The sequence below is a fragment of the Lonchura striata genome, chromosome 18 (genome assembly GCF_050655825.1).
Source record: "Lonchura striata isolate lonStrDom1 chromosome 18, ASM5065582v1, whole genome shotgun sequence".
Taxonomy (NCBI): domain Eukaryota; kingdom Metazoa; phylum Chordata; class Aves; order Passeriformes; family Estrildidae; genus Lonchura; species Lonchura striata.
Genome location: NC_140720.1, coordinates 7,188,710 through 7,397,500, shown reverse-complemented (window position 1 = coordinate 7,397,500; position 208,791 = coordinate 7,188,710). Strand labels below are relative to the sequence as shown.

Here is a 208,791-nt window from a genome sequence, read left to right as displayed (position 1 = left end):
GCAGTTTCTGGGGGACGCGAGCCCACCCGCGGCCCAGCAGCAGCCGTAAGCAGTGCGAGTTACATAACCAGGCAGTCGGCTCTCATTAGCTTTCTGCTCACAGCCCCGAGCTCCGGCGGCAGCAGGAACAGCATTTTCTGAGCCCGTAACAGAGCGGAGGAGGAAGAAAAGGGGGTATGTGAGGGCTGCAGGGCCCCTCTGTCCGGCACAGCCGGGACGGTCCCGCAGGGCGCTGCCGGAGCGGCCCGGCGCCCATTCCGCGGCCGGCAGCGCTGCCCCCTGCCCGGCGGGCCCGCTCGGCCCGGCCGCGCTTCTCTCCCAGCCCCTTCCCCGAGGAGCCGCGCTCCCACCGGGCGGTGACCGCCCCAGCACTGCCCGCCCGGGCCGGGCTGCGCCGCCTCACGGCCGGTACTCACCCAGGGCTGCGGGGGTAGTGCAAACAGTCCCGGCGGGGGTGTGAGCGCGGGGGGGCGGCGGCTCAGCACCCGATCCCCATCTCCGAGCGCCGGCTCTCTCGGCGAGGATGGGAGGGGAGAGGAGAGAGAAGAAAACAAAAAAAAATAAAAAAAAAAGGGGGAGGGGGAAGGGTCGGAAAAAAAAAGGGGGGAGGGAAAGGGGGGAGGGCAGCGCTGCTCACACCCCCACGACGGGCGCGCTCGGCCGCCGCAGCTGCAACCCCCTCTGCTTCTGCAGCGCCGCCCGCCGCGCCCCTATTTATCCCCTCTCTCGCCCCGCCCACCGCCGCGGGCCCGCCCAATCCCCGCCCACCGCCGATCAGCGCCCGCGTGGCCCCGCCCCCGCCCGCCGAGGCTCCGCCCCCGCTGCGCCGCTCCGCTGTCTCCTCACCCCCCCTCCGCCCCGGGGCGGCGCGCGGGGCCACGCTGACGTCAGCGCGCTGCTCGCTTCGCAGCGCCGTTTGACGTCACTGCCGACGTCAAACCCTGCCCTTGCGCCCCTCAGCCCCCCGGGTAGGGAAAGGGGGGAGCGCTGAACTACATCTCCCATGACCACCGCGGCCCGCGGGGGCCTCGGCAGCGGCGATGGCGGGGCCGCCTGCCCGGCTGGCAGCCCCCAGGCCCTGCGGGGCGCGGGGCCGCTCCCCACATCAGCGCCCGCGCCCCCTCTGCGCCGCGCCCGCCGGCTAAAAATACTCCCCACAGGTAGCAACGCCCGGCGATTGGCTGTCTGCCCGAGCGGCCGCCGCTGATTGGCCGGCGGGAGCGGAGGGCGGGGCCGGGCCGTGTTGTGGCGGGTGAGGGTGGCCATGGCGGCCCCCGGGCGCCGCGGGGCCTCCTGCGAGCCTTGGGCTCCGGGGGCACCTGGGATGGAGTCCGCTGGATGGGACCCACCCCAGCGGTGCAAAACATCCCCGGGCTTGCTCCCAATCGCCCTGAGGGCTGTTCAGCTTTGCTGCTGGGGCGGTTTTGTTCACAGCGCTAGCAGGACGCGGTTCTGGAGGACAAATTGTGAAGGGCTTTTTTTTTTTTTTTTTTTCCCCCTTTCTTTCTTTTTTTTTTTTTTTGCTCCGCCTCTTGCTCTGTTTTTATAATAAAAAAGCATTTTGGCATAAACGCTACGTGGGGCCCGGGAGAAATTTGGAAGTGCCAGTCAAAGAAATGCCTGGACTTTTAACCCTTTGTGGCTGAGAGTATATATGAGAATGGGAGGCAGTAACCCAAAAGCTGAAATATTAAGGGAAAGAAGAGAGTAATATTTAGGATTTTCCACAACTTAACATTTCTGATGGAAGGCTTAATTCATTGTAAAACATAGTTTTTATTCAGATGTATCAATGTTAATGCTGCTGGGATTGCAGTATTGCAAACAACTTGAAAATCTTGATTAAAACTCAAAATATTTACAATTTCCCTGTGTATTTCTCACCCAGTTTTAAATCTAGAGGGTTGTACATGCTTTCAGTGAAAACTGGGTCACTTGTCACTATGCTCCCCAAATGGGAAATAAAATGTGAAGATTGTAACATTACAAGCACTGGCAACTGGGAGACTACTGGGAACTAATGTATCTCTGGAGTCTAAAAGAGAGTCCTGAGTGCTTGTTTTGATCAAAAAGAGACGAAGTGAAACAACTCCCTTATCAGTGTTGGGATCCCTGACTCGGGAAGAATGATGTTTGAACTTTAATGATTTTAGAAGGTTAATTAATTACTTTACTAAACTATATTATATTATAATTATATTACACTATATTATACTAACTAGAAAACTCATGACTTTCTCCTGAGAGTCCTGACACAGTGGATCCAACTGGTCAATGAATCTAAAACACTAGAATATAATTCAGCAATCACCTTGGGTAAGCAATCTCTATACTACATCCCACAAATGAGATAAGAATTGTTTTGATTCTCTTTTCTCTGTTTCTCTCACAGCTTCTCTCAGGATTTCTCCTGAGAGTGCTCAGTCTCTGTTCAGAGGGCATGTGAATACCACACTCCCTAAACAGAAAAGGTGAAAAGACAAATAGAGGGGGTTGTTTTGTTTTAGTTTTGGTTTGACATGAGCGCTCAGGAGTCTCCGTGGAACAACAAACACACGCTGACAGGTGACATCAGCCACCGGTGATAGTTCAGCTCTTGCTCTGCTCAGCTCTGGGGTGGCAGCAGCAGATTTCCCTTTGAAGTGGGAAAACCTGCACAGTGCTGCAGATCAGTGTTTTCAGGTGAGATTTCATAAGGAGCTTTCCAAACCCGGTAACTGCTGCTGAGCTGCTAAAAAAAGCCAGGTTTTAGAAGCAGAGATTTCTTTTAAATGGCTTTAGTGCTACATGAGAAGCATTAGGAACTGAATTAAATGTACAGAGCAAAGACATTGGTAATCAAGGCAGCCATGGGATCCCTTAAAGCTGTAAAAATCAGGATGTGCTTTTCTGGGGCTTATGGAAAGGAAGCTTCTCATGCAGTCCACGCTATAGAAAAATCTGCTGTTAAATGCAGCTAGACCAATTTTTAGGTCCCTCCCACCCCAAACCATTCTATTAATCTAAATGTTGATGATGGGTCATTGACCCAGGAATAACCTCTTCGAGGATCAACCCCACTTGTAGTGTTCCAGTGAAAGTTTCAATTTATCCTTTTTGTCTGAAGAAATAAACTTTTAAACTGCAGTGATCACAGTGTGGTCTACATAAGGCATGTCAGATGTAGGTGGCCAAACTGTAGTAGTGTTAAATTATTAACACCAAAACCCAGAGTTTAATCCAGGATCATTTTTATTCTTAAAGCATCCACTGGATTTTTGATCCACAAGGGCAGAGTAAGGCCTGCAGTGTTTTTTACCCCTTTTGATTAATACACAGCAATAACAAAATGTCTGCCTCCCTGCTAGAAAATCTTTAAAAATGCAATCAATACAAAATAACCCCAGCAGCAAAATATTACTCATGTTGCCAATTCTATTCAGCTGGAAGATTAATGTTAAAAGAAAAGAAAAACTATATATTTTCATCTCTCCTGACAGACCTTGACAAGTCTTCTCCCCAGCAGAGCAAATCCACACAAGTATTTCAGAGCAGGGCAGGAGGCAGAAGTGAGATTAGAAGTGAGGAGACTTTCTTAATCTATATTAAATAAGAAGGGTTTGATCTCATGCCCTATTCGTAGCCAGATCCTGTAATGTTCGCCAGCAGACAGCCATCAGCAACTGAACTACAATTTCCACAGTCTGGGTCTCTGCAGAATAATCTCCAAATCTAAGATCTCTGCATTGTAAAACAACTACATTACCACAAAACCTTGCAGAGACTGCACAGACTTGACAAAGAGACCTTATTTTCTGATAAAGAAATCTAAATTTGATTTCTGAAATAATAACTAGCACTTTTTAAAAATCTAAATTAATATTGTTTATTGATCAACACATCCAAATCCAAAATACAGTTTGTTAATTTTAAAAGTTGTTTAAAGCAATTATATATAACAAAGAAAATTTTTACTAATTATGTCAACGAGGACAAGAATTTGAAAGCTGCAGGAAGGCAGGCTCAGAATTTCCACCACCCATCTATTTCATAGAATCCTCTTCTCTGCTAAATGAATGTTGAAGCACAGAATATATAGGATTTTTCCTGATGGTGGACATGAGGCTTTGTATCATACATTCCCAAATAGAGTGCAGTCTCTTTTTTAACATTTTCCTACTTGGAATCAAAATTCTCCTTTTAGCGTGGGAGCCAGGGCTTTGATCTTGAAAAATTGGAAAGCTTTCCTCATTGTATTCATCCCTCTCTAGCCCAATTTTATCCATTTGCTGATTTTAACATGTGTTCCTTTTCCCCACCATCTATCAGTGTGAGCAACCAGGCCTGGCTGCTCTCCAGCAGATATCTTAGCACCGAGTTTGAAATGGAATGTAGATTCTCTTACATTTCACTTTACCAGCAGTGATTTTTTCCATAAATACTGATTAGAAAGGGGATCTGGACCTATCAGGTGTTGCCCAGTACCAAAAGCTCCCTGACCACAAAGACTTTTTGAGGTGGGAAACCACAAAATCACCTTGTAAGTGACGTTTTTTCAATGGAGTAAAAAATAAGCAGGAGCAGAATTCAGGCAAAACACCCAGGTCACCTTCCAGGAGAGCCCCAAGTTTGTCTCTAATCTTGTGAATATATAATTTTTCAGGGCCAACATCAGTAGAAAAAACTGGTCTGCAGGAGATTAGAGCTCAGAGCTCACAAGGACATCACCCTCTCCTAAGTGGAATGCTACAATATTATAGTTTACCTAGAATAAGTTGATAGAATCCTGAGCAAGACACAGAAAGCAGCTTTTGGGTAAGAAGGAGAAATAAAACAAGGAGAAAAAAAAGATTTTGCACCAAAGCTTTTTTCTCCTCAAAGTTTCATCCAGCTTCAAGGATGAAACTTCAAGTAAAAATATGGGTTGTTTGTTTTGTCTGAAGATGGTGTAAGGTAGGATCTGCTCTTGAAGAGGAGCTTGATAAGCGACATTTTCAGAATGGGGTATAGATTCTGAGAAGGCCAGTAAAAAAGAGTGAAGTAAAAAAGAGGAATAAGCTGCTGTGAAAAGTAATGGTCACAAGTAGAGAGAAACTGTAAAAAGAGGGAGAGGGAATGGGAAATATTTTATGAGCATCAGAATTTCCTATAGCTGTGAAGAAATGGGCTGAAGAAGGAGGAAGAAAGATTGATTTCATACATTACAGAGGTTGACCTTTGAAGAAGTTTTATTAAAATCCAATATAATTTTTTACTCAAGTTCACCTTTGTGCTGGGATCCTGCCAGTTTAATGTCAGTTAGTTGTGCAGTATCTGTTAATAGATAAAATTATGAGGTGAGGACTGTCCTAGCTGATAGCCATGGAACTTCTAAGTTAATCAGGTTCAAGTGCTTTACCATGCTCATTCCAAATAATGATTCACAAACAGTTTTAAAGAGACAGAAAGCTGCTTTTTAAACTGTCAGTATTTTCATGGGGATCAAAAATAAACACTGAAGACTAAGGGCTGGTCTTTTGCCCTTTCAATCTCTGAGTAGATGAAGGTAGCTTAAAAACATCTCACTAGGAATTTACTTAAGAATTCTGTGTACTTAGCATTTTCCAGGAAGGCAAGTAAATATTTGTTTTCCTGAAAAGGGAATTCCAGGAAAACTGTTCAGTCTTATTCAAGAGAGATACTGAATGTGAAAAAACTAGGTAGTAAATGGGGAAAAAAACGTCTGTACAAAGAAATAGCTTTCATTCAGTCCATTTAAACTGAAAGAAAGAGCAATAGAGTGGTGGTTGTTTACCAAAACAGTCCAATAAATACAAAAATTCTGCTACTTTTTTTGTCATTCTGATTATCATCAGCTAGGGTAAAAATAATATCATCTGAGAACTAACAGGGGTCTCTTTTTGAAATAAATGGAAACTCTATTTAGGCAAAAATCCAGCCAATACCACCTTTCCTGACTAACCACACTGTCCTCTAATCCAAATCTGCACCCTTTGGCTCTCCCAGCAATGCTTTTTGTTTACTTAGGAAGGATCAGTGAAGCCTTGACTGTTTTCTAGGTCTTCAACAAAGTGATGTAGATGCACCTTGAATGAGAAGGGGGGGAAGGATGCTTCCATGCATTGTCAATTTATTATCGAGATTGGAAGGTGCCTCCATTTTTGGAATAAAATCCAGAACAAAAAATAATTTTAACATCCCCAGAAGATCACCCTTGGTTCTTGTCTAAGAATTTAAAACAACCAAGAACAGTGCAGTAAGAAGACATCCATATTTTAAGCTTTCAGGCAATCCCTTTTCTCTGGAGCGTGTGGCTGTTGACTGGGTTTCTTATGCCTTTCTGCATGCTATTCCTATCAGTAACAGTGTTTTATTCTGAGCACAGGGCTTGGAGAGTTTAATTAGTGACTACCAGGTGACAGGTACAATATCACCTTTAGGAAAGGCACTGGTTGGAGGTGTTGATACTGGGGCTGAAGGCAGTCTGATTTGAGAAGTGCTGGGTTAACCTGCTGTGCTCTCACGCTGTGACAGTGTGAGTGATGGTGACTTCAAAGTAAATGAGTTCAAATGTCTGTGTCTTGATAAATACAGTCTGAAAATCGTCCTCATGAGAAGATCATGAAAATATCTGCATTAAAAACAAACAAACAAACAAAACCCAACAAGTGTTTTTTTCTTTTCAGCTGAGCAGGAACCCAGTACTTGCGCAGACATGAAGAGCTAGTTGAGTGGAAAGATGTCAGGATATGACAGTTGAAGGTTTGACACTGAATCTTTAAGGGTATTACCCATGGGGGGAAAAAAACTCAATGGACATTTCTCCTTGAGCTTGCTGTGCTACAGATCTGGTCCTTACTCAGCTCCTATTAAAGTCCATTGAGTCACAGAGAAGGGAATGAAGATTCAAGCTGTGTGTTTGCTCCTGAGACATACATAGTAGATTTTACACAGTTTGTGCATCCTATTGATGTAAAGAACAGTTCATGGGAGACTCAGTCTGTCACTGGCATTGAAATTATCACTCAGTTCAAATAGTAAATCACTCATTTCCTCTCCAGTTTTTGATTCCTAAAGGTGTAATTCCCAACAAAATATAATAAATGCCTTAAAAGATTAAGCAAAAGGTCATGTCAGCATAACATCTTCCCTGAACTGATGTCAAAAGGTTGCATAAAGCCACACCTTGAAATCCCCCAGGATAGTGCTCATGGGACTTGCCAATAACACAATTTCACAGAGATTCTTCTGTTTCACTGGTCACAGCTCTTTACCCTGTGGTGGAGCCACCCTTGTGTACCTACATATATACGACCCACTTCATTAGAACAGAATGTTTTCTCTAGAACACACATCCCAGTAGGAGCCATTATCTCATGTGCTATTATTAATGCAAAGACTTCAGACAGCCCTGCACACAGCAGTGGATCTGTGCAGTCTCAAGAGTAGCTGTAACCAAGATCTTCAGAAGCAGGGATAAAACAGCCATGTCACACAATTACATTGAGTTTGGCAATGGGAAGAAGAGATTTCTGCTTGATCCCACATGACGATTTTCTTCCATGCTGGGAAATGAGCACTTGGAGTGACATACTTTTTATTGTAGCTAATGGAACTCAGATTTCTAAAGAAAGTGATTCTGCTGTGTGACCATATTATCTAAATTGCTTTGTCGCCAACGCATAAAAAACTGAATATAAAATTGCCTGAGTATAATTGAGTGCTGACTCACCCCCCGATTAGGGTAAATGGTGCAGTGTTCCAGGGTGCCTTGGAGCTTTCTATAGTCTCACAATCCTATGTGAAATCTCTTGATTGATTTTTTCCTCCTCCAAGCAAACTTATGTTTCATGCACCTATTTGAGGCTAGATGCTACAAATCCAGCTGCTGTCACAAGACATCTTCCCCCTGCTTCGTTATCTTGATCAATTTTCTGCTGAAACTCATCTTTCATCCTGGCTGGTGCAGTTGCCTCCCTTGAGATTATTCCAACTCCTGGCTCTCCATATTCATAGCTCCAACTCTAACTCTCTAGTTTCTAAGGCTATATAGCTGAGAACGTTTTCTCACAAAAAGCTTTTCCATAAATTCTCACAATTTCATTTCAGTCTAATCCAAGACTGCATATACACATGACACTTCTCAGAACAAACTTTTCATAAAACTACCTGCATACATAAGCAAGAAAATACAGACCTAAGTATTTTAAATGGATTGTTTTTTTTTAATCTTGAAAATAGCCTCATACTCGTTTGGAGGTATAACAGTGTGATTATGCTTAAAACTAGAAGAATTCTCAGGTTTGGAAATTTAAATATAAGAAGGGCAATTGTAAGAAGCAATGCCAGAGACCTGAGGTGAACTGAGCCACGGATACTGGGCAGAGAGCTCAGATTTAGCTGACTGTGGCAGTAAGTTAAACCAACACTTGTGCCTTGGATGATCTCTGTTTCAGCTCTCCCTCAGGTAGTGAAAAGAAAGAGAAGAAGAAGGGCTATGACCTAAATGAATTACAGCAATTATTAACCAGCAATCTCGCCTATGAGGATTTGCAAAAGATGCCAGCCCTGAGCTGGAGGATCTGGGAGTGAAACCAGTCATGGCAGTGGCAGAAATTGGTTTTGTTTCCAGTTATCTATGAATATCTCCTTTCTGGCTGGCTGAACTATTGAGCAACTGTTGAAAACTGAGTAAGGAAGAGGCTGAAATTTATTTCCTTTATATGTGGAACTGGTTTCATATCAGAAAATAAAGAGTGACTTCAACACATGCATCCGACTTAGGTTCTCCAGAAGCACTTGTTGCTGCACAGCCCACCTTGTTCCTTGGCAGGAATTGTAACTTTTGTTGTCTGATAAATGGTTTACCTCAAAGAGAATAAAGCCCATTTATCTCCAGCTCCAGAGAGATAAGTAATGCAATTGTTCCTTCACCAGGAGATCTGCTCCCTGGAAATTCTCTTCTGAGTTGGATGATATTTTCTTCAAGAGTTTCCTTCTGTAGAATAAAAATAAGTTTTGTTGAAATGCATTTCCAGAGAAAATCCCTTAAGAATAAAATTAATTGTAAAAAAAAACACCTTAAATTGGTAAGGAGGAGTAAATCTAAAATTTAGAGTTGATCTAAAGCTGGGTCAGAATCCAGCCAGAGTTAAGGATCTGGTCTCTTCTGGCTGATCAGTACGAAGACTGCACCTTTGCAAAATAAAGACACATTTAAAAGATGTAATGGGGGGAAAAAAGGAATCTCTAATGGTGAAAAAAGCAACACATTCTAAGATTTTAAAAAATGCTGTCAGAACCCTTCAAAGATAGGCATGAAATACATAAAAGCATCATGGCTTCCCCAGACAGGTTAGTGTTGGTTGTTACTCCCAGCCCAGGCTGCATTTGTCAGCTCTCACTTTGAGTGCCAGAAGTGTGTTTGAAAGCCCAATATTCCTATCCAGATTGTTCTTTCTAAATGTTTGACAGCAGCCTGCCCAAGTGACATAGAAATGGGCACAATTAATTGTTAATGTCCCCAACTCAGCTGAATCAGGGAAGTGCCTAGATGACAAGGAAGAACATCACTGGGGAGGCTCAAGGGAGGCACCAGGGGATTTGCAGAGGGGAGTGATGGATTCAATGTCTGCAGTCACTCCAACATTTAACCTCTTCATCTATGACAACTGGTGGGCTACTCAGCTGCCATTTACTGTTACCCTGCCAGGAGGAGTGTGGGCAGAGCACGGAGCAGAGCACCCTTGGCTGGAAGTCCCAACTCATTCTGCAGCAAAGATAAGCCCTTGGATGGAAATTCTTCAAAGGGATGAGGCCAGGCAGACTGTTACCATGGGCATCTTGGAGCAGGCAATCAGTCCTCCCTTTAATAGAGATATGAGATGGTCAGGGAAGAGTGATCTTCTTAAATGTGTTGGAAAAATGAGGCTGGGACATTTGTCATCTCTGATCTACAAAGTGATGGAGGTTCCTGAAGAAGCATCAACATCTGCACAATCAAACAGGAGAAACTCTGCTGGTCCTGCCCTGCAGCTTGTGCTCTAAACTATAACTAATGAGTATAAAGGCCCTGACAAAAAAGCTTCTACAGAATCCCTTTTCTAAGTCCTTTGGTTTTACTGGAATGTGTACAGCAGTAAAATTGATATAGCCAGTGGAAAGCCATGTCCTGGCCTGACCCTGCCACAGAAAACAACAAAAAGAAAGGGCAGGGATGTGGGGTCACGTTTGGGGAGGATCCATGATTCAGCATGTCTAAATCTCACCTAATTTGTCACATAATGAAGGAGTGGGGCAAACACCTGCAGCTCCAAGCTGCTGCTTCATTATGAAAAGGTACAACCTGGGCAGTGACGAGCATCTGAGGAATAAATGAGTTTCAATTAGGACAGTAGGTCAGAAAGAGCAAGATGATTCATATCCAGGATATACTCCAACCTTCCACAATAACACTCAGCAATTCTGTTCAGTTTTGCTCCTTCAGAGCACCCACAAACACCCTATCCTTCCCATGGCACTGGCAGGTAACAGGCAGAGAGGCTTGGGTGTGCACTGAGACCTGCTGATTCCTGGAATAATTGAACTAAGCTGGGAAAAAATGCCTTCCACAGCAACAGGAAGGAATGAGACAGCTCTGTCCTAGTCACAGCATGCCACTGTGTGTTTAGAAATCAGGGGATATAAAGATTGACACCCCAAAATTAATAAATAAGGTACCCAGAATTAATAGCCTCTTTTAGGGAGCTATCTGCATGAAGTTTTCCCAAGAGTAAGGAACAGGTCATGACAGATGGGGTTTAGGAGTGTGTGGCTCCTAGGTTAGCACCCTGACAATGCCTCTGCTCAGTTGTGCAAATCATATTTTACTTTCTTGACTGTGAGTTGCTGGGCAATGGGATGTAATTTTCCATGCTTGCTGTTGGCACAGGGTTTTACCTTGACTTGCATCTGATAGTGCAAGCTCTGTCAACATTGTTTCACCTCTTGGAAAATAGTAATTAAGAAGCCTGGATGATAGGCATGTATTAGTACCCAAGAATTCATGGCCAGCTCCACTTTAACCTAGTCACCATAGTTTACTACTCTGCCGCAGAATGTCTTTTCCAGGTTTACCTGAAGATGTAAGAAAACTTTAGGGGTGCCAGACATTAGGTTGACTTCAATCTCTCTGAAAACAAATCCTTTAAAGTTTAGATCAAGGAGTCTTTTAATGAAACAAAGAAATCTTGCCAGATATAAATAAGTCTGCTAGAAATAAACAGAAGCAAGGCAGAAAGGAGACAGCCATGCTCTGCAATGTCAGTCAAAAGTGACTGATGGATGATGATATGGCTGGCTGGGGAAAAAAAGTCAGTCTAAAAGTCTTGCTGCCAGCCATCTGGCAAATCTTCCAAAGGATATTGCTGTACAATGGCACTGAATTCGTACATGATTTGCATCTCCTGCTATCAAGAAAGGCTATTTACTCCTTCAACAAAGTGAAGATTTTGAAATCTCTACTATGACTCTTATCTTAGAGACTCATTGTAACCCTCCCCACTGCCAGTTGTCTGTTCCCTCCCCCCACCAGTCTGCCACGGATGCAGAATCTTATCCCAGGATCTTTAGGATGGAAAAGATCAGTAAGATCAAGGTGAGCTGTAACCCAGCACTGCCAAGCCCTCCACTAAACCATGTCCCCAAGTGCCACCACACCTGCAAGTCTTTTAGATACTTCTAGGGATGGTGACTCCACTACTGCCTGGGCAAGCTGTTCCAATTCTTGGCAGACCTTTAGGTGAAGAAATGTTTCCTAATATCATCACAGGATCATGGAATGCTTGGGGTTGGAAGGCACCACTGGAGATGTCTGATCCAACCCTCTGCTAGTGCTGGCTTACCCCGAGCAGGTTGCACAAAATAAAGATGATTTTTTAAAATATCTTTCCACAGTAAAGATGCTCTTGAACATTTAGTATGTCACTAAGACATGGAGCACACCTGACTCTGTCCAGGCTGTTCCAACTCAGGATTCTGTTCCCTTGTTCTGTGGGGGAGACAGAAGTTCACAGCCCTGGGATTTGTAGCACATCCATCCTCTTGCTCCAAAATCATCATTACTTCCTGCTTGAAACTGAAGGGCCACATTTCACACTTCTGAACAGTGTAAGGCTTATTTTCATAACTGAGTCATTTGGACTCTGTACCCCACAAGGCAACAGTAAATATCACCACTCAGTGGCCATTTCCTAATGAACATAAAGCAGTAACAATTTAATGTCATTTCAAAAAACCCAAAAAACTTGCCATGAAAACAAAAAAATCTCTCAAGAACAGGCTGGATGAATATCAACGACTTTTTTTTTTCCTGCTTCTTCAGCTCCTCTCATGTGGTCCATAAGCTGTAACTGAGTTCATGACCCTCCTGAGCTGTGATGAACTGCAATGGCTTGAGACCATGGAACTGGGAGTGCCAGCACATGGATAGCCCCAACTGAGGAGCAGCTGCATATCTGGTGACCAGACACTTCTGGATTTTAACATGGGCCCAGTAAAAGCTATTTTCAGCCTAAATGATCTTTGATACTGAAACTAGAGTTAACCTGGATGGTGAGCCGAGATCATCTGCTCTGAGAAATAAACCAAGGGAGAAGGAGGTGGGAGACGAGTGGGAAGATAACAAAGGAGAGGGACTCTTTAGGGAGAGGAATTAATTTGGAAACATGCAGTGATGGAAAAAGGAACACAAGAAAAACTGCTGTTGCCTCTCCCTATCACTCCCTCTCAGGTTCCTGTCCCTGCTCAACTGCCAGCCACATTTGTTATTTGTAATTCTCAGCCTTCTTAAATAGATGGGGCTAAGAAGCAAAAACTGACGCAAAGCAGCTCCTCTCACCTTTGGTATTGCCAATTTTAGTAATTTTTAGTCAGTTTGGTTTGGTTGTTAATAAGGACTTGATTCTAATTTCACTATGTGCAGCAGTAACTTGTTAACAAGCTGCTCTAGGAGATCTTTGTAGGACAGTGGAAACCAGGCAGAGTAAATAATTACAGTGCCTCCACCTATGGTAGTCTGCTTCAGGGCAGGTGTAAATAGATCCATAAGTGTTTGTTCACTTAAAAGTTCAGCCCAACTGCTTTCTCAATTGCCAGCTGCAGAATTAATGGATAGGGTTTCTTCCTTAAAAAATGAGGGCAAAGATTATCTACTAAATATCACCCTCCCTTCCCACTAGACTGCAAGTAGTATTTTAAAAGTTACAGAATTTTTACCAAAACCAGATGTTGGGTGTATAAAAGTACAGGCAATTTTTCAAAGCATTCTATTCATTTGGAAAGGGAAGGACAACTAGATCAGAAAACTCAATTCAGCTTCAGAACGGAGGAACTTAATGGGGACAAAAAAGAAGGAAATTACATTTCACTCACTTGGTGCATCCAGAAATCTCTGGACTTGTGCATGCAAAGAGTAACTCCCTTTGGAGCAGCACCACAAGCTTTGAGAAAGCAGTTTCTAAAGTGTCTGAAAGCACCCTGTCTCTTGTGCTCTGCTCTCTGAAGAGCAGAGGGAGCACAACACAACGCCCAGATGGGATGGAAAGGGAGTCCCCAGGTAATGGGGACACTGATCTGTGAGCTGGGCAGTGCGCCACTTGCATCCAGTTTGAGTATCCCAGAAATAACCTGCCTGACTCAAAGAAGGTTTGGAAACCTCTCCTCAGGTTCAGCACACCTTGATGCAGGAGGAAGGAGAGCCCCATGTGGGTGGGCTGGACCTCTCTCCAGGAGGAGCTCTCCCACAGCCCCATCTACTTGTGGCTGGATCCCAAAGCCCTGCCAACATCCATTGTTTCCCACACCAAATTGTTTAAATAAACGTCCCCAGTGTGGGCTCAAAGAAATGCAATAAACATCATTTGTGTGGCTCCTTGGGATCTCAGCTAATGGACTGCCTGGAAGGACTTGCTAGGCAAATGTGCTGCCTCTGGCTTCCCACACTGAAACTTCACCTTGCACCCCATGACAGCCCACCAGTGCTATACCCTGCTTCTGCCTATGGTTCAAGCTGCAGGTACCACCTTTAACCAAGCAATAGCCAAAAAAAGACATTTTAAGTGACTTGTGGTGTCTGCTGAGCACCAGCTGCCCACAGTAGAACAGTAATGTTCTCCTGTGTCTTTGATCCCGATGCTCCATGCTCAGGTCTCCTGGGTCCTATTCTGCTGCAAAAGCCCAAAGCTGCAGCGAGAGGAACAATCTAATCTGCTAGGGAAATAAAACAGTTGATGACTCATAAAAACAAAAGGGACAGATATTTGAAAAGGAAAACAGCAGAACAGATTCAGATGTAATTGTGAGTCCTACCACAGGAGTGCCTGGAGAAGTAGCTAGTTCTGCCATGTTCTTCCACTTGAGCCCTCAGCCAGCTTCAGTGGGGCCAGGACTAAAACCTGTGGTTCCAGGTAGCCTTAATAAGGCTTGGATCTGAATTAAACCACTCTTCTGCATGCCTGGGGATATGGTGGCATGTGGCAGCCTTGGCTGCTTCAGGCTGCCCTGGAGCATGTGAAGGAACATGTTCATGAGTGACAGCCCAAAGCAGTGGGACAGACCTGTGTGCAGCCACAGGAGCTGGCCTCTGCTGGAGTCTGAGACAGCCTGAGGGAGAAGGAGCTGTTCACAGGTTTCCCACTGGGAGCTGATGCCAAAATCAACTCTCTGAAGGCGGCAACAAAGAGCTGATTTTGTGACCCTGGGCAACACAGGGATGGATGCACGTGTGGCTCTAGGAGAGGAGGATGGGAGGCTGAGCCCACTCACCTGAACATCCACCTTCCCCCCTGGAGGGGCAGCAGGTGCTGTCAGTGGCTGCTCTTCAGGGGAAGAAGGACCCCAGACTGGCTCAGACACCCCTGTGATGCAGAGGGGTGGGGTACCATCACTGGGACTAAAGGGACCCCCTCACAGCCCAGCTGTAGCACTTGGGGCTGTCTCCTCTGTGCTCCCTTCTCTCTCCCCAAGGCAGCATAACGAGGCCAGTGGAAATCTGAAGAAGAGAGATTTCCTTTACTCAAGGATTCCTATTCAAAGCAACAGCTATTGACATATTTTTCCTATTCCTATGCTTGGCAGAAGTTGATAGTGTTTATTAAGCTGATCTTAGGCACCAGAGCTGGATCCTGACTCTCGATACACAGGCAATCATCAGAGCCTGTTGTGTTTGCATGAATGTATTAATCCTGCCTCTGCTTCCTGAATGCATAAAGCAATGTTTAGGACCACTCATCTCTGAGAGACTTGGAGATGGCTGCAGAGGGCAAGACAATATTTTTATTATGGAGAAGACCAAGGCAAAGTATTTTGGGACCTCAGGATTATTAACATTTTCAAAAATCTGAGAAGCCGCTAACATTTATAAGACATTACAATCAAGATTCATTCTCCCAAATGAAGAAAGAGCTCCTGTTGTTCACATACACTCTAGATATTGATAATTTTCTCATTTTCTGATATGACAGGGCTTGGGGATTTTTTCCCCACTGAGACAATATGACTGACAGATGGAGATAAGAATTCCTCATAAAGAGAAGCAATGCATTTGTACGCAGCTGAGGCTGGAAGAAAGCAATAATTCTCCTAATACATAGGCACAGCCCTCCAGAATGGCTGATTATTTACTTCAAGAGTCAGTCATCACTGGCCAGAATGCCAGGCATGCCTTCCCAAGCCAAGATGTGAGCTGAGTGCAAACAAACACTCACCCCTCTGCCCACCTCCTAGGCTGCTGTTGGGTGGTGAAGGCTGATCCCGGGTGCTAGCTTGGGATACCCTGACCATGGTGGGTCAGACCAGCAGAGATTCACCAACACCTCTGTCATGGTGAGTCCAAGCCACTGTCACAGAGGTGACACTTGGCACAGGCTTAGTTCAGTTCTAGGGTCATTCTCAGCAAGCCCTGGGGTGCTTGGAAAGCCCAGGGGCAGCAACTTGGGGCAGGAGTTAGAGCTGCCACCGCAGAACCCATCTCGAATCTGCCTTAGAAAAGATAATAAAGAAACACTAAAATCCCCTCGAAACAACAACAATAATAAAAATAAAATCAAAATAAACAAAAAACCTCCCACCAAACCCCCCAAAACAAAGCCAGAAAAAGTGCCTCCAACTCTTGGGTCAGGACAAAGCCTTGAAGAAGCAGGAGAGCAGGAGTGCCCATTCTCAGTGTCACCACCACTTCTGTCCCCCTAGAGCAGCTGAGCAGCTTTTCTTCCTGCAGATCCTCTGGAGCTGTCTGGTTTTTCCCCTGCTACACCACATCTTGCAATGCCGTGGTTGCAGTACTGGTACACACAAGCCAAAATTTACACCCCTTTACCTGCTTTCCTCCCAGCCTCCTCTTTCAGCTGTTCTCCCCTCTCACTGTCTGCATATTCTATTTTTCACTACTGTTCCTAATAGCTTCTCTCTATGCCAAGTCCCATCCTACTCAGCTCTATTAAACCTCAGACCTTGGGCAGACCTTTTCTTCATTGGTCTCCCAGCCAGCTTTTATCTCTTTGACTTCTAAGTTCTCTTTCTTTGTGCTTTTCCCTCTGGATCTGGGAATTATTTTGCTTCAGTTGATGCATGGATCCAGGCCCTGATATTTTGTTGAGCTCTGTGGGATCTCTTCTGTTTGGTGGGTGCAGTGGTGGGTACAACTGCTGCCAGCACCAGCAGCACCCAGAGTTTGCAAAGGCCTTGAGAGGCTGATGTGTATTTCAAGCAGTAGGAAACTTATCCTGTACTAGACATTGGCTTGAGAGAGACATTATCCCTAGAAGATACCAGCTCTAGAGAGACATTTTCCATGGCATTTGTGCCCACAAATAGATCCTGACTTCATCTACCAGAGGAATTGATTGTACAGGCCTGTGCTGCTCATGGAGGATGGCACAGCAGAGAGAATGGCATGGGGTCACCACTGCACGTTTTGTTCTTCTGGTGCCTCAGATCAGTATCTCAATAAAAAGCTTCAGATCTGAGCAGCCCCTGCAGATAGCAAGTGCTCCCCCTGGAGCACGACAGATCCTGAAATACACGTGCCAAGTGGATCTTGTATTTGGAAAACAAATGGTATTGACCCTCTATAAACCTTGGCTTAGAGCAAGGCAAAACTAGCAGGAAAAAATGCCACCATGGGTGAGTGAAGGTGCTTAGTGAGGAGTAGGGCAGCCCTGAATTATAGGGCAGCAGTGAGCAAGTGGCTTAGCCTTTTCTTTTTTGCCTCCTACTGATTTAGTCTGGAAGCATTTCTGCAGGCACTTTGTCCTATTATATGGTGATAAAACGCTGGACTCAATAACTGAGATCTGCTGTCTGCCATCACAGCAATACAAATAACAATAAAAGAAACAAAATAGAAGTGATTCAGGCTGGTTTTCACTAGGAAAAACATCAGTTATCTTTATTACTCACCAGCTCTCCTCCAGGGTAGCCTGCTGGCCACCACTGAGGCTGCCCTTGTAGGGGGGCTGTATTTTGCTCAGGTCCTCCTAAAAAAGGTTCTCCCTGGGGTTTTGGAGTGTTGGTGGTTGCACATCCACATCAACAGGACCATGAGTATAAGCAGCCTTTTTACAGAGCAGCTGAGCCCAGTGAAGACACAAGGCTGAAGAAAAAACACAGCATGGAGAGCCCATGGTAGGATGGACAATCCTTGAGGCCCAGGTCTTCATCTGGGGGGAAAAACAGAAGAGGGAGGCTGGAGGGGGCCCTGAGGCTGGCTGAGGTCACCCACAGCCTCCCATGGCTTTGTCATGCCCTGCAGAGCATCATCACAGCAGCCTTGATGCATCCAAAACACAGACAAGCAGCCAACTCCAGCTGGAAGTTGATTCCTGCTATTGAGATTTGTATTTATTAATTTGTAGCCCACTTGCTTTCTTTTGGCACAATTTTTCTCTGCAAGTGAAAAATTTCCCCTGAATCACTGCGTGTTATTTCCACTTGTCAAGATAAAGGTTAATGAAATACCAGCTACTGCATCACAAATCCAGCTCCATTTCTATCCAGGATTTTATATGGCAAGTTGTACTGCACAGCCTGTTCTTAGAAAAGGCTGTGATTAAAAAAACTAAAACTGTCAGAGGTCAAGAAATTCATAGTTAGAGCAGCATAGCCTCTGCCCTTCACTCCTCACATCTCGCCTGCAGGACAAGGAATAAAAAACCTCCTGGAACTGGCACAAGCAAATGTGGGATGAGATTTCCTCCAATGCACAAGATTCTGCAAGACTGTGGTATTTAAACAGCATTTTCATTTGTAAATGTTGCCTGCATCTGGATAGTGGTTACTTGGATAATTATACACTACATAAATAATATATAAATACACAAATACCATAGAATCATAGAGTATCTTGAGTTGGAAAAGACCATAGAGTCCTATAAATATATATAGAACTTAAAAGCAACATGATGCTATAATTGACATATATCTGTCTTCAAAGAGATTTGCACCAGAGTCAGAAGGAGAATTTGACATACTTTCTGCACAGAGGTTTTCGTGCCCTGAACGTGAAACCACCAGGACTGGCTGAAGGACACTCTGTGCCCAGGGACTGCAGAGCTGAGACCAATTTTAATGCTGCAAACACCTTTTGAAGATCACTGGCACAGCCTCACTGCCCAAATTAAACACTTGAAAACACAGAAGATGCCCCCGTCCAGCAGCTGTTGGGGCATGTGAGGTTTCAGGAAGGAAGGGAGGAGCTGCTTTGTTTTCTTCCTAGGGAAGGCCAGCACTGGGATGAGTGTTGGGAGCTGCCTTTTGGGGTGAGTCAGGAGATTAGCATGGGGTGGGTTGCATTAATACCAGCTTGAACACATGCCAGAGAGGACTTCCAAAATTCACAGCCAGTTATTTCTCGTCACAGAGTTAAGAGATCCTATAGCCTGTTCTCCCACTTTGAGGCATGCCATCAAAAGCCCGTGGAAATTATTCTGAGGAGGTTTGTTTGTTCTGTAAATATGTATTTAAATCTTGAATACAGATGACTAAGTTTGAAGAAAATAAAAACCAAAACAAAAACTTCTAACAGAGCAAGCCCTTTCACAGAGGATCTTATCCCTTCTTGGAGGTGGATTAAAAACTATTGTTATGAAATCCCAGTGCAGATTTTATTATGGGCTAAATCAAAATACTTTGGAGCTTTTGGAATTCAGATCTATAAGTTCAATGTTTCAGCCCACATGCTCCATATAAAAGTAAGATAAATAAAATAATGTACTTTTTCTTCCTTTTGATATGCAAAGATTCAGCTGAAATGCTTACTTTCCAATTTGCTTTTTCAGTAGAATTTGACTAGAGATCCTATCAACATGAAATACCCTGTGAAACCCGAGGAGCTCCTGAAATGATGGATGACATCAGGAGCCAAAAGAATATGTACAAAGCGTCTGCAGAAAGAGATCCTTAATCACGCTGTGAAGCCTGTTGATTTGTTGCCAACTACTTAACTTAAAGCTTGTGTTGTCATATATCTAACTTTAAAGTTTAATGTACCATTTGGAGAAAGGAAATCTCTGTTAAAAAATTCAGTCCTGTCCCTTCAGCTGCAGTGTGAGCAATGACACATTTCGTTGGATGCTCTCAGCAAGTCCCTCATTAAAATAGTAGCACCAGGTGAGATCTATTTCTCCTAATATTTGTAGACTACAATGTAAGAAGGAAAATATTTGACATTTTCTGTATTCCTGAAGAATAGGTTAAAGAAAGAACAACAACAAAACAGTGAAAACTGCTCTCCAGGTTACATGCTAGACCTCTCTCATTTACAAGTATCTTACTAGTAAAATTGAATATCAATGTTATTTAATTTTTTTTTTAAATTGCCCACTAGATGGCTGTAATTGTTGTGGCCATGCTTAATTTTTGGTATCAAACTCCCATCTTTTAAAAAATCTGTTCTTGTTTTTGTTGTTCTTCAGCACGTGCTCTCACTCTCCAAGGCAGTGTTTGCAACTATGGGATCCTCACCTTGGAAATTTCAGCTGTTTATAGGAAGTTTAGTTGTTCAAAATGACCACTGCAATGGGCTTATATAACATCCAAGGCACAGAAATCCACCGCCATTTTGAAGGATAAAGTGGGAATTCATTTTTCATTACTGAAAGAAATACTTTGTTTTCTGCTATTACAAGGAACGATCAAAGACTCTGAGCCCTTTGGAAAGAGTTTTCAATAGTGTGGCATTTAATGCAAGCAGCTTGTGATTACTGTTGGAGCACAAAAACATTGTAAATCTGATGAAGGAGAGCCCAGAAGGCAGGATTGAGCATCTTCCGTGTCCTAGATTCAGCAGAGGAGCTGATGTGAAAAAGAAGCAGGATCTGCTGGAAGGAGAGCTCAAAGGATGTATCACAGGAAATAAAATTTCCCTGCTGTTTGCACGGGCTCTAGTCCAGCAGCAGCAGTGCGTCTGGGTGGAGGATTTGCAAAGTGTTTGCTGGCTGTGGCTCCTCTTGCAGTTTTCCAGAAGATCCACCCAAAGGGAATAGGCTCAGGTGCAGAGGGAGACTTTCCCCATTCAGCCAGTGAGCAGGGCATCGATGCTTCCTCTGAATAGAAATGCCAGAATATAAGCATCTACATATCTTTGGCAGCTCTTGACTACAAGATATGAAAAGGGAACTGCCTGTCTACTGTTTTAAGCCAAACACAAGTTTTAAGCAGCATGCAGAGACATTTTTAGGAATTCTCCACCAAGCACGAGCCAGTAGAGAATCCCCAAGGCATTGCTGCAGACCCTCGGGCATGGTGCGTGGTCCTGCAAGCAGCACAAAAATCTGCCCTTAATGGGAATTACCTCATTTCCATTGAGGAGTTTGCCCACCAGTTCAGGACTGCACCAAAGGGGTTATGAGGTGATATCAGGTTTCATAAGACTTAAGTGCAACTTCATAAGTGTCTTTGAAAGATGGTTTGTTCATCTGGAGCAAGCACAGCTCAGGTGGGACAGTGCCTGTGGCTCACCTAAAAACACCCCCAGCACAGCACTGAGCTCTGTCCATCATCTGGAAGAGAAGAGGGAGCACCTCTGGGAAAGGAAGTGCTGTGATAAGATTTGATTCACGGAAATTCAGGACTGCTGTAGTGCACTGGTTTAATACCAGTCAAGTAGATAATTTCACTTATTGCTCACTTCCAAAAGTACCACGCCGAGGTGCTCAGGGGCCCAGCTGCAGTTAGAGCAGAGCATCTCCTTACTCTACCTGGATTTCTTCCTAACTCAGTAGAACTGAGCACTCTTTCTGTGCTGGCACAAGTAGATTCCTGTCAGCACGTGAGCCCATGTGCTGTGGGTTTGTCATCCAGAGGCTGGGCACGGTCCCTGCCCCCCCAGATCAGCTCCAGGTATTGTCCCAGACCTCCCCTGATTCAGCTGTCTTATCATGGTGGGTGTGGGGTCTGGTTTTTTCCTGGCACATGCAGATCCAGGCTACCTGGATATATAAATCAAGTTCATTGTAATGCTAGCTGAACACCTTATAAAGGTATGTTAATCAAGAAAGAATAATGAGATTTCCAATTCCCCTAAGTTGTAAATAATGACAAAGTGCTCAAGCAAAACATCCCTCATTCTAAATGGGTCCTTACTGCTAAGTCTTCTGCATCCACAGAACAGGGTTAAGTCAACACTGAGACAAATGGATGGAAAAAGCTAAGTACTCCTCAGGAAGATGGACATCTATTTTACCCTCTCTTCCTATTCCCTTTAAAGCAATTCATATTATCATCCTGTGAAACAATTGAATAAGTCCCTGGAACTCAAGACATTTCTTTTGAGATCCTCTGACTTGCTGATTTTTCTGTCTTTCTGTGTCTGCAGTGAATCTTGCTGAACAGGTTGAACCAAAATGATCTTCTTCCAAACATTCTGCAAATAGATCAATGCCATATTCTATATCAAACACCCTACCTGGAGCCCATTTAATAAATGGATGTCTTTGCTATGAAATTACAAACCAGAACTTCATGCGGCATCATACCCATATAGATTTGAAATAATTTCACTCTCAGCAGAGTTTTCAGCATTGCAATAAGATCAGTATAAATAGCCACAGTCTCTGAGCATTGCAAAGGACAGGGATTAAGGTCAGCAGCCACACTGCAGTGGTTGGCCTGTGAAAACTGTCTGGAGCAGACTACAGAAGGTGCAGGGGACCTGGGGCTCCCACTCAGCTGTAATGGGGTTGTGGATGCCTTGTATTTCTTGATAATCACTCTGGGGGGGATTTGAACAAGAAACAGATACGTGGGAACCTGCAAGATACTTCTGAATAATAGAAGCTCTCTTACAGAGAGGACAAGGCTGGTTCTAGACCACAGCACCTGCATGGGGCAAAGTTCCCTCCTTGATCCTGTTGTCCCAGTGGAGCACAGCTTCCCACCAGTTCACCTGCTCAGAGGAAGCTCCATACCACAAGGGCTTGCTGGGTAAACAACAAATCACCCCTGAGATACCAGCACTGGAGAGAAATAGAGAAAGAGCTGCAATGGGTGCTCCTCACCTCATGTCACTCACCCCAAGAAGGTGTTTGGGTCTTTGGTATTTTTAAAGCTGACAGAGAGAGCAGGCTAAATTAGGTACAAAGAAGAAATTCTTCCCATTGATGTCCTGGCATGGATTGCCCAGAGAAGCTGTGGCTGCCCCATCCCTGGAAGTGTTCCAGGCCAGCTTGGAGCAACCTGGTCTGGTGGAAGGCACCCCTGCCCATGGCAGGGGGTTGGAACTGGATGAGTGTTAAGGTCCCTCCCAGCCCAAGCCATTTTATGAGTCTGTTTGGGAGAGTGACACATGTAAGATGCTGAAATACATTCAGGTACCTCAGAGTGTCATCTGAATTGTGCTAGAGGTATACAGCTCAGTCAGAGCTAGAGGGAACCACGGGGTTGAGAGCGACCCTGTTGGGTCAGAGGGCTGCTCACTTTCTCAGGCTGAGTTACTCTCACTCCAGAGCCAGAACCCCCTCTGGACATCACACGTGGCATCAGATGGGGTGGGTCACACTGTCCAAGAAGGGACCCTGTCACCTTCTTTGGTCTTATCTGGAAATTGCTCCAAAAAGAAGCATTTTGTGAGCCTGAACAAAAACACTGGGGAGCACTCAGCAGCAAATTCTTTCACATACTGCCTTTTTGTTTTGTATGATTTCCGAGGTTTCTGGCAAAAACATTTCCTCTGACTGTTTTCCTTCTAGAAACAGCTTTCTTCCAGACAGGGCTACTCTGCCACTATTTAGCTGGGTAGACACAGGGCTATTTAAAACACAGAGCTGGAACATTAGCAAAGCACTTGTCTCATTCCAAGACAAGCAGGGAAGGGGAGAGTGCAACCTTACTCATCCCTGGGAGGCTTGTGCCTGCATCATGCTGATTTGTGCTGAATTTAAGGCTTCTGGGGATGAAGTCTGTGGCAAAATCTGACAAGATTTTTTAGAAGCTGCTAGTTCACAGCCTGGAGTGTTTATGATTTTTGGCTGCCAGGTCTCACATACGTTGCGGTCAGCAGTTTAATTCCTTACCAGGCTCTGTACAGTGCCGTTCAAGCAGCAACCATCAAATCTGACGTTTTGATGCTGCGAGGGTAATTGGGTAATTTTTTTTTTCCTTCCCCTCCCACCAGCTCCAATCCTCTATTCTGCTGGGACATGCAGAGTCATAGCTCTGCTGGCTTGGCTTCCCGCCACCTCACTGCTCCTTTAAAACCCCATACCTCCCATTGAAGGAACTCAGTGTCCTGTTCACCAGGAGGACGTCAATGTTTCTATGGAAACTCTTCCCAAAGATTCTTGCTCCGCGCTGCCGCTGCTGCGTATTGTGTGACTGGCTTTGTACACTGCAATTCATTATCCAGGCTGTGACGAAAAGGGAGCAGCTTTCTGCCCAACAGGAAAAGGCATTAAAGGAAAAAAAAAGAAAAAGACCCAAAACACTAACACCCCTCCTCCACCACCTTAATATTAATTAAAGCCACTAAAACCAAAGGTGCTTAAATCGTTTGGCATTTGAGCTATGAATGGAATCTGCTCGCCTATGCTCCTTGCAGTGAAAAATACCCTTTCCTGAATAATTAATTTAGCTGAAGAAGCTTATAAATTCTTTGTAAGGTCTTTTTCCTTCTGAATAGTGAGAAGAAAATTTTCCACCCCTCACAATTACAATCCTGATGATGGATGAGCATCACGTAGGTAACAAATGTGCCTGAGCAGGAACCCTGTGCATGAACTGTGTGGAGAACAGGGGAGGCTCAAACCCAGGCTCAGATTTTGCATTTGAATTAATATTTGCAAAGGGGATGCAGAATTAATAGGCTGAAGGAAAATTCACATTAATTTCTCATTTGCCTCAATAACAGGAAATATCTGGGATCAGCGGAGAACGTGATGACAATGTTTACAGACATGTCCCTTACTAATGATGTACAAAGCCAGATTACTCACCCCTCTGCAGATGAGCTCCAGGTATTACACACGTGACAGGTAAAACAGTCTAGATTTTGTTCCCACCTCTGTCACAGATTTGCTGTTATTTTGTATTCTGACATCACTGTTAACTTTGAAAATCTGAATTTCTAGGTGGTGCTCTGAAGAAGACTGGAACCTGATTTTCTTGACTTCCACTGGGTCACTGATGGGCTCTTGGCACCTCAAGCAATCAGATTTCAGGTGTCCCAAAGCATGTACCTCAAACCCCAGGTAGTCAGCTTGTGACACGTGCAGAGAGACAACTCCTTAATGCAGCAGGACTCTGAGATCTGGAGAAAAACATTACACTCATCTACTATGCTGGGAACCAGCACTGAGTAAAAACCTGAGTAAAGATGAGGATGAGAGGAGACAAGTATTTTATTTTTAAACCTTATGAATTTCTTAGTAGTTCTGCTTTGGTGCTTTCCTAGAGAGGAAGGCAGGGTTGGGAAGATCAGATTTTCAAACTCGGCTCCCTCCCTGATACTACACTAAAGACTTGTATTGCCTTTAATTGATGTTTCTGAGTGCATCCTCATTGATTTACTCCAGCTGTGCTCTTTATGCAGGGAACATTCTATTCTCAGAGCATAATCTAGACCCGTATGAACAATATAGATGTTTCCTGATAACATAATTTAGAAAAAGGAGATGTAATTGCTGCCTGTGCTGAATGCACAGCATCTCTCTGCCTGCCAGACCACTGCAAACTCATGACCCCTTTTGGAATCCATACAGGGAGAAAAGTCCCAAATCCTTCAATGTGATTCTCATTTTGCCATTTCCATCTTATTATATATGCTGGTCCTTGTGCCTTTGATTTTAACTTCCTAAGGATAGCTCATGCTGAAATTATTTAGAAGGCTCTCAGAAGCTTTTAGATTAAATTCAGGGATCATTCCTGCAGAAATGTGTCTGCTTGTGGGGCACAAGACAGCAGCAACTTGGGCATCTGCTGCGGAAAAATGGGGAGGGGACCCAGAAAGTTCTTCCTCGGGTAACTTGTAATTATAAGAAGTGTAACAAAGCAGGTTCTTGTTAAGGACTTCCCTTAAATACTTGAAGAGATGGCTGGAACTCATCTGACCTGCTCCAAAACCAGTTGGCGTGGCTGTGCATAGTCCAATTGCTGTGATTTAAAATGAGTAGTTGGAGTGCTTTTGTCTTCTAAATCATCCCACAAGCACTGTGCTTCACTGTCTTCTCTCTTATGGAAGGATATCCAGGGTGAGACATTACAATTCAAATTTTTATCTCCAGGGTCAAATTTGTCTCAGTTCAGTAATGCCTGGAAAGCACTGCTGTGCAGTGGGGTTTGATGTGAAATAAGCACAGGTCCCTCCACAGCACAGTCGAGATCCACAGCACAGAAAATCACCACTGTAATTGCTCTCTGTATCAGCTGCCCTGGGAAAATATAAAATAAAATCATAAATAAATAAAAATCAGTGACTGAATTGGCCCTGGAGACTGAGTTACTCTCCTCCTATATAGAGAGTGGTCCCTCCTGAACAGTTTGCCACATTGCAAAGCCACCATATAATGGAACAATTCCGTTCCACTGACAGCCCTGGCTAAAATAGTCCTAGAGGAAGACAGGGAAGGTGTAGGTCACTGCTAAGGTGCTTGGAAGGGCTGGCAGTGAGAACCATGCTAACACTAAGAGTTTTTCAAATTGCTTCAGCGAGAACAGACTTAGCTCGCAAGCCTGATGCAATGGTTCGGAGAGAAGCTGTTTTGTATTTTGGATTCTTGCTAATTGGATATCAGCTTCTCCCTGTGCTCTGCAGCAGCAGCTTCCCTGCTGACAGCCATGGGGAATGGTCAGGCACAGGCTGGCTCTGGGATCCCTTGCCAGAGAAGAAGACCCAACTCTCCAGCCTGTTTCTTTCCTGGGATCTGACAGACCCTGAATTTCATTTTCCCTGTGATCCTGGCTAAAGTCCCATTACACATAAAAATCATGTAATGCTTGAAATTCTTTAAGCATGGCCCTCAATAGGTCTTAATAACAAGAAATACCCATTATACTTGTTTCTCATTATCTGAATTGGACATGAGGGGAGCAGGAGTTGAGTTCAGCAACCATTGGGATTAAGAACAAGGAGACCTTTAGGGAAAATAGCAGCAACCAAACACACTGTGAGTGAGTGGAAAACACAATCAAAGAGGGACCAGTTGACAAAAATGATGCTAAATATCTCTGGTATTTAGCATTAATATTTTTGTCTTTGTCTTGCCATGCATCATCCTAAATCTCATTTCTGGTGAGAGTGGACAACCCCAGAGGGTTTGGTTGATAACCAGTTCAGGTTAATTCTGCAGAATGAACATGGGTGAGACTAAACCATATAGCTCATGACATACCAACATCACTCAATTCACGATAAGAAGCCAAATTGAAGTTCAATTTGTTCCAAAAAGCACCATTTCTAAGGCAAAAAAGCAGTAAATCAATGGCTGAGAGGAACTAGAGGTGAAAGTAGAGAAAAAGAGATATAAATACACTTGTTTTTAAACATTTTAATTTCAAGTCACAGGAAAACCATTCAATATGTGTCCTGGGGTTTCTTCAAATAGGGAAAGAAGATCAAAATACTAATCTCTGCTGATTTCCCTGTGCAGCAGCAAAAATGAGCGTGGCTCAGAAGACTGACCTGTGAGCAAAGATTAAGAGCAGCATATTTTGTATAGCTTGGTTAAGCAGCAACCATGAGGGACACACTGGCAGAGTGCAAAACCAGAGAAAATGGAGCATTATTTGGAAAGACAACACTATCAGGGGATGAAAACTAAAGGAAGATCAGGCAGAATGGTAAAAGTTTCTAAGACTCTGGCCTGTATCTTAAGGAACAAAAGCCACAACACTCCAAGCATACAAGGACAAGGATGAACTAAACACTGGTGTGAGGATCTTTGTGACTTTAAGCACTTCTATTCCTGAATTTCCAAAGAAAAACACCTTTAGAAATGGGACAGCTTATCTCATACTATAAATCATTTCTTCTTAAGCTCAGCACCCAGCAGTTGCCAATCAGTTCTTAAAATCTTGAGTGAAAAATAAACCACAAGGAACAATCCTGTGCTCCAAGGGAATGGACAAGCTAATCTAATACATCTTTGTCATCTGTGGTTTCCATGACAGTTGCATAATCAGACATTTATGTAAGTAGAGGTTTCCTCCTTAAATAGCAGCCCATGATCTCATCTGCACCTACGGCATAACCCATTTGGATGGAAATGATGTGCCAGTCATGTGTACAACTAATTTTTTAATGCTTCTCTCTTATTTTTGTTTCTTTATTGTGGAAGAACATATTTATTTCGTATTCTTTATTGTTGAGCCTGCAGACTACCACTCACACATGCTAATTCTTCTTGTTCTGGTCTTCTCGTGGTCCAGAAATAACCACAGCCCCCAGGTCCAATGAATGTCTGGGCTCACACTTGCTCAGCAATTCAGTGAGAAAAGTGATGGTGTATTGACAAATCCCAGTGCAGCACCTAAGCCTTGTGGTGGTATATCCACAAACCCCAGTGCAGTCTCCTAGAAACACAGAAGGGTTTGGATTGGAATGGACCTTGAAGACCATCTAGTTCCAAACCCAGGGTAGAGATACCTTCCATCAGACAGGCTCCTCAGAGTCATATCCTTCCTGGCTTGGAACATTTCCAGGGATGGGGCAGCCACAACTCCTCTGGGCAATCCGTGCCAGGGCCCCACCACCCTCACAGCGGCAAATTTCTTTCTGATATCTAAACTACACCTTCCCTGTGTCAGTTTGAAGTCATTCCTGTTCAGCCACCTCAGGTCCTTGTCCATAGTCCCTCTCCAGGTCTCTGGCACTGGAAGAGGTTCTAAAGTCTCCCCAGAACTTTCTCTTTTCCATGCTGAACACCCCAGCTCTCCCAGCCTGGCTCCAGAGGAGAGGGGCTCCAGCCCTGATCATCTCTGTGGCCTCCTCTGGATCTGCTCCAGCACATCCACACCCTCCTTATGGTGGGGACCCCAGGGACAAAGTATTTTGGGTGGGTGATTCAACACAGTCACCTTCCTCGACCTGCTGTTGAAACTTCTTGTGGTGCACCCAAGACATGGTTGGATTTTGGGACTGCTAATGCATGTTTAGGGTCACGTCCAGCAGCCCAAGTCCTCCTCACAGCTGCTCTCACAGCAGCTGTCTTCGAGCTGCTCAAACCCAGAGGTTGTGGACTGCCATCACACCCTGCTGCACATTTTCCAGGCAGGGACTGGGGTGAGCACCACAAGAGAGCTCCAGGGATTTGTCTTGGACAATTTGGGATTTCTCAGGAGGAAAGCTCCCAGGACTGCTCTGCTGCAGAGACTGCCTGGAGACTCCTCTGAACTCATGCAGAGTATCATAAGGCAATGCCAAAAATACAGATCTCTTCCTATATGCCATATTAATTGAAATTAAGAAAAGCAGACCCAGTCCATGAAATCTCACTCCTACTCCCATCTAAGTCCATGTAAAAAGAGTGAAGGCAAGCAAAAGTAACTGCATTTAAATCTTCATGCAGAAATTCTCAAAAACATCCCCCAAAAAAATCAGCTACGTGGAAGGAGTGACTTTTATCTAAAGGCTGCAGACATCAGCAGACTAGAGAGCTGCTTCCAGTACTTCCAGTAGGCAAATAGTTCTTAATGTGGATGTCCAGGGGTATCAGACACTCTTCAAAATCTGAAGTGAGAAGCCCAGAAGCTGAGGAGCGAGTTGATCCTGAAATGTAAGTAGTTCTATTTAGACCATCCTCTTAGTTCTTTTTTGCATCACTCTGCATCAACCACTGTGCACAAAAATATGCCCCAAGCAGAGGAAAACAGGCAAGAACAGAAACATAATCCAATCTGCCAGCCTTCACAGCCTCAAATTTGTGGGACTATTTCCAGCCTTTGGATGTTGTAGCACCTTCTCTCAAAGGTATCACTATTAAAACAAGTATATTATGCACTATTGTTTCCAACATCAAACAACCAGCAAAAATATCTCCTCTTGCTCTTCAGCCTGATCTCACTTCTCCCACTGAAGCTGATTTAGTGACAAAGATAGAGAGAAATAGAGTGGATTGGGGTTTGCAAGTGATTGTCAATTGGATTTTTTGAGCCCAGCGGTCTCTCCGAGTTGGTTTCCATTTTCCCTGAACCCCCTGCAGCTCCTATTAGCTTCAATAACTGCTTCTAATTTTGGCCAGGACATTTGCTCAGATTTTTGAAGGAAGGGGAGTGAGGGGGGTGTCTTTCCCTGGTGCAGAGGGACTCCTGCCTCCGTGCAGCAAACATGGGCTGGGTAATGGTTTAACTACAGAGAGAATTCCTGCCCTGTCCAGCCAGGCTCTGACACACGTTACGTAACTGGATTGTTAATGCTTTTTATATGTTGGTGGAACTGAAATTAAAAGAGGAAATTATTCTCCTGATGCTCAACTCTAATCCCCATCTGTCTGTGTTTTTACTTTTCTGCACTTGCAAAGCTCCCTGATCAAAAGGTCTTGAATAGATTCCAGATTTCCAATTTAGTTTGCTTATGTAACCCAAAATATTATGGCAGTCTTTCCTTGGGGGCGATTAAGCATATATTTTCAGATCCTCCAATTCTCTCTGTTCCAAAAGGGCTAAAAATGGCATAAAGCTTTAGCTCTTTCCATACCATTAGCACCACAAACATTTTTTTTAAAGACTTTTTTAGGAAGATAGGAATAGCCAAGAGCTTTGCAAGGAAGGAACATATTCTTAAAAAAAAAGGGGGGGGACTTGTTAAATGTCCCCTGTGCCTTGGTGAAAGCAAGCTGAGAGTCTTTACTGATAGAGCTTTGCAGGGCATATAGAGGGGGACTAGACAGGTGAGGAGGGAGCTACATCTTCAACCAGGGTGGATTCCTGAATCCAGAAAAACTCAAGAGCTCTCTGGATACAGACTTTTGCTTTGTTCCATCCAGAGGATAAACTTCAGCTGGACAGCTGGGAATAGATCTCATCCTTCCTGTGGCATTTTGATCATCCCCATCTGAAAAATTACACCAATTTTTTTTTATCCATTTGCTCTTCTTAAAGAGATTTTTTTTGTTTTGAATACAGAAAATTTAATAAATAAAAAGTCTTTATTTACCCACAGCTGATGTGTGCCTGCTCACATGGAGCAGGCAGCAACACACAGAATGGGGCCACCCCTTCTGGCCACTGGTGCTGTGTTTGTGGCAGCTGTGGGATGATGGCATCACTGTGCAGCTATGGGTCAAACATCTGAATGACACTTTTTCCAAATTTGGATTAGGGAAGCTGTGATTTAAGGCAATTGCTGAGTCCCAGGAAATACTGTGTTCTGGCTCAGGCAAGGCTTGGAGCCTTTCTGCTTTCCAGGATAATTTGATTTAAGAGTCCAAGGGGAGCCAGTCTCAGCTTTCAGAGCAACTCAGCACACGAACGAAACATGTGATGCTGGTGGAAGCCCTGCTGATCCCAACCTGCCTGGTTTTGTTAAACTCAGCAGCAGATCATCTCTGATGCCTATTTTGACAAAGTGCTAAACTCTACCCTGAGCATCTCCAGGCTGAGCTTTCCCTTCAGTGAGGTCCAGTCTTAAATACACCAAGACACTTGAAGCCTTAGAGCAGAAAGGGTGTTGGAGAACCCCCATCACAGCCAGAACACCCAGGAAAGGCAACAGGCCTTGGATGTACTCAGCAAAGTGCCTTCTGTCAAATCACACGAGCCGTTTATTATCTGTATTTCTGCAACACCCACAGGCTTCAGGCAGGGACCTGCACTATGCCTGTACAACAACAGCCAAATATAGAGCCAGACGACAGCACAGCCACAAAGCTTCACTCATTCCAGAGCATCACCCCCTCCCCTGCCCTGACAAAAACCCCTCCAGCCCCAAACTGGGGAGGAGCTGCTCTTGCTTTTACCAGAAATAGCATATTATAAAGTGTTTGGTTTTTTTCAATCTTTTTAGCAGTGTGACAGATCCACCAGTTCCAGAAAGACAGGAGGACAATCATCTGCCAGAGCTGCTCAGGTTCCAGGTTTGAGGAATATTTAAGCATATGCTCAAACTCCCTTGTCTCTGGTCAAAGCAAAGCACGTGTTTAAACATTTTGCTGAGCAGAGGTGGACTTAAGGACATACCTTGCTGTAGGCATGTGCTAACTACTTTGTAAAATTAAACTGAAGATAATCAAGTGCTTTTGCTGAATCAGGCCCAAGTGCTCTGCAAACCCCCATCCTCTTGAACAAGGCAGCTTTCACCAACATTTAATTTGAGAACACACTCAGAAAATAAAATTTAAAAATGTTAAAGAGCCAAGAGCCTTTAGAGAGTGGAAATAAATAACAAAAAAGATATCTGAGGAAATCATTAAACTGCACAAACCAGGACTGGGCTTTAAAAAAAGAAACTTTGCCTTGTGTCTGTTCAGCATTTGCACATAGATGAGACATGCTTCAGCTGCAGGGATCCGAATTGTGTTGGAATTTCCCCCCAGTTCATGCCACCAACGCTGCTACCAAATCAGGCAGATTCAGTCTCAAACATTTGCCCTTCAGCCCAGGCCCAGAGGGGTTATTTTGGATGGGAGAAAACCTGCTGGCAACAGACACCCTGTGGGCCAGGCTGTGTGTGTGTCCCTGGGTCCCAGAGAGGTCCCGGTCAAACATTGCTGCTCTCGGCCACCAGCACCATGTATAAACAATATTCCATTTCTCCCTGACCTTTGTGGCTCAGCCCTGCCAAACCAGTTCTGTGCAAATCCAAACTTAAGACAGCCACACCTCTGTCCCAGACAGGCGTCCCTGGGGGTTTTGGGCTTCCATCCCAGCTTGGGGTGATGGTGATGTCCCCTGCACAAGGAACCAGCCTCCCACCAGTGACAACATGGCAGAGTCACCCCCAGGTAACCACAGCTCAGTTGGATTTGGTGTCAGTGCCTTTGGGGTGGTTTGCCAGGAGATTTTTCATGGGAATAGAAGGGGCTTCATGGAAAATGTTTGATAAAGATGTCTCAGACGTCTTAATACAAACCAGCAAAATTTGAGTAGAAACGGAATGGCAGGTAGAAATTTAGGCAGAAATTAAATGTAACTGTGCTTTGCAAACCTTTGCCTGTTTTTAAGTGTCTTTTGAATGCAGAACTCACTGCACCTTGTTGAACCTCATATAACACAGGGATCCTGTCCTCTCCCCCTCCCCAGACTTTCAAGAGGAGATTTCCTGGTTAGACTTAGACTTGCAAGTCTTAGGCTGGATTGGCAGGGTTTCAAGTCACTTTGGGCTGATTTGGAGTTTGGGTACATAAACTCAGTGACCCGAAACAGGAGGAAACGTGTCTGTTCCTGCCTTGGTCCCAACCTAAAACTACTGACCTGGCCATAGAGCTTTGGACTAAACTCACCCTGAATATGCACCCAGGGCATCCCAAAGACAACCCCCTCCTGCCAAATACCTCCCTGAACACACTCAGCCTTCTTGTCATTCATGATTCATAGAGCATTTCCTCAATGACTCAAAAATAAAATGTAATTTCTTTAGGAGAGTTGCATTTTGTATTAACTGCAGTGGCCTAAATAATCCTCCAAAAATAAAATGTAATTTCTTTAGGAGAGTTGCATTTTGTATTAACTGCAGTGGCCTAAATAATCCTCAGGTGTTTGCACATCTGATCTGGGTTTTTTTCCTTGCCATAAAGCGCCTATAACCAGGTGCTTTCCTCAAAGTTTGATTTTGAAATTTTATCAACAGTGAAAAAGAATGACAAAGAATTCCTTCCTGAGTGATTTTGGTATAGATATTTAAAGGGTTTTAAAAGAAAATCAGAGTCACCACTGATATTACTGAAGCTCACAGTGCACTGGTGCCCCGCTGCTGGAGTGGCATAATCTGTTTTCTGCAGGGCTTTTTTTGCACAGGTGCTTGGAGAAATGAAATTTTTAGGATTTGCTTGATGCCAGCATTCCCAGAATCAGCTGTAAAATTGCCAGCAGCAGAAGGTTTTGCAGAAGGAAGTGAGAGGGAGCCCTGTGTTTTCCCTTCCCAGAACACTCTGCAGTGGTGATCCCTTCTTGCTGGGACTGGTTGTCTCTGTGAACAGCAGAGCAAATGCTCGAGTGCATTTTGACATTTCCCACTACAGGAAAACCCTATTTTGAAGTCTCAGTGGTGTCTCATGGAAAACCTTTTGAGAAACGTGATGGATGAAGGCAATTCTGCTTATTTTGGGATAACAGACCCATGCTTCAGTGGCTCTTTCCCATGGTGTTCATGGGCTTGAACACCAAGTCTCTGGTAAACTACTGGCCACCAGCCCTTCAGCATCCAAATAAATAATAAATGTGCTGGGTAACAACCTTCTGAGTACATGGAGAAGTGAATTTGCCAAAAACTGGCCTTGAGAAGTTGATGGAGTTTTAGGTTTGCTCCTCCAGACCCAGCCTTTCAGGCACACCAGGATCAGGTGTGATCCAGGAGCAGGGATGAATTCAGCTGGGCAAGGTGGGTATCTACACATGCTCCAGGGGGACTGAAGTTAAACTCACACAAAAGACTGGAGGAAGAGCAGATGCCAGTGTTTTCTCCCTGTCAGCAGTTCTTGAAGGCTTAAGAGCTTTGCTTTGGTTTTTAAATGCTTCTTTCAGCATTGACAATGCCCAGGGATGTATTTTAATTTAAATAAAAAATTAAATAAATAATATCTTTTAAAAGTTAGGGCAGAAATTCCCTTCCTTTGTACAAACTTTTTATTTTTCTTTTAATGTTATGCCAATTTTTTAGTTTAATTTTTTATTTTTAAATGAAATGCTCTAAGCACACCAAACTTTTTAGAGACTGTTTGCTCACAGCCAGTTTTAGGGCTGGGCCTGTTTAAGAAACCAGAGCATTTGGATGAAGCCTGGGTTACTCCCTATTTATTTGAAGAAGCAGGTTTCAAAAATAGGAATTTTGCAATTCTTTGTCACCATCAGTATAGGGCTGAAGCTGTGGTTTTGCTGTACAAGAAACACCAAATGGATCTGGGTGAACTCCGGAAGGATTTTAAACTCAAAGTCATCTTTGTGGGGCTCTGAACTTCCTTATAATTGATAAAACCTTTAATCCTGATAGCAGTGAGCTGCAGCTGGATAAGGAACAGCCAGGGGGGCTGAATGGGTTTGTGCTCTGCAATGTCAAATTCATTTTAAATAGTGACACTGCCTGTGCTGTTTGGGATCTCAGAGGGAATCCCAGCTCATCCCAAAAATATTTCCATCATTGGCTCTTCCTGACCACCCTGTGAACCCACGAGATCTGGTAGTTCAGAGGGGTTTGTGCTGGTGCCAAAGCAGAGCAAGCTCAGCTCAGTGATACCTGCACAGAGATCGAGCAGCAATATTTAGGAAAATATTGTCCCTTTTTTTCCCCTCCCAGGTAAATAATGAAAGATCTACTAAATTGGAAGCTGTGACCATGCTTGCTGGCTCAACTGCTCTGGTTTTAAAACAGCACCACGGTATTAATAATATTACAAAAAAAAAAAAAAAGAAACAAACAAAATAATTGAATCCAAACCATTATTCAGTGTAACCCTCACTTTAGGGATTTTGCATTGTTATTAAAAAGTGCAAAATAGTGACATCCCAGGCAGACTGTGACTTCTGGAAGTAGTGTGCAACTGCATTTCAGGTAAGTTAAAAATGCTTCCAGAAGTCAATATATAGGATACTGAAGCAAGCTATGAAACTTCAGATCAAAAAACTTCCTTTGTTCTTCCTTTTGTCCTTGGTACCAGCACTGGTCCAAAACCACAGTGAGGAAGAACTCGGCTGTCAATGTGCCATGGGCACCTCTGCTTTTCACAGGAGGGGCAACCTCATCACATCCCCCAGGGACCTGCCTTGGGAATTCCCTGTGTGCAATGGAGCCCTAAATAGTGCAACCCCTCGGGTAAATATAGCTGTGCAAAGCAGTTTATTCCTCTCAAGAGTAAGAGAAGCTGCAGCTTCCCTGGGGACTTTTCATGGATTTCAGCTCTGGACCAGCCCTGTGGATCGGGTTGGATGGAGCAGCACTCCAATGCCCCAGGAAAATCTGTTATTTCCCATAGGAAAAGCACTGATCCCTCTAGGGGAAGCTGATCTCCTTCACACACGCCTTTTCTATCACTAGAAACCATCAGAGCTGGACAAGAGATATTTGTCACTGGTTACAGTGCAGGTAAATGAAACAGATAAAACACCCTCCCATGCAGATAAATTCCACACTGCCCTTCCCTGCTGCAAAATCAACATGTTGCTCTCCACTTTCTCCCTATGCCCACTGCCATTTGTACACGGGTTAGCAGGAATAGCTAATATGGAAGAACAACAAACTTCCCCCTTCCTTTCTTCTGGAATTAATTTCCAATGAACTGGCATTTTAAATTTCTTGATAGCAAAGCCTAAAACAAATATGTCTTTGGTATGGCCTCGGTGCAATATAATGGCATTGTAAATCTATCAAAAACTGTCACTTGTAATTTTCTGTGTTCACAGGAAAAGAATTTTACATAGTAAGATAAACTGAACCATTGTCTTTGAACTTTCCTTTTGTTTGAGTAAAACACTCTGGAAGCCACCAAGTGAACCACACTGCAAAACCCATCAGGTTCACAAGCTTAGATTATTTTTTTTTAATGAGCAAGTGTTCCTTGTGATAACTTGAATTATACTTTCTGAATGGTGGGAAAATACACAGTTGTGTCACACCCTCCCCCAAACTAAACACACTATTCAGGAAACAAAATGAAAATTTAAAAACAAATAATTATTCTTCTTTGCTTCTGTATTGGAGAACTTCATTTGGGGATTATAAATCCTTTTCTAATATTCCTTTTTAATGATGTCACTCCTATTCATGTTCCTTTTACAGCATTTTCTGAATTGTTTTCAGTGCTTGGATCTGATTACTTGGCTTGAAAAATGTATTTTCCTCCTTCTAGAGTAACACTAGATCTAAAACTCTTCCTGTTCTGATGTTATGAAGTAGGTGCTCTTGAGATTGCAGTTTGTGACGCAATTAATCTTGTTTCATTTCCAAGGATAATTGCTATTTCTGCTACAGTAAATCACTCATTTCCATTGACTGGCAAGTCCTGGGGGAGTTGCAGGTTTCTGCTCTGCAGTCCTGCCTGCACAGCCCAAGGCCTCACACCCCCTGAGCTGTGCAGGACGAGAGCAGAGCAGTGAGTCCAACCTCCTCCAGTGCTGCCTTTAGCTTGTACCCTTCATGCAATTTCTTTTCATCAGAACTTTTTATTCCTTAAAATCTCAGAAACAATGCAAGGTACATATGACCTGATGATTGGCAATGATTTGGGCTTGAATGGGGCTGTGGGAAAGCAGCTGAGCATCTTCTGCAGAGCTCCCTGCACAGCAGCACCTTTTTGTTCAGTTTTGAATCTCTTGGCTTAAACTTTCCAGCAAGGTTTATTTTGATGGGGTTTTTTCCTGTTGCAACAAAAAGCCATGCCAGCTTCAGGAGAAGCCAGCCTGCTCTGACTGGAGGAGGGAAAAAAAAAAACAAACCAAGAAAAAAAAAACCCAAGTGCAAATTGCAAAACATGGCAAGTTTTCCAGGATGGAATGAGCCCAGATGGATTCTCCCATTCCCTCTGCCAGGAGCAGAAGTGACTCAGAGCTTATGTGTTTCATGTGGAGCCTCAGCACCCTGCAACAGCCCCAGGAACAAGCCAGGGTGAAGGCAGGTTCAAAAATCAGACTCTTTTCAATTACAGGAGACCAAAGGACAGACCCCAAACATCCAAGCTGAAAGACATGTAGAGCGCTTGTTGCTCATTAGGAATGTCTGTGTTTTTCCCAGAAATTTGCCTCCTTGTTTCCTTAGTAACCCCTCTTGGTAGAAGGAAATGCACCTGAGCATGGCTTAGCAATTGGAATGTTCTCCATCCCTTGCTGCATCCCTTCCCACCCCCGCCCGGTCTCCAGGAGCATCCACGTCGGCACCACCACGTCCAGAGCACAGGCTGAGCGCTGGGGGAGGAGCTGCACTTGCAGAACCAGGAGCCCACGAACCAAAAAGTCTTAGCAAAGAACAAAAATAAACCCTCACCAGTCATTTCTTGCAAATGTTGCTCCCAAGGGATGGGGAGGGGGGGAAATGCGTACTCCAAGATGTACACGAAGGAGCTGCCTACGCTGCTGCGTGGGAAGGGGTTTAATAGGGAGCTGAGAAAGAGCCTGGGTGTAGGAGGAGAAAGTGGCAGATGTTAGCAGTACCTTTTTGTTTTCCTGGATGGCATGGCAGGCAGCGAAGATGGAAAGAAAAGCTCCCCTTCTGCAGAAATAGAAGCTGAAGATGGGTAAGCCTTTTTCCACTTGTCCAGGCTGGGCTCAGAGGTGGCTGCAGCATCCATAAGAGGATCAAGGGCCCACTGCCAGCACCACCCACTGACCATCCTGGAGTACCATGAAAAGAAAGAGCCTTGTTGTGAGAAACCAGACTTGGAAATTACTCCACTGTGCTTATGAAGGCTGGAACAGGTCCCCTTTCTCCTCCCCCAGGGACTCTGGAGCTGGAGAGAGTCACAGGCTGCCAGGGGCATCTCCCATCAGGAACCCGCTGACAGGTTGCTGAATGCACCAGGGATTCCAATTCCACTACAAGATTTTTTGTGATTTTCCAAAGAATCATCTCTCTCCCCAAAATAGCCCTGTGGCATGCAAGTACATGTAATGTGATGTGTAACACTCCAAGTGAGGGAGGGCTGGGTAATTCACCACGTCAACATCCACGTTCCCAGGCCATGGTATTTTGTTTAATATCTTGAATTTTTATGCCAGGCTGTTTGATAATCTCCAATGCAAATTCCAGGTGAGTAACCATGCCTGGTGAGCTACTGGAAAAAAACCCTGCTCCTTGTGTGAGCAGAGAGGCTTCTTCTCAGAAGAAAGGACTTGCAGGTAAGATACAAAGTGCAAAATTAAGCCAGAAGAGGAGCAAAATGTCTACAGGTGCACAGGACAGAGGTTGAGAGGACCAAATGTCTGTACTTACCACAGACACCCTCTGTTTGCACTGTCATAGGTTTTAAAAGCCCTGAAGTCAACCTCTGGCACTGCGTTCCACTGAAGATGCCTTCTGTTCAAAAATCTTCTTCTTGGAAGATTTTTGACTCAAATATTTCACAGAATTTGATTTTCTGTAACTCAGAGCAGGGCTGGGATCCTGCATGGATCCTTCAGAAGTGCCTGGGCTGTGCGTGCAGAGCCCATTTCAGTGTCCAGCTGGCTGCTCTGGGTGTGTTTTTATGCAGGTTTGTTCACACTGGCAGAGGCTGCACAGGCTGCTCACCCCACCTCCCCACATCTCCCCATCTGAGCAGGACACAGAGGCAGAGGCCCTTTAAAGCCTGCATGAATGAGGGTCTCATAAATTCCATATTTGAGAAACTCTGGCTGTATCCTTTGGTCATAAAAAGAAATTAAAGCTGCATGTAACACAGTGTACCCTGTAATCCTGCTGCACAGCCTTGTGCCTGCATAAATCAGCCTCTCATGAATATTGCACTGTACCTGCCACTGCCTGACCTGGGAGTTTAAAACGGATGAATCAAAGGGAAACAAAGCACAGAACAGTCACAGAAAGGTCTCACAAACAGCACCTGCTTTCTGAGAGCCTTAAAGGTCACCAAAAGCAATCTGAGAAGTGCAGAGATTTCAGGGATCCAATCAAAGTTGTAAAAAGTGGAGAAAGCAGATATTTTTCCTTCTCTCTTGCCACAGTGAAGCAAGCCTTGGAATACACAGCAAATCTGGCAGGAGTTTTGTGGTCATGGAGAGGGACAAGCTGTGGAACACCCAGAGTGTGGGGAGGAGCAAGGAAGAAAAGCTATTTTATAAACCTTGGAGGGGGAGGATTATTATTATTATTGCTGCATTTAATGAAGAGATGGGACTATCATGGGGTTAAGAACAATTTATTGTTCAGACAAACACCAGAGGCCATGAGATCTATGCGAGCAAGCAGTCAGCCATAGCTCAAAGTAGTCACAAGTTCTTCATTACAAGGCAAATATATAACTTTCTAATCCAGTAGATAGTTGCTAGAAAGTTTATTTTGCTTTTCTAACCTATCACTTTTACTTAATTTTGCTGCACTGTGGATGTTTTTATCTAATGTTGCACGTACACCTATACACTTCTGTTATAACTTCTAAACTCTTAGCTTAATCTCTACAATTACATTACTACATTATAAACCCTTCACCATCTTATCTAATAGTCTCTTAATTAAGGCATATTCTTACAACTATAGAAACATAAATTTATGATTTTTCTGCTTAATGTCTGTGTATTGTATTTTTATATCAATCCAAGCTTCTTCCAAGGCTGTAAATTCAACCCTCCTGTGTCTGTGGAATTTTCTGTTTTTTCATTTCCCACAGAGAACCTGAATTTCAACAGTGCTTTTCTACCAGAAATAACTCACAAAAACTTAGGATTTCAAATTCTGTCTTGGTTAAATATTATGAACTCTCACTCACTCCATGTATTTTTTTTAATTCAAAAACTTAAAACAAGAAAAAGTCCATCCTGTCCAGCTCGAAAAACAGACAGCAGCAACAGCTTTTATTAACAACTTCCTCCGAGACCTAGAAAGCACATCACAGTGCTCGGGGGGAGGTTTTTATTGCTGAAATCCTCAGTAATGGGCAAGAAAAAAATTCAGCCAAGACATCCCCCTCTGTCCCCTCCACCTTTCCCAGGTTGTTTGCAGCAGCTCACACCTCACAGAATTTGTGCACAGGAACAGCACAGTGGCAGGAAAGGGAGTTCGTCTTCTCCAATGGATTCCGAGACCATGGGCTAAGATTGTCACTCTCTGGCCATTAATTTGCTTTGCAACCTTTGTGAAGTTACTCACTCTGCCTCAGTTTCCCCACTTGGGAATAGTAAAGTTTTGTATTTCAAACTCCATGGTGTCCACCAAGCACCTTATGAGAAGCCACTTGAGCTTTGACCTGTGTAGAATTTTACACAGAGGTTTGCACAGATTTGCTGTCTGCCAAACTGTGGATTTTTTTCTTTCACAGCAGCACCCCCCTTTCAGCTCCTCAGTTCTAGTCATGTCAGCCAGAAACACAGCACACCTCGTGCTCCCTGTTCCTGTATTTCAAAATCCTACATCTTAAGACACTCAGAAAATCTTTGTATTGCATCCAAGAAACACTGTTAAAGGGTATTGAAAGCTTCTTCCATTGCCATTAATTGAGTGAATAGAAAACAGATTCCATTGCTGTCATAGCACATCAAAATAATTAATTCAGCTATAAATAGCTCAGCTTACTCACCGTTTGCTGTTCCTCTTTTATAAGGTCAAGGCTGCAGCCAAAAGGAGTAGCAGCACATTCCAGAGGAGCATCCCTCTCTTCTGCTTGGATTCAGGCAAAACAGCAAGACAAGGAGTGCATCTGTAATCAATGATCCCAAGGCTACACAATTGCATAATAATCAGAGAAATAATTAGTCCCATTTAGGTAGGAAGAGTATTAACAAGCCCACATATACGCAAACCAACTTTAGCTAAACTGCCTTTGTTTTTGTTGGATGATGCTTCTGTATCGACTTGGCTTTATCTTTGGTTATTTCTGCATTAAGTAGAGCTTCTACATGAGAAAAGCCAGTGGAACAAGTTGTGACACCAAAGTATTTTCTTCACCTTAATTAAGGGCTTTCAAACCTCCCTTTGTGCAAGCTCTGCTCTTGCACTTGCTGCAGTTGACCCTGTCCCATCTGTTAGAAGTGAAAACCTGAATATCCAGGCACTCTGAGAGCACTAAATCAAGATACTATAAAGATCAGTAAGAATAAGCAGTTGTAGCAACTTGGATCCCAGTGCAGATCAGGTCAGCAGATCTACTCTGCTCCTGCATGTATATAATGGACACTGCTTTAGGTGTCCCTTCACCTTTCCTGCTGGATTAGCTTTGCCATCATTTCAGAATTGTCACTGTGTTTCAGCACATAACATCTTCGGTATACAACAAATCAAATCTGCACTAGATGAATATATTTCATAGTTGCATTAATTAGAAGAGATCACTGAAATTGGGTAAGAATGCTCTAACAGAGCTGTTTGCATGAGGTTGTTATCCCAGGGAATATTTCCCTGATCCTCAAGGATGCACTTAGGTATTTAGCTACTTTTGGGTGATGTTTATTTTGTGCAAATCACAGCCTCAGTTCCAGACCATGAGCTGCACAATGGTGTATTTAGCCACTGCATGAGACCTAAAATATTCCTTTCCTTCCTTCCTAACTTCCCAAATCTTTGCAACATCATCAATCACAGAACCCTCTTTTCCCATGCTTGCTCAGGGCTATGCAAGCAGGGACTGGAGTCTCTCTCCACTGTTCAAAGCAAAAGAAGATTTTCTGCAATTGTTGAGTTTTCACGGGAGGCAGTGGGAGTTAAACATCCAGCTTGAAAAATGTATTTGCACTCAGGCAGGTCTGGCAGGTCTTCAAGTGGAGCCTGACCTACTCACAGATATTTTTTCCTGCCTAGTCTCACATGCAACCATATTTTCCAGGTAGACTTATCTCCTTGTCACACACAGTGATGTATAACCCTGAAGAAAGTAAAGCAGGTGATTACATTTCCCCAGTCAAGTGTAGCAGAAAGGTCAAATTTAATATGAAGCTGAGGGGCGACGGAATGACACAGAAAATGTACAAAAATAGAGCACAGCCATGCTGGGAGGGAAGCAGCAGCAGCACAGACACACCATTCATCTCCATACAGGCTCTTTATTTCTCCCTGCTCTTTGATTTGAGACTTGGCTCCACTATCATGGAAGATACATTTTTGGGCAAATGTGTATTAGGCAGGTGAATAATTTCCTTCTGCATGGCCTTCAGCCTCCTGTGGTGGCTGCCCAGGATGCTGACATTCAGCATCCACCAGCCCAAGTCCTCCCAAACAAACTGGATTGTTCCAGGCTTTTATGATGGAAAATATATTTTTCCTGAATCCCACCCTTCCAATGGCTGGGTAGCTGCTATGTGTTGTATATACAGTCCTGCAGTTACTTATTTTAATCCTGGTAGTGTCTTTTGAGCATTGCTGGACTCCTACAAAATCTGCACCTAAAGGGAAATAAATGCACAATGCTGCAGCTCCCTGAATTCAGAGGAATTCAGTGTAGTCCCTTCCCATGCCCTAAATGCAATTGGATGCTTCACAACTTCTGTATCTAAATTAGGTTTTTCCATGCACATTTTTTTCCTCTTAGTCCTGCCTAAATTCAGAGGAAACCCCAAGGAGAAATTCTCCTTGGACTACTAGGCTTGAGCCCTACATCCAAAGCACTTAGAATGAAGATCAGCTGCAGAAAACAGAAGTTTCATCATTTCACAGTTTCACAGTTGAAAACAAGCTCCTTCTTTTACTGTCCCACATAATTTTGAGTAGAGGATTTCAAGTGCCTTTCTGCACTCAGGTCTGTGCAGATTCATTTAGCCAGATGAATGCCTTAAAGGTTATGGATAAGACCTCAAACCTGGAAGTGGTTATTCTCAAAGCTAAGAATGGAAAATTCCTGGAGGTCTCCATGAGAAGTTGATAAGAAATAGTGAAGAATGGTTTCATTTAAACACAAAGAACAATTCAGCCATAGCATCACTTTTGACACTGTGAAAGTTATCAGATGAAAGTCTGCTAAATATTTTTAATACTGGAGAGAAATGTAACAATTTACTGTCCATTATGAAACCTGGGATTCCTAGAAGGGTGTCCTACCTCACTGCTTTTCGTGTTTCCCATGTCTGCTTCTGGTTTCAAATGAGTGCTGTGAATCATAGTCTAAGAACAATGTTATAAAGAACTACTTCTTTCCTAGGAAGTCAGATTAATCCCACTTATAAGTAAAGTCTGTGAATGTGCCAAATATTTAGAGAATAAATCTCAAGCCCAGGAGTGATCTGCTTCCTTTTTCCTGCAGACCCTGGGTGTAATGCAGATACCAATGGTCCCAGCATCTCTTGCAGGTTGGTGGTGTGAGTTCATGAGGGGAATTAAGAAAAATTATATATAGAATCAAAAACAGATTCAGCAAACCCCACCAACAGCTAATTCTGGCCAGCTAAAAAATCAGTATATAATCTAAACTAGTCACCTAGACCTTTGCTATTGGAAGTTAGCTTTCCCACAGGGCTCCTTTGAGCCTCCCCCTCCTTCTGAAAAGTAGCACCATGGACTTGTAGAGTTGGTTTCAAACCTGTTTAAGACCCATATGAAAAGTCTATGCCCTGCAGCAAATTTGGCAGTCAACGCTTACAAAATGGATTCAACTCCAGTATGATTGTTTGCATAGTGCATGGTGACTAAAATTAGCCTGCCTCAACTCCACTGCAGGAGGAAATCTGAGTTGCCACTGCAGTTTCAGGTTTCTTGACTTTCAGAGAAATTCGTATCATCCAAGGAACACAGACTTGTCTTCTGTGCAGCTCTGCTCCTCTTGGCTGCCACTGCTCTCCCAAGCTGCATCTCCAAGATATCCCACAGCAAAAGCCTTGTCCTTCCTCACGTGGGAAACCAGAACGTGCTGAAACCTTTGAAAGCCTTTTTTTCAGTATGAAAATGTTTGGGAGATGAATTAGTAAGGAGAGAACGCCCTGCAGGTCACAAATGGTCTGTCCTGGTTGTAGGAAGGGTAAAACCTCCTTGAGAGTTAATTGCCACATGAGACAGAGGTTTCTCAAAGCAGAGGTGTGCTCGAAGGTGCTCTGCAGGAGACATAAACCATGTAAAGTGGGGTTAGGACTAGTAGTTTAACCTTCGTTAGCTGGATGAAGGTGAGAACCCCAACTTGATTCTCAGCCACTGCCCCATGATATCATTGTGTATCAGAGCTTATGCTCCTCTGTCATAATTTAATATTGTGATTTGGCCAGCCAGAGAGCTCACACGCTCCCTTGGTCTCATTTTATTCTGCAAGTGAACAGATGTCCATAGGAGGTCATGTGAGTCTACCATGGATGTCCCTGTTGAACTTGAATTATTCAAAAAGTCAGTCATCAGCTAAGTTCTAAGCTATTGCAGCTTCTTTGGGTTAGTTTTTTGTTTATTTTTTCAGCTTGAGATGTGGCTACAGCTTCTCTCCCCAGGATGCATAAATAATTCATGCAGTTTTGAGGTGGGATCACTCAGGACATGTGTGAAGAGTGCTGCTGGCTCAGATACCCCATCACTGACTGAAAAACCCAGGTCAGCTCCCTTCCTTCATCCACCCTCCACCCCGGGTCAGGCCATGTGCCCTCAGGCCACATTTCAGAGAGTTTTGGTTCCTCTATCTCTGAAAGATCCCAGATACATTTGAATCCAAGATCACAGTTACCAGAGGCTTGTTATTTAATATTTGTAGCAAATTTGTACAAAATAAACTTGCTGCAGCAACAATCCAGCTAAGTACTTGTTTTTATATTTTATATGGATGCAAGCCAGCAACTAGTTTAATTTGCTGTTGTGCAGTAGAATTGAAAGGTAATGATTCACCCTTTAAAAATACATTTAAAATTGTTTAGTGCTGTGACTACAGTATATATCTTATGGAAGGAGCCCAGAGTAAAAGCTCAGTGATGTCAGAGTCCTGGCTGGATGCAGTTAGGAAGAGAGCAGCCCCATGACATGAAATCTGATGATACATTGAACTTCTGACCTATAGAAGAAATCTGATCATTACCACCCACCCTCTTCATTTCAGCTCTGTTCAGGAAAACAAGTGTCTTCATTCATCATTCAATTTTCTCCACCCTTCACTACTGGAATTTTTATATGAGCTGAGTTAAATAGGCCAGACTTTCAAGGTAAATGTCCTGAGTGGCTCAGTGATATCCATGGTGCCTTTTCTGTTTCTTTAGCCATTGTCATTAAGCCTCATCCTGTTCTGATGAGGCTCTACAGGAAAGTGAGGTGCTCCTGTGTCCAGTTTCACTGGGCACATCTTCACATCTTCACTGGACACAGTTTCACTGTGGTTTAAGCAGAATAAAATACTGGGTATAGTACTACTGGATTACTTTGTGTCTGAACTGGAGGCAGTCACTGGGTTTTGCCTACTTTAGCTGCATTCTCTGCTCTGAAGTTAGTCAGTATTAACCCTGAAGTCCTTATTCAGGATTCCCAACATCCAAGGCAAAGTTTGGGGCAGACACAGACTACACAGAGTTTAATGACCGTGCAGAGGTGGTGAGCTGGGGTGGAAGCCCCCAGTAACCTGTGGAGTGTCACCACCATCAGGCTGACACATCTGCAGTGTGGTGTAGAGATAATTAGGCCTTAAAAGACATGGCACCATGGCTGGATGGAGGCCAAGAGTCCTTATCTGAGCTCCTGCCCAGCTTCAGGCACGTTGCTCTTTGCTCACCCACGGCTCAGCTCCCCGGGACCTGGGCATGCGTAAGAGGACAAGGGCTCTACCCACCCCTGCTCTGATAAGCTAAAAACAGAGTGAAGGTCCAAGTCAACCACACTTGAGCATGTGATAAAATTCTTTGCTAAACTGGGGCCTAAGTCAGTGTGTTCTTAGGGTGGAACTCAAATAGCTGCTCTTGGAGGAGAATGAACAGGCACACAAATGGAGCCAAAGGTTCTCCTGGGGTGATGGGCTGGGGTGAGTGGCAAGAGCCAGAGCAAATGGGGAAATGGCCTGATGCAAGAGGAGGAAGGATTGTTGTGACTGGCTGTGTAGCTATGGCTTGGGAGGAGGAATTTCCTTGTGGGAATGTTGCCAGGAGGGTGAGGAAATTGCTTGCTTTTCCAAGCTGAAGCAATTAATGAAGAAGGGGTGAGAACAAAGGTTATGTGCTGTGGGCAGTGTCACTGAGACACAGCAGGAGTGGTGATTTGGGTTGTGGGGTCCAAAATAGTGCACTGGCCTCAGACCTCAAAAACTCTGAAAGAGTAAAGTTATAGAGATCTTCATCCCAGATAAATATCTGTGGTAACCATTCAGGAAGTCTAGGGCAATGGCTTATGTAGTCGACAGTAAAAACAACCCAAAATTAAGATACCAGCCCCAGATTTCATCCAAAGTTCTGGAGACCAAGTGTTAGATGAGTCCCTGGAGCTTCTCTCATCAAGCTGTTACTGCTGGACTGCCTGTTCTCTCTGTTTGTGCTTTCTTTGGGGCTTTTGGGCCACCTAACAGTTCCTTGTTCTAAAACGTACTGAAACTTCATCATGAAATAGGGGAGAACTTCTGTCCTTCTGAAAGAATTTGTGGAAAAGGCATGGAAGGACTAGAAATAAATGGTTATGGTTTTTGCTTCTTTTGGAAAATAATAAATTGCAATATGGGTGGAGGGGACCACAAAGTGTTTTCCACCCCAAGAAAACACTTCAATACATCAGGCACTACACTCTGACATTGTTAGAGCCATGTGTGCAAGAACCCAGCTTCTACACTCAAAAAGACACTTCAGCTACAGCCAAAAAAATTGTGAAAGACAGAACCAACCAACCTCCCAAAAATGCATTCCCCCTAAGGGGAGTTTTGGGCACAGTGCTGGCTGACAAGAGGCTCAGAGCTGTGTAGAAAAGCTGTTTCTGGATCTATTCCTACTACACAGAGGGAAAGAAGATTTCATGCCTGAAGGATCTCCTTGATTACATCTCCATTTCGTAGGCACCATCTACAACTGGTTAGAGCCTAAAAATAGCAATTTCTTCTGCTCAGAAGAGACAGCAGCTTCTTTTCTTTTCTTATACCAGAAAAAAATTGTTTTGAACTGACTCTTCTAGATAAACAGCACTTAGAAGTAAGTGTAGTGATCATGATGAATCTCATATAGGGATTTTCAGTTGCTTTTCATGCCACAGATCACAAATTAATTAAGAAAATCTTGTCTCTTGGAAACTCTTCTATTCACAGTTGCATCAAGTCACTGTAGCAGCAACTTGCATGGAAAAATAACATTAGGGATATTTTTATTTTTAGGTGTCTTAATGAAATATAGCAGATGGAAATGAAGAGGAGAAGCCCACCCTATGTGACTAGCCATCTGTCTGAGCATCAGCAACAAGTGTTTCATGGATCAGAGCAGGAAAATTAGTGGGTAATTAACGTCAGTCTTCAAGCTACCCTACAATTCTTCACACTCATTATTCTTCTCTATGGAATGGCTTTCAAATGCCACCCAGAGCTTACCCAGCTGTGAGAGATGTGCTCATATCCCCAACCCTGGCTTTAGAGTGTTAAACCTTGGGCTGAACACCAGCAGTTCCCTCTTGTCCCACCCACCCTCTCACACAAATCTGGCAGTGACTACATAAAATCCACACTCCCAGCTCCCAAGATCCCAAGGACAAATCCAGTCATTTGCCTTCTCCTAAACTGTCCTTTAAGATGTTCCTATCACACCCTCAGTTCTCTAGCACACCAAGCACTGGGATTTGCACTGGGCATGCCATGGAAACCAGGTTACCAACATGAACATGGGGTAAAGAGCTATTATACAAAACTAGTATTTTGTGTTGGGTTTATTTCTGGCATGTGGCTTTTCCAAGTCTGTTGAGTAGCTGGTCTGGAATCTCACTCTCCAAACCCACTCCAGTGGCTTCCAGGCACTGCTCTGCTGGAGGAAGCCTGCCTTGTTTGATGACATGCTAAACACACAATCCTGAGCACTGCTAAAGGTCAGGCAGCCTGAACTTTTGGAGATGAGATACTTGCTCAGTGTTGTCATTGTTTTACCCTCTTGGTGCCCACACATGCTGCATTACATCTCTGGGTTGCTCTCCTCTTCCTTTCTTGGAAAATCAATGCCTTCTCACAAGAAAGGTTTTGTATTTCATCATTAGAGAGTAATGGTTATTCTTCTTTGGTAACAGGATAATGTTATCAGTTTGATTTAACTTTGTTTATTACCTCCATTCCTCCAGCTGCTACAATTCACTTGATACATGTTTGGTTATTTTTATGCTTTGATTTAAGAACAGTGTGCTCCAAGGCTGCACTTAAAGAAATGCCCAAGGAGTGGAGTCAAGGGAATCATCAACTTATTTACTGAATTGAGCTGAGCCCAACACGATGCCTTAGGAAATAACCTCTTTTCCTGGAAATCCATGGATAACTGTTAAACTCTACTGTATGGCATCAACATAATGAATCTTCACAAAACCCTGGGCACGCAACATCTGAACATGACATAGCAGGTGGAAATTGTGTCATTCTTCAGACAGGGAAAGTGGCCCCACTGACAGAGATTAAATCTAGGGAATCCTCTTTGTAGACCTTCTTGAATTTTGGCTGTCTATTACTTTTATGGCCCTTTTTTCCCCCCTCCTGAATGAGTAAGCAATCACAGTTTGCTGTCAAATGCCCAATATTTACAAACATGGAGAGGCAGATCCAATGTTTTGGTTTGGCTGATGGCAAAGAAAGGTAAAGCTGAGTAAATCCAGATCTGAACCACTCCCAGTGTCCATTGCTGGGGACTGGGCTGCTTTCAGTTCATCTTCAAAGTCCATGGCCTGAGCTGCAAAATCAATTCTGGAGCATCAGAAGGGTCTGAGTAAAAATACATTGCTGTTACTCACAGTAAATAAATACATGAAGTAAGACCTGCTGTGGTGAAGAAAGCTGCACCTAAGTCGTGACATTTGAATTACTGAGCTGCATCCTTGGGATTTGTATCCTGGGTTTGCCAAGGGGCTGTTCCCACGGGGAGGCAGCCAGCACCATTCCGGCTCCTTGGAAAGCTGTGAGTGTTTCCTGGGCTGTAACACAGCCTGAAGGGCCCCAGTCCCTGCTCTGGGTGATGAACAGCACAGCTGCTGGGGCGCTGGGAGAGGCTGGAGGGGTGCAGACAGCTCCTGTGGTGCCATTTGAGCTGGGGAATCCCAGCCAAGGCACCACCAAGCCCTGGCAGGATCACTCTGCTGGCTGCACAGGGCAGGGAAAGCTGCTTGGATGCAGGAGGTGACCCAGAGCCCTTGGCAGGTGCTCCCGCAGTGACAGCACAGCCGAGCTCCCCTTCCCAAACCAAACCCTCCCCCTGATCCTCATCTCCCTGCTCGACACAAACACTGCCCTTTGCAGCTGAAGGGAAAGGGCAAACTGAAAGGGTATTTTCTGAAGCCTGAAGGCTGCTGAAGTGCAAATGCTTCCCTGCCTTTACCTTCTAATGATAGCGTTTGAGGACTGCTTTCATTGCAGCAATGGTAAGAAACTACAAAAGGAAAAAAAACCAGAAGGCAACCCTCAGATTTTTACTCACAAATGGAAAGAGGCAGATATAGAAAAGTGACTACAAGCCCTTGCCCAAGATAAAATTACAGAGCAGAAAACTCCATCCTGCTCTTCAGCACTGAAGATCCCTTCTCCAGTAAAGTGTACCTCCTGAGCTGGGGTGTCTCCCAAGTGAAAACATGTTTCAGAGCCATGGTTTTGGATTCCATTTCAGTGGGCACATGCATGAATGCTCTTCTGAACCTCTGCCTCCCTAATTACCCCTCAGCTAAATACCTGGCAGCTGCTGGAGCTGACGGCACTGGGGATTCTTATGGAACAGATCCTTCATAACCCCCTTGAAAATGAAAATATAAGCAAGCCAGTTCCTGCTGGTGTTGGTTTTACCTGCCCTTGCCAAAACTTCATCTTCAGTTTCCAAAGTTGTTTCCCTCTTTCTTAGGCCCAGGATGGTCACCAGGCTTATTGGGCTAGAGGATCAGGAAGTCCAGGGTCTTATCCTTCTACCTCAATATTTGGGAATTTTATTCCATCATCTATTTTAGCCACACATTAAATAAAAGAGGTGGCACATGAAAAAGGGAATAAAAGCAATATCTTTATCCAAATGCTCTGTGCCTAGTGAGGCACCAGGTGTGCCATGTACTCTGCTGGCTGTTTGGGGTTTGGCTGCTGTTCTTCTGGACCTGGGGGGGTGCAGTGGGTGCCCTGGGTCACCCACCCCATCCCAGGTGACAGGCTTGAGCAGCAGTGCCTGTCAGGACATGCATTTTGATCTTACTCATGGCTCAAAAATAGTCAACATGCTTTATTTTCACATCCACTTCAGCAACATGGGGTTAGGTAGGCTTTGCTTCCATCTCAAAGGGCTGGAGACCAGCGCAAGTCTGAAAGGTTTTAGGGGAAAAAAGTGTTATGGGGTGAGGGAAAATAATCTAGGAGAAACTTTCTGCTGCTCCCAGAAGCAGCTCAGGTGTGACCCATCATGAACATAACCCTTTCCTCCTAATTTTTTGTCCAGCCCAGGTTGAAGCTGTGTTTCCAGCCCAGAGGAGATACTTGGAGTCACAGGAGAGCTCCAGATCATCTCACCCACCTATTTGAGCCTGGTTTTCTCACAGAGATTACCTGCTCAGGGGCATGGGGACATTGTTATTGGCAATCCTCAGAATGCCTTGCCCAGAGGGCCTGATGAACCTCCTCATACTAGCTGAATACACACAGAAAGACCTTGCTACTGCCCCCCAAATTAGTGAGGAGGGAAGGCAGTGTGTGTATTAAATAATACTTAGCAGTACAAAGGATTAATTGCCCTGTTCATGTAAGGGAAAGAAAAAGGAGCTTTCTAAAAGCTGAAATTTGGGGGCCATTACTTTGCAGAGCAGCTGGGCCTCCCACACTGTCTGGTTTGAAGTGAATCTCTCTCACAGGAACTCTGTGTGCTCAAAGCCCCCACTATCCACAGGCAGAAACATGTGTGTGTGTGTGTGTGTGTGAGTGCTACACACTACCAGCTCACAGGTTCCAGCTAATTAGCAGAAATACCCTGCTATTACACTTGGTCAGTCTGTCAGTCAAGAATTCCATGGTCCTGCCTGATGTCCATCCCAGGATTTCAGCCATCCACTAAAATCAAAGTCCATAGAGGCCCATGGAAGCATCCAGCTGGTGACACCTCACACAAAAGCCCCAGGCTTGGGCTCAGCCCTGGCTGCAGCAGAGACCAGCAGCAGTGGGGATACAGCAGAAAAACAGCACTAAATAAACCCAATCTTAGCACCAAGGTTGATGCAAAAAGCCATAAAAACCTGCAGCAATAAAAAAAGAAAAATGCATGGCAAAAATATTTGGGAAGCAAAAACAAAGTTCAGATGCTGATATGAAGGTGGTTGGTTTGGAAGAGGCTGCCTAAAATTCTCTCTCCTGAAGCCTGCCACTTGTCCTGTCCTAGCAGGATTATGGTTTGCACACACCAGCACACATCAGCTTGCATCCACAGCCCTAAAGTTCTGCTCTCCACAAATCCAAGATGCTGCTACCCCCTGCCCACCCCTGCTACTGTTTCATCTGCCTGTTCCATCCATCACCATCCCACCCCAGCTCCACCCCAGCCTATGTTGCAGGACAAGAAATATAATTCAGTTCAGAAGATTCACTTTGAGGTAAGCAGCTGTCTTGCACCACCTTGGACACGTTTCCCATGTCTCAATTAGCAGAGGGAAAGTGGCAGCACTGATGGTGGAGGTCTGGAAGCCCCTGCTTCACTGCAATTCTGGATTCACATTGACACAGAGAAGGATCATCTCGAGGAACAGATCCTGCAAAAGCTCTTGAAGCACTGCTATGGACATGGAGAGGACTCAGTTCCTGGTGCTCTTCACCTGCTCCCGTCCTGATTGCCTGTACACAGGATTAAGCTGTGACTTTGCTTTAGGGCTGCAGGCTTGGTTTAGTATGGTCAGATGAAAAAAATAGAGGTTGTGAGCCAGTGCTGTCACTCCTGGGTCTGGCAGATGTGGTGGTGGCAGTGACCCCTGTACTGGGGCAATTGCACACACAGGGCAGGATTAGCTGAGTGCCTACAGCACAGACCCACCAAGACTATGACAGTGGCGTTTCCAGATTGCTGCTTTACAAGGAAATGTAAAGCATTTTAACACGGAAATGCCTTGTTATTCCATAAAATAATGGGACAGAACACCCCAGCCTGTCAGTCAGGGCCCAGACTCACAGCCCAGCAGTTCACACACGTCAGCAGGGCTGGTTTAGTTCTCTCCAAAACCCCTTTACCCCTCTGCTTAAATCCCTCTGATGGCCTCCAGGTGAACTCTTGGCCTGCAGAGAGGGAAGGGATTACGCAGAGGGAATGGAGTGATGCTGGTAAAGCAGCAGCTGGGAGAAGCAGCACTGATGAGAGGAAGCCAGACACTGTCTGGGTCTCTGCTGCAGGGGAGGGTTTCCCTATGGATGCCCGTGCTGCGTGCTGCTCTCCAGGGAACTGTGAGTGGCTATTTCTGTCCCCCTGTCAGCAGCCAGGAGTCCTGGGGTGCTCCTCTCCCAGACCTGCTGGTTCCCCCAGGGCCAGGTTTCCTCCCTCTGTCCCATCCAGCTCGCTGGGTCCTTGCCAGAGCCCTGGTGCCAAGGGAGGGGTGACACAACTCCCTGAATGGAGCTGGGAGGGACAGGAGAGGGACTGGGAGTTCTCTGACTCGTGTCCCTGCCACCCTGCTGCTCCCTCACCTCTGGACCATTGTCACAGTGAGCTCATGGGCACTCTATTTCCCCTTCCCCGGGACCCTGTGACTCTGATCAGATAACCCTGGACCCTCCTTCCTGCCCCAACGGGGTTGGCAGAGAACCAGGGAAGCCCACCCTGTCCGAAGTCTGTACAGACCCCTGATATTTCCTGTTCATTCTCTTTTGCCCCGCTCTCCCCTTGGACACCACAGAATAAAGAGAGCTGAACCAACATATATTGGGGTAAGAGCCTCTTTTGGAAATCTTTGCCATCTCCTGATATTCCTCCCCGCACAGCCTAGGATCTCTGGGCTAGCTGATATTCAGGGGGCTGTGCAAGGGGGGGAACATCAGACCACCCCCCTGTACTGGGAGGAGCACCTTGCTGGGGGATCTGCACCAGGGACCTGGCTCACCCTGCTGAGCCTCACCAAGCTCACACCTCAGCGCTGCAAACCACAAAACAAGACTCCCAAACTAACACAACACCCCATTGGTGTCTACTCAGCTGTGCAACAGCTGAGACAGACCCACCACGGGCTGGGTTTCCAGCAGGAGTAGCTGTGCCTGAAGTGCAGGTGCTGCCCTGGGATGGGGCTTTGGTTTGGGGCTCAGCTGCCCCAGCTGTGTGCAGCCCTGGCTGGGTGTCAGCTGCTGGACAACCAAAACTGTTCCTGGCCCCCCACACCAGCAGCTCCTGGCACCTCAGAGCATCTCGCTGTGCTGCCTGCAGACAAAAATACCTCCCCAGCTGCTGCCCACCTGGTGCTGGAGACGAGTTTAGGAAACAGCAATAAGAAACTGAAAATAAAAGGCTGAAAAGAGAGAGATACAGGGCTCATACCAGAAGTGAGATCACTAACAATAGTGGTGATACAATCCATCAGAGCTATAGGACATAATTAAGCACTTGAGTGCACTTTGGACACCAAGCAAGTGCCTCTCCAGTAATAGGAAACTCACAGAGATTTAACAGGAGAGACGGTGTGTCCTGGGCTCCCAGAGACTGCCAAAAATAGAAAATATATGGACAGTGCTCTGGGGGGCTAATGCCAGGCACAGGTGGGCATTGCCCCTCTGCTCTGCTTTAGGCTCCACCACACTCCTTTCACCCCCAGCCATGGAGATGTGGGTTTTTCTAGGGGATGAAACAACCACTCTTGCTGGGAGGCATGGCCACCCCTTGGGGCAGAAGCCCACTGATGTATCCCCAGTAGTTCTAGGAGCTGCTGGGATATGGATGCACCAAAAAGATGCAGGAGCAGCTTGTGTGAGGCTCAGGCACATCAGCCAACATCTCCTTCATGGCAGTTTTGGAAGGAGAAGCCACAGCTCTGAGCCATCTTCCAGTCTGGAGGTGATCCATGCTTGCTGGCCTGCCCCACCCCAGGCAGCTGCATCTTCCATGGGGAGTTCCCAGCCCCTGAGAGGCTGCTTTGACTGCAATCCAAGCTTCTATCCAAACTGCAGTTGGTGCTCGAGTGACTGAAATGAAGGCAATACACCTGGATGTGCCCTTTCCTCACTGATGAAGCCTCAGCTCCACCCCTCCCGACACAGTCGTGCTGTGAGCATGGCAGAGTCCCCCTGGCCAGCCTGGACTGCCCATTCCTGGGCTGCCCTATTTCCCCTGAAAAGCTGTTTTTGTGGCAGTAAACTTCACCAGGGGATGAGCAAGAGAGGCCCATCAGGTTTGGTTCCCTGCTGCTGTGTCCATCCCAGTGCCTGTGGGTCTGTGTCAGTGTCTGGCTGAGTGCCCACGCCAGTGATGTCATGGTCAGCTGAAAGGTGCCTCTCAAGTCAATTTATGCTGCTCTTTAGATCCTGTATAGAATGTCATGCACGAGATTGAGTGGAAAATGTCTTCTTTAGCTCCTCCAGAAGCAGGATTATTTAAGTAAGATGCTATTCCCTAGAAACTTTTGACTCAAGCATTATGACATTGCAATAGAGGAGAAATTAATACCACAACAGCCCCTGGCTTATATATTTTCTCTTCTGGGACCTGGAAAGCTCAGACTGGAATAAGGAAATTTAAAACCAGTTCACTCTAAGAATGAGTGGTACTTAAAACCAGCATGAAATAGAGGAGGATTTTGAAAACAAATACATGGCTTAAACAAACATGATCCTAAAAGAAGTTAAGGCAGCTACAACCCCAGTGCTGCTCCTGCTCGGTGTGTACAGTGTGTGAAGGACACAGCAGCCAGCAGGGGCTGAGACTTAGGAGAACTTCATGGCACAGATTTGAGCAGCAGGAGCACAGCATTGTGCCCAGGAAGAGGAGACTGATGTCCACTGTGTGGCCATGGCCAAGGGTGCCACCCCCAGGGGCATCCCGTGCACCTGCAGCTGCACAGCTAGACTGGGTTTCAGTCAGAAAAGCTTGAAAGGCATCATTTTATTTTCTCTCATTCTCCCTATTTTTGGCTTCAGATTCTTGGATGTCTCCTGCCTACTCCCCAAATATGTGACAAGGAGTAGGTTTGAGATAGTAACAATATTAAAATGAGTCAAAGCACAGATTGAGCTGAAAGTTAGCACTAATGCAGGATAAAAACCTCTCAGCAAAAAATAAGAGTCAGGTAGACAGAGGATCCTCAGGAAAAGACTGGGGAGCAAGGGAGTACTGCAGGCTGAGTGGGGTCCCCAGGGCCACATGGTTTAGGAAATCTCACGAGGATGGTCACACCAGACACTGCTCAGCACTGCCCAGGCTGAACCAAGGAGGAAAAATCCAGAGTGAAATAGGAATCATCCCAAAATACAGGCTATGAGGGGAGATAGCCAGCAAATAAACAAACTCCAAGATATTAAAGGCCAGTAAGATCTTGCATCCTCCACAGCCATAAAACCTGCAGAAATAAAGATGCCACATACTGACACCATTTAAAGGGAGGGCACAATATTGTGTCACCATATGGTGATGTGGCACGGGCCAAGACCCTCAATTACAGTACACACACAGCTGGCAGTCCCTCATTTTTTGTTTATGCCCATCTTTCCTCTGGGGACATCCCCTGGCTTCCTGCAGGGTACATCCTCATGGGATGGGGAGCTTTCCCCAGCAAAGAATTTATGTCAGAAAATCATTAGCTGGCTTATTCCAATCACAAAGTATTTTTACGTTTTTAACCAAAATCTATAAAAATCCAGGAAATGTGGATTTATGGCCTATAAAAGGTTTAGCTTGAACTATGACCTGGTTTATGTAATTTACTACAGAGTAGTGCCTTAGAGTGGACTCCAATTCCAGCACTCCAGTGAGCCCTTTTTGAAGCATTTCTTGTTTTGGGCTCTTCTAGAGCACAGTTGGTCAGTCAAACAGATATGGGAGCTTGGAGGGCAGCTGGGCATTGCCCCATGGCACAGGAGAGCCAGGAAGTGCCAACCTTCAGTTTCTCATGAGGACTGTGCCTGTGCCAAGTTAGAAAACCTTACCCCAGTCTTTTTCCCTGGAAACAAGGTAAACACCTTGTTTCCAGGGAAAAAGACTGGGGTAAGGTTTTCTAACTTCTGGTGGCACTGCTCCTTTCTCACCCCTCTCCATCTCTTTAGGTGCCAGCAAGTCAAAACCTTTGAAGAGATAAATTGAACAGGGGGGTTGTATCCATGTCTTGGCTTGCAGAAGGATCTGCCCTAGGGCTTGGCAATGTTTCTGCTGCAATGCCAGAGCTTGTGGGGGTGACTCTGGAGCTTCTCTTCACCACAGCCCCCCCTGATGCCATTGCTGCCTTGGAGGCTTCCCTGGAGGTTCAGCCCCAGCACAGCCCCACGAAGGAGCAATGTAACACCATGGAATTTGCTGAGTTGGAAGGGACCCACAAGGATCAGCAAAGACCAACTCCTGGTCCTGGCAGGACACCCCAGTAATCCCACTGTTATGCCTGAGAGCATTGTCCAAATGCTCCTGCAGCTCTGGCAGCTTTGGGGTTGTGACCACTGCCTTGGAGCAACTTCATACCCTTGAGAACATGTCTGGGTGACCCATCTCTAGAGTGGAAGGAAGGTTCTGCAGCATCAGTGATTTATTTAGTGATGAGAAGTGATGAGCACTGCCCAAGCAGAGTGTGAGATACACCTAAAAAATGGAATCTGTACAAACAAGAAAGGAAATTGCAGCAGCTGTGGAGCAAAGCTACCATGTCTCTTGTCCAAACACCAAAGCTTCCCTGGAGGAAGGTGTGCTGCACACTGTGCCCTGAGGCCAATATTTGTGTGTAAATCAGCTGGAGCACCAAACACCACCAGCCCTGAAGAACCTCTAGAATTGTGCCAGTCTGATCTGCAGTTCTCCTGAAACATGACTTCCTCAGCTGGCTTTTTTACTCTGATTTTTTCTTCTGGGTATCAGTCTGAGAACAGATCTACTTTTTATCATGGTTAAACACCAGCCCAAAGCAACACTAAGCAGTAAGAAGCACAGTCTAGCTTGGTATCATGCAACCCAGCTAGCTGCTCAAGGCACAGAGAGCCCAGCAAAGTCTGCCTGAACCATAGGAGGAACATGGAAACTGCCTCTCCATCAGCAGGTAAATCCCTGCTACTGCTGCCTCCTTCTGAAAACTCTCCTTATGTCCATTTCACACTTCCTTCACTTTCTTATTTCTGATTTCAGATCACACTTCACACTGTTTGTAAAGCCCAGCTCACAAAACAAGAAGAGTTCAACATCCAAGTGTTGCTGCTGTCAGCCCAGAACACTGCTGGTGGCTCAGCAGAGCTTTGTTAAAGTCTCTTTATCCCTCCAAAATTCTCCTCCATGCTTCCTTTTGAAGGTTTCTGACCCATTTGTGTGATTTCCAGGCTGAGTGAAGTGATGAACCCTCTTTATGCTGCCCCTTTATCTGCTGTCAGCCAAGAGGGACTCCTGTACCTCTAACTCTTCTGATGGACCAGGCCATTTTGGGAACAGGACATTCCAGACCATTTTGCAGGCATTTCAGAGAGATTCTGACCAGCAGAGCCCTGAGCTTCCTGCAAACCAGGACGGCAGCAGAGCCTGGGCTGGAAGAGCTGCAGCTTCCCCACAGCAATCATGGTGTGAACTCCACCTCACCCCCTGCCCAGAGCTCACCCAGCCCTCTGCTCACAGCTTGCTGCAATTCAGCCACAGCTTTGGCCCAGAGGTGACATTTGGGGCTTTATTGCAGATGCAGGTTGCTATGGTGAAATGACTTTCTGAGCACCCTGTAAAGTTCAGAGAAGGATTAAAAGTGCTTCCAAAAGCCACTCATCGACTTGCTGTGCCCGGCTGATGGCAGGTTATCACCCAAAAAGCAGCAAAGCATTTTTCTCACCACCTTTGAATGAATCCTGCTGTTCTCTAGTGCTGGTCCTGCCAGCCAGATGGTGCTAGGATGTTCCCAGTGCCTTCCTTCCCTCTGGAAATGTCCTTCCTCATTTTCTCATCCCACATGTGGAAACCTGCAAGGCAAGGATGGGTACCTTGTGTCTGGTGCTGAGTTTGCAATGCCAAGGTGGGGGGCTGGTCCTGCACCCCCTGAACCTCTGAGCTTGGGCCTGGCTGAGCTTCCATCCTTCCTTCCTCCCTCCCTTCCTTCCTTCTCAGGGGGATGAGACACAAGCACATCTGCATGGGGCAGGAGAGCTGTTTTAGCTCCAGAGCACCCACACAGTGTTTATGTGCAAGTGAGTCAACCGGACTCTGATGGGTTTGTGGATGCTGCACAATTCACCTCTCTCTTATCTCAGGGATTTTCATTACCTTTTGGGCAATTTTGACAAGGATTCAATTTTCCCCACCCACCCACACATCCTGCTGCTCTCTCATTGAACACATCAATCAGCAGCCAAAAAAGTCCTCAGCACCTTTTCTCCCCTGGATTCAGCCTCCCTCATCAGCCTTTAACATTTCCTTGGGCCTGAAAAGACTGAAACACTTCACACCTGATCCATGTGCTGCTCATCCCACTGATATCTCTGTGCCATCCCAGGAGCAGAATCCAAATGCCCCAAGCAGGGACAGAGCCATGTGTAGCACCTGCAACCCTGCAGGAGCACCCATGCAGGGGCAGAACAAGTGTAAAATTTTCTATCATTCTCATCCAGAGTATCCATAATATTTCAGAGGTATTCCAGCTGCCTTTGCAAACCAGTGAGCTCTCAGATTTCCTGATTTTTAGTCCTGCTGGGATACAGGCAGCTGCACAATTTTCCATCAGTCCAGTTGTTTCCACAAGGTAGAAGCTGATTCATCCAGCCTGGAGACACAGCAGGATGCAGGGTGACCTGTGGGACACCTCCCCACACTCCCACTCCCTCATCCAGGTGTTGCTTTCAGCACCAGCCAGGCCAGCAGGACGTGAGCTCTGACCCAGGGCTGCACCATCAGCTCTCCTTTTTACTTGAACTCCAAGTAAACAGCAGCCAAATTTAATTTGAAAGGGAGACCCTGTGTGTGCAGAGCAGCTTTGGGAAGGTCTGACCCTGGGAGGAAGCAATGATTTGCTGCCACAAAGGGCCTGGCTGGTGGCTGCTCCATCCCTGCCAGCCCTGAGCCAGGGCAGGGCCTCAGGGACACTGGGACATTGATCCCACCTCAGGCCCGTGTGCCGAAAGGTGGAAGTGAAAAGCAGATGTGGTGTCTGGGAAAGGTTCCAACATGAGTTTTTGGTTTGTTTTTTTTTTTCCCTTTTCCTCTTCATTTAAGCTCCAAATCTGAGACAGCCTAAAAGGCCCCTGGGCACAGCAACATTCAGGAGCAGGAGATGGCAGCACCTCCCAAACGTGCCCCAGCCCCTGGGCACTGGAGGGAGGCAGGGGAAGGTCTGAGGTGGGTGTGAGGAGCATCAGCCCCCTCAGCCCTGCAGCCCCACCTGCTGCTGCCTCATGAGTTCAGAACATTCTCAGGCACAGAATGAAGGGGTACTTTAACAACATTCTACCTGCAAACTGGAACAGAACTTCTCTGAACGCTGGAGAAGCAGCAGGAAGAGGAGTGCTGGGGAGCTCAGCCCTTGCAGTGCAGAGATGAAACCTCATCTCCCCCACCCTGTCTGGCTCCCTCCCAGTGCCCAGCAGGACCTCTGTCTAATAAAGGAAAAGCTTTCCCTTCCCCGAGTGTTCAGTGAATTGGACTGGAGGTCCCAGCTCCAGAGCAGACAAAGGCAAATCCCAACTGGAGCACTTGCAGGGGTGAGGGCAGGGGAGCATCTCCTGAACCCTGAGTGACCAAGTGCCTGGACTCCTCTGTCCTGCCTCAGACACAACAGCTTCACCTGGGAGAGCTGCTTCAGGGAACCTGAGGCTTGGCTGCTGGAGGAAGGCTGGGAGAAGGGAATCCTCCAGCAGAATGAGTTTTCTCTCGGGCTCCACACTGTGTTTCAGTTGTAAGAGCACCATCTTGTGTCACAACTGACTGCTCCTGCTGCTGGCCACAAGCTCAGTGTAATAAGCACCAATCCACATCTCTTCCCATCAGCTCCCTTCCCACCATCATCTGAAGTGTTTTAAAAAGCAGGAAACTATTTGCACTCAAAATAGGTTTTTTTGAAAGGAGTATAACCACACAGATTCAGTGAGTCCTGCAGGCCCTGCCAGGAGCTACTGTGGTCCCTGGCCAGAGGCCCCTCACAGCTTGTTGTACAGTAGAAATAAGGGGCACTTGTGCATCAGACATCACCACCATGCCCAATACCAGCTCCAGACTGTACTGCTCAGACAGGACACTTAAAATGGGAGGTGAAGGCAAAAAGAATCCAAATTTTTGGTTTACTATTTATTCCGTTGTAGAAAAACGGAGTCTCCCTCAGAAAAAAATAAAAAGTGTTTTTCAATAAAAGCATTCACATTAAGAAAGTTTAACAGTGTGTGTATTCTGCCTTGACACCTCTTTGTGTAGGAGACTGATACAACTGAGAGAATTTCTTAGAAATTTGCCTCAGAAACAGTGAGTGTTTTTCCCATGATTCCATGTCCAGTGCAGACAGGTTTGTTATTTCCAATGGCTTCAAACTTCAGTCTCCAAACAGCAGTTGTAACTCCTTAGTTCAGAACTCTGTTCTCTTATCTCTCTCTACACCAGGTCTGGAAATCTCAATTACTTACGCACAGACCTGGGGGGCTCCAGGGCTGCTGGAAGAGCTGAAACACTTCCAGAGTGAAAATTTATGATGTTTCTTCCCATGTAATAAAGACACATTCTGCTTTAGCACAGTACAGTGTGTGTGACCTGCCTGGGAACTGATACGGCCCCAGAAGCATCACTGTAAGGAAAGGGAAATGTATCAGGACATATGTTCTGGAGAGTAAAAAATCTTCCACGAAAACTCCACTAACTAAGCAAAAATTATGGTGGGTTTGTTCAGCACCAGGTTTATAAAGCTTCAAGGTGGTACAACAGTGGTAACAGGACATTTACAGCAGTGGTAACAGGTGGTTCTCGTCCATGGATGATTCCAGTGTTTGCACATGCATTTGTGCAAACAAATCCAAAGCATTTTTGTTCTGGAAGTTTTAAACAAGTTCACGTGGGGCCTTCACCAGTGCCCAAGGGCAGCAGCAGCACCTGCAGTGGCACTCACGGCGAGGGCAGGGGCCCTTTGTGTCCCCAGCACAACTTTCTGCACCCAGTGGGGCTCCCCCAGTCCCTGGGAACAGCCAGGAGTTCTTAGGGACACTCCTGACACACTGATCAGGACACACAGCTGGGACAAATGTGCTTAGAAAGGGGCAGGTGAGCTGGGAAAACCTGAAACCCTGGCTCTGGCCAAGTATTTTGTTTCTGCAGTCACCATGTCCTCATTCTTCTGCCTTAAAAACTTCCTCTGCTGAGCAGGAAGTAACCAGTGAGTATTTGAGCTCTGGCGAGTCTCTGCTAAAACAATTTCAAAACTAAATCTCAGTGTCAGCACCTATTTCATCTGATATAATCTATTTAATCTGAGCTGCATTAAGCAGGTCTCCTCCAGATCTGTATCTTAAAGACAGGCACAGACATCATAGCTTTTCTTCACAGCTTTGGTCTGGGACCACTACGAGAGTGCAGGATAACACCAGTCCTGGACTGACTCAAACACATAATTGATAATGACAATATTTGGCATTAGTGTAAAATCCCAAAAATTGTGTCTTCTGATAGCACCAAAACTCGGCAAAATTAACATGAGATTACAAAGAACACACTGACCCAATGCATGTTTCATATACATATTTATATATATTTCATGTACAAAGTTACATTCTGAACCTCATGGATTCAATAATAGAAATAAATACTGAAATAACTACACTGCTATATGAGCTCTTCTGCTCACAGAAAAGAAGCCTCAAGTTTTAACAGACAGCAAGTTTAACGCTGTAGAATCCATCTCAGATTACAGAGGCAAGTAAAATTCAGCATAAAGTGTCCAACAGACAAAACTTTCAAAAATTACAGAACATAAAATGTTTAAAATATATGTTTAAAAGATTGAGAAATGTGCATCAACAAAATTAATAAAGGAAACTTAATCTTGTTAGAGGGTGGGAGAGACATTTAGTGTATAGAAAAATGCTTTGAGGTGCAATATAGGTTGTTACAATATGGCATAACCCTGTTAGAAAAGAACATTTAATTTCCCTAAAGAAGAACTGTATTTGAGTTTACCATGTCTCGTTTTACAGAGCGAGGCCTTCACAAGGCCCACCTCAACAGGGCCATTTACAGAGTGCTAAGTCAGGTTTAATCCTTTGGTAACTTTTATAATACTCACATGGAAATAAATATTCAGTTACACAGCATTTTTTTAAAGACATACGTTCTTTAGAACAGTTAGTATAATAAAACAGATTAAAGATTTGTTTATTACTAAGGCAGCCTATGATAAAGTGTCTACGCTCTGTCAGCTCGATCCTATCCAGCCCAGGAAGACCTTCCCAAGGAATGGACAATGCAGCCTCACCTTCACCATGCAAACACCCCTACCCAGGCAAGTCATGTGCTGCATATTTTGTGCTCAAAACGTTTCCAAACTATTAACAAGCTGTAGATATCAAGAGATTAGCTCCTATTTATATGATGCTTTAATCACGAGTGTAATGCATAAACACATTCTTGAGACAGAGTTGGGGGTGTATTGTCATCACAGTGTCTGGGGTTTGCGTGCTTTATTCACCTTTCAAAGTGACCTCAAGGGGAGTTTATACAGCCCAGCACGCTGTGATGGCAACAGGGACCCAGTTAATCTACTGTACCTTAGGACAGGGGATAAAGTTTTTAAATGAGAAATAGAGAGAAGTGCACATGCCTTTATCTACACCCATAGTGCAACACAGGTCAACAACTATCTGTTTAAAACCCTTCCGTTTTTGGACAGAAGCAATCCATCATTCTCTGAAATATCTGCAAGGACTGGCCCACTCAGGTGACTACAATGGCACGGTGGGCCAGCTCCATTTGGCAAAAGACCAGGTACACACTTGCCAGGTTGCACTGCTCCAGCTGGAGCAGAAATGTCACTCAGAGAAAACAGCTTGTCTTTAATAACAAATTAAATCCTACAAAGAACCAAGGAACAGAATTGTGCGCTTTTTCTTCTGAGAACATGAGACTGTGACAATCAACTAGTGAGTAAAAAACTTTGGAGATTGTGTTTTCCAAAGAGAGAGAGAAAAAAAAAAAATTCAAGAAAATGGCAGGAAAAGCAATGAAACTGCACCACTCACAGTGAAGATTCTACACAACAGTAGATGTTTAGACAGCATTTTTCTTAAGACATCCTGTCCCATTAGTTAATTCAGATGTGCTTCATATTCAGCATACATGCCTATAAGTTTTAAATAGGTCTAAGAGTGTTAACTCAGGTTACTTTTGTATAATTGGTATTTGTATAATTTTTAATCAACTTCCAGACTTCATATTTAAGCCCAAGTACTTTAAGAGTGACATTCAAGATGAATATGGAAAGCAAATTATGAACAACATGCTCTCATTGCTTTTGGCATTCTGAAGAAAAAAATACTACCAAGATATTAAACATCTTTAATAAGGTTTTTTACTACATAGTTCATGTCCTAAATACATATTTACGAGAGGAACAGCTGTGTACAAAATACATTGCTTAAAAAGTATTTATACATATAAATCTAACCAATAGACCTGAATGGAGATTTTCTGGTTTATCAGCTATGATATGCATTTGAAAAAGCTGCCTAAATATATATTTACACAATAGACCTCAGCTAAATGTGTTAATTTAAAAAATTAAGAAAATATATAAACACATGTTTGCCTGATAGACCAGAACTGCTCCTATTGCATAAAAATGTTTAGGCAGTTTTAGAAAAGTGTTTCTATATTTACTCATCTGAAACTGTTCAGTTCTCTCACATAATCAAGTTACTAAATTTCTCTGCTAATCTGAACAGCTCCAGCCTTTTAGGGGTAAATGCTGGATGTTTATTAAAACCCTTCAAAACTTTCACTTTCCAGAGACTAAATTAAAGAGCAAATGTGGGTTTTTAAATCTTCTGAAGTACAGAAATCATGAAGCGTTTAACTTAGGTCTGATACTAATGCAGAAATTTCAATGTAAAAGGAAGACAGTCTTAAACTCACATTTATGGTTAAAAAAAAGATGGTGAGTAGACAGAATGTCAGCCTAATAGTAGTGTACTGATTTCTGGTAATTTTTTTTGTCATGTTACCTGATAATATTGTTGCTGAATTATTTATTTTTTTTAACTAAATTGGGGTATGGAGCTACCAAAAAAGTACATTTTGTACCTAATTATCTGGAATTACACTTCCTTTTATGCCTGAGGCATCACCTTTACAATCTCACTCGTGCAGAATGTAGATTTTTCCTGTACACTCTCAGTCTTTTCTCGTGATCTAATTGAGGTCTCCAACATTCACACATATAGTGCCTTATGAGTTTGACCAGTTAGGCAGAGAAGATCATTCTAAGTGCTTAGGACATAAGGAGTTAAAATAACAAAACATATCCCCTGTTTGAGAATTTTACTGTTATTTTCCAATTTATATCAACCTAAGAATACCATTTGGAAACAGAGTTGACCCATGTCAGGGAGATGGAAAACCATTATGCTCAAAATTGCTCATTACTGAGGGCAGCAGCTCTCAAACTTTAAGGTTCAATAGTGAAAATACAATTTTATTTAAATATTTTCATTTTAATTCCTATACAGCCTCCTCTTTCCCCCAACAAATTCTGCAGAATGTAACAAATTAAACCGTGTACACTGGATGAGCAAGATTTTCCAGGTTTGAAAACAAAAGCTGAAATATACAGTTTGCTTTAGCCCAAAAACTGAGTATTTGGATGAGTCTTAATAATGCATCTTCTAATTTGTCCATTTTTTTCATACTCTGGGAATAACTTTGCTGTTTTACCCAATGCATTATACAGTGAAATGAAGCTCAGTTGGAACAAAGCTGAACTCAAGTGAGACTACCAAAGAAGTGAACACATGAGATTGCTGTGGTACAGTAAAACTGTATCAGCTGCTCACTGTGGTGTGCACACCAGCTGGAGAAACATCTGATTTCCTCACACTGTTCCATTTAACACGGGTGCAGTAAAACAGCACAAGCAAATTCCTGTATAGCTAAAGGTATGACAGGTTTCAATATAAAGTTAAACAGCAAAGAAATGCTTCAACATCATGTTCAAAACATCATGTTGTGAAACAGGTTCACAAAAAAAAAAAAAAAAACATGCAGAAGCATTTTTTTTTTTCTTCCCCCCCACCCCCCCGCCGTTTTTAAGGTCTCCAACTGCATCCTACAGTCTCACTCACTGCCACACATGACCTGCCACACTATCAAGTGACTCCTCTCAGCTTTGGCTACAGAAGGTTCAAGTGGTAGAGCTTCTCCCAGGAGTTCAGATTCTCCTCCTTCATCACCTGGAACAAAACACCTTTGGTTGAGGCAGCCAATAACCAGAACAGCATCAACACCACATGCAGCAAGACAAGAAAAACACTAAAAAGACAGTGTTGCCATATGCTGATATAAAAACATATTAAAGTCTGTGACTGTAAACAGAGTGTATTGCATAATTATCTCAGAGCCCAGCATTCTGCTGGCGATATTCTTTACTCCTAGCCCAAAATAATGGCAGTTTCATAAGTATCCATATTCTGCATGTTTCATTACTTATAACTCTTTAATGTAGAGAAACCTAATCTGCAAACTACCAGGCAAACATAGAGATGGTTTTGCATTAGAAAGTGTTCTGGGACAAACCCAAGCATATAAAGGCCCGGGAACAAGAGCTGTACTTGAGCACATGTGAGACAACACAACATTCATGTCTATGGTCAACGCTCCCCACTCTTTCCTCCTGTTCCAGTTATTCCAGATTGTCACAACTCTGCCCACAGTGACAAAGACAGCCTTGAGCATATTCTCCATTATTGCTCTTCAAAAAGAAGAGCAATTTTGAAGCTGCACCTGAACTCTGGGTGACAGGAGCTGACTGGGACCATCAATCCAGGAGGTCACTTTAATCAGAGGAAACAGGAACTGACCTACACCTTCAGGAAGGTGTCAAATCAAATTTTGGCTTGTGTTCTGGTTAGACTCCTTTGGAGGGCTGAGGGAACTAAGCACAGACCAAACCCCCAGAGTTTGCTGGGCTCATGTGGCACTGGCTGGGCTAAGGCAGCACTGGCACTCAGCTCATGGCTTTGCCATCATGCCACAGGGACAGCAAAACAAGCATTTGGAATGTGGCTGTTCCAGCTGCCCTGAGTGACTGCAGCACTTGAGCCCTCGCTGCACTGTGGCACAGAACTGTCTCCAGTCCTGTCTCCCACAGAAATCCATCACAGCCACCCCAGGAACCTGCTTGTCACTGATTACTGGGATGACAGGATTTGGGCTGGCCTTCCTGGGTTTTCCTTTGTAATGGTTTATGTGGGTTGTTTTGCTGTTTGGTTGGTTTTGAAAGACTACAGACAGATTTAGGCAAAGGTCAAAAGCAGGTCTAAAGAGTTGTGACAACTTTTTATACACTTTTTGTCAAGGTCTCTACAGAATCACAACAGCTTTCACTTTATTTCCTCAAAGAGTTCAATTAAAAAGAAGACAGATGTTTACACAATAAATCTTTTATGGGCTGGATCATGCAAAAGTGCTATCCAAGAAAAGCAGTGATCAAATATGATGGGCATGCAGAGATAAGTGATCTACTTTATTCTTTCCCACTCAAAAAATAGTAACTTTTACACTGAGCATTCTTCACTTAACATGACTTGTTTTCAGTCAGTCTGCCTATTTAAGTAACTAAGGACATGTTTTCCAGTTTGAGACAGAAGATTAACCTGCCAAAGAAGGACTGAAAGCATAAATAGGAAGGTGGTACATGACTCCAAAGCAGAGTTTCAAATAAACCTTACACAGTCATCCCTGTTACAGATGAGTAATGAGATGGTTGGCTCTCACAATTAAGGAGTAAATGTTATGTATAAGTTAAGAGAAGTTTTGTAGATGTATAGTTATGTTACTGTAATATGTTCTCCCCCTTGCATTGTTAGCCCAAGATGGCCTTGGTAGTTGGGGCATTTGGGGAGGGTCAGCTTGTTACTACCTGACCTCCAATCAAGATGTAAGAAAATGAACTCCACAATGAAGGAGTTGACTGATAGGACTTTGGGAGGGGCTAGAGGTACAAAAGGCAGAGCATCCATTTTGTAGACAAGCACATGATTGTTGAGTCCTTTGCTCCCAGCACTGTATTTTTTTCTTATTTAGTCTTTTTGTTGTATTTTTGTTAAGGTTTAATAAACCTTTGAAATTTTAAAAGTGAGCATCGTCTCTCATATCCCAAAGGTCATGGTTTATTGGGAGGAGGAAAAGCTGAAGGTGTGTGACAGAATAAAAATACTTCCACTCCTGCAACGTATGGTAAAGACTGTATATACTGACCACACAAATGCACTCACTGCAATTACAGAAGCAGTTCTTATCTGGTTAAAAACCTTTCAGTATGCAGTATGACTCATTTAAAGCTCAGATTTCTTACCCATTCTGAAGTCAATGTATCCTTCTCCACCGCTTATCACCAACATTGATTTTAAGGGACTCTGGTTGAAGGACTCCTGGGCTTGTTTATCAGCTGTTAGATCTGTTCCACCACTACTCTGAGGGCAAACAACCTGACCTGGGTGAAAAATAGAACACTTTCTTATGCCTTATCTCAGAGTAAAACCTTCTGTGCTTGATCAGTAGATGACAATGACTAAAGCAGTTGAGTGCCTTCTTAACAGACAAGTTAAGAAGGTCTCAGCACAGCACCTTTTTCACAGAAGGAAGCAAAGTCCTTGCTTGTGATCAAGCCCTTTTCCTCCCATTAAACAGGGCTGTACTTAGCAATCAGACAAGTCTTGTCATTAAAATACAATACATTCTGAGAGTTCTCTTACTATCTTTGCCTAAACACTTCATTTAACTAAGTGAATGAAGGAAAAAAACAACAATAAACAAAAAGCCCAAACAAAAAAACCACCTCTTTTGAAGGCAGTAACAGAACCTCACCTGGTACTGCAACAAAGAATTTCACAGCATCCCTGTGGCCGTGGAAGCAGAGCTGTGCATGTGCCATGGAACAGTAGGGGATGAAGGTCCCTGGAGTCACTTTGTCACTGTGCTCATCTCCATACACACGGATCACGCTCCCCGGACGGTTTCCAGAGCCTGCTGCTGATTTATTGGCTGTAAAAGAAGAGGTTGTTTTCTACTTCAAAACACAAACTGCTGAAGTGGTTATTTGTTAAGAAACCTTATGGTACCATCTAAAAGCTAAAGCCAACTTAGATAAAAATGAAACAGGAGGGCAGCAATGCCAATTCAAGACAGAGCTGGAAAGAAAAAGATTGCATGCTTCATTATTTTAAGTACATCAGAAAATGGAGCAGGGTTCTTATTAGTCTAGCATAAACACCAGATTTCAATATCCTACTTTTGGGAAAAAATAATTTGTGACAGAACTGTATCTTTCATAGAAAATAAGTACCTCTAATGTGTTTCAGTATGAACAAATTCCATGTACTTAAACATGTAATTAAAGACAGTTTCATTCCAACTAATCATTATGTATGCACTTGCCAGTAAAAATTCTCTAGAAACAGCCACCTGTGGGCATGAAAGAGCTACCCTATTATCATTCTACATCTAGATTTTACTGAGAAGTTTTAAAATACATTAAACTAGAGAAGTACTCATGCTAGACATACAAGCCATCTCCATTCCAAAGACTATCAAAGTAGTGAAAGAAACAGTGATTTGTAACAAGACAGCAAATGATGTGGATTAATGACAAAGTTATAAGATGTGGTATCACATTGGCTGGAAGAGAAAGTCTGTATGAGAGTTCAGCTGCAACACAGGATGATATGCTAAACTGCTGAGCAGATTGGTGGCCATTTAGCAAACATAAAACTGCTGCAATGCAGTAACTGCAAGTGGAAAAACATTTAGGAACATACAAAGGGTAAATCTATAAGGAGTGGGAAACAGCCTCAAAGTGGCTATTATAAGCCTGAAAATAGGTTTTGGTTCAGGATCTCCACTTACCCCGCAGCCCCAGTAAACGTCCCTGGTGGAGGATTACAGCTAGTGAGAAAGGAGGAAAGGGGAAATGGATAGGTATGACAGTAGAGGAGAAGGATTAATGAGAACCCACCACTCATATTTTGGTTTTTGATAAGGTAGAGCTTAAATTTTTAGCTCCTTAAAAAACCAATAGATATTTAATTTCAGAAGATTCAATCAAAAGTCACAAAGAACAGCATCTTACTATAGAAGTTTCAGTACAAAATAGACCACAAAAGCACTGTCACGTATTTTTAAGTTTATTATTGATTAGCAATGTTTCCCCTTTCTCTCTTTCCTTGGCAGGAGGCTCCAGAATAATATAGAATGACTCATGTTTTCAAGTACCCTTTTGGAACATCATCTGCTGCCCTGTTATTAAGACCCAGGGGACTGAAAGATGCCACTGCTCATGCAAGGATTTGACTGCTTTATTACTATTTCTCACCAGGGTTCTCAGCTTCACTATCAGGCTACCCCCAAAAGGCTGTTCTGACCCACAACCAACCAAAAGAAATGAAATGCAACTGTATAGCTTTAATAGGGATTTCTTCACATTCACTCCTGGTATAAAACAAACTCCTCTAGAAACATTAAATTAAGCTTGATGCAAATTAAGAGCTATAATTTTTGAAAGCATGATTTAAAGTGTCTCAAAATCCATGACAGGAAGTCTGTCCTTCCTTAGTACATTCATGCAAAAAAAAAGACAGTTACTCAATGGATGGGCAATGCAATGGAACAACATGAGAAACAATGCATGTGTTTGCTGTTCAACAAAGCAGATACAACATGAAGAGTTTTCACTATTAAATCACCCTAAAACGTCACCTGTCAGACTGCACTATTTTCTAAGTAACAACAGTACAATTAGGACTATCATAGGTCTGCATTTTGTTTTCTGAACCTTCTGTCCACCTGTTATAACATTAGTCTCAGGCACAAGTGTTGAGGCTTTTTTTTATTGCTTAATTGCAATCAATTTACACAGAGATTCTTCCCAAGCTTTACCTATTTAAGATTTGGTTTGTCCTTGAGTTGTTCTTTTCTCCTGAGATTCAACTGCCCTCAATTAGTTACAGCCTATGACAAGAGTCTGGGGTCTGTTATTAAGCAAAAACCAAGACCTACATGACTGGAATTTGACCTGGATGTTAGTGCACTGTTTGAATGTATTTACAGTTCCTATAACTCTGAACACATCCTTTAAAGCAGTCTATGCTACTTCTGTTCCAATCCTTTATACCCACTTTGTGATGAATTCTCAAGAACTAAAGCCAATCAAGTTGTATTAGCAACAACAACATGCTCAAAGAAAAAGGTATTTTGTGATCATATGGCAATCAAAAATAACAGTAATTAGAAAACTAATGATGTCTTGTATAAGCAATAAATTTCTATTGCTGCTGCCAATGCTCAGAACACCTCTAAGGCTTCAAAGTGTTGCTTTGATTCAAGCCAACTCCGCTCAAACAGCAGCACACAAGATTCTGGAGATGTGTTGTTTTCTCAGGGTAACTGTAACCACATACACAGATATAAGTGCTAAACATCACACAGACCTGATCTGTTACAAACCTGAAAGAGTCAGACCTGGCAGTGAAGGTTTCTATTCATTAGCAAGCATCTGAATGATGTTTAATACTATTTTTTTTTTATGCCTACAGCAATTGCACAGTGCTATTCATTGATATTTTACTTACTTTCTGTTAATGGAATGGAGATGATGACACCATTTCCTGTTCCTACCCATAAACGATTACAAGACACCATAAGTGCTGTGATTCTCACAAATGAGAATCCCAGTTTACCAGTACCTAAAAACGAAAGATGCTTTTCATCAAAAATTATGAGCAAGAATAATTTTAGCTCTACAACAGAGAATCTTAAATCCAACTCCCATATCACACAGACAAGTAATTCCCTCCCACTTCTGACAGAAACAAAGTAGAGGAGCACATTTAAGTTGTAAAGATAACCTAGAAGGCTACAATACAACCCTGTAATTAAATTGAGAATCTATACTTCAAAACTCTAATATCAGCTACGAGAAAGCAAAAAAGGTCCTTAATGCTGCACAGTAAAATCTTTTGGGGTTTACCAGCTTTAAAACAAACAAAAAAATGAGTTTACAGATAAAAGATAGTGGTTTGTAATCCATTAAAATTAATTTCTCATTTTTTAGCATGATGAGGGGAGCAGAAGGCTGACACCAGCCATGTGCAATGCACAGCAGTGCCTTGTGAAGGATTTCCCAGAGCCTAATTACCTGTATTGGTTGTGTAATGCATGTGGTCAAATTGTTCTTATACAGATATTAATGAAAAAAATCAGAAAGCTTACTAGGTTCAACAGCAATAAAATTTTCCTGTCTCAATTTTTTTTTTTTTTTAATAGGCAAGTTTCCAGGCAGGTAATGGATTCTTCCCATTTTTAGCTATAAAAAATGTATCAGTATATAAAAAGAGAAAGATTGTAGTGTCTCTATTGGTGCCTGCCCTACTCAACCACCATTTTCCTCATTAGTTAAGAGATTTTAAGGACACTTCACACACCAGGTAAGATCAACAGACTAACAGATGACCCATCACCCCCATCATGCTTCACAGACTGACTTAGGCTTCTACTTCCAGATTCACGCTTGCACAAACTGATTTTAACTGGCCTTTCCACCCACCTTTACCCCAGATCTGCAGTGAGAACTGCCTGATCTCTAGCAGGAAAAGAAAGCTGCAGACAGCAAGAGCACACCAGTTTTTCCTGGGAACTTACCAAGCATTTTGCTTACATAGGGCTCAATGTCCACATCCTGCAGGTGCTGGTAGGTGTGGGCATGGTAGAGGCGCAGGGTGGAGTCCAGGCGGATGGACACCCACACCCCGTCCCCCACCCATGCCAGCTGCCTCACTTGGCTCTCCCTCCTTGGGTGGGCATCAAAGGACTTCTGTGAAACATTGGGGTTCAAATCAGAAGGTAAAACAAAGGGAAGAGTAAGAAAGGTTTGTTACTCTCATACAGTCTGAGCTGGCAATTTTCAATCAAGCAGAACCCTCTGATTTGCAAGATCACAGACAGTGTTTAGCTCAGTTACAAATAGCATGTGATGCTCTAAAATCCCCAGGTGTGATCTCAAAGTTGTAATTTCCTACTTGGTCTTCATTTACACATCTAATCCCAGTTTGCTGCAGCTTCTTCTCCCTTGAACCTGGAGCCTATTTGGGCTGAGATCCTGCTGCCACAGCACAAAGTACATGTGCCCAAAAAGTGTCTTTCTTCCTTATTCCAAAGTGACTAACTCAAAAACAACCCCACCTGTGCAAAATACACACTATCCACCAGCAAAACAATCCATTTCACTCTTATATGAACTTCATTTCAGTTTTCCCACATATATATTTATAGTCTTCTTCACAAAAACAGGTTATTATTGGGTGATTGATATTTTCAGAAGAGCTGAGCAGTCACCCTGCAAGGCCTGGCCCATGTCTCAGGCCAATTAGCAGGAGCTGAAGCACCTCTATTGCTCAAGGCTTGCAGAAACCTCAGCCACTTTCTGCTCTTAAGGTGACAGACTAAACACTGCAGATAAAACACCAGCTCACACACCTTGCATAAACTATTCTCTAACTGGAAGGAGAGTACATTCCAAATTAACACTTACAAACCTCTGCACGTGGGTGGAGAACAAAATGAGGCACACAGAATAAGCTGGGAGCTGGCCTTACAAGCTCTGCACAAGGACGCTTTCCAATTTCTGGCCAGCCAAAAGTGGAGAACTAAATCTCCCAAAAACTGGTTTCAGTAAGTGAGAGCTGTCTCATCATAGCTTTAAGTCTTCCAAAACAACTATTTCATAAAACAAATTTGCTAGGTAGCCTGTTTCTGTACTAATGAAAACAGATGTTTCTGGAGTTACTCTGGAGTCTGAGCTGCAGCATTAAAACATAACATTTAATTGGAAACTTACCTCTATTTTCATGGCCTTTGGTTGAACAACATAGATTTTGTTCCTGTAGCCACACCAGACCTTGTCGTGTACCACTGTCATGCACCGGATGGAGTGGTGTGGCCGGCCCAGGTCCAAGAGGTGATAGTTTGACAAATCCCACTGACCATCTGCAAAAACAGGAAGAAAAAAGTAAAACTCACAGGAGCCTGTGCTTAGTTTAAGGAAAATTTAGAAGTACAAGCAACTATCTTAAGTCTAATTTTTTAAAGCATGGTAATAATCTGGGTAAATTTGTACAAGTTTACAGCTAGGCTCCTCATTAAAAAACCAGCAACTAACATCCCAAATGTTACCTTTTCTAAAAAATGAAGTTGTACAATGATTCAGGTTAAAAATCCAACAAAACATTTTTAAATCAGCAGGTTATCCTGTGCTACAGGCTTTGCTTGACTAGGACCAGTACCTGTGAAAACAAACAACTTCCCACACAGCACCAGGCACCCGCTGCTTGGCTGAACATAGGCATGCTGGTCAGTGCAGGTTTTTTTAAAATATGCTGCAAGATCTTAAAAAAGGCACCTGAAATCTACTAAAAACATACTAAATTTTGGCATTCAACACCAATTAAAATTCTTCTGTAGACTGAACTAAGGCCACAGATCATCAGTGACATTCACTAGAGAGGCTTTTAAAAACACTGCAGTGAGTTTTTAAAAATAAACAAAACAAAACCACTAACACCAACTGCATCCTAGCTGCATTGTTTCCAGTATTTGTATTAGTGTTGTGCAACATTTTAAATTCTTTTAAATGCTGAGCACAAGGATTTAAGCATCACAAGGGAAAGATGAAAGAATAAGGTGGAAAAACAAACTAATAGATAAGTTCCAGTTGCTCATACTAAGACCTTCCCCTTCAGGTCCCATTTCTGGAGGCTGAAGAATGAAGCTGGTTCAGGAGCAGTTTGGCAGAAATTCTGAAGGGATGCTTACAAAATTCTCATTGAAGTACTTGCCCAGAGACAATTTTTATCACTAATAAAATAGAAGACATGACTATTGAGCATAATGAAAATGCAAGAGAGATGATGATCAAAGCAGACTTTCAGATGGCTGTTCCCTATTTAGCAGATCTATCCCATTCTCCATTTCAGAGTAAGAAAATACTCCAAGAATGCACCACAACACTGCAAAAACAGAACTTGAATCTCCAACTGAAATAACAAGAAATATTTCTCATGACAACCCAGAAAAAGGTCATTGGGGAATACATTATCAAAACATTACTTGTAAATGGCACATTTCTTTCCTGACTACTGTTAAAAATTCCCTGGTTTCCAGATGCAACAGGATCCTTACCAACTCCCCGGTGAAAGATCGCAAGCGTCCCATCTGCCAGTGCAACCAAGACTATTCCTTTGACATGTCTGAGGAAAAAGGAGGCACAACAACACACTCTGTTAGACTGCTCTGCTCAGAAGGCAAGTTTAAAACTAGGTATAAACCATTTCAGCATATTTTTACAGTCATTTTTTATTAGCTCCAGTGTTTTGATTTCTACAATGTAGCTCAAGAGAAGGGATGTAACAAGGGATCAAAATCCAGTTCAGAGAGATTGAAATATATCTGGTTACAATGCCTGAAGAAAACAGCAAAAATAGCAACCTATAACTGTTTTGCTTAGCTACAGCTCATCCTCTGGCCTATGTATTTCCAACAGGTACAAGATTAAATTCATTTTCCTTACTCCCCAGAAGTGTTTCACTGTCCCTCAAAGAGCATGCAGGCAGTTACAGCAACTGACATTCCCAATATCTGAGAAGGAAATATAAAACTACTTTGGAAAGTATTTTAACAGAAATTCATTATGATTTACATGACATTCTTTCAGGACTTACACAATACTGAGAATAGAATCTTTAAGTTTAATGGCATGAACACATTTCCTCCAGTGGGCCACTGACGAATGAACATACAGGCTGCAAAGACAAATCAGGAGGGATTAAAAGCACTACCAGACAAAAACAACCACAAGCAAAACCCTTATAAACTGAAATCCACAATCAAAGGGAAGACAAGTTTTCATTTTCCACTGGAAATTATGTATACACTGAAAGGAAGAACTACATGAGCAGAAGAATGGCTTTTTCAGAGGACTAAAGCATTACAAACTCCCTTGCATATCCATCTGCAGTAAAGATTACAATACGTTTTTCTAGCATATTAAAATACTGAAAATTATGTAATTAACAGACTATAACAATTTATTTGAATACAAAAAAAATCCAGAACTTCTCTGCAGGTGAAGCATTATCTAACAAAAAGGTCTTGCTAATCACCTACAATACTTCCTTTGAATTCTGAAATGCCTAAAAACTGCAGCAAAGCATTCAAGGTTTTGGCTCTCTTGAGATCATCCTGTGCTTAATCTTGACTTGAGATGGTTATCAGGCCTGTGGGCATAAGAACCAAGTTTAAAGTAATTATTATAAATAAATATAACAAGATTAGCACCTCCTTACCATCCATTCTGTGCTCCAAGCCACATGGTCGGTAAAAGGCTACTCATTTTCTGTGCTTCTTCTCTCACTAGATCTTGCTCATTTGGCAGAACTGCAACATCCTTATATAATTCTGACTCAGTACTAGAAAAAAACACCAGTTAAAATACATTTATTTAAGTGCACAGATTACTCAGGCTATAAGCCAGGTGTTTACTTCACTACTGAGAGTTTCTACACTGGCTTTTGAAGTATGAGATGTTTAAAAACACAGTAACTACACATGAAAGTACAATACAGAGGAAAACCTCAATAACCATTAATTTCTTCAAGTGGACATTTTCTTCTACAGGGAAAACTAGGTTCCATTCAAACCTGTCAGTATTATTACCTCTGGGGAATGGCAGAAGAGAGTCACAAAGCACAGACTTGTACCAAGACTACTTATATAAACCTCAATACACTTAAAAAAGGAAAAACAAGTAATCATTTTGTCTCCATGCTATGTGCCTACAAACATTATACTTTTTTTTTAAATACATTTTAAGAGGTATAAGGACTTGGACTAGGTACTTAGGCTGATACACTGGAGATGCCTCTGTTGTATGCTGCACTCCCAAGGGATCTGTAAAGACATGCTCTGTGTAGACTCCAGTTTGTGCAATATCAGCTGTGTCTTCTCCTGTCCCTGCATTGACTTCTGTTGCTTCTGTCGCCTCCTCTGCTGTTGGAATGTTCTCATCTACCAAATTATTTTCAGCTGCAATATCTACGAAACAAACAAATTTGAAACACTTTTTAACAACTGCAATAGAATTCACTATTATTTAAAACAGACAGAACTCGACAGTTACAATTTCCACATCAGAATCAAAAAACATCACATCAGAAATGCCCAAATTTTAGCAGGTTGCACTGTATAAACAAATGTCAAATGCACTTTTAAGTGTCAATCCAGTGACTGATGGCTCAGGCTGTCCATTAAATTATTACCCAGGACAGCAGTAAACAATGCCAACCAGCACAGATCCATTGACAATCATATCACCATACAGCTCTGCAGGCCATATGACCAAAAAAAAAGTATGAATGTCTATGAAATAATTAGTTTCACTTAAATCTCTATTAAGACTTGAGAAAATCCAAGGCATTTATTTTAGTCACTCTCTGGCAAGATCTGCATTTCAAATACTACATTAAAATCTCTCTCTAGAGCAGTCACAAGAATTCTCTCAAAAGTACCTGCAAGAAGCAGCTGCCAATTCCCATTTCATGTCACCTCCACCACTTTTTCAGCTACAATTTACAGAGAGTTTGCTATCACAGCTTACACAGTGTTAACCTCAGTAGTTGCACCACTTATTTCCAAGCTGCATCTCGAGGTGTTTGGCCAGCCCTGACACACCTGCAGTGTTTATCACATACCTGACTGTTTCTCTGCCACAGGTGAGGCCCCATTGGTGTCGTGGGCAGCAGGAGCCCCTGTGAGCCCCTCTGCAGTGCATCCCACCACAGTGATGCCCCCCAGCAGGCTGTCTGTCTCAGCAGAGCTGTTGCTGGTCATACTGCCACACAGGGAGGATTTATCTACTTGGCTGGAATCTGCTTCCTGAGACGCTTCTTCTCCTGCAGGGTAGTCTGTTTCCCTTGCCCCTGAAAGAGATTAAACTCAGAATAACATAATATCCTGAGACACCCAGAATTCCCACCCTTTGTCTCAGAGCACTATGCAAGTGTTCCTGGAGCTCTGGCAGCCTTGGTGCCAAGATCACTGCCCTGGGGAGCCCATTCAGTGTCCCAGCAGTCCCTGGGGATGAATCTTTTCCTGATATCCAGCCTAAACCTCCCCTGACACAACTTCAGGCCATTCCCTTGGACCCTGTCACTGGGTGTTTTTCATAGGGATAAAGCTGAATCACTCCTCTAATAACTAAGCTTTAAACTAAATGAGCTCTCCAGAGATTAAACATGCAGACAGCCCCTATCTACAAGGTTAGTGTCAAATAATCAGCAAATGTGGAAGATACTGTCACACAGCTCATGAAACAAAAAGAAGATCAACATATGCTGCACCACAATGTCATTCACTGTATTTCAATCTGTAGCTTTCCAAATATTTTATTTCCATTTTAATTATATCTTCTTCTAAAATCAGATTTCATAACAGTGCAGGTACACAAGGGCACCTTTCTATATCTTCATGAAGAATTTAGGTGCAATAAATCCTTGGTTCTGGAAGAAAAGCCTTTTTTCTCATGTCCAATCCTCTTATACTTTCAAGACTTAAAATACACTCAAATGCAACAAGGATTCCCTCTGCAGGGAGCTCCAAGACTTGCTGCTTATCTTCAAGAGGCTGAACAAGTCAAACAAGCAACATATTATTCTTTTTGTGATGTTCACATGAAATATGACACTGTTGCAGAGTTTATAGTACATCCAACCAAACAGTTCCCCTTGGCTGCTGACGTCTCTCAGATTTTGGGTTCATTTAAGTCAACAGCCAACTAAAGAGTGCAACAGTAGGGTAGAAAGGTAATAATTAAATGCACAACGAATCACTTTCTTACTGCTCTGTTACAGTAACTTTTTATCATACTAAGTAAAAAGTCTGTGGGTTTTCATTGCATAAGAAAAGCTGAATAAGAATCAGTTAAAAAAAGCAGGAGCTGAACCAGCCCAAGTGTTTACCTGGCACACTAGCAATACAAAGCACGTGAGAATTGCAAACAATGAAACTATCCAGAATATTCCCTGGTTGGTTTGCATCAATAATGATAACTTTTGTAGCAGAATGTGTGCTAGTACAGATCCAAACTAGACTGGATAATTCTTCCTGATGTTTCAGTTCCTTCTGCTGATCCTGAAGGAGAATAAAGGCAGACGTGAACAACAGAAAGGGAGACAAGAATAGAATTATTGCCTTTGATCTTTTATGGTCTTACATTTTCACCTACAGAAATACACATAAATATGTGGAAAGTTAAAGGTCTTCAATTCCATTGTAAAACTACACATAGTTACTTGTTCTAAATGTATCTGAAGTATAAAGCTCTCTCATATTTCATACTTCTATTAAAAATACATAAAATATTATAATTATACTGCATAATTATATAGTTAAACCAATATAAAATAAAAACATTATTGATATGCCAACTGCCATACTCAGCATCACCACAGGTATGTGATATCCCAAAACACTTGAAAATTCAGACTGTTTTTATGCCCTTAAAGATGAATTCCAGTTATGGCAGCTAAAACATAAATCTGACACAAATGGTTTTTAAAGGAAGCAGCACTGGTATAAGCAGTACATCATTTTGATGTAAAATTTATTAGCTCCTGAGATTTGCCAGTAAGGGAAGATTCAAAAGTATTTAATAGTTGGATTCAATAACCCAAACATCCTGGGCTAATGACTGACCAAAAAAATTCTACTTGTTACCAATGAACCTGTTTAGAAAATACTTTAGAGACTACAGTTACACAGTAAAGGTGAGTAACTATATAATTTATTAAATGTGCCTTGCAGGGACCTTACCTTGAGCTCCTGGTCTAGTTTATCTAAGCTACTCTGGGATCCTGTTTGCTGCTTGTTGCCATCTGCATCCACAGCAGTCACATCATTATAGAACACACTGGCACCAACCACAGACCCTCCATCTCGTGTCTTCCCTCCTGACAGGTTCACCCCTACAGCACACCACAGCTTGGGAGAAAAAGAAATGTTTTGCTTGAATCTCATACTAAAAAATAGAGACACAAGCATTGTTAAATATGCTAAGTGATATCAACATTATTATATATCCAGAGTCTATTTTAAGTTATTAATTACAATTAAAGTAATATACATTTTACTGAGAGACAAATTCTTCTTCATTATGTTTTAAAAAGAAACAACTTATTTGAAAAATATTGTAATTGAGTCCAAACCAAAAATATTCAAGATATAGTTTGCCAAGTCTCTTATCATCACTGGAAACCTTCTACCTTCATAGAGGTATCCTTCTCATCCAAAGGTCTCAGGTAAACAGGTACAGGCAAGTTCTTCATCTTATTTTCACCCTGTCCACCATTTGCCACCTAGGTAAAAAAACAAATAAACTGGAAAAATTTTACCTTTAAAAGAGGTTTACAATCTTTGGAATCAGTCGCTCAGAATTTATTAAACACAATTAAGAGTTTTGCATTGTTGTCTCCTTTAGAAAGATTCTTTACTGCCAAGTTCAACAAAAAAAAAAGCTGGAATCACTCAAACACAAGCTGTAAAATCATACCCTGTTCAAATGCAACAAAACATGAAGCTGTTACCATTACAGTTGAAAACATCATACCTGTTTGTACTTCTGAGGTAGACTCCATCCAAAAGCCTGCACTCTGCCATCCTCCTTCTGGACATGAGCTTTCACCTGGCGGTACTGCTCCCTCTTCTGCTCCCGGCGGGAGGCTAAACTCGCTTCAGTTCTGGGCAAGAATCAGGATAAAGGAACTTATTTATGCTCTTTAGAATCTCTTGTACAATGGGAATTGCTGTTAAACTCAACAACCAAGATGACTGGAAGCACTGGGTTACCAAGGATATCTCTAGGTTTTTTTTACCTATTAAACACCAGGTTTCCTGTGGGCTATTTTTAAGAGATTGGGGGGGGAAAAAGGCAAAACTAGAAAGTCTATTGCCAGCATCTTTAAAATAAATTAACTTGGCTTGTGTACCTCTACTAGGAGCTTTAAAAGTTGTAACTCACAAGGAAGTATTGTCAAAACAAAGCACAGGAGAAAAAAATAATTACAGATTCTTGTTAGCCTGACTCTCAAGTGAACCTTAAGTACCCGTACAGTTATTGCCCAGTTACAACACTTTCATACAAAAGTGTACCAAGTGTTGCCTTCTGTGACTAAATGCACTTTCTTGAAAAGCAGTGGTATTTACCAAATAGAATATTTCAGCCAAGTGCTCAAAGTATTCACCCACTGCTGCACATTTCACTCTGCACTATCTTGAGTCCTTATGAATCAACACTCACTTCAGATTATACTTTACTTAGCAGCATGCTAGTAATCTCGGAGGACTAAAAGAGTAAATACTTGATAGAGCGTATCTACTATAAAACCAAAATTTCTTACTCGTCACTGAGGAATTCAAAGGCTTTAGATTTGTCACTGGGTAATTGAGATAAGGTGCTGCTTCTTTTCTTGACTGATGGAGTAATGTGCGAGGTTGGAGCATTATATTTAACATTGACAGGAGGTTCTGGTTTCTTTGCTGTATTGCTGGATGAACTGAAGAGCCTGCTAAAACTAGAAGAAGAGAAAAAGACAAGAATCAAGATTTGTCAGATACATCCAAATTTGACTACACAGGCAAAATACAGCATATGCCAGCCTGCTCAAGACAGTTAAAGTAAGAAACTGGAGCCCAACATAGCAACAGCCACCACACACTCAGCAATGCTCTTCACAGCACAAAAACTCGTGTCTGTAAGAAAAATTCTTAAAGGATTATTATCCCATTTATCAAATTCAATGGGAACCTTATCTTGAATTAACATCTACAGGGAAACAACAAAATTTGGATGTGAACATCACACCTGGAAGACAGTTCTATGAAGGACATGAGTTCATGCAGAGAGCATTTTTAAAAACCCACTATTTCTACACAAGATAAAAGTTATCAGCAAGTCACAACATGAAAAGGATTGTTTGACAAACATCTTGTTGAGAAGAACACTGGTTTAGATTTAAAGAGCTTGAAGTCAGAAAGGAGAATGTAACAATCAGTAAGCTGTACTTCACAGAGGGAAAAGAAGCTGAAATAAATGCAATCCACAAGTGCTATTCAGGTTTCTACTTGTCATCATAAAAATGAATCTGGAAAAAATGTTCAGGACAAGAATCCTGGTGTATATTCAGCTAGGAAAAAAATTCCAGCGCTTTGGCATTTAACTTCACCAAGTGCACAGCCACTCACTACATGCTGCAGCTTACAATACATTTTGTCCTCCAGAGCAGGCTTACCGAGTTGGCATGCTGGGCAACAAGAGGAGAAGTGTTAAGATATCTTCATCTGCCAAAAAATAATTAGCTAACATACACAAATGTGCCAGCTAATTGGTTAGGGTATTTATTTATTTCTGCCAGTAAGTTGTATTTCTATACTTACAATTGCCAAATGCTTGATCTTTTCTTCTCTTGCATGGCTGGATTTTCTCTGGATGCTCTACAAGAAATGAATTCCAAGTTTACTGACTAAGCAACAAATAAAAAAGGAAAAGGAATGAAATAGTATATAACTCTTATTTAAAATAAAAGGGTAACATCCTGAAAATAACGAAGCCTGTTTTTTCACACTACTGCTTCTTTACTGATCAGAGCACAATACTGAAATTCCCACTACAGAAATAAAGTTACATAATACATTTAATCCACATTTCCTTGCATCCTAAACAAACTGGCAACTTTTCAGACAGAGACAAGTCTGCATAACTCTTTATAATGAAGAAAGCAGCAAATAATTTTAAATTTTTCTGCCCCCTATTTAATAGTTTAACCATTGGCTTTTGTTTTAAAGCCTATTAACCTTCAATAGATCAGTAAATAATTGATAAAGTGAGTGTTCCCATACCATAGATAAGAGAGGATTTCTGCAGCAGATAATAGCTATAGAAGAACAAGCCATGGCTGTTGGGTCACAGGCATGAGGACAATGGGAACAATGATATGTCACTGTCCATGGCCAGCAGGCAGCACCACAGCCTCTGGCACCCATGGTCAGGGACAAGGATGAGCTGGGCTGAGGTCTGAGGCAGAAGACTTAAGTTTTTAAACCATACCTTCCAAACAACTGAATATTCAGGATGCAAATGAGACCAAATCACCATCTTTACTGCTTATATTTAACAGCCTTGCACAACTTTAAACTGTTTTATCCTGAACAACTCAAGCCTTTCCAATGGAATTATGCTCAGTTTGAAGACAACATTATCCCTATTTTGACATCACAAGGTGTGTGTACACACAGAGTAATTTTTAATGCTCACCAGATTAATGTTATTTACAATTACCAACTTTAACTGTTCCAGAATAACCATTCCTGGAAAAAAATGTGTGTATTTCACATCATACCAAGTAACACATCTTCACCGTGTTCCTGCCAAGAACCATTCTGACAAATTATATGCCCATAACTTAAAACCAATGATCCTCATGGGCATGAGGAAAACAATCAGAAGGCAATGAACCTGCTGACTAGATCACTCAGCATCTAAAAATCATAAGGAGCTCTGTCAAGATTCTGTAAGAGCCTTTTCACCTTATCATCTCAGTCCATCGGACAGCCTCCTGCAGCTCCATCAGCCTCTCCTTGTACTGGTTCCTCTCCATCAGCACTCGGGCCATCTCCACGCGTGTGAAGCGCTTCCGCTGCGCCGTGGGGACGTCGCTCTGGGCACACAATTAACAAACATCATCTGGGCAGCAAGTCAACAAACGTGGCAGGGACAAAGGAGCACCACAGGGCCCTGCAGAGCCACCCTCTGTCTCCTGATAACAGCCAGGCTAGGGCACAATTCCACATTTCAAATAGTCTGGGGATTTTGAAATCTGGGTTTACCTTCCTCTCCCCTCCTATCCTTTGTATGCAATATAATGTGAATGAAAACAGCTCTTCAAAAAAAGAGTGTGGTGACAGTGGGCAGAGAGGAAAGCAAGCAAACTAATCATTGTCAATTTAGGTTTACTTGTGCTCTTTAGATCTTCTGTTGTTTCTATACAGGGAGGAACTTTACCACTACTTATTAAGCCATAAGTTTTAGTAGCCCTCACTAAGCACGCAGACTTCTAACGTCCCACTGAATTGCACACACAAAACCAAACATATGCACCTACATCATCATCCTCTTTAGCCTTCTGTCTTGCTTCTTCTGCTTCTGCACGAGCTCTGAATAGAAAATAAAAACCAGCTGTAATAAATACCACAGTAGAGTTTTTCTTCTTTTCCTTTTTTACAATCATAGAATTAAACTTACTTTTTCAGCTCTTCTTCCAGTTCTTTATTCTTCTCTTCAAGCTTTTGTTTTGCTTGTTTTACAGCCTCTAATTCACCTTGTAGTACATCCTTTTCACAGGTCAATTCATCCACCTTGGCTATTAAATCATTCTTCACTACATTCAGTGCATTTCTACACAAACATGGAAAACATACAGGTATAAGGATGGCCATGGCCTCACAATTCAGCCTGGTTTTATTTTTAAAGACCTACACATTTCTTATACAGAGCTGCTGTAAAAAGATACCGTTTTCTCAGAGGTCAAACCATCTACCCCCAAATCTCCAACATTCAAACACATTCACATCCTCTCTATTAGAAAAAAGTACTGATAAATCAGTTTGCTTTGAATAAATTCCCCAACAGTGCTCCAGTGAATTTGCCTCTGCACTTAAAGCTGTGTTTCTGACATGGAGTTGATTTCATCAGGACACAGCACTGCATTTTTTGGACTCTTACAAGGATAAAAGCAGACTTTTCCTATTAGATACTTAATTTCTAGAAGAAGACCAACTCAGACAAATACACATAAAAATTCAAAATAATCACACCCTCATTACTCTTAGAACTGAAAGTAAATTTGTATCATTTCAATGCTGTATCAGGATATTGAAGATATAATGAAAGAACAGGAATTCAGTATTTTTTACATAAACATTCTCACTTACTTTGTCTCCAGCAGCTGAGTGTTTTCCAAAATAAGGTTTTCAACCTCACGCCCCATTCCTTTCCAAAGGAAACAAACACATAAAATTAGCAAATAAAATTGATGTTTTTACCAAACTTATGTTTCGCCATTGTCTAAAGTCAAATGAATTTTATGTATAACAAACATGTTAGAAGTACTGTGAGCTATCTGAAGTTTCAGGTCCAACCTACCTTCTACAATTAACTTTCCCTCCCACCTTCTCCCAGCCTGATTTCAATTAAAAAAGCCCAAAGACGTCCCTAACTAAGCACAGGACAGTGCTGCTAGTCTGTATATTTAGAAGATGTTACAATACTAAATCAAAAACCAAACACAGCACATGTTGCAGAAGTATTAGTCCTCAAAATGTTCAGTTTAAAATGCTCAACTGTCTTTTACATCGTCACTTTTTGATCTTTTATAAATAGATTTTTATATACCGAAGTCTATCAGTTATAGACACAAGACATGCTGAATAAAGTTCAGATTGTGAAAGCCCTGCAGATTTCCCCAGAGCAAATGATACCTTACCAAAGAAATTATGGTCTTTAAAGCCCATGCATTCCATGTAGAGCAAAAACAAGAACAAGAAACATTTCATGTGAGGTGTAGTATGAGCGAGAAGAAATAAAAGATTAAGACTTAAGAAGTAAGAGTGAATTAAACAAAGCCACCACCAAAAATCTGAAGTGGGATGTGATGTGATTAGAAGCAGGATTTATACAGAAGACTGATGTTGAAGAATTTAAGTTTGTCACAACCATTTCCATTGGTTAAACCTCTTATAAGAATCAGTAACTTAATAAAAGTCTCTCATTTTCTAGAAAATAATTTAGAAGCACAGTCCTTGGAAGAAATTCTAAGCCATTCAGAAGCTTCCAATTAATATGCTCTTATGGAGAAAAGTGAACATAACTTTTCAAGTAACTACTTCAGTGTTACTTAAATTTCTGAAAATTAATTTCTCCCCCTATTTTTTGCATACCTAATATAATTTTCAGAATTTTAAAAAAGGTAATTCCAGGAGAGAATAATTATTTTGCACCTTGCATAGCAAAATAATTATGACACAGATAACAGCAGAAATTATGTTAATCAAGATTAACATAAATAATGAAAAAGGTATCTTAATGGTGGAGGCCTTTTAAAATACTTTAGGAACACAATCTTCTAAGGAACTTTGGCAGCACGAGACTTTAGAGATATTTGGATAACAAAAAAGAAAAGGCATCTATAAATAGACATGCAAGTCAGAGTTCCCTCTTTTGACGTTTCCCTCTCTGGGTTTTGGATTATAAGTAAATTACATTTACTGAAGTAAATTAGATCAGCCATGGTTAATTTATCAATATCTGGATAAATTCCCTATACTATCACCATCAAAAGATTTTATTCAAGTTGCTACTGCTTTTTAAACATTTTCAATATTCACAAATAAAAGTATGTAGGATCATGTCCAACAGATTTCAGGATCTTTTATAAAGCAAGAACAAAAACTAGAAAGCCAGAGTGCAACAGCAAAAAAAAGTTACCAAGCGGGGGAAAAAATGCAGAGAATGAAGCAGCCAAGAATGCCTAACTGGAGAAGCAACAGATTTCAAAGATTTTTTTGAAAAAAGAAGCATACACACCAGAATATTCCCCTGGGTATGCAGCCCAAGAGAAAACAGATTAGAGAATCCCAATTAACTATTTGAAACAACTCCATACTGAAGTTTAATGCTCACTTAGAACAGGTCCAAATGCTTCAAACACACAGACTATCCTGGATGCAGATGTGGCTTTTCAGGTTTTGGACTATAGTTGTTCTCAAAGCAAAATGATGATTCTAAAATAAATTTTTCAGACCAACACATCCTGCATAACAAATGCAGATTTAACCCTAGGCTTAGTGTGCACACACTGGTGTTTCCAGCAACAGATTTACAAAAAATGGTAATAAACTCACTGACAAGCCTTAAATAAGTTATACTAAAAAGTGTATTATTTCTTGCCCATGAAAAACAAAGCATTAGAATCAGGACATCCTGACAACAGTTTGATTTCTTTAATCGGTTTATCACAGCTAAGGGATGGATGTTGCTCCATGTTAATACTTCTCCAGTATCTGAATTTTTGCATGCAGAATGTGTGATTAGTTGTCCCTGTGAGAATGGAATGACAGCCAAGAGTTTTAGATGGAGTGTGTTGCAGTAAGGATGTGGAGAAACTCACTGCTCAGAGTGACAACAAAGAAAAACTTTCTCAGACTGGAAACAGGTCATTACTCCTAGTAATACCTGCAGAAATGTCACTTGTTTGATATAAAAAAAGTTTCTGGAGGAACGCTGAACAACCAGAAATCCATATTGCACACAGGAGTTTTAACAACCCTAACAATCTGTATTTTTGCAGGGTCAGAGGACAGAAGCAAACAAAATGCTGATTTTCTGCACACAACTCATTTTGAAAGCACCTGAGATAGTGTCTGCATTTTATACATTCCACAGTACCAGCTTTCATTATTTCAAAATGAGGCCTGAACAATTACATAGTTAAAAATATCTTGCTATATTGCTTACAGAAAGATTATTCTTCTGATGACCTTTTTGATTTCGGTCAACTCAAAACTCAAGTTTATTTCAGTCAGCACAGAAGTAATAGCAAGCTGCTTAGGGGAAGGAGAAATGTGGGCTTCCCCTCCCCTATCAATTAACAGTTTGATTCTCAAATTACCACCATTTCATTTGCTGCAATTCTCTTTCAAGTTAAAATCCCTAAGGAGGTAATAAAGACAGGCCACTACAGATCAGGCACGACCTGAATAAAAATACCTAAAACTAGTTCAAGACAAAAATCCTTCCTTGAGAAAAAAATCGTTATGTAAGAGAACATACAGGAAGAAATGGAGAATAATGTACAAAGTGCCCCAAAAGATTAAGATCATTATACAGAGAGAAAGAACAAACTTCGGGTTTTGCATTCCAATGACTACCTTAGGATGCTACTCAAACAATTTTAATGCAAATGAAGCCTAACAACAAATCCAGCAAGACTAATTAAGCACTTCCAAAGAAAGGAAAATTTCTGTATACAGCATCTTTCTTACCCAGTAAATCTGCACCTTCATCCACATCTCCAATTAGGCCAGAACCAGCAGATGACAGCTCTTCAAAGAGTGACTCTGTGTTACGGTCAAATGCTTTATTCTTGATGCCTTTGGTGGGAGTGCTGGGCAGAGAATTAAACAAGACATGAAAAAGCAGGGAGATAACACTCCCACAAAGAAGAAAAGCTTTCTCTGTATTTTTTGTCTAGAGTTCATTTGTTCCCTCCAACAAACTCGACAAGTTTACAGTTGGCTTACAAGTTCTAGATTCTATTTTCAAATACTGCCTTGACATCAAGATCCCAAACTTAAAGCAGTTGCTGATACTGAGCTGGACAGGATTGTAATAAATTAAAGCATATCAAGCTTTCGCCTATAGAAATTCAGTTGTGTCAGGACTTAGCCCAAAAGCCTAAAGAATAGACAGCTCAGCTAAACTGGAAGTCATTTAATATAACAAGAATGCAAGATAACTGAATACTAGGAGGTCAAAATATTCCTCTGGTCAGAGAAGGGGCTCCTTTCACACAAAACTCTTCTTACACCCTTAAGATTCACCATACAGGGTAATTTTATCCTTCTCATCACAAGAATTAAACAAAGACAAGAAAAGGAAAATTCCCATACACAGCATTCAATTCCCATACACATGCATTTAATTTAAATAACCTTCTAAAATTTGTCTTCTTCCTCAAATCACAACACACAACCTACCTGGAACCCTTATATCCACTGAGATCTTTATCCATATCCAACTCTGGAGTTGACTCAATAATTGCCTGAACTTCAGATTTTTCTTCATTTTCATTTCCCCCTGGGGCAAAGCAAGTGGTACATGCCCATAAATAAAATCATCATGGCATATTAACTACATGTAGTAGTTCTTAATCAATCACCAACTTAAGCTACTTCTGTTCAAAGACTTATCAAAGTAACTAAATTAAAAAAACCTGCAGTTTTGATACTCTAGTGCAGACACTGGAATTTCTAGGTCTCTCCTGAATTTAACACAAGACATCCAGCAGCACTTATTTCCTACTACTTCTGCAATTGAAACCAAGATGTCCAACACTTCACAACCCTATTGCCAAAGAAAAGTCATAAATAATTCTGATTCTGAAGCACAAAAGACTAAAGTCACCAATAAACAACAGATTTATCTCTGACTAATATTCTGTACTCCTTAAAATACTGATTAAAAGCCCCATTCTCATTTGTGGCACAATAAAAGATAATTAATAAGTGATCAAATATGAGGTCCATAGTAACCCTACATGAAGAAGTTAAAGCAGCTCACCGGTGCATACATTTCTTGTCTCTTGAGCTACCTGTACTTCAATATTCTTGCTTACATCCAGTTTCTCATTCAACATCTCAGTGTCCTTTGCATGCCCTTCAACATTTTCCTTTTGAGGGGTTTCAGCAGGCAGCACAGGAACATCTGAAGCAGCTGTGGATGCTGGCGTAGTACATTTGGAGCCTGCTTGGCTAACATCAGAGAGCTCATCCTAGAATTGCACCATTACCAGTAAAAAATGAACACAAAGTGTTATTAGAAGAGTTGGGGCATGTAAGCTAAGGAACAGACAATAAAATCACTATATTTTACTGAAAATTATGCAAATGCAAAGACAAATTAATAAAAATTATATTTTAAGCCAGTACAGTCATCTTTAGCCTATGGTTGTTTCACTCTTATTAAGTCAATTATAGCTACATAAAAATGACTTTATTTTTAACAGTAATATTGGATCTCAGTTGATAATTCTAGTCACTACTTTTCTGTGAAGGCTTCCAGAAAACAAGTAGCATTCTCATTCTAAGAGTCCATCTAGCTGCACAATGAACTGCCTAATCTTCCCAAAGCTGTTACAAAATTAACGGTTCAGAATATGGTACCTTAAAAAGCAGCCACTGAAGAACTGATGCAAACTTGGATTTAACTGATATAAAACTGTAGTAATTTATTGAATCATAATTACAGAATGGTTTGGGTTGGGAGGGACCTTAAAGATAATTTTGTTCCAACACCCTGCTGTGGACAGGGACACTTTCCACTAGACCAGGTTGCTCCAAGCCCTGTCAAAGTTGGCCTTGAACATTTCCATATTTGCAAGCACTTCACTCAAGTTTCATGCGCTTTCCAGTCTGAACTGTGAGCGCTGCTGACACTGGGAACGGGACTGGAACTGCCACAAATCCTTGTCCAGTTAGATTTCAGGAACATCAGGAAACAGCTCCTCCTCAGAAGCTGATTCCTGGCAACAATTCACAGTGACAGTGTCAAGACCCATAAGTATGACATTAATTAGGATTTAATCCAGCTGCTGGACTCCAGATTGGGACCACCACTCAGACAGAGCTGCATCAAGCACTGTGTGGGAGGGCAGAGTGGACTGAGTGTGACACAACCAGAGCCACCACCTGAATATACCAACAGCCTTTTTTGGCTCTTCTCTCATCTCCTTCATTCACATTTTACTGCCCATTCATGCCCAGACCCACATCAGATGTCTGATCTATGACTTAAGCAGCACATGACAGTGAACAACAGCTCACTGCAGAGGAAAACAAGTCTGCCTGTTTAGGCCAATAGTTTCTAACACACACCATTAGAGGAATCTTGTTGGGGAAAATAAAGATGAAACTTGAGGCTGCTGTGTGCAAAATGGAGGCAGGATGGTAACCCTTGATAAAAAGTTCTTGTAGAGTTTGTTTGGGAATCAGAGGTGAAAGCAAGGCTCCTGGACAAGTCTGTGACATTTCTTAAAGAGAATGTGACTGAACTTGTCAAGAACAAAACAGGTTTAGATTTTGCAAAGCACAAATTCACTGCATGCCTTTTTGAGGAAGGAATAAAACTGAATTTTAAAAAAACCCTGCATTTAGATGTACACTGTCTCACTTGTACTTAGCAAATAAGATTACTATGAATTGTAACTTACAGATTTCTCCTTTTGGAACTTACTAAGGCAAAAATTTTATTTGTGTGGGGACAGGGAGGAAAGCACACATTTATGTATATCAGCATAAATGTAAAGCTTGCATCCTATAGTAACACCTCCACATTGAATTTGCAAGCCCTAGAAACAAAAATACAGCACTGACTTCCTATCAATTATTGACAGTTCTCATTGTTTTATAGTAAATTTCAGAATAACCAATTATTAATATTTGGTTTTCTGTCAAATGTATTCAGAAATACAGACACCTCTAAAGGAAAGAAAGAAAAGAAAAAAAAAACACTCTACAATTTACCCAATTGCCTTCTGAATGGGTGAAGCTGAGGCACTGGCTAATGGGTCATACTTGAGTGAGCAGATACAGAAGGGAGGAAGTGGTGCCCCTTACCAAGGGCAACCAGAGCTCACACAAATGAGGAATAAAACCTCAGCAGAGCTGCTGGCTCTGTTTAAACATTTCTACATCTTTGTATTCCAAGACCATCCACTAACTGATGCAGCACAAACCGATCACTGAATTTCACACACAAAGCTCAAGGAAAATAGCTCGATAGCACAAGAAAAAACAGGGACTAGAATGGTCCTTTCCCTAAGGGAATTTCAAATCACCCCATATATTTTATATTTCTGACTTTATTATCTATGGTATTTTCTTAGCTTACGCTTGGAAACCACACAAATTAAACTATTACAAATATCTGTTCTAGAACTAAAGAAAAGCAAAAGCAATTTAATTAAATGACACTGAATTAATCAGAATATCTCAAAGACTAAACATTTGAAATTCAGTGCTGTGCTGACTTAGCAAAATTGACTTTTTTCATCAAGTGCTAGACAGGTATTAAGTTCACTTAAGAGGAAACTCCTCTCAGCTATATGCTTTTCCAAAAATAACAGTACATCCCAAAAAAAACTCAAAGAAATATATACTGGGAGGATTTACACATTCTGGAGTTCTTCACCCTGCAGATCCTCCTCCTGCTGTGCTGTGAGTGCACCCTAGACTGCCAGACTCATCACACTCCAACACCACTCCCCCATTCTTCCATTCCTGCAGATTGTTTTATTCCACCCTCTCACAGTTGGAATGTAGAACAATTGCAGGAATTATAGCCAAGCTACAAGTAAGGGAAATCATGCTCACAGACTAATTTAGGAAAGTTAGGTCATTCTCAGCTCTGTGGTCTACCTGCACCATACATCTGGTAGTAGGCAGAGGCTGCATGAAGAGCACTGCCCATGTAGTAACCAAAGCTTTCCTTCTAAAGCAGCATTAATAAAGCTAATTAGACTGGTCCCACTACCTAGTAACATATTTAGTGTAGAAAAATGAGTTGGAACCTTTGGAAATGGTCCCTAGTCAGAATGAAAAGACCCACTACTGAGAATAAGAGAAGAACTAATCTGTATTATCACGCCTATGGAAAATACCTCCAAAACTTTGTTTCTTGTACAAAGAAAAGCTCCCTCAAAGTTCACTGGAGTAAGCAATGCATTTGGCTTATATAGAGATGTTTTAGGGGTCTACATCCCCCTTTCAATTTGGTGGCTTTTTGTTTTTTTCCATCCTCCCAAAGATCTACCATCTGTTATGGGAGTTTTTCCTGCCACACAAGGCAGCAGGGCTGCACTCACCTTGAGGCTGGTGTGGGACCGTGGCTGGCTCAGCTCATGGAATTTCCAGTGCTCTGCTGCAGGTGTTTCTGCCACCTCCCTCTGAGCCTCAGGCGTGAGGAGAGCATCTCCTGCAGGTAATGGGAAGATGCCCAGGGATACTGGACGCTCCTTCCTGTTGTAAAGACATGCAGGGTTCATCAGCCACCTCAAATGTCCCACAGTTTATTTTCCTGCAGGCCTCTGAAATCAGCAGGGAAGTGGTGAAATTCCAGGTTCAAATATCCAGACACTGCTCCATTAAATGCGCAGTGCAGCACACCCAGACTGTGCCACAACACCCAATAATTCTTCATTTCACAATTGCCAAGTCAATTCCATGGCTTTAAATAGCAGTTATTGATTTACACTACAGCTAATCTGTAGCAAACAAAAGTTTTATAGAAATGAAACACCTGTTCAATAGAAGTATAAGACAAAAGTGTTTCCTTACTTCAGATTGAAAATAGTTTTCAGCAGCCACTATTAAAAATACCATTTTTCACCTTTTCCTCCAAGATATAACCACATAATTTCCACAAAAGCAAACAGCTAAACCATCAACTGAAGCATTTGCAAAATTGTAAACAGTAAGCCTCAAGCAAATCTTCTCAAATCATTTGGTATTTTATTCCTGAAGATCACAGAAATGGATTTCTGTAAGAGAAAAGAACTGGGTCAGGGAATTACCAATGTTACAACTGGCTCAGCTAAAAATTGTGTAGTTTTACCCAAGATCAGTTCAACACTCTACTTCACCCTAAAACTGCACAAAGGCTTGTGCCAGAAAGCAAATTATTTCATCCCAAGTTTTCACTTCTTCACTCTTTCTACTTCCCTATAACAAATAGCATTTGGAAATTTTAAAGGTTTACGTAGTAACCCTCAAAAGAAACAAAAAATCCCTAGTCAGTAGTGTGCTCAGTGAACAAAAGGATTCGTTCTTCCTGCTAGCAAGAGACAAAACCATTGTGTGCAATGCCATTCATAGGATGCTGTGGCCAGCCCTGAAAAGGAAAAATACCAGCCAGGCCTAGAACTGAGATAAGCAAAGTGTTTGTTCAGGCAGAACAATGTAATGCAGAAAAAAATCACTATAATCAACTAGCACAGCTTTAAGTATAGTAGATGGAGAAGATAAAAGTACGTACAAGTGACAGCAGAGTTTTCACATTTTAGCATTATAAAAAGCCAAGACACAACCACACGTGCTTTCTTTCACAACGTCCTTCACAAATTAAACATAACCCAGGCAGAATTAGTATCTGCATATAAAATACATGCGAATATATGGCAAGCAGTGCTGAAAAGCAAAAGCTAAGTGGTTTTGGACATATTTTTGATTTTGTTTATTTACTTTGAAGAAATGTTAGTGAAGAAGGGATTTTATTTACCAATTAATCAGTAAATTCCCTTTGGTAAATTTTACATTGTCAAAATCACAATGTTCAAACAACAAACAATTTGAACTGGCATGAACTTTTCCAGTCCAAGTGTACAAAGATGCTCCCTGTCACAAAAACCTTTGCACCTAATTCTCACATTGGAGCAATCATGGCCTTTCAGAAATATTATTCCAAATTAAGTAATTAATTGTGAAGTAGTTTAGCACAACAAAGTGAGTAAAGCAAAATCAGTCTGGGTTACAAAATTCAAAACATCAGATAATGTTCCAGCATCTACAACTGCTGCAATGAGAAACCTCACAGTGGATTCCAAGGATTCCCACTATTGTAACAGGTCCTGCTTTGCTTTCGATTTCCCACAACTCTCAGGCATGTGGGGAACAAAAGACAGGCCACAGAAGCTGAGATTATGTCAAAAGAGGGGCTGAGACTATTTCAGTGGATAAGAAGTGCAGGAACAAAAAGGAGGAAGAAAAAAAACTGCCTTTCAGTGGTTGATAGAGCTGCATTGTGAGGGTCCAGCACGTTCCTGTATTGCAAGACACGCCACAAAGCTGATCAGCTCTGCAATCCTCAAAAGAAAGAATATTAAATAGGTGCAGTTTAAACAGTTCACACCTGGCATCACTTTTTTTTTCAAGATTAGTTTGAAAAAAAATTATAATAAGCATGCTTTCATGTGTTAGAACAGAGGTCAGGTGCATTGAAAGGCTGCATAGTAAATGAAGTTTGCAAAAGAGGCTAATTTTGGAAATGAAACTTATTATATGAGTGTCTGCAATAAAAGAAATTATCCAGTTAGACTGAAGCAATTTCAACTTATTTCACTGCTTGTTCAACAGAAAGCAAAAAGCCTCTTCTCCCTCCCCAGTGCCCAAAAAATAGCTGAAAATGCCACAATGAGCAGAATGGAAACGCATATTTTAAAAGCCTAAACTAATATTCTGAAGTGATGCACTGAAGCATTTGCAGGAACCTTTAGGAACTTTTAGATGCTCAGTTCTAAAATCTGACTAGTGTTTAAAAACAGGAAAAAAATCTTCTACAGTTACATTCCTTCATCTTATATTTGTATCTCTTTTTTAAAATTAATAAAGATTAAGAAAGTAAATTCTAATTCATGTAATTCCTAAAGAAAATTAGAAGGGCAGGAAAAAACACAGCTTCCCCAAGCCCCTCAAATGCATTTGCTCCGGGGGAGCAAAAGCACATTACAAAAAAAAAAAAAAAATCTATTTCTCAAACCATCTGACTTGTTTAAAACTTAAAAGTAACTTGTAAGTTATTGAATATGAAGTTCTGTTTTGGTTTTGTTTGGTTTTAGAGTTGGGACATATTTTTTCTGGGTTTGGGTTTCTCCCTCTTTTAAACAAACATAGCTTTACTAACTAGGTCAATCTACAGAGTTTTACTTGAAATTTATTTTATTTCTTCATACTGAAATACTCATTCAAGGTTTTTATCAGCTTCTGGTATAAACTGCTATTTTTTTCCATCTACTGATTGCTTTTAACCTTTGGAACAACACTTCCAAGCTCGCAGACCCAAGTTAAAAACATACTACCATATGGAATCTACATGCACCGAGTATTAAGAAGGAAAAAGTCACATAGCTGTTCAGAGAACACTAATTTCCAGCATTTTTCCCATTTAAAATAAAATTTACTATTACGTCTATAACCACAGGTAAAACATGTCAAGTTTTCAGGCCAGAAAGCTGCATTTTAAAACTTTTCCATTTGTAATTATGGTATTAAAATGTGCCAAGACTACTTTTGGCCACAATATTCTAAAGCATTTCTGCCTGCTACTGCTCCAGGCACACAGGACAAACAGAACATAACCTGAGGTGGGGGGACAGACAGCTGGCAACTTGCCATACAAGTACTGAAACAGAGGAGAGGGCAACATTTGGCTGAACAATAGTGAATAGGCTTTAAGAGCTCAAATGCTTAAATAATGGAAGATTTTTTTCCCCACCAACCAATAATCAGATTTCTTTAAAATAACGTGATCAACTAATTACTGTGGTTTTAACATCAATTAACTGATCTTACATAAGCCTTTTGATAAAAACAGGTGCAGTTTAATAGTACAAAGCCTCAGCCTGCATACATTTATGCAACACAAGATCAGCCAAGTACCTGACAATACACGGAACGTGAGCTTTATCCCTGACATTAACATTGCAGCTTTTGCAGCAGGTTATAATAAACTGATGTTAAAGCTTTGCACAGGAAAGAGATACATAAACTGACCTTAAAAGGCAATGAAAAAAATAGATTGTATCTCCATACATAGACACATCTACAACAAAACCTGACATTTATACATCATTTACTTCTCTAATTTGTCCCTGTTTGAAAACGCAGGATAACAAAGCAGGGGAGCATCGAGAGCAGACGAAGATGGGGTTCAGTGGGTCAGAGTACCTGAGGATCCTTGGGAGGTTCTGCGTCAGAGCTGGCACCCCAGTGGAAATGGAAAAGTGCACGAGCAGCAGAACAGAGAGCGACACCAGGATGGCTGAGTTAATGACCACCGCCCCGCCAACGAAGCCAAACACAAACAGCAGCATGCAGCCCGGATTCATGGCGCTGCGCTGGCATGGTGGAATGCCGGCTCCAAGGAGGCTACGCAGGGGCCAAGGGGGGATCTTTGCAGGCAAAGTCTGTCATTCAGCCGCCACCACAAAAACAATGCCATCAGCAGCAGCAGCAGCAGCGTTCCACTCTTCTGCAGCAGCTCCAAAGCAATGACATCACCGCCCTCCTCCCCCTCGCCGCTCCTCGCAGCATCGATGCAGCAGCGCAGAAGCACAGCCAGCCCCAGCGTGCTTCTCCCTCCTTCCACCAAGGGATCCCAGATTCCAAAGGTCCCAAATCTGCATAATCTATTCCCTGCAAGCCCTGAGGACAAGCAGGTACCACACACGCACACAAAGACGCAGCCAGACCGTGGCCATGCTGGGACAGTCACTGATATTTTCCCTGCCTGCCCCAACACAAACACTCCAAAAAGCTCAAATTGTTTAAGCCTAATTAATCTATGAGGTCTATCTCAACGCTCAGCCACACAGCAGCAAAAGCCGCTTTCTACGGATTTCTGTGCTGTCCTCTTACCACGTTCCAATCGTACAACAAATCTTTCTGATTCAGCCCAACTGTTGTTATAGGATTAAAGAGCACAATCTTGCAAATACAAATGAACTGAATTTTTTTCTCATTTCAGGGTGAGAGAAATAAATAGCTTACCTAATTCTACTATGTGTTGTGGATTCTAGCTGATCACCCCCTGTTAGCTGATGAAGTTTGGTTCTTTCCAAGTGCTCCATATAATTGTGTATCATCTGTTTAAAAGGACAGAAACAGCAAGAAATATTTAGTAACATTTACTTGTACTACAACTGCATAGTTCTTGACCAATATACTCTCCACCCTGTAATGCTAAATAGTAAAAGCATTTAGAGGCATTAAGAAAATAAAGAAAGAAGAAAAATTATACAAAGTGTAAAACCACAAACCAGAAGCGAAGCCCATAATAAATTAAAAATATTGGAGAACTTCCTTGTACATTCATGCACAGGAAACATCCTAAGGGTAAAGAAAGTGCATGCAATATTTCAAACACGAGTTTGGAAAAGAATTACCATGTTCAAATCCATTTTGGAGTCTGAGATCTCTATGTCCAGCAGATATAAGCATTTTTTACATGATACATAATAGGCACTATAGGCCTAATTGCAGAGTACAGTGAAGGTCAGACAATATGCTCCTCAAATATTAAAGACTCTGAATCCATAGGCTAATAATCAGATTATTTCTGTAGGCAGAAATATGAAGTCCCCACTTCTCCTTTTTTCTTCTAAAACACAAAAAACTTAAGCTTTCTGTATTTTCTACAAGGGAAGTTTGGTTTGAAATTATCTAGGCTGACATCTCATTAAAAGGACAGAGTGGCTGTGAATTTTTAGCACTCAAAATGAGTTCTGCTTGCTCTTTCTCACAAGAGACAAGCACAGGCCAACATGGTATTCCCACAGCCATTACTTGTTTATTGAGCCCCAACTTCCATGGCCAAAGGATGCTGCTTTCAGCATTTAACATGCATGGGGAGAAGGACCAGGTATCACTGCATCATTCCAGGGGCTTCATTTGGACACACATATCTGAACTTAAATTTGAGAACGCCTGAGAAGCCTATGTACAATTTCGTATTTTTGGCACTTTCAACGTTCATGTTCACATTCAGGTCACATCTTAACAGCTGCCTCTAGGGGGAAAAAAAACAACAAACTATTCTTTAAAACTGTAATTTCTTCTGCTATTCTACAAAGGGTATACAAACACTTCAGAATAGTGATATTCCAGGCATTTGTACACATGAGTACTGAACTCAGCAGGACCTGGAAACCTACATTTATGTGTTACTCTCAAGACAGGTTTGATCTTCAGATCCCACCAACCTCAGCTAGTTCCAGCTTCTCAAACGCCATTTGCCAGCATTAGCTATGCAGGAATAAATATTCTTAGTTTCAGATTTTTCTGATTAAATAAACTGCCTTAAGACATCCTGACTGATGGATATTCTACAAATCAGTAACTTATGTTAAGTGCTGGTTATATACAGATGTTGGTTTTCCCAGCATTCACCTGAACTAATAAATATAATTCGGACCAGAACAAAATATCATGCTATTTTCAGAGAAACATTATATAATATACTTAGACTGCTGTCAAAAGCTTACAACATTTATCCTCCAAAAAAATGCAGTGTTTCATCAGACCATCCCATTTGTTTTCTGGTTTTTAATGCTTGCTCACACACAGAGACAAACAAAAGGCACAAAAGGCCTGAAAGCTCCACCTTCAACCATCCACATTTGTTTTTTTCCATTTTAACCAAGCAGCCAGAACTAGGTGTTCCACTTGTTCCTTTGCATAGTTTTACACAAATTTATTATAATGCAGATAGTTTAGGAATTCTGGGGAGACGGGGAGGGGATGGGGACCCCCAAGAGTGTATAACTTTGAAATGCACATTACACCATTCTGTATCCTGTTCATGTATTCCCTCATCATGGGAGGAAGATGTTACTGACCTACAAACACTCCCATTTTCAGCACACCGATTGGTTTCCCAACCAAAGTTAAATTTTAAATAGAACAACTGCTGTGTTTTCAACCAGTGAACAGAAGATGAGTGTCTAGTACCTCTCCAGGGAGCTGCTAACACATAAAAAAAAATAATAGGGTCAGTAAAACCCACACAACTTTCAAGTTTTGCAAAGGACATGATTTTAACCTACTCTCTTTCCCTCCTCTAAGTCTGTTCTTTTGTTTACTGAAATGTCTCATCACATTCATTACCCACAGAGGCTGGAGGGCAAGTCAATTTAAAGGACTATTCAGTTTATACTGTTCTGCAGCTGAAAATGAAGCTGATAATAAAATAAGCAAATCTATAGATCACATACTTCAGCACAGTACATATGAGCTATAGGAACCAAAAAAATAAAATGAAAAACAAAATGTGCAGTGCTGCATGGCAACTGAAGATTCACAGACTCATAAGTTTCTATGTGCATGTACAGCACAACAGCAATTTTTCCACAGATCCAGGCTATATGTGCCTGTGGTGTCCAAAAAATCAGAACAGTGGTACCACCATGTAAAGCCCACTGAATGCCTCAAGTCAGGGTCCCAAAAGTTGATAATACTGTTATAGTGTCCCCAAGGAAAAGATTTCCTCACCCTCCCTTCCCATGGAATGAGCAGCTCCACAGCTGGTGCTATAGAGTCATAAGAAATGGTGTGTGGATTTCCAACTTCCACAAACTTAATTTGAAGGTAAAGGTAAGTAAATACCTCAGCTTCTTGAGAAGTAAGCCCACTCAAACTGCTCATCTGCAATAAAACTTTGAAGACTCACTCCAAAACCACTGAGATTTGAACCAGATGACATTCAAAAAATCTTTTCAATCTAAATGACCCTCAAGCTTTGGCATATCCATGATGTGACATTCTGACCCAAAAACCTGTAATGAATTAAAACACTAGAATTCTGAGGGCTCAAAATCTGACTAGAAGTTCTGCTGTTTTGAGATTATTCCACTGTTGAAATAAAAAGGTTTTAATATTAATGACAATTTAAAAATAGACTTAAATGGATTGAATTGCTCTCTGCTCATCACAATTTTTCCTGAAGTTATGCTGGAGCACAAATGATAAATAATTGACTATGTCTACCTGTCTTCAATACAAGCTGCAGTAAATATTTAGTCATCCATAACCTTTCACTATGGACAACTCACTCTGCTGCCCATGAAATCCACAAGTATTTTGAATACAACCAGTTGTTCCTGGGCATACATATCACAAAGACAGAACACTTCAGCATTGCTGTAATTAAACACTTTACTCAATTTTGATTAGCTCAGGAGATTAAAGATGAACTCAGAACTTGGAAGAATTACCTTAGTTAACAGCATTTCACAGTTCAGGTGTTAATGATTTTAAGGTACATGTACAAACCAACTACAACACACTTTTGAACACATTACAGGGTGAACATGTAATCAATTCCCTTTGAATGTAATGTCTTTCCACCTCATAAAAACACTCAAATTGGTATCCTCATAGGGCACGTGACAAGTTTTACAACTGCAGAAGTGTTACAAGGTTTTTCTACATCTTAAACTTCAGCACTCAGTAAAAGACAATGAACATCCTGGCACTCATTTCAATTTCTACTTTTACAAATACAACCACTCCCAGTGTATACAAGCCTGGCACTTGTCACAAACAAATGTGGATATGCCATGTTGGGGATGTTGTTACCTGCACCTTTGTCTTAACCAGGTTGAGAGAATCTTCTTTATACCTTCCTTGCTCTTTTGCTCCTCCTTCCTTTTTGTGTCACTGCTTTAGCTCCCCCAGACAGGTTTTAGTAATTCTTTGGCTGACAGACCAGGCTCAGTGCTACAGACCCTGCTGCTTATCCTGCAGATCCAATCAGGCTGGGCACAAGCAGCTCCTCCCTTTGGGAATGTGCACCCAACTGTGTGTATATAGATCTTTTTCTGTTCCACATAATCTAGATTTATTGAGGTAACAGATATTTCTAGAATCTCCTTGATTCAGTATCAAAGTCCTAAACATACTTCCATGTAAGTACCTTTTTTCCTTTCAGGGCTTATGGTGAGTTTCTCACCTAAGCAAAAGCACCATTCCCACTGGAGAGCTTGATGCATTCTTTATGCACACACAAGATGGTATTGCTGGCAGATACATTAGTATATAAAGATGTTTTAAAGATGTTTTATAGATCAAGCTGTTAATGCTCAACATAAGTCTTTAGAAAAACTATTTGCTTGAATTGATATCCAAAGTCTAATCTCACAGACAATGTGACAGCTGCCCATGCTTTGCTGTAATTGTAAATAGACAACTCCACTAGCCTTCTCTTCCTGTCCCCTCCCCAGGGACTTGCTGGGGATATGTTTATCCTAATGAACCTGACAAAGTCCATTCCCAATGCCAGAGCCAGGCTCACTGTTCTGTCACATTGTATCAGTGCAGAACACTGAGAAACTTCCATGGCCCAATTATGCTTCATTAAACTAAGCCCATATTCTGTGTGTCAGGGAAAGATATCGAACCACCTCAGTCTAGTGTGTCCCAAAGGAAAAAAAGAATAACTTCCCGAAATAGAGGAAAAAAAAAAAAAGGTTTCTTTCAGAAACCTGTGCAGAGAGAGGCCACAGGTCAATTCTCCAGGAGATCTCAAGGATTGCTTTGCCTCAGTTTCCCAAAAAAGTAATAAATATAAAAGCCTTAGCCAAGTCTTTAAAAGCCAGTGCCATAGTTATGAAGTTATACCCTTTAGCTCTGCAGAAAAAAGAAAGATCCTTTTACCTCCTACTCACCAGGCAAAAACACCCTGAATGGTTTGCTCTGAAAGAGACAGTGGCAGCAGTACATCTCAGCAGCAAAGGCAAAAAAGCCCTCACAGCTACAAAGAGCAGACAGGCCTGTTTTATCCAGGAATGAAAACAAGTCAGATTCTATTCTATCCAGATTCTATTGTATCTGTTCTAAACAGAACAGATACAAGAGGTAACTGACAGAACTCCTTTCTAATTCAAAGAGCAAAGACTTGAAGACTTTAGCATTAGACCACCATAAACCATTCTGCTTTCCAGCACACTGCCTTTGGCTGTATGATTGCTTCCTGCATCTGGACCTGTACAATCAGAGAAAGATGGAACCAAGACTTTGCATAGTTAGATTCCAGAAGTTCCACCTCAGGAATTCCAGCACACTGCTTTGTCACTCATCTCATCTGAGTGTTAGAGCGGAGTATGAGCAGCACAAGATGAAAAACCCACTGCAAGCACAGGAAAGACAAGGAACCAGAGCACACAAGTCAGAACATGTTCAGGCTGTTCCATCTGTTCTGTTCTGACCAAACATTTTATCCTCTTCACTACCTGCTACACCCCACCTTCCAATTTGCCATCTCAAATGTTCAGGTTCTTATACCCTAATCCATTTAAAATCAAGCCAGCTAGCCCAAGTACAGTCTTAGTGGGAAGGAGGCTTAATGGGATATCCTGCACTCCCACCAGCCAGCCCACTGCCCTCTCCAGAGAGCAGCGAGACAGACACTGATTTAACAGAAGGCTGATGGAGGGTAAAGCCTGTCCCCAGAGCTCTCCCCAGCCAGGGCAGCCCTGCTATCTCTGCAGCTGCAGACATTTGATTGCTGGGCAGGCTGGTGCTGGAACTGCAATGCAGACCCTGTCTCTGTCAGGCTGAGTTCCAAGGAGAACTCGCAGCTCTCACCACAATACACACACTGAAGAGGAATTGATTCAGCACTCTGCTTCACATCCCTGGTAGAACTCCCCAAGGTGACTCAGTTTCAGAAGGTCTTGGTCCATTAGGATTGAAAATGGGTGATATTCCCTGGGGTGCTGAGCCAGCACCTTTGCTGGGCAGTGAACTCTAGCAAAGGCAGCAAACTCCAGCTGCCACAGACAGATAATAGGGAGGGCTGAAGGGTGGGTATTGTGAAGGACATGGATACAGAACCTCAGGTGAGGAGTTAGAAGAGAAAGACATCCAACTCTGAAATATTAATCAGTGAAGTAAAGAATACGGGAGGGTGGGAGGTGGAAGGAAACAAATAGTGAAGACAGAAGAGAGAAGAACTGCTACAAATTCAGATTGCACAAAATGCAGTAACAGTGGATCTTTAACATGAATCTGTCAAAGTAAACATCTTAGAGCTAAATAAAAAAAAATTTCTAAATGCTCTGTTCATTATTTGGTCACTGAAAAAAAAAACAATTGCCATTCCAGTAAGTACCAAAGATAGATCACTTGTAAAAACAGTGGACTCAGAAGGAAAGAAGTATCCCTTCCTAGTAAAACATGGAAGAAAAACAAGACAAATTTAAGTTAACAAATTAACTTTTTCCATCTTCATCAGCAAATCCCATTTTCAATAGCTATCAATAAAGTATGGCAGGGAATTCTTTTAATTACAAATCCCAGTAGGCCAGGTTTTGAAAGGGCTTTTTCCTTCCATGGTACAAATAAAACCAACACAGAAAATTGACAGAAAGTGTATGAAAATGTAATTTCATTTCTGTTTCTTTGAAGCTTATTAGTGAGTTTTGAAGAATTGCCACTGAAATATGGAAAAACAAATTCCTTTTTAAAACTTCTCCATATCTGACAAAACTATAAAAATGACAGGTGTGTAATCAAACATTGGGACATAGTCACTCAGATGTGAATGAGAAAAACTACATCACCAAATGAAGCCTGGTTACAACACAGCGTACAAACCAAAATAATCAATAATTTTCCCAATTGCTCAAAACACAAGGTTTTCCACAGATATGCATTTTTACAGACACCCCAAAATCCACTTGATGTTACAACCTACCTCTGTATGTCTTGAATGAAGTGCATTGTATTCCTTCTTGAGTTCTGCCTCCCGCTCCTCAAGTCTGCTAACTGGAAGAAAAAAAAAGAAAATAATTAAAACTAAATTCAGAGTTCTAGTAAGTGAGACTGACTTGCCTGGGACTAAGCAAGCAGATCAGAGTATTCCTAGAAGTGAATAGCACAAAGCAGCATAAAAAGTATGTCAGTGTTTTTGTTTTTAAGCTCTTATCACTGAGCTTTCCAAGTACATCAACAGCAGCACAATATTGCAATTTGCATTCCCCTAAAGAGCCCAAGTCCTATTTTCCCTTGCTGATTGCTAGGCCATCAAGAGGGGATTTTTCTGTTCAAGGCCAGCTTACTGCTCACCCCATCCAGATTGTTTCACATGGAAACTGCAGGATGAGGCAGAAACCACGTCACTCAATCCCAGATGAAGCCATGGGCTCCAGCTAAAGTCCTACATCAGTTCTCTAAAACACATCCACACAATTTCCAGAGGCATTTAAATGAGACAAGCATAAGGAAGGTATCTGCTAAAACAGGTTCAAGCCCTACATGATACAGAAATTAAATTTTCTGCTGGCATTCACTCACACTTCACTGGCCATTAAGGCAATAGATTTAAAGAGAGGAAACATTTGAATACTTCTGTAGGTATTCCAAGAAATTAAAAATACATCTAGCAGATTTGGGAGAACTTTAAACAGTAAGTTCTTATTAGAGGGAGATGAAACCAACTGAGCAGCTCAGTTTATTTCTGCTGTCTTTCAGCTCAGATGAAACTGAGCAGAAACAAACTGTGATAGCCCAATGCAATTAATGTGCAGAACCTAAATTCTAAAGATTTAGAAGAATTTAGAACCTTCTAAACACAATTTATTGTGCCATTCAAACACAAAACATTTTTGCGGCTTAGATGTGAATTCTATCTTTTTATTAAAGAATTTTTGAGCACAATATTTATGTGACATAAGCACATATGTCATATAAGTATCATACATACACATATGATGTACACATATGATACATAAGTATCAAATTGTGTAACTGAGCTTATTCTACTTGCTATGTTTAAATATCCCTGAGAAAGTTCAAATTTACAGTTCCATGTTTCCAGAGAGTCATTGCTAGACACACTTATCTGAAGACAAATGCCAAGATCTTCTATGCTCTGTGCATATTTTTGTGTTGCCAGCTGGGTCTCCTGAAAATTAATACTTCATATATAATTTCTTTTTGATCCATATATCTGTATTTTGGCACAGTGTTTTATCATAAGCATGTTTTAATGGAAAAAAAGACTTTGTCCATGTCAAACGCTGGAACCAAAATAACTGTCTACTCACCCAAATCTCTGTAAACATTCTGCACTACTGATCTAATCTTGCTCTTATAAGAACATTACGCTCCTTGACACAACCTTTTGCAGTCCACCTATAAATGTCTGGCCAAAATATTACATCAAATAATATTTATACCACTGCCAGATCAAATGTTTCCATTTCTGCCCTGTTATCAAACAGAACAAAAGCTCTTTGGGTCAGAGAGCAGCAGGGGGGACACAAGTATCTATAACGCAATATAGAGAGAAATTTATTTTACAGCACAATGCATGCATCTCAAAAATACCTATTTATGTAATGCAGAACACTACTGAATAGAAGAGTTCCATTTATTGTTTTGAGGCACAAGGTGTTTTAAGTCTCCTTGTCCATTTGAAGTGTGGTTTTATGGAAGCCTTTGGTAAGACATTACAAAAACAAAGAGTCAGAACTTACAATTAACAAAGCTATGAAGTGACAGACCATATTTTATCCACTATCTTTGCCTAATTAACATCCTAGTCATGAGTTATGAGATGTTAAACAGCTGCCCATCAGAAATACTCAGCAGCTCTCACGTGAGCACACTGTGCCCAGGCTGTGTACCACAGCTCCCAGAGGATCTCCCTTGTAACCTTTCCACTGTGCTAAACCTTCTTTGGGAAAACAGGAGATCAGAAAGTGCAAACTGTAAGACTGATGGACCTTGTATTTGCTGAAACCAGCTCCCTCTCCAACAAACAGTGTCCAAGGAGCCTCCCTGCTGCTTCCTGCTGGGTGGTGAAGTCACGGCTCAATTCAGCCTCGCCCAGAACTCCCACACACACCCGGGTGATGCACCCAACACTGTTCAGCGAGTTCATATCTGGACAGTGGAGCAAATTCCAGGGGTGAATTCTGCAAGTGCATTCTGGGAGAGTACTCAACAGTACATTTAATGAAGATTAACACCACATCAGGTGTTAATCACACCCTTCTTTGCAGCTGCCCAAAACCAGCCTTCAGGAAATCCAGAAAAGCATTTCCCACTTTTACAAACACAACACATGCTTGCACAGGGGCTGAGGTTCCATAAAGAAGCACACCACTTTTTCCATCTGTGAAGAAAGAAAAGCTTTACAATGTTTTAAAATTCTAATGGCCCAGTTATAACAAATATTGAAGACAAATTTACATAGCTAGTGATGCTGCATAGTCAAGGGGGATATCTCCATGAGATCTGACCACTGTTTTCATTAAGTACAAAGGTTAAAACAATTAAGGGCCCAGAAGATGATATAACTGACATTAAGCACTTTCTTCTGGAAGTCATTTCCAGCTGTGCCATACACTACACTGCTAGAGGTAGAAGCTTCAGCAAGAAGAGAATGTACACTAAGTTACATACCCTCAACAGACACCACATCAACAGTCCTCAGAACTGGTTTTTCCAATACCAGCAGGATGAGATACAGCATCAGAAATCTATTCTACCCAAAATATGCCTCCCATCAAGATAAGATCTTGCCAAAAAAAAACAACGGAATACTTTCTTTTTCCAATTAAACACTGTGCAAGAGATCAGATATTCCCCAAGGATCAGAAATCACCACTGACTTGATCACAGAGTCAGAAGAATTTTGAGGAAGATTCTCACCCTAAAAGCTTTGAAAAACTTAAGTCACGATTAAAGGAACATTTCCATCAGCAGTAACAGGAAATTAAATAGGAGGGCAAAATGCCTTTCTCTGGCATCCAGAAACATTTTAAACCGAATTGTTGCCAGTTCCATTTTAATACACCAACATACAAAGGAGTGGAAGTCTGGCCCTGATAACACCCCAAGAGGAATGGAGTTGTGTGCTGGCACTGCCTGCCACATGCTGAGCCTGTCAAGTGCCAACCAGACACAGCTCCTATCAGACTTAAGTAACAATACAAAAAGTTCCTCTGATATTTCAGTCTCAGACTTTTTTCCACTAACATGTCAAATTCCTATGGGTGGCAATAAAATTAGTTTGATCATAAATACCCTAGAAGCAATAGTATCCATTGTGTCTGTTGCAGTGTGTCTTTACAAAGCCATTACAAAGCCTTGTTACATCAAGGAGGATCTTACATTGCAAAATTACATTGTTTATGGTAATACATGTGCAAAATATAACATGCAACAAAAAAGTTGCACTACTCACTCTTAGAAGCTTATGTAGAAAAAATACAAAGGTCTTCAAGCATCATAAGTATGAGCATAAAATGCAAATATTCTAGTGCTTTTAGGCTGATGAGAAAGAAGGTATTCCCCCTGGAACATCACCACAAACTCAGACCCAAGGCCTAGTGCAAACTTCTCCAGCACTGTCTATGTTCTAACGCCTTTAATGACCTGAGATACCAGTCTTGATCACAGTTCTCTCACAGAAAACCAATTAAGCCTAAAAATGGGATATTAAATGTAATAGTAAACTAGAGAAACTGGAGTTTCTGTCTTCTGACAGCATTATGAGGAACTAGGCAGCCAAGCTGCCCACCCTGCCTGTTCAAAAGTCAGAGCTTACCTCCCAAGTCTGATGGCTTTTACCAAGTTTGGAACACCCTTCATCTGTATGTTGTCCTCTGCCTCAAACTCCTGATAAGCCTGAGGGGGAGAAAGAGAAACAGACCTGCTAGAATGGCAAATCCAACCAGTGTGATGCCTTCAAGAGGAATTACAAGTTCTTCCTATACAAGCCAGGACAGAGATCCAGCTCATTAACAAGCCCTTCCTGGCACCAGGATTGTCTGAAGACTCTCCTTGGACAGCTTTCATCTGGCTCTATTCTTTAATGCAGGTACCACACCAAAGTTAAGATACAGATCCAGAAGGGCCTTATGACCTCCTAAGTTGTTGCCAAAGAGCACACACATCACTCGTGGACTGACAAGAGGACTAAGCTATCAAACAAGTGTTTAACCTGGAAGTGGTAAGACCTGCAAATCAAACCAGCACAGAAAACTAATTTGTAAAACAAGTGAAAAATTCAACCCCTTGACAAGACCAACATGTTCAAGTAGCTCTTACAATGTGAACTACAGTTCTAGATCTCAGTTTAATAAGTAGGGCACTTGAAATTATGAAGATAATTTAGCTGTCAAGAATGCTCTGTTGATAGCAAATATCAACACATGGAGCAGCAATGGTCTTATCCCTGCACTTCTGGACTGTTCAAGTTTGCACTATGTCTCAGGCAAACAGAATCCCTGCAATTTGTTACCAAAAACCTGAAACAAAACTTCAAAAAAACAAAACTCTTCAAACATTCTGCCACAACATTTAATATAAAGACAACCACATGCCAGGACATTCCTCACACAGGCTGAAACACAAACAATCAAGAATATATACTAGAAACTTCTACACAAAATCAAGCCCAAAATCCAACTTCTTGCCCAATCTCTGCAAAAGAGGTGTTTCACTGAGAAAACTTTTGATTGACTGCTTTGCAAACAGTGGGATGCTCCATTTATACACTTGGTTATTGAAGCAACTTCCTGTCTGATAAAATCCACATCAAGTCAGTGTAGACACAGGTTTAGTAGACTGGATTTGTTTTAGAAGCCAGTGAACTTGGGAATGTAAGATTCCAAAAGACATTTAAAGTAATTTTCTTAAATTACTGCAGTATTTTGAGCAACAGAATCACTATAACAACCAAACTCCAGCACATAAACTACAATACTTCCTTAACTTAAAAACACACATGAGCAGTTAATTATACACCAGTGGATTTCAAGCCCTTCTCACCACTTTGCTCAGGTATATTAACAGCTAAGCTTAAAGCAGGCCAATCATCGTTCTAATTTCCTACTCCATTTTATTTCAGCCTTGAGTCCTGTAGCTTGGCTCGGTGCCTGCTCTGGAGCTAGCTGCTCCATCTACTGGGCTCCATCTAGTGGGCTGCTGGCTCCCAAAACCACACAGACAGCAGGACTTTGGGAGCAGAATTGGGAAGCCAGGAAAGGCACTGTGTAATGTACAGTCAGGAGGAAAGCCTCCCTTTCCAGCACACCCTGGTATTCACACTTCTTACAGAAGGATTTTTCAGGTGTAGTGATTGATACCTGAGGCACAGTGTAGGAAAGGGCAGGGGGAATCTGCCTGTTAAACAAACCTGAGATGATTGACATCAGAGATGAAGAACATCACACTGAGAACACACTAGCAGACAGTTCAGTTCCACATCTGCTAATCAAGAAATACAAGAACTCAAGCCATTCTGTTCCTCCTTTGCTGGAAATTAGATTAGTTCTACTGCTGTCAGTCTGTGCAAATGAAGCAGGAACAATCCAGACCTCCACTGAACAAACCTGAACTTTTCAACTTCTTTCCAGGACCTATTGAAAAGCTTTCTTGTATTCCTCGAGATAAACACCAGCTGAGCCATCCCTAGAAGCAGCATTTACTGACAGAGCTGTTTCACACCAGTTTAGTTATTCACATCACCATCTGTGCAGATACACAAATCAAATCTCATAACAATTTTCTGGGAAGTTTCTGTTAAACTTCACAGCTGAAAGTTCACATCAGAGTCTTCCTGTTAACTACAGATCCACATGAGCTGCATGATATCCCATGTGCAAAGATAACTCAGATATTGGATGCCTTCAGATTATCCAAGAGTGGCTGTCTGCCTGGGTTACATTACAGCAATGCTGCTGTCCCGAGAGCTCAAAAGGAAAATCAGATATCAAATAACATCTGCAGAACATTCACAACAAAACCTGTCTTGCATCTTCTCTTGAAGCCAATGAAAGCAATAGTTCTGTTTAGCTTATGAGAAAAAGAAATGTTTTCAGGTCAGCTTCCATAGCATTTGTCTCATATACCAAATAAAACCTTCAGCAAGCAGTATCTTCACAGTGTCACCTGACATGGGAAATACCATCCCAAGAGCTGTGTCGCAACATTTACAGCTCCAAAGCCCAAGAGCTGTTTCTTGGGATTATATTTATTTGGGGTTGGTTTGTTTGTTTGTTTCATTAGGTTTCTCTCTCAATGCAGTTTCCCCCAAATGTAATCTATCTGGCACACAAAGCTCAGGTTTGATATAATCAGGTAGGTAGATATATCTGTTTTGTTGTCAAATGCAGTTTGTTATCTTGGTTGTACTTTAGCACTAGGCAGATCCAGAAAAGGAGCCAAATCTTTCAACTCCCACAGCCTACCACCTCCATCAGAAAGCAGTTCAGTCATGCAGACATTGTGTTTTTCAGATTCTCTAATAAATATGTTACTCCAAGAATGATTCCTCCAGAAAGCTTATGCCAAAACTGTTCCATTCCTGTAGTTAGTCAAAATATACTAGTCATTTTTTTACTCCTAAAAATGTAACTTATAGCCTGAAATACATAAAGAAAACTGACATTCCCAGAAAGAGACAAGGAAGGAAACTAAAAGAAACCTCAGTAGCCTCCCCCCACAGAACGCAGTGGAACATCCTGTGAGCTCTGAGAAGATCTTATCCCTTCCTGTAACTGGAGACTGAGCACTGTCCCAGCAGTATCATGTGCCTTCACAGAGCCCTGCTGGACAAATGAGCTGTGTATTGCTATTACAAGTTTTTAACAGCCCTCTATTTTCCATGTCCAGGGTTGACATTTCAAATATTTTAATGCTGCAAACAAATTACAAGTAGAACAAGGGGGTCACACAACAGCAAAGACTTGAATTAATATGGAAGTCAGGTATTTTCAAATTCTTGTAAGAAATTAAAACTTAAGATTATATCAAAGACTGGTGACGGCCTCAGATATACCACATTAAAACAGAAATATGTTATTTACTGAATATGTGGCATTATCATGTTCACAGGTGCCCTCTGCTGCTGAGAAGGAAAAAAATACATGAATTCTAGGTAAGTCATAAACCAAAAAACAGACATTTGCCAACACTCAGTAAAAGTTGATTGTAGACCCACAGCAAGAACTTCTAAAATCTCTGCCTTTACCAATACCATTCCTAAACAAACCCCCAGGAACTTTGTGCTATTTAACTTGCTTAAGCTTCCACACAGCACAGGCACTGCCTTTCCCCCCTCTGTCCAGGTACTGCTGTGACCCACAGCCACACAAGGGACAGGAGCAACCCAGGGAAAATTACAGCCAAGAGCAGCAGTGCAAAATAAGATGAAAAGCTGGATCACAAGCCAAGGAGTTTCATCAGTGCTGCCCATTCCTGTGCTGAAATAGAAGCCACAAACCCTTATGCCTCTGCTCTCCTTTAAGCAGTTCCAAAGGTTAATGAATTTATCCCAGGGTGCCACATACTGCACCATTTTTTTTGCAGCAAATTTAACTTAGGCAACCACCACAGCCCATCAGCTACCATGACTGAGTGCTACACATCATGCAGGAGTGGTAATTCCAGTGCATCTGCTCCCACGATCCAGGATTTCATCATCTGCTGGCCTCACAGTCATCCCAGAAGTGTTTTCCTGGCATCTCCCCCTCTCTCTACCTCCCCCTAAGAAAGAACAGAGCACTTCAAGGTAGTTCACTCATCTGGCAGCAACTGTTCCAATTTCTGATGAGGGGAAAAGAAGTCAGTGAACCATAGGAACTTAGCAACTGGTTGATATACAATAACCTCCTGATCTCAGTTCAGGAATTTCAAACAGCAGCTTTATTCCAACCAACCTGATTGAACACATAGCTAAGGATGGAATCCCACAGGGTAAATTTAAGTGCAAAGAAATACTTCTTTTTCTTTTGATTTAGTATGACAATCACTTAGACTGCACAAACAAGTACTTAAAATTCAGGACATAACCATAACTTCTTGAGCAATTTTAACTGGCACACAGATTTAAGCACATACAATGAAGCAGAACTCAAGCACGTAACTTAAAAGCTGCCCCAGCTGACAAGTCTTCACTAAATGCTCAGCACTTCCAGTGTTAAAGAGAATGAGTCAAAACTTCTTAATGGATGAAACTTGTTCTCATAGGCTTTGCTTATTTGAGGAAAATACACAAAGCACAGGCAGCCTACACAAAGCAAAAAGTCTTGTAGGTAAAGTATGACCCAGCACCATGTATTACCTGTTTTCCATTCTAATCTATTACTCAAGTCACCAACTGATGCTGTGATCTCACTCTGCATTCCAGACCCAGGTTTTATTTGGTTACTTGCTCTGTGCCAGACATTTGCAACTCCCATTACCAGTGATGACACTGCCACTGTTTTGAATGTCAACGTGGTAAGACAGTTATCAAAACCACAGCCTAATTTAGATGCACAGGCAGTAGTATAGGAAGTAGAAGAGAAAAAGAAATATAGCTAAAAGACTTGGAGCTGAATTAAAGTGATATATCAGTGATTTGGATTGTACAACATGCCAGTTGCCTGGTCTGTAAAACAAAACAAGGTAATGCAGTAAGGTTAAGCTGCTTCACAAATACATACTTGTATGGTTTTCATATCTTAGACATTTAGATCACCAAAAAAACAGTTAACTTGCATAATATTAATTAGGTGTTCAACAAATGTGCTTATGTCCCCTTTGATCTTGCTCTGCATCAGCAGTATGTCAGACCTTCCCAGCAGCCTTTCATGCTGTCCCAGATAGCTTACCAAAGCCAAGAATAAACAAACTTAGTGTTTAACCCAGCTCTATTGTTTCTCCAAATATACAATTTTGGCCATCACAGAAGATTTTTCTCCAATACAAAGATGTTTTTTTTTCTCCAATAAATAGATTTTGGAACTGTCTAAAATCATTGTTCTATCACTAGAGCTTAACATAGTTATGGTAACTGTTTTTAGCAACATTACTTCTTACAAAAGAAGTAGTTCTAGCAACTCTCCGTGCTTCTACTGGAACAACTGAGTTTCTTGAGCAAATGCTTTCATTATTATCATATATATATACACACATATATACACAATATATAAAGAAAACTTTAAAATCATACATATACTTGAAGGCTTCAAAGCAAAAAGAATTTCACACCAAAAGACTCACAGAGCAACATAAAATGTTGTTATCAATACATGGTAAGTGTAATTTCTATCAGAGAAACTCCAGGTATGCTGCCACATACATTGCCAGAAATCCAACTGATTTTTATTTTTCATGCAACCACTTTGTCCTTTGGATTGCATTAACAGAATAAAGCCATGGCCTACAGGACAGGATGCAATCTTGATCCACAGTGTTCTTGTCAGAGATCAGGATCTCCCGTGAACAAGCTGTTTGGGCTGTATGTTTAGAGCACAGGCCTTCTAGAAACAGTGTCTTTGTTACCAAAACAGACAACTTAACTCCTGCTATACAGTTTTCTTTTCCCCTCCTGTGACACTTTTAAATACACACACAACACTGCTCCACAGGAATCTAAGGGTTTCTGGTACAAGTCTCTACAATTATCCATTTTAGCTTGATTTCATCTGCAAAGAGACCATTCTAGGAAATAATCATCCTGGTCTTTGCTAGGAAAGATTGCTTGAAGTGCTCCTTCATCCCTGCCTGTACAGAATCTGGGAATATTTGAACAGTGGATAATGAAGCACGTGATGCCTCTAAGATTTGCCAACAACATTCTGTTGGAACTGTCCAAATTTCAGTCAAATTCTGCCCTAGATGCCACCTACATTAATCTTAACACTCCAGACTAATACTCCTGCCCTGCTATAGACTCAATCATGCCACTGAAAATTAAACTTAGCAGGAAAAAATGTAGAGCTTCAGCTGGAAAACAGCTGTAACTTACTGAGTTAGGGGCAGGAAATGTGGCTGAGCAGAAATAAAGGAAGAAAGAGTAGTGAAAAGGGGTACTTTTATGACTGGCACTGCTTTTAGAAACTGGTCATCTCTCAGCCTCGTCACAGTCTCACTTTACATTCCTGCAGGGTCCAGCAATAAAAGCTCGATATTAACTGATGAACACATCAGTCTCACATCAACAGAAGATGGTTTAGAAACTTGAAACAAAAAAGTAGAAAAACTGATGATGAAGTTTCATTCAATGACTGTGTGACTGGATAAGAAGCAGCCCAGCAGAATGTCTAAACTACAACATATGTAACTTCAAGTGTTTCAAGACAATTGATCACTATCATCTATTTCCAAAGTTTCCAGAAGGTTTTTTTTTTTTCAATTATATAGAACATCCCTAAAAAGAGAAGTGTTCTCCCTAAACTTTTTTTTAATAAAAACTAAATGTCTCCTAGAAATAAATAATTCAGCAAAAATTATATTAAAGTTAATGAGAATCACCATCAATGCTCTTCTCCCAGCTGTGCTTCTAAACCTGAAGATTAACCTTATTTTAGCACAGACAACTGTTTAATAGGAAGAAAATATCATCACTAACAAGGAAGTAATCAAAGCACCTCCTGAAAAAGTTGCTAAATGTGAAAAAAGCGCTGTCTAAAAGGCAAGCAATACAAGCAGGATACCAGAAGAATCAGATTACAAGTCACAAGCTCGTATCTGACTTGTTTGCTTTAATTCTAAAGAAAACAGACTTGCACAAGAGTTAAACCCAGTTATCTAAGTACAGAAATCAGAGGGCATAGATACTTCGCATATGTATTATCACTTTACAGAACAAAAATTAAAATGCACTAATGCCACTTACAAGGAGTGCACCATGTTTTACTTACTTTGATCAGCATAGTTTTTTGCTTTTAGTTCAAGTTGTCGAGTTTGTGACTCTAACGCTTCCACTCTGGTCTGTAAGTCCTTTTTCTCTTGTTCTTGAGAATCTTCAAACTCAATGAATTTCTAAACAACAGCAAAATAGTTAAGTTAGACCAAACAACTAATTACAGGCTTTACAGCAGGTAGGAAGCAACACAGCAGCCCTTCACAGCAGGAAAGTACAAGGTGGTTTCCAAAACAACTGAATAGATCCACATTTAAACACAAAAATATTTCAGTCCAAGTCCATCAGTCAAGCACCCAGTATAGGTTATATTGTGCAATAACTTTCAACCAAGTGCCAGCCACTCCAGAGAACCTGCTTGGGATTAACATAAATATGAATGATTTCATTATTGTCTAACTTAATGTACAACAACTGCCAACAGTGCATGTGAACACAGGGAGTCTTGGTATCCTTAGTCTGACTGATCATCAGTGAAGCTATTTTCACCCACAAGCCACAAAGGTACAAACACTGTAAAAGGGAAACACCAACAGTAGTGCCAACCAAAATTATTTTATATCTTTTCCACGCCCACCCAATTCTGCTATAAATTCTTATTGTCTTCATCAAATCCTTAATAACAATCTACAATCTGTCAATTGGACAGAAAACTGTGCTGATCACCACCACCTTCTGTTTCCTTGGTTTACCACACTTGTGACTCCCCATAATCTGGAATTCACTGGTGAATGCATCAGTGTTTACATTCTCTAACATAAGAATTGCCAACACATCATTATAGCAGCTTTGAAAGCATTTTTTTTTTTTTTTTTTTTGCTATTTATCTTACTCAAGAAGTCAAGAAATTCAACATGTATTGCTGGCACAAAGAATACTTCTAAAAGCCAAGGATGTTTTAGGTCATGCAGTACTCTATGCTCTGCATTGCAAGAGAAGACAAGGCCACCAACACAAGTGTTGCAGAAGGCTCACAGAACAGGGAGAAGAAGCAGACCAGAAACCTCTGCAGGAAAAAAATCCCAAATACCCACGACAATTAAAGGGGCAAAGACTGCTGAAGACCACGTGAAAGAACGGAGACAATGAAGGCAGCAACTTGAAAACAGTAATTTGATTTGAGTATCTTTTCCTATGTATTGTTAGGAAAATTTAGTGGGAAAAATATTTCTAATGGTCATATAGTAACTCTTATTGAACTATTATTACATTGTAGCCATTGTGTTTTAGAGCTTTTACAAAAGCAGGAATTCATAACCTTATGAAAAGGGCTTCAGTTGAACAGGGTCATCAGAAGAAGTTCTGACTAAAAAGTACTTCAGATGTAGAAATGCATCAAAACCTATGAAGTGAAACAAGAGTTCCTTTCAGACAAGCTCTGCACAGCTATCACAGGACTGGGCATGGTGCTCATATGACTGCTTGAAACTAAACCACAACAATTGAGGAACAGCTGACATAGCCCAGGTAGCTCCGCCTTGGGTGCTGCCATCAAAAAGTCCCTCTTCAAACACAGATGTGCAGAAATCTTTCTACCCCCTCCACACAAAGTTTGGAAATATTAATTAGTCAATGTAATTTGAAAACCTCAATGTTTAAGCTTGTTTCATGTCTTCTTTGTAGTAATTGATTTAAGACTTTTGCCCCTTTAATATTCAAGTCATGTCTGGCCTATTCTTGGCAGACTCCCTTTTCAAAAAGGGCTTCAAAGTAAATTTGGCACTGGGGCTGAAGTTACACTAAACATGGGAAGTTTGTTACACTAAACATGGGAAAACATGAAATAAGAATTATAGAACTGTAACATCTTTGTTTAGTTGTTTCTCTGATGATTTCCCAAAAATGTGTCATAGGTTGCTAAAGGCCAGGGACAATTATACTCATTAATAACAAACAGCCATTCAGAGCCATTAATGTCACTGTTACTCATGAAACTACAGATAGATATAATTTTGTATGTCCTCTCAAGCTCTTCAACTGCAAGTGGAAAAACTACTCTTGCCTAGAAAGGTTTTGTTACCTTCCACTAGTTTATCTTCATTTTATTAAAGTTCAAATCTACTTTACTATACTTTAAAGCATTTCTGTAATTACAGCTGAATATTTTTCCCTCCCCTGCTGTAAACTATACTTGATCAGATCATGGGATTCAGAACTTTGGACTTTGAATATTTTTATTTGGTTTCATTTCTCTGTCTGGTGATAGTATAATCACAGGTACAGCCCCAGCAGATTGATCATCACACCCTGACTCAGCCTGCGTAAGTATGGCAGAGAACTAGTGAGATAAATCACCACAGCAGCCAAAGACAGCCTGAGCACTCATATTAAAATACTTTTTTTTTTTCATTTACATTGACAATACACTCAAATACTACTTATCTCCTGTACTGTTTAATGTAAATCCAGCAGCATATGTAGGAATACGTTAGGTACTCAACAGTCATCCTCTCATCTCAACCCCAGCTACTGGTTATTCAAAAGACTGAGGCAGACAAAAATCTAGCTTTCCCAATTTAAGTGATGTCCTTACAACCCTTATGAGAAGTGTGAGAAGTGAGATTTTTGGTACTTTTTTTTTTTAAGAGCAAAGCTGAAGGACACCAACGTGTCTTTAAAACAATCAGACCAGATTATGTAAAATGACAGAAAATACAGCTGGAATAATCCTTAAAAGGTCATCTTGTTTCCAGGTTCTGATGCTCAGCATTGGATGTCTGGATCCTAATTTTGATTAGGCTATGTTGAGGTGTAACACAGGATGTGATGCACAGCTCCTCCTGCACGTGCCTGCAACTGAAACCCAACCTGCAATACCTTCATCAGGCATGTTTGGCAACTCCCATTTAATCCATCCCATTTTCTCCAGGTAGGATCACATGTGTCATTTCAGATCTTTGTCCAACCTGTTCTTAAAGACCTCATATAAAAGGTGTGAAGAAGTCCCTCAGAAACTAAACTCAAAAATCTTTATGTGATCAATTTTAAACCTACTTGAAAGCTTGCAGAGATTTCTGGAATAAATAAGAACTCAGACTACACAACAGCCCAGCACATTTGGAACCCTCTGTCCTACACACAACCACAGAAGCACTCAGTAGCACATTATTAGCCAAATGAAATATCTCTTCCTATATTTATGTCATCTTATGTCTCTTCATATCTTGACTGTTTTTCCTGTCACAGGACCCAGATGCAATGCCAAGCAGATCTGATGTCAGGGCCTTGGCAATCTTTACTACTTGGCAATCTTTACTACTCTATGACACGTCCTTCAGCAATGTGTATTGCAACAATAACAGATTCTCAGCCAATGGCAAGTTCTTCTTGGAGCAGGAAGGAAAAAAAATCACCTAAAAAGCCAGTTCAGATGGACATGGAGGACAGAAAAACACATCAAAATGAAAACAACCTGATAGCCATAAAATAGAGTGAAAGTTTTCTGTAAAATGCATCTCGGTTCTGTTCTCTTAAATTAAAAATACTTAAACTCTTACTGCACAGTGTTTACTCAACATAAGATTCTAAAGAAAGTTACCTCTGGGAACAGCAGAAAAAGCAGACCTCAAGTTTATGCTACGACTTAAACCAGTTTTAGTAGTGGTAAATCCTTTTTCACAGTTGCCAAAGATTTCAAAAACAGCTTAATCCCACCAACAGCAGAAAAGCTAAAAGATATCCCAATTTGGCATAGCTAAATGGAGTAGATTTTTATCCTCTTCCCAAGTGCACACAAAACACATGCCAGCTACAAGTGCAGGTCTGAAACAGCACATTGCTGCAGAAGTAACTCTTATCAGGGTATACAATAGCAAAAGCACAAATGCTGGTTCCTCTTCCACTTCTTTGGGGCAGGCCTCACAGACTACCTCAGAGTCACCAAGTGGAGAACAGCAGAGCAGCTGGTTCCTCCATTCCTTCAGCGATATCAAAAAACCTACCAAATTAAAAGGCAGACAAGTAATTTTGCAGCAACTACAAAGATCAAAACTGTACCCAGAGGGTTGAGAAGTAGGCCCAGAACTTCTGTCAAGGTGATGGTAAAAAAAATTATTCCAGAAATTCACAGGCATCAACTTTTAAGATATTTCCTGTGCTTAAAAAGTTACTAAAAATAAAGAAAGCAAATTACAAAAATGGGGTAAGGAGACACCTACCCAAATAGTAAACTATTTAATGTGCATTAAGATACTGCCACAAGTAAATTTCCTACAACAACAAGCAGAAAGTAGAAGAAGGTGTGTTAATTGCCCAGAGAAGCTGTGGTTGCTTCATCCCTGGATGTGCTCAAGGGTAGCTGGACAGGGCTTGGAGCAGCCTGGTGTTGCAACAGTGTCCCTGCCTGTGACACAAACTTTAAGATCCCTTCCAACCCAAACCATTCATTGTGTGATTCTATGAACAGGTGACATTAAACATGGAGCTCAAAATTCTCAATTTTGCCACCACATGACACAGGCAAACCCCAAACGAAAGAAATGTGCTAAGCCAATAACTTTTTGTCCAATGAAATATTGTTAAATTTCTGTTCCCTCCTTTTATTTCAATCACATTGCACCCATCAGGTTATCTCAGCATCAAAAAAATAATTCAACAACCATGCCTAACACATATGCCTCTCCTGAATACATCAGGCTGTACCAAACACTTCCACACCTGTACAGTGCAATGACCTCAGCACATCACAAAAATGACCTTTGTGCTTACCATGAAAATACAGTCTTTGGTCTAACTGCACTTTGGAAAGCATCAGCCAGGTGTCTTGCAGTATGAATGCTGGTTCTTCAACTGCACATAGCCTGTTCTCTCAAGTTAATTTATCATGACACAGAGAAATGAAGATGGCACTGAAGCACAAAACAAATACAGGCACATACAGTTCCTGAAAAGCTACAACAACAAACTTAACCCCATGATCTGTATCCTCACATAGGTACGGCTTCTGTCCTGCTGCCCAAGATCTGTTTCTGATCTTAGAAATGCTGCCTGCGCTTCAAGCCTGATGGATTTTCTCATTAATTAGTTCAGAAAGTATTTATCAATCCCTTCCTATTACTCTCAATGTAAACATATTTTCTAAAAGACCCTTTTACATTGTGCTAGAAATAGTGTGGCAACTCCAGTCCCCTAACTGGAGTCTATATGGCATCATAAAACCACCATGTGTTTGACAAGGAGGATGAATGACCTATCAGTCCAGGAGCTGGACCACAGTCCTTCACAACAAATGGAGTCCTGGAATAATCTGCAGACAACATTTTGCACTCACTTAGAAACAAACAAGTATTTAAACAGGGCTAATGTTTTTTAAATTAAGCTTTCACCGTTAATATTGTGTTCACCCTCAGTGCGGTTGTTCTTCTGATTTTTGGAAAATTTAGAAGGCAAACACAACCAGAGAGATTAGCACAGGACAAGGGGTCTGGAAATACACTTGTAAGATGGCTTGTTAATGTTAAACAGATAATGCTGCCAATCCAATTTCCTTCAGGAGTTTGGCAAGACAATGAGCAGGAGGAAGTTATCCTGCACAGCTGCTTCCCATTCTATTGCTTTATAATATCACATTAGATAATGCCTCACAAGCTTGCTTATGCTGAAGTGATTCTTGGTACCGACACTGAAATAAAAACATCTAACATCCAAAATCAGAGTCGACGTCACCGGAGAGTCCACACCACCTGTTGCTGCCTGCAGCTTTAAGCAGCAGCTCTGAGAGCTTCAGCCTAGACACTGCGTATTCCCATGGTTTTTGCGACGTGGTGTCACTATTTCCGCAGAAATGGACAACCCGCCTCCCTCCGCGGCCGTGACAGCGCAACCAGCGCCCGGTTCCGCGCTCGCTCCGCGGCCCCGGCGGCAGCGCAGCGGCTCCCGGGGATCCCTCCGGGACGAGCGGCTCAGGGGATGGCAAGCACACGGAGCCGCACGGAGCGGGAGGGATTCCTCCCTCCTCATCCTTCTGCCGAGCCGCGTCTGGAGCCCAGCTCCAGCAGCCCGGGGCTGGCCGCCCGCTGCGCCCCGGGCAGGCCCGGGAGGTGCCGCCCGGCCCGGCGCCGCGCTCACCTCCTCGGCCTGTTTGCGCAGCGCCTTCTCCCGCTCGTACTGCGTGAGCAGCTGCTCGTTATCGTCCCGCAGCAGCTCCAGCTCCACGCTGGTCTCCTGGCTGTGCGCGCACACCGAGTCCAGGTTCTCCAACACGGCCACCACCAGCGGCATCAGCTCGGCCACCACCTCCTCGTCGTAGCGCCCGATGAGCCGCTCGAACTCGCGGTAGATGGAGCCCGCCAGCCCCGACACCCGCTCCGACATCATGGCGGGGCCGGGCCCGCCGGGATCCTCCTGGTACACCACGCCGTCCGCCAGCTCCATGGCGGCGGGGGTTGTGCGGGGCCTGGCGGGGCCCGGCTCGGAGCGGCGCCCGGCGGCGGAGCCTCGGCAGGGCCGGGCGGGAGCGGCGCGCGCCTCTGACCTCACCCGCCGCGCCGGGCGGGGCTGCCGGGACGGCGGGCGGGGCGGGGCGGGCGGGGTTGTGACGTCACGGGACGACAGGTGATGTCACGGGGCGGGCCCGCGTGAGGGGGCGGGCCCGCGTGAGGGGGCGGGCCCGCGTGAGGGGGCGGGCCCGCGTGAGGGGGCGGGCCCGCGTGAGGGGGCGGGCCCGCGTGAGGGGGCGGGCCCGCGTGAGGGGGCGGGCCCGCGTGAGGGGGCGGGCCCGCGTGAGGGGGCGGGCCCGCGGCTGCGTGTGGGGAAGATGCGGGCGGCGGGAAGGGCTGCGCTGTGGGAGGCGCGTTAGGGGTCACCCAATCCCGGCAAATCACCCAATCCCGGCAAATCACCGAATCGTCGGGATTGGAAGAGACCTTTAAAAGGGCAACAAGGCTAGGGAAGGGTTTGGAGCCCGCTTCCCGCGAGGAGCGGCTGAGGGAGCTGTGGGCAGCTCAGCCGAGAGAAAAAGGCTCAGAGCACATCTTATCCCTCTCTGCAGCTCCTCCTGTCAGGAGGGTGCAGCAGCTGAGGCCGGGCTCTGCTCTGAACCAGGGAGCGAGGACACAGCCCTAAGCTGTGCCAGGCCAGTTCAGGTTGGACATTAGGAAGAAATTCTTCACAGAATGAGTGATTGTGCATTAGAATGGGTCCCACAGGGAGGTGTTGAAGAAAAGACTGGCTGACAATCTGGCTGACAAGGTGGTGTTGGGTCAGGTTGGACTGGATGGTCTCAAAGGTCTTGTCCCACCTAGTTCATTCTGTTCTGTCACCCAGTCTGACCATGCACCTGGCACTGCCACTGTAACTCCTAAACCAGTAAACCACATTGCACAGTGCTGGGTATGCCTCTTAACCACTGTGGTGATTCCACCACACCCCTTCCAACCCCTGACCACACAAACAGTAAAAATAAAATTTTCTAATATTTAATCTGAATCTCCCTTAGCTTAAGACTGTTTTCTTTGGTCTTCTCTCTGCAGGCACAGCAGAGGAGCCCCATCCCCACCTCACTACATGCTCCTGTCAGCAGTTCTAGAGAGCTGTGAGGTCACCACTGAGCCTCCTCTTCTTGAGACGAAACAAACCCAGCCCCATAAGACGTTTTCTAGACCCTTTACAAGCCTTGTTCCTCTTCTCTGGACACACTCCAGCCCCTCAATATCCTTTTTAAAGCAAATGGCCCAAAACTGAACACAGCAGTGCCAAGAAGAGACAGACAGTCACTTCCCTGGTGCTGCTGGCCACACTATTCCTGATACAGGCCTAGATACCCCAGGTCTAGAGTGAATATCAAAGTGAATGTTTAGAGTGAATATCAAAGCCCTGGTGCCATTAGTGGAGGCTCTGGGGGGCCCTGACAGCAGGTTTGGTCCCTTTAGTCCCTTACCGTGGGACCAGGATGGGGAGCTCTGGTTGGATTTTGGGGTTCCCTCTGTGAATGGCAGATGTGAGGCAATGTGGTCTGACAGCTCCCAGGGTATTTGTTTATCACACCCTTGGAGGCATAAATAGACCCAGTGATTCACTGAGGGATGACTGAAGGAGTTAGAATTTTAGCTCCTGCATTTTGGGACCCCACAGCTCTGTGTTTGCTGGTGTCTGGCAGCAAAAAGGCCTTTCCTTTCTAATAAGGTCTCCAGATAATATCATAAATCCTGTTTTCTTAACAATAATACAGCTTAGAAGGCATCTTACACTTGCTGAGAGAGATTGATTTTCCTAGGATTTGGAACAGGGAATTCCATTCTGGATCATGGATTTGGAAATTCAGTTCCATTCTGGATCATGCATTCTTTCATGGGAACAATGGGAGCTGTAACAGACATTTACAGTAAACTTGAAAATACTTACTGCAATTGAAAATTTTCCAAGTTGTTTCACATCATTAACCCCATTAATGGGTTTTTTTAAGTTGGGAAAACCCTTTAAGACCATCAAGTCTATCCATTAACCCAGCACTGCTAAGTACTAAACAATATCCCCAAGTACCACATCTGCAGATTTTTCAGATGCCTCAAGAGAGGGTAACTCCATCATTGCCCTGGGCAGCCTCTGCCAGGGCTTGACAGCACTTTCAGTGAAGATCTTTTTCCTAGTATCCACTCTAAACCTCCTCTGGTAAAACTTCTATCATACAACTTGGACTTGGGGAAATCTATATTTTTCATTAGGTAATATCACATGTACAGCAGAGGAGCCTGGTGGCCCAGCAGCAGTCCAGAAGCAAAGAAATGAAAATGTGCTTTAAAAAAGGCAGAAGGCTTGAGAAGAGATGGAATTGTAACAGTGGAGATTGCATTCAGCTCCACTGGAGAGCAGCAGAGCCTTGCACTTATTTTTCTCTCATTTGGCCTGGTTCTAAGGCAGGAACTGTGCTTTAAATACATGTGCTGCCTTTTACCTTCATGTACTGAGCCAGTGAGTCTGCGCAGGAATGACAAAGAAGAAAATACTCCAGCCCTGTATATTGGATTTATTGTGAGTCTTGTTTAGACATCGTCATCCTCCCAAGCTAGTATTTAAAGTGCTTTGAAATAGCCACTCCAGAGGAAATCTATGCTCAGAATCCAAGGGACCTCTGGACCAGTCACAATAGGAGGTTTCTGCCACTGCTTCCCAGTCAAACTCACTTCAACTTCCAACGGGGTCAACTGCTGTGATCCCCCTGTCACCCCAGCAGTAAGCAGGTTCTGCTCCTGATGGGATTAACATGCACCAGTATCACCCAAATTTCATATTTCTGTAGTTCTGATGTGCCAGGCCATTGGGTCCACACATCCAAAAGACACAATTCTCTCATGCCTCTAACCCCCCCCACCAAGTAAATTGATTTGTAATTTACCAGGAAAGGAAATCAGCCCTTGGATCACTCCATGTTTAGAAGAGTTTAACTGGCACTTTCCCAGAGGAAGAAATTTTTGTGAAAGTTTAATTCTATAGTGGTTTATACCTTAAAGCAAAACAGAAATCAATATAAAGACTGATGAATTATAGCAGCACTCAGCTAAATGAAGAGTAGGATATCCTGAAGCAACAAAGCATGTCAGAGTTAGGACTCTGGTTACAAGGAGCAAGAGGGACACAGAATAAATTATGAGTTTTGATGAGAACCCCAAGTATTCTGGGTGATAAAAACAGAGACTGTGAGCTGAGACCAGTCTAAAGCTGGGGCCAAACCAGCAAAGCGGGAGCTGTGTTAAATTCTCCTGAAGTCTGGAGACATTCACAGTCAGTTCTTTGTCTCAGGCCTGTTTTAAAAATTTCTACTGGTTTTAAGTAATGTGGAAGTGGTTTGAGCTCAGCAGTTACACTTAGTTCACTCACTGAGAACTCTGGAGGTGTTTACTTCTCTCCTGTGGTCAGTCCATTTTTTGGAAATTGTTTGTCTAGACTCTACTTCTTCACATTTTAGATAAACATGTAATTTCCAATGTAATTAAGTGATCTTGGTAAAATTTGCAACCACCAAAAGCTTATTTATACAGTAACAACTTGCTCTGCTAATCATGGATTAATCTCAAAAGTGGCAGAGTTAACCTTTATTTAATGAGGTTAAAAGACTTGGCACAGATCACAGAACAGACCTTTGGTAAAGCTGGAAGTCGTGCTTGCCCACCTTCGGGCAAGTCCTAAGCTTTAATCATTAAATTACGTAGATTTAACAAGACTGTAAATAGATGTCCTATTGCTGCTTTAAACTTGATATATTTGTAAACATCCTGTCTCTGGAGACCTTTCCTCTATTGTTATGTATTATTTTGCCATAGTGAGGATTACAGCATTAGAGTTTGTTTAAGTAGTATGAAACATCTTAAATAAATATGTATCAAAGCAAGAGAATAAATTGGATTTGTATTGTCAGGAGACTACTCAGAAACTCTAATTCCAAAATAACCTCAAGGAGGACTTGCTAGAATGTATGACATTGGGATTTTTAAAATATCAAATCAGAGCTCTTGGAAAGTGTGATGGAAAAAGACCCTTAATACAAGAAAGCAAGTTGGTTGAATTGATGCTTAGGTCAGATCTGGAGTCTCTCACCAGAGCTAAAAGTACCACATGGATGTGTGATGGACTGTAGTGAAGACAAGGGATCCCAAATAAGGAAATCCATGGTACCAAAAAGCTGAACTTTTCCCTGTCAAGCAGCAAAGTAATGCCTCGAGGGAAGTAAAATCTTCATTGTTTGCTTTCAAGAACAGCCAAGTGGAGCCCGGGAGGTTCTTCTCAGTTTGGAAGCAAAACCAGGACAAGCATGGATTTCCATCCAGATCCTTTATCCTCAATTCTCTTGAAGACAATAAAATGCTCAGGGCAAAGCAGCTCAGTGAAATGGTTGAAGGGTCGTTTGACTCTAAGAGCTAATACAGTATAACGAGAAAAAAACCCCAAACAACCTTAATTACCTCCTTTTAAGAGGAAATACAAGCAGAACAGTACGATAACAAGATTTTTATTACAATAACCTTACGTGTCTTTTGTTAAATAAAAACCGTGATCCAGCAGGCAAGGCTGAACTGCTGGAAGGGCTGAGCCCGGCACCCCGCTCTCAGGGAAGAGGCGCTGGATGGGTGCGGTGTTCCCCAGGCGGGGGTCGGGGCAGGGATCGGGGCAGGGATCGGGGCAGGGGTCGGGGCAGGAATCGGGGCAGGAATCGGGGCAGGGATCGGGGCAGCGATCGGGGCAGGGATCGGGGCAGCGATCGGGGCAGGGATCGGGGCGGGGATCGGGGCAGGGGTCGGGGCAGGGATCGGGGCGGGGATCGGGGCAGGGATCGGGGCAGGGATCGGGCAGGGATCGGGGCAGGGGTCGGGGCAGGGGTCGGGGCGGGGATCGGGGCAGGGATCGGGGCAGGGATCGGGCAGCGATCGGGGCAGGGATCGGGGCAGGGGTCGGGGCGGGGATCGGGCAGCGATCGGGGCAGGGATCGGGGCAGGGGTCGGGGCGGGGATCGGGGCAGGGGTCGGGGCAGGGATCGGGGCAGGGATCGGGCAGCGATCGGGGCAGGGATCGGGGCAGGGATCGGGGCGGGGATCGGGGCAGGGGTCGGGGCAGGGATCGGGGCAGGGATCGGGCAGCGATCGGGGCAGGGATCGGGGCAGGGATCGGGGCAGGGATCGGGCAGCGATCGGGGCAGGGATCGGGGCAGGAATCGGGGCAGGGGTCGGGGCGGGGATCGGGCAGCGATCGGGGCAGGGATCGGGGCAGGGGTCGGGGCGGGGATCGGGGCAGGGGTCGGGCAGCGATCGGGGCAGGAATCGGGGCAGGAATCGGGGCAGCGATCGGGGCAGGGGTCGGGGCAAGGATCGGGGCAGGGATCGGGGCAGGGGTCGGAGCAGGGGTCGGGGCAGGGATCGGGCAGCGATCGGTCCCCGGTCCCCGCGGGAAGGGGCTGGGGGCGGTGGCGGTGCCCTGTGCGGGCGGGACACTGCGGCAGCCGCCGTGCGGGGGGGGCACGGCTAAACCGGGTGAGAACCCGCGGTGACACGGCTTGACAGAGCCACCGGTGGAACAGCGGCGGACGCGGGCTGCGAGACACAGCCGGGGCGCAGCGGAGTGTCCGGGCTGCCACGCTCGCCACCAGCGGGGGACACCGCTTGCCACAGCCACCGGGCCACCTGTGGGTAAGCCGAGTTGCGGGGCCGCGGGAAGGGTCCCCCTGCCCCCGGGCAGTGTCACCGCACCCCCGCGGAGCCTCCCCGCAGCCCCTGCATCCCTCACCTGCCCATTCAGGTGTGCTCCAGCGCGGGGCTCGGAGCCCCTCTGGTCCTGCTGGTTTCCAGGTGAAAACTCTGTGTGCGTACTGATTTATTAATTTATTGCACGGCACTGGAAGACGGATCCGTGGTGATCATTACCTTCCTTTCCATTCAAAGTTTTTCTGATTTCATTATTTGCTGATTGTTCCTGCACTTGGCACTCTTCCACTGCTTCAAACTCAGTCCTGCAGGAAAACCTGTGTGTGGTCGCTGGTTTGTCCAAACATTGAAGGCCATGGATTACTGACCCTCAGATGCAGGAAATCTAATCACACTTATAGCAGACAGGGCTGGGATGGGCTGGGATTGCACAGTCCTGGAATAACAAATTTTATTCTCTCCCTCCTCAGGATCATGGCTGCCATAGAGGAGCGCACCTTCATTGCCATCAAGCCCGACGGGGTCCAGAGGGGGCTGGTGGGGGAGATCATCAAACGCTTCGAGAAGAAAGGATTCAAACTGGTAGCCATGAAATTAATACATGTAAGCTCTCCTCAATTACTGTGTCTGCTTTTTTATATTTGAAAGCTGTAGCCTTCAAATACAGCACCGTCCTGTAACAACAAATGTGGCCTCTGTAACATTTAAAACTGAAATTTTGAAAAGTTGTACTTGGGATGTTTTTGGAAAAGTTCCAATTCCCAGCTCCGGCTAAATGCTTTAGACATGCTAAGCAGACTAATTTTAGTAACCTGATGCCCTTAGTCTGAGGAGAGTATTCTTTCAGGTGCATCCTATGCCAAATAAATATCTTTGAGTATCTCTCACAAATCCCAGGTCACATAAACTGCCTGTATTGTCAACAAAAACTTTTCTAAGTTAGTTGTGGTTAAGCAAACAGTTAAAATTCATATCAACCAAAAGTACTCCTAGGAAGGTGCTAGAAATACTGAATTTTTAAGTGCATGCAAGTTCCAGCATTACCAGTGCTCTGTGGTTTATCTCTGTGATTTCACTAAGCTCTTACTGTAAGCTTTTTTCTCTGTCTGTCTGGTTTTTAAACCAGGCCTCTGAGGACCTTCTGAGGGAACACTACATCGACCTCAAGGACCGGCCATTCTACGATGGCCTGGTGCAGTACATGCACTCGGGACCTATCGTAGCCATGGTGAGTTGCTGGCAAGGAAAACCACACTGCTTGATTATCTTCCCTGCAATGAGATTGTGTCACCTGTTGAATGCTAGTTTATTTTTTAAAGGATTTTAAAATCTGGATTCAAATACTGTGATTAGGAAGATGTGCTGTTGAATATTTTTCTTTAATCGTTTCTCATAATCTTTCTCTCCTCTGAGTCAGTTTTTTGAAGAAGAGGGCAGGGGAAGAAAGGAATCACAACCAGGACCTTGAGAAACAGTAAACCTGCACAAAAGTCCCATCCTGAAATGCCATGTATTAAAGAAGCTGAAAAAGGATGGTGCAACATTTAAGCTTTAGCTCTCTTTTTCTCCTTGATAATGTATTTGTAAAATAGTTGAGGCCAAGCTTTCCCATGAGCAGACAGCTCTGTGAGACTGTCAAACTGAGATGGAAAATTGTTCTCTCCCCACCCTAGGTGAGGAGGGGTACTGAATAGAAGGGGACCATGTGAGCAGATGCTTCAAGAATCTGACAGAATAATTTAAGAGAAATTTCTCTCACTGTGATAAATGTTCAGATGGTGATTTGTGCCATGATGGAGAGCCCTGTGTTCTCATGGATTGTATAAGTTATCTGCTGCTAAATTTAATAATCTGAATGGATTTTTTTTTTCTTTAAGGTGTGGGAAGGTCTTAATGTGATTAAGACTGGAAGAATGATGCTGGGGGAAACCAATCCATTCGATTCCAAGCCTGGCACTATTCGTGGGGACTTCTGTGTCCAAGTTGGAAAGTAAATTTTAAAACATTTGTTATCATCCAAAAGCACTAAATGCCAAGTGTTATGTCATGATATCTACAGGAACTGTGCTCCATCCTTCTCTGTCTTACACATGGAGCTGCCATTCCCTGTGCCCATGACATATTAGTATCTAAGGATGGGGATCAAATAATAGTTGTTCCCATTGACAAAAATAAGCAAAGCTGGAACTGCCTATGCTGTGTCTTTTCCTACTTTATTGTTACTTAAAGCTTCTGTCCATATTAGGAATTACTTCAAAACAAGAAGCTTACTTTACTTTAAGAATTCCTTTACTCTTTTATTCACCTTTTCTTTTCCTAGGAACATCATTCATGGCAGTGATTCTGTGGAAAGTGCTGAGACAGAGATCAATTTATGGTTCACTCCTGAAGAACTGGTTGATTATAGAAGCTGTGCTCATGAGTGGATCTATGATTAACACCCAGCCTGGATCTTCTGATATTCCCATGTCCACAAGCAGCTGCCAGCCTCTAGCTATTCCAAAGAATTCCCTGGTAGAAACCTCAGAATACAGTGAGTTTGCTCTGTTGTGGACATTAAATAGAGTCGGTGCTTGCTGCTCCTTTGATTTAAAAGCTGTCAAACTATAGATGAATTGCACATTTTAAAAGCTGCTTCCGGGATTGAGAAATATGAGATGAAAACAGAACAGATAACATATATTTTTCTGAAGCATTTGATAGTCACAGAGAATGTTTTGGGAAACAAAAAAAAAATGGGTAAAAATTTATTTGGTAAATAAATACACAAATGGCTCAGAGTCAGAGGTTAACTTTTCTAAAACATTAGAGGACAACTAATGGTGTGTAAATGCATTGATAATATGCTCAAATGTTGAGGATTTACTTAATATCAAGTGTGTCCCCATTCCTAAAACAGCTGCAGAAAAAAGCCCATTTCTCTCCCCAGAACATGCTGTGCCCATAAAGAATTCAACTCTGGCTAAAATGACAACTGGCCTCCACACTGACACTGTTTCAACTCGCTTTTTTTTCCTTCCACATGGGATTTATGTAGTATTTTAAGGACAGATTAACCAGCCAGGCTTGATGAAATGTCCTTTTATGTGAAAAGAAGATTAATGTGAGGATGGATGAGGGAGATTCTACCTTTAGCCACTTCAGTGCAGCAGCTCTCTGATACTGCACAGAGCAATAAGTGGTGTTTGCTCTGCCAGCTGAACAGCTGATAGTTTAGTTGTGTTCTCATTACTGTTGTTTCCTCAGTAGCTGGAACTACAAAGCAAATGGTCCTTGGATAAGTTGTTTCAGAAGTGACTTTATAATTTTGTATTTATTTAATGATGTAAAGAAGTAAAGTCATAACAATGAAGAAGGTGTTTCAGTTTCAACAGCAAAAACTGGATGTACTGGATGAGGAAGTATGGATTGATATTATGTATTTATTTCCCTGCAACATTTTATTCATTAAGAGCAAGAGTTTAATGAAATCGTTTGCTCAAGCTCTAAGATTTTTCTTCCCACACAGTGAGTTCTTGCATCTGAATACTGAACTATGCAGTGAAAGTTGAAATCTTATGATACCTTATGGTGGTATTGAGCTCCTAAAAAGAGATGGCACAAAATAAAACAATATTTGCTGCTTCTTAAGGGAAATAAAATAAAATTTAAAATATTTTGTCTTATATTTAATTCATTATTATAAGGAGGGGGAACAAATTTTCTAACTATGAAGCTGTAGGTGAGGCTGTGAGCTTCTCTTCTGAAAATATTCAGTGTTACAGAAGATAAATCATTAGGTTAAAAGAAGCTGGAGGAAAGGGACTATGTGACAAACCTAAGCATGAGATGAGTAGTCTGCAGTTTAATCTTTGCTTGGAACGTTACTTGAGATGTCTCAGTTCTGCAAAATAAAGAAATGTGGTTTATCTGGAGGTATTGGGGCTGTCAGGAAGCTGCTGATTAGTGTTTCTAATGCGATGTGACTGGGAAGAGATGGAGGCCAGCATTCCTGCGTGGCTGAGGTGCCTGAGCAGGTCCAGTGGAAACCACTAACTGACCCTGAGAAAACACTAACTGGCCCCTCAATAAGAGACAACGCAAGGACTGCAGAACTTCTTTCACTGATGTTCAGCTGCAGTGATGGTGTGTGATTATAACTTGCACAGGCAAAAGTGCTTTATCAACTAGGAAAGGGCCAATTAGTAAACATCATAAAAAGCAACAACACGCTCCCTGCTTAATGTTGTGACACGGCTTCAGGGACTGTGCGGTTTTGACACTCGGCGGCTTCATCTTCCCAATAAAATTACCAATGATGTTCCTGTGTTACAGATTCCACATTGCTTTTCTGTGATAAATATTCTTTCAAGGAGCTGTGGCCGTGCTGTGCGCTGCAGCCCGGTTGACAGGACCAACCTTCAGGCCGCGGGGGTAGCTGAGACCAGCCAACCCAGCAAAAAAATCCTAAAAAAATATTTAGTTGTGTAAAAAAATTACTTAGTTGTTTTAGGCATCCGCCGTCGTTCCAGTGCATTACAGGCTCAAGCTACAGTTGCTGCGTCTGTAAATAACCTCGAGGAGGCGGAGGCGACAGGTGCGGCCGGGCCTGGCCGAGAGCCGCCGCTCGGCCGCGGGGCCCGGCAGCGGCCGCTCCCTGCGGCTCGGCTCGGCTCGGCTCGGCTCGGCTCGGCGCGGTGCGACCGCGGCCCGGTCCCGCCCGGCGCTGGCGGTGCCGCCCCCGAAGCGCCGCCGGCCCGGCGGCTCCGCCTCTGCGCGGGGCGGGGGCTGCGCGGCGCGCCCGCCTCCCCCGGCCCTTCCTGCGGCGGCGGCGGCGCGGGCGGCAGCGGCGGCGGCTCCGGGCAGGTGAGGCCGGGCCGGGCGCTCCGGGGCGCGGGCGGAGGGGCTCGGTGGGGCCGGGCCGGGCTCGTGGGGCCGGGGACGGTCCGCGGCGGTGCCGCGCGGCAGGGCGGTGCCGCCGTGGCCGCCGCCGACCTTGAGGCCGCGCGTCCCGCTGACGGCGCTGCCGCCCGCAGCGCCATGGCGGGGAGCGGCGAGCGCACCTTCATCGCCATCAAGCCCGACGGCGTCCAGCGCGGGCTGGTCGGGGAGATCATCAAGCGCTTCGAGCAGAAGGGGTTCCGGCTCGTGGCCATGAAGTTCGTACACGTGAGTGCCCCCGCCGCGCCCCCAGCCCCGGCCCGGCGCGGATCGCCGCCGCGCCTCCTGCGGCGCAGCCGGAGCCGATGGGCGCATGTGCCCGAGCGCCTCGGGCCCTCCTTCCTGCCCGCGTGGCTTCTCTCCGAAAGCACCGAATCTTCTTCAGAGGTTTAATGCAGCCCGATTGGGAGCTGGAATGGCCTTGGCTGAAAGGCTGTGTTGGGATCCTGAGCTCTGCTTATCGCAGAGGCTCGCTGCCGTGCCAAGAAATCATATTGACAATCCCCAGCACAGCCACAAAGAACTCCTTTAATGCTACAGCAGGAGCTCCCACTGATAGCCACAATAGCGCTGCAGCATTGTTGGTAACATTATTAGTGAATCTAATCACTAACACCACAGTCTTACACCTGTAAAAATTTTTGTTCAATGATATTCAGAAAATTATATTTAAAGTTACATCTGTCCTTTTAAAGGCCTCTGAAGACCTTCTCAAACAACATTACATTGACCTGAAAGACCGCCCCTTCTTCCCTGGTTTGGTTAAATACATGAACTCTGGACCTATTGTGGCCATGGTAAGTTGATTTTCATTTAAGATTACTTTCTTGAATATATTCGTTTTGCTCTGTAAATTATTAAGAATATTCAGAGATACTCTGCAAACTACCTAATTCCAAAAGTGGCAAAAGAAAAACTTAATTAAAATTAAGACAGTGAAATTACAATATAATAAGCAAAGTGCACATATAAAATGGGTATTCAAATACCTAATATATAAATTTATAAAGCAAAATTCCTGAAAGCCAATCTTCTACACCAAAAAAATCTGTTTTGGGCAAAATTTTTACATTCCCTCAAAACAAGGTATGTGTTCTAGTAGCATCTCCTGTTGTGATAATGAACTAGGAGAGAACACTCAGCAGGGTGTCCTGGTTCCACCACAACACAAAGGGTTGGGAGTTGGCTTTGTACATCAACTCTGAGGCTTGGTAAAGTATCTCCTTCACTCCAGTAAGAATGTTGATAGTCCTTTTTACAATTACTTCCAGTTATTTTTTTCCCCTGTCACCTGTACAAGCCCAAGAGATAATCTAGGCGAGGTTATTATCTTTAATGGTAGAGCCTTTGTTTCTTTGCAAAATATGGTAGAGCAAATATGAATTGTCAGTATTTTGCATAAGCATGGCTGAAGAGAATTTTTGTGTTTTTTATCTTAAGGTATGGGAAGGACTCAACGTGGTTAAAACTGGGAGAGTCATGCTAGGGGAAACCAACCCTGCAGACTCCAAGCCTGGCACCATCCGTGGTGATTTCTGCATTCAAGTGGGAAGGTTTGTACTCAAGTCTGTTAATTGATACTAAAAACTCAACAACTCCTACTCACTATTTACCTGCCAACACAAAAAGCCAAAATTGGTGGTAGAGACCTCAGTCTGATGGTATTTCATTTGCAGGTCACAGTGCATACCTGCTGCTTAGGAAAGTGGTACAAAGCTGACTTTGTTTGCAGTCCAGCTCCTCCCCAGAGCAGCATGTAAGCTCTGCCAGCAGCTGTTGTAGAACAGTAGAGTGACCCTGGTAGGCATAATTAGCTCTTGGAGGGGTGAGGGTATTGGAACACTACCTGAAATAACAACTTAGTCTCCCTCTCTAGATGCTTCATCCACGTTTTTGCAAATGGAGAACAAGGCTGCTGGAAGCGTATTTTTATAGGGATCAATGTTTGTCTCCTTCCACAGGAACATCATCCACGGCAGCGACTCTGTGGAGAGTGCACAGAAGGAGATCAACCTGTGGTTCAAACCCGCAGAGCTCATCGACTTCAAGCCCTGTGCACACGACTGGATCTATGAGTGATGGGTTCCCACAGTGATTTGTGCCTTCCAACACCTCATCTCATTCCAGCTGCTGCCCTGGGAGCAAGCACAGTTACCTTAGTGCTCAAAGTGACTGTCAAATAAATGGGTGTGAACTACTTCCTTGTAGTGCATTCACTTACAATAGACCCCTGTTCAAATACTCATAAATTCATTTTAGTCATTCAGGAGCCACTGACAGGTGACCCTGCCACAGCTGTTGGACTCAAGCAGTGGCAAATTTGCAGAGGGAGAGTTGAAGGGAGGGAAGAGCTACTTCCAAGGCAGCTAGAGGGGAAAAAGGGATACCACAAAATTTTCTTCCTTACACAAATATTAACACTAAATGAAATGAGACTGAGTGCAAAGCTTGCTCTCTGAAACACTTATTTAATTCACCTTATCTAACCCCTTACTTTGTGCTCAGGGTCCTATACCATTTGTCACACCAACATACTTTAAAATTCTGTAAAATACTCACGTTTTTACAGATTGTGGGCATTTTTAATAGGGTTAAGAGTGTTTTAAGCAAAACGATCACTATTCAGAAAAAGACTTTTAATCATTTTTATTTTGTGTAAAAAAGGCAAATTTAGTGAATTATTTTCATCTTGTACACAAAGTTATGATTTTAATGCTTTTCACATCCATGCTGAAAATCTGCAGTCTTGTAAAAATGAAAGTAACATTAATTTTTCCAAAAGCATTTTTTCACTGAGTTATGTACATTGCATGAGAAAGCTTTAAATACTCTCTCACTGACCACACAAATTACCAAGAAAATAAAAGATTAAATTTGTACAGATATTGATCTATATATCAAATACATACAGAAATTATGTAAAAACCCATTTGTTTATTCTTGATTCCTGCCCCAACATTTTTCTAGGGGCCAAAGCTGATGCCTTTTTTGTATAAATGGTTGTGGCTTTTCATTTTAAATATGAAAAAAAAATCAAAAGGAAGAAAAATTCATCTGAAATCACAGTTTTAAAAAATCCCTTCCCAGTAAAGGATTGTTACCAAATGTATTAGCACCATCGTACAAAGATCAAGGGAGGGTATTCACATCACAGAAAACAACAATAAAAAAACCCAAAACAAACACTGAAACCCGTGTTAGTATCTGTAGAACAAGGAATCAATAACTGCTGTAGCTTTCCTCAGATGCAGCAAGGAACAGGTTAAGAGAGTTCTACTGAAAATAATGTAATAAAGATCAGCAGAGAGATCTGGAACAAGAAAAGAGGCAGCAGCCAAGTCAGGACAGGGCTTGGGCTGCCTCATGGTCAGGAAAACCTGCTGTGCCAAATGCCAGAATTAGTCCAACCCCACTGAAGGTTTTAGGTGTCCAACATTTGCTGCTCTCTCAGGCAGGTACCACAGCTTGAGAGCCAAGAGAAGCATCCCAGAGCCACGGGAAGCTTTGCAAAGCCAGGGAGCTGCCGCAGGAACAGCCCTCGGGTCCCTGGGGCTCACAGCCCCGGCAGCACCTGCAGGTTCTCCCGAGCTGCTCCTCAGCCCAGGACTTCCAGCAGCTCTTCCATGGTTTGCTCAGCACAGGTGTCGCTGCTCCTGACAGTTACACAACTGAGGCATGTTATGAACTCAGAGACACAAAAGGCATTTCACCAACTGCTCAAGTCACATGGGTACCCGAGAACATACATCACCTCACAGACTTTAGTGTTTGATGAATAACAGAATATTTTAAAGACTGACAGACTTTAGAACAGATTCTTACATTTCTCCCAGCACAGGAAGTATATTAAGACTAATTTTCCCTCTTGACATTTAAAGACTGACTCTAAAATCAGGGATGAGCCTGGGCAATATTCAGTTTAGTGACTGGGCAATGCACCTCACTCATTAACTAGCCCGACCATCTACATTATGGCACACTAATTAATGCAACAGTTTTTCTACTGAAGTCAGAAGCTGTTGATGAGAGAAGAAAGCAAGACTCTGAGAACCTTGTTCCAGCTGATAGGACAACCTGCAAGTTGTTGCATTAAAAAAAAAATATATATCAATAGTGCTATACTTACCAAATGAAATCAATGCTTGCAGAGCTGGATTTTACAGCAGATTAAATTGAGAACACAGGAAAACAATCAAGGCTCAAAGTGTCACTACAATGGTCTCTAATCCTAGTTCTCCAATATAGGCTGTTCAAAATAAACATCATGGGTGGGTCAGAATCTGAGATAAGCTATTGAAGACTACCAGGTCCAACAAAGTCCTTTTTATGGCTATTTTAGGGAGCTAAAATGTCTTTACCATCTGAAGTTATAGATTCTTGTAATCAGAGTAACAGATTCTGTCAATAGAAGAAGCTGTTGTTAAAACCAGGCCATTATGTAAGAAATTTTACCAGTAAGGGAGAAATGAATTCCAGACATTCCTACACTATACAGCACGTTTTACTTCCAGTAGTAAATACAAAACTTTACATAATTAATCCCTCTTGCATAGAATGAGGTAAACCTGTGTATATTACCAATACTATGTACCTAAAGTTGGAGCAATATTTTAGAAAATAATCAAATTGCTGGTTTTCAACTTTCTATGCACTTTTTTTTTTTTTAGCTCAAACAACAATATACAAAAAATGGTCTCCCGGGGCTCTGTGGGTTGATATCCTTAAAGCATTTCCTTAGGCTGTAGGATACAAATCTTAGTAATTTTTGATCAATTTTTTTAAGCCCTAATTTATGGTCAAGAGTCAGATGATCATTGTACTGCTCTGAAGGGGACCTGTGAAGACCCAGAAGCACTTATAGAACTTATAATTCCTGAGAGTTTAGTTAATGAACCTTACTGGTAAAAGCTAAAGCTCTTGATACACAATCTTCCAGTCACAGCTCTGCAGGGCTGATCAACTACCTCACCAACTCCATTTAAAAAATGTACAAAAGTTAAAAATATGGAAAGATAAAACCCAAATTATGAAGAGCTCCTGCAAAAATACTTTGTGTTTAAATGGTCGTGATTTTCACCCTTTTAAGTGACTTTTGCCTTGTAAAAATCTGGAAGTTGACCAGTTGGGGCCAGTGGGATGCTTGACATGAGACAAGAATTCCAGGCAATAGGCAAATCCAATTTATGAATTACAGACTAAAACCATGTGATTTTGATACTGTTCTCAAGTCCCATGTTACACTAGGCTATGCAGGACTGAACTAATTTTTAACCCACAATGTAGGGCTTCTTTCAGATCTCCTGAAACCATGTGGCACATCAGTTCTGAACGACCAGAGATAAATACTTAAGATGGTAAAGAAACATTAAAGGCTTTCTGAATGGAAAAAAAAAAAAAATCATAAGAATACTCACAAGTTCCTTCCCACTACCAAGGGAATCCTTAGTGACTGTCCATCTAAGCTGCTTCTTCAGTCAAAATTCAGAGCTACAACTAATCTTCCAATGAGAGAATTTTCTGAAGTTCCAGTTTGGCATAGGGCTCTGTAAACATTTGCTGAAGCATTCCATGACTACAGACATTCATATACAGACAAGAGCTTTATAGAGCCCATCCAATGCCCACTGCAGTCGGCAGAGACAAGGCTACTGATATTCATGGGCACTGAATCAGACCCTAAAGAACGTTAAAAAAACAAAAACCTTATACAAAAAAAGGGTCTTTGAAACTAAATAAAAACACCTTGAAAAGTTAAAATCTTCCTCAGGCGATGGCTCCGTTGCACTTGGGGCTACTCACTGAGTAGAGCTTTACAGGACTGTCTTCCGTATATAATTTATGCCTTTAAATCAGGGCTTTAAAGCCTTATTTTCACAATTAAAAAACCAGAGGCATGACCAGTGCAGTTCACAAGAGTCTAACAGTCTCCCAACTTGTACCAAAAAGGTTCATTTGCTATGACAGTTCGTTTGTATTTGCAACTATATCTTCCTCCAACTGCTTCCCACAATCATGCTGAATAAACTTTAATCTTACAAAAAAATTAGAATTTCAGTTCTTGTTAACAATGCACAATAAATCTGAACTTGAAAATATTACAAAATTCTTTCAAAAGCTTCAAATACAACACAAAAGTGTCCTTTGTTTTTTGTTTTTAATAAATTGAAAAATCTTTTTCACTAAAATAGTTTCCCCGCCCTTCCAAAAAATTCTGGACTGAGTCTAATTCATCTACATTTAGCAAAGCACCCCAGGCACAGTCACCTGAACTGCACCATCCAAGTGGGAATAGAATCAGTCAGTGTTGGAGAAAGGTTCTTTTCCTATCACCAATGCTGTGCCCCTTGCTCCTGCAGCTGCCTCAGGGCTCCTGTTTGATGTAGTAGCTGGCAGAGCCGTTGCTCTCCTGGTCAGAGGTTCCCTGCAGGAAGCTGTACTCCTCCCCATCCAGCAGCTCCTCCTTCAGCTGTAACGAAGTCACTATGAAGCAAAAATTCACATTAAACATCTATATCATTTATTGGGAGCATCCCAGATTCCCCATTTTCTTACATGCTGCATTTTAGTGATGCTTTAACACTCAGGATCCCACAGAGAACAGGCACTTTGTGAGTGCAGGTGGAATCCTAAGTTATGCTCTAATATTAACAGATTTCAATTTACAATAATATATTCTCTACCAGATTTTCTCAAGAACTGAGTATTTTAAACCACTTTAATTTTTAAACCACTTTGCTTTCTATTTAGTCTTTACACAAATGAAAATGAAACTTTAAATGGCCAACAGTTAACCTACAATTCAAATTACTTAGCCCAGTTATTGCAAACATTCTGAGACAACAAAACATATTAACAAAGATTTCTCAATCTATTAATAAATTTTTAAGATCACAGAAGTTAAGTTTAATTAAAGCAAAACATTTTTGTCAAAATAAAATAGAAATGAGATTAAGAGAAAGATATGAATAGCAATGTCACAATTACTTTTCCAGTTTCACTAACAAATAGATGTGATTCTCAAAATATGAGCACAATGAAAAGAACACTGAAAACAAAACATGTTCATTAAAGGTGCAGTACCCACATTAAAGGGTTGATTATACAAAAAAAAATATTCTCTATGACCAAATGAATGAGAAAATTATCAAAGTTTCTAATTATGTAATATAAAGTTTATATACCTTGTCAATTTGTCTTGAAATGCAGGAATATGCAGTGAAAGGAAACCAGCCCAATCCAGAACCTGCTGCTACTGACAGCCCTGCAGTAATTTTTAAACTATAAGCTTACTGATACCCTGCAGTAATTTTTAAGCTATTTGATTATTCTTTTAAAAGCTCTTTTTAAAGCTCTTGAGCTACATAAAAATAAAATATGAAAATCCAGATAGTAGAAGATGTCAAAGTTGCTGCAGCATAATGCAAGCTCTCCCCATCTTTCTTTAATAGGCTCCTCCTCCTACCTACAGAGCCCACAATGCCTTCCTTATTTTTTTCTCCCAAATACTTTTCCCTGCATCATGCCCAACTCTAACCAAGATTCCTGATCCCTGGGGGGCAAAAAAATGCTGTCTAAATGATAAAGACACAACTGGCTACTTGGTCAGAGTGGCTGCAATGCCTGGAGCAAAGGCTACAGAGAGGTCAGGGATACAAACCAACCCACCATGCACATTGTTTTCCTTCTCTCCCCTGAGCAGGAAACTCCTGCAGGCAGAGAAGTAACAGCAGTTGCCATGATTTGGATTGTCTCTGGCTCACTTGAACCAAAGTTCTAACATTTAGATATTTAATGATATCTTACTTTGTTCCTATTATCCAGCTTTTAACTACAATCCTCCATTAGAAAAGCTGAGTTACAGCTACACACCAAATTGCTTGAAACAAGGAAAAGGAAAACTAATGGAAGTCATCCAACTGAAGGAAAAGGAATGTAGATTGGGCCAGGTACTTCCTTTCTATATCATCTCAGTGATTTGCCAAGACACAGAGACAGATTGTGTCTGATACCATGACATTCAAACCTCCCAAAACCAATACAAATAGAGCAGTATGCTCCACAGTTGGGTGAATCTCCAGGAACAGAGATTCCTCTCTCCTCTTCTGTAAGGCTAGCTGTAGGTTCTTTTAAAAATGAAGCAGTCCAACAGGTGAATTTCAGTGCTCAAGAGATCATTTCAGATGACTGAAAGATGCAAAGCACTTATGTACCCTAAAGCAGCATTAGGAATTTGCTAGAGAGCAAAACCACTTCATACAAACCAAGGTGAAGAGCTGAACCTTTCTCCTGTGCTCATGACAATACAAAAGGGGAAAGAATTGGGTTTGAACCCTTACTGAGATCTCCCATGGACAAGAAGCTTCAGAACAGACACTGTTTATTTACTAATCTTCCACTGACTCCACTCAAAGCTATGCAAACATCCCCTGCACTGTGTCTGCACGTGTCCTACAGCTACTCCAACATCAGGCAATGAATTATGCTGAGGAATATGCACATAATTAATAATTGAGTTCTGGCCAATCTCAAACATGTTCTAAACTCATTAGATGGTACCAAGGTGATACCTCCTTCCAAGAGACTGAAAAGGTATGGTCTTGCTGGTTTCAATATAAACACAAACATATTTGGGCAATGACAAGGCTAACCACACCACAAACAAAATTAATTTTGTCCAGCCTTACCAAAACTCAGTGTTGAAAAGTTGCCCTCAATTAATCATAATCATCCCCTCAATTAATCACTGAGTAGCAGAAACCAAGGAACACGGGGGTTTCATAGGAACTGTGAGCTCTAATGACACAGAAATTCAGACTGTGTGTCTTTGCACTATAGAAATGCAATGCAGGTGCAGGTTTGGCACAAAAGAACAATTGTGCAGAAATAGATGTTCCAGAACACTCTCCTGTAAGCAAGGCTTCTCTTTGGCATTAAAGGCTCTGTTAAACATGGCATGTACATACCAGTAGGAACATGAAGTGAAACTAAAGAGGTCCTTGAGAAGTGTTGAGAGGTACACAAAATAAAAGTTTTCCTCAGGGCCTAAATGTGGGCTCCTTTTTCCCCAGTCTGTTGATGGATAACACATGGACAAGAGAAACTGTTCTGGATGTATTCCAGAGTCAGTAGAGAGTGCTGACAGGGCAGCCTGTGCAGACTAAGGCAAGCTTAAGGGAGTAATCAAGCAAATCTGAAGCTAAATCTGTCAACCTGGCAACTGTCCTGCAGGGAGAGCATCATCCAGCCTGTCTGACAGCTCCTATTGCCACAATATGTTTGCTAGCAATAATTTGCTTCATTATGTTGCCAGAGATATCAGGAAAAGGGAAGAGAAAAACTACCAGATCCTTGAAGTGAACTTGTATAATTCAAGATTGCATTATGTAAACTATACTTAAAGAAGTGCAAAATTTTAATCTACTTCAATATTGCCAATTAATTTTTAAGAGTTTTTCTCTGCTCACTCATACACATGCACAATTACACTGCTTCAAATATATTTTCTTAGTAATCCACAGAATTTCAAATAATCCACAGAATTTCAAATAACATATTCCAAAGATATTTCCCAGATAACTGCCTTTTTCTGATACAAAGACAAAAATAGCATATAGTTATTTTCTCTGCAAAGGATAATACACAATAATGACCTACTTACATCCAATATTCCCAGATCTACATTACCATTCAGTTTTACAGGGTGCATTTTTTGTATTTTAACAATCTGCAGAGCCCCTCAGGGATTCTCAGTAACCCACATCCTTCTTCCTCTGAAATTCTAAACCAGCTGCAACCCTCTGCTATGAGTAATTCAATGACATGGTGAATCAGTGAGAATGAAAAGCTCTCTAGCAGAAAAAAATTAAACCAACTAAAATTCATAGGAAAAAAAAAAAGGGAAAAAAGAAAGATTGGATGAGTCAACACATGACACCCTGGAGCACAGCTTCCCACTCTGCAGTGACACATTGCTGTGACCAGTTACCTGTCTGGAGGCTAGGATTGAACTCCTGGCTATTCCTGGGAGGCTGGAGGGCCTCGGGGGCTGTCTGTGCTGGAAGGGCTCAGTATGGAGGAGGAATCAACTCATCATCCCCAGAGAAGCTCCTCTGCACCTCACCTGCCATGGGTGGGCTGGACAAACTGACAGGTTTCTTCCCACTGGTTTATTCCTCTCTAAACATCAAGTCAAACTAAAATAAATGCTGGAGTTCAAGTGCATCAGGCAACTCTGACTGTGCACTGAGAAATGGCTCTGATTGATATTCACCCAGTCTCAAAAACTAGGGCCTGTGCAATGGCACCATTTAGTTATTATTGGGAGTATTGCTCTCAACAGCCACATTGTGGTCCCTGATTTCTAAAGGCTATAAGGTAGGACTACAAGAGCATTGCTTAATATCATGATCCACTTATTTCATGCTCTATCAATGAAATACAAATGCTGTGAGCTACTTCTGCTGCAGCTACACTGCACAGTCACATACATTCCTCTGCCTGGACACCCAAGATATCTTGGCTCACTTTCAGGCTGCAGTTGTTCAGTGTGTGTGCCTAAGAGACAGAAGGATGGGGAAATAATCCTCTCCAGACAAAGTTTAACACCTCTAAAAATACATGCTCTTAATTCCCTTAGAATGGTATTCCCCCTGTTTACAGTCCCTTACAAGCACAAGTAACTATTTCAGTGTGTAGCAAAAAATCTTCTAAAATGACCCTGAATTATTAAACACCACATTTATGAAAAAGTGTTATTAAAACATTTCCCATACAAATTACCATGTTTCTCCCTTATCACCAAGATGCTCCCATTCTGTACTCAAGGCATGTTCTCTGTGGTATTGAGGGTACAGGATTTGTAACACAAATCAATGCTTTCAGCTACAACAAAACTGCAGCTGCTGATGTTTCAGTCCTATCAGCACTGTCAGATAGACAAACAAAAGCCCAGCCCTAAAAAGTTAACTGATTATGCATATTCTAAAGATATAAGAATATTTAAGCAAGCTGATAAGACAACTTTAGGATGAGCCTTATAGAGAGATTAATGAGGCAGAATAGTGTCTACAGAATCCCAACCTTGAAAATACAGAGGTCAGATTATCATTTCAGTAACCTTATTCTGATATACACACCCAAGAGGAAGCAGATAATACCAGCAAATATTGCATCTTCATTATTAATTAATTATCTGGGCATGTGGGCAAGTTATCCTTCAAGAAGTCACCTGCACAGCCTTCTGAGCAGCAGGCACACAGCACAAAAGCATACTGACTGAAACAAACACTGTCAGAAAGGGAACTGGGGGAGATTCTCAAGTATCCCCAAAAACATTCCCAAGGTGTTTATGATGCAATCAGTTCTGCTTTGAACATGTGCACTCCCACTGCTCCCAGGAAGGAGGGGACACTGCAGCAGAAATCTGCATCATTACACACAGCAAAATGACTCAGTGACATCCATGACATCCTGGGCTGTGTTGTGAGCAGATGAGAAAAATGGATGGAAATAACCTTGCCCTGCTAAAACGAACCTAACACAGTTTTTTGTTAATCATCTGTGGTGACTTTACAAGGTACCTAAAAACATCATGGCTGCATTGTATCATTTTGTGACTGAATTCCTTTACAAAATAACTTTCTATTTTATTTACAAGTGCTGAACAAGAAAAAGCTTCATAAGACATTTTTAGTGTTATTTCCTGTGACTCAGCACTTCCATTGCCATAACCTACTTAGGAAAAAACCTATACAGGAGGCAGCTGGCTCTAACTGTTCATGATGTCATTCTCTCATCTTCTGGTGATTAAGAGGATTTCTTAGTATTGAGCAAACAGTCCCAAACACAATCAGAAATTTTCTTTGCTACCACAGGCAACATTTACCTTAGGTTAGTAAGAAGTGAAGAACAAACTTCCCTAGACTGAATTTTCTAAAGCTATACTAAAGCTTCCTATGCCACTAAGTAAGATAAATTAATTTTCCAGGTTTGGGTTACTGTAAGACAGATAGCAGAGGCATAGGAAAGGGATAAGGTAAGAAGTATGATGGTCTAGAACAGCTTGCTAAACAATATCTACTCAGACAGTGCAGAATTATCCAAAAACAAGTGTCTTACACAAAGGTAATTATCATTACCAGAGCTGAATTTCCCTATCTTAAAGCAACAGCACTCACAGCTTTCCCTGGATATTCTCAAATCAGTTTTCCAGTACCTGAATTCTATTTTAAAAATACTGCTGCAAAATTCTGAAAAGGATCTGGATTTTACTGTTTTTTCTCCTCCAACATGAGAAAGGAAAATCAGTGCAATGTTTGAGGCACTTAACAGGAGGTTCTAAGAACTTCCAAGACATCTGTTTTATCTGTGGCACTCACCAGCCAATTTCTTTTCATCCCCAAAGATCAACATAGCACAGGCTGTATTCTCAATGACTGGGGAAGAAGGTTTCAATTGGCCTTAATAGATCCATTCATAAACTCACCAGGAAAACAAGGTTTTAATTCCCCACATTAGTTTGATACAACAACAAAACACTATGGAAACAGGATTAAATTAAGCAAGCTAATTTTATATTTCAACAACTTGATTCCAAGGGAATGAATTACTGTGGAAAGTACCTGAACACTGCACATTCTTAAAAATGTCATTACTGTATTTTACTGTGACAGGAACAGCCACATACAGCAATGCTGTTTGTTTCTGAAAGTAATAATACAAAAGCTTAATTGACATTGATGCCTAAACCAAAAAATCTGGTAAATGAGTAGCTTTTTTGTTTCAAAGAGAAGCCAGTTAGATGCTAATTTAAATTTTCTACACCTCATTCCAGTAACTTGGCTCTTATTCCTTCATCTGTGTTGCAGAGAACTGTGTTGATACCCAAGTATTTTGTACAGCACAGTAAAACTACCAATACAATACACAGCCAATACATTATTTAACTAAAATTATGTCAGAATACAAAAATATTTTAACCACTGTCCATCTACAATTCATAGATTATTATAATTAGCAATATCTACCCTATCAAGAGTTATAAAAAAAATAGTTATTCTCAATGAAGAAGTTCCTTTTGTGGCATACTGCACCTTTAAGCATAAATAGAACAGGGACTTAGGTAGAGACCACAAACTTTAAAACATCAGGTAAAGTGCAAACACTATTTTGTCACCCACTTTTCTTATGTCCTTTGTACTGTTGTGATTTAGCTTTTTTCTTCTGTTTGGATGAACTTGACTGGCTATCTCTTGATGCTGCAAAAATGAAGAATTCAAAATTTATGCTTATTTAAAAAAAAAAAACACTTTAAAATGTGTCAAAGCTGCTACACAGTTACAGAATTTTTCCTTAGTGATTGAACAAAGAAAGAAATTTACTGTGGAAAACCAATTTGCATTAAACTACTTCACAAGAACTTGCTCATTACCCTCTTATTAAAAAACAGTTCTTGAAATGCATTTCATCAATTACTTTCACTTGATCTGACAGGACAAGTTGTGATGTAATAAATTAGATACAGCTTCTGCAGAGGCTGAGTTCCACCAAATTCAGGAGGTGAAACAGATGCACTGGCAGTCTTAAAGAAATATAAATTCTCAGTGAGCTCCTCCAGAGCTGACAAGAGTTTTTTTCCAGGCATCAAATCAGCATCTTCTGGCATTGAAAAACAGTAAAAAACTCAGACTAGTAAAGACTCAGAAGTACTTTAGATGTCAAAGTGGGAAAGATTGGAACTGTGAATTAGAACTTCCAGGCATTAGGAAGAGTTTTTTCTATTTTTGTTGTGCCTGGGGACCTAATTGGTAAAAATTAGGAAAATGAGCCCCCATTAAGTTCATTCTCACTATTGCCAAAGCAGAACTCACACTGGGGCGCTGGAGGCTGGAGCTGGTATCCAGTGAGCTGACACCATCCCACAGGATACAGATCTGGAGACTCACAGTCCACCCACTGATCATACTCATCCTCCCAGCCATCGAAGTGGATCCGCAGGAGCCGGTGAATGATGCGCGTCACCGTGGCCACGCACACCAGGCGAGGCTCCATCAGGTCCACGGCCTCCAGTTTCATGCCAACATGAAACCCATGGTTTGGAACTTCCTGGGGAAGCAAAGGCAGCAAACGTCAGTAAACAAGACATGTTCATCAAGATAGTTTAAGCACAGTGGTGAAACAGGGATTTCAATCCACTTCATATAGAAAAAAAATGTATAATTGATGAAGTTTCCTGCACCTCTGCATCTGCTCAACATTTCAGAGATACCAACTGTGGGAATCCAGGGCATCCCTCTGGCTGCCCTGGAAGGTCTGGGACCCTGGCAGGGGTCAGGAACCCCCCTGGACAGAGCCCCCAGAGACACTGGCTGTGATCTCTGTCCATGGAAAAGAGTTTTCAATCTTACAGGATGAATTACAAGCTCTGAGTGTTTGATATAAGTAATAATTAAGTGTGACATGGGTGCAAAACTAAAATGTTAGGATTCTAGCTAAGGGGTCCAAAGGGGACAAAATGGAGGAGACTGGGTGTGCCTTGTCCTTTTTCTCCTTCTTCATGGCCTCTATGTTTCACTGTGGTGCTGGCATTTTTCTGTTGGTTCAGGCTGGGGACACACTGTCCAACGTAGGTGACAGATATTGGCACGTTCTTGTAAATCCAGCCCAGGGAGTTTCTGGTATTTAATGTTTGTCACATCCCACTGAGGGCAGAGCCCCACACGCTGCCCTGCAGGACAGAGCTGGGCAGGGCAGCAGAACATGTGAGAGATAAACAGAATAAACAACCTGGAAACCAGCACAGACCAATTATGGCTTCTGCTTTGGCAGCGGGGCTGACAGACAGAGACTTTCTACAATCTTGGAATCAATACCACAGATTCCTACAACCAACTTTGTTTACTCAAATGGTTCTTATCTCTGAAAGTTTTTGCTTTTCAAAACCGTATTTAACAAATGGGTCCATCCCATGCACTATGCAAAAATGTAAAGAAAATACTAATTCCATAGAAACATGCATGATTTCATTACCTTATTGAAGAGCTTTACTGGTGCTGCTATTGAGTCAGTTTCCCTGAGGTAGTCAAACCATTTAAAAGGGAGTTTTGCATAACCTGTGAATTTTAAACATTTTCATTCATCAACTGCAAACTTCATGTGTACTAACAACAGCAAAAACAGCACACTGGGAGTGTGTTACAGCTAAAAAACCAACAAAAGTCAAACATCAGTAGCAGAAACTTCCACTCTCTGAGCTTTGATCTAAGGGACAAAAAGCCACCTCGACATAGCCCATTTGCAACTAACAAGAAGAATGAAGCACTGGGTATCATAAAAGATATCATTTAAGTTAAGATTAATCACTTAAACTGGAAGTTTTTTGTCCACGCAGATTCTTATGTCTACAAATGCCCTACACAAATGACCCAGAACAGATCACAGAATTGAGAACAGTTTCTTCCCTGTGGGGAAATAGCTCCACTACTGAAACACTTAAATTGTCAGGAACAGAATGGAAAGAATAAACATGGATATTTTAAAAGTTTAATAAGGGTAAAAATAGCAGTAATACGTAATATGGAAAATTAGAAGATTTTTTAAAAGCTATTATAAAGGGAAGAAAATAATCTCTCAAAAAGATATGTAGCTGCTACTGAATATGCATAAAACACAGGAATATCTTTTCCTTTGAGCAACTATAACAACTTAACTAATAATTAAACTAATAATTCTCTAATTCTAGCTGGAGAAACAATAGCCTGGAGGATTTCTGTGCAGCAGTGTGCAGTGATGGACATCCTGAAAATCTGCAGTGCACTGGGCATAGTGTGGGAGCTACAGGAGAGGTCTGGATCTCATCTCTGTGGGGGCAGAGGGCTGCCACTCTCAGTACCCACAGCCCAAAAATTCAATCCCATCTCTCAAAATGCCTAAGCAACTTCATCTTCTACTGATTACAGCATGGGATGAAGAAGTCTGGGAGGAAAAAGCTTTGCAAAGTCCAATGATTTCATAGAAACTGAAGTTATCCACAATACTAAATGCAACTTGAATAAGAGTGCTCACACTGGCTATGGAATATCTCCATGAACAGATGCAGCTGCAGTTAATTAATAATGGCAATACTGTATCAGTTCTGCATATTAATGATTTTCTTCTCAATGCAACATTCCTCTGCTACACTAATATATTTGTACTCAAGTTCATCACACACAGGAAATGTGCATGTGGGCCTTGTCAGACCAGGCAGAATTAAGAGGCTGTCCATTTTCCAGCCCATAATTTGGAAAGCAAAGTACCCTCCTTGTTAGAGCTAAGGAGCTTTGATCACTTTGGTCCTATTAAAATTGCTAATGTGCATTATGTTCTGTATTTTACTGCTAGTAATTTATCTTCCAAATAACTTTTAGATTATTGCACGTGTGATTTATAATCACCTCTCACTGATAACACAGGACTTAGGAAAAACTGCAATAAAAGTGAAAATGTACATGGAGGTAAAGAATTAGGTTGCCATGATACAAGAAACACTATAAGTATCACAAATGTGCTAACAACAAAATCCACATTCTGAAAGTAGTGTTTCAGGAGTGAAACCAAAAGGCAAGTTTTTCTCCTATTCTGTCTCATCAGTTCCATATATGTGATTGATATGTATTGATATACAAGCATTTTCTCCATAAAAACTTTCATAGCAAGAGTCTGCACCTCAGATTTTTGAGGGATACTGGTGCCCATGAGTTTCTAGACAATAAATTCACTAAATGAGTTGACTGAAAAGTAAAACTAAATCTGCATGACTGCACTTTCCACACACTCTAGGGTGACAGAGTTGTCACTGTACCACAACAAAAATGGTGTGAAATTATTTTCTTCATACTGCATTACACTGTAGTTATTACCTAGAAAAAGAATTCATTAAATACAAGTAGAAGTCTGTAAGAATGAGAATGGAGGGAAAAGGCCATAGAAAATCATTGTCATCTGCTGTTATACAGCGATGATCCTCTTACAATGTGCCAGACCAAGGCAAAAAAATGGGAAAAGGGAGGCAAAGTCTTCTGTAGGCACATGTGCTTATGAACAGACAGCTTTTCCTCACAGAGGGGTTTATTTACTGTACAGTCCTGAAGTTCAAGTTTGTATATAGCCTTCCAAAAATTGACTGGTGTAGTTGTGAATTAGCCAGAGATTCTTTAGTGTTCATTAATTGTTTTTGTGGCCAGGACTTCCCAACCAGTGACACTTTCTGAAGAGCCCTTTTAGTGACTTCCACATTTTCCATTGACTTAGTGGAATCCTCAATTTCTGACAGCAAATGCAAATTATTTCAGCCAATAAACAATCTAACTTTTACTAAATGAAGAGTTGGTGACGTCTGGTTTAAATTACTTCAAAGTAAAGCTGTTGTATTTGTTTCAGACTCAAGAAAGTCCTAAGAAGTGACCTGAATTTTATAGGCTGAGTTAAGAAACAAAGCATATGGCACATACAGTATCACTGAGTAGTATTCACAATAAAAGGTGTCAGAATGCTACCTGTACCTCTGGGTGGAGTTAGTTCAATCATGTTAATTTCACAGAAACCAACAGGGAAAATAGAAGGGGAAGTGGCATGGTAACAAAACCAATCAGACCCATCTGCTGCTTCTGAGCCATCAATCCCAATCATAAGATAGCCATCTGCTAACACCTTGGTAAAGAGAAACAAAATTTCACATTAAATACCTTCAGCTGGGTGAGAAAGCTAGAAAGAAAGCATGCCATGTTTCAAGAGTGAAAGCAACTCAGTAATAATGGAAGGACACTTAGAAGGACATTAAATTATAACAAAACCCCTCCAAATCATACCTGTCCCTAAGACTGAATGCAACTGTTATATGTACCTTTGATAACTGCAGAGTTATGAGATCAACATTTCCTTTTTCTGATCTCTAGTTTACTTTTCTTGTGAACATCAGCTGTACTTCTAAAGTTTTATAACTCAGTCTATTCTCCAGCTGGCAAGGATATTCAGTATACCATTACTCAAAATCATAACAAATCTCCTCACTGGAAATGTTAAACAATTCAGCTAAGCTGGTTTTTACAGTTTCTCTTTTAAATCAGATTTCACATGGATTGGCTCCCTTTCAATCAAACTAAAAAAGGACAGCCTTAAAATATCTTCATAGACTTCTGCAAGTCAACAAAATAAGGTCTAGTTTTGAACAGTTGCAAAACACTTGGTACAATTAACAGAATATTTTCCTGCAAATTCCTCTCAAAAATACATTCTTATTAAAGGTAAGGCTGAATTTCCAGAGATTAAAGTCAAATTTACATGAGCACATTTTCATAGAAGTTGTATATAAACAATTTACAGATATACCCCCTTCACTGTGTGAATGAGCTCTCCTAATTTTGGTTTTGAGCTTCTTGTTTCATGCCTGAATAAAGGTTAGGGGAAAAGGATTACTCTTTGCCTCCCCAAAATGCACATTTGCTTTCTTACCTTCCTGATAGTTGCCACACATATTGCTGAAAGGTTTAGGGGGTCTATAGCTTCCAATTTCATTCCTTCTTTAAACCACTCTCCAGCTGCATCAACCTCTTTTACCTAAAGAATCACAGAACAGCAGCAAAAACAAAGAATTTAATGAGTCAGGAACAAAACATACCCCCACACTGCCAAAGCAGCAGACTGAAATATCTGTTCTACCATCTCTGCTTATATCAAGGAGGTCAGATTGGAAAACACAAGCAGAAATACTTGGGCTGGGCCAGGATGTAAATAGAGTTTCAGGTCTGGTTTACACACAGCAGGAACTAAAGGTCCTCAATCAACTCTCCAAAGAGTGTTCTAGATATTCAACTCACCTTCATAAATAAGTGTGGGGGTGCATCAAAATGTCCATCCTGTTTCTTTGTAATATCTACAAAGAATAATAATAATACTATAATATTGTTCAGAAGTTTTGTTCACAGAGCACACAATGTTTTTCTGAATATCTTAACCAACAGCACACAATCACTGGTGTGGGAGGCCCACAGTTTATTAGTAACACTACCACGAAAATCAGGAGGACATAATCCTTCCATTTTCCTTGCTGACTTCAACCTGAGCTGCCTCTATAAATCAAACATAATTTATGAGAAAAAAACAATATCCAGTATTTACAAGACCATTTGATTATGTCACAAAATTGGTGGAAGTATTACATTGAAGCTTTTGCAAAAAACTGGCAGTTAAACTACTTTGCACTATGCTATGACAGAAAATTACATTTTTATATAATTACATATAATCACTTTATATATATGTCTCTCTATATCTATCTGTTTATAAATTATTTCAGAGAAAGTTGAAGCATCAGGAAAACAGAAGGCATTTCCCTGAAGGGAAACCTTGTGGAATGCTTTACAGAAATTCTGTCTCTGACAAGGGATACCAACTCAAAGGAACACAGAAATAATGAAAAACCCAGACTTTTTTTTTGTTTAGAAGCCTTAACTATTTCAAATTACAATTGCTTTTGTATTTTAGGTAGCAAAGGCCTTAATTGTGTCCCTTCTATCACATTGTCATTTCACTTTCCCAGCCCATTCCCTAATGCCTTCTAAATCATATAAATATGACAAAATGAAGTATTAGACCATCTTTAAAATTGTCAGTAAATAGAAACTCTGTATCTACTGGGATACTTGTCCATGTTGTATTGTACAATGAAGAAGACAGATGTGAAGAAACCAGGAGTTTGTGGAGTAGGGCTGTAATTCCAGGTATCAGCATGAAAAGTGAAGTTTACTGAAGTTTACCAAGCTTGAAATGTGCATTAAAGGTTTTTATGCCTACAGTTTGCTGGCCTCTGTTTATCATTGAATCTTCTAAACACTAGAAATCCACTTAAAGGTTATTGTGGCTTTTCCACTGCTGTATAATATGTTATTTATAATTTTAACTGAGTGTCATAAAATTGGTAAAACTCCTGGGCTACATTACATAACATTTTCAAGAATTATATTCAAGGTAGTTTGATGAATTGTATATAGCAACAGAACTGCTTAAGCTACACTCCTCTCAGCCCACACTGGCTACAAAACTTCTAACCCAACCCAAACTTACCAGATCTTTTGAACCTGTGTCCTATACTGCGAGACCAGCCAATATGATGAATGAGTGGGCTGTACATATGGCACCAGAAGTCATCAGTTTTGTCTTCACTCTCTTCATACACCAACCTCAGGCGGCCCCCAACAACGCTGTCCACCACCGCCACCCTCGTCCGGCACAGATGCGTCTTGTCCACTACTTCCACCCTCATGGAGGTTTTGAACGGGTACTGCATACTCTCAGACACCTTGAAACAACACAAAACACACATTCTGTAAGAATAATATCCTCTGGTTTTCCATTTCCTGTCTTTTAAAGCACAGTATTGATGCACTTGTCAGTTAACTGAAGGACTCGTTAACCAATCTGGAGAAATGACGCAAATTATTTGTCTTCGATTTCATTGTAACAAAGTATTTCAGAAAATTAAGAACACATCCTAAAATGCTTTAATTTTTTCAAGGTCATCCCTTAAGATGAGATACAATTCTCACATAAATTCAAGGAACTTTCCATTGACATAATGAATGTTCGTTCAGTTGTTAACAATGGGTGAAGTTACCTTGAGAAACAACTTTAACCAGAAAAACCTCAAGATCTTTTGTTCTTACTTTGTCATCCACTCAAAATACAACATTTTAAAAACAGGACTAAATGCTTCATTTTAAGGAATGGAAAATAAACCTTCAACATAATTAAAACTGGCCATTTACAAAAGTATTTCTTCAAAATACACAAAAGAAAGGAAACAGATGTTAATCTGCTTTGTGAAAACAGACTGTATTTAAAAATCGGCATCTGTCACTTGCTATCTTCATGACAAACTCTCCAAAGGACTGATATTTTGCCAATTTAATTTGGCTTCTAACTGAGCCAATTTTAAAATAAAAATCAACAACTGCAGAAAGGCATTTTGGTTGGTTTTAAAACATTACATGCAGTGTAAAACAACAAATTAAGTCCCATATTTCTACTAAGAACTATATACACCATCATCTCACAGTATTGGCAAGTAAATTTCCAGCACACCATACAGCAGCTGCCACACCTGAAGACGTGACCAAGACAGAAAGAAACCTAGTCCAGAGCAGGAAAAGATTTAAAAGTATGCTCTTCATTCCTTCTACATCCATGCTATATTAACATATTCTGTTCAGTTTCTTGAAATAGTTCATTAAAAAAAAAAATCCTGAATTAGAAAAATCAGTTTTCAGTTTTCTTAAATAACACACTCATAAGCGCTTCTGGGTTTTCTGTAGATTTTTTAAGTGGGGTATTTTAAAATCAAAATAGACCAACTAGTTTTTACAGAGAGCTATTCTTTCTAGAGCAAACAGTTTATCAAATACATACTGACAAGTGTGGACATAACTGGAGAAAGGATTCCAAAGAAAACTGTACCTAAGGGAAGAAATTACTGTACCTCCTTCATTGCAAGAGGAGCTAATGTGCCACTGCAAAATATTTCAGTTCTTCACACTGTACTGCAGTTTTCCTTGCAGAACATCATTGATACTGGATCAGCCTTACCTTCTGAGAAAAGTCAGGAGGAAGTGTTTTGGCACCAGTAAGTCGTTTCACTAGAAAAGCTTTCCAGTTTGTGTATTTGTGCTGGATGGCTGTTGCAAATGAAGGGGAAAAAAATAAGCCACTAGTTTTTAATTGCGCCTGGTAGAGACAATATTAGAGTCTGGAATATGTAATGAAGAAATCCCAGATTACTATTAAAAGGCCTAGATTACAATAGTGACAAAAAGGCTCTTAAGAGAATGAATGCTATCCAAGATTAAGTTTATGGGCCAGGGTAAACAACTTAATAACAAAGTATAAATAAAATCAGTGCATGTTCCCATCACTGATTAGCAAACTGCTGCCACACCGATGTTAAAAGCTTTGAGTCACATCAGATGGGCTGCTCCAAGAAATATGGCATCAGTCAAAAGTTAAAATTATTAATTCTTAGCTGTTGAAAGAGTTATGGTAAAAGAATATTTTGATATCTGGACAATTAGCAAATTTAGTTTAATAAAGAGACTTTGAAATCAGTCAGTAAGACTGCTATTTACATACTTCGAGGAGGAACTAAGGGCTTCCCACTGGTTGCACACCAACCAACTGGGTGAATGTCAGACCCACAAACGTTGCACCAGAAGTCAAGACTTGAATCATTTTCAAAGCCTTCATATCTCAGCAGAGCATTGTAGCCTGAAAGAAAGCATTAAAAAAAAATACAATAATGAAACAAGATTATAAAATACATATGAATATTTCCTGACCAATCATCATGTACATTACATTGGTTTTCTAAATGTAATTTTTAATAGCAAGGCTTTTATAGCAAGGTTATTTTTTGGATGCTACTAATGCACAGAATTGATTACTTTGATAAATGTGCATGTATTATCCTGTAAGTAAATTTAAATAAGACTAAAATCCTTGAACTATAAAGCTTTAGAAGTTGCACAAAAGAGCCAAAATGAATTACGCACAGTATCTGCTTTTTCATATCTTAGAATTAATTACGCACAGTATCTGCTTTTTCATATCTTAGATCTGTAATCTTGAATTTCTAACTTTTTACCCAGAAAAGTAATTTGTATAATGAGGCTTCCTGACAGCTCTTATACCATGTCTCCTTTCTGCTCTGCTCTGCTCTTACTGCACTCTGAGGCAATACTAAAAAAACCAAACCAAGGAGAGACATTCTCAAGCATCACAGTAGAACAGTGACAGCACTACAATGTATAACCCACAGACACAGCTCTGCCAACCTGACCAGTGTCAGCATTACTCTCACCACGTGATCACTGACTAAAGTACTTGATCTCTTCACACAGTTCTTTTGATTATTTAATTGCAACTAAAACACATTTACCTGCTAATTTTACAATTCCAGCTATCCAGAAGACTTTGGTAGGTAGGCTGCAGTCAGAGTTTGGAACCTCCACTCGCACTCCTTCTGCAATATCACCCCAGCAAGTCCCCATAGGTGCCTGTCAAAGTTGGGGTTAAAAAGTCATCAGCTCACCATGTGAAAATATTAATTTTCTGTTATCTCAGTGTGCTGCAAGCAACTTAAAAAGACAAAACATTCAATATACATATAACAAATACATGGTTAGAAACCACTGTTTCTATGAGAACCTACTTTTGTTTTGATTTGACAACTATGCATAATTCTGTAACTGTATCCAATTATTCCTGTGTATTTACTGAAAAAAAACCATAGTATTCCAAGTTTAAATAGCAGTTAAGCACAAACTGTACATTCTCAAAGGTCAGTTTTATTCTATGATGTTTCAATTAGGAAGAAACTACTGATGTTAGTAAGAATGGTGGAAATTGCTATGCAATTCTACTTGCAAGAAAATCATGGTACCTATAAGCACAGACATCAAAACCATTAAATTCTGCAAGTCATGCATGCTGCTGGAAGAACACCTAAAAATTATTTCTTTAATATATTCTGATGATTTATTATGGTGGGGTTTATCACCCACTGTTCACCTCCTCTCAGAGGAACAGGCTTTCACATCACCTGCAAGTGATCACTCCGTGGAGCAGACAAAAAGAACAGAAGGCTCTGAGTGGCACCTTTTTAATGAACACCAGAAGGAAAGGCACAGCAAGATCCCTTACATTGTGAGGAATATGTTAGGAACAAGAAGAAATATCCACCTGATGAACTTGTAAGGGTTTGCAGAAGCTGGTGATAGAAATCACATTTAGTTTGCTATCTCCACAAGAACATTTTGTTGAACAGAGCATAACAAAATGTCAATCAAAGATGGTATTGTAGATAAGAGAAATGCACAGTGCTGAAGAACCTAAATTCTTAACAGTAAGTCAACACAAGTTATAATGTTAACAAGCTAGAAAATTTCTCAGTCTGCATTAAACTTGAGACTACCCAGGAGAGAGATTCATATTTTGGGTGTTTTATAACAACAGCCACAAAAATTCTGAGAAAAATTAATTCTTATCTGGGACTGATAGGAGGGATCCCCTGGCTCTGCACTGTCTCATTCACAAAACTCTTGGTGACCCCAGAGAACTGAATTACTCGGTGGGAATAGCCTCCAACTGCATAGAAGCTACAAGTGAAGATTAATCAATCTGGATTAATCCTGAATGACTGAAAATGACAACACTGGAATTTTGCTGGCAATCAGCAATTGCCATTAGCAGCACTAGAAGCTGAATTTATCTTAAAAAAAGGAAACCCTTCACTAGTTGAAGCATTTGAGGTTATACAAAATTTAAAACTAATTTCAACTCTTAAAGGAAATGTAGGCATGCCAGTTTCTATTCTTGAAGCCTGGTCTCTTCATGTTCTGCTATGTCCCATCTACACCAGTCTAGACCACAGAGCTCTCTTCTGCCAACTGCAGCCAGAGAAAAATCCAACTGAAAAGATGATGGCTTATTTTCACAAACAAAATAGGCAGCTACAACTTAGGTCCCATCCTGTGATCACTACCCTCCCTAAATTGACATGTGTAGGTTTTTGAATTGAATTGAGGAAATAAACTTTTCAAACCGTGCATTTTAGCAAATCTCATTGCCTGTAAAGAAAGATGAGGCCAAACAATCAAAAATAACAGTGCTGACTAATTTCATAATCCAGCTGCACTGAAGTGAAGTATATTTTATTGCCTGCTCATCTATTCAGTTGATTCAGAGAGAACAGTATATCAAAACACTTCTCCTGACATCAACCTATAATGGAAATTTCATTTCCAGAGCGTGGATTGGTATAGACGGAAATAGCAGAAAGTTAAATTTGTCCTTGTCTGTGAAAACATTGGTTCTGCTAGTTCTCCTACACCAATCCATATGGCTCACCCTTTCAAAAAGGAAGCCATCCTGTGCAGCATCACTGCTGAAATGTCAGACAATGACACTGTCCTGAGGGATGGTTTACAGCACACCTGCTACACTGCACTGTCTTAGTCTCCTTCACTCATTAGGGACATTCCTGAAACAGGAAGACCTGGATAACCCAGGGCTGTGACAGCCATCTTCCTTCATCTCTCCTCTGTCTCATCTGATTAATCAATGTTCAAAGAGTGCTTTTAAAAACTCCAAATGCACTAGAGAAGTGTTAAGTCTTACTTATCTGCTGGCTGGAAGGTGACTGCAGTCTGGATTGGCATAGTGTGAACTAGCAGAACCATCATTTACAGGTAAGAACAAATTTACCTTTCAGACTCATGACGAAGAGATCCACTTCACATCACTCCCAAACAAGGAAGAGCTGGTTCCTGGCTTCCTGCTCCGGGACATGACCTGGGAGGGCTCTATCTGTGAGCACCAAGGGCCTTCTCTGCAAGGTAAGGTGCAGTCAGGAAGGGCCTGTTTGACAGGAGCACCTAAAGGCCAAGTATTCCACATATGCACCTGAATAAAGAGCTCACATGGCTTAAATAAGTGGCTTCTAGAAGTTTTGGATGGCATCAACACTGCCATAATTCCAGAATTTAAATTAAATCAGGATTTTAATGGCAAATCCTGATGGTGATGCTACCAGTTCCTGAATTGTATGGAATGCTGAAACCTCGTGTGTGAGCAGTGCCCCAACAGGTAATGCCAGAGGAGAAAACATGCAAATATGATTTAAACAAACACCGCCAAAGCAGAACACTGCCACCCAGTGTAGCATCCTGGAAATCCTCCCTTAAATCACTGGATATAGTTTAAAAACAGATGAAATCAAGAGAATGAAAATATTTCAGCTCAGACTAAAATTCAGGTGGAAGAAAGTACTTCAGTAAATGTGCCTCTCATTAGAAACAGAGTGAAAATAAATAATTGCTCTTAATTATGCATAAAATTTTCCAGTAAGTAGTACTGAGAAGTAACTCAAACCACTGTAATTTGCTTTCAGTTGTAGGAATGGTTTGAACTAATAAAAGCAACTATAGAAAAGAGTAAAACGTGTTTAGAGGAGAAAAAGTGAATGCAGGTCAGCAATGAGCTCACTGTATGTGACTAAGCTATAACTCAATATTAAAAACATTGAGTTTTTCTCCTTGCAGCAGCTACTGCTGTGTGCCTGATTAATGCAATTTGACAAAATAAAAAAAGAGGCTGCAAGGTGCACAAATGGGAATTCTGGCATTGTCATGGGCTTCCTGTAGGATATAAACCAAAGCAGTTCCCTACTTCAGTTTACTGAAAGCTGAAGTCATGGGCATGGCGACTCTATTGCCACTGAATTTCGTTAGTGTTGCTCAACACTCAAGTCTGGAATAAACGTAACATGGAAGCACAAAAAGCACATCAAAATACTTTGAAATTAATCCTTATCATAAAGAGAAAGAACTTCCCAAGATTTAGATACTTTAATTCTAAAATGTAGCTGTTTTAAATTGAAAGAAATAACTTCCCAGGAAGAAAACAAAACTAGAGAAACTGATGTGTGAATTCTACATCAGACCTGAGATACTGAAATATGCCAGGTTATTAAAAAAAACAAGCAAAATCTCACATCTCATAATTCCTTGAAATTTTCTTTAATATTGATCCTAATGTTCCCTATCAAATATCCATAAAGATATATCCAGTATAACCAGTAAATTCAATATATTTTATTTAATGATGAATTTAAGGGTAGGTATGTCATTTTACTGTCGACTCAAAACTTTGATCTTGAGCAGAATAAGCTTTATATATTCCATCACACACATACAGGTGTATCAAATCCGTAATATGGATGGTGAAGAAACATCAACTAATACAAACTTTTACAAATCAAAGCAATACAGTATACAGAAAACAGAAATAATCTTTCCAGAAAGTCAAAAAGAATACTGTTTAATTATCAGTGGAGAGTGGGACAAAGCGAAGGACCTAACAAAAGAGCACTGACGTGTTTTTCAGATTCTGACTGGTCTAAATAATGTATTTTTCAAAGAAATAATTACAGCAAAGTTAAATGCAAATCATACCCTTATAACACTAACTCATATCCATCAAAGAAATAGAAATCTCCAAAGAAAACTGCATGATTTGCATTTTACTTGTATGAAAAAGGAAAATGAGGACAGAAAAGAAACAACTTAAAGGCTACTTGGTAGCACTGTTGCCATAATCTTGTGAAAATTTTTGAGGTACAATGTGACCATGAGTGTGGTCTTGGTTCACATTACTGGGGCAGTGTGCAGATGAAGCGGTGAGAAAGATACAACTGATTTTAATAAAATGTAACGACATAGCATAATTTACAAGTGATCTAACAATTGTAGCTGTCTCTAATAGAGGATGTCACCCACAGTGAGATGTTTGTAGATAGAATAGCACAGCCCATGTTATCAAATGATACTTTTTGATATGGACTATGAATTCACTTATTACATGTACATAGCTGTGAAAGCACAGTGCAAACATGCTGACTCAAGCACGTGGAATTTGATACAAACTCCCCAAGTTCCCCTAACGCAAGGCTCTGTTCTGGGCAGTAGCTGAGGCCTCTGAGCATAAAGGGCACTATTCACAGAGTGCCAACTGCCAGGAGCCCTCAACTCCCACTGCTTTATGATCTGAGAGGGCTCAGCAGGAATTCCTGAGCAGGAGAGAAAATATTTCTCTTCTCTCTCATGGACAACTTCCATGAAGCAAAATGTTTGTTTTGATTACAACTTTCAGCACATAATTTAGAGCAAGACAAAAATTTTGTAATACAGTATGCTTTAACTTCTCAAATTAAAAAATATGCTAAGAAAACATCTTCTGTCAACTCTTTTACTTAAGAGACAGAAAGTACTGACAATATTTTAATTGTTAGTCTAATGTCTAATTACTGGAATTTTATAAACACATTAAATACAGATGGCTCTAAGTATTTTCCCAACCCCTTATTTCCTCAGTCATTAAAGAATGTCTTTTTGCCTGAAATTTCTGAAACTCTAAAACAAAGAAAACCAACTTTTTAAATTTCAGATTTCTAGACAGCCTTAATTTTCCCCTATACTAGACTACCTGTCAGCATGACTGACAGGGAGAATCTGACTAAAAATTAAGAAAGAAAGCCCCAAATATAAATATGCAATGAAAAGATCAGTCCAACACAATATAACAAGCCTGACTTAACCTAAAAAGCCTTCTGTAACTGTTTTCAGTACAGCTTGACTTGGCTGGTTTGTTATTCTGCAATACACAGGATGATTTGTGACTTGGACATAAGAAAAACAATTCTCAAGTATGTAAGAGCCTTTTTATTTATGAGAGTGTACATAAGATGAAAGTAACTGATGGTGTTCAGAATGATTTTAAAGGACAGATAAATTACCTAAAAAGTAATCATATTCAGTTATATTTCATAAATCATGAAAAATTTTGACATGAATGTTTTGAAAAAATGAATTCAAGAACTTCCACGGACTTGCTTATAGACACACAGAGAAGAAGGAAAGCACAAACTGAGAAATACTCACGTGTTTAAAGCAGGTAACAGGTGCTGCTGTAAAGCTATTACTATTGATGTAGTTACCCCAGCTGAAACCTTCCACAGGGACAGCTGCTAAGGGAAAGTTATTTCAGTTAGGAAGCTGCTCATGATGCACAAATCTTTCAGTGTTTTTGTTTCAGCTCCATTTATATGCTGTTACCTGCTTTTGTCTTTGCCTGGTTTTGTAAAGTTGCTTGGTACTGGGCATATGCTGCTAATTTAGCCACTAAGGGCTGTTTTTGTAGAACTTTAGCCTTCTTTGTTGGAGGTTTACCCTAAAAAAAAAAACAAACAACCCAAGTCAATAACATCTTTCTAAACTCCTAACAGGAAATTTCCACAGGTCTGCAGCTATCTTTGACAGATTTAAACTAAAATCAGAAGTACACAGAGACTAAGTATCACACATGCATTATAAAATAAATTTAAAAACCAGTAGTAAGGAGTGTCCAAAAGATGACTTTTGTACTACTATCCCAACTTGAACAGCACTATAGATTCACTGTTGTTTACCTGAAAAAAAGATATCTCTTAAAAGCAGGTCAAAAGGAAGAACTCTTAATCTAACTTATAGCAAATGAAATTTCTTGGCATTTATTGCAATGAATTTGAGACAAGGTATAATGATATTTCTTGACATTTCTCTATCTTTTCTTGAATACTCAAACATGCCTTGATGATTACTTGATTAATATTTAAGTCAATGGACATATACCTATTTTGCAACTCTATAAAGAAAACCCTCAAACCCAAGAAAACTGATCTTAAAACATGCAGCCATCTGTACAAATACCCAATTTTACCACCAGAGAGGACAGAAAGGATGTAAAGAAAACGGTGTCTGTACCGCTACCTGAAGCCTGGCCAGAATGCTGGCCTTCTTGGAGTTGGAGGAATAGCTTCTGGAGCACGACACGCTGCAGAAGCGCTTGGTTTTAGAGTAAAAAGCATCCCGGACACCAACCATCCCACACATCTCACACGTAGCTAATCAGAGGAGAGAAAAAAAACCTTAAAATATTAAGAGTGTAGTTAAAAATCGCAGTAAAAATTCAGAACATAAAGGAGAGAATGAAGGTCCTGGAGGTGGCACCGTCAAACAGTTTCTGAGGGCTCGACCCCAAAGAAAATTGCACAGGGAAAAAAATTTAAAACACCACCACTAATAACAGTGAAACAGCAAGAACCTCAAGTTCATTGGTGAAACAGTGCCTCTTTCTGCTCACTATTAATTTCACCCCCATGCAAATGAATGACCCAGCTAAATCAGCTCAAGCCGATTTTTGGTTTTTCACTGTTTTCAAGGAAGCATCTGCTTTGAATCTGGGCTTGCCAATCTTGGTTTCCTCTAAATATTGAATACTTCCAAACTGAAATAAAACCAGATCTACTGTTTGATTAATAAATTAGTGTATCCCAAGTACTCCAGCCCACTAATGGTTTTTTTCTGCCTAGAATAATGTTTCAGAGATGGACAGCATCACCCACAGTGTATATGGGTAAGACTTGGAGACCAACTAATGCCAGTCAGACAACACCCCAATTCTGCCCAGAGAAAGCTCTACACTAATCACTAGGATTTCACATAAAATATTCTTCCCTGATAAAAGAACTCTTCCCTTTTAATTTATTTTTCTAGTATTCTCCAGCTCACAGCTAGTGAGGAGTGAACAGGTAAACACTAACAGTTTTTATACCATAGCAGTAATGAAGTTTTCCTAGTATAGGAAGAAATATTTAAATGTATTGTACCTGTAACATAAAGGGTAGAGAGAAGGCATGCCCCGGCATAGACACAACACACTGACATTTTCCTCAAAGCTCCAAGAACAAAACTGATGCACATGAGAATACACACATGCATGTGCAAATACAACAACATTTAACAGGAGGGCAGATGTTCCCATACTATTTCCTCCCTGACAGCAGGTTTCAAACCCTCTCTTATTTCAGTTTTGCAGAACCCAAAGAATTCCCCTTCCCAGAACCATCCAACTCCAACCCTTTAGCTGCTTTGGTCCCTTTTCAGTGGGACCAACATTTGGGATGGGACCCTCACAACCCAGCTCCTTGCACCCACACAGTACATACTCACCCATGCCAGATTTGCCATCTGGATAAGTATAAACTTGCCCATTGTTCTTGATAATTGGGAGACTGGATGGCAAAGGAGCAACCTCCTCCTCACTTTCATCTGAACTGGAGCTGCTGCTGGTGTCCTCACTACAACTATCATAACCGTCAAACATCCCGAACGAGTCTTGGCGTTTTCTTTCCACTCGGGAACTATGTTCTGTCTAAAAATTAAAAATAACCAAACAACAACAAAAAACAAAGAATAGCAGAATGTTCTGAATGGAAAGATTTCAAAGTCAAGCTTAAAAAGTTTCACAGGTCAGTCTTCAAAAGCAGATATTCTAAGGCACTGCTGTATCAGCACAGACATGAACCATGTATTGCCAATTATGTGAGCATTGGTATAATCAAAACTGGCCAATTTTTGGTGTTGTGATATACAAAAAGGAAAAAAATCTTTCTCATGATCCACTGAAAATACACAGGAGCCATCCATACATTTAATTTCCTTGGTATCTTTATAGTTCATTAAGTCTGATGAGCTGAACACTGACAGCCACACCGATCTTATATGCAAATGAGCACATTACAGATGGCTGCAGCTAATTCCACTAAAATTCCTTCATTTGAGAAAGCTGGGCAGAGAAAAGACAGTTCAATCAAGAGGGCACTTATACCACAGCAAAAGGAATGAGAGGCTCTCTGCTCTTATTGGCTGGTGGGGTTATCCATAAATCACTTAGCTCCCCTATGATTCCGTGACTCCCGTGTGAAGCAGGAACACCTCTCCAGCTCACAGGGCTGTTCAGAGGATTAATACATTAACCATTATGAAGAGCTCAGTTACTATGGCAATAGGGTCTGTACAAATGCTGAAAGAGAGAAAGGTGACTAATTTGCCACTGTCATATACAAAAAACTTGTTACATAATAGTTTTTCTATAATAAAAAAATCTGAAGTAGGATAAAACCACACAATTTTGCAGCACACATGACAGTTAAGCAATTTCCAGCAAAGACAGTGAAGAAGCAAGAGATTAACTGATGCACTTTTTCTGAGGCACATCCACCACATACATTTTGATAAAGTGACAGCTTTCACTTATTAATATCTTACACAGCTCTATTGAAGCAAGACTACTCCTATGTGAACTGCCCTCATTAAACTAAAAGAACAACTTTATATTATTTCCATAATCTTAGTATCTACTAAGTTTGGGAGGAAATAAAGAGAAAAGCACAAGTTAGGGGAGTGAAGTATAGACAAGAAAACAAGAAAAATTAGGAAAGCCTTTGGCTCAACTTCCCTTTCCAAGAGCTAATTTTACTTAAAAGTCAGTGTAGAGAGAAAGGTAATGTGATTGGGCTTTTCCTTCTTAAATTGCATTTGGATTCATAGCTTCAAGATTTCATCACAATTCCCCAAATCCCTTTCCTAGAGCATATGCCTGAACATCTTTATTGTTAGATCTTGTTCAAGCCTTTTTCTGCCATGTTGTGCCTTTATTATAATATATTCTACTTTGCAATCTAAATAAATCCTATTATGGAAGAATTTCCTAATAGGTACAAGGGAAAACTGATTTCCGCACTGACCCAATGCAATTATTAAAAAAAATTCTCAGAAACCCAGTAAGCACAAAAGCTTATGCAATAAGGCAAACACTTTAAACACACTTACAGTAATTCTGAAACAAAACAACCAAGTCAGTATAATGTTAATTATGATTATACTCTCCAGCAAAAAAAAAAAAATTAGAATTGTATTAAATCAAATCAAATTTAGGATAGGTCATAACCTGAAACAAGCCCATGGGATTGTTAGAGGAAACACTGAGCCATGGCAAAGCTCAGCCCTGACCCATGCTGGCAGCAGTGTCACCTGTCCCATCTGCCACCTACATGCATGACCAGTGACTTGTTTGTGTGTGCACATGTGTGCAGCTTAAGGCAGAAGATGAGCACAACATCGCCATGGATACAGTGTCCTGCCAACACTGCCAGGAATTTTCAGAGCAGAAGATGAAAACTAGTCATCTTCCTCAAGATTTCAGGAACTCCTTAATATCTCACAGTATTTAAGCTCTCTTCACCACAGTCTCTGCAAAGATATAAATTGTGATTCCATATGAACCATTCCCAGCAGTACTACCAAAGCACTGTGATGCATAGGAGGTTTCATGGACAGATACTTGTGGTGTTTCAAAGCCCAATGAAGGATCTCCCTGCTCATGTCCTCATCCTCTAAAACAGCTGCTCTGATTTCACCAGGAGATTAGGGCCTCATCCTACACCGAGGTGTGATCCTATGGCTTCAGCCCTCTTACAGAGCTGCAGTACAAGCCTGTCTCAGGATATCTCTTCCCACTCCAGACTGGAGAAGAACTCTGGACCTATAAGGTGGTAACTTTGCTCAGGTCTTAAATGCTGTTGCCACTAAGAAGGAATTAAAGTGCAGCCCATTCCCAGTCCTTCCAACTCCCCAAGCCAGCTCTGCTCCCACTGCCAGGGAAGGTGGAAGAACTGGGAAGCTGGGGGCAAGGTGAAAGACCAGAAGCTGAAGCACAGGGCAAGGTAACTACAACAGTGCACCTGGCTCTTTCTGTTGTTCTTTTGCATCACTTCCATTTAGTACCTCATTATTACTGCTAAGCTCTCTTTGCCAAAATATCCACAGATGGGAAGGAAAACAGCTTCTCTTTGTAAATGGAAAGTTGGGTGGTCAATTAGGAAAAATCATTCTTCAGTTTTATACAACTTCAGTAGTAGCAATCATCAAGTTTTTGAGTTTAACTATACTGTCAAAACAAACCTCATGTATTACCTTTCCATTTACTTAATATTCAGCCAAACTGTTCCAATTCAAAATTACTGAATAACAAATCTGCAATTCAAATCAGTTGTTCTGCTTATCATTTTAAAATAATACTGTAGTTTTTATAAAAAAATTGTATCCCAGCTCTTGTCAGATAATTTATGCAGGATATTCTTAATGTTAATTTGTAATTATTATCTGGATTGCAATTCGGGAAACTACTCAAAATGTTTTGTGAGATTTCAAAAAGGCAGAGTTTGCAGGAAAGAAACCAGCATAAGTAGGTGAAAGTTAGGGAAGATGATATACAAATCCCTATGCTGGAATTTTGTTAGAGCAGATCAAAACACTTATATTTTGATAATAAACACCACAGAGATTCTTTTTAACCCATGTTGAAACACAGCATTTGTAAGGAAAAAAGTGAACAAGAGGAAGCTTTGATAACCCTTCCTGCAGAATTCAGATGAACAAAAGAAAAGGAGCTCTAACATCTGGAAGTGAAAAAAGTAGGAGCACTGCTTGAATTCAAAGGTCAAAGACACATCCTTATAAAAAGGACAATGTATACTTCAAACAGAATTATAACCAAGATAAAGCAGCTGCTTCAGTACAGCAGCAGCCTGCAATTTCTGCTGAGTTCTTGCTAATTGGTTCCACCTTTTTCTTTTGAAAATTAACAACAAATCTTCCCCCTTTCTGATTTTCTAGGACCTCAGTCTTCTTCTAGAAGCTCTCAATCATGTCATCAACAGTTCCTGAAGTGCTGGTGGCCTCTAATACCCTATGGTGAGCTTCACTAGAGATACCAGGAAATTGGAACCATCTACTATGCACACATTCTCCCTTCGTTGTTATCCCTCCTATCTTTGGAAAAGACAAAAGGAGAACCCAGGAAATGACAGATCAAAGAGCCTCAGCTCATCCCTGGTGAGGTAACAGAACAAGCAATGTTGGAAGTCATTTCTAGGCATGTGAAGGACAAGCAGTTCTTGACAAGTCCTTTTAGGCATCACAGATGACTGCAACACCTTGTCTGTCCAAAGCAGCATCTCCCCACAGAGCTGCAGGTCCTTGGAATCAAAAAGAGGTGTGCAAAAAAAAAAAAAGAAAAAACCTCCAATCCTTAAATCAACATAAAGCCAGCTTCCTACTCTTCAAAGCTGGACTCAGCACTAAAAATCACACTGAGGAGATTGTCTTTTCCTCAAAATACAACCCAAACAGTATTCAACTTCTAACAAAGCAGGGACCAACCTCTTGTCTATCCACAGAAACTGCTTGGAGCAGGAGCCTGGCTTGCTATGAAACAGAACCTTGCAGCTGGTTAATGCCAAAAGAGCAGCAGCTTGAGTAACTACTCCAGTAATAGAGTTTATCTGTACATTAAGCAGAATAAATGCACAAACAAAAGAACAAGACAAACTTTCAGGCATTCTGGCTAAGATTTATTTTCCTAATAAGATTACTCATTCCTCAACAGAGGTTTTCAGTCAGAGCACTGTGAAATGTATCATGAGCAGCACTGGCAAATTACCCCAGACTGTTTGCTCGGGGGGGATTCTTGCATACTTTTCTTTATTGAAGTGATGGGTGGAGAAAGGAACCCTTAAGAACTGCTTTCGTATTCTGCCCAACTTCCCATTTTCCTGTTCTTCCCCTCCTCCCTGTGAATACTTGACAACAGAATATTTTTAAGAAATACTCTTAATTAAGCATTACATGAGGCAAATGGTATGAAAAAGAACATAGCTAAGGAAACTGGTTTCCCTGAGAGCAGGAAGGCAACTCTAAACAAATCAGAAAATAACCAGTTTCTCACTCTAAATATACACTTTAATATACATATATATACACACACACTGAATTTGATCAACACATTATAGCATACATTCTTTGAGTTTAGTAACTATTCTTACAACACAAAAAATGGGCACAAAGAGTGAGCAATCCATGGCAAAACCAGAAACCATTTCATCTTATTTAGACATCAAACACTTACTTAGGAAATGGCTTTAGTGTCTTGATGAAGACTAGACTCAAGCATTGGCAAAATTTATGCAAAAGAGTTTTGAAGGTAAGAACTTGCACAAACAACACCCCATTGTTGTGTAACCAAACCTGTTGCCCCCGGGTAAGTGCAGCTGGCCACAGGAGGAAGATCCAAAACAGCAACAGAAAGGTTTCAAATCACTCCAAATGGTTATTGCTACTTTTAAATTCAACCTGGGGTTTGAACTCAGAATGGCAGCAATTTGGAGCTTGGAGTACAAGGGCTGTAGCTCAGCAAAGGTACCCCAGCACTTGAACAGAGGCATCACTTCCCATATTCAGCTCCAACCCTCTCAAATGGGACAGAACTATGGACAGATGGGTCAACAAGGTCAACAATGAGGTCACCACAACCTTCAAGCCAAGGGTCTGGCATAAAACAAATTTACTTTAATCACATATCCTTAATGGATCCAAGGGTATTTCCAAGTTAAATTTGATGCACAGGTTTTGTTTCCAATAGTTCATTGATGCTTTATGCTACAAACTTACTTTCAGGTTTGGATGCTAAGGAAACACCACAACAGAATTAATTTATTTTGAATTTATCTCTTTTGAATGCAAGTTGGCCAAAATAATTTACAGTAGAATAGTAGCTTGTCCCTGTGGAACTGAGTTGTGTTCTGAGGCCTAATTGTGCCTCAGAAAATAACCAAAAAAAGAAAATTCAAACATGGTACCAATTTAAAGAAAACACACTTTCAGCTTTCATTAAAAACAAACAAAGACCCCAAAACTAAACATCTTGGGATTCTTGGAAATCAGAACCAACCAAACTTACTTTTTTTATATAAGCAACTCACCTCTATCTGGAAATGTGCCTTCCACTCTTATTATAAGTAAAATCTCTGCTGGAAAATTACAGAAATGTTTTTTCCTGTCTCTTCATTTGCTATGTATGACAGCATTTTGTCTGAAGCCAGTTTCTGCTGTTTGTCAATGGTTTTGTCCATAGCCTCTTCCCCAGGGGGTTTCACACAAGAGGGGAGACTCTTTCATAAAAAAATATATCACATTAGCAGGAAATTTTGGAGGGGGGGTGTGATGATTAATCTGTGAAATATCTGAGTTTTGATAAAACTAAAAATCTGTTACAAACTCTTTTATATTTCTACAAAGCCCTTACAGGAGTATCAGGAAGAGGCAAATATTTCACTTTAAACACTGTGTTACCATTAAAACAAACAAACAAAACCCCAAATGAAACAAACAAATTTAAATATAAAGAACCCCAAAACCACCACCAACCCAAAACCAAAGTCTTCAACACCTGAATTCATTCCACGTGCTCAGAGCCAGGCTCAGCAAAGGATCCCACATCCCCAGTATGTATACCAACTTACCTGAGAAATGAAGGAATGCAGCAGTGGTTTGCAGGAGATATGAAAAGCCTTGCAAAATTAAATCAAATTTTAGAAGGTAAGAGAAATGAAAGCTAAAGAGAAGGAACTTTTGTGCATATTACCACTGCTGCCAAAGGCACCTTGTTCTTTAGGGAACAGCAAAGAGAATTCTTACTTTCAGTTTGCAATCTTTCTGCATGTGCACAAGCCCAAATATTCTCAAAAACAACACTCAAACTGTTCTTGGGAGACAAGATCCCTCTGCATAGTTTCCTACAGCCCACATTACACACTTCTAAAGACAATTAACCTACCAAGTTTTATTGCCTTCTTAACAGAATATATAATTTTAGTTCTCATTGAAGGCTCCAGATTAGACTCTCATAGCCTTAATCCATTCCATTTAAGTCAAAAGCAAACTGTTGAATACAATTAATAGGTAAATGCAGGTCCTCAAACCTGCAAAATAATTTTAATTTTAAATACAAGAGATTGCCCTGCAGCTTTCAGTTTTGACTAGGTTTAGATTTGAAAAATCACAACAGTTGCCAGTCACATTTTAAAATAAATTGCTTTTTCACACACAGAATTTATCACCATGATCAGCATAAGATTTGTAGCAGGACTTCTAATTTTCAAAGCCACGCTGGGCAGAAATTGCTACACTTTCAAACATTTCCAGCAACAACCTGAAAGCGAAACTGGTTTCACGAGTTTACTACTCCTCGCAAAAATAACAAAATCACAACATCAGAAGACACAAAAATCGCACGGAGAGGGGAGGAAGTGGCCGCAAAGAATCCAAAAGTTTTGAAGTGCTGATAAAAAAGAAAACTCTCAAGCACTTATCGTGACCACGCTGAAGAACTTTAAAAGGCTGAAACAGCAGGAGGAAGTTACTGAAACCCGGCACGACAGCGGAGCAGGGGGAGAAGCAGCTGGAGCTGAAAGTTTTCTCGGAGGCAGGAGAGGGGCGAGGGACAAAACCGGAGCCCGCAACAAAGGGGCAGAGCCGGGCCGGTGCCACGTGCCCGGGCGGACCCCGCCGCGGCTCCCGGGACGGGACCCTCCGCGGGCCCGGCGGGCACGGCCCCGGCAGCCCCGCACCCCGGCGGGGCCCGGCCCCGCACCGCGCCCCGCGGGCGGCCCCGGCCCCCTCCCGCACGGGCACCGCGGATCGCTCAGCTCCCGCCCCCGCCGCGCTCCTCCCGGCCCCCGCGCCGCCTCCCGCGCGGCCCGCGGGCTCCGGTACTCACCAGCTCCTTTGTGCTTTCCATCAGGCCCTCATGGGCAGGAGCCGCCCGCTGCCTCCGCGCGCGGGCGGCGGCGAGCGGGGCGCGGCGGGGGGGCGCGGCGGGGGCCGGGCCCGGCGGGGCGGGGACGGGCCGGGCGGTTCGGCCGCTGCGAGCGCCGCGGGCCGAGCGGGGCCGAGCGGGACCGGCGGCGGCCGCCGGTACATCAACAACACGAGCGCGCGGCTGCGCAGGCGCGGACACGCCCCCGCCGCCGTCGGGCTGCGCGGAGCGGCCCCGCTGCCATATTTCTCCCCCCCCGCTGGGCGAGACCATTCCTTACCGGAGGTGGGCGCTCCGCGCCAAGGCAGGGACTGCGGGGTGTAAGAGCAGCCGTGTCTGGCAGAGAGAGGCGATGCGCACGGGAGGTGCCGGTGGAAGGCTAGGAGCAGCCGGTGAGGGACGCCTGTTGCCTCCCGGGTGGGGGATTCCCCCCCGCGGGTTCGCAGTGGTGCGGCCCAGGGTGGGCGGGAGCTGAGGGAGAAGGGAGGGGAGGAAAGGAGTCACGTGACCGCGGGTCGCCGCTGGGGGCGGGGCTCGGTCACATGGGGGGGTGTTGGCGTCCTAAGCCAATCGCGGGCGGGGGCTGGGGATCACGTGATCGGGCGCACGTGTTCCGGTTCCGGGTGTGGCGCGCCATGCGCGGGCGGGCGGCGACAGCGCCCGGGAGAGCGCCCGGGATGAAGGCGGCCAAGAAAACGTCTAAAGGCGCCAGAGCGGCTAAAGCCGCGAAACCGAAGCGGGCGGCGAAGCAGCTGCGGGCCGTGGCGAATCAGGCCGCGGGCACCGAGGCAGCACGGCGCGCCCGGCACCTGAAGGCGCTGAGCCGCGCGTCGGGCGCCGAGCGGGAGCTGGAGGAGCTGGTGTTCGGCGGCAGCCTCCCTGAGGAGGAGGACGAGCTGCTGCGGCGCCTGGCCGGGCCCCGACGGGTACGGCACAGCCGAGAGCCTGCTCGCTGCCCGGGCTCCGGGCCGTGCCACTGTCACACGGTCCCTTTGGTTGGTTTCAGGTTGCTGCTGCAGAGGGGAAGGGCCTCCAGGATGACTCTAGCGATTCGAGGGTGAAGAAAAAAGCGAAACGCGGGTTACTGCTCAAAAATCCCGCCTGGGTGGATGAGGATGATGAAGCTGAGGAAATGTAAGTTCAGGTTAGGTGATGGGAATTGTGTATCACACTTGGGAGCGCTTGTAAGCGGCCTTGGTTTGAACGGTATTTGTGTTCTGTTTGTTTTTCTCCTCTAGTGTTGATATGACCCATAAATACAGGAAAGATTTAATGAAAAGTGATGCCGAGACAACGCTTACTAAGAAGAAACTAAAGAAAAGACTTGAGGAACAGTGAGTTTCATTAATGTTTTTGTGGCTGTCTGTATTGATCTCATGATCATTGCTCTCCAAGTTGGGTGCCAGAAGGATGTTGCCAGATTCTTCAGTGGCACATTGAGCAGGACAAGGGGCAGTGACCATGAACTAAAACACAAAAAGTTCCATCACAACATGAAGAATAATTTTTTTCCATTGAGGTTGACAAAGCACTGGAGCAGCTGCCCAGGGAGACTGTGGAATCTCCCTTGGAGACATCCCAAACACACCTGGACATGTTCCCACCTGCTCCAGGTGACCCTGCTGTAGTGAGAGGTTGGACTGGATGGTCTCCCTTCCAAGCCAACAATTTTGTAAGCTAAAATATATTTATGTGACATTCATAGTCACTTTACTCTTTATCCACTGTGCTTATGTGGTCTCTTTAAAGTCAGGGCTTCCTGCAGTATTTGTAGTGTTACTAAATAACAAATGATACCAAAAATAGTAAATTAAATGTGCGTTAGCATTGTCTGGATTAAGTTGTTTAATACTTATATCAAAGTGCCCAAACTAATTTGTTTTCTAGGGAATTATGCAAGAAACAATGAAATCTTAATTTTTTTTTTTTAGGAAATTAAAAAACTTGCATTGTGTTCTAAGTACAAGTAGTCCTGCAAAATTCTGACTGTGCTTCTTCTAAATACTTAACTCATAGAAGGAAATTACTGTCTCACAAAAGTTATGGTTTTTTTTTTCTCTTTCTCCTTTTCTCATAAGGTTTCAGAATGCCATGGGAGGAGTTCCTGCCTGGGCTGATCTAGAAAACAGGAAGAAATCGAAAAGGACTTTGAGTGATAGTAAATATTCCCAATGCTATTCTGATAAGAGTTTTTGTGATTCCCTATTCAGCTTGCTAGAAGATAATTACTTTTGATGTCCTCTTAGTTTCAGTGGTATAATGATATGCTGGCTATGTCAGCTTAGTTCCTTCAATGTGCTTTAATTCATTTCAGTGAGGTATGTGTTGATTTTGCTGTGGGTGTTTGTGCAATTAGCTGATTCCACGTGCTTTGGTTTAATGAGGTGACACTGATGAAGATGATGATCTGCTACGCAGGACTGGCAATTTCATAACCAGCTCAGAGTCTCTGCCAAGAGGGATTTTGAAGGTAAAGACAAACCTTATCCTGCCACTTCAGCTGGATTAAATGCACACTTTGACTCTTGTGGTGTATAAAATTAGTGACTCTTTGAATTTGTTTCTGCAACTAGAAGCTTTAGAGGATAAGCAAATTGAACAATTCACATGAGAGTATGAAACAATAAACTGAGGTGTGTTGTTTGACATAAGAATTTTCTGCACTCTAAATAGCATCTTGTAGTAGGATTTTAATTTCTGCAGAAGGATGGAATTCTCCTACAGCATTGAAGTGACTGATAAGATCTTTAAGAAGACAGCCTTAAATGAGTATTTCTCACACTGTCTCCTGCAGCTATCTCAGATGAGTCAGAATGCAGCTGGTTTTATATTCAGTTTTAATGCAGATAGAAAGGTTGGTGAATATAGAAAGGTTGGTGAATATAGAAAGGTTGGTGAATTCAGCCTGTATTATATTGGAGCAGCTCCCTGAATGGGCTGTGTGTGCTCTGCTCACATCACACTGCCCAGAACTTCATCACAGGGCTTGAGGTCTTGTAAGCATAAAGAGTAAATGGCTTTTTATTCAGCATGAGTGATTGTTGGTGGTTTTTTTAACTGTCTGATCTGTGTTGTAGATGAGCACCTGCCCTCCTGCAAACCAGGAACGTTTTGCCAATGGAAAACTGGTGACAGTGCAGTTTCATCCTTCAGCTCAAGTGGTGATGGCAGCTGGGCATGATCGCTCTGTGTCCCTCTTCCAGGTGAAAGCTTCAGTTTGTACCTGCTGATGGTCACTAATATAGAACCTTTTCTTTGAGTGTACATGAAATAGCCTGGAATGGTAGACTTTGTTTTCTGTCTTCCTCTGCACACCGTCAGGGCTTACATAATGTCTGTGGTTACAACGGAAATTCCTTGGTTAAAGGCATCTTGGAAGGAATTTCCACCAGTGACTTCACACCAAGCATGTGCAGAGTACTGGCAAACACTTTGTCTCAGAGTTTTTAGGCGAAGATTTGTGTTTAAAAATGTTTGAAGGTTTGCAAATGACAAGTGCTAATGAGGATTTTTGTTGCTAAGTGGTTTGGAGAGCCTGTAGTGGGGGGAGCAGCCCACTTTGCTTTGAGACTGTAAAATTGCTATGAAATCATGTTGGGGATGGAGAGACTGTGCTGCAGGAAGATGTTCATCCAGAGACACTGCCAGGCTCCTCTGAAAACTAAAGATCCTAATTTAATTTAGGAATTCTTAGCATGGCCCAGGGTCACTGGAATGGTCAGACAAGTGGAATGTGATAGTCTCACAGAGCCACAAGAAAACCCAAATCAAAGCAGATGTTTCCATTTAGAAAAAGCACAGTAGAAGTGATTATTTGAACAAAGCAAGAAGTGTGAGGTCTATCAGAGAGGCAGAGTTACATCAGATAAGGAGCTAAGAACCAGATTATTTGTAGGAGAGGGGAAGAGTTTAAGGCTTCACAGTGGTGTACCTCTTATTACTTAAGTCTCAGCTGAGAAGTGAAAAAGTGTTTGATATATTCCTCAATATAACAACCTGGTTTGTTACTTTCTTTTTTGAAGGTGGACGGTATAAGGAACCCAAAAATACAGAGCATCTATTTAGAGAGTTTTCCAATTTATAAGGCTCGTTTCAGTGTGGATGGAGAACAAGTTATAGCCACTGGTACTCACCACAGAATGTTCTTTGTGTATGACATGATGGCTGGGAGTATCATCCCTGTCCCAAAAGTACGAGGTATGTTTTGCAGCTCTGAGTGTCTGGGCACAGTTGAAGCTGTCTGAAATAGAGATGGCACATGAATTTGCTTTAAAACAAAGTAGAGGGGCTTGTTGGAGGTTTTATTTTTAACTTATCTTCAAGGAAATAAAGTACCTTTAGTGTTAATTGTCTGGGATATTAATTATCACACACAAGCAAGGTTGAGTTCAGCTTCTCTGTGACAGCATATTGCAGAAATTAAGAGCTGGAATCAGGTCTTACTCATATTCATCCTATCTCTAAATATTGAGGCCAAAGAATAAATTGCACCAATTTCAAGTTTCAAATCTCTTTTTAAAGGTGTGGAGGAAAAATTCCTCAGAAACTTCGAACTCTCTCCAGATGGATCATTTATGCTGCTAATTGGAACTTCAGGGTACCTTCACTTGCTGTCCATGAAGGTACGTTCTCTGCATGGTCTGTGTAGCTTTGCTTCCTTGGTGCCTTTCCCCTTTTGAATCTGCTTTTATTTCATCTGCAAAGCAATCTAACTTTCAGCTGAAGCCAAAGTATGACACATACTGTAACAGCCCTCAAAAATGTGCTGTGGAATCAACCCACTGCAGCTTTAGGGAATTATTTTGGACTCTCTGAGACTTTGTTTCACAGCTCCATGGGGCTGGTGAAGCTCAGGGCAGTTCTGTGGGGTTTTCAGCTTGAAGAAATTGTGTGTCAGTGCTGTATTTCAGCTGCTTGCACAAACACTGTGCTGGCAAGAGGAATGGAAACGGCATGGGAACAGGCACCTGGGGGTGGAAGAAATACAGGACTGCTTTTTTGGGAGTCATGCTAGTGCCTGCTGCTGCACTATGTTCATGAATCATGCCAAATACTGATTCATAATGCATAGAGCAATCTTTCAGCTGAATTTTAAAATGCCTTATGATGGCAGGTGGATTTGTTTTAAACTTTCACAGGGAAAGATACTTTTAAAGGAGAAAGTTCAGTTTTATATAACTCAGGCCCTTCAGTGAGGGAGCAAATGAGTGTTTGTTGATCCAGCTGCAGTTAGACTCAGGAGCTTTTGCTCTGCAGGCACTGAAAATGCTGGTGCTGTTCTCTGAATCTCAGGGTAGATAACTTAAGGTTTTTGTGGGACAGGAAACAACTCTTCTGTAGATTTTTGGTAGAATCTCTGCCAGCATTGTTCTTCATCCTGCAGACAAAAGAACTGATCAGCACTATGAAGGTGAATGGAAGATGCACTGCCTCTGCTTTCACCCCAGACAGCAGTAAAATATACAGCTATTCAAGTGAGTATTGCAGCAGCTCTAGTAATAATTCCATTTAAATTGCATGAGTTCTTAGAAGTCACTTATAGTTTTAGAGAAATAATTTCAAAAATTTATGCTAGTATCTCTCCTAAAAATACAACCAAGTGTTTAATCATTACAGAATGGAATTAACTATTTTATTGTGCCTTTAATAGTTGTTTTTTTTTTTAAATACCTTATATTTGATAGCTGTAAATTAACTTCTAGTTGTCATCTAATTATTTTTTTTTAATCAAAATGTACTAACAAAGTGATGTGTATGTGTGTTTTCTCTAACATCTCTCATTCTGCAACCAGAGGAAGGCGAAGTTTTCATTTGGGATGTGAGAAGCAGAAGGTGTCTACACAAATTTGAAGATGAAGGTTGTTTGGAAGGAAAGTGCATTGCTATTTCAAAAAATAACCAGTATGTGGCATGTGGGTAAGTGACTGAACTTTGACAGCTGCTTCTGCTATCATTTTGAAGTTCTTCAGTGAACCTATGGGTAGCTGGTGCGAGTGTAGGAACATGGTTTGGTTCTAATAAGCTTAGAGTAGACATAAATAGATTAATATTCCCTATTTTATGGTAATAATTTGCTTTTCTCTGTATAAATATACCATAGTACACCTAAAACAATAGGACTGATACTAGTATTACTATTGCCATGTATGGGTTCAGCAGTTAATTTTGAAATCACCCTGACTAAAATCACAAATTCTATAACAGGAATGTTGATTCAAGGCCTTCTCCCTTTTCTAGTTCTTTTCCCTGTACTCCGAATTTGGCTTCTGCAAGGCACCATATTTGCCTTTCAAAAGTGGCCTCAACTTAAAGCCACAAGCTGAAACTGTTTCTCCAAATTTACTGAGATGCAGTTTCAGCCAGGGTCTGGATTCTTTAAATGAGAATAGTAAATAAATAAAGGAATACAATATATATTTTCCTAGCTCATTGTAGAAGAGGATTTTAAAGTGAGCTTTGCTAAATTATGAAACAAAACCAAAAAAACCCCCACCTTGAAGTTATTTTAGAATATTTTGATACCAAACTCTGCTTGCTTTCAATTCATCCTGGTAAGAGATGGGCTCATCAAGGCTCCCCACAGTTGAGTCTCTTATTATATAAGAAAAAAGAAAATCCAATCCAGCAAAAACTTAAACTCCTCCACTAAATACTGTTGTAAGTTCCAAAGGCAAATCAAGCTCCAAACAAAATATTATTGCACACGCCAGTAAATAATTGGAAATTATGTTTATAGGTGAGTAGTGGCTATAGATAACAAGACAGTATATACTGGAATAATACTTTTCTAATCTTTGTTCATTTTGTTCTTTAGTTCATCTTCTGGAGTTGTAAATTTATACACCACTGATGCCTGCCTCAAAGAAAACCATCCTAAACCAGTTAAGGCCATAATGAACCTTGTTACTTCTGCTACCTGTGTGACTTTTAATCCCACCACAGAGATTTTGGCAGTGGCTTCCCGTGACACTGATGAGGCTGTCAAATTGGTATGTTCAGCTGCTTTATTGCAATATTTCTTTTGTATCTTGCTAGAAATACTGCTAGTGACATAAAAAAAAATTATATTAAGCAGTTAAGATACTGCAAAAAGTGTTAGACCAACGAGATCAGACATGGCCAAGACACTCTGCATTTACAAGAGTGTAATTTTATCTTCTTTAGTAAAGTTACTCTGAAAAATAAGATTTTGTAGTTTAGTTTACCTTTTTTACCTTTTTAAAATGCCCTCTAAAGTGTCTGGAAGTGTTAGAGCCAGGTTGGACAGGGCTTGGAGCAACCTGGTCTAGTGGAAGGTGTCCCAGCCCTTCCCAGTCTGTGATTCAATTTCAGAGCTGTAAATATAGCTCAGCAACAAATGTGAGTTTTCAGCAGCTGGTAACTGTAACAATAGTATTATGGGGTTTTTTTTTGCCAGCCTTGTCAGAATTCTGGCCAACAGTGGAACTGTTGAATTAACCTGAGGATTTGTAGGTCTGAGAATTGCAATAATTGGTTCCATGATGTGTTCCCTGCTCCTTTTCCCCAGCAGAATTCTGTATGTAGAATCATAACTGAACATTTGAGCTTAACATTGAGCTTCAACTATGGATTCGTAGTTTAATTTTATTTTCAGTGGGTTTTTTTTTTACAAACCTTAAATTCTGATCTATTTCTCAATAGGTGCACCTTCCTTCATACACTGTATTCTCAAACTTCCCAGTGTTCAGAAGAAAACAGATTTATCTTACTCAATCTATGGACTTCTCTCCCAGAAGTGGATATTTCTCTATAGCAAATAACAAAGGCAAAGCTTTGTTATTTAGGTAGGTACTAAGTTAATCCCAGACACCATGTTTATGTTCTGTAAGATGGAACAGATGGCTGTAAGTGATAAAGTGATTCCTGATCTGCATTACACGTGATTAATTACTGGGGTGTGGAGCTGGCTTTCCCTGATGGAGAGCAGCCCTTATTGTTTCTCTGATTATGCAATACATCCTGTTTGCATACCTTCTGATTTTCCTCTCCTGCTGGTGTGGTCAGGGGTGAGGAGCAGGGCTAACTTTAAGCAGGAATATTTTTGTTTACACTCCCAACTTCATGGTGCTTGAAAAACGGATTAACTTTAAGATGAGATTTTAATGATTTACCAAGACAGACAGGGAAATTTTATAGAAATATTTGGAAATATGTATAAATCTTGTTATTTGTCGTTTATTTGAAATTGAACTACATATTATAATGGCACTTAAGTTATTCTAGCAGGTGGATCTTTGCTATCTTTTACGACATCTATTTTTCAAATTATCTGAAGATACTCAATGACACTGCTGAAGAGCTATTGTTTCTTTGTGTTGTTCCCTCAAAAGATTACTGAGAAGTTTTAAATCTCTCATTTTTTTTTTTCTTTAGGCTGAAACATTATTCATCCTTTTGAAAGAAGATACAGGAGGAAATGAACCAGTAACTGAGGTGAAAACAGCACTAGAACTGTTCGCAACATTGACTTGAGGAGCCTCAAAATTTTCATTTTGCTGCCTCCACTTCTTTAGAGATGGCAGGAAGAATTTCTTAGCCCTGTGTGATCTGTCCTGCCTGGTTCACTCTTGGGCTGGAGTAGGACTGGCCTTGTCACTCTCAGCTTTTCTGGTAATGCAGAAAGTTGATAGTTCAACTAAGAACTGCTGTCAGCTGGGCTGAGCTGATTATATTTAAATCAAACTCAGAAATGTTGATAAACAGCTGCAGGCTGGCAGGGACTTGGCTTGATCCTGTTCTGGAGCATTGTGAGCCCACAGAAGTCTGCATAATTTCAAATTCCTATTACAGGAATTACTGAAGTTTCAAGCATAGTTTGTGTGCAGATATGATTTTATTGTGCACTTAAATGTCTTCTTGGGAAATTGGGAAAACTTGTAGCCTTGACAATAATACACAAGATTGACAAAAACTGTGTTAATGAAAGGAGGCTGAATTTGTTTAGGCTGGAAGCAGCTCTGACTACTGCATGTTAAGCTTGCATAGAATTTTGTGATGGCTTGGTGTTTGGAAAATGCTAACAAAATTATCTCTACTGGTCTTTCCCCAGGTTTTGTAATCTGCAGATAAAGCGATGCTGACAAAATCAAAGCTTTTTTTTTCTTTTTTTTTTCTTTTTTTTTTTTTTTTATATATATGGAAGCCTCAAAATACTAATAGAATATATGTATTTTTAAATTTATTTGTTTTAAATAAATGTACCTGGTAAATTTCCAGGCAACTTGTTGCAACTTATTCAATGCTTCGTGTAAGCTCACAAGTAAGATTTTATTGATTGGCACTCAAGCTTGTGTCTTCCAGAGATGTTTGAATGTCTTAATTATTATTAGCATGTGAAATATTCCAGTGCTGAAACAGAAATTTTGTAGAAAATGGCCTCTGCTTCAAACATTTAGCAGGAGCTTTTCCATCAGCCTGGTTCACTTGAGGCTGGGTTGGAAACAGCATTTTGCTGCCTGGAGGAGCCCAGTCCCCTGAGACCCTGTTGATGTTGGTGTTGCAGTTCAGCCCAACTCCCTCACTGCAGCTTCAAGGTGCCCTAAACCAAGAGGTGAAAAAAACCCACCCCATTTATGCTTTCCTGCCTCCTGTGTCACAGAAACAACTGCATCTAACATGAGTTTAATTCTTAAGGAAGACCCCAGTCTTATTTTTCTGTGAAAGCAAAGAATCTTGGCTATCACATGATTTTTAAATCGGTGGTGGAATTGTAATACTATCAGGGTCCCCAAGCAGGGACTAGGGTAGGGTCTGCCACTGCTTCATCTGCTGCCAAATCCTGCCCCTCTTATCTCTTTCTGAAGTGGCTACCTCGTTTTCCTTAAATTAATGAAAAAAAAGGTTGAATGGGGACCTGCTACAGTAAAACCCTGATTTGAGAATAAATTGTGGCTCATGTATGACCTCTTCCCCACAATGGAATTTTTTGGGTGGTAACAGCTTAGTCAAGGTGCTCCAGTAACCAGCACTGAAGTAATGAAGACTTCAGTGAAAGTGGCATCCCAGAAGATGTACTCTGAACTTGAGAAAAATGTAATTGTATAACCATATTTGACTATAGATTTTGACTATAGGAGCCCATTGGTGAATTCTTGTCATGCTATTTTTAAAAATAAGATACCCTGTGTTCAGATATATTAGGTTTTTGAAGTGTTTTTGACAGTGATTCATTTTAAGATAAGAACTTGGAATTCACAAATCTTGGAAAAAGCAGAGTATGCTCTGGAGGTGTTAAATTGAGTACAGTAATCTAAGCCTAAACTGAAGACCCTAGGATGAAAGAATAAAATTAAAACATAAGCACACTGTTAAGATAATGTTCACTCTCATTTCCTCCACTCAGCTTCCCCAATCTCCACCTATCTATTTCCTAGACAGAATGAAAGTGATCATACTCCTGATCCTACTGAAAGGATTTGTGTTTTTAAGAAAACCACAATTTCTTTTACATGAAGTAAGCAGAGAATCCTATGATCACAACCAGGGAGCCCCTGCATGTAGCCAGGAGGAGGAGAGGGACCAACAGGTTTACTAGAGTGTGTTTACAGACTTTGGAGGAAGAAGCAGCTGTGAGAAGTAACACTAAGGGGAAAGTTGAGTCGGAATTCAAGAGTACTTCAGATGTCATTCTCTAGAAAAACAATTGCTCCCATTTCAAGTTGGTTTCATTGAAGGGCAACTGTAAAGTCCCAGGACAACCCCACCTCCATTTCCTAGGTAACCTGTCAACGAAAATATCAATCTTACAGAAGAATGATCCTTGATCTTCAAACAGAGTCACACCCCAAGTTAATCCCCAGCTTCATTTCAGTTTAATTCTTCAAAGTTACTTCCTTAAGGAGCTGATCAAAGTTCACCTTTCTTCTATAGCCTGAAGATGTGGCAATCATTCTTACCTGACAATAGGTGAAATCCAGCTCTAGCTCTAAAACAGGGCATATTTTGTGGGCATTGAGCTGGATCTCTGCTTATCTTAAAGCTCTCATCGAAACTGAAAGCTCCATTTGCATGTTACTGTCTGCGTCACCAACACAAAGCCCTCATATAGCAGATGAGATTTGACCTGCAAGAAGCAAAGTGAGTTTTAGGCAAAAACACACCACATTTAAACTTCAGGATCTGATTCGTCTGTTCATTTTCCTTCCCTTCTGCCGCTGGAAATTTCTCTGGCAAGAGGAAAAATACCTGTCTGATATCAGTGCTCCTCTTTGCTGACCAAGGCAGGTAAGCAGAGCTCTGTTATTTCTTTCTCTCCTGAGCAAGTGGTGAATGTGGTGCTGCTGTTGGGCTGGAAAGGAACGGATCTTTTCCCTTCATCCCAGCTGTGCACACAGGGATCAGCAAGGTCTTCCCATCCTCCAGGTCCCCTCAGGTGCAGGTGGCAAGAACTAGGGGCATCAGCAGCACAGCAGCTCCCGGAAGGGCTCAGAGAGGAAATGAAAGTTATGGGGAATGTTCATTTGGGGGAAAAGCTGACATATGGACTGGCCCTCTGAGTCTGATGTTTGTTTCCCAATGACTGTGCTGCTGCTGTTCAGGGGAGCAGGAGAGAATTCCCCCTCTGGAGAGGACAGGTAGACCCAGGGTACCCCCTTAGGGCAGGACCTTGAGGCAAAGTAGGACTAATGATAATGCTGGAACTTCCTTCTCGGTAAGTGAGGCTGGTTCCAAGTATGACTGCTTGGAACTCTTTCCTGTTGGAAGTTGAAACACTGGGAAACTGCCTTGATTTTATGATAACTCAGGATATCTCCCAGAGCACCCATGGGTCAGTTGCTTATACAGTATTAAGCTTAAAATTTCCTGATTAGCACCTTGAGTGATTGAGGTTACCAATTCATAAGCAGCAAGCCTCAGGTCATCATGGCATTGTCTTTGTTTACCCATTAAAATAATTAATTTCATAATTTCACAGTGTTCAGGGATCTTTGTGGATCTGACAGGTGTTGCAGAGTCAGTGTCAAACTCACTCCATTTCCCCTCCCCTGCTGTAGCACTGATTCCTGCCCTTATTTGCTCTCTATCCCCATGTGTCTCTTTAGCAGGGCTAAACGTGAAGCTTAGAGGGATGGAGAAATTCTACCTTTGTGTGTTTGTTTTTTGTTGTGTTGAGTTTTTTAGACCTATGTTCCCATGGCAGGGCTGATTAAGAGGGCTTTAAACTAGGTTTAAAGGGATAAGGGGATGAAACTAGGCTCTCCAGAAAGAAGCCCAAGGGTGGTAAGGCAGGGTGGAGTGAAATCTGCAGCCCAGCTTAAGTGCATGTACACCAGTGCATGCAGCATGGGTAAGAAACAGGAAGAGCTGGAAACCACTGTGCAGAGGGAAAGCTGACATAGTCTCCATCATGGAAATGTGGTGGGATGACTCTCATGACTGGAGTATTGCAATAAGTGGCCACAAGCTCTTCAGAAGAGACAGGTGATGAAGAGGTGGAGGGGTGGCTCTGTGTATTAGGGAGGCTCTCAACACCATGGAACTTGAGATTAATGATGATAAGGTCGAGTGCCCATGGGTAAGAATCAGGGGGAAGGCCAACAGCCTGGTGGGGGTCTGTTACAGACCACCCAGCCAGGATGAAGAGGTGGATGTACTAATCTATAAGCAGCTGAAGGATGTTTCAGGATCACCAGTCCGTGGCTCTTGTGGGAGACTTTAACCTGCAAGATGTCTGCTGGGAACTTAACACAGTAGAGAAGCAGCAGTCCAGGAGGTTCTTAGAGTGTATGGAGGAAAACTTCTTGTCACAGCTCTGATCAATGTTGGTCCCAGTCCTGTTCAATATCTTTATTGATGATCTAGACTGGGGGATCGAGTCTGCCATTAGCAGATTTACAGATGACACCAAGCTGTGTGGGAGCATTGATCTGCTGGAGGGTAGGAGGGCTCAGCAGAGGGACGTGGACAGGCTGGATAGATAGGCCAAATCAAACAATATGAGGTTTAACAAGTCCAAGTGCCAGGTCCTGCACTTCAGCCACAACAACTCCTGCAGCACTACAGGCTGGGGACAGAGTGGCTGGAAAGCAGCCAGGCAGAAAGGGACCTGGGGAACTGGTCAACAGCTGATTGAATGTGAGCCAGCAGTGTGCTCACATAGCCAAAAAGGTCAGTGGCATCCTGGCCTGGATCAGGAACAGTGTGGCCAGCAGGAACAGGGAAGTGATTCTTCCCCTGTACTTGGCACTGGTGAGGCCACACCTTGAGTTCTGTGTCCAGTTCTGGGCCCCTCAATTTAGAAAGAATGTTGAGATGTTCAAGCATGTCCAGAGAAGGGCAATAAGGCTCATGAAGGGTCTGAAACACAAGTCCTGTGAGGAGCAGCTGAGGGAGGTGGGGTTGTTTAGCCTGTAGAAGAGGCTCAGGGGAGACCTCATCACACTCTACACCTACTGTAGTCAGGTGAGGGTTGGTCTCTTTTCCCAGGCAACCAGCCTGTGATACTATGATTCCAACCCAAAATTTAAACTGGTGTGTTAAAGTGTCCATTAAATTTCACAGCAGGAAATAGGGACTGGGTGGAGCTTTCTCTTGCATTCCCTGTCACAGCTTCCTGGGAAAATGCTAGATTGAAATTCCTAGAAACTGAAAGTGTAATTGAGATCTTCAGAAGTTTTCTTGATTTCTGATCTCAGCTGTTCAAGATTTGGCACGTTCAGGAGTCACATCTGGTGAAAAGTGCCAGGAGAGAGATCCAAAGGGGTTGGGACAGGATTTCCCTTCTTTTCTCACTTCCCTTCTGTGCCTGTTCCACGTCAGCTGCGGGATTATCCCACCCCTTGGACTGCAGGGATGAAGCAGAGAAGATGGCTGCTGCTGGCTCTGCCACTGCTTCTGGCTATCGCTTTCTCAGGTAATGCTTCCATGAGCTGTTCTGCTCCTTTCTGGGGGATTCCAGCCTGCAGATGATCAGGAGTCCTGGAGCTGAGGGTCTTGGTCTCCTGAGCAGCCCTGATTTCAACTCCACAAGGGCCAGAGCTGCCCTGCCCCTCTGGTCTTGGGGATTACAGCTGTTTGAAGTCAGAGGTTCTCTCCCCTGGGGAAGCCAGGGAAGACCTAAGCCAAGACATCTGTGCCCTGTCCAGCTCTGCCCCAATGCCAGGGGCATTTCCCTGTCTGCATGGGCAGTTGGCATTGTCACAGCCGCCTTGCTGCTGGTGACACAGGCTGCAAAAGGGGAAGGCCAGCTGGGGAGCTGCATGAAATGGCTCTGGACATGCTTTTATGCATTTATTTTTTTTCCTTTTCCCCCAAATAATCCCATCCTGTACATCTTATATCATCCTGTTTTCTCCCTCTAATCTATTACTTTCAGTTGTTCCCTGCTGTTACTCCTAGAGCTGTTTCCTTCATACCACTGCCTTTTCTGATTGATTTCAGCCAGATGCTCACCCACAGACAATTTTGAGCTCACCTCTCCTGAGAATGTAGTTAGAATTGTTGGTCAAGATACAATCCTCCTTGCACCATGTCTTGGTGCAGTGAAGAAAAATCACAGATGGGCACAGAGAGGACATTTACACATACAGGCAGTTTGGAGGTGAATCAATGCAGAAATACCATGGACAGACATCAGTGCCAAGAGATGGATTTGACACTGGGAATGTCTCCCTGACACTGAAGAACATCCAGCCAGCAGATGAAGGAATGTACAGTTGCACTGTGATATCCAGGGACCAGATTGTTGATACGCCTACCAAGCTCAGCATTGCAGGTTGGAGACTTTCTGGGCCGGGTAGGGAAGGAGGGAAGCTCTTACAGAGGGAAAAGAGCTCTCCAAAATGACACTGTCCCCCAGCTGATGCCCCTCATATGACCCAACACGTCCGCTCCCCACTCCCAGCATGGGCCACCTGTCAAGATGTTCTGCAACCTCCATGCCCAGCCCAAGCCCTGTTCTGACCCACATGGAGCTGTAATAATCCCTGGTGGGGAGGCGTGAGGCCACCTGACAGACATCCAAGTGCTCAGCATCCCTGGCTGTGGGACTGATGGGAATGAAGCCCTTCATCTTGTGACTTCTCAGCTGGGGTAAGGGCTAAGGAGATGTTCTGTGCTGCCAGTTCCCCCCAGCTGGACAGTTAGCATCATTTGTATGCAGATATTGATAACATCAGATGGAGCTCATCAACCTTGAGTCACTGCTGAAGAAAAGCACAGAATGGCGGAATCAGGGAATCTTAGAATCAGGCAATGGCATGAGTGGGAATGGACCTTAAAGAATTTCTCATTTGAACTTCCCAGCCATGGGCAGGAACAAATGCTGACCAACCTGGCCTTGAACCCTTCCAGGGGTGCAACATCCACAGCTGCTCTGGGCAAGCTGTGCCAGAGCCTCACTCTTAGTCAAGAATATCTTCCTAAAATCAAATCTAAATCCCTTCATCCAAAGGGGATTAGAGATGCTTTTGGGAGAGGAGAGAGAAAAAGCTGCAAGACAGCACCCATTTCCTACTACTACACAGGACGAATTCCTATGAAATCCAGCTTTGACCGGGAGTATGACACTGAAATATGTGTGGTGCATCCCATCTTATCACACTGGTGAAGCTTTGGTGCAGTCCAGTGACCCATCTGTGCCCATCTGTAGTTCCAGCATGGAATGGGGAGGTGCCTGAGCTTTACTGTGCTGTGTCCTGCTTTACCAACCCTCAAAACTGGACAGGGGTCCTACAGAGCCATTCCAAAAGAAGAATACAAACCACACACCTTCTCCCTACCTGCTCCATGAAATAGTGGGGAGCTGAGCAGCAAACACCATAGTTCTTTCTAAGCCAAAGGAAATTTGGCATTTATGGCAGATGGAGTGCGGGATGACAGAAAGATCAATGAAAAGGTTGTGTGAAGGACTGACAGAAACTGTCAGGAAACTTTGGGTTAAGAAAGAGATGTGAATCAAAGGAAGAGCTGCTTTCAAGGAAACAAACTTCTCCCACTACAAATTCTCCTGTCTTTAAAGTACTGGTGAAGTGTCCATTGAAACTCAGGCCCCCAAGGGCAAGGGCTCAAGCTTGGTTGCAGATCACATAGATGTTTTCCTGAACTTGTTGTCCAGTGGGTTACTGAGGATGGGCAGGGGCTCTCTGCAGACACTGAAAGTAACCAGGACAGTGAGAAGTTCTTCAGCGTGTGTAGTCGAGTCACAGTTACAGGAGAGCAAGTGGGAAAATTCACCTGTCAAATCCTGACCCCCCTGGTGCAGGTGGAGAAGAAAACTACCATGCTCATCTCAGGTGAGTCCCATTGTCCCCAGAAGTCTTTGCTGGACTGTCTCAGGAGCTCTGTGAGGCCCTTTCCAGTGCCAGGGAAGGCAACAGCTCTCCAGTCCAGCCAGACCCATCCCAGAGCACCACGGTGGTGCAGGCAGGACAGGCTGCAGTGTGAAATGAGCAGGGTCCCTCTTGCCCCTAGGGATGTGACATCTCAAGGGAAGGCAGGCTCTGACCACCTGTACAGGACTGTGACTATTTCTCCATATATCTCCACAAAATCTCTTTGAGTGGGTGCTTAAGTTTAAGGGTAAGATTGAACATTGCCAGATGACACTCAGATTTTTTTCCCAAAGGTTCTGTTTTTCCAGGTGCATCTCAGTGGATCTCTGCCTCATGGATACAACTCTCTTTATTCCTTCTCACATTGGCTGCTGGTTCTGTTCTGATATTTCAAGGTAAGGCCTCCTGGTTCACAGAACCTCATGTTATTAGAAGTGAGGCTGCAGTATGTAATTTCTCAGCCTCTTGTAAGACTCCTCTCTGACAAATACGATGAAATACCATGTAGTCTACTTCTGGTTCACAGATATATTAGCTTCCACTCAGCTCAAATTCTGAGTTGTCCTGCAGGTAGAATTTTGCCGTCTGTCATCCAGAGGCAGAAGGGAGATGCCTCCACGTGCATTTGAGACCTTGGGTGGACCATGGTATCTACAGGCAAGAGGAGGAAGGAGGATGGGATCGGGGTACTTTTCCTGGGGTCAATTAGAAGGGTCCCTTCCTCTGCCTCCATTGGTCTCGTTCTCCCCAGTACTTCCAGTGGAACTCATTTATCAGATCTGGACTTTTTTTCCTAGAAGTGTTAGTGGTGCCTCCCACCTTGGCAAGGGCCTGTCCAGAGATCTCTGCCTCTGCAGCCATGGCTGGGGAGAAGTCTCATTTACCTAGTCCAGTGCCCACAGAATGGGGGACCTATCTTTATTTTTCAGGGCTCAGTTCTTTTCCAAGGCTGCTGAATTAGAAAGGATTGTCTGAGGAAAGAGAAATCTGGAGAGTGTAAATTAGAAATAGGCAGGACATGAGGAAACTGAATTGAATTTCTTGTGCCCTCCCTGCATAAAGAAAGAAAAAGGAAAAAAACAAACAGGTAAGCAGGGTCATTCCCCACCAGGCCTTTATAATTTTGGAAGCAAACTCTGCTCCACAATCAGAGTGACTTGTGAGTTAGTCCTAGGAGTGTGTGCCTTGTGAAGAACTTCCTTGGGAGCAGCTCTTATGTCCCATGCCAGTGGAACACCTTTGATTACTGAGTCAGCAACTGGAGGTGGTCAAGGTCCCTCTTCTCTCCCTTGTCCTTGAAGGCAGTGAAAGAACAGCACCTTCCTGGTCTTTTCTAGGAGGAAAGGCCTACGTCACTAGTGGAACAAGACCTTGCCTCAGGGAAGAAAAAATCATTATCTCTGTGACGCCAGTCTTTTTTCACAGGAAGGAGAGTGGACTCCCTGGAAACTGTTTGGCTGAAGAAACACCAGCACCTCTACCAAAAAATTCAGACTCTGCAGGAAGCTTTCCAGAATGAGCAGGAGTCCACACGGCATGATATTCAGCTCCTCAGAACAGACCTGAAGAAGGAACTAGGTGAGCAGGACCATTCCCCAGCAGGCCTCCTCCCTGGAGGCAAAAGATGCTCTACAGGCAGCACTAACCCAAATCCCTCAAACTGTCCCATGTGATTGCCCACCACAGCTCCTCAAAGCAGATGGAGAAGTAGGGAATAGCTTTTTTCATCAAGAATACTCAAAGGGAAAACCTGAAGAGATTCTTGGGCAGTGAATTTAAATCAGGACACTGCTCTCTCTTCCTCAGTAAGGTAATGAGAGTGTCCCAATTACACTGTTCTTTCTTTATAGGATTGACAATAGATGCAAATACTACAAACACTTTGGAATCTGTGTGGAAGGAAGACCTCCAAGAAGTGTCCCAACAAGTCCAAACTCTGCAGAAAGCTTTTAAAAGCACCCAGGTGTACGCACAGCGTGACCTTCAGATGATCAGAACAGTCCTGAAGGATGAACTAGGTGAGCAGGGCCATTCCCCAGCAGGCCTTCATCTCTCTGAAGGTCAATCTGGCTCTACAGGTAAACTGATCTGTGAGTTAATCCTTTGCCTTTTATCAGAATGGGCAGAACTTCCTTGGTAGCAGCTCTTATGTCCCAGTCATGTGGAACACCTTTGATGCTGAGGTGGCAACTGGAGATGGCCAAGGTCCCTCTTTTCTCCCTTGTAGAAGGGAGTGAAAGAACAACATCTCCTCGGTCCTTTTTAAGAAGGAAGTTTTGTGTCATTATTGGGACAAGACCTCACCTCAAGGGAGAAAAATAATTTTCCCAGTGACACCAGTCTTTTTTTGCAGTAAAGACAGTGGAGGCAAATGTCACAGGGAATATAGCATGCATATGGCAGAAGGACCTCCTGCAGCTCTCCCAACAAATTCAAACTCTGAAGCAAACTTTCCAGAACATGAAGTTTGCCATACAGCGTGACCTTCAAATGACCAGAACAGACCTGGAGAACAAACTAGGTGAGCAGAAGCATTTCCACTACAGGCCTTCATTCCTCTGAAGGCAAAGGCTGTCCTACTGTGAATTTGTCCACCACATCTCCTCAAGGGGGATGGGGAAAGACAGCCCTTACAGGGGAAACAGTTTTTGTGCTCTGTGGCACCACACAATCTTCATGCCAAAGAGTATTACCTCCCAAGAATACTCTTTGGAGAGACAGAGTGGGATCATTCCTGCCTTCATGCTTCCCAGGAGGCCTTGGGCAAGCCATTAGGAAGACCCACAGGGAGGGGGAGAAGCCTAAGAGAGCCCTAAGAGATGCCTTGACAGGGATTTTATATCAGAGCTTTTGGTCATTGTCATTACAGATCAATGGCTTCCCCTTCAAGAAAACCATGACTTTGTCCCAGTGAAAATATTCTTTCTTCTCAGGAGAGACAGTGGAGGAAAAAACAAGCACCTTAGAATCCAGGCTGGAGAAGGACCACCATGAAATCTCCAAACAAATTCAAACTCTGCAGGAAAACTTCCAGAACACATATGAGACCACACAGCGTGACCTTCAGATGATCAGAATACACTTGGAGCATGAGCTAGGTAAACCAGGCCATTCCCCAGCAGGCTTTCATTTCTCTGAAGAGAAAAGCTGTTCTACAGGCAAACAGTCCTGTGAGCTCATTGTCCACAGCTCCTCAAAGTGGATGAAGGAGAGTCCTCACATGGCAAACCAGCTTTTGTGCTCCATGAAACTGAAACACCTCCAAGTCAAAGCACCCCTGATGAGCTCCACCCCATGCTGACCTGCTCAGCTTGGGGGCATCTCCATGGCCAGTGCAGGAGCTGGGAGCAGGGGAGGGCACTGGCAGCACCCAGCACTCTCTGCCAAATGTTCAGGGATGTTTCCCTGGGCAGGCACAGGGCCCATGTCCAGTCTCAGGACCCACTGACCAAGGCTGAGACCCAGTGAACATTCCTGAGACCACAATGGGGTCTGAGGGACAGGTAGGGGATGTCCCACCACACCTTCCTCGTGACAAAGAGCATTGTTTCCCAGGGCCCACAGATGCTGTCTGGAGAGATGGACTGGGGTCAGTGCCATCCAGCAGGCCTTGATCAAGCCTTTAGGGAGGTCCAGAGGAAGTGGGAGAGTGCTGAGGAAAGATGCTGTGGCAGGGAATTTCAATCAGAGTTTTCAGGCATTGTGACTGCAGATTGCTGGTGTCCCCCTCAAGACAGCAGTGAGCCTGCTCCAGTGAGATGGTTCTTTCTTCACAGGAAGGACAGTGGAGGAAAATACAAGGACCATGGAATCCATGTGGAAGAAGGACCTTCTGCAGCTCTCTCAGCAAGTGCAAACTCTGCAGGGAGCATTCCAGAACTTGGAGGGGTCCACACAGCGTGACCTGCAGATGATAAGAGTAGAGATGAAGAATGAGCTAGGTAAGCTAGGTCATTCCTCAGCAGGCCTTCACCTCTCAAAAGGCAGGAGCTGCTTTAAAGGCAAACTTTGCTGTGAGGACATCCTCCACAGCTCCTCAAAGGGGATGGGGAAAGAGAGTCCTTAAATGGGGAATAGATTTGACATCCTTGCCACTGGAACACCTCCATGTGTTCTCTGCAGGAGCTCAAGGTCCCTCTTCTCTCCCTTGTCCTTGGAAAGAGTTTGAATTCTGAGTTCTCTCACTGTCTGATACTCCTTAAGGTTTCCCCTTGAACCCTGTCCAGCCCCAGGTGGGTTGGATTGGCCATCAGACTCAAACAATCTCACCAGAATTCAATCAAGCAATCAGCCCAGGTAAACAATTCTCCAAGCGCGTTCCACATGAGAAAAACAAGAAGCAGAAACAGAATTTTTTCTCTTTCTTTCTCTCTGTTCTGCTCTATGAAAAAATCCTGAGAGAGAATTGTGGTTGCCACAGGTAGGGGATGTCCCACCACACCTTCCTTGTGACAAAGAGCATTGTTTCCCAGGGCCCACAGATGCTGTCTGCAGAGATGGACTGGGGTCAGTGCCATCCAGCAGGCCTTGATCAAGCCTTTAGGGAGGTCCAGAGGAAGTGGGAGAGTGCTGAGGAAAGATGCTGTGGCAGGGAATTTCAATCAGAGTTTTCAGGCATTGTGACTGCAGGTTGTTGGTGTCCCCCTCAAGACAGCAGTGAGTCTGCTCCAGTGAGATGGTTCTTTCTTCTCAGGAAGGACAATGGAGGAAAATACAAGGACCATGGAATCCATGTGGAAGAAGGACCTTCTGCAGCTCTCCCAGCAAGTGCAAACTCTGCAGGAAGCATTCCAGAACATGGAGGGGTCCACACAGCGTGACCTGCAGATGATAAGAGTAGAGATGAAGAATGAGCTAGGTAAGCTAGGTCATTCCTCAGCAGGCCTTCACCTCTCAAAAGGCAGGAGCTGCTTTAAAGGCAAACTTTGCTGTGAGGACATCCTCCACAGCTCCTCAAAGGGGATGGGGAAAGAGAGTCCTTAAATGGGGAATAGATTTGACATCCTTGCCACTGGAACACCTCCATGTGTTCTCTGCAGGAGGTCAAGGTCCCTCTTCTCTCCCTTGTCCTTGGAAAGAGTTTGAATTCTGAGTTCTCTCACTGTCTGATACTCCTTAAGGTTTCCCCTTGGACCCTGTCCAGCCCCAGGTGGGTTGGATTGGCTATCAGACTCAAACAATCTCACCAGAATTCAATCAAGCAATCAGCCCAGGTAAACAATTCTCCAAGCACGTTCCACATGAGAAAAACAAGAAGCAGAATTTTTTCTCTTTCTTTCTCTCTGTTCTGCTCTATGAAAAAATCCTGAGAGAGAATTGTGGTTGCTGCAGGTAGGGGATGTCCCACCACACCTTCCTCATGACAAAGAGCATTGCTTCCCAGGGCCCACAGATGCTGTCTGCAGAGATGGACTGGGGTCAGTGCCATCCAGCAGGCCTTGATCAAGCCTTTAGGGAGGTCCAGAGGAAGTGGAAGAGTGCTAAGGAAAGATGCTCTGGCAGGGAATTTCAATCAGAGTTTTCAGGTATTGTGACTGCAGGTTGTTGGTGTCCCCCTCAAGACAGCAGTGAGTCTGCTCCAGTGAGATGGTTCTTTCTTCACAGGAAGGACAATGGAGGAAAATACAAGGACCATGGAATCCATGTGGAAGAAGGACCTTCTGCAGCTCTCCCAGCAAGTGCAAACTCTGCAGGGAGCATTCCAGAACATGGAGGGGTCCACACAGCGTGACCTGCAGATGATAAGAGTAGAGATGAAGAATGAGCTAGGTAAGCTATGTCATTCCTCAGCAGGCCTTCACCTCTCAAAAGGCAGGAGCTGATCTGCAAATGTCCTGTGAGCTAGTTCTTTGCCTCTTCTGTGTGGGTGCATGGGGCAGAACTTCCTTGGAGCTGCTCTTTTGTCCTATGCCAGTGGAACACCTTTGATGGTGAAGTGGTACTGGGAGTCAGTAAAGTCCCTTGTCTCTCCATCACATTTAGAGAGTGTGAAAGCACAGTGTCTTTTTGGTCCTTTCTAAGAAGAAAGGTGCAGTGTAATTCGTGGTACCGTACCTCATCTCAGGTGAGGCAAAACCACTGTCCCACTGACACCAGTCTGCTCTTACAGGAAGGACAGTGAAGGAAAATACCTCAAGGGTCTTGGAAGCCATGCAGCTGATGGATATCCCGCATCTCTCTCAAGAAATCCAGACTCTGGAAAAAACTTTGCAGACCATATCGTCGTCCACAAAATATGACTTAGGTGAGCAAAAGCTGCTTTACAGGCAAATTGTGCTGTGAGCTTCTTGTACATAGCTCCTCAAAGCAGATGGAGAGGGACAGACTTTCTTGGCACCTGCAAAGACATGTGAACACTGAGATGATGACTGCAGGTGGTCAAGGTCCCTCTTTATTACCTTGACTTTGAAGGGAATGTGTAGTGTGGGCTCTCTATGACCCAATACGTGGTAAAGAAGCCCACCTCCATGCCTTAATATTATCTTCTTGCTTTCTTCACTTCTCTTCCTCTTAACAAACACTGTTGTCTCCCACAGCCCATAGCTGCTGTTTGGAGAGATGGAGGGGGCTGATCCCAACCCTCCATCCTACCCAACAGGCCTTTCCCAAGCCTTTGGGACATCTCCCAGGACCTGTGCTCTTTCCACAGCCCTCCAGCAGTCAATCCATCCAAACCTGTGCTATTCAGCTGGGAGGGTCTTTGCTCTCCTTTTTCCAGAGCCCATGTGCCCCAGAGCACTGGGAGTTGGACATTTCAGGGCGGGAAGGACCACAGGAGTGTGAGTCCCAGACAAAACATAGGGGTTCAGGCCTTGGGCAAGCCCTGCTCCTCTTCCCCCAGCCCACAGTGCTCCATCACTTTGACAAGGGTTTCCAGGGGTAACTGGTGCAGGAAAGTCACCTTTTCTTCCTGGCAAGTCCTTCTCTCTGAAAGCCCATCTCCTTTTTAGTTTAGGATCTGGCCATTCCTCTGGCCTCTCTTTCCCATCTGAAAAGGAAAGAGAGGCTGAGCTCATCTCAGCACATTTTAGTCCTCCTCAGTACTCAGAGGAAGCAAATTGGAGCCACGTGCCCCATGTCTGGAAGACAAAATTATCACACACCCTGATGTACTGTTTTCTCTGGGAGTCTTTGACGAAATGAGAGTAGAACTGGTTAAGAGAACACTGTGTGTGTGGTGGGGGAATAGGAGAGCATGGGCGTGGCACGAGTGTCATGAAGGACAGAGGGATGGGTGTCATGTGTAAGAAATATCCTCAATCCCATTTTGTTTGGCCCCATTTTGGGGTGCTGTCAGCACCCCAGCAACACTAAGAGCCTTGTGTCTGACCATACTGTCAGTGTCAGAGTAGGGGAGCATGAGAGTGGCCTCATTGTCCCTGAGGGGGGAGAGCTTTACTTTATTGCCAGAGCAAGCCTTGACAAATCCAGTTATTTCCTGCTTTTCTCCTTTCCCACAGACCTGCCAGTCCTACGGTCCTACAAAGGTAAGCATAGGTGAGATGAGGAAGTGAGTACTCAGGAGCCTGAGTGCAGCTCTGGAAAACACACCCAACCCCCTCAGACAGCTCATTGGAGAAGAACACACTCAGGGAAGGGTGGTTGGATGACTTTTTTTGCTGTTACGTGCTGCCCAAGGCCCTGCCTTTGTTTGTCAGGAGCCTTCTCAGCTGTGGGGAGCAGGCACAGCTGGCTTTTCCTACTTCTGATTTGGCTCTTGGGCCTCTCAGGAAAAGTGTCTGGAGCTGATCTTGCTCCACAGCAGGAGCAGCTCCTTCTCCTTTCAATCAGAATTGAGCTGGAGGACCTCAGTTTGTGACATTGCACCTTGCTTGAGTCCTACCAGGGGTTCCTTCCATTCTCTGATGCATGTGGAAAGCTGAGGCAAGAAACATTTCCTTGTGGCAGAGCAGATCACAAATCCATGTGCAAGCAGGATCATACACTGGTGCTCTCCTGTTATTGAGGAAAAAAAATGCTTAAAACTTGAAAAACCCCTTCAGACTTTGGCAAGGAGTTAATCCAAACCTAATTCCATCTGCTGCAAACTTCTGGTCCTTTTCCTCAGGCCACCTCTCCTCCAGCAATGCAGAGATGGAGGCAGAGGAAGCTGAGCACCACAGCCTCCTCCTTGGAGCTGCCTGCTGCAGTCCCAGGAGCACTGCAGGAGTGCCTTGAGGCATTTGGTGCGTGCTGGTTGCCACTCTCTGTGGCAGGAGGGGAGAGAGATGCTTGAGGTGTCCCAAGACAAGACCTGAGCATGGAGGTGGGGGAAGGGAAGGACAAATGAGAGAGGGATGAAGGCAGAGAAGGGAGAGGTTCAGAAAAGCAGAGTTCATGTTTTCTGCTCACCATGGCTTGACTTGACCATTGCAGGAGATGTCATCCTGGATGCTGACACGGCTCATCCCAGACTGGAAATCTCTGCGGATGGGAGGAGAGTGAAAGATACTGGTGTCATCAGATTCTCGCTCAGAAGTGAGAAGAGATTTGATTCTCATCTGTTTGTGCTGGCAAAGGAAGGATACACTTCTGGGAAACACTATTGGGAAGTAAATGTTGGGACAAGAAGAAACTGGGCCTTGGGTATTGCCTGTGAATCTGTGACTCGCAAAGGAACTTTGACTCTGTGTCCTGAGAATGGCTTCTGGGTTATTGCGTGTGTAGATGGGCAAGATTATTTGGCCTGCACAAATCCTTGGACCTGTCTGACTGTGACTGGCTCTTTGTCAAAGATTGGGATCTTCTTGAACATCCCAGCCAAGCAGGTTTCTTTTTATGATGTCTTTAGGGCAGTAGCTTTGTACACTTTAAACATTGCTGAGGGCAGCAGCCAGGAAGGCAAATTCCTTCCCTTCTTCTCTACAGGCCTTGCTGCTGCTGAGCCCGACACTGAGCCACTAGAAATATTGCCATTTTCTGATGATGATGATGAGTAGTTTACTCTGCATTTCAAAGGTCAATACTGTGATTGAATCACTTTGTAATCAGGCTGCTGATTTGTGTCTTCCAAACAAAAGTATTGAAGGAGAGGGCAAATTTGTCACAGTGGTCAGCTTTCTAAACTATGCATCAGAACAAAAAGTTTTTTTGAGGGAAATTTTATATTGTCAAGAGAAATAATTTTTATTTCATGGTAGTATGAAAAAAGCACTTCCTGTGGATTGTGAATTTTCCTGGAAAATTACTGTATTGGGATGGGTTTTTTTGATCTCATACAATTTTTTTTTTTTTTTTTTTTTTGTTTGTTTTGTGTCTGGGGTGGTTGCTGACCTGCCTCTGCCCCCCAGTCCCCCTGACTTTGGGATCATTGGGATGAATGAGAGCCGGACCAGGGTTTCCAGTGAGAACTGGGGGCAGAGTGAGGAGCAGCTCCTTCCTTCTGGCCAGGCTTTTTGGCTGGCTGGGCCCCTAGTTTCTCTGACTAGAGATACTGTTGCTCTGTGGGTTTTTCCTGTTTCTTTTTGTTTCTTTTCCTTCCTCTGTTTTTTCTGGATCAATATTAGTGTATCTCCTGGAAGTTACTGCCCTTAGGCATTCTGCAGATGCAGCCAGAGTCTCATGAGGTTCTTATTTCACCTCATAAAGTTTAGAACAATTGATTTCCCTTGGCATTGCATGTTTAAAGCCAAATAATATCCATTTTTGATATTTTCCCAGGAAATCCTTCCCTTCCCTGGTATTGGGGTCCCAATGGGGGTTCAAGGAGGGAAAGTGCTCTTCAGCAGTTCCTGGTAGCCTGCCCTGTGTGTCTATACTGTTCACCTCCCTCCTGGCAGCCTGGAGTACCATCTCTTTTCCTGTGGAAAAATAATTGACTAGATGATCCAGCAGAACCTGTATATCCAGTCAGTCTGGATCTCGAGAATGGTTTCAAATAATTTAGGTAGTCTCTCCAGATCTTCTCTATAGAGAAGAGGTGAGGCATCTCACACACACCTCAAGATTGATTGAAAGAGAAATGTACTTTTACCATTACCAGGAAATGAGAGACCTTCTGTTTACCCCAGGTTCACCCTAACACTGGCCACTCCTTTTGCAGTTTCAGATGGTTTTGCAAATAAAAGAATAAATTCACAGAAGGCAATTAATTCAATTTCCCTCTCTCCCTCCCTAAACTAAGGTACCATTCTCTGGCCACTTAAGCCTGGTGCTTTAGCTGGTATACTGACCACCACTGATGGCAATATTGGATTAGTCTAGGTTTACTTGGTGGGTCTCCTCCTATCTGTTTCCAGTTTTTCAATATACATTTAAATAGAGAATTGAAATCTCCCACTTTAATTTTAGAAGAGACCGGCCCCATTTGCAATAATTACAAATATACAAGCTATTATATCTGAAAGTTAAAATGGTATTTCTGGGTTTGCAATGGAAGGGGGAGTAGGGAAGAGAAAATAGACTGCCAAACCAGCAGTCACTAAAACTGACACAAGAGGGTGCTTCAAGTCCACAAATGAGATCTCAGCCACGCACACAAAACTAAAGCGACTCCAATACCCCAGCAAACACTCAGTCACACTCCAACACTCTCTCAGCAAATGAATTTTTATATCACGGACATCTCCATGTTGATATGCTGGAAAACCCAAATCAACACAACACTCTCACATGAACACACTTGCAGAGTTCAAGAAAAATGCAAAGAATGCAAAGGAATTAACAAAACTTCATCACAAAAGCAGCTCCAGATGAGGCCAGGACTGGGTTTCGATTGTAAGTGGAGACTGTTTTTTTTCCTTAATTCCTTTGCCCGAGTCAAGATGGTCGCAGCCTCTGCTATGAGACAGTGGAACAATGATTTTTCTTTAAACTACAAGTTTAGCTTGATACAATGATTCCTGATACCTCCTGGGGATATCCTCTAATACCTTGTAGGGGACTTGAACCCCGGACAGGGGAAACTCTGACCCCCTGAGATTGGCAACTCAAATCTCCCCACAATAAGCTTAGCCAGGGAATCAAACCCTGTTTGCAGGGACTCAAATCCTCCTTACCAGTAACTCTGTGTGGGGATTCATATCCCTTGTCAAGATAAATAATTTAAATGATGCCTTTACTTACCCCAGGGATCTTGCCTCGAGTTCCTGCTGGTCAGAAGCTGAGGTTCTCCCTGAGAATTCCTCAGAGCGAGCTGGAGATCTGTTGACTGCAGATTCATTGAAACTCTAGGCTGATCTTCTGTCTGGCTCTCCAATTTACTGTCACAAAATCTCCAGAGGGCATAATTTATTCAGAACTGAGGTTGCACAAAGGATACCTCTAACCATTCATGCACACATGATTTTACAAGTGAGTGCATATTACAATTTACCCATTACCATAAAACCCATGCCAAGTTACCAGATTCAATCTTTGTTTTGTCTATTACTACATTCTTGAGCCAGATGTCTTCTTATCTTCCAACTGTCCTTGCTAGGAAAGCAATTTTGCATGCCTTGTTTCTATGCTGAAAGTTCACAGGCAGAGTAAAAATTAAATGAACCCTTCTGGTATCACATAGGATGGCAGCCTCTCTCCAGCTTCTTTCCCTGAGTACTTCCATTCCCATGGAACCACCCTGATAATGGACCTCTGTGTGTTGGACATGGTGGCTGTCACCTTGACATGGCCAACACGCACCTGGATGGGCTCCTGGCAGGTGTCCAGGGTGACACGGTGGCACGCAGTCATCCCATTGTGTCACTACACAACACACAAAAGCATGACACAAGACACTGCTATTGCAAAGGTAAAAAAGAGGAAGTTTTATTTCTGACTCCAACATTTATACTTTTCCAAAGGTGACTGTGGGTCTCAGATTCAGTCAAAGAAAGAAACTGAGAGTTTCTATCCAGGCAGAAGCCTGGGAAAGAGTTGGAGAAGAATGTAAATAATTCTTTATCTCTCTTGTTTTTCACATTGTTTATAGTTAAGTTCTATCACTGTGCATCAAGCACTCTGCACCAATGGTGTGGGTTGTTTTCACTTCAGAACCAATAGATTTGGTCCTTGCAGAGCTCTGTATAAAAGAGCAGTGTATTTTGAATAAATAGGAGTTTTACTCTCAGCAGCCTTCTGAGTCAGAGTCTTCTCACTCCTGTCCTGCCTCAACAGCGACAGGTGACAGTGGACTGGAGGGTGAATGTGCCACCTCTCCAATGACACTGGCCAAACCACCACATCAAACCTCTCTGCCTTCATGAAGGAATGCAAAACAATAAGTTGTTTACAGAAAGTTGTGTGAGAAAGTTTTCTACAAGAATGTAAACTCAGAAGCCCTTAGAAAAATCTCAAAAATCAGGGCAACACCATTGGTTGGGAGGGGAGTGCCCCTCTGGGACATGTGGATGAAGGTGTCCTCCAACCTGCCCAGGTGATCTTTGAGCAGAATCACCTCCAGACCCACCTCCATGGGAAACAGGTCATAGTCCAGGGGGTTGGAGAAGAAGATGGCCACAGTGAAGGTCATGGCCTCGTAGACCAGGACTCCCACACAGCCACAAAATGGGGCCTAGAGAACTCACAGGAGTTGGAGGAGGCAGGGGCATGCAAGGGCTGGAGGGGCTGTGGCCACTGTAAAAGTAGACCCTGTGGAGGAGAAATCGAGGGGTGGGGTCAGGGGAGGATGGTGAGACTGCTGGGAGATTGTGGTGGAGCAAGTGGTAGGGGGTGGAACTAGTAGGAGACAGTCTCTCCACCACTGGGAGGTGCTGGAACCAACGGGAGATAATGGTGGGACTATTGGGAGATGGTGGGAACATTGGGAGACCAGCAGGAAATGGGCCAAACCCTGGGAGATGCTCCCACCATGGAATGATGACCCCACCCAAACCTCTTCCCCTGCACCCCCAGGGGTCCTCCCCAGCCCTTCCCTCACCTGGGGCTCTCCAAGGTGACATTCTGGGTGGTGTTAGCTAGCTGGATCTCCACAGTCTGCTCCAAGAATTCCCACATCCTGGCATAGGATTTGCTACTCCACAGGGTCAGAATCTTATCAAATTTGGGGTTTCCTTGGGAAAATCTCAAGGTTTCCTTATCACTCTCTACTACTCCCTCAAAGGTGGTTGTAATCAGGTGGGGGTTGGTTTCTTCTCCCAGGCAACCACTGACAGAACAAGAGGACACAGTCCTCAGCTGTGCCAGGGGAAGTTTAGGTTAAATATCAGGAAAAAAAAATTCACTGAAGGAGTGCTGGAATCATCTGCCCAGAGAGGTGGTGGAATCACCACTCCTAGACATGTTTTAAAAAAGACTGGACATGGCACTGTCAGTTATTGTTCCCTGTCAATGAAGTGAATTCCAGTGATCTGAGGGGTAGGTCTGATAATTAAAGTCTCTGATGTACACAAGAGTAGAAAGATCACCCAGCAGCTGGCAATAAGAAGAAACTAGAAGAAACTGTCTAAGAGAATTTTCATCTGCAATGATTTCTGCAGGCTGCAAGACTCAAATGATAACTTGAAAAAAAGTGTTCAATAGCATGCATTCAGCATTGGACTTATTGCTAAAATAATTTATTAATGCTATATTGCTTCTCTGAACTTGGGATGTGGTAGTAAACAAGTGTCTCATTACAATTCACATAGAGCTGTGCAGTGTGCTCCATATTCTCCTCCCTCTATTCAGAAAGAAGCTGAATGATACCTCTGGAACTTGCACTTAAAATTAGCCATAGTAACTCACTGAATTGTTTGAACATATCCTCCAGCAAATAGATCCTCCATCAAATCATGGCTTCACTCAGAACAATTAAACCCGTGGAACAGGACTTCACTCAAATACATTTACTGCTCTAACCCTGCCTTTGCCATATGCTGATTTCCCGCAGAGGGAGGAAGTCTGAGTACCATGCAAGATTTTCCAAATAGAATAATAAATAAGTGGGTGTTTGAGCTCTGAAAGGATGTGGAGCTCTGAAAGAATGTGAAGCCCTCAAAGTGGTGTAGCTGATTTGGTATTTTACTTGCATAGAGTAACCCCAACATTTTCCAGCATGTTTTCAGCTTGGAAACCTGTGTGCACTTATGTAAAACATTGCCAAGAACAAATGAAGGTGAAGCACATATGACAAATTAATGAACAGATGAGGCCTCTGCTATCCCACTTTCCCAGCTGTGGAAGGTTTTACTAACTTTTAAGGACAGTAATTAACATGTTTCTGCTGGAGGCACCCTAGGAAGGGGAACCTGTGCCCAGACTCTCTTGCCTGACATGGTCAGGGCTGTTGGTAGCCAAACCAGACACTCCTCATAAGGACACATTGCCCTGCTCCTGCCATAAACCAGCTTATTTATCCTGGTCAGATGCAAGGGATGTTATTTGGATGCTTTTCTGTGCAAGGAGACTGCAGAAGGACTGTCAAAGGGCTGTGGTCAAAAAGAAGGTTAATGCTCCACCAGTGATGCACCTCAAGACTGCAGTTCAATGTGGGGAAGCTGGTCATGTAGAGGGGAAACCTCATTTTTCCTCTACTGCTTATAGATAGCTTGATTTCCAGACACAGGATGTCTCTGGGCATCAGTATTTCAGTTATATATTCAGTATTCACCTGTAAAAATTGCAGAGAGCTGGTTCCACAGGCCTGGGGTGGTCCTGGATGTGTGTCCAGCTCCTGTTTAAATAAAAGTAGCATGGCCTGCAGCTGCTCCAGCCTGATGCTTTAAGGAATCCCCAAATTCATATTTTTTCCTGCCCTTCCCCCAGTCTATCCTCTGGGAACCTCTTCTGTACTTTCAGTCACTTGCAGAGAAGGCTGCAGGAAGTCTCAAGCTCAGCCAACTCCCTTAATCTAAAAATATGAGGCACGTAATTGCTGTCACCACTTGTAACAGCCTTAAACCTGTGCATAGTTAACCAGTGGCTTTAATGGGGCAGCTCTCCATTTAGATTATGTTCCTGATACTTGTCATTGCTTCATTACTCACTTCACAGTTTTCCTGCACTTTGATACCAAATGATCCTTTGCTCTCAAGGACACAGAGAACATGTTTCTGTGAAGCATGTGATAATCTCACTTACAGACACAATTTACTTTATGAAAGGCCATGCCACCTCCAGTGATCAGGCTAGTAAGAAGAACTAGGGGGGGAAATGTGCAAAAATTGAGTTTATAAATTTTTATGGCGATGAATTTATATATAGTGATGAAAAGGAAGAGATTGATATACTCCAGCTAGTAGTATATACTTCATTAACATTATTAGGCAAAATTACTTAAAACTTCAACAATATCAAGTGCTAGTCCCTGCCCAGAGTATTACCACAGCACTTATAATCACCATTAATTGCCAGTCCATATGCTTGCACACATGTAGTAGAAGTGACATCACTCTAAAGAGCTCAGATGTATATGTTTATTTATATGTCACTCAATTTCCTAAATAGTTGATGTACAGACAGACGACTCTTCAACTAATTAAAGATGAAAAGAAGGGTATTTGTTGCAGCATGCTGGACACATGGAATCATTTCCAAGTACATGTGCAAGGAGTTGCAGACTCCTGCTTTCTATTTATACAGAAAAGGTTTTACATATCTAAGCAGTTTCTAAGGACACATAATACATAATCATTACCTGCCCACTTTGTATTATAATCAGCTGAACATCCACTATGGCTGTGTGATTGTACTCCCTTAGTTGGGTCAGTGGGATTTTAAAATAAGGGAGTGGGTGTAAGGGAGGAAGAAAGCCATCTTCCTCATGGTGAACTCTTCACCCGTGGCCAGTTGACCAGGACTTTTGGATCTGCTGGTCACGGTCCAAACCTCTCCTAACTGTTTGATTATTCTTAAGGCAAGGTATTTCCATGGTCTCTGCTCCTTCACAATTGCTACATCTATTTCTGTCACTTCTAGCTTCTCCTTCCTAATGTATTTGGTACTCTTTAACTGAGGTACTAGATTCTTGCCACCTATATTACTAACTTAGCTTCTTAACTAATTTAAAAATCTTAACTAAAATATGCAATCTTCTACTATCCCAATTATATTCCCAGCTAGCCTCCAGATTCATCTACATTTTTTAATTATCCTAAATATATTTCCAGCTGACCCCTTGACTCATAGCTGCTGCTACAAGTGTTGAATTTGGTCACTCTGCAGCCAGTTATCCTGGAGGTCCTATAGCTTGGTTTTAGCCCTGGTGCATCCTCTGAGCTCTGATGTTTAGAATTGCACCTGGGTGCAGCTCTTTCTGGCAATAGTTTTGCTGATGTGGTTTCTCTAAAGCTAAAAGAGCACTGGATGGTTTATAAGCATGAAAAAAGGCCTCCTGCTTTGTCAGAAGAAAGCTTTCCTTAGGTCTGCAAAGGAGCATTGTGATTTCAGGTGCAAATATCTGGGAAAACTTCAGCTGAAAAAAATCCCATGTCAAGATTTTAATAAAAAGAGCCTTCTGGTGCTCTTACTCAGAAGAACCATATGCAGACTAGTTGGTGTGGGTAAGTGTTCTCTGTGCTGCACTCTACTACCCCAGAGAACGAGATGTTCTTTCAGGTTCGAATCAAAATTTAAATACTTCATATGTTCTCCGTGTCTAATACCATGTAAAAACACACAGCTCTAATATGAGGCATTTTTTCCCCTTTTTCCCTTCTCTGCTCATGCAGAAGGATTCTAATTCTAGTAAATCTTTACCCAACAGAATAAAACCATGATTTTTTTTAATAAAGACAGGAAGGAAGCAGTTACTAGACCTGTGACAGCATTTTGTTCTTATCTGTAGCTCCTGTGGGATTGGGCTGTTGAGGTTCCCTGGTCCAGCAGCCCCACCCAGGAGTGCTGCCTCTGTCATTCTTGATTCTGACAACTGCTGCAGAGAACTCATTTGCAGGGCTAAAGCCTTTTCAGCATGATAAATTCTATCTCCTCCCCCCCACCCCCTGCCACAACATTATTTTCCAGTCTCACTGTTTCCTTTTTAATATAACTAAGCCAAGTGAGATAAAGCAAGGAATAGGTTTCTGCACTCCAGGTAAAATTTACAGCTTTTGAAAAGCTCCTATGGCTCAGGATGTTAATTGTAACCTGGGACTAGAGCTAGAAGCAGTAAATCTTTAATAACCTCAGCTGCTGCTGCTCAGAAAGGGGGAAAGATTGAACAATCTGCTCCCCTAAACACACCACTGTGATGTCCCTTGGTGCCAGTTTTGGTAATGGCACAAAACTTGGAATTTAAAAAAAACCCCTAATAGTAGTCCAAGGCACACATATATGAACAAGGGCTGTCTCCAGATTTCTCCAGTGTTCAAGAAAAAATTGATTTTTCATGGTGAGAAAGGTGGGAGGACAGGAATCATGGATAATTCTAGGAAGGGGTGTGAGAGTTCAGCTGGGGAAGCTGGGGAAAGGAGCCTGTTCAAGGACTGGTTCCATGGCTGGATTTCATCCTCTTCTGTTTTTCCTGGGGCTTATCTTGTTTGTAGACACAAAAATCCATTTTTAGTTTCTCCCTTGAATTCCTTTCCCCTGTATAATTTTCTGTGTATTTAAGGGGGCATCTGCAAATCCAGTCCCAGACCAGAACTCCTCTGTTGTTGGCAAGCACAAAATGAAAACATGTTGTCTGCCCCAAAAAGGTTTGCAAGGTTATATTTTTGTAAAAGTAAATCCATTTTCCTCAAGTTTGTTTTTCATTCTGAAGTGGTAAGTTAATATATTCCGCTGTTTAGTTGTCAGTTAGATGTTAGAGACATTTGAAGAGTATGAAAGAGGGTAAAAAACACTGTAACAATCTTCTAAAAACTTAAAATAAGCAAGTTTCATGACCTAGCAGAATAATTCAGAGAGAATCAAGTGATACATGGCAGAGGTAAGACATCTGATGAATGGCTTCAGTACAGGAGGGCAGATGATGTCAACATCATTTGCAAGTAATTTTTTTTGTACATGGCTGGCATAAAATCTGCAGCAATCTAGCATTTCAACATGCTCCTTGGTACAAATGGGCAGCAAAAGCAGATGCTTTAATATTCAACCAGCAGCACTTCTACTGTACCTAATTAATTTATATAAAAGATCTATCTCCTGGAGACAGAGAGAGGGAGTGTGAAAACCACCATATAGCTGGGATGTTGCTGAAATAACTGATCTGCAATTTTTCTGATTTTCTAAGTGTGAGTTTATTTCTGGGCTGGACACACCAAGGTAGGGCAGGTAGTTCAAAACTGGCTAAGAAGGTAAGGCAAGCTATGGTGGAGTCCAAGTATTTGTCATTCTCTGAGACAATTTCTAGTTCATGGACAGAAAATAATCACCTTATGGGTGCTTGTTCTAGTCTGCAAACTAAGCTGTTGGTCTCATTTTGTTCTTTACAGACAGGTTTGCTCATAATCCAAAAATTGCCTACCAGATTTAGCACTAATTAATTGCAATGCTGTTGCATATAGGTAAAGCCTTGTAAAATAAGAGCCTTGTTACCCTTGTAAAATCATGGCTCAGGCCTGGTACTTCAGGTAAGTATGGCTAACAGCTGGCCCGACAAGTAACTGTGAGAAAGGAATGTGTAATGGTGAGAACCATCCTTGTACCAATGAAAAGGAATGTAAAGATCTTTAGGGAAGAAAGTTTTGGTGAGCACACTCTAGCAACTATTAACCAATGAACTGGGTAACAACAAGTTACTGACCAATTGGAATTAAACATGTTGCTTTTAGAGAACTGTATATACATGAGCTGTGAAAAATAAAGATGGGCTATTGCTGCATGAAAATGGTGTCTTGTCCGTATCTACTGTGATGCAGTGGTGGCTGTCTTTGCCCAGAGATGTAAATGAGAGGGGGATACAGATGTTAAAATAAACTTTTATCCTCAGATTTTGGTCCTTTTTGGTCCTTTATTGTACTTTCTTGTTGTGGTGTGTTTTTGTTATATTATTATTTTCAATAGTTGGTTTTGTATCCCCCCTTCCCCTGAGGCTTTGATTTAATCCTGGCTGTCAGTCCTCCCTCATACCTACCCCTTTTTCCAGAGATTTCCCTGTCATTTTTGTATCCTTCGGTGCCTCATTGGTTTAGTCAAACTGTTCCCCTCCCCTGTAACTCCCTATTGGTTTAAACATTTTAATCCCCGCCTTGTATTCCTCCCCAGTCCCTTTGTTATTGGTTCCCAGCCCTAAACTCCATCCCTGTCCTGTCCCTTAAAACCCACTGCCCAGCCTTTGTTTGTGCTCCTTGCCTCTGTTCTAATTGGGGTTGTATGGAAGGTTTCTTTTCACCCTTATGGTTTAATAAACAATCCTCGGATAAATAAGCAAGACCCGTGTCCTGGCTTGTAAGATCAGCATGGATTCTATTTGCCATCTGTTGGAGGTGGGGCAGTTTTCTTATCTCTTCCAAGAACAATGTCTCCCTCTGGGGACAGATCTTCTGTTAATGGACCATTTGATGTCTCACTGCATGGCTGGTAAAGTTCCATCAGCCCATTGCGAGATGCTCCGTCCAGAGGGAGGAGCCAAGCATTCCTACCTGCATAAAATCAGCATTTTTGGGACACCAGGGCAGTCCTTTCCTTTGCTGGATTCCCAGAGGAGCAGCTTTCTTCTCTGCTGGGTCCCCAGAGGAAGACCAGGCCCATCTACTCCATCACCAGACCTTCAGTGAAAACTCCACCCTTCTGCAGGTCCCCGCTCCAGCAGCATTTCATCTGCCCCTCCAGGAGGAGCAGCCACCATTTAACTGGACTATTACCAACACCCTGACTCCTCAGGGTGTCAGGTTTCTGACTCCATCACTAGTTTCATTTGTACTAATTACACTTAAAAAAAAAATTATTTAGTTTTTCTCCTAGTAAAGAACTGTTATTCCCATTCCCATATCTTTGCCTGAGAGCCTTTTAATTTTGAAATTGTGGTAATTCGGAGGGAGGGGGTTTACCTTTTCCATTTCACAGGAGGCTTTTGCCTTCCTTCACAGACTCCTGTCTTTTCAAACCAAGACAACCCATCTCGCAATCCTGTGTTGATCCATCAGCACTGCCTGGGAGGCTCAGGGTGCCGGGGAGGTGTCGCGCCCCCGCCAAGTGCACAACACCGAGCGCACCGCGACACTTCCTTCACGTGCTTTGTTGTCAGTTATGTCTGTGCACTGGGAAGATTAAGGAATCTGGCCCTCTGTCTTTTGGAAAAGTGATTTTTTGCAAGCAATCACTATTTTTTATGAAGCCTTGATAGTAGCGACGTCCTGTCAGTGGTTTGGTATGAGGCAGGGTGAAGCCGCAGGTGGGGTGATTGAAGCTGTGTTATGCACAAGAACTTTGTGAAAGGGGGAAAAAGACCTTGTATCCCACCTCAAGCTTGTTTGCTATTCTGCTGCTAGGTACAAATGCCTTCCACTGAAGAGATCTGCTGTTAGCAAATAACTGGGAACCTTGGAATAGATTGTTGGGATTCAATAATAGACCCATATATTGGTACATCTCTCGTTCTTCTTGATCCTTATAAATCCACATTAATCACAGGCTGCCTTTTCAAGTTTTGCTTTCCTTATGTTATCCCAAGTTTTAGGCAAATGTGGGGCTCTGTGGGCTTCAGGAGTTGTATGAACTGTGATGCAGAACGGGATTTAGATGTTGGTGATGTGACTTGATCATGTCTAAATGATGTGCTGTTGACTTAGTAAATGTTTGAAAGCAAGATATTTATGTAAGTGTTAAAACTCTGCTGACTATTTGATTACTTGAATAAAGAGCCTGAGAGTTCAAATCTCTATGTCTCTACATTTTTTCTCTGGCTGCTAAATGATTTTTATTGTATTTCATTTTATTCAATAACCTTATCACAGACTTTAAATGAATTGATCTCCTGCTTTCCCTCCTCAGACAGAAGCTGGTGAGGTCTCAATTTTTCAAATAGGCTTCACTTACAGTTGCAGAAACCTTTGAAAACTGAGGCTGCTTTCCTTCCCCCACTTGCAGTTCCAGAGAGCAAATGGAATGCAGTTGTATGAGCAACAGAGCCCAAAGATTTTCAATTAAAAGTTCCTATTTCCAGAGCTGGCAAAAGTATTTTGTCAGTGGAATAAGTACAGAGCAAAGCAATGGCTTTCCATTTTATTTGATCCAATAATCTGAGGTTCATTCCCAAGCAATACCCTTGCCCTGCTTGTGTAGTGGTTCAGCTTTTCACCATCTACTTCCAGCCTGCATGGAACTGAACCAATAACACAGAATGGGAAAAAGCACATTACTGACTGTAATGTGGGGGATGTATCCTACTTTATATAGCTCTTTGAAATTATTAAAAATGAAGAAGCAGTGAGTTTTAATTTGGCACTTTTGGGTAAAATGTGGACTGTCTTTATTTTCTTTAGTCAGCTATAATTGTGTATCCATGTGTTTCTTTGCTGCTACTTGGAAAGAGTCATATTTTTACGGGAACATAACCCATTTTCTCTTTATTGTAATTGTTTTGAAATAAGAAGTAATCATCCAGGACTGAACAACTTGCTCTACCAAAAATTTTGTTCTCAATCCCAGTAAATTGCTTTGAGAATTGAACAAAGCTCTGCTCAATCATGCAAGATATCCATTCCAAAGAACTCCAGGAAAGTAAACCTGCCTTAGCCCATTGAAATAATCTTTTTTACTTCTCAAAGATAAAACTGTAAGAGCATGATTCCAAATGCACAGGAATCTGCACTCAATGAAGAAATTAGTTTAATAAAACAGCTTCATGTTCCTCATCTAAATCCCCTAACCTGACAAGTGTTTAACTTTTAATTTACTACTAATAGAGCAATTCTGCTCTGATAGAACCCTCCCTCTGTGGGTATTCGTGTTTTGCAGTTAGGAATGAAGCTGTTGGGCTCTTCTGGAGGGACCTGCATGGGAAGGCAGAGTGGAGGGGATGGGGTATAAAACAGGAGCCACTCACTTGTGCTTTTTTTTGACAGTCTGTCTGTAGATGCTGCGTGTACCCCTGTGCTCCAGACAAAACCCCACAGGAACACTCTGTCCAGATAACGTCATTGCCTTCCTCCTGCCCCCCATTTTTTTTGTTTGTTTGTTTGTTTGTTTGTTTGTTTTTTTTTTTTTTTGTTGTTTGTGTGTGGTCTTTTTTTGTTTGATTTTTGTTTTTTTTTTTTTCTTTTGCCTGTAAATACCAAGTAGATATTTGTATGAATGGGAAAATCTCGTTTGAAATCTTTCCTCTAATGTGCAAGCACATTGCCTTTAAGATTGGAATTTCAATCTTTCAACTTTTTTTCTTTCTCCCTTTCCATGTCACTTGTTGGCTTTATTTGTTAGTTAAGTCAGAAATTGAGTGTACAGATTTCACACCATGTTCTTGTTCTGGTCACAGTGCAGCCACTGGCACATGTGCTTGCCCATCTTCTTAGGGAAGGAAAAAAGCAATAAAAGTTTTTATGGAAGTGATATTGGTGATAGTTTTTGTTCACAGAAATGCAGCATTTCTCAGAGTTGTGTGAAGGTATCTGGTACTTTATAATTTCTATTTGTATCTATGGGACTTTGGAAGTGGCTGCTTGAAAGAAACCATCCACCTATTGAGTAAATAATATTTTACAGTAAAGAGTTCATTTCCTATTTCTTTTAAATATAAAATAGTGAGTATGAAAGAAACAAAAAGTTTGAGGTTTGAAACCACAGGGTTGTAACAAGTTAATAATGATAGAGCCTT

At 42.3% G+C, this 208,791-nt stretch overlaps 7 protein-coding genes and 1 long non-coding RNA gene across 47 annotated transcripts in view; 4 read left to right on the top strand and 4 right to left on the bottom strand.

Annotated features, from left to right (window-relative positions):
- The window catches only part of TOB1 (transducer of ERBB2, 1), a 4,313-nt gene extending 3,624 nt beyond the window's left edge, over positions 1 to 689 (bottom strand). The window contains exon 1 of the mRNA XM_021555080.4: positions 417 to 689. The gene's annotated coding sequence lies outside the window, so the exon portion shown is untranslated. The remainder of the gene's footprint in view (positions 1 to 416) is intronic.
- Positions 690 to 2,416: 1,727 nt separating this feature from the next.
- LOC146765825 (uncharacterized) lies at positions 2,417 to 38,619 on the bottom strand. The gene is made up of 3 exons (XR_014949326.1): positions 37,738 to 38,619; positions 24,444 to 25,877; positions 2,417 to 8,977 (listed from the first exon to the last, which is right to left on the bottom strand). It is a non-coding gene; the product is annotated as an uncharacterized LOC146765825 (long non-coding RNA).
- A 26,428-nt stretch (positions 38,620 to 65,047) lies between these two features.
- SPAG9 (sperm associated antigen 9) lies at positions 65,048 to 121,201 on the bottom strand. Of its 10 annotated transcripts, XM_021555104.4 has the most exons (31): positions 120,782 to 121,201; positions 114,714 to 114,834; positions 103,766 to 103,836; positions 97,063 to 97,157; positions 92,385 to 92,538; positions 89,084 to 89,294; positions 88,501 to 88,600; positions 87,787 to 87,908; positions 85,230 to 85,244; positions 84,679 to 84,736; positions 83,990 to 84,142; positions 83,850 to 83,901; positions 83,275 to 83,405; positions 82,126 to 82,182; positions 81,090 to 81,263; positions 80,300 to 80,429; positions 79,956 to 80,048; positions 79,507 to 79,674; positions 78,654 to 78,825; positions 77,388 to 77,615; positions 76,536 to 76,731; positions 75,984 to 76,106; positions 75,360 to 75,440; positions 74,821 to 74,888; positions 73,481 to 73,629; positions 72,286 to 72,457; positions 71,217 to 71,330; positions 69,496 to 69,534; positions 68,458 to 68,634; positions 67,946 to 68,083; positions 65,048 to 65,822 (listed from the first exon to the last, which is right to left on the bottom strand). In XM_021555104.4, the coding sequence occupies exons 1-31, from the start codon at positions 121,085 to 121,087 to the stop codon at positions 65,707 to 65,709; spliced, it is 3,984 nt and encodes a 1,327-aa protein (XP_021410779.1). In that variant the 5' UTR covers positions 121,088 to 121,201; the 3' UTR covers positions 65,048 to 65,706. The 10 variants fall into 10 exon arrangements, with proteins under 10 accessions (XP_021410779.1, XP_077643493.1, XP_021410797.1 ...); XM_077787367.2 differs by lacking the exon at positions 69,496 to 69,534; XM_021555122.3 differs by lacking the exon at positions 85,230 to 85,244.
- A 5,431-nt stretch (positions 121,202 to 126,632) lies between these two features.
- Positions 126,633 to 131,052, top strand: LOC116183102 (nucleoside diphosphate kinase-like). Its single transcript, XM_031506381.3, has 5 exons — positions 126,633 to 126,828; positions 127,314 to 127,446; positions 127,970 to 128,071; positions 128,721 to 128,833; positions 129,164 to 131,052. The coding sequence occupies exons 2-5, from the start codon at positions 127,318 to 127,320 to the stop codon at positions 129,279 to 129,281; spliced, it is 462 nt and encodes a 153-aa protein (XP_031362241.2). The 5' UTR covers positions 126,633 to 126,828; positions 127,314 to 127,317; the 3' UTR covers positions 129,282 to 131,052.
- A 582-nt stretch (positions 131,053 to 131,634) lies between these two features.
- Positions 131,635 to 133,960, top strand: LOC110484495 (nucleoside diphosphate kinase). The gene is made up of 5 exons (XM_021555199.3): positions 131,635 to 131,688; positions 131,859 to 131,991; positions 132,459 to 132,560; positions 133,204 to 133,316; positions 133,725 to 133,960. Exons 2-5 carry the CDS (start codon positions 131,863 to 131,865, stop codon positions 133,840 to 133,842), a joined length of 462 nt encoding a protein of 153 aa, XP_021410874.1. The 5' UTR covers positions 131,635 to 131,688; positions 131,859 to 131,862; the 3' UTR covers positions 133,843 to 133,960.
- A 434-nt stretch (positions 133,961 to 134,394) lies between these two features.
- Positions 134,395 to 170,002, bottom strand: MBTD1 (mbt domain containing 1). Of its 17 annotated transcripts, none has more exons than XR_014949324.1 (17): positions 169,843 to 169,998; positions 162,396 to 162,597; positions 161,148 to 161,287; positions 160,461 to 160,575; positions 160,287 to 160,372; positions 154,727 to 154,844; positions 153,922 to 154,056; positions 153,382 to 153,470; positions 151,864 to 152,098; positions 150,618 to 150,673; positions 150,253 to 150,357; positions 149,298 to 149,451; positions 146,791 to 146,873; positions 145,632 to 145,866; positions 144,942 to 145,019; positions 137,178 to 138,243; positions 134,395 to 135,837 (listed from the first exon to the last, which is right to left on the bottom strand). XR_014949324.1 is itself a non-coding variant. In XM_085556783.1 (17 exons), the coding sequence occupies exons 3-17, from the start codon at positions 162,547 to 162,549 to the stop codon at positions 138,125 to 138,127; spliced, it is 1,902 nt and encodes a 633-aa protein (XP_085412909.1). In that variant the 5' UTR covers positions 162,550 to 162,597; positions 168,047 to 168,235; positions 169,843 to 170,002; the 3' UTR covers positions 134,395 to 138,124. The 17 variants fall into 17 exon arrangements, 14 of the variants coding, with proteins under 14 accessions (XP_085412909.1, XP_085412912.1, XP_085412901.1 ...); XR_002467778.3 differs by having other exon boundaries at positions 149,304 to 149,451; positions 169,843 to 169,997; XR_014949325.1 differs by having other exon boundaries at positions 149,304 to 149,451; positions 160,287 to 160,369; positions 161,154 to 161,287; positions 169,843 to 169,997.
- A 406-nt stretch (positions 170,003 to 170,408) lies between these two features.
- On the top strand, positions 170,409 to 180,038 carry UTP18 (UTP18 small subunit processome component). 4 transcript variants are annotated; one of them, XM_031506380.2, is made up of 14 exons: positions 170,409 to 170,807; positions 170,888 to 171,015; positions 171,120 to 171,215; positions 171,960 to 172,039; positions 172,266 to 172,351; positions 172,959 to 173,084; positions 173,904 to 174,078; positions 174,403 to 174,503; positions 175,265 to 175,355; positions 175,674 to 175,797; positions 176,696 to 176,870; positions 177,544 to 177,686; positions 178,276 to 178,335; positions 178,952 to 180,038. In XM_031506380.2, the coding sequence occupies exons 1-13, from the start codon at positions 170,424 to 170,426 to the stop codon at positions 178,298 to 178,300; spliced, it is 1,734 nt and encodes a 577-aa protein (XP_031362240.2). In that variant the 5' UTR covers positions 170,409 to 170,423; the 3' UTR covers positions 178,301 to 178,335; positions 178,952 to 180,038. The 4 variants fall into 4 exon arrangements, with proteins under 4 accessions (XP_031362240.2, XP_085412915.1, XP_021411230.2 ...); XM_085556789.1 differs by lacking the exon at positions 177,544 to 177,686; XM_021555555.3 differs by having other exon boundaries at positions 178,276 to 180,038.
- Positions 180,039 to 180,189: 151 nt separating this feature from the next.
- On the top strand, positions 180,190 to 198,226 carry LOC110484691 (uncharacterized). Of its 12 annotated transcripts, none has more exons than XM_085556770.1 (14): positions 180,190 to 181,125; positions 183,661 to 183,754; positions 184,282 to 186,134; positions 186,467 to 186,568; positions 187,599 to 187,751; positions 188,024 to 188,191; positions 188,527 to 188,694; positions 189,107 to 189,271; positions 189,950 to 190,114; positions 190,867 to 191,031; positions 191,778 to 191,942; positions 192,283 to 192,417; positions 193,634 to 193,660; positions 194,550 to 198,226. In XM_085556770.1, exons 3-14 carry the CDS (start codon positions 186,122 to 186,124, stop codon positions 195,110 to 195,112), a joined length of 1,989 nt encoding a protein of 662 aa, XP_085412896.1. In that variant the 5' UTR covers positions 180,190 to 181,125; positions 183,661 to 183,754; positions 184,282 to 186,121; the 3' UTR covers positions 195,113 to 198,226. The 12 variants fall into 12 exon arrangements, with proteins under 12 accessions (XP_085412896.1, XP_085412895.1, XP_085412894.1 ...); XM_085556769.1 differs by having other exon boundaries at positions 183,537 to 183,754; XM_085556768.1 differs by having other exon boundaries at positions 183,537 to 183,754; positions 184,217 to 186,134.
- Positions 198,227 to 208,791: the final 10,565 nt, after the last annotated feature.

Bases quoted from the DNA above. Each gene is read 5' to 3' on its own strand.
- SPAG9 (XM_021555104.4), bottom strand. From the start codon at position 121,087: ATGGAGCTGGCGGACGGCGTGGTGTACCAGGAGGATCCCGGCGGGCCC. The intron at 97,158-103,765 runs GTAGGTTGTAAC...CCTTTTAAACAG, and splicing joins TTCATTCAAGACATACAGAG to ATGATACACAATTATATGGA. The intron at 81,264-82,125 runs GTAAGTATAGAA...CTCTTCTTCTAG, and splicing joins AGATCAAGCATTTGGCAATT to TTTTAGCAGGCTCTTCAGTT.
- LOC116183102 (XM_031506381.3), top strand. From the start codon at position 127,318: ATGGCTGCCATAGAGGAGCGCACCTTCATTGCCATCAAGCCCGACGGG. The intron at 127,447-127,969 runs GTAAGCTCTCCT...TTTTTAAACCAG, and splicing joins TAGCCATGAAATTAATACAT to GCCTCTGAGGACCTTCTGAG. The intron at 128,834-129,163 runs GTAAATTTTAAA...TTCTTTTCCTAG, and splicing joins TTCTGTGTCCAAGTTGGAAA to GAACATCATTCATGGCAGTG.
- LOC110484495 (XM_021555199.3), top strand. From the start codon at position 131,863: ATGGCGGGGAGCGGCGAGCGCACCTTCATCGCCATCAAGCCCGACGGC. The intron at 132,561-133,203 runs GTAAGTTGATTT...TTTTATCTTAAG, and splicing joins CTGGACCTATTGTGGCCATG to GTATGGGAAGGACTCAACGT. The intron at 133,317-133,724 runs GTTTGTACTCAA...CTCCTTCCACAG, and splicing joins TTCTGCATTCAAGTGGGAAG to GAACATCATCCACGGCAGCG.
- MBTD1 (XM_085556786.1), bottom strand. From the start codon at position 169,863: ATGGAAAGCACAAAGGAGCTG. The intron at 152,099-153,381 runs GTAAGGCTGATC...TGTTGTTTCAAG, and splicing joins CTCCTGACTTTTCTCAGAAG to GTGTCTGAGAGTATGCAGTA. The intron at 150,674-151,863 runs GTAAGTTTGGGT...TATTCTTTGTAG, and splicing joins ACACAGGTTCAAAAGATCTG to ATATTACAAAGAAACAGGAT.
- UTP18 (XM_031506380.2), top strand. From the start codon at position 170,424: ATGGGGGGGTGTTGGCGTCCTAAGCCAATCGCGGGCGGGGGCTGGGGA. The intron at 172,040-172,265 runs GTAAATATTCCC...TGGTTTAATGAG, and splicing joins GAAAAGGACTTTGAGTGATA to GTGACACTGATGAAGATGAT. The intron at 176,871-177,543 runs GTATGTTCAGCT...ATTTCTCAATAG, and splicing joins CTGATGAGGCTGTCAAATTG to GTGCACCTTCCTTCATACAC.
- LOC110484691 (XM_085556763.1), top strand. From the start codon at position 183,694: ATGAAGCAGAGAAGATGGCTGCTGCTGGCTCTGCCACTGCTTCTGGCT. The intron at 186,569-187,598 runs GTAAGGCCTCCT...CTTTTTTCACAG, and splicing joins TTCTGTTCTGATATTTCAAG to GAAGGAGAGTGGACTCCCTG. The intron at 188,192-188,526 runs GTGAGCAGGGCC...CTTTTTTTGCAG, and splicing joins AGTCCTGAAGGATGAACTAG to TAAAGACAGTGGAGGCAAAT.